The 284,755-nt window shown below is 41.7% G+C and overlaps 4 protein-coding genes across 19 annotated transcripts; 1 reads left to right on the top strand and 3 right to left on the bottom strand.

Moving 5' to 3' along the window:
• Nucleotides 1-3,911: 3,911 nt before the first annotated feature.
• Nucleotides 3,912-32,931, bottom strand: mkrn2 (makorin, ring finger protein, 2). 3 transcript variants are annotated; one of them, XM_087994254.1, is made up of 8 exons: nt 32,750-32,931; nt 24,460-24,588; nt 21,729-21,907; nt 18,692-19,032; nt 13,816-14,030; nt 12,035-12,145; nt 7,910-8,054; nt 3,912-5,783 (listed from the first exon to the last, which is right to left on the bottom strand). In XM_087994254.1, exons 2-8 carry the CDS (start codon nt 24,579-24,581, stop codon nt 5,601-5,603), a joined length of 1,296 nt encoding a protein of 431 aa, XP_087850380.1. In that variant the 5' UTR covers nt 24,582-24,588; nt 32,750-32,931; the 3' UTR covers nt 3,912-5,600. The 3 variants fall into 3 exon arrangements, with proteins under 3 accessions (XP_087850380.1, XP_043563903.1, XP_043563904.1); XM_043707968.2 differs by lacking the exon at nt 32,750-32,931 and adding an exon at nt 28,592-28,630; XM_043707969.2 differs by lacking the exon at nt 32,750-32,931 and adding an exon at nt 28,478-28,589.
• A 214-nt stretch (nt 32,932-33,145) lies between these two features.
• On the top strand, nt 33,146-43,548 carry LOC122558961 (MKRN2 opposite strand protein). 2 transcript variants are annotated; one of them, XM_043707964.2, is made up of 4 exons: nt 33,146-33,487; nt 37,942-37,991; nt 38,708-38,870; nt 43,038-43,548. In XM_043707964.2, the coding sequence occupies exons 1-4, from the start codon at nt 33,285-33,287 to the stop codon at nt 43,279-43,281; spliced, it is 660 nt and encodes a 219-aa protein (XP_043563899.2). In that variant the 5' UTR covers nt 33,146-33,284; the 3' UTR covers nt 43,282-43,548. The 2 variants fall into 2 exon arrangements, with proteins under 2 accessions (XP_043563899.2, XP_043563900.2); XM_043707965.2 differs by having other exon boundaries at nt 33,262-33,404.
• A 16,245-nt stretch (nt 43,549-59,793) lies between these two features.
• tsen2 (TSEN2 tRNA splicing endonuclease subunit) lies at nt 59,794-89,146 on the bottom strand. 8 transcript variants are annotated; one of them, XM_043707963.2, is made up of 13 exons: nt 87,195-87,329; nt 85,039-85,126; nt 83,500-83,581; nt 80,274-80,313; nt 76,902-77,008; nt 75,899-76,424; nt 73,333-73,410; nt 72,775-72,825; nt 71,485-71,623; nt 63,633-63,669; nt 63,411-63,522; nt 60,073-60,162; nt 59,794-59,949 (listed from the first exon to the last, which is right to left on the bottom strand). In XM_043707963.2, exons 3-13 carry the CDS (start codon nt 83,505-83,507, stop codon nt 59,890-59,892), a joined length of 1,248 nt encoding a protein of 415 aa, XP_043563898.2. In that variant the 5' UTR covers nt 83,508-83,581; nt 85,039-85,126; nt 87,195-87,329; the 3' UTR covers nt 59,794-59,889. The 8 variants fall into 8 exon arrangements, 7 of the variants coding, with proteins under 7 accessions (XP_043563898.2, XP_043563892.2, XP_043563896.2 ...); XR_006314284.2 differs by lacking the exons at nt 76,902-77,008; nt 85,039-85,126 and adding an exon at nt 88,510-88,642 and having other exon boundaries at nt 63,394-63,522; nt 87,195-87,417; XM_043707957.2 differs by lacking the exons at nt 76,902-77,008; nt 85,039-85,126 and adding an exon at nt 88,699-89,146 and having other exon boundaries at nt 87,195-87,417.
• A 20,273-nt stretch (nt 89,147-109,419) lies between these two features.
• Nucleotides 109,420-268,128, bottom strand: pparg (peroxisome proliferator-activated receptor gamma). 6 transcript variants are annotated; one of them, XM_087994252.1, is made up of 10 exons: nt 267,690-268,128; nt 181,805-181,872; nt 168,974-169,141; nt 165,658-165,725; nt 138,709-138,942; nt 137,854-138,023; nt 137,405-137,543; nt 122,466-122,665; nt 120,802-121,249; nt 109,420-114,021 (listed from the first exon to the last, which is right to left on the bottom strand). In XM_087994252.1, the coding sequence occupies exons 5-10, from the start codon at nt 138,932-138,934 to the stop codon at nt 113,774-113,776; spliced, it is 1,431 nt and encodes a 476-aa protein (XP_087850378.1). In that variant the 5' UTR covers nt 138,935-138,942; nt 165,658-165,725; nt 168,974-169,141; nt 181,805-181,872; nt 267,690-268,128; the 3' UTR covers nt 109,420-113,773. The 6 variants fall into 6 exon arrangements, with proteins under 6 accessions (XP_087850378.1, XP_043563884.1, XP_043563885.1 ...); XM_043707949.2 differs by lacking the exon at nt 168,974-169,141; XM_043707950.2 differs by lacking the exons at nt 165,658-165,725; nt 168,974-169,141.
• Between the last annotated feature and the right edge of the window lie 16,627 nt (nt 268,129-284,755).

Genomic DNA, 284,755 nt, shown 5'->3' with positions numbered 1-284,755 from the left:
AGTAACTGGTTAGAATCCACAATGTACTCCCTAAGTGTGGTTGAGATAGCTTCAATTGTGGTTTTTAAAAGAAAATCAACTAATTAAATGAGCAAAAAAAAATTTGTAGGGCAACACCTAAAGACAGGGAAATGGGATTAGCCATGTCACTCTTAGAAAAAGCTACTATGTAGATGGTTACCTCCAGCAAATGGCTATCCTTTGGATGGGCCACAAACCCAATGCCCCACTCAGTCTCTTTGGATATAAATCAAAGGAGGGAAAGAGATATTGTTGTGATTCTAGACAAGACCACCACATATATGTTACAATCTAGTTAGGAACAGTAAATCTATGTTACAATCCAGTTGGGAACAGTAATGTTTCTGTTTTAAAGTAGATGCAGTTTGAAATGCTTAATACACTAAAAGAATAAGGTTGCAAGATTCCATAGTTTTGCAGCAAAACAACCTAAACTTTACGGTATTCGGTTAGAAAAGCAAAACAATCCAAATAAATGTAACTTCTAACATTCAGAATTAATATAAGGTGAATGAGTTAACAAACAAACTGTAGTTGAACTCCCCACACTTTGTATGGTTGAGGCAATCAAAAGGACTGCATCATATCTCATCAAAATTCTGACTCCTTTGCAAGGAATTCCACTTCTTCCCTTTCTAAGATTTAGTTTTGAAAATGCCTTCAAAGTTTCTCTGACTCAGGCTGCCTCAATGATGCTCCTATTCTGGAAATTCAATTTCTTCTCCTGTAACTGAATTAAATCTGACTCCAAGACTACTGCCAAGCATCTCATAACTGGCACAATTTCAGCCATTATCTAGCTTTATTGATTTGATTTTTCCTAAGCTTCGATCTTTCTCAGCATCAAGCAAACATTACTTGCAGTTACCTTCACCCCACCCTCAGCAGCATTCAGCTATCAATGGCAACCAAGGTTTCTTCTTAGCCCTAACCTTTCTCCATGACATGTACCCACTACTCCTTGAGACTTCTCCTGAACCCTAAGTGACAGGGACTGTACTAAGAGTAGCATTTGTGTTACCTTTCGCTTCAGCACTCATCAATTTCCGAACTGTAACTGACTCCTATTCTGCTTAAAGTATTCCTAGGGTTCAATATCTGCCCATTCTGTGGAATTGAGCCAATGGGTCTGATAGGGTCCCACTAGAATCTCAAAATTGCTTGTCACCCTTGGTGACACCATTGGGGAGGATTGCAATTCATAGTTTGTGAATTCCTGGAGTAGTAATATCCCACAAGGATGTTTGCTGGGACTTCTTTGTTAGTGACTTAGGTAACACAATAGAGAAATGCACACCCAGGTTTTCTGATGTCACAATGATTTGTGGCATAGAAACATAAATGTATTAAATGAATGAGCAAAACTGAGGCACGGATTTAATTACAAGTTGGCATGAGGTCATGCAGTTTTGGTTCAAAGAAGACCATTCTTGAGTTTTTCCATCATGTCACTGGACAGGTCAGCATTCAGGAATGAATAATGAATGCTAAAAACCAGAACAATGGAGGCCAGGTTAGACTTAGGGATCTGTGCATACAGTTCACTAAAATGTAATGGTCAGGTACAAATAAACATAACTTTAAGGGCTTAAAAAAAGGGAAGAATTTGCTACAGCTTTAGGAAAGACTGGTTATATCACACTTGGCTTATTGGCACTGCACCAGAGATGGGCTTCGTTGGTGTTTTGAAGATTCATCAAAATTTGGAATGTTGGAATGGTTAAATTAAGATGAGAGGTTACATAATCAAGGTTGCTATTCCCAAGAATATAGATGAATAAATTATTTAATTGAAGCTTTATGATTAAAAAAAAAATAAAACAGTAACTAGAAAGAAACATTTAGGATAAGGGGATATAACCATAGTCTTTCCACAGAGAAGCTAAGAAACATTTATTCACATAAAGATACAAACATGTCACTGTCAACAACAAAATGCAGTTTTAAATCTAACATTGATTTTTGTTAACTATGCAGTGAAGATGGAATTGATCCTGATAACCTATGAATGACAGAACACAATGCAGGGTCTGTGTGAACTAAGATAGTGTGTGTCAATAATCTATTTTGCCTGAGCATAGGAGTTGGGAGGTCATGTTGCAGCTGTACAGGACATTAGTTAGGCCACTTTTGGAATACTGCATTCAATTCAGGTCTCCCTGCTATAGGAAAGATGTTGTGAAACTTGAAAGGGTTCAGAAAAGATTGCAAGGATGGTGCTGGAGTTGGAGGGTTATAGGGAGCAGAACTAAGGCTTATTCAAGTGTTGGAGGTTGAGGGATGATCTTATAGAGGTTTAGAAAATCATGAGGGTCATGGATAGGATGATAGGCGAGGTCTTTTTCTTGGAATAGGGGAGTCCAAAACTAGAGGGCATAGGTTTAGGCGAGAGGGAAAGATATAAAAGGGACCTAAGGGGCAACCTTTTCACTCGGAAGGTGGTGCGTGAATGGAGTGAGCTACCTGAGGAAGTGGTGCGAACTGGTACAATTACAACATTTGAAAAGCATCTGGCTGGATACATGACTCATCAGGGTTTGAGGGATATGGGGCAAATGGCACTAGATTAATTTCAGCTATCTGGTTAGCATGGAAAAGTTGGACTTAAGGGTCTATTCCCGTGCTGTACAACTCTATGCTTCTACTTGATTGCAATGGAATTAAAGTAGATCCTGATCAATGTCCACACATTCACGGTTCCATTGGGAATGGAAATACTGTCCAACCTTCTTCTCTTTGCAGGTACACGGAAGCCATTCTTGTACTCTTACTGCTTCCCTTGGCTGACATCAGCAAATTTTTTTGGCTGCGGTTCCAAATTGGTAATGTCTTGGACTGTATAATGCACTAAATTGTCAGGACTAGCTCAGCCATCAGAAAGGCATTCCACAAGCAATTTTATTCTATTTCCTTTTGTGTACAAGGCTAGTGCAGATGTAACATTCTCTCATTAAAAATACCAGGTCTCGTAAGGCTGCTGGCATCTGTGAAAAAATCCATGACAAATCACCAGAAATGGCAAAAACTTATGCGAGGGTAGGGAGCAAGCATCCTGTTAGTGGCCAGATCATTTTTCCCTGGCATCTTGTTACCATTCGACAGTGTGTGCTTGTTTAATATGCTTAAATATTGGACCCTGCCTGCCAACCAAAACGTACTCATTGCAGACAGCATTGTTACATATAGTAGTAACCGTATTTTTGTCAGTGTCAAAATAGGCTCTTTGCCTATAATTATTTTTCGAACTTCAGAAAATTAGTGACCATCTTATACCAAACCATTATTTAAAAGTATTTGTATCGAGATCTAAAATTTGCTTCCAGCCAAATTATCGTGGATCAAAAATTAAATCAGATGTCTTGGGGAGCAGGGATGAGTGGAAAATGTCATCTGGTGGAACGGTGAAAAGGAAAGTAATTGCAGGATTTACTTAGTTTCTCATCTTTTAAGGATTGGTTGCTTTGTTTTCCATGACACAGTTGGATTTCTGATTTGTTCTTTCTCTGATTAAGTTTTCACTGACCAGAGTTTGAAACTGGTATCTATGCATAAAAGTCATGTCATAAAAGTGCAGCAATTGTGCATAAATCTAATATTTGTTTAGGTTCTGGATGATGTGTGAGCTCAGACGGTCGACTGGAACTCTAACTTATTATTGCTTAAAGTGACTTTTTTTATTTGGAGTTCTAGACTATCAGGTAGTGGGAATCCAGGAGCACAGTGATAGCATGCATTGTCACAGGCTTTTGAGAACCTTACGAGTTAAGTTCTTTTCCATAGGGCACTTATTCTGTGTTTTCACGCATTAAGGAAGTTAAATTGTGAAGTGGACGATTCAAAGGGTGCTTCAAAACTGCATTTTTTCTTTCTGAAACCAAAGCCCAGACAAATTTCTTCTCTGCCAAAGGAAAATTTTATTCAAAGCAGCACTACTACAAAATGGAAAAGGACAAGCATTTGTAAATACAAAACTTTACCCAATATCTGGCAGATACAACAGAACTCAGAATTCATTTATGGGGAATTTATCATCTATGGTAGTTCTACCACTATTTCAAATTAACTTTGGTAGACACTGAAATACATTTTGAGGGGGAAAACACCAGTAAGAGCTGGTGAAGTTTTCAGAGTTAGAATCTCACTTTCCCCATTCCAGTTAATACCGCTTTTTAAACATTGCAAATTTAAAAGGCTTTATGTTATAACTTTCAAGTTGAGTAGTTAATGAAAAACCCTGACCTTCACAATTGCTTCAGCAAGTCTCTACTTTCTGATATGACTCAATTACAGTTCACATGTTACATTTGAGCTGTAGTACTTCCACATAAACTACAAACACTACCATCAAATAAAGTAGGTTTGGCTAGTAGAATTTTTTAGTTCCTTGTTTCGCTCTTTTTCCATTCCCAAAACACAATTTGGAAGGACAGTGAACAATTTCTGAATACCTACCCTGTCCCACATCAGCAGGAAGCATGGGATAACAGGATTACAGATTTGTCCTCTCCTTGAAACAGACTACCCATCACACTGAAAATGCCTAGTTGGCAACTGAATTAATGGAACTAATTAAGTGTGAAAATAATTTTATTTGCAATTCTGGGACTTTGTGTTTTACTGAGTTTAATCATAATACTGCACTAATCCACATCATTTCAGGTCCAACATGATTAATGAGAATGCTTAGCAAAGTAGTAATAAGTAAAAAACAATTTAAACTATTTTATTTGTAAATCACTTCAAATTGTATGATCTGTGATACAATATATTTTAATTTTCTTCCATTTGTCCAGGTAACTTTAAAAGAAAAGGCAATACGTAACATTTTTCACACGTACTTGTTAAAAAAAGATTTATAACCTTGATCAGATCACTTCAGTCTAATTGCCAGGGAGAGGGTTAAGTTGTTCTTCTACAATTGCTGGTAATTGATTGAAAAATAGCAAGATACTGTAGGCTGGCAGCAACTTATTTGTCTGGCAAGAGGATGATAACAACTTTGATGGTGAGTATATAGTCCTGCTATTAGTAGGCAATATTCTGGGATGCAGAAGTCGGGTACTGCATCAAAGGAGGGGAAGAAGTCAAAATTAGTTAAATCCAGACCACTCTATCGCATCATATGGAGCCAGTTCAGCAAAGCACTGACACATATCCAACTGAGCTAGGAAATAAGTAAAAGGGTGAGAAATGAATAAATTTTGTAATTTCAACAGTGAACACAAGCTACGCATTTCTTTATGACTAATGTATACTCTATCAATTAGTTACATCTTTTCCTTTTAAAATTACAACTAGAAGCTAATGCCAGAAAAAGGGGTCTGAAACATATACTGAGTAGTGTGCTCTGCAGTGATTTTTTTTTCTTAAAAAAACACTTCAGAATTTTTAAATAAATCAAATACAATTAAATATAGTGAACCCTGCAAAATACAGTTCTGATCCAACCATTTCATTGTACCATTTGTTCCTATTATATAGGAGTACTAGTTCAAACAACTTGGAACCAAGTTTCCACAATTAGGTGAATCAGGCATGTGCTTCAGCAGAAGTTAAGGTGTAATTTAGTTTATAGCATATTATAACACTACAGAAACAGGCTGATCAGCCAGACTCTCATTGGATGCAGTGTGCTCATCTGCTCCTGAAAGATGCATGAAGAGATCTCCAAGTTCTGCTACTTCATCTTCAGCTGTACTTTGAGGAATATCCCTGTGCTCCCGCTCTTCAATAAAATCCCACAGTCTTACTGAGTGAAGGAACTGCAGGTTAAATAAACAAAAATCAGTATAATTGTGCACTGCATTTTTCTGGAAACTGTTTTAGAATGTATAATTGCACACAATTTATAAGCTTTGTTTATTAAGCAGATGTTCAGGTTTCCTTTTCCAACAGGGATTCATATAATTACTGTGCTTGTGAACATAAACATTGTACTGATGCTTCAGCTAATAACTACTTCATTGATATAGATTGAAATTAAATTTGAAGTAATGAATAATGTTAAAAAAGCCTTGAGATCTGTACGCACTTAGAAGCAAATGGACTCATTCACAACGACAGCATGGTTTTGTTCCGGGGAGGTCATGCCTCACTAACTTGATCAAGTCTTTTGAGGAGATGACAAAGTTGTTTGATGAGGGAAAAGCGGTTAATGTTTTCTACATGTACTCCAGTAAAGCCTTCAACAAGGTGGAAGACTGGTGGAAATTTGAAGTCACATGGTATCTGGAGTAACCTGGCATTTTGGACTCAGAACTGGCTTAGTCACAGGAGACAGAGAGTAGCAGTGGAAGAATGTTTTTCAGAATGGAAGGCTGTGACTAGTGGTGTTCCACAGGGATCAGTACTGGGACCTCTGCTGTTTGTGATCTAAATAAATGACTTGGAGGAAAACATAGCTGGTTTAATTAGTAAATTTGCACATGATGCAAAGATTGGTGGATTTGCAGATAGTGAGGAGGTTTGTCAGAGGATACAGCAGGATATAGATCAGTTGGAGGTTTGGGCAGAAAAATGGAAGATGTGGGGTGATGCATTTTGGAGCGTTAAGTACAGGTGGAATTTAGACAGTGAATGGCAGAACCCTTAGGAGTATTGATATGCAGATGGATCTGGCTGTGCAGGTTCACAGATCACTGAAAGTGGCAGTGCAGGTAGATAAGATAGTTTAAAAAAACTTGTGTCATGCTTGCCTTCATTGGAAGGGGCATTGAGTATAAGGATAGGCAAGTTATGCTGCAGCGTTATAGAACTTTAGTTAGGCCATACTTGGAATATTGCGTACAGTTCTGGTCACCACACTACCAGAAGGATGGGGATGCTTTAGAGAGGTTAACCAGTATGTTGCCTGGTATGGGGGATTTTAGCTATGCAAGAAGGTTGGATAGATTGGGATTGTTTTCACTGGAATGCAGGATGTTGAGGTGCAACCTAATAGAAGTTGATAAGATTTAAAAGAAATGTGCTTCACATCAGAAGGTAGTGAGTACCTGGAACACATTACCAGGGTGGAGGTGGAAACAGACACAATATCAGCGTTCAAGAAGCACCAGGATGAATACGTGAATAGGAAGGGAATGGAGGGATACGGATCCTGTAAGTGAAGACAGTTTTAGCATGCAGGGCAAAATGTGGCGGCACAGGCTTGGAGGGCCAAAGGGCATGTTCCGGTGCTGTATTGTTCTTTGTTGAGTCTGGTCCTTTCAGAATTAAAGCAAGGGCAATTGTAACTTAATGTTGATTATGGACAAATGTAACAGGTTTTTATGATAACGTGAACATTAAATTCTAAAACAATATGTAGATGAAGCTACAAAGCAGGGCCACTGTACAATTTAAGACTTCAAATCAATTTAAAAATACCATTAACAATTTGATATATTTTTTGTTTCAGTGGATGGTCACTTATAAAAGTCAAATTTAACTGAATCTTAAAAAGTAAATATATCCAAATTTGCACCAGTGTTCTTAACTGGGTAGCCCATGTTAACTATCACCAGTGTTGATACAGTAGCTGGATGTAGGTTTGCTCGCTGAGTTTCGGAGAACCAACTGGAACTCTATCAACAATCATATTGACTTGGATCCCATTTACCACCCCCGAGAAAATGAATAGGAAATGTCATCACCATAGGAAATGATGTCACCACAAGAAATGACATCACCAACCCTAGGAAACTCAAACATACAAATATAAAGCAGTGCTTCATTTGGAGGCTTACTGAGGATGTTACCTAATACGGTGACGAAACGTCTGAAAACAAACCATCGTCTAGAACCCTGATAATGGTTCACCAGCTGATGCTTTTCAAAATCATGAGAAGTACTGATAAAATTGGCCAAGACAACAACATGCAGTTAAATATTTGGAACTTTGATTATTTACCCTCACATTGCCTTCTGAACTGAGCTGTTTCCTTGGCTGCTCAGGTACTGCCAATGTTCCATCAGGGTAAGCGTGAAGGTAAAGGCACTTTCCACCAAATGGACAGGACCCTTTCCCTTTGTCAAAGTATTTACAAGCCTTCTTGCTGTAAAATAACAATAGAAAAACAAAAGAGGAAGATGCATTTAATTCACAATTCTTGCTGTATTTGATTGGATAAAACGATCTGCATTTTATCCATCTACATTTTCAAAAGTTCCAGACAAGCCAGGTACAAAGCTGAAAACATGGAACTGTCAATTATTCTACCATTGTTAGCTATTTTGTATTTCCGATCCCATTTTTTTACTTACTGGTGAGTCTTAAAATTACAACACCTCAATCTTTTTCATACAAACGTGAATTTATAATCATGTAGCTGCATTACAGTAAATTTTCCTTCTCCTGCAGAGGTTTGAAGGAATGGGCAGAGCAGTGGCAGATGGAGTTCAACTCTGATAAGTGAGAGGTAATGATTTCAGGGAGGTCAAACAATATAAGTGAATATACTGAGAGGGGTAGATGAAGTGAGAGATCTTGGCATGCAAGTGCACGTTCCTAAAGACAGCAGTATAGGTGATAAGTTTGTAAAGAAGGCATATGAAATTCTCTCTTCCATTGGCAAAGATATATAGTAGGGATATAATGACGAACTTTATATAAAGTGCTGATGAGACCACAACTGGAATATTCTGTGCAATTCTGGCCACCACATTACAGGAAGGACATAACTGGTCTGCAGGGAGTGCAGAGAGATTTACTAGAATGTTGCCAGGCTGCAGAATTGTAGCTACGAACAGAGATTGGAGAGGTTGGAATTGGTTTCCTTGGAACAGAAAAGGTTAAGGGGTGACATGATTGAAGTATACAAAATTGTGAAGAGTTGATATTCCTCTTAAGACTATAAGACAAAGTCAAAAAAACACAGATTCAAGCTAGGTGGCAGAAGGATTAGAGAAGATGTGAGAAATAGGTTTTCCATGCAGAGGGTGGTGGATGTTTCGCTGCCTGAGTAGTGGCAGAGACCCTAAACTCTTTCAAAACATACCTGGATCTGCACCTTAAGTGCTGTAAGCTGCAGGAAGGTGGGAGTAGAAAGGGCACCTGGGTGTCTCTTGGTCAGCATGGAGAAGATAGGTCAAATGACCCCCTTCCGTGCTGCATCATTTCTACTTTCTATGGTTTCTATTGCACTAGGTGGTATAACAGGTAGTGTCAGTTATAGTGAATTTGACGCATGTGTGTACTGGAAAAGAGAAGGATTTGGAAAAGTGAATCCAATACAAATCCATGAAACTATATCAAGAACATAAGTTGAAAAGCTGATGACTCTGAAAGCTGTGACGGAAAGCAAGTTACTAATATTAAAAGCCATTTTTTAAAAATAGCAGCTCCTATTTCACTCCAAGTGGTGTATATTCTTAGAACATGATGTGGTATGTGAGCAGAGATAAGATGTGTATGCCAAAGATAAAAACATGTAATGCAAACACACAAGCATTTGGTTCCTCCCAGCATCTTGCTAACTAAAGCAATGTTTCATAGCTATTGCAAAAAATTAGTAGTTATAGAAACACGGAGACAACTTGTTATAACTTAGACTTTGAAAAATGACCTATAAAGTATGGCAAAAAGCCCCCAAAATTTCATGTTAAAAACAGCCCCTTAATTTGACCGTGTTAAGAGCAGAACATTCATTTAGCTATAAAACAAAAACAGAAATTGTTGGAGAAACTCAGCAAGTCTGGCAGCATCTGGGGGAAGAAGACAGAGTAATATTTCAAGTCCAGTCACTCTTCATCAGAACTGTTAGTAGCCTCGTGACATTTATTCTGAAACCAAAGTGATGGATGGGGAAGTGTGCAGATAGGTAGCGACAAAGCTCAGAAAGTGAGAGATATGAAAAGGCAAGGTCAACAAGGAGCTGGCAGGCCAGAACAAAGGAGAAGCTGAATATTGATAATAAGTGCCAAGGGTGAGAAAATGGGTCAGCTGTGCTGAATGCAACTCATATGATGTGATAATAGGCCCAGGAGCACATGAAAATAGGTGACATGACTTAAAGCAATCCATGTCATAACAGGGCCAGGTGTGGAATAGGTAACAAACAAACAAGGAAGGAATCAGGCTATAAAGTTATTGAGCTCGATGTTGAGTCTTAAAAGCTGTAAAGCGGAAAATGAGATGTTTTCCTTCACACTTGTCCACTGAATTATCATTTCCCAACTTAAATACCCCTTAAAGTAGAAGCTTGTGCCTAAAATCTTTGTTACCAGTGTGCACATTATGCCAAATTCTGAAACTTTTTTTTGCTACATGCGTTATATTATAAAGATGCATATTCAAGTTTATTTATAGGGCCTTTTCAGGAATACAGTACACACACCATATAAGGTAATTATTCATGTTGGTCAGAATATATTCTCCTAAAAGAAGAAAAGCAGATGTATACTCAAAACAGAAAAACAATTTGGAAAAAAATAACACTTGCAGTACCTTACTGTAAGCTCACTTATTGAAGTTAATCATACTTTATGTATTGAGATTAAAAGTTACATTTAGCCTTTAGGGGAAAAACAGAAAGATTGTAGTGCAGCCTTTTGTCTGAGTTTATATTATAGACTTTGCTGACCTATGGACAAATACAAAATGACATTTTATAAATCTAATTATATAATCATAGGATACAGGCAGAATATTCACCTTTTAAATTCCCATAACTGCATTCACAACAGTTCTGCAAATTACATTTAAGTTGTGTGCTGGCTGAAAGAGTCAATGCCTTCACAAGGGAAGGGAGAAAAGTAGTTAGAAATTTTCAACTTTTGGGTCCATCTCCTTCAGTTGAAAAATCAAAGTGCAATAAAGTTGTATTGGTATTGGGAGGTCATGACCTACAGGAGTTGGGAAATCATGTTGAGGCTGTACAGAACATTGGTTAGGCCACTTTTGAAAAACTGCGTTCAGTTCTAGGTTTCCCTGCTATAGGAAAGATGCTGTGAAACTTGAAAAGAAATTCTTTCAAAAGAAATTTAGCAGCTTGGAGAAGTGAGATTGCTTTGGATTTCTGACATACTAAATTTCTGCTTACTCCATTTGACAAGAGATTATGTTCAGCTAGAGTATCATCTAGGCCTGAGACCAGTGAAGTGCCACAAGGATCGGTGCTGGGTTCACTACGTTTTGTCATTATATATGAATAATTTGGATATGACCATAGGAGGCATAGTTAGTCAGTTTGCAGATGACACCAACATTGGAGGTGTAGTGGACAGCGAAGATGGTTACCTCAGATTACAATGGGATCTTGATGGGCCAATGGGCTGACGAGTGGCAGATGGAGTTTAATTTAGATAAATGCGAGGTGCTGCATTTTGGGGAAAGCCAATCTTAGCAGGACTTATACACTTAATGATAAGGTCCTGGGGAGTGTTGCTGAACAGAGACCTTGGAGTGCAGGTTCATAGCTCCTTGAAAGTAGAGTCGCAGGTAGATAGGATAGTGAAGACGATATTTGGTATGCTTTCCTTTATTGGTCAGAGTATTGAGTACAGGAGTTGGGAAGTCATGTTGCGGCTGTACAGGACATTGGTTAGGCCACTGTTGAAATATTGTGTGCAATTCTGGTCTCCTTCCTATCGAATGTTTGTTGTAAAACTTGAAAGGGTTCAGGAAAGATTTACAAGGATGTTGCCATGGTGGGAGGATTTGAGCTATAGGGAGAGGCTGAAATAGGCTGAGGCTGTTTTCATTTGAGTGTCAAAGGCTATAGGGTGACCTTATAGGGGTTTATAAATCATGAGGGGCATGGATAGGATAAATAGATAAAGTCTTTCCCTGGGATGGGAGAGTCCAGAAGTAGAGATCACTTGATCACTTGAATGCCTTTTGATGCTGAAGTGCTTATAATTTAATCATTTTCGTACAAATCATGGCTGCCACACAACCAGTGAAAAATACTGACTGAAACAGAACTTACTTTTGATTAACTTATGAAGCACCTTCACTATGATCTTATTATGCTCTTGCTGAATAATCTTCAACAGTGGAAATTCAACACCCATCTACAAGGCAAGGATACCTTACCTCATTCCCTGCTTGAATGCTTCAATAAGCTGGTCCTTCTCTTCTTTATCCTCCACCCAATAAGCACTAGGGATTACAAATTCAGAAACCACTCGACACTCAGGACATGACCTAAAGCAGCAATTGTTGGTAAATAGAGATTTTTAAATAGAATATTAGCATGTGCAAGATAGCAAATACATTATAACCCAAATGATCTAAATGAAGAATTGAAGGAATTAGCAAATTTGTTATATGGATAAATACATATGGCACAAGATTTGAGCACAGTATGAATTGAGGAACAATGTTCCATTCTTGAAATCTGGGGATGTCAAACATCATCTGAATGTATCACCCTTCACTATGAGACTGCATTAGTTGCATACAAACTCCAATATATTTGTTAAACCCAAATTCCCTTCCACAAAATTTTGCTGACTTTTCTCGATTAACTGTTTTGTTTTAAAATAAAGTGCCCAGCTACAGTCTCTTTCCAAACAATATGAACACCTTCTCTCTGTCAGATGCCGAGTCCCCCAATAGTTCTTCCCGACAAAATAACTTCCCTACAAAATAATGGAAGTATGACCCTACAGTTTTGAAGGTGCCCTGAACAAAACGCCCCATCAAAAACCCAAAACACTCTCCTTTTGAAAAACAGGGGTGGATTGACAATGAGAGAGAGATTGCCACTGAAATCTAGCCCAAAATTTAGGATTCTCTACATGTACAGTAATAAAGTGTCAAAACACACTGTAGCCATTATTCTCTAAACAGCAAGAGCACAAGATTCTCAGCATTAATCAGTTGAACAATGTGCAATGAGCACACTACTTTAGATTTAAAGCAACTCTGCATATCATCGATTTCATAGAACCTTTTGCTCACCTAATTGAATACGTTGAAAACATGGCTGCTTTTTTTTCCTTCGCATCCCGAAGCACTGGAGGTAAAAGTAACATTCCAACTGATATGTAATCAAACCAGATTACTTCTAGTGCTGATCTCTGACTGTCAGATATAGCCAGTATTGAATTGCATTAGGTCAAAGGGTTGGATTGGGAAGAATTTCATCAACATAGTTTAAAGCCTTCACTGGATTGTAGCATGTCAAATGCAATTTTTAAGGAAAGGAAATGTCATTAGTCCCATTCTTCCCAAATCAATGGATCCAATATTAAGACTACCTAGCAGTTTGTAGCACTGTTTACGCAGTATAGAGCAAACCTCAACTTGTCCATGCTTTCTCAGATAGGACGACAGAGATTGGAATCTCTCACACAAATAATGTCTCAACAAATCAGCCTTTTTCCATACCATTTATCATTAAAAAATCCATAAGATAAAAATCTATGACATACGTTTGGATTGAAAAAATTTTATTAAAATAAATTAACAGATTTTCCTGTAGCAAACAAACTATTTTTACACACATTTATGTGCAGTGCTAGTCAAAGGCTTCATTAATTGCTATAATAAATCAAACCAGTCCAGCATAAGGAGGAATGGTCCCCATATAGTTATTGATTCTCCCAGGGTGACCCATTCCTTTGTCTGTCCAACTGTTGCTCTCTCTCTCTCTCTCTGGGCTCCATCCGAACCTACGCACTGCCCTCACCACCACCCCCACCCTCACAAAATGCAATAACCTTCGCACGTTCAAGCAGGTGCTTCACTGTCAACTATCTCCATACCGTACCGACACCTCGTAGAACGCCACATTAAAACTGCTGGCCAATTGTTTCATTAACCATAAAAATGACTATGATGTGCATATCAATAAAAATAATTGCACTCACTTGATTATTTTATTTTCAAACTGCTTCGCACATCTCCACTGTCTAATGCAGGACAGACAATATGGGTGAATACAGTCGGAAAGAATTCCAAATCTTCTCTCAGATGGTATTACTTTATCATAGACTATTTCCATACAAATGTTACAGACTTTATCTTGACTCTTTTGCACAGCAAAGGCTGTTTCCATGTCATGCTCAAATGCCACAAGGCACATCTGAATGAAATAGTAAGGTAACAGTCAGCATTTATGGGACATACTGAATAAATTTACCTACCTGATAGACTTAACACCACCCATCTTGTGATAGACAAATGGGGCTTTCTACATATTGATAAACGTTCCAACTAATTCCTGCTTACTTAAGGTTAATTTACTTGTAGTAAAACGTGAATAAAGCAACAGGGGCCAACGTGTGGTGTTGGAAAAGCACAGCAGGTCAGGCAGCATCCAAGGAGCAGGAGAATCGACATTTTGGGCATAAGCAAGAATGAGGCTTGTGAGACGGGGGCTGAGATAAATGGGAGGGGGGTGGGGCTGGGGTGGAGGTAGCTGAGAATGCAATAGGTAGATGAAGGTGAGGGAGAAGGTGATAGGTCAGAGAGGAGGGTAGAGTGGATAGATGGGAAAGGTGATGGACAGGTCAGGAGGGTGGTGCTGAGTTGGGGGCTTGGGACTGGGATAATGTGGGGGGAAGGCAAATGAGGAAACTGTTGAAATCCACATTGATCCTGTGTGGCTGAATAAAGCAACAACAAACAGAAACAGGAATGAATAGAATGTCAGGACCTTTAGTGTTAGTTGGGCAACTAGATGAATGTCAAGTCCAGCATGCAAACAAATAATTCCACACAATTTTAGGTGTCAGCCTCAGCTCACTAACAGTACTTCCTGGGGTGGTGGTGGAATGATAATAATAACAGAGGTTGCCAGAAAAGCTCAGCAGGTCCAGCAGCATCTGTGAAGAGAAATCATTTTGGGTCCAGTTCTGAGGAAAGATCACCGGACCAAAAACATCAACTTCACAGATGCTGTCAGACCTGCTGAGCTCTTCCAGCAACCTGTTTTTGTTTCTGGTTGACAGCATCCACAGTTCTTTTAGTTTTTATTGGTGTACTGGTTATTTCATTGAACTAATACTCCAGAACTGTAGGCCAAAGCTCTAGGGAGATGGCAAAAGTTGAATTCAATAAAAAAAACTGAAATAAGAACAACCAGATTTCAGAAGTTCTTCATTAGGTATAAAATGCTTTAGGGATTGCAGGAATAGGAAGATAGGAGCAGATGAATATGTGGCTGGGGTGCTGGCGCAGGACATTTTTAGATCATTGGAATCTCTTCTGGGGGAGAAGTGACTTGTTTAAGGAGGATTAATTGCATTTGAATTGGAAGGGGATTAATATAATTACAGGCAGATTCGCTAGAGCTGCTTGAGAGGATTAAACTGTTGGGTGGGGGGTGGTGGGAGTGGTGAGACCCAGGGATACAGTGAGGAAACAAAGCAGTCGGAGACTGATGCAGTTGGGAAAAGGAGAAAGTTTAGCATTAGGAGTAAAGCAGGGAACAAGGTTGGACTTATAAATTAAATTGCATTTATTTCAACGCAAGATGCCTAACAGGTAAGGCAGATGAACTCAGGGCAGAGTTGAGAATATGGGACTGAGATGTCATAGAAATTACAGAGCCGTGGCTCAGGGATGGACAGGACTAGCAGCTTAATGTTCCAGGGTATAAATGCTATCAGAAGGATAGAAATGGGAGCGAGAGAGGAGGGGGAGTGGTGTTTTTGATTAAGGATAACATTACTGCTGTGCTTAGGGAGGATATTCCTAAGAATATGCCCAGGGAAGCTATTTGGGTGGAACTGAGAAATAAGAATGTGATGATCACCTTAATGGAAATGGTAATATAAACCCCTGAATAGTCAGTGGGAAATTGAGAAACAAATTTGTAAGGAGGTCTCAGTTATCTGTAAGAATAATAGGTGGTTATGGAAGGAGATTTTAATTTGCCAAACATAGACTGGGACTGCCACAGCGTTAAGGACTTGGATGGAGTGGAATTTGCACAAGAAAATTTTCTGATTCAGTGTGTGGTTGTACCTACTGGAGAAGGTGCAAAACTTGACCTACTCTTGGGAAATAAGGCAGGGCAGGTGACTAAGGTATCAGTGGGACAATGACCATAATTATATTACTTTTAAAATAGTGATAAAAATGATAGACCGGATCTCAAAGTTAAAATTTAAATTGGAGGAAGGCCAACTTTGACAGTATTAGGCAAGAACTTACAAAAGTTGATTGGGTGCGGATGTTCGCAAGTAAAAGGCTGGAAAATGGGAAGCATTCAAAAATAAGATAACAGGAGTTCAGAGACAGTATGTTTCTGTTAGGGTGAAGGGCAAGGATGGATGACAAGAGAAATTGAAGTTTTAGTCAAAAAAAGGAAAGCAGTAGGAGTATACTTAAGAGGGAAATCAGGAGGGCAAAAAAGGGACATGAAATAGCTTTGGCAAATACAGTTAAGGAGAATCCAAAAGGATTCTACTAATGCATTAAGGACAAAAGGGTAACTAGGGAGAGAATAGGGCCCTTAAAGATCAGCAAGGCCCCATATGTGTGGAACTACAGGAGATAGGGGGAGATATTAAATGAGTATTTTGCATCAGTGTTTACAGTGAAGGAGGATATGGAAGATAGGAAACATGGGGAAATTATTAGCGACCTCTTGAACAATGTCCAAATTATTGAGGAAGTGGTGCTGAATGTCTTAAAACTCATAAATGTGGATAAATAAAAAGGTGGACCTGTTCAGCTATGCCCGATAACTCTGTGGGATGGGAGGGAAGAGATAGCTGGGCCCCTTACTGAGATATTTGTATTATAATAGCCACAGGTGAGGTGCTGGAAGACTGGAGGTTGGCTATAATGGTGCACTATTTCAGAAAGGTGGTAACAAAAAGCCAGGGAACTATAGGCTGGTGAGCCTGACATCAGTGGTGGGCAAGTTGCTAGAAGGAATCCTGAGGGATAGAATTTACATGTCTTTGAAAAGGCAAGGACTGATTAGGAATAGTCAACATGGCTTTGTGTGTAGGAAATCAAGTCTCACAAATTTGATTGAATTTTTTTGAAGTAACAAAGAGGATTGTTGAGGGCAGGGCGGTGGGCATGATCTATATCGACTTCAGTAAGGCGTTCAAGAAGGTTCCTCATGATAGACCTTTTAGCAAGGTCAGATCACATGAAATACATGGAGAACTAGCTCAAAGATAGAAAACAGAGGGTGGTGGATGGAGGGTTGCTTTTCAGATTAGAAGCCCGTGACCAATGGTGCGCCACAAGGATCTGTGCTGAGTTCAGATCCTTTATGTCATTTATGTAAATGATTTGAGTGTGAATATAAATGATATGGTTAGTAAGTTCGCAGTGAAAACTGGAAGTGTAGTGGACAGCAAAATAGGTTATCTCACAGTATAATGGGGTCTTGATCAGATTGCCCAATGGGCTGAGGAGTGGTGGATGGAGTTTACTTTAGATAAATGTGAGGTGCTGCATTTTGGAAAGGCAAATTAGGGCAGGACTTACACACATAATTGTAAGGTCCTGAGGAGTGGTGCAAAACAAAGAGACGTTGGAGTGCAGGTTCATAGTTCCTTGAACTTGAAGTAGGTAGGATAGTGAAGGCATTTGGTATGCTTGCCTTTATTTGTCAGCGCATTGAGTATAGGAGTTGCGAGGTCATGTTGCGACTGTACAGGACATTGGTTTGGTCACTTTTGGAGTATTGTGTGCAATTCTGGTCTCCCTACTATAGAAACTTCAGGTTGTGAAACTTGAAAGGGTCCAGAACAGATTTATTAAGATGTTGCCAAGGTTGGAGGGTTTGAGCTACAGGGAGAGGCTAAATAGGCTGGTGCTATTTTCCCTGGAGCATCGGAGGCTGAGAGGGTGACCTTATAGATATTTATAAAATCATGAGGGGCATGGATAGGATAAATAGACAAGGTCTTTTCCCTGGGTTAGGGGAGTCCAAAACTAGAGGGCATAGGTTTAAGGTGAGAGGGGAAAGATTTTCATGTAGAGACTGGTGTGTGTTTGGAATGAGCTGCCAAAGGAAGTGGTCAAGGCTGGTACGATTACAGCATTTGAAAAGGTATCTGCATGGGTATATGAATAGGAAGGGTTTAGAGGGATATGGGCCAAATGCTGGCCAATGGGACTAAATGTATGTAGGATAACTGGTCAGCATGGACGTCGGACTGAAGGGTATGTTTCTATGCTGTACATCTCTATGACTCTATGTTGAAAGTTCATGAAAGGTGTGATATGAATGCAGGTATTTTCTTTCCAGAAAGCATCAGAGCTCTTGTGGATTTGTTTGCAGCTATGCTACTGCATAACCATTTAGATCTCAAATTTTGATAGAGAGAATAACACAGGAAATGTGCACTAAACATGACACTTTATATATAATGCATATCAGATGCACCATTTTTGTACTAATTAGAAAAAGAGAACACGTAGTAAAGAATATAGTGAAGTGAAAATAAAAAAAACACTGAAAATCAATAATTCTGAGAAAAGGGAGGTTTGAGTTTTAAAAGTATTGTCATCTTGCATTTCATTCAGCACACAGCACTATTTTACAAAAGAATTAATGCTTTAGGATGGAATTTCAATAATCTTATAGCATGACAAAGATTAAAGATTAAAATACTTGGAGCTTGAATAATCTTATATCATGATAAAGATTAAAATATTTTCAGTTAGCATAATTCAACTTTAAGTTGGCAATAACTAGAGCAACAAAAATACAAGTTATGATTAAAATAGTTTTGACGTACTGATTGGTACATTACTTTGCACCACACTTGCCTGCTCATGTGCTCTTCGTTGCTCAAGGTCAGTAGGATGAAGTACTTGCAGTCCACAAACTTCACACACATCCCCATGAAGGTATAAACAGCTGTCACCATAATGACATTCGCCAACTGAGGCAAAAGGACACAGCTGCTGTGCAGAATTATTGCTGCATACTGACGCTGAAACATCTAGTCCACTGCGAACTGCATCCAAGTAAGAGGGGGGCTTCACTGGAATATCCTCATAAGCAAATTTTGCTGGTTCAGAGAAATGCGATGCAGTCTTTGTTGAGTTGCAGTATGATGGTGGAAAAGGAAACAATTTAGATTTTTCTGCTGCACGGTTGCAAAGGTCTAGAGAGAAGAATAAGTTCAAACAAGATTGCAGCATGAGATGTATTTAAAAGTTACGCAATCATGCTTAGTAGATGTTAATGAATGCACAAATGGTCACTTCCTTTAAACTTTCCTTCCAAAATCTCTAACTGAGCTTATAAACATTCAAAAATGTGTAAAACCAAGTCATTTTAGGCATACTTAAATGGAATTATGCTGAGATACTGATTAAACATGCTCAAACGACAGAGGAGATAACACCTGAATGAGCAGGCATTCCAGGGATTGAAAAGTGAGACAAAATAAAAATTTAGAGGCAAAAAAATTATATTGTATGAGTGAATTGAATGCAAGTAACATTCAGTTTAAGTTATGATTTATGTATGGTTCATAAACAAAGAAATTCATAATGCATGGCACAGTTGGAAGGAATACAAGAGTGAGGTCCAGCATAGACTATCTGCATGTCATTTAAGAAACCAAGGCTGCAGTACAGGTTAACAAATTATAAACAAATAAAAATAATTTTTCTACTTCATAAATAGCAAAGTAAATAGAATTGAAAAAGAAACTGTTTCGCCTTGTGCTGACAAGATGGTTCTACTCAGCTTGTTCTTTGGAGCAAAAGTAAAATGATACCAAAAATTGATTATAGCAAATCTGTTCCTTGGATCTTATGTATTTTTTAAAATCGACAATGGCTCATCGGCATTCTTAGTCAGCGTTTAAAAGAAATCTGTTAAACTATTTCATTCCTGTTTCAAGGTTGGTTAGACAATAATTACTGTAATGATAATTAATGGGAACAATTATTAGCGCTGCTCCAATTGAACTTATCTTGTGAATAAAATCAGTTCTATGCAGTTCAAAAATACTTTTATACCTTGCTTTCACAAAAACTGCATATTTAAAATTTGGTCCCAGCTAATTAAATACAATGAGTTACATCATGTATCATCATGTTCATGGCACTTTTGTTTCTACAGCAGCAGTGGACCGCAAAGTTCTTAAATGAAATAAAACAAGGAAAACTCCAAGCTAATTTTTCTCTGCACTGGTATTCCCTTCAGACATTAGAGTGTGTTCTTTCTTGATGGACATTAAGGTCTGCTCATAAAAGTAAGTTACTGTATGGTCCGAAGAGGTGCATTCTCAGTATGAAAATAGTCAATGTAACATATGATTATTGATTTTTATCTTATTTTTGTAAGATCAAAATAATATTTTAACAAAAGATGACAAATTAAAAAGCTTGTACTCCATTTACTTAAAAATACTGTTCAGGCTCTAGCTCACTCTAGTGGGTGAAAACAAGATTTGCAATGAAAAAAATCATCCTGGTTACTCCTGGATTTATCAGCAAAACTAGAATTGGTAGAGATTTCAAAGACAAACAAGTCTTAGTAAAATAACTTTTGCTTTATACGCGCATACCTTAAAACGCATAATAAAATTTACACTATGAATTGAATTCTCTCAGCAAAGTTACCCTATCTTACACTTAAAGTGATTATCAGTTGGTACTTCCAATTAACAGAGACTTAATAATAAACAAACATCATCCATGGTACATGAAAACAGTTCAGTGCAAATGTAGAACCATTTTAATAAAATTAAAGTCATGCCAATCAGGCCAGAAGCGTAGATAATGTAATTTTTGAGTGATACTAAATAAAAACCCAAAGAACTGTGAATGTTGTAAATCAGAACCAAAAACAGAAATTGCTGGAAGAGCTCAGCGGGTCTGGCAGCATCAGTGAACAGAAATCAGAGCTAACATTTCGGGTCTGGTGACCTTTCTTCAGAATTGGAGGTGTAAGTCCAGCTCAGGACTAAATAGAACACAAACTACACACCAGTCCAAGACAGCAGCAAGCTAAAGGAATAGAATCAATTGAGAGTGGTTGGAATCCATGGTAATCTTTGAGCTTCCAATGTTAAATGAATAATATTTCACCTCACCTGAGTTTCAGATAAGCTATTTGACAAACAAAGAAAGTGGACAGGTTGAGAAATAGTTGGTAGACATTGTGCTTCCAGAGAATGTCACTGAAAACCAGAAGTGCAAATATGGTCAAAGTTGAAGGTTTCAGAAAACTTCAAAAAATTATTGCAGCTGAGGAGTTTATAAAATCATGAGGGGCATGGTTATGGTAAATAGATAAGATCTTTTCCCTGGAGTGGGGGAGTCCAAAACACAGGTTTAGGGTGAGAGGGGAAATATTTAAAAGGGACCTAAGGGGCAACATTTTCACACAGAGGATGGTGCATGTATGGAATGAGCTGCTAGAGAAAGTGGTGGAGGCTGGTACAATTACAACATTTAAAAGGTATCTGGACAGGTACACGAATAGGAAGAGTTTAGAGAGATATGGGACAAGTGCTGGCAAATGGGACTAGATTAATTTAGGATATCTGGTTTGCATGGATGAGTTGGACTAAAGGGTTTATTTCAGTGCTGTACATCTCTATGCCTCTATGACTGTTTCATGAAAGAACATGTACCAAAGATGGAACAGAGGGAATGGAGGTTAAGGAGTGATTGATGTCACAGGCTCTCTGCAACTTCTTAGACTTCACTAGATGTGCCAAAAGCAGCAAAAGAGACATCTCAGTATGGTTTTGATTAGCAACATATTTCAAAACTAAGTGGATCAAGAAACGTATGAGCAAAATGGGCACATCATTAATACAAAGTCCTTTCTTGAACCCACCTCGATCTTTTAGTTCAAGTGTTTTCTTTTTACATCTTCCAGATTCAGTAACCTTGACGGGTACAGTTGGTTCTGCAGTGACAGGTTCTGCAACTGCATCATAAGCAACAGGTGTGCAGGTGACTCTCGAGATTACTGGTCCCACTGCTCGAGATCCAGGAAGTCTCACATGGTCATACCTTGTCAATACAAATAGAATGCAGTTAGATAAACAAACATCAACACTATCATTACAGAATGAGGCATACTAGTAAACTGCACACGTTAGTAACTCAAGTATAAACATGACCCACTTACATAGGAAGAAATTTTTACCTTGCAGGCAAAAAACGAGAGAGGTAGGTTGTCAGTTGAGAACTGTAACAAGAGGCCCAGTGAATTTTACTTGTTGGGTTTTTGTTTATATATTGTTCCGTTACCTGCCTGAATTGGATTTTTAGAGACAGCTCATTGGCTTAGGATTTGCAAAGTTTGGCAGCCCTGAAACCACTGGCTAGTTGGGTTGGGGTTGTGAAGAGTACTTTTTAAATTGGAGGAAGAATAAAACCCACATAACAGCAAGAAAAGGCAAAGGATAAACTATAGAGGCCTTTTTTATTCCTACTCGAACAGTTAAATGGATTGCAAAGAACTGGGAAAATTAAGTGGTTAAAGCACTAATGCATTTAAGACTTGCCATCTGTTACACCATTTGTAACATTTTCAGGTATTTCACAACACCACTCCTTTGCAGTAGTTTAAAAATACATTACATTTCCATAAATATTTCCAGGCTCTACCTTTAGCTATGTCATTTCATTGGAGCACACAGATTCTACTTTAACTGGTCACTTGTACCTAACTTCAGCAGCCACAGGAGGTAATGGAGACAGGCATGAGTTTTATACTTGGGTTCCATGTGTGGTCAACAGTTTATTTTAGAAGGCAGTACTGGTTTACAGCTGACAGCTGACCAGCAGCAAACTCAGCTCCTACTCCCTAAAGCAAACAAATACCACAAGCCTTTCACTGAAAACAAAAAAAGCTCAGAAAGTCAAGAAACATGCGTTGTTCTAGGCACAAAGTCTTACACAACTGAGATTTTAAATGTTGTTAAAACATCTCAAAAATTGAGAAAAAAGTCAAAAGGTTAAAAGTTAAGTTTTAACACATGGCCTCCAACACCTAATAGGACAAAGGCAACAGATATGTAGGAACACAACCACTTAAAAGTCCTTCTTCAAGCTACACATGATCATAGAATCCTTACAGTGTGGAAACAGGACACATCAAATCCACACCAACCCTCTAAAGAGCATCCCATCCTGACGAACCCCTACCCTATCCCTATAATCCTGCATTTCTCATGGCTAATCCACGTAGCTTGCATGCCCCTGGACACTTTGGCCAATCCACCTAACCTGCACGTCTTTATGTGATGTTAAAGAGTTAACTTGCTCTGCTGACCTGCAGGAGACTAGATGCCCTGAGACTAGAGTGGGATGCCTCTGACTTCCAGATAGATTATAATAAATTACATTATCATCTCCTAATACTCAGAGCCATTTCCTTGCTATTCAGAGCTACTTTCATTGTCATCTCCTATCATTTACATTTTCATCCCCTATTCAAAAATCAATAAGAACATTACAATTGGAATTTGACTACTCCCCTATAGTTACAAAAATACAATTCATACCAGATCTGCCCATCAAGGGATGATTTGCATTACATTGTTTCTGGAGATGATGTGGTCACTGCATTGTGTCTTAAGTGGCATGTAATTGTGAGGGAGTAGCTGGGGGGTTGTCTTGAGTGGCATGTGACTGGGGGTTGTCTTCTGAGCATTACTAACTGTGATGTAAAGACTTTGTATAAAGGAAGGACTGTTTCCTTTGTTCAAAGAGCTTCCCTAGCCACAGTTCGCAAGCATGGCAAAGAGTATTCAGGGTTTCTCCAAAGCTTGTATTGTACTGTGCTTAAGGAGAAAGTGAGGTCTGCAGATGCTGGAGATCAAAGTTGAAACTTTATTGCTGGAACAGCACAGCAGGTCAGGCAGCATCCAGGGAACAGGAGATTCGACGTTTCGGGCACAGGCCCTTCTTCAGGAAACTTGTTTGTACTGTGCTTAATAAAAGTTGGCACATAGCAGTTGCATTAAGTGAGTAAGGATCTCAGGAAAAACAACTTAACATTTGGACTGTGAGAGAAAACTGAAGCACCCCAATGAAACCCACACAGACACAGGGAGAATGCACAAACTCCACATCCTTGGAGCTGTGAGACAACAGTGCTAACCACTGAGCCACCATGATGTCCTTCTATCCTCTACATCAAAATTCTCTTAATACTCTCTCCCTGAACCATATGCACCACAAGCCTTCAAGAAGGCTATCATTATTTTAAGGGGAATTAGGTTGGGCACCAGTTCAGGTTTTGCCAATACACAACATCACATAAACAAGGCAGAAATAAATCGGCTTAAATCCACAGAAGCACAAGCAGACATTTAGGCAATGTATTCAAATTTAAGCAATAACTGATGGAGGTAGTTGTGCCAGGAACAAAACAAAAAGTACAAAGTATTTGTGCTCCCAGGAAAACACGAATGGCTCTCTTCGAATTTACAATGGCAATCTAATATGCTTGTTGCTCATTGAGTCTTAAAATCGTATAACCGAACAATTCACTTCCCAAAATAATTTAGTGGTAGTACAGTAATAGTTGAAGATAACAAAATTATTAATCCTACCTGCAGTGGTCTCCATAGGCACACTGTCCTTTCTGGTAGAACTTACAGATGGTAGATGGCTTGCTCGTGGACAAATCATGGGAAAACATACATCGGCTCCCTTCACGGCAGACCCCATGCATAAAATACCTGAACAGAATTATTTAACAGGGTTTAGACCAATTTACATCAATTAACAGTATAAGCACACAGAACCACAGTTGAAATATCAAATGGGTTACTCATCATTACTTATAGAATTATCTGCAAAGGAGCACATGAAACAAACATGCAAGTAAAAGTCTGTACAAATGATGGATGATGCCATTACTACATTCATCACTGGGGTGAATTTATATTTTACAAAAACAATCATACACATGTAAACAAATGTTATAGAGGCCTGTTCCAACTCAGGTGATTTAAATTTCTGGTTTTAAATTTAGAAAACGTTAAATTTTAACATGTTGCTCAAATTTTTCACTTATTGATCTCCAAGCATATTGCACTATGAAGGTTTGGATCTTCGATGTTAACTCTCCACCAAATAGCATGCAGTGTTATGCAGTTGGAATTTTATGAATCCATGCCAGTTACAAACTGCTACAGAAATGTTAGTTAGGGTGGCCATTGTTGTGAACCGTAGGTCAACTGCTAAACTTAAGAACCAACAAGTGAAAATGTACAAGCTGGAAGATTTGCCATGAAATATAAAGGTTGAGCGTGACCTAATAGGGCTTTTCAGTTATGGAAAGTGTTGATGGAGCTTACATCGCAACAATATTTCCAAGTTCAGTGAAAAGCAAAACTAGAGACCCATCAATGTAACAGACTGTCAAATACAAAATTAAGGAGAAATGCTTTCACTCACAGTGCAAGGATGTATATCTCACTACTGCAGGGAGCAAATGAAGCATGTAATATCTTTCAATTTTAAGGGGAGACAAGCCAAACACATGAGGCAAAAGGGAGTAGACTTTTTTAATGTTGACAGAAGTTAGGTGAGGAAAGATGGAGTTTCTGTTGTGGATCATAAGTGTCATCATGGACTGGGTGCATCAAATGACCTGATGTTTGGCTGTATATTCACTACAATTCACAACATAAAACTTTGGTAAAAGGGGAACTGTGATTCTGGTCATGGCATTAATCAACTCTAGCCTCCCCACTACTCTTGACCCACTCTTGACCCCTATCGGACCAACAGATCCACGTCAGATGCCATATCACTTGCCCTTCACTCCTGCCTAGGTGCCCTTAGGGCAGCACGGTGGCTCTGTGGATAGCACTGCTGCCTCACAGCGCCAGGGATCCGGGTTCAATTCACACCTCGGGCAACCGCGTGTGTGGAGTTTGCACATTCTTCCAGTGTCTGCGTGGGTTTCCTCCGGGTGCTCCAGTTTCCTCCCACAGTCCAAAGATGTGCAAGTTAGATGAATTGGCCATGCTAAATTGCCCGTAGGTGTTAGGTGGATTAGTCAGGGGTAAATATAGGGGGGGGTGGGTTTCTCTTTGGAGGATCGGTGTGGACTTGTTGGGCCAAAGGGCCTGTATGCACACTGTAGGTAAGATAATATAATCTAATCTAATCTTGACATCAAGACCAGCTACGTAAGAATCCTACTCATTGACTACAGTTCAGCCTTCAACACTATTATCCCCTTGAGACTGATTACTAAACTTAGTGATCTCGGACTAAGCCCCACTCTCTGCAACTGGATCCTCAGTTTCCTGACCCACAGGCCACAATCAGTGAAGATTGGGGACAATATTTCATCCTCACTAACACTCAACACAGGAGCCCCCTACTGTACTCACGGTATACCCATGACTGTGTCACCAAATACCAGACTAATGCCATTTACAAGTTCGCTGATGACACCACCATAGTCAGTCGAATCTCAGACGGTGACGAAACAGACTACAGACGGGAGATGGAATACCTGGAAAAATGGTGCACTGAAAACAACCTAGCTCTCAATGCCAGCAAAACCAAGGAACTCATTATTGATTTTCGGCGGGATGTTACTCATGTCCCCTTACATATTAGCAGCACAGAGGTGGACTGAGTGTAGAGTGTCAAGTTCCTGGGAGTGGTCATCCTTAACACACTTTCTTGAACACTTCATGTGGATGCACTGGTTACAAGGGCCCAACAAAGTCTCTTCTTCCTCAGGCACCTGAGGAAATTTGGCATGATGGCGGATACCCTTGCCAACTTTTATAGGTGTGCCATTGAGAGCATTCTGTCTGGATTTATCACTACCTGGTATGGCAACTGTACCATTCAAGATCGGAGATGGTTCCAGCGAGTAGTGAACTCAGCCCAGACAATCACAAAGGCCAACCTCCCATCTATGGAATTCATCTACCAGGCCCGCTGTCAAGGTAAGGCGGCTGGCTTTTTTAAAGATCCATCCCACTGGCAATGTTTTTCTACAACCTCCACCATTGGGGAAGAGGTACAGAAGCCTGGACACACGCAGCAGGTTTCGTAACAGTTTCTACCCTAGTATTTTTATAATACTGAATGAACTCACAAACTCATAACATTTGCTGATACCTGTGCTTTCATTTTTGCAGCTGTTTAACTATTATTTACTATCTATGCTACTTAAGTATGCGATCTGCCTTTATTGCTCGTAAGACAAAGCTTTTCACTGTGCCTCGGCACACGTGACAGTAAATTCAATTCAAGTACAAAAGTATGATGCACATTTAACTCTTGATCTTCAGGGTTGACTTTTAAACACAATGAGAACAACAGACTCCTCAACAAAGAATTTACTTAAGAGGTGTGGCACAAAGCTTGTTCTAAGGAGTGGTTTTTAAGGTCAACCTTTAATAAAAAGAAGTGGATTCGAGAGAGTTTAAGGATAATTCTAGATCACTGGCAGCTGAAAGCACATACAGCAATGATGTGACAAAGAAAGGGGTGATCCTTCATGAGTTTCATAAGAATGATGGGCAAGCCAAAATACATATACAGGAGGACATAGCCATCAAAATTTTGCAAGGGCTGAGACAGAGAGAATTATAGAATCCCTGGTGTGGAAACAGGCCCTTCAGCCCAAGTCCACACTAGCCCTCTGAAGAGTATCCCATCAAACCCATTCCTCTACCCTGCTACTCTACATTTACCCCTGACTAATGCACCTAACCTATATATCCATGAACACTGTGGCCAATTCACCTAACCTGCACATCTATGGACTGTTGAAGGAAACTGGAACACCCAGAGGAAACCCACATAGACAGTCACCCAAGGCTGGAATCGAACCCGAGTCCCCGGCGCTGAGAGGATAGTTACTGGAAGTCTGCTTAGAAAAGCCCTGGAATTGTGGTGATCAAGTTTGCAAAGCTGAATAGGCTGTGGCTGTTTTCCTGGAGCGTCAGAGGCTAACAGGTGACCTTAGAGGTTTATAGAATCATGTTTTGGAGATGCCGGTGTTGGACTGGGGTGTACAAAGTTAAAAATCACACAACACCAGGTTATAATCCAACAGGTTTAATTGGAAGCACACTAGCTTTCGGAGTGCCTCTCCTTCATCAGGTTGTTGGCAGGAGGGCCATAGATAAGGTAAATAGACAAAGTTTTTCCCCTGGTTTGAGGGAGTCCAGAACAAGAGGGCATAGGTTTAGGTTGAGAGGAGAAAGATATAACAGGGACCTAAGGGGCAATGTTTTCACGCAGAGGGCACGTATAGAACGAGTTAACAGAGAAAGTAATGGAGACTGGTACAATTGCAGCATTTAAAAGGCAACTGGCTATGACTCTATGGTTTGGTATTTGAATAGGAAGGGTTTGGAGGGATGTGGGATGAGTGGGGGAGATTGGGAGACAGAAGTAGGAAGAAAATGGGGGGGGGGGGGGGGGCGGGGGATGATGATGAAATGAAGGCCTAGCACTTAGTTGCAACTCTCCTGACCCTGGGTAACCCCATGGGCAGAGAGGGGAGCCACCAGTTCCGCTGTTTAAATCACATTGCTGCCACTCGGCCAGCAGTCCTCCCCAAGCATGATTGAAGAGACTCAGTACCTGCACGTCACCTGTTTAGTACTCATCATCCCGCCGCCAATCCTACATCCTCTTCGTTATCCCCACCCTCCTGCCCACCATCAGTTTCCTGTCCGTCCGTCTAAGAGCACGTACCCAACACAAAGGTTCCGGGGCTCGGTCGCTGCCATTGGAGGGGCGCCCCGCCGCCTTCCTGTTTGTTCCGTAACCCGGAAGTTACGGTGGTTAAACGTCATGCGCATGCGCCAGTAGTCCTGTGTTGAGCTTGGACTTCAGTCCGTGTGTGTGTGTGTGAGAGCAGTTGGATCGTGGACAATAACAACAAGCTGTATTTGTGTAGCATTCTTATCGCAATGAAAAGAGCATTATAAAGTGAAACATAGTGATACGATTTTTCTATTTTTATTACAAACCAATATTTTTAAATTGGCTTGAGTGGATTATTAAGTGTTATATATCCAATGCCCACCGGTTGCAGAGGGTTTCAAGTGTACAGCTTTTAAAAATGCCTTTTTCTTAATTTATTTCTGTTTGAAATGAAGATGCAGTTTGTAACATTTTTCAAGTTAATTATGAAGAAAACACAACAAAAATACCAATCAAATCAATTAGTAGCAAAATGGGCTCATTGACTATTTTGAACGTAACATCGAGGAAGATGTTAGGGTATAATATAGAGCATGGGTTCCAACTCAAAGGACTTAGTCCAAACATAGTCAAAAGATCTGAACTCAGGAGGTGAGGTGAGATTGACTGCTCTTTGTGTCATGGCATCATTTGACTTGAGTGTGCCATCAAGGAGCCCCAGCAAAACTAAAGCCAGTAAAAATCAGAAGGAAAACACTCTTCTGATTGGTATCACACCTAGTACAAAGGAAGATGGTTGAGGTTGCTGGACATCAACCAATTTAGTCCCAGGGCATCTCTGCAGGAGTTCTTAAGGCGAGTGTCCTGGGATCAGCCACCTTAAGCTGATTCATCAATAACCTTCCCTCCACCATAAAGTCAAAAATAGAGGGTTACATTCACTAATAATTGTACAATGTCCAGCACCACTCACAGATCTTCATATACTGAATGGCCAAATACTGCAAGTCCAGTACAACGTTCAGACTCAGGTTGATAAGTGGCAGGTGACATTCATGTTCACAATTGTAAAGCAATGACCATTTCCACAATTCACAATTTAGTCTCACATTCAATTAAATTATCATTACTGAACTGCCCACTATCAACTTCCCAAGAAATACAATTCAACAGAAACTGACCTGGATCAACCATGTAGGTACTGTAACTACAAAAGTGGTTGAGAGGCTGGGAATTCTATGGTGAGTAATTCATTTGCTGGCTCCCCAAAGTATATCCATCCTATAAGGCACAGATTAGATGTAATGGAATAATCTCCATTTTCTTGAATGCGCGCAGCTCCAACAATACTCAAAAAAACTCAACATCCAGGACAAAACTGTCCATTTTATTGAAACCAATCAACTTAAACATCACTTCTCCTTCCAATGATGCACAGTATCAGCAGTGTGTACCTTCTACAAGGCTCAAGATTACAACTGATCAAGGTTCCCTCAACAACACCTTCCAAATACATGACCTCTATTACTAAGGAAGACAGGGGCAGCAGATAAATGGGAATACCACCATCTGAAAGTTCCTCTCCCAGCCTAATTCTATCCTAACTTGGAACTATACGCCACTGTTGCTGGGTCAAATTCCTTGAACTCACAAATAATACAGTACACAATGTTTCAACAGTTCAAGAAGTAGCTCACCATCAACTTCTCAAGAATGATTAGGAATGGGCAGTAGATGTTGGTCTAATCAACAATGCTTACATTCTGTGAAAGAATTAGTAAAGAAAGTATAATTTTAGATAGCCTGAGTGAGCCACATCTGGATGCTATTGCTTTTGTCGTTATATTGTGAAATCCTGTGAATGTTAAAAGTGTGTGAAATTTGGAGATTCAGGAGGAATTTCTTTCTTAAGACTTCTTTATTAAGAGTATTCTTATGGTACTCGAATATTATTCTGATTTTATATTATTCTGATCAGTGTTACTGATCATCCTTAAACACTACAAAATTAATTTTATGAGGTGTGTAGTTGTTAGACCCCAACCATCCATATCCCTATGACAGATTCTAGATTAGAGTGGTGCTGGAAAAGTACAGCAGTTCAGGCAGCATCTGAGGAGGAGGAAAATCGACGTTTCGGGCAAAAGCCCTTCATCAGGAATAGAGGTAGAGTGCCTGCAGGATGGAGAGATAAATGAGAGGAGAGTGAGGTTGGGGGAAGGTAGCAAAGAGTACACTGGGTGAATGGGGGTGGGGATGAAGGTGATAAGTCAGAGAGGAGGGTGGAGTGGATAGGTGGAAAGGAAGATAGGCAAGTAGGACAAGTCATGGGGACAATGCTGAGCTGGAAGTTTGGAACTGGGGTGAGGTGGGGGAAGGGGAAATGAGGAAACTGGTGAAATCCAAGTTGATGCCCTGGGGTTGAAGTGTTCCGAGGCGAACCCCAGGTCATCTCCTCTGCCCTGAAGCTCTTTGCCCTCCTCTCATCCCCACCCCCATTCACCCAGTGTACTCTTTGCTACCTTCCCGCACCCTCCTCCCTGACCTCCATCCCCACCCCCATTCACCTATTGTACTCTATGCTACTTTCTCCCCACCCCCACCCTCCTCTCATTTATCTCTCCACGCTGCAGGCACTCTGCCTCTATTCCTGAAGGGATTTTGCCCGAAATGTCGATTTTCGTGCTCCTCGGATGCTGCCTGAACTGCTCTGCTTTTCCAGCACCACTCTCATCTAGAATCTGGTTTCCAGCATCTGCAGTCATTGTTTTTACCTATATCCCTATGACAGCAAACTGTTCATAAGTTTTTGTTCATAGATTAGTAAGGATTACTTTTAATAGCTGCATTGTTTGTCAGTTTCTCGATTTTGGTATACCGGAGTAAAGAATTACAATAATATTTACAGATCAACCAAAATATTTAGCTGAACCATGACCTTTTATTGTAAGTATCTGATTAATACTTACAGTTGTAAACATATATATGTCAGCTACGCTAAATGAAAAACTACTGTTCAAAATAAGATAGATTGAGAAACCCTATTATTTCAGTATTTTATTATTCTTGTCAGTAAGATAGACTTCATAGTGGCAACATCACAGGTTTTCTGTTTACTGTACCTCCAATTAATATCTTTTAGAGGAGTAATATTAAACTTTTTGCTGCCGTGCTGAGTTGATGTGGTGTGAGCAATATTCTGTCTTGTGGATGTTGACAGGAAGTTCTGTAACATGTTCTAAATCTTATATTTTCAACTTGTTGTGAAACCAAACGTTTACACAAGCTGTTATTCACTCCATGAAAATAACTGTATTTGAATCACAAAAGGTCCAGGGAATGTCCCTGTTCTAAGGAAATACTTGATATGGCTGCCACGAACTTAAGTGGGCACAGAGAGAATAGTGCAGCAGTCTGTTCCACACATGAGGACAACTTTAAAATCTCATGAATTCTTGATTTCATTGGCGCTACGTGCTCTTTGCTACCTCATCCAAGTGTTCACATACAAGAAGGAAGAGAATTTTATAAGTCAGACATTGCTTAGCTAGATTACACTGTAGGTCATTGCGCACAGGAGTGATGTGGTGAACAAGTTGCCCACCTTCCTATTAATATTAGATATTCTACATCATTAGATGGATATCCTTGAACCATGACACTTACTTTAAAAATCCTCTCTACCGAAATGTTCTTATTTATTAAAGGCAACAGAAAAGTTCAATTTAACACAAAAGAAAAGCGGAAAGAGATGTCTCCTCCATTTGTGCACCGTTCCCTCTGCTTTGCACTGGAAAGTTAACCTGGCCCATGGGCTCACGTCTTGGGAGCAGGGCTGTTCACCTGCGTTTTGACTCAAGGGGTTTTGAAACATTACCAATCAGTCACGCTGACATATCTTTGGTTTGTCTTTTTAATCAATGACAATACACTGACTTTAACTTGAAATGTGTAAATTTGAAAATGATCACAGCACTTTAGTTCATATTCATTCAAGAACTTTACGCTGGCTGTCTTTTCCCTGTCAAATTTTCAGAAATAATTTAATGATTTCCTTATAAAAGCCCCAACAGGAACACAACGATGTGACTGGTCAGTGATAGCATCCCGAATACTGTAATTATTCTGCCCTTGGAACAAAACGGATAAAACAACGTAATGTGGAAATACGTCCTGTATATATTGTGGATAGTTTACACAACTCACTTAGGATTGTTCAACACAGACCACAGCTTTTAGGCTTCTCTTGCAACATGAAGCCTCAGCAGTGAGTTTGCGACTTTGTATCTGTTTTCGTGGGCTGAACATTCTCATTTCTGCTAAGAGCTGTCTCTGCGTCAATCTATTTCCCATTCAACAAGAGGCTCCAATACCCGAAGCAGTAAAATATAACAAGATACGCTGGATACAGCAGTTTCATTTACATCTAAAAACAAAACGCTGGTTAATATTTCAGATACAATCTGTGTCAATCCTCGGCAGGTATCTCCGGAGATCCGCGCTGCCTCGAATAATGGCACCGGATGGTAGAAGCTAGACTCCGCCCCGCAACACCTTGGATTGGACCAGCAATCAAATCCCAACCCGAAACAGGACACTTTTAACTTACATCCAAAGCTCACTGGCTCCTGCATCTGTTCATTACATTGTTGCTAAATCGGAAGTTGGTATTTAAAGTGTCGCCATCATTGTAAGGAATTATCTATGTAGTTCACAAACTAACCTCTGTAGCTCACTAGAAATGGAGAATCGTGTAGTCATGTTCCGTCACTGTGGGAAGGATATTTATTGCTTTAATGTACCCGAGCAGTGTCCGATCTGTGGTCAGAGTCTCCTGGGACGAAGATTAGAAGATGCCCCGGTCAGTATTCCCAACTCCTTTGTAGATGGTCATCACGAAAAGTGCTCATTCCTGATTAAACCGACTAAAGGATCATTCTTGAGGTAAAGTCAAACGGAGACATTAAGCTGAGTTGACTGCATCTCTGGTGCAAAAGAAGCAAGCTAAAATATATCTGTATAATTTAAAATAATAAGCCACATTTTAGAGAAGAGCAGCAAGGAATATTAATGTGATCTTTTCCAACAAACAGATTGAGGATGGTGTACTATCTAACGTTAGTGCAATAGTGTGGATTGAAGTTGCAAGATAGCAACATGTGGAAATCCTTGCATCATTTGCACATCCACCTTGTTAGGACCATTCATAGAGTCATAGAGATGTACAGCATGGAAACAGACCCTTCGGTCCAACCTGTCCATGTCGACCAGATATCCCAACCCAATCTAGTCCCACCTGCCAGCACCTGGCCCATATCCCTCCAAACCCTTCCTATTCATATACCCAAATGCCTCTTAAATGTTGCAATTGTACCAGCCTCCATCACATCCTCTGGCAGCTCATTCCATACACGTACCACCCTCTGCTTGAAATAGTTGCCCCTTAGGTCTCTTTTATATCTTTCCCCTCTCACCCTAAACCTATGCCCTCTAGTTCTGGACTCCCCAACTCCAGGGAAAAGACTTTGCTTATTTATCCTATCCATGCCCCTATCTCCCTCAATGTGAAACTGAGAAGGAAAATTAAGCTCAGCCTGAAGTCTGAGATTTCTGTGCGGCTATACAGGACATTGTTTGGGCCACTGTTGGAATATTGTGTGCAATTCTGGTCTCCTTCCTATCGGAAAGATGTTGTGAAACTTGAAAGGATTCAGAAAAGATTTACAAGGATGTTGCCAGGGTTGGAGGATCTGAGCTACAGGGAGAGGCTGAACAGGCTGGGGCTGTTTTCCCTGGAGCGTCGGAGGCTGAGGGGTGACCTTATAGAGGTTACAAAATTATGAGGGCATAGGTTTAGGGTGAGAGGGGAAAGATGTAAAAGAGACCTAAAGGGGCAACTATTTCACGCAGAGGGTGGTACGTATATGGAATGAGCTGCCAGAGGATGTGGTGGAGGCTGGTACAATTGCAACATTTAAGAGGCATTTGGATGGGTAGATGAATAGGAAGAGTTTGGAGGGATATAGGCCTGGTGCTGGCAGGTGGGACTAGATAGGGTTGGGATATCTGGTCAGCACGGACGGGTTGGACCAAAGTGTCTGTTTCCATGCTGTACATCTCTATGACTCTATGATTGACTGACTGAGCAGACTTGCTGGGCTGGAAGGCCTAAATTGGCTCCTATATTTTACTGTTATTTCATAGCCAGAGTCTCATTGTCCAAGTGACTATCTCAAATAGCTTGCTGCCACTCAGTTGAGTATTCAGGTGATTATCTGGATGTTTTGCTAATGAAGTTTGCCCTCATTTATTCTCCTTCAAGGTAATTGTTCCTGGTGAGGCTTTGCTGATAGGTTTCCTCCATTTCAAAAACTTTTAAATGTTGAAGGTGCAAAGATGCAAATGTTTAGCCACCTTTAAATGTGATTGCAAATCTGTGGAATGTGGCCTTAGCCTTTATAAAATAAAATAAATTCATGGTTTCTTGCCAATAAATTCATGAAGTCATTTATAAACTCTGGTTTCACAACAGCATTCTGGAGCAATTCCTACTTATTGCAATGCAACCACTAGAACTCATCTGAAAAGTAGCTGTGGATCTTGAAATTCCAATCCAAGTCAGAAACCTTAGTTCCAAGCTTTTCTTTAATTCACTTGTGGGACATTTGCATTGCTTGCTGGCCAGCATTTATTGCCTGATCTGAATTGCCCTTGAGAAGGTGGTGGTGGTGGTGAGCAAACTGCTTTGTCCTGGGTGGTGTCAAGCTTCTTGAGTTTTGTTGGAGCTGCACACATCCAAGGAAGTGGGAAGTATTCTGTCACACTCCTGCCTTGTGCCTTGTACATGGTGGACTGATTTTGTGGGGTCAGGAGGGGAGTTACTTGCTGCTGACCTGCCTCTGACCTGCCCTTGCAGCTGTTGTTTTTATATGGCTATTCCAGTTCAGTTTCTGGTTGAAGGTAACTCCCAGGGTGTTGATCGTCGGGGATTGAATGGTTGTCAAGAATGATGGTTAGAATGTCTTAATTGGAGGGGTCATTGCTTGGTATTTGTGACATACAAATGTTACTTGCCACTTATCAGCTCAAGCCCAGATATTGTCTGGGTCCATTTGCATTTATAAATTGACTGCTTCAATACCTGAGGAGTCACTAATGGTGCTGAACTTTGTGCAGTTATCAGCAAACATTCCCAATTCTGACCTTATGACAGATGGAAGGTCACTGATGAAGCAGCTGGAGGTGACAGAGGAAATCCTGCAGTGATGTCCTGAAGCTGAGATGACTGACCTCCAATAACTATCAAACTATGTGTCAACTATGACTCTAACCAGCAGGGAGTTTTCCCTCTGACTCTCATTGATTCCAGTTTTGCTAGGGCTCGTCAATGCTACCCCCAGTCAAATGCAGCTTTGATGTCAAGGGCGTCACTGTCACCTCACTTCTGGCATTCAGGTTTTTTTATTTTGTTCCCTGTAAAAACTGTACAGAACTGATTTAGAATCTTTGTAGGTACTTGTAGACATTTCTTTAATGAATAAAAGATATTTTTGAAATAAAATGTTCAGCTCATTTGTCCATGTTTGAATCAAGGTTGTAAAGATGTCAGGAGCTGAGAGACTCTGGTGGAACCCAAATTGGTCGTCACTGAGTGGGTTATTGCTGAGCTGATGCTGCTTGATAGCACTGTTGATGACCCCTTCCGTCACTTTACTGATGATTGGGGGTAGACTGATGGGGCAGTAATTGGCTGAGTTGGATTTATCCTGCTTTTTGTGTACAGAATATACCTGGGCAATTTTCCACATTGGTGTTATATTTTAGAAAAGTTTTCATGCAGAAGGGGGTGCAGAAAATATTTGAGAATGATTGAAGTCCCCTATTTATAGAACTAATTTCATGGATAGATTGGAACAGTTGGGATAGTTCTCCTTAAAAAGAATTAGAACATTAAATAGAACATTACAGCACAGTTCAGGCTCTTCAGAGTTTTCAGAGTGTGTGGTTAGGATTTGAGCTACAACTTTTGAGGTTGTTAAAGAAGTAAATTCAATTGTAGCTTTCAAAAGTGAATTGGTTAATAATTGGAAGAGAAAGAAAAAATCAGGTCAAATGTGCAATGGATGCAAGAGAGGCTAGGTTGTATCTGCAGAGAGTTAGCACATAGACAACAGACTGAATAGTCTCCTGCGCTGTAACTACAGTGGAAACTTGGTTATCCAAACATGATGGGCAGGCACTATTTCGTTCAGATAATCAATTATTCAGAAAATTGATTAAATGCCTTTCCTATGGGGCTCAGAGTTTTAAAGTCTGCTCCCAATTCTGGAGACTGCAGCAGCACAGAGCACATGAGACCCCACCACCAACACCACCCTCCTCTTGTCCCCCGGCCAACACCGTCCCCCAATCCAGTCCAACACACCCCCTGCTCCCAACCTGGTCCAAACCCGCCCCCGGCCCCCCAACCCAGTCCAACACCACACTCCCCCGCTCCCAACCCGGTCCAATACCACCCCCCAGCACAAAGCGCACAAGCCCCTGTCCACTCCCGGCCCCTCTCCAGGGCATCTGGAGTGCACACAAACAACAAGACCGCTGCTGCTGCCTTTGTGGGGTAAGTCTCCCAATAGCGCATGCGCGTGCACACACACACACCGACATCCACACACACAACTTTTTACTGCAAAATTTTGACAGGTTCCATGTTTACCCTGTACAGGGCAATATTGGAGAGATTATTCCTGGGATTGGGGGGGGGGGGGGGGGGGCGGGCGAGGAGGGTGGAGGATGGGGTACATCCCTCTGTAGAACTCCAGGGGGAGTGTGGGTAGAGAGAGAGGTTGGGAGATCAGTCATTTGATGAAGGTGCCTGTTTAATCACTGTAAACAAAAGACGCGATCACTGCTGGAAACACGCCTTTGATGTAATGTTTCTATCAGGACCTTGAGATGTCCTTCAGATAATCCGATTTTCGGATAATTGGAATTCGGATAACCAAATTTCCTCTGTATTCGGAATCTTTCTTTTGTGTGCTTTCTTATTTGTTTACATTCAGTTTATGTGTAAGAAATTTGGTGAGTGGCTCAGTGGTTAGCACCAGGGACCCAGGTTCATTTCCATGTTCAGGTGACTGTGTAAACTCTGCACATTCTCCCCATATCTCCCCATCTCCAGATTCCTCCCACAGTACACGACGTGCAGGTTAGGTGGATTAGCCATGCTAAATTGCCGCGTAGTGTCCCAAGGATGTGTAGGCTAGGTGGATTAGTCATGGGAAATGCTTTTTAGAGAATCAGTGTGGACTCAATGGACCAAATGACCTGGTTCCACACTGTAGGGATTCTATTGTTCTGAAGGACAGTAGTTTAACATCTATTTATATTTTGTTATCCAGAGATTATGATGGGAGATCTGATCTTCATGTTGGAATTTCAAATACCAGTGGTGAGTTTTAAATTAAATCGCATTTCTTTTTCTAAAAAAAATGTAATTTAAACACAAGATGACAGATACTCAGAACACCTTAATATAGTAAGTATAGTGAAGGATGCAGAGTTTAAGAATTTTAGGACAAGAGTGTTCTGAACTATTTTCTAATTTTAATTTTATTTCTTATTTGGAGGATTATTGGGAATTTGAAATGAAACCTAGAATTTTGACATTAATAACTGAGCTAATTGCTACTCCTGTCTCAGCCAGGGGAAACTATCTGTGGCATTGCTCCTGCACTCTTCATGATCAGGCGGTGTGCTTATACAAGTAAACTCACCACAGTCCTTCGGGGCCATACAGCTACTCCCTCATTACAGAGAGAGAGAGAGAGAGAGAGAGAATGAGGACTGATTGTGGTTTAACCTGAGGGTCACCATGCCTCAGGTGAGGGGATAGGTTGACAAAGAGAGTCCTTCATGGTAACCTCCGCCAATGTGAGAATTGAACTTATGCTGTTGGCATCACAGTGCATTGCAAAGCAGCCAACTGAGCTAACCAAACGTTTTTGTGCTTGTACATTGCAGTGAAGGAGCCTTTTACCATGAACAAACAACTAGAGACCAGAAGAACGATGTTAGTCTTATGGGAGAAATCTATGATACACCATTTAATATATATGTGCTACATGTAGTAGCCTTTTTCACACTATAAATCTTTTATTTTTGTAGGAGTTGTGTATAATTACATTGAAACTGGTGTCCAGAGAGATGGTTGTGGTTGGGAAGAATGTGTTTGTGTTCCACTAGTACAACCAGACATGTACAGTTTAATTAACCAGTGGGATATTTACTTGGAGCAGTTTTCCACAGCTGATTTATGGCTACCAAACAGGTATGGATTGTAGCACAGGCTCATTTGGCCTGTCAAGTTCATGTTGATGATTTTGCCACATGTAACATTGATTTTAATCAAATTCTTTGGTTCAATCCCCACAGTTTTTGTATAAGTTTTGAAACACATCTAATTTTATTTTGAAATAACTTATGGGTTCCACTTCAGCCATTTTTGTGGCAGACAGTTCCACACTTATTTATCCTCTGTGACTACAGTAGATTTAATACAAATGATAGTGTCGCATTGATCACAGTGGCTAAATCTCATTGCATAATTAATCCATGTGACTCGTATTATATGGACCACTGAACTGAAGCTGTTACATGTGAATGTTCCAATTGTAGCTCTGATTTTCTATAGCAGCATTAGAATTTACACTTTGAGACTTTTTTTTAATTAGGAAATTTGTATGCTTTGGTAAAATCATAAGGTATCACACTTCTATACATTTCTCTTTAGGTGCTCCATTTCAGATGTTTTCTCCTATTTTATACCAATGGTTAACTGCACTAATAGGCATCATGCCGAAACATGATGATCTGAGCAGGTGTAGCTTTGTTTCATTGGTCTGTAATGTACCCTTTTGTGGAGGTGATGATATAATGACATTGTAGGTGGTCTAGTAATCCAGAGACTCAGGTAATGCTCTGAGGCCAGATTCCTACCACAGCAGATGGTGTAATTTGAATTGAAAAATAATCTGGAATCAAAAATCTAATGGAACTCATGTTAAACGTTCCAAAACTCATCTGGTTCACAACGAAATCTGCCATCCTTACCTTGTCTAACCTGTGTGTGATTTCAGACCATCAGGAATGTAGTTGACTCTAAATCTACTCTGTGAAATAGCCTAGCAAACCAGTTGGTTGAATCAAACTGGTAAAAATTCTCAAAAGGAATGAAACCAAACTAAACCCACCTGGCACCGGAAACACCAATTGTTAACTCAGCCCTGTTGCCCTGCTGAGTCCTCCTTTCTTACCTCTGGAGTCTCTAGCAGGTGGTAAGGGAACCAATGAAAATGAAAATATATACTTGACCTCATCTTCACCAACCTGCTTGTCGCAGATGCATCTCTCCATGACAATATCAGTAAGAGCTACCACTGCATGGTCCTTTTTTGGAGAAAATGTCCTGCCTTGACATTGAGAATATGTCATGTTTTGTGGCACTATCACTGTGCTAAATGGGAGAGGCTTCAAACAAATTTAACAACAGACTGGAAATTCATCAGGTATTGTGGTTTAACAGCAGCAATCCAACACAATCTCTAGCTTCCTTGCCAGCTAGAGATTCAACACAATCTCGAGCCTCCTTGCCAACATATTCCCACTCTACTATCAATACTTAGCCAGAGGTTTAACTATTGTTCAATGAAAAGTGTAGGAGAGCATGAGAGGAGTAGTAGCAGGCAAACCTAACACTAAGGAAAAATGGAAAGATCACTTGTATACCAACCAGCATAAGCAGCGAGTGATAGACAGGACTATGCATTCTACAACTAACACATCAGATCTAAGGTCTGCAGTCTTGCCACATCCAGTCACAAGTGGTCATAGAGTCATAGAGATGTACAGCATGGAAACAGACCCTTCATCCAACTTGTCTATGCCGACAAGATATCCCAACCCAAATCTAGTCCCACCTGCCAACACCCGGCCCATATCGCTCCAAGCCCTTCCGTTTCATATATCTATCCGGATGCCTTTTAAATGTTGCAATTGTACCAGCCTCCACCACTTCCTCTGGCAGCTCATTCTATACATGTACCACCTTCTGCAAGAAAACGTTGCCCCTTAGGTCTCTTTTATATCTTTCCCCTCTCACCCTAAACCTATGCCCTCTAGTTCTGGACTCCTCCACCCTAGGGAAAAGACTTTGTCTATTTATGCTGTCCATGCCCCTCATGATTTTATAAACCTCTATAAGGTCAGTCCGCAGCCTCCGACGCTGAAGGGAAAACAGCCCCAGCCTATTCAACCTCTCCCTATAGCTCAAATCCTCCAACCCTGGCAACATCCTTGTAAATCTTTTCTGAATTCTTTTAAGTTTCACAACATCCTTCCGATAGGAATGAGATCAGAATTGCACCCAGTATTCCAACAGTGGCCTAACCATTGTCCTGTATAGGCGCAACATGACCTCCCAACTCCTGTACTCAATACTCTGACCAATAAAGGAAAGCATACCAAACGCCTTCTTCACTATCCTATCTATCCGCGGCTGTACTTTCAAGGACCTATGAACCTGCACTCCAAGGTCTCTTTGTTCAGCAACACTCTCGAGGACCTTACCATTAAGTGTATAAGTCCTGCTAAGATTTGCTTTCCCAAAATGCAGCACCTCACATTAATCTAAATTAAACTCCATCTGCCACTCCTCAGCCCATTGGCCCATCTGATCAAGTTCCTGTTGTAATCTGGGGTAACCTTCTTCGCTGTCCACTACAGCTCCAATTTTGGTGTCATCAGCAAACTTACTAACTATACCTCCAATGTTCTATCCAAATCATTTATATAAATGATGCAAAGTAGCAGATCCAGCACTGATCTGTGTAGCACTCCACTGGTCACAGGCCTCCAGTCTGAAAAACTAACCTCCACCACCCTTTGTCTTCTACCTTTGAGCCAGTTCTGTATCCAAATGGCTAGTTCTCCCTGTATTCCATGAGATCTAACCTTGCTAACCAGTCTTCCATGAGGAACTTTGTCAAACACCTTACAGAAATCCATATGGATCCCTTATCAAAAACGCCACTCCCCTTCTTCTCTTGCCTCCCTTTCTATCCTTCCTGTAGCATTTGTATCCTGGAACATTAAGCTGCCAGTCCTGTCCATCCCTGAGCCACATTTCTGTAATTGCTATGATATCCCAGTCCCATGTTCCTACCCATGCCCTGAGTTCATCTGCCCTCCCTATTAGGCCTCTTGCATTGAAAGAAATGCTGTTTAATTTATCAGTCCTACCTTGTTCTCTGCTTTGTCCCTGTCTGCCCTGACTGTTTGACTCACTTCTTTTCTCAACTTTACCAGTCTCCGATTAATCTCTTTCCTCGCTATCTCCCTGGGATCCTCCCTCCCAACCGTAGTAGTTTAAATCCTCCCCAGCAAATGGTGTTCAACAATTAAGCAACATGTTGGGGGAGGAGACTCTGTAAGTCTCTATATCAGTGATGAGAGAACCAGCACAGGATAAGACTGAAGCATTTGTAACATTCTGCAGCGAGTAATGTTGAGTGGATGATCCATCTCGGCCTCCTCCAGAGGTTCCCATTGTCAGAGAAGCCAGTTTTCAGCCAATTCACTTCACACCAGGTGATATCAAGAAATGGCTGGGCAGAGAATACAGCAAAGTTTATGGATCTTGACAATATTCTGACCAATCTGCTAGCCCTTTACTGGAATGTGAGCATATTTAGATGTTGGACAAAGTCAGGCTGGGCTTTGTTGTGAAGGGTGGTCCATTGCAATTGTGGCAAAAAGCCATTTGAAGATATTGGCATCGCTGAAACTCACTTAGCTTAAGGCAAAAACTTTGAGAATGGATTGACTGGGAGAAAAAGAATAATATTCTGGAGCATCACAACAGTAGAATTCCCATTTATATTACACAGCTGATCAAGAACAAGTATCTGTAACTGACTTTTGCTTTGAAAGTAACGAAGTCTCTTTGTTACTGCACAGTGACACAACAAAGCACATGTTGGAGTAAATTCCAGTCCTTTTTAAGGGCAACTCCTTTTCACATTTTCATTATGACTCTACATATGTTGTGTATACATAATACAGCCCCCTCTAATGTAGACCTGTTAAAGAAAATCCACATTATCATCCAATTCCATCTGACCATTATTAACCTACAAGTATCACATGACACAGTGCAGTAGAGTTCAACTTTTCCGTCCACAGGTCCTCACTTCTATGTAATCAGCAGTTCAAAGTACTGTTTAATAAGGTAAAAACAATGACTACAGATGCCGAAAACCAGATTCTGGAGTAGAGTGGTGCTGGAAAAGCACAGCAGTTCAGGCAGCATCCGAGGAACAGGAAAATCGACGTTTCGGCAGGGCTTTTGCCTGAAATGTCGATTTTCCTACTGTTTAATAACCATGTCAATCAAAGGAATTGATTTTCTAAAAGCAATTGTTATTCTGCATAATTATAGGTACAATGAATATGAGCACAACTGCTATTCCTACGCATTGACCTTCATCAACCGTGTGTTGGCAGCACAAAGTAAACGACAGTTGAGTAGGACAGAATTTACCGAGAGGTTTGTGGTTCCACAGACAAAACGAGCCTCCAGATATATCACACTTCATCGAGAGTTATGCAGAAGCTACTTTTATATCACAGATGGCCTACAATCTGAAGAAATCAGCAGCCGGTTTTTTTTAAAGAAAAATTAGATTTAATCATATCAGAAGAAATATACTTGGAAGAAAATTATTAAAATTACCACCATATTAATAGCACCACATTTCATAATGTTTTCAATTGGTAATAAAAATACACTGTGATCTGTGATTATTAATGTAAAACAGTCTTTAATTTTTCTTATGTATTGAAAATTAATCAATGATTTAGGTGATTGAAAATAATATTTAAAGTAATATAATGTCTATATAGTATTTATTGAAGTTTACACTATAAGTAAAAATTAACAATCATATTGATTTTATTTTACAAGGGTAATTTTCTGATTTGTTAATTGTCCAGAGTTTGGGATGTACTTGCATTATTCACCTCGCTTTTCCTCAGCTAAGAAATTTCCCCCACCATAGTTGACATAACCCTCGACTGTGTCCAACCCATCTCCCACATTTCTGTCCTCACCCCTTCCTTTCCCTCCCAGCACAATGATAGGGTTCCCCTTGTCCACATCTTCCATTCCACAGTATCTCTAAATTCAAAAGGATCACCTGCCATATCTGCCACTTCCAGGAGGATCCACCACCAAACACATTCTCCCCCCACCAACTGTCAGCATTTCTCAAGTACCGTCCCTCTGTGTCAGCAAAGTCCACTCCTCCATCATTCCTAATACTCCCTCATTCCCCCATGGCACCTTCCCATGCAATTGCAGTAGGTGTAACACTGCTCCCTCCTACTCTCCACGGCCCCAAACACGTCTTCCAAATGAAGCAACATTTTACTTATATCTGCTCACAGTTTGGTCTCCATTACATTGGGGAGACACAGCATAAACAGGGCGACCACTTTGCAGAACACTTCTGCTTTGTCGTTTACGTAAAATCCCAACCTTCCAGTTGCTTGCTATTTCAACAAACCACCGCGCTCCCATTGTTCTGTGCCAGCTGTACTTTACACTGAAGCTCAGTGCAAGCTGGAGCTGGAATACATCATTTTCCATTAAGGCTTTTTACAGCATCTAGGACTCAATATTGAATTTTACAACTTCACAGCATGACTTTTGTATCCAAGAATTTTTTTACATCCTCCAATCTCTACTCCACACCAAATTATATATATATATAATTATATACACATACAAGTTGTGTCTTGTTGACATTGCTCTCAGCAGAGGGGACCCATTTTCACACCTTCATTTACATCCATCAGTTTCAATCCCCATTAGCAACCCCTTTGTCTTTGGTTCTAAGCAATCTGATCCATTTGCTCCTTCCCCTCCTTCATTCCACAGCTATTTTTCATTTTCCAATCCCTTCTAATTCTGAAGAAGAGCCATTTGGACTCAAAACTTCAATTCTGTTTCTCCACTGATGCTGCCAGACCTGCTAACTTTCCTAGGACTTCCTGATTTTATTGGAGATCTCCAGCATCCGCACTATTTTGCTTTTCTGTGAGGAGGTTGTCCCTCCAGATTAAGACTGTTGATTGAATTACAGCATCAACAGATAAGCATTGAATGGTAGAAGAAACTGTATTTCAGAATTATCAGTCATAGTGGATGATTTGACATTAAACTGCCAACACCTCAAGAAATGAAATGGTAATTCAATTTGCGGATAATGTAAAATTTACATCTCTAAATTACTTTATTTTCCATTTAATTATTGAGAGCATCATTTTCCGATTCACTGGGATTACATTAATTGTTTTCAGAGAGGGAAATCTGTTGAGTTTGGCCCTTATTTGGAGTAGAAAATGTGTTGCTGAAAAAGCGCAGCAGGTCAGGCAGCATCCAGGGAACAGGAGAATTGACGTTTCGGGCATAAGCCCTTCTTCAGGAATGAGGAAAGTGTGTCCAGCAGGCTAAGATAAAAGGTAGGGAGGAGGGACTTGGGGGAGGGGCGTCGGAAATGCGATAGGTGGAAAGAGGTCAAGGTGAGGGTGATAGGTCAGACTGGGGTGGGGCGGAGAGGTCAGGAAGAAGATTGCAGGTTAGGAAGGCGGTGCTGAGTTCGATGGATTTGACTGAGACAAGGTGGGGGGAGGGGAAATGAGGAAACTGGTGAAATCTGAGTTCATCCCTTGTGGTTGGAGGGTTCCTAGGCGGAAGATGAGGCGCTCTTCCTCCAACCGTCGTGTTGTTGTGGTGTGGCGATGGAGGAGTCCAAAGACCTGCATATCCTTGGTGGAGTGGGAGGGGGAGTTGAAGTGTTGAGCCACAGGGTGGTTGGGTTGGTTGGTCCGGGTGTCCCAGAGGTGTTTTCTGAAACGCTCCGCAAGTAGGCGGCCTGTCTCCCCAATATAGAGGAGGCCACATCGGGTGCAGAGGATGCAATAGATGATGTGTGTGGAGGTGCAGGTGAATCTGTGGCAGATATGGAAGTTTCCTTTGGGGCCTTGGAGGGAAGTGAGGGGGGAGGTGTGGGCGCAAGTCTTGCACCTCCTGCGGTTGCAGGGGAAGGTGCCGGGAGTGGAGGTTGGGTTGGTGGGGTGTGTGGATCTGACGAGGGAGTCACGGAGGGAGTGGTCTTTATGGAATGCTGATAGGGGAGGGGAGGGAAATATATCCTTGGTGGTGGGGTCCGTTTGGAGGTGGCGGAAATGACGGCAGATGATACGCTGTACATGGAGATTGGTGGTGTGGTAGGTGAGGACCAGTGGGGTTCTGTCCTGGTGGCGGTTGGAGGGGCAGGGCTCAAGGGCGGAGGAGCGGGAAGTGGAAGAGATGCGGTGGAGGGCATCGTCGACCACGTCGGGGGGGGGGGGGGGGGGGGATATTGCGGTCCTTGAAGAAGGAGGCCATCTGGGTTGTACGTTTTTGGAACTGGTCCTCCTGGGAGCAGATGTGGCGGAGACGAAGGAATTGGGAGAATGGGATGGCGTTTTTACAGGGGGCAGGGTGGGAGGAGGTGTAGTCCAGGTAGCTGTGGGAGTCGGTCGGTTTGTAGTAGATGTCCGTGTTGATTCGGTCGCCTGAGATAGAAATAGAAAGGTCGAGGAAGGGGAGGGAGGAATCTGAGACTGTCCAGGTGAATTTGAGGTCGGGGTGGAAGGTGTTGGTGAAGTGGATGAACTGTTCAACCTCCTCGTGGGAGCACGAGGCGGCGCCGATACAGTCATCAATGTAGCGGAGGAAAAGGTGGGGGTTGGGGCCAATGTAGTTGCGGAAGATGGACTGTTCCACATATCCTACGAAGAGGCAGGCATAGCTGGGGCCCATGCGGGTGCCCATGGCTACTCCTTTCGTTTGGAGGAAGTGGGAGGATTGGAAAGAGAAGTTGTTCAGGGTGAGGACCAGTTCAGTCAGTCGAAGGAGGGTGTCAGTGGAAGGGTACTGGTTGGTACGGCGGGAAAGGAAGAAGCAGAGGGCTTTGGGTCCTTTGTGTTGGGGGATGGAGGTGTACAGGGACTGGATGTCCATGGTGAAGATAAGGCATTGGGGACCAGGGAAGTGAAAATCATGGAGGAGGTGGAGGGCATGGGTGGTGTCCCGAACGTAGGTGGGGAGTTCTTGGACTAAGGGGGACAGGACCGTGTCAAGGTATGCGGAGATGAGTTCGGTGGGGCAGGAGCAGGCAGAGACAATGGGTTGGCCGGGGCAGTCAGGTTTGTGGATTTTGGGCAGGAGGTAGAAGCGGGCGGTGCGGGGTAGTGGGACTATGAGGTTGGAGGCGGTGGATGGGAGATCCCCCGAGGTGATGAGGTTATGGATGGTCTGGGAGATGATGGTTTGGTGGTGGGAGGTGGGGTCATGGTCAAGAGGGCAGTAGGAGGAGGTATCTGCGAGCTGGCGTTTGGCCTCAGTGGTGCGCCAAACTACTACCGCGCCTCCCTTGTCTGCTGGTTTGATAGTAAGGTTGGGGTTGCAACGGAGTGAGTGGAGGGCTGCACGTTCCGAGGGTGAGAGTTTGGAGTGGGTGAGAGGGGTGGGGGAATTCAGGTGGCGGTTAATATCGCGGCGGCAGTTGGCTATGAAGAGGTCGAGGGCAGGTAGGAGGCCAGCACGGGGTGTCCAGGTGGATGGGGTGTGTTGGAGGCGTGAGAAGGGGTTGTCAGAGGGTGGGCGAGAGTCTTGGTTGAAGAAGTAGGTGCAGAGCCGAAGGCGGCGGAAGAATTGTGCCGTGTGCTGAACTCATTAATCCGAGAGCGTAGGGGAATGAAGGTGAGGCCTCTGCTGAGGACTGATCTTTCATCCTCAGAGAGACCTCACTTTCTCCTCCTTATTTGGAGTAGACAGCCAAGTGATAAAAACTGTAACAAAAGTGATTTAAGATTATGTTTTCTCAATTGTCATTGTTTTATAGATGACCAAAATCTTTTCAATTGACAGTTATTTTAATTTCTTAATGTGATTTGTGTGCTGCTAGTAAGATGAGCATTTGGTGTTCATTGCTAGTTGATTGGATGGCAATCTACTTTTTTGACTGCTGGTGTAAGTACACCCACGGTGGTGTTAGGAAGGAAACTCTAGGATTTGACCCATTGACATTGAAGTTAACAGCAATATGGTTCCAGGGGAGTTGAAGGGGAGTTTACAAATAGTGGAGTAATGCACCTACTGTATTTATAACTACTGGACCAACTTGGCTAAGGGGTTGTCTAGCTCTGGAACACAAGTCTCTTGTGCTACTATCAGGAGATTGTCAATCCCTATTACTTTTGGTGTTTGCAATAACTTCTCCTGTATCATGATGTCACATTGAGGACTGACATCTGTGAATGTTGACAACCTCAGAAGATGGCTGCGATAGATCATCCTTCTGGTTGAATATACAGTAAATACTTCTGCCTTGTCTTTTTGCTGGGTTACTCCATCATCGCAGATGGGAAAATGGGTGGAGTCTCTTCCTTGAGCTATTGTGTATTGTCCACTGCCATTCACAGCTGAATTGGTAGAACTGCATAGCATAGATCTTACCACTGGTCATTGGATTGCTGAGTTCTATCGATTCCAGGCTACTTCCACTGTTTTGTTAAAGATGTAGTTCATTGTAGTAGCTTCATCAAGTTGGTTCTTCATTTTTAGGTATGCACACTGTGGCTTCTCTCATGCTATCCTGCACTTCTCCTTGAGCCAGAGTTATTCCCAGGGTAGATTGAGGGCTATGAAATTACAAGTTGTGGTTAATTGCAATTCCAGAATTGCTGAAGACACACTTCCGCATGAATGCTCAGTTTGGAGCTGTTATATGTTTTGAATCAATCTCATTCAACATAGTAGCAGGACCACATATGATAGATAATATCCTCAACATGAGGATGGGTTTTTGTCTCCATGCCTACTGTGCTGTATCATTCTTACTATTATATGTGCAGTAAAGCTGTCTTCCTAAATGTAAATTAATCACTTAGAATCATAGAAACCCGACAGTGTGTGTGCAGGCCATTCAGTCCATCGGGTCCACACTGACCCTCTGAAAAGCATCCTATCTGATTGCACCCCCCTACCCTATCCCTGTAACCACACAATCCCCATGGCCACTCCACCTAACCTGCACATCCCTGGACACGATGTCTGTTTTAGCACAGCCAATCCACCTCATCTATACATTTTTGGACTGTGGTTCTGCCTTCACCAAGTTCTCCATTTCGATACCTAATTGGTTCTATCACTCCTCTGACAACCCTTTTACTCTTAACATGCTTAGAGAAGATCCTTGAATTCTGGTTTGTCTTCAATTAAATTTATAACTGACAATTTTTTTTAAGAACTGCCAAATCAAAGTATATGGTAGAAATTGGTTAAATGACATTTAAGAGTCTAGATCTCTTCTTTGAACTCAATCATACGAAAGCCTCATTAGCATCCAGCACGATGCAGCCTGTGTAAGCTACACCTCTTGCAAGTTTAAATATTTGCTTCCTCCATCACGTTAATTCTGTACTGCATTGTGTACTTTCGACAGGATACATTGCATAATGTCACCAATGCTTCTAGAATATTAGCATCATAAGTGTGATCTCCACAGTTAAAAAGGATGAGAGTACCAGTATATCGGAAAATCACAAAGAACAAGAACATGAGCATAAAGATAAGAGTACATTGGACTACCAATGAGTTTATTGAATAACTGAGTAGTCTCAGCTCCACTTTCCTGTCTGCCTACCCTCTCCTCCACTCCATTGTTGATCAAAAAGCTAACTCAGGTTTGAATACACTCAATCACCCAGCTCCTTGCAGTTCTGGAGAAATGAATCCCACAGCTAATGACTCGCCCAAGAGAGAAAAATCCCTCCTTAATCTTAAATAGAAAGAGAACGAATTTCACACATTCCTTCCAAATGGAAGCAACCATCAAGTCCCTTTTGAATCTTACGTTCTTGATAAAGCATCAGCAAATAACATGGACATTTATTGACATTCCTTCATTATAATGGAGTCAAAATCTTTATCTCTGTCTTTCATCACTTTGAGGCCACTGAAAACATAGACTGCAGCATTTCACAAAGATGCCCACTGTCGTACAAGGGTCCGAAAGAGTTAATACGGAGGAGTGAATTAATTTTCACTTACTACAATGACATCACATAGGGTTGTGGGCAGAAGAGCTAAAGATCTCGGAAAAGATCTACAATGTAGATCTTCAACTCACCTCTGCAACAGAATCTACTTGGCCCTGAATGACATGGGTTATGATGAGAAATTTTGGAAAATTGTGAGATTTTTTCAAACCAACCCCCAGACGTTAAGATGAGTTTCTTGTCAGTGAGTGATGAGGGGCCTATTAACAGGGATAACAGTTTATCAACCTCATAATTACTTAATCTCATTTTATTAATGTGCAGTCTTCCAATCTACGGATTAGACACTGAGAACACCTGATATGAAAGTCAAAGCAGGTACCTGATGACTTGAGGTCGCTACTTCCTCTGCCTCCCAATCCTGGACACCCAGCATTAATGGCTCAGGGCACACTTCATGGACAGAGATCACATACATTCCTCTCTATCTCACCAAGATTGGCATCTAACAATCACCAGTCTCTCTGCACCACCATGACACATCCCCAATCCACTGACAGTATGGCTTTGCATTTCAGTGCTCCACTTTGGAGCATACTGATACCTCTCATTGTGATACTGCTGCAAGGACACTTTGTACACTGGGACGGATACCTGTCCCAGGCATTGGAGCAGGCTGCTGCTTAGGGATCCTTGCTTGTCCCATTAACTTTGAACCTATTTGTATCTCTGCCTTTCTGTGTTTTGCTATCCCAAATCAGAATTTACAGGCTCACTTCTTCTGACTTGCTTGTGTCAGTCTTCAAGAAGAGGATGTCCCTTCTCTCACTAGTTTGTCACACTGGGACATCAAAATCCATGGCCACAAACTAGTGCTCCAATTTCCCCTTCTCAGCCAAGTCTGGGGAAAATGCCATGTGCTGTGCTGGGCATCTCTGGACTGAACGTGTTTCACAACAGCACAATGGATATTTCAGGATGGTGCCAGCATCAGGGATCCTGAGATATCCCAGTGGTGGTGAATACTACAGTTGGTGTGAGAATCAGGTGAGCATTGGACAATAAAGGCATCATGAGGGTGTGGTAGGTTTTTAATGAGGTGTTCTTGGGATGAAAATGTTAGGTCTGACAGAGAGATGTTCTCTGTGAAACTCATTAAAATGGCAGTTTGCTGATTTTTGATAAGATCCAGCCCAGTATCTAGCAACATCATGAATATAAGTTGTATCTAGTTGCAGTCATGCAATATACAGAAGTCCCCCTGTACCCATGGGGGATACGCTCCAAGACCTACCGTGGAAGCCCAAAACTGCGGATAGGAGTGAACCCATTCATTTAAATAGGAAATTTACCTTCCCAGCAGCACCTGGTCCCTGGTTCTGGAATGCTCCCTTTCCCCGGTAAACCGCAGGTAACTGAAACTGCGGAAAACGATTCTGCAGATACAGTAGTCGGCCTGTACTACACATTTGACAAGAGTGTCTTCTCATTAGACTAACCATCTAACCTACAACATTTAAAAGGCAGCTGGCTGGGCAAATGAATAGGAAGGGTTTTGAAGGATATGGGCTAAGTGCTGGCAAATGGGATTTAGGATATCTGGTAGACATGGCCTGAAGTGTCTGTTTCTGTGCTGTACATCTCTAAGACTCTACTAGATCAGCAGGCCCTATGGATCACTACCAAGAAAAATGCTTGCACAGCAAATGCCAACATGACAGCCTGTCACAGTACTATTCACATCTGGAAGAAAATGGGCTTATCAGTGAGTATGGTTTTGCGTCGGGGAAAGTCATGTGCTACCAACTTAATAGAACTCTTTTAGGAAGTGACAAAGTAGATTGATGAGGGAAGGGATGTAGATGTCATGGTAGGCTGATGAAGAAGGTGAAGTCGCATGGGATCTAGGGTGTACCAGCTAGATGGATAGAGAACTGGCTGGGCAGCACGAGACAGAGTAGTAGTGGAAGGGAGTTTCTTAAAATGGAGAACTGTGACCAATGGTGTTCTGCAGGGATCTGTGCTGCAACCACTGCTGTTTGTGATATACATAGGTATAGGTGGTCTGATTAGCAAGTTTGCAAATGACAAGAAGATTGGTGGAGTAACAGACAGTGAAGGGGACTGTCAAAGAATGCAGAAGAATATAGGCAGATTGGAGAGTTGGACAGAGAAATGATAGAATGTGTTCAATCCAGGCAAATGCGTGGTGATGCATTTTGGAAGATCCAATTCTAGAGCAAACTATACAGTAAATGGACAGGCTCTGTGGAAAATTGATGCACAGAGCGATCTGGATCTATTCAAGTCCATTGTACTCTGAAGGTGGCAACGCAGGTTGATAAGGTGGTCAAGGCAGCATACAGCATGCTTTCCTTCATCAGATGGGTTATTGAGTAAGAGAGTTGGCAGGTCATGTTACAGTTGTATAGGACTTTGGTTTGGCCACATTTGGAATACTGTGTACAGTTCTGGTCACCATATTATGAAAAGGATGTGGATGCTTTGGAGAAGATACAGAGGAGGGTCACCAGGATGTTGCCTGGTAAAAGGGGAAAAGTTTAAGGGAAGTATGCATGGAAAGTCCTTTACGCAGAGGGTGGTGGGAACCTGGAATGCGTTGCCAGCGGAAGTGGTAGAGGCAGGCATGATAGATTCAATTAAAGATGTATCTAGACAGATACATGAATGGACAGGGAGCAGAGGGATACAGAGTCTTGGAAGATAGGCGACAGGTTCAGGTAGAGGATCTGGATTGGTGCAGGCTTGAATGGCCAAAGGGCCTGTTCCTGTGCTGTAATTTTCTTTGTTTTAATTCAGAACTTTTGTGGAACCAAAATATGTTTCTCTGTTAGGTATGAGAATGTGTCAGAAACAACATTATATAAAAAAGCATTCTGACAAGTGCCATGTCTCAACAGTTTTGGGGAGAATTAGAAGTTATGAACATACATATTGAAGTTAATCCCATAACATTTCCACAAAGTAATACAAATGAAGAAACATAAAGGCACAAGGTCATAATGTAAGGTGGGATGCTGCAATATAGAGGCATATAATAGAAGTGAGGGTATCCTTAAGGAGTGAACTGCAGAGGTGGGCAAGAACACAGAATGGTTAATAAGCATAAGAGATGGCCATTGTGCCTATCAAGTCCATGCCAGTTCCATATAACTGCAATTTAGCTAGTTCCATTCTGCTAAACTTTACCTATTATTATGTCTGTTTTTTAAAAGTCCAGATATTTATCCAATTCTATTTTGAAAGTAGTTCACATTTGTCCAACCAACCTGATAGCAATTTATTTTGAAGTAATTCTTTCACTGAAGTCTAGAAATATAGATATAAATATGCAAACTGCTAAAGAACTCCCCATCATGATATTAAGTATTAGTTGAAATAAATATCTTTTTACTGGATGCAATAATATTTTGTAAAATTATGGCTAATTGTATGCAAATAGCTTAGCAAATGTGTTGGTACTTAACTAAAGTATAATCAGGATCACACTCTATAATACAAATTGTAGGAATATTTAAGATGAATTTTTTGAAGAAAGTACTAATGTTAAACTGATTTATCTACTCTGTCAAATTTGCTGCATTTGTTTTGAACAAAACATAAATGTTTAATGCCACATACAATAATCCTCATTACAAACGTAATGGAGTAATGCAAGGTTTAAGATTAAAAATCACAACACCAGGTTATAGTCCAAAAGGTTTAACTGGAAGCACTAGCTTTCGGAGTGCCACTCCTTCATCAGGTGGTTGCGGATGAAGGAGCGGCGCTCCGAAAGCTAGTGCTTCCAAATAAACCTGTTGGACTATAACCTGGTGTTGTGTGATTTTTAACTTTGTACACCCCAGTCCAACACTGGCATCTGCAAATCAAGGTTTAAGATATTATTATTTCATTCTTATAATGCATCTACATAACTGTAGTGTAATTTAGTGGACAGTTGTCTGAAGCCACATTCTTTTACCAGCAGGTTAAATAATACTCAATTGGAACAGACTTTTAAATCAGTATTTATGCTCATTTCCCAATGGTTCTATAAATATTTAAACGGTTTAAAATCTGAATTTGACCTCCACCAACCACAACAGCTATCCATTCACATAGCTTAAATTAGGCAGATCGGTTTTCAAGAAGTTTCCATTAAGTGCTCAAGCAAACAGAATAAACTGGTGTAACTCTGTCTTTGTGGCCATGTGGAATTAAGGGATTAGTCATGAAAAATAAATGCATGATGCATAAATGCTGTAAACGGTGAGTATTAATTATCAGTGGCAATTATAATGTGATATCACTGCCATTGCCACATGTGATGCATTCAAGCTTTTTTTTGTAAATATATTTATTAGCAAATTTTTTTAACTTTACAAACGTATAAAATTATTGAAAAGTACAATCAATAACAAATATCAGTATAATAAAAAGAAAAAAAACACAAGCTACAATACAACTACTGTCTACTAACTACTAACCTACCCTATAATACAAAACAATCCCTGACACTTGCAAAGCAACACCAAAAAAATGAAAGAAAAGCAAAAAAAAAAAAAACCTACAAAATACAGAATAGCTATGCTCAGCGCAAAGCTCCCAAACAAAGGAATGGGAGCATTGTATATATACCTGTATTAACTCAGGAGACTCCCTCCAGGGCCCAGGGCTTGACAAATCTAACCATCTTGGTTAAACAAATGCCCTGGTTAAGATAACTGACAAACCTATATCCAAATAACTCATGTAGGGCTGCCATGTCTTATAAAAATGGTCTGTTGTGTGGTGCACCATGTTTGTAAAAAGGTCCAAGGGAATGTGCTCCACTACTAATTTCTGCCATCCCAGAAGCCCAGCGGGTTCTCAGACACCCAATTCATCAGAATATTCTTCCGTGCACAGTATGCAAGAATATTAAATAGTTTCTTCCCATGCCCGTCTAAAGATGGTAAATTTGGTAGACCTAAGAGGAGAGATATTGGGTCTACTTCGACTTCAGTCCTCAATATCCTCCCTATCTCTCCCGCCACGGGCTCCAATAAACACGGAGCCTGTGGCATGTCCAGAAGCAATGGGTAAGAGTACCTACACTTATTTTATAGTTGGGCACACTGAAGAGCCCCCTTCTTTAAACTTCGCCAGTCTGGTGCCAGATGAGCCTTGTGCACAACTTTTAACTGCGTAGCGCATGTCCTATTACAGATCGAGATCTTTTGAGTCTTCTCCCATATGTTCTCCCACGTTTCAGAAGAGATCGCCACTCCTAACTCTTGTTCCCAGACCTCACATAATTGGTTAATGTGAGGCCATGCCACCCAGCAGGCGATAGAGGGCACTAACCAAAAGGGTGCTTGTGGAGCGTAGCAACATCCTCTCTGTATCAGGCTCATAGGGCTTAGTGAGAAGTGTAGTCTTCTTCTGGATGAAATCTCTAACCTGAAAAAAATGGAAAAGATCTCTGCTGGGCAACCCGTGTTTACAGATCGGTTGCTCAAAAGATATCATAACCTTCCCCTCAAGCAAGTCTCCCAAACTAGAAACTCCTTTCGCTGCCCATAGTTTGAACCCTGAGTCCATCATCCCTGGTTGGAACCCTGGCATGCTGACTATAGGTGTAAGTGACGAAGTTTTGGATAAACAATCCTCACTCTGACACATCGCCCTCCATGCCTTGACTGTACTAATGACAATGGGGTTTTGGCACTGTTCCATAACTGTCCTCATCTTATCCATGAACAACAGGTTAATAAGAGGGCACTTTACCTGGGAGACCTCAATATCCAGCTATATTGAGTTTGGATTGTTACCTACCCAATCACAGACAATGGACAGCAGGGAACTCAATTGATACATCCTGATGTCTGGGAAATCAACTCCTCCCCCTCCTTGAGGCAACTGCAATTTAGTAAGTTTGATGAGGGGCCGCCCACGATGTCGGACAAAGGAACCAAACCATCCCATAAGCTTCCACAGCTTTGACCTGGGAAACATTATAGGGAGCATACGCATGGGATAAAGCAAAGGAGGAAGAACATTCATCTTAATGAGAGATATTCTGCCCAGCCATGAAATTGGAAGAGCTTCCCATCTCTGGAGATCTCGCCTAATATTGTCGAGCAAGTTAGCAAAGTTAGTCTGAAATAACAGATCAAACTTGGGGGTAATAAAAATGCCTAGATATCGGAACCCTACCCATGACCACTTAAAAGGGAACTTAGGGCCACCTTCAACTTCTGGCACATCCTTAAGGTTCCCCAAAGGCATAGCCTCCGATTTTGCAAAGTATCAAATGGGATACGGAGGTCATCGAGTTCAATAAAAACAGAAGGACATCATCCGCATACAGTGTAATGTTGTGTGCTCTCAATCCCACTTCCGGAGCGGTTATGTGGATGTTCTGACGAATGGCCTCTGCCAGCAGCTTTTTCACCAACATAAACAACGGTGAGGGGGGCAGCCTTGCCGACTACCCCTACCAATCCTAAAATTCCCATACTTTACCCAGTTGGTGATGACCGCAGCCAGAAGGTGGCGATATAAAATCTCCACCCACCTAGCAAAGACTCCACCCAACCCAAACTATTCTAAGACATAAAAAAAATATGGCCATTCCACCCGGTCAAATGCTTTCTCTGCATCTAAGGAAATCACCAACCCCTGAATCGATCGTTGCTGACAAACTTGGACCATATTCAGCAACCTTCTAATATTATTAGAGGACCTACGGCCCCTTATAGAGCCTGTCTGGTCCTCTTTAACAATATGGGGCAACACCCTTTCCAATCTCAGCACCAGGATCTTGGACAGAATCTTGAAATTTGAATTTAATAGAGATGGGCCTGTATAAGGCACAATCCTCAGAAACCTTCCCCTTCTTAAGTATTAAGGAAATATTAGCTTCTCTCAAAGATGGTGAAAGGCATTCATGCATATGGGAGTGATTGTACATCTCCAACATTGGCCCTGACAATCCCTATAAACTCCTTATAAAACTCACCCGGAAGACCATCAGGGCTAGGTGCTTTCCCACTCTGAAGTTGCCCCCTTGACTGTTCAAGAAATATGGAGGCAGCTAGGCATTAAGGAGAGAGGCCTGGTCCAAGGTTACCCCTGGGAGGTCCAAGTTCTTAAAAAAGGTCTCCATTTTAGCCCTCCTGACCTTGCAACCTTCAGACCAATACAATTCAGAGTAAAAGCTCCTAAAAGCCTCATTAATCTTTTTGGCATCGTATGTAAGGACCCCGGCAGTGTCTCTGATTGCAGTAATGGATTGGGGAGTATGCCTTTTCCCAGTCAGGTATTCTGAATACTTCCCTGGCCTATCCCCATATTCGAACAGCCTTTGTCTAGCAAAAGCAAGTTCTTTGTTTGCGTTTTGTGTCAGTATTGAATTCAAGGCAGCCCAAAGGGCTGTGATCCGCTGTAGCTTAGTCATCGAAGGCCGCGCAAAATGTGCTGCCTCGGCAGCTTTCAACCGCATCTCAAGTAGACGCTGCTATTCCTCCTTCTGTCGTTTCTAGCTAGCCGAATAGGAAATAGCTAATCCCCTAGCAAAGGCCTTAGCAGTCTCCCATAGCATAGACGGACTACTAGCCGTGCCTGAGTTGATAGTCAAAAATTCTTGAAACTCCTTCAAAATGTATTCCACAAATTTGGAATCCTAAAGGAGAAAAGGGTCCAAACGCCAGTGCTGCAAACCTAGCCCTTCACTCTTGGCCTTAACCTACAAATATACTGCTGCGTGATCAGAGATAGCTATATTCCCAATTTTACAACTCATAATCGAATCCAGAAGGGCCGAGGGTGCTAGAAAGAGGTCAACCCTCCTGTGACATTTATGTGGGTTTTAAAAAAAAAGGTGGAGTCCCTGCCGGTGGGGTGAAGACCTCTCCAAATATCCACCAGCGCCTCACATAAGTCAACCACTTGCTTGGCCTGTGAAGAAATAGTTGGGGGCCCACAAGGAATCCTGTCCACTGTCGGATCCAAAAGACAATTAAAATCCCCCCCCTATAATAATGTGCCGTGTTCAAAGCACTCAACTTAGAGAAAGCACTAATCAAAAATTTGAGGGCATGTGCCGGAGGACAGTAGATATTTAAAATGCTATATTCCTCCCCATGTATCAGGGTTTTAAGTAAACAAACCGTCCCTGCTCATCTTTCACCTGCTCTAATAATGTGAACGGAAGATTTTTCTGGATGAGTACTGCCAATCCCCTACCTTTAGTAGTAAAGGATGAAAAGAATACCTGGTCATAACACCCTTGTTGTAATTTCAGGTGTTCCCCATCATCAAGATGGGTTTCCTGCAACAAAGTGAAATCAACCCTTTCCCTCTTAAGGTTAGAAAGCACTGTTTTCCTTTTAACAGGCGAATGACTTCCCTTAATGTTCTAGGTGCACCATTTAATAAGACACTTAGCCATATCCACTTTCAGAGACCCTTGAACCCCTCAGAGGGAGAACCCTGCTTACAAAGCACCGAGCATAAGTAAATAAAGACTCAGAGTCGAAGAACTATATATACAAAACTACTCTATCATAACTATAAACAACTATTACTACCAAAAAACTACAAAGAAAACCAACTATTAAACCTTGAATGGAGGACACTTTCCCCTGCCCATTGGGGGCACTAACCCTACCCATCCCCCCCTTCAGAGCTCCTTCAAACCCGGACTGTGCTCCAGCCTTAGGCCAGAAAAAAAACAAGGAGATGATCCTTAAATTAACGGAAAAAAGACCAAGTCAGGATGAGTGCTCCACCCATCCCTGGCTTCATGTCACCCCTACTTGTGACTAAAAGAGAAACAGAACAAACAAAAATAATGGGGGAGAGACAACAAAGACCATCCACCTGGTACACCTGTGCTGCAGAGAGTGTCCTCCCTGCTGCTGTATGCTCGCTCTTTTTCCCTTTGGCGTCATTCCCATTCCCAAATATTAACAAATATGTGTTCTGTAAGGTTTTACTAATAATTCCACCACATAAGCTGGCCAGGGATGGCAAAAAACACCAGTATGCCTTGGCTGTTAGGCTGAGCCGTTATCTTGCCAAGTCCCGCATTAAAGTTTTAACATCACAATGCAGTTTAAATTTGGTGATTTCTGCAGTTCAGTTTATGTGTTCAATTTGAATTGACATTATCAATAGTTTCACTGGATGCTTTTCTGCATGATTAGATTAGATTAGATTCCCTACAGTGTGGAAACAGGCCCTTTGGCCAACAGGTCCACACCAATCCTCCGAAGAGTAACCCATCCAGGCCCATTTCCCCCTGACTAATGCACCTAACACTATGGGCAATTTAGACTAGCCAATTCACCTGATCTGCACATCTTTGGACTGTGGGAGGAAACTGGAGCACCAAGAGGAAACTCACACAGACATGGGGAGAATGTGCAAACTCCACACAGATAGTTGCCAAAGGCTGGAATCGAGCCTGGGGCCCTGGCGCTGTGACGCAGCAGTGCTAACCACTGAGACACTGTGCTGAGCATAGTTGAAAAAAAAAATCAGGTTTTCATCAAAACAAGGATTAAACAGAGGACAAAAAGTCAACATCTTGAAACTGCATATGATTAGATTAGGTTCCCTACAGTGTGGAAACAGGCCCTTCGGCCCAACCAGTCCACACCAACCCTCTGAAGAGTAACCCACCCAGACACATTCCCCTGATTAATCCATCTAATACTACAGGCAATTTAGAATGGCCAGTTCACCTAAACTGCACATCTTTGGACTGTGGGAGGAAACTGGAGCACCCGGAGGAAACCCATGCAGACACAGGGAGAATATGCAAAATCCACACAGACAGTTGCCCAAAGCCGGAATTGCACCCAAATCCCTGATGCTGTGAGGTAGCAGTGCCACCTTATATATAACTGACCATTTTGGATTCAGATCTGTTGTTGAAATTGGCACATTTATTTTGACTTTTATTAAAAATACATTTTGTTAAAAACAGAAGGTTTGTTTTCAAATAATATTTAAACAGTTGAACTATCCTGGCATTTAAAGAGTCAGCACTGTGAATAATGGAATACTCAATAATAGAATCACAAACAAAAATATTCACCTTTATAATTTTATTAACTTCAACTGTTCATCCAAGTTTTGCACATTTATTTGGCTCCTATTAATCTACTTTATTAATATTTTAAAATATGCTACAACTCTTCTTGGTCAGTGCGTTCACGGGAAGAAATCCAACGGCTTACAATTAGCTCCTAAAATACAAAAAGAAATTGGGTCTGAAATAATGCAATGGCATAAACAAAATTAAAGCTAACATTATGGCTGTATTGGTTTTATTGTCCACTGATAATAACACAAAAGAAAATCCATTGCACCTGAACTTTAATTTTCTTCATACACTCAGGTGATGCCATTTCCTCATCGGTCATATCTGATGGTTTAATTAAATAGCATAACAGAAGCTCCTAGAACAAAAAAGAAGCTGTTTAAATGCCAAGATTAAAATAATCAAAAACTGTTGCATTAGAATATATAAAATGCTGGATATATAAAATGACAAAGCCTGACAAGTAATTTAATGTGGCATAATGACCAAGTATCAGCCAATACATTTGCTCACCTTTCTCCTTCCGAGATGTCTTGACCCATATGTATTTATAATAATTCCCACAATTCTTTCAGAAAATTAGCACACAACTTTTGTTTGGAGATCAAAAATAAAAATAGACATTTTCTACTTATTTTGATCTCTAAGGAAATTACCAGCAAATGTCTTTCATATCTTGGAATATTAATACATTCGAGCCAATCACTGTGAAACAGTTAATGTTGAATCAAATATATGCAAAATCATAGAACAGTTAATAAAAATGGTTTAAGGTATAATTTAAAAAAAAATGTTGCAGCTGGGAAGAATACAGTGGTCAGTTGTTCTGCAATATTATTTGGTATTTTCCAAATAGTTGGGGGCATATTTTTAAGTGAGAGAAGCAAGATTTAAAAAAAAAAGAGACGAGGGATAATTTTTTTAAAAAACAGCGTGGTTCGTATGTGGAATGAACTTCTAGAGGAAGTGGTGGATGCAGGGTATGGTCATAATGTTTAAAAGGCATTTGGATAAATATGTGAATAAGAAAGATTTGGAGGGATACGGGTCAAGCGCAGGCAGGTAGGATTAGTTTAGTTTAGGAATGGCATGGATTAGTTGGACGGAAGGGTTTGTTTCCATGCTGTATGACTTTCTGTCTCTATTTCTCAGAGTATTTTCAAATTTAAAAGCATCACAAAATCATAGGAGTTGGGAGGTCATGTTGCGGCTATACAGGACATTGGTTAGGACACTTTTGGAATATTGCGTGCAATTCTGGTCTTCCTCCTATAGGAAGGATGGTGTGAAACTTGGGATTCACAAAACATTTATAAGGATGTTGCCAGGGTTGGAGTATTTAAACAAGAGGGAGAGACTGAATAGGCTGGGGCTGTTTTCCCTGGAGTGTCAGAGGCTGAAGAGTGACCTTATAGAGGTTTATAATATCATGAGGGGCATGGGTAGGGTAAATAGACAAAATCTTTTCCCTGGGGTGGGGGAATCCAGAACTAGGAGGGCATAGGTTTAGGGTGAGAAGTGAAATATATAAAATTGACATAAGGGGCAACTTTTTCACGTGGAGGGTGTGCATGTATGGAATGAGCAATCTGTGGAAATGGTGCAGACTGGTACAATTACAACATTTAAAAGGTATCTGGATGGGTACATAAATAGGAAGGGTTTGAAAGGATATGGGCCGGGTGCTGGCAAATGGGACTAAATTAACTTAGGATATATGGTTAGCATGGATGAGTTGGACCAAAGGGTCTGTTTCCATGCTGTACATCTCTATGACTTTATAAATTGGAAAAATATGTTCAAATACGAATGATCAATTAAAAATTTAGCAGATAAATTTAAATTTGGCAGCAATAATTATTAGAATCTGAGCAGTTCTAATGAGAAGAACAAGAAAGATAGCGGAAAGACTTCATAAGATTCTAGATACATCAACAAAATTGGCAAAACATGAAGCAGATAAATTTAGTGAAGAACTTCGATGGGGATAAGAAGGAATCATAGAATCCCCATGATGCTATTTGGCTCACTGAATCTGCAGTGACCTTTTGAAGAACAGCCCATACCCACACTTCCCCACCTTATCCCTATAATCCCACATTGACTATCGCTAACCCACCTAAGCTATGCATCCCTGGACACAATGGATAATTTAGCATGGCCAATCCACATAACTTGCACGTCTTTTGACTGTGGGAGGAAACCAGAGCACGTGGAGGAGATCCATGCAGACATGGGGAGAATGATTGTGTAGAGTTTGCACAGTCACCAGGGGTTAGAATTGAACCCAGGTCCCTGGTGCTGTGTGGTAGCAATACTAACCATAGACACCATGCCACCCACAAAGGAAGCATACATTCCACATATAGACGTTGAAATGTGTTGAAGAAAATGTGATGCAGGTTTCCTTAAAAGTACCCATGCAGATAAATCTGAAGGTAATGAAATGGCATTTAGGGTTAAACAAATAAGAGAAGAGAGTACAAGATTAATGGGACTTTGATCTATTTATATCATTAGGCTGTAGAAAAAATGTTATGTGAATTTAAGGGATGAGAAAAGGGCATTACACACAGAGTGTACAGCATAGATCCATCGGAATGACATCAGCAATAACAGTCAGATAAGAGAATATGTGAGATGTGGGACTATTTTCACTTCCATGTAAATGGCAACCTACATGATTTCAGGCCAATAAAAATGACTGACAATTAATGAACTACTTTTGAAAACAGAATATGGGTGAACAAAAACAAAATCCCAGTGCCACTCTTGGACAGCAAGTAAACACTATTTTTAAATTGTTATGAAGAGAAGTCATTAGAAATTTCTTGACACACAGCTAGTAGAGCATGAGATGACTTTTGCTACAAGCAGTAGTTGACGGGGTGGGGGGGGGGGGATGGAAGAGGTGTCCCACTATATCTTTTAAAGGGAACAGAAGATGCATATTTAAACCCAGCGATTTAAGAGTTTTGGATTGTCCCAGCGAAGATCCACACTGGTTAAAATGACCTATTTCAATGCCAAATTTCTTTCATTTTATAGTGATTTTGCTCATTTGTTACAAATGCAATTTACTATCATGGAATTTCCAAATATTTCAACAACCAAAGTAGACGCCTACTCACTGAAAATTTACAATCCACAAGAAGTGACAGTTGAAACCATGGGACTTTTAATATCATCACAGAATAGCGGAATGAAGAGGACGGGGTTTAGGGTGGCACAGTGGTTAGTACTCCTGCCTCACAGCACTAGTGATCTAGATTCGATTCCAGCCTCGGGCGACTGTCTGGAGTTTGCACATTCTCCCCATGTCTGCGTGGGTTTCCTCCAGGTGCTCTGGTTTCCTCCTATAGTTTAAAGATTTGCAGGTTGGGTGGACTGGCCATGCTAAATTGTCCATAATGTCTGGGGATGTGCAGGCCTGGTGGATTAGCCTTGAGAAATGAAAGGCCACAGGGATCGTGTGGGGGCAGTGGATCTGGATGGATGCTTTTTGGTGGATTCTATGGGCTGAAAGGCCCACTTCTATATTGTAGAGATTCTATGGATGTTGACATAAATTAAATTTCAGGCCATGTACCTTATGAGAACCTTTACCTTAGAAACGTTAGCAGTGGTTCGGCTTAAACCACCAAGAGATCTCCACGTAAAAGGCCTATGTTGTGAACCCTGATAATTGTTGTCAAGCATTTCAATTACCACTGAATAACTGCAGGCAAAGAGAAAAATATCATTGGAATGATTGGACAATATGTATAAACATCTTGTATACACATCTTGTTCTGCTCTAAGTACTTATTTTAAAAACACTGTTCATACCTTGCATGATAAAATGGAGGTCCTTTTCGATATAGTACTAAAAGAACAAAGAAAATTCAAGATCACTTTGAAATCTAGTACAGGAAAGCACTATATTCTAATTTTGTTTAGTTGGATCAGCCTAGGGTCCCAGGTTCAATTCCATTCTTGGATGACTGTCTGTGTGGAGTTTGCACATTCTCCCCGTGTCTGCGTGGGTTTCCTCCAGATGCTCCGGTTTCCTCCCACAGTCCAAAGATGTGCAGATTAGGTGAATTGGCCATGCTAAATTGCCCATAGTGTTAGCTGCATTAGGCAGAGGGAAATGGGTCTGGGTGGGTTACTCTTCGGAGGGTCGGTGTTGACTTGTTGGGCCAAAGGGCTGGTTTCCACGCTGTAGGGAATCTAACCTAATATTATGCAACAAGTACATTGCCCTCTTCTAGTGCTATATGAATTTCTCTATAAAATACACAGAACTTACCTGACATGGGCAAGTGCTGAGCTATGTCAGTGAATTATTATCAAAGAAAAATGGTCCTTGTTAATTTCATTTTTTTTAAAAAACATAATTGAAGCAACATGTTACTTTTTTCCTAAATTGTGTTCTGTATGGATAACTTTCCAGAGACAATATGTTCACAACAAGAGATAATTGTAAGAATGCATAAAGAAGGGCTAAAATGCCAACTAAATAAACATACAAGAACTAACCATCCAAAAGTAATCCTAATTTCATAGGAAATTAAAATAACCTGTTACATTGTTAATAAATACAAAAAATGCTAAAGAAACACAGATGATCTGCCAGTATCTGTGAAGAAAAGAAACAGAATTAACATTTTGAGTCCAATGATTCTTCTTCAGAACTAAAAGGGTCTGGGAAATGGTGTTTTTACTCTGCTGACAGAGGGAGGAGGAGTGAATGGAACTGCTTGTGAGGATGCCCAGTGCAAAAGACAAGAAAGTGCTAATGGTGGTAAAAGAGAGATTTGAATGTAAAATAGGTGTAAATGACAGGCTGTAGACAATACCAAAGCACATGATGACAAGTTTACAGATACTGACACCAGCTATCTAAATGACTACATTTTGTTCTGAGTAAGGCAACAAGATCAATGGAATGAAACAGGAACAAAAGAACATATACAGTATCAAAAAGAGAGAAAGATGTGCAACAGCATGAAACTAACTGTTATGTAAATGTATACTCAGGGCCATATTTACGATCACAATGCAGTTTATGTTCTAAGTAGCAATGCATCAGCCTATCAATCCATCAGTCATGGAGCTGAGAGCAATACACAATTGCAAGGTTTGTGAAGGTTTGTAGCTCAGGTTGACGTTTAGGGTGTAGCTTTGCTCGCTGAGCTGTAGATTTGATCTCCAGACGTTTCATTACCTGGCTAGGTAACATCATCAGTGGCGACCTCCGAGTGAAGCGAAGCTGTTGTCTCCTGCTTTCTATTTATGTTTGTCCTGGATGGGGTTCTTGGGGTTTGTTATTCCTGATGAAGGGCTTTTGCCCAAACCGTCGATTTCGCTGATCCTTGGATGCTGCCTGAACTGCTGTGCTCTTCCAGCACCACTAATCCAGAATTTGGTTTCCAGCATCTGCAGTCATTGTTTTTACCTCTATCAAACCTACAGCTCAGCGAGCAAACCTACACCCTAAGCAATACACAATGACACTCCAGTATTTTGAACCCGAAGTGTGACCATTTCTGATTTATGGGAACCAAGGGATGGATCACTAACTGATCCTAAAATGGCAGTGGCTTGTTCACCTGAAACTATTATCTCTACTGAAAAAGGACTAGGAGAGCAGAGATCGTTAATGCCTAAAGCATGACAGCCAACAAACGGAGCTGCATAATAAGTGAGAGAAAATGTCTCGGGCTTAGCATCAATAATTTAACAGAAACCTTTTGCAATAAATCTCACTGATGTATATAATGTGCCAGGTAATCAAATGACTCTTTTAATGAATGGTGCAAATAAAATGTAACCCGATTCTTCAGTTAGTATTCAGTTTAGCCGTAATTATCATGCCTCACAACCTTTCTGATACAAAGGAATATTGGATTACAATAATAATGACAGTCATTTTGCTAGATACAAACAATGTGCTGTCAAAAGAATGGTGTAGGGCAGGTTTGGGCCTTTCAGGTCCCTTCAGTAGGTTCTCTATTTCAATCAAGTCAATTGGTTGGTTCAATTCCAAATGCAGCAAATTAGGATACAATACAGAGCAGAGGATGTGGGCATAGACTATTTAATCCATCTTAAATGCTGCTAAAAAATTAAGACTTGTATAAAAATACAATAGAAATAGAGGCTGCATCCAGGTGGCTGGGAGCAGTTTACATATATTTGCAGTTGCTAGGTTACTGGCTGATCAGTGGCACAGAGAAAATGAAAGATTTGCAATTATGTACCACCTGAAGTCCACCAGGGCATCAGTACCAATACCAATCAGTTTGATTGACTGCTGAGGCAACTCAGCAGCTAGATTGGGCACAGCAAGCTCCCAATGATTAGTAATGTGATATTAATAGATAATCAGGTTAATGAACAAATATACTCCAGAACATGAGGAAGAATAAGAGTCGAGAATGTGGTGCTGGAAAAACACAGCAGGTCAGGCAGCATCCGAGGAGCTGCTGAAGGGCTCTGGCCTGAAATGTCGGTTCTCCTGCTCCGCGGATGCTGCCTGACCTGCTGAGCTTTTCCAACAACACACTCTTGAATCTGATCTCCAGCATCTGCAGACCTCACTTTCTCCCACCAGGAAGAATAACTCTACCCTTTGAAATAGTCCTACAGAATACTATATTACCACTTGAGAAAGTAGCTGGATCCTCAGTTTAATATCAGAGAGACAGCACCTCTAACAGAGCACTTGTCTGCACCAGGATTTGAACTCTCAACCTTCTGATACAGAGCTCCATTAAGCCTCAGAAAATACTGACCTAAACAAAGTAAAAATTAAGAAAACTTGTCATTACAGAGTCACATATAAAAAAAAGTTGGTGATTCAGGATATAAGAAAAGTAGTCAATTACTAAGTCTCCTATTATTCATTATTTAAATATGGCTATCATGAAATTCCAACTTCCATTATTGATTATTTTACTGAAAATATGGTTAACTTACCATAACAGCAATAAAAAAGATTGAGACGGTTCACAGCAAAATAGGATATGATTAGAAAATATAAACCACTGAAAGTCTTAGAAATATGAAATAAAAACAGAAAACACAGCATTCCCCCAAAATTGTCAGAATTTGTGACAGATTCTGCTGCTTCAGTTGTGATAGGAAGTTTATCACAACACAGAATTGTTGCTGAAGAAGGCAGCAAGATTTCATCAGTATTCAAACATGTTCCGGATGTTAAAAGGCAATGACAAATATTGTTGTGATTCCATTACAGTGCACCACAGGAGATAAGAAGTTGATAAAGTGTGGCCCTGGAAAAGGCAAAGCAGGTCAGGCAGCATCTGAGGAGCAAAAGAATCAAGGTCTTGGGCATAACCCTCCATCAGGACTGGTGAGGGGGCAGGGCCTGAGATTTAAATAGGGGGAAAATGGATGGGTCTAGCAGAAAAGGTAGTTGGGATGGCGATAGGTGGGCGAAGATGATGGTAATGGGTTCGTAGGAAGTGTGGAGCGGATAGGTGGGAAGGAAGATGGACAGGTAGGTCAGGTCAAGACTGGGTGGTGCTGAGTCAGATGGTTGGATCTGGGACGGGGTGGGGCGATTTAAAAACTGGTGAATTCAAGGTTGAGGCCATGTGATTGTAGGTTCCTGAGGCGGAAGATGAGGTGTTCTTCCTCGTTTGAGGGTGGCCTTGTTTATGTGCTGGAAGAGGTCCAGAGTGGACATGTAATCAGGGGACTGGGAAGGGGTTTAGATGGAAGGTGGGGTTGGTTGGTGCTTACGGACCAGACATGTTCCCTGAACCATTCCTCGGATTTGCGCTCAGTCTCTCCAATGTAGAGAACACCACACCAAGAGCAACTGATGCAACAAATGAGGTTCCAAAATATGCACGTAAATCTCTGCTGGATTTGCAATGATCCTCTGAACAGAGGTGACAATGAGTTGTGGGTGCAGGTTTTGCACCTCTTACAGCAGCAGGGGAAGGTACCTGGTGTGGAAAGAAGGTTGTTGTGGAGTATGGACCTAACGAGGGAACAGTCCCTCCAGAATGCAGGTTTCGGGGGTGGGGGCAGGGGGCGCGCAGAGGGGGGGGTCTGACTGTAGGTGGCGAAAATGGGAGAGGATGATATGCTGGATTTGGAGATTAGTGGGGTGGAATGTGAGGACCAGAGGGATTCTATCCTTGTTGTGGATGGGGATGGGTGGGGTTCGAGGGCGGAAGTGCGGGAATTGGAGGAGATGCGATTGAGGGCATTGTTGATAACAGGGGTAGGGAACCTATGGTCTTTGAAGCAGGAGGATTTCTGAGATGTTCTGTATTGTTCATCCTGGGAACAAATACAGTGGAGGAAGTTGGTGGTGTCTTGAACAAACATGGGAGTTCCTGGACCAAGGGGGATAGGATGGAGGATCACGTTTTTACAGGAGGTGGAGTGGGAGGTGGTGTAGTCAAGGAAGTTGTGGGGATTGGTGGGTTTCAAGCAGACGTCAGTGCTAAGTCGGTTGCCGGAGTCAGAGAGGTCCAGGAAGGGGAGGGTGAACTTGAGGTCAGGGTTGAAGGTGTCAGTGTTAATGAATGAACTGTTCAAGCACTAGGCAGCACCGATGCGATCATCGATGTAGCAGAGGCCAGTGTAGGTGTGTAAAAGGGACTGTTCCATGTATCCTGTGAAGAGGTAGGCATAGCTGGGACCCATGCGGGCCTGCATAGCCACCCCTCTAGTTCATAGGAAGTGGGAGGATTGAAAGGAGAAGTTGTTTAGGGTGAGGACCAGTTCTGCCAATCAAATGAGTGTGTTGGTGGAGGGGGAATGGGTGAAGGCTTTTAAGCCCTCCTCATAGGGGATGCAGGTGTAGAGGGACTGGGTGAAGATGAGGTGTGGGGGGCTGGGGAATTGGAATTCATTAGGAGGTAGAGGGCGTAGGTGGTGTCTTGAAAGAATGTGGCGAGTTTCTGAACCAAGGAGGACAGGACGGAGTTGAGATAAGCCGAGATGAGTTCAGTAGGGCAGGAGAAGATGGAGACATCAGTCAGTCAACCAGGGCAGTCAGGTTTGTGGATTTTGGGTAAGAGATAAAACTGGGCAGTGCAGGGTTGGGGAACTGTGAGGTTGGAGGCTGTGGATGGGAGATCATCTGAGGTGATGCGATTATGGATGGCCTTGGAGATGATGGTTTGGTGATGGAAGGTGGGGGTCGTGGTTGAGGGGGCGGTAGGAGGTGGTGTGGGCAGGTTGGTGTCTGGCCTCAGTGATGTAGAGGTCAGTTCGCCACACAACCACCATGCCTCCCTTGTCAGCTGGTTTTATGGTGAGGTTGGGGTTGGAGCGGAGGGAATGGAGGCCTGTGCATTGCGAGGGCGGACGTTGGAGTGGGTGAGAGGGGTTGTAAGATGGAGGTAGTCGATGTTGCAATGGCAGCCGAAGATGACGAGGTCGAGGAAGGGTAAAAGGCCAGCACGAGGTTATCCAAGAAGATGGAGTATGATCGAAAAAATAGACACAGATGTTGAGGCGATGGAAAAAAAAGAGTTCAAAATCAATGTATACGGAATTCGCTGACATGGGGGCATAATGGAATGAAGGTGAGTCCTTTACTGAGGACCGACTGTTTATCCTCTCTGATGGGGAGGTCTGGAGGGGGATGGTAAACACCCAGAAGGGCTTGGGGCTGGGACAGAGTGTGGAGCTGGAGTTGAGTGTGGCAGGGTGGAGACTGTCTCTGGAGCGGGAGTGTGCATGGGAGCGATCATGTGATCAGTGGCGTTGTCGGGTGTCTCATGATCAGCAGTGTCTGTGGAGGCAGAGTAAATCCAACCCTGAGCTTCTTTTGAGTCAGATGATGCATAGATGACAAAGTACAAAACTCCAATGACCAAATGCAATACACGAGCCATTAATTAACAATGTATATAAGATAGTTTCTTCGCTTTATTTTTCTCCTCATCACTCGTGGGCTTGATCTTTCAACCTTTTGACTCAGATGCAAGAATTCTAACAGCTGAATCACAGTGAGGGCCAAGTGTAATTTTATCTTAATCCCTAAGTCTTACTAAATTCAGCTGGCATATACAAAATAAACCAATCAAGAACATGCATGAGTTTGAACTTACTTAAAAGGAATTTTGGATTGAGAGTTTGCAACATTGTCAAATTTACAGATGCAAATTATGAGATTATGTACAAAAGTGCAATAGGGAAAGGAACTGCACACATTAAAATATACCAAATTTAACATCTTTGATTGAAAGCTGCACTAAATCATTACCCTACAGTATCCCAGCCGTTTCTTGTGTGCAAGACTTGATGATGAGTGTTGGTGGGCAGTGATCATGAATCACCGAATTGTTACAGTGCAGAAGGAGGACACGTGGCCATTTGTGTCCCTCACTGGTTCTGTCAATGAGCACTTCATACCATTCCCCCCCCCACCCCCGTCCCACCCTCAAACAAACAACAGCTAAACTCCATTTCAAAAGTATCGATGAAACGTGTGTCCTCCACACTCTCAGACAGTGTATTCCAGATGCTAAGCACTTGCATGTGAAAAAGCTCTTTCCCTTTTATCACTTTTGCTTCTTTTGACAATCTATGTTCTCCTGCACTTGGTCTTTCCTGGAGTGGGAACAGTTTCTCCCCACCCACTCTGTTCAAAGTCATGAAGAGTCTGACTATCTCCATCAGATCTCATCTTACCTTTCTCATCTTCCCCTTCAGCTTTAATGACTGAAATTCCTCACCAGTGGAAACCTGTTTTTACACCCATTCCAATGCCTTCATATCCTTTCTGAAATGTTAAAAACAAAATGGCATACAAAATACCAGTTGAAACTGAACTATAATAAAAATTTGTAATCTCCTTGCTCTTGTACTCTGGGCTGTATTAATAAAGCCAAAAAGACAGTCTGCTTTGTTAATCACACTCTCAACCTGGCATTTTTAATCTTTTATGGATTTAAACACTCCATGATTCCTCTGCTCATCCATCCCCTTTAGAGCTGTGCCCTTTATTTTATATTATGTCTCCATGGTCGTCCGACCAAATTGAATCACTTCGCATTTCTCCGCAATGAATGTCATCTGTCACCCGCTCATTACTCAACCAATCCTCTTGACTAAGGCTTTGAGAGACTTTACACTATCTTCTGTACTGTTTACAGTGTTTCCAAGTTTTGTATCATTAGCCATAGTTCTAAAGTTTGCCAACACAATATCTGAGACATTTATATACATCAGGAAAAGCCAAGGTTTGAACACTGACCCCTGGTGGCAGGGAGCCGCACTGCAAACCTTCCTCCAGCACGAATAACTTGCATTAACGATCACTTTATTCACAGTCACTCAGCTAATTCTGTATCTAAGATGCTGAGGCCATTTATTCCATGAGCTTTAACTGAAAGTAACAAAGAGAATTAAAGTACGGTCTAGCCTTATCCAATTCCTTATCAAACGTCAGAATTATATTTTCAGTAGGAGTTACTTGATAGTAATCTTTTAAGCTCCCTAGCTGAAAATCATTTACTGTTGCCCTGGTTGAGATTACCATCATGGTACAAGCCAGAATTAAACTGGGACATTTTGGGCCAATTCAGTCAACTCAATTTATTAAATCCTCTGATCTATCATGGTGCTTTGGTTTTTTTATTGTCTGAGCATTTTTCTGATGGCAAAGTGAGGCAGTGTAAAAATAAACCGAGGCAATACTTACAAAGGTCTGTTCCATACTTCAGTCCAGTTTTTGGCACCCAGCCTTTACTTCGGAAGTAATGATAACCCATGTAGTTAGTTTTAAACCCAGGCTGAATCAGACTAAATACTTCCCATAATTTGAGTATAGTCAGAGGTTCCTGAAATTAAATAAAAAAGAATATCATTATCATATACCAGACATACCAAATATAACCTCTGCATTTTTAGTAGATGATATACTTTCAAAACTTCTGGTGTTTCAATCAATGCACCCATTATTTTCATCTTCAAAAATCAACTAGTAATTTTCGGGACACAAAACATGCTTTCATCCAGGAAAGAGTTTGAACGTGGAGAATGGACAAGTTGCAAGTGAAATGGGAGATGGCACGGGGCAGGGTGACACTAGGCACATGGACACACAAGATGCCCGCATAGCCATAAGTTGGCCACTTGACATACAAGATGACCGCGGGACCACAATATGGAGAGAGACAGCATGACAAACGCAGACACTGCCTGGGGCCACCACAATGCACTCACAACAAGGTGCGTGGGGGACAGCATACACATGAGTAGCGTATACTGCCCACAGAAGTGGGTCCAGCCAACACCTTTGATAGAAATGCTAACAGTCTGATATGGACTCAATACAGAGTGATAATAATCAGGGCTGCAATAATCGCCCTTCCCAGGAAGAGCGATTAGCACCCATTACCATAGCAATTGACGTTCGTGCAGACACTGAAACTGACAATGTCTGCACTCAAACTGACAACGACCGCTCTGAAATTAACAAAGGCTATGCTGGAACTGACGATGACTGCACCAAAACTATTAACAATTCTGCAATGTTTACAATAAACAAACCATGTTACCGAGACAATAATCTGAATACTGACCTATTATATCACAAAATGTATAAAAATATCTTGACATGTGGGTTGAGAGAAGACTCGCAGCTAACCACTGTGCTGTGGTGTCTATCTCTCCCAGAGCTCTGGTATTTCCTTGTACAATAAACTCATTGAACCCCAACTCTGACTCCAAGGCTGGTGATTTTCCCCACAACACACACTTGCAGAAGAGAAAAGGTCCTAATCTTAATGCTGATCTGTGAAGACCAATTGCATTTTTCCTTTAACTACTCCAGTGGAGATCAGCTCATTCAACATTGACTGGAATTTGAATCTGGGATTTTTTGTTCTGCATGGTTTAACTGATCAGTTGATAGGTACTGTCAATGGTTCAGCAATCCTATGTCAATTTTATCATTTTTTATGAAGTGGAAAACAAAAAAAAAACTCACCTCATTATGATAAATGGTTAAACATCCTAAGGCATAGACAAGGAAAAAGGCCTGAAACAGCACAGAGTTGGGTATTAATTTACATATATGCACTACAAGGGTGTGCATGGCTAACTTTAGCAATCTATCAGGAACAGCAATATTGCAAATGTAACTTAATTAAATAAAACCTTTGATTTTTAAATGGTAAAAAAAAAATCAACCATATTAAGAAATATGAATTAACAAATATTAAACAAAAAATTACCATAAAATATAAAGAACGATAGTTATAACTGCTTGATAGTTATAATCGATAGTTATAGCCTACATGATGCAGCAATCACTAAATTCATCGCATATAAAAGTTGTTTATGTTGTAAGATAGAATAAACAGCTGCATTAATCAAACAATTAAAAAGTTAAATATTCTGTAACATATCTTACACATTGTGAATTGTATAATAGGCATTTTTGAGTTTTCAAGTTACACTTTAATTAAAAAAAAACAATTAACTTTACTAACCAGTTAAAAACCAAAATTTACACATGGTTTTTTATTTCTTAACTCTATCATACCTCTTCCAAACTGAGTTGAAGATATTCAAAAACTCGAAATGGGTTCCTCTTGCAGACTAATCTCTCTGTGACGTCAGGCTAAGGAAAACAATTTATAAGGTAAGCCCAATTCATTTTTTTTCAATGAATTACTTGTAGCTACTTTGTTTTTATGCGCTTATATGAAATTACAGTGCTAGATAATAACATCACATGCAATATATAGAGGAACCTTGATTATCCGAACGAAATGGGCAGGCATTATTTCGTTCGGATAATTGATTATTCGATTAATTGATTCAATGCCTTTCCCCTGGGGGCTCGAAGCTTTCTGTTAAATCCACTCCCTGTTCAGGAGTCTAGGCAGCAGCACACCATGCACGAGACCATGCACCCGTCCACCCCCCCAACCCAGTCTAACACCGCACCCCGTCCACACCAGCCCGCCACCCAACCCTGTCCAACACGGTCTCCCAAAATGTCCATCCATGCTAACCCTATTTCCTTGCACTTGGACCACATCCTCCTAATCCTTTCCTATCCATGTATTTGTCCAAATGCTTTTTAAATGTTATTAATGTACACACCTCAACCATTTCTGCTGGTAGCTCATTCCATATGTACACAACCCTCTGTGTAAAAACAGTGCCCCTCAGGTTCCCTTTTATTCTTTCCCCTCTAAACTTAAACTGATGTCTCTAGTCTTCGAGTCCCCAACCCTGGGAAAAAAACTGAGTGTATTTACCCTATCTCAACCTCTCATGATCATATACACTTCTCGTAGGTCCCCCGAGTCTCCTACCCTCTAAAGAAAAAAATGTCCTAGCTCGTCCAACCTCTTCCCTATAACTCAGACTGTTGAGTCCTTGCAACATCCTTGTAAATTTCTTTTGCACTCTTTCCAGTTTAATAATATCCTTCCTATAGCAAGGTGACGAAAACTAAACACAATACTCCAAGTGCGGTCTCACCAACATCCTGTGTAATTGCAACATAACTTCCCAACCTCTATACTCAATTGATGAAGGCCAGTGTGCCAAAAGCTACCTTCACTGTCCTACCTGAGACTCATGATTTAAGATGATACTATTAAACAGGGCCCTTTGATCATGCTGTAGTCCTGAATCAGAAGCCTTAACTACAGAGTTATTAATCTATAAATTCAGGAGTGTTCCTTTTATTCTATTATCAGATTATTATCTGATGCAAACCACTATTGATCGTGGAAAATCCTGAGCATCTAATGAACTTGCTACCACTCAGTACAGACCCGCTATCATTAAAGTGAATGAGGGAACAGACTTTAAAGGACTCATTGGCTTACTCTTGCCTTTACAAATGCACATTTTACAGGCTGCAGCAGAATTGAAAGTCTTATCGTAACCTTCACTAAGTAGGATATTTCTACGAATTACAGCAATAGGTTCAAACACAGAAAATGGAATTAAGAGCATATTATGACGCTGAGCCTAAAAGCTGTATTCCTGAATAACTTGACACATTATCTAATTATATCACCAATCCAATTTAGTGGCAAGGCGGTTATATTTTGACAAAAAAAATGAACACCAAGGGTCTTAACAGGCAATTTGTGATACAGCTGTGTTGTACTTACTGAACAGGAAACAGTTAAATGCTACAATTGTGAAGGGAAAGCTGAGCTGAGATCATGTTATAGATTAAAACAAAGAACTGTGAATGCTGAAGATCTGAAACTGAAAAACCCCCCAGAAATTGCTGGATGAGATCTGGCAGCATCTGCAAGGAGAAAGCAGAATTCATGTTTCAAGATCAGTGACCCTTCTTTCTCTCCACAAATGCTGCTATACCCACTGAGTGTCCTCAGCAATTTCTGGTTTTGTTTCATTTGGGGGTCAATCAGGTCAGCTGGCCTGTGACACAGAATGCTAACAACAGCGTGGGCTCATTTCCACACCACTTGAGGTTACCATGAAGAACTCTCCTTCTCAACCTCTTCCCTCACCTGAGCCTTCCTGATCCTCAGGTTATACCACCACCAATCATCTGTCTTTAATGAGAGAGCAGCCCTATGGCTGGTCCATAGTAGCCTATGGTTTGGAAAGATAATGGCCACTTAAGATTGTTCAGTGTTAACGAGAGGAATCATGAGTAAACCTATTTCTTAGTTAGAATGACGGAGATCTTGTGATGCAGCTGATAAATAAAAATGGAAACCTACAATAATTTAAAGTTAGTTAAGTTTTTTGAGAAGATGAATGCACCTGGTGGCTTGGAATTTGAAGTGTTGCAGGTGCTGTACTAATTACCTTGATTATTCATTATGGAATTTGCAATTGTGTTTTTCATATTGAGTTTGAGATATCCCATATGAAATAAACCCGATTCAATTGATCTTCAGGCCATAATGGCTGAATTTCATTGTTAAATTCCTGCCAAATTGACAACTCATTTCCACGTAACAGATTAGTTTGAATTAATTGTACTGTATCAGAATTCTTCAAAAGATAGACACGATGCCTTTAGCAATATTCACACCCACCTTCAGGCACATGATGAGAATTCTAATGCATACAGTTAAACACAATCTCTAAATCATTATACTCACTTTTCCACTCAATTCTTTACCATCACATAGTAATGTGTTTTCCACTACTAGAACATATTCATGTTCAGTGGACATTTTGTCATCTTTACTTGAATCATTTTGCAGACCTTCGTTCACATCATCAGGATATTGGCAGCCACAGTGAATAATGAGATCATCATGCCTGGGACAGTGCCCTTCTGTTCGAGCTTCCCTGCCAGCTGTTTCACAGTCTGCATGTCCATATTTTGCTAAAGGATCATAAAGTGCGTCACTTTCCAAATGATGCGCCTTATTTCGAGTGCTTTTGACAGGTTGATTTTCTCCATTATGTGTATTTTCAGCTCTTTCACCAGACTCGTCCTTAGCTGTACAGACTTGGGAATTACTATTTATTTGTTGTGAATGGTCACCTGATTCACTCCTCCTTCTATTGTATGACAACTCTATTGGTTTTGTATAATTTTCCAACATCTTCTCAATGAAAGTATCTTCCAGCCCTTGTTCTTGCAGGAGACTTTTAGCCCACTCAAAATGGTGCTGAAACCTGTGGTGATAAGGAAACCAAAGTAACGATTTGCTAGTGAGTACCAGCAATAACACTTCCAGGGAAGACATCCTCAAAAAGTACAAAGTACTCTTTTTTTAAAATGTATTTTCAATGGTTTCATTGCTTTGTGTTGGAAGTTTACAAAAGCACTCAACTCAGCACAATGGCAGTGGGTTGAAGGAAACCAATTGATATGTGCAGTGTCCTGCCTAGCGCTATCGTGTGGGCCATTGTAGAGTGAGCCTGTGTGGACATGACACCAGGCACAGAAAGTAATTAAAAGATAGAGACCCACACATCCCATGCCTCTCACATAACACATTGCAGCTCCTTGTTGGAGGGCCAAGTGTACTTTATTACAGACAGACATTAAGTACGTGAAAGAAGTAAATTAAATACTTGGATCTCATCACACCTCACACAGCAAAAATAAAACTCAATTTAAGCTATTGTTTTAAAATTAAAAGAAATCACCTTAGCACTTCATAGTGTAAAAATGGACGCAAAGCAGAAATGACACATTTGGCTGAGTTTAAACAAACAGGTAGACTTTCAACAAAATGCAAAATATTGCGGGAAATCTGAAACAAAATAAGCATATACTTGAAAACACCCATCAATCACGAGTGACAAGGTCAGGTTATCATTCAAGGTTGCTTGCAAAGATTTCTACAGGTAGTTACTGAATACATCTTTAGAGGCATGACAGGAGGAAATAAGGATGGGGACGAATTTAGGAAGGAAGAGGAAAGGATGTTCAGCTGTAATTTTCATAAGAAAATTGGATAAAGGCTTGATAAGGAGGAAATTGCAATGCAATGGAGACAAAATTGGTGAGTGGGACCAACTGATCCTTTCAAAAGATCCTGCACAGGCACAATGGGCCAAATGGCCTTCTTGTGCTCTGCAAGATTCTACAAAATCAAGCTGAGAAGCCCAAGAGGTCTCCTGCTCTGACCGAATGGAGGGACGAGAATACACAGAAGACTAGTTAGACAACAAAAAGGCTGCGATATTTGCAGACAGGAGAATGGATCAGAGTTGAAGCAATTTATAAAAGAGGAGTGTGATTTGAAAGTGAGATGCTGCCTAGTAGAGTCTGTCACTGAATAGAGTAATTAGTGAGTAGAATATACTCCAGACAGGATATGAACAAGTTGGAATTTATGCAGGGCAAAAGTGAGGATTGCAGATGCTGGAGATTAGAGTCGAGTGTGTGGTGCTGGAAAAGCACAGCAGGTCAAGCAGCATCTGAGGAACAGGAAAATCAACAATTCGGGCACAACATCTTCATCAGGAATGAGGCTGTGAGTCTCAGGGGTGGAGAGATAAATGGGAGAGAGTTGGGGCTGCGAAGGTAGCTGAGAGTCTGATAGGTGGATGGAGGTGGGGGTAAAGGCGATAGGTTGGGGGGGGTGGGAAAGGGTGGAGCGGATAGTTGGGAAGGAGGATGGGACAGGTCATGAGGGCGGTGCTGAGCGGAAAGGCCGGAACTGGGGTAAGGTGGAGGGTAGGGGAAATTGGTGAAATTCACATTGATGCCATGGGGTTGAAGGGTCTCGAGGCAGAAGATGAGGCATTCTTCATCCAGGCATCGGGTGGTAAGGAAGTGGCAATGGAGGAGGCCCAGGACCTGCATGCCTCGGCAGAGTGGGAGGGGGATTTAAAGTGATCGGCCATGGGGCGGTGAGGTTGGTTGGTGCAGGTGTCCTGGAGATGTTCTCTGATGCACTCTGCAAGTAGGCATCCTATCTCCCCAATGTAGAGGGGACCGCATCGGGAGCAATGGATACAGTAAATGACGTGTGGATGTGCAAGTGAAACTTTGATGGATGTGGAGGGCTCCTTTGGGGCCTTGGATGTAGGTGGTGTGGGGGGTGGGGTGGGCGCAGGTTTTGCAATTCCTCCGGTGGCAGGGGAAGGTGCCCAGAGAGGAGGGTGGGTTGTTGGTGGGCGTGGACGTGACGAGGTAGTCGTGGAGGGAATAGTCTTTACAGAAAGTGGGTAGGGAAATATATCTCTGGTGGTGGGGTCTGTTTGTAGGTGGCAGAAATGGCGGAGGATGATGCAATGTCTACCGAGGTTGGTGGGGTGGAAGGTGAGGACTAGGGGGTTCTGTTCTTGCTGTGGTTGGAGGGGTGGGGTTCGAGGGCGGAGGTGCGGGAAGTGGATGAGATGCGATGGAGGGCATCATCAACCACGTGGACGGGGAAATTGAAGGAGGAGACCATCTGGTGTGTTCTGTGGCCAAATTGGTCCTCCTGGGAGCAGATGCGGTGGAGGCATAGGATTTGGGAATAAGGGATACCATTTTTGCAGGAGGCAGAGTGGGGGCAGGTGTAATCCAGGTAGCTGTGGGAGTCGGTGCATTTGTAGAAAATGTCGGTGTTGAGTCGGTCACTGTTGGCAGAGATGGAGAGGTCCAGGAAGGGGAGGGAGGTTGTCAGAGATGGTCCAGGTGAATAGAAGGTCAGGGTGGAATGTGTTGGTGAAGGAGTTTACGCAAGGCAAGCAGTGGTTTAATGGATTTATCACTGGACTTTAATCTAGCGATTGTTAACAGATAGACTATTAGTCCACAGACATGGGCAATGTTTTGGGAACCTGGGTTAAATCCCACCATGGCAGACAGTGGAATTTGAATTCAATAATAATCTGAGAATTAGAGTTCGAATGATGGCTATGAAACTATTGCTGATTGTCAGGAGTTAAAATAAAACCCAGCTAGTTCATTAATGTCCTTTAGGGAGGGAAAACTGTCATTCTTACCTGGTCAGGCTACCCAGCATTGCGGGTGACACTTAACTGCATTCTGGACAATTAAGCGAGGGCAATAAATGCTGGTTTTGCCCATATCACATGAATGAATAAAACAAAATAAAGGGCACAGCTTTAGAGATCAACGAGAACGGTGTTACAGAAATCAGTTATGGAGGTGAAAACAAAAGGATAACAGATTTGGTTATGATAAAAGTGCTGAAGAGTAGAGATAGTTACATACTGAAAATTAACTTAGAAGAACAGGTTATTCAGAGTGGAGTTGCCAACTATCTAAGGCAGCCTCAGTGAGTAGACTGGGAAGGAACAAAGGAGATTAATGCTTTCGTTATCCCAACATTCCGCTACAGGAACATAATTGGCTCAGCTGTGACATTAAGTCAGACAGGCATTCTAACAGTGGGGCAGTTGTGTTTCCAGGAGAAGTGATAAGGCCAATAGAACTCTATGTTGTCAGCATACATACAGACAACTGCCTTGAAACAATATACAAAAATAAAATAAAGAATTCTAGATGCTGGAGATCTGAAACAAACAAAAGACAGAAATTGCTGGAGAAACTCAGCAGGTCTGGCAGCATCTGTGGAGAGAAAACAGAGTTAATATTTCGAGTCCTAAACCCTTCTTCGGATGCAAATACACATGACACACACTGATAATATTGAAACTCGAAGGAATAGGGAAGAAAATTAAAATAAAAACCCTGCAAATATACTGAAATTTCACATATCAAAGAGCAATCCTCCCAAAATCTGTTTAACCTTAAATGGTTTAACTTAACTACATTAAACATTCTACTTTTCAAATAGGCTACATGCTCTCCAACCACCATTTTCACAAACTGCTTTACTCTCCTTACAAAATATACGAGTGATTGTCTTTTTTCCTCCTCTTGCCAATCATTTGCCAACAGTAATGAAATTCATTTAGGGTCTTATTATAGAGATGAATGCAACAAAATTACTTCCAAAACAATAAAAAGCAAAGCAGTAGCGGAGAAACATATTAAGTGGAATAGGAATACTGAATCACATGCAAAAAAAATTGTTATGACTGTCCTAGACTTACTTTGTTGATGAAATTATGGGCATATGCAGAAGATTGGCATCTACAAACCAAAAGGGTAAAATTAATGCATTTCATCAGTTCTGAGAATCATAGCTGAATTAAATTATTTGACTAAACTTCTTCACTTCCAAAATATAATAAGGAACATAAGTAATTTATTCTATAGACAGCTTGCCAGCCAAAATTACTGCTGCTGTGAGAAATGCAGGAAATATTCTCTCAAACGTAGCATTAGCAACCATTCTTTCAGGCAATATAGGCATTATGCCCTATAGACTGAGGAATGCATTTATTACCCAATAACTAGCCAAATGAAAGCCTGGTCTGGACATTTTAATAACTGACCCCTCTTGTATATGCATCCCTCCATGATTTTTAAAAAACAAATTGAAAAGTCTTCAAGTGGAACAAAGCAGAATATGAAGAAACAAAGTTACTTAAAACATCTGAATCCATAACTGTTCACATTACACATTAACGGTCTGGATTAAGGAACCGAGGGCATTGTTGCTATGTTTGCAGATGACACAAAGATTGGTGCAGAAAGAGATAGTATTGAGAAAACGGGGAAGCTGCAGAAGGATTTGGACAGGCTAAGAGAGTGGGCAAAGAAGTGGAAGATGGAATTCAATGTTGGAAGAAAGAGTAGAGGTGTAGACTATTTTATAAATGGGAAAGGCTTCAGAAATCTGAAGCACAAAGGGCATCTGGAGTCCTAGGTCAGAATTCTCTTTATGTTAACATGCAGGTTCAGTTGGTAGTTAGGAAGACAAATGCAATATTGGCATTCATTTTTAGAGGTAAAAACAATAACTGCAGATGCTGGAAACCAGATTCTGGATTAGAATGGTGCTGGAAAAGCACAGCAGTTCAGGTAGTATCCAAGGAGCAGGAAAATCAACGTTTCGGGGAAAAGCCCTTCATCAGGAATACAGGCAGAGTGCCTGAAGGGTGGAGAGATAAATGAGAGGAGGGTGGGGGTGGGGAGAAAGTAGCACCCACCCCCACCCTCCTCTCATTTATCTCTCCACCCTTCAGGCACTCTGCCTGTATTCCTGATGAAGGGCTTTTCCCCGAAACGTCGATTTTCCTGCTTCTCTGATGCTGCCTGAATTGCTGTGCTTTTCCAACACCACTCTAATCCAGAATTCATTTTTAGAGGGCAACTATAAAAGATCAGGAATATACTGCTGAGGCTGTATAAGCCTCTGGTCAAATTGCAATTGGAATATTGCAAACAGTTTTGGGCCCCGTATCTAAGGAAGGATGTGCCGGCCATGCACTGGGTCCAGAGGAGGTTTACAAGAATGATTGTGGGACTGAAGGGTTTGTTCATATGAGGAGCAGTTGAGGATCTGGATCTGTACTTGAATAAGTTCAGAAGGACGTAGGGGGATCTAACTGAATCTTACAGAATACTGAGAGGCCTGGATAGAGTGGATGCGGATTAGTTATTTCCACTAGTAGGAGAGACTAGGACACGAGGATACAGCCTCAAGGTGAAGGGATGACCCTTTAGAACTGAAATAAGGAGGAAACATCCTCAGCCTGAAGATGGTTAATCTGTGGAACTCATTGCTGCGAAGAGTGATCTACTTGTATTTTTTGCAAGCAAAGCTTTTCACTATGCCTCAGTACATGTAACAATAAGTTCAATTCAATTCAATATAGAAGCCAAGTCATTGAGTGTATTTAAAACAGAGGTATAAAGGTTCTTGGCCTTTTTATTCACTTGTGGGATATGGGCGTCAATGGCTGGCCAGCATTTATTATCAGTTATTGGTTGCCCTTGAAAAGGTGGTGGTGAATTGCCTTCTTGAACTGCTGCAGTCCACTTGCTGTGGGGTGACCGACAGCACCCTTTAGGGAGAGAATTCCAGTAAATGGATCAAGGGTTACAGGGCGAAGGCAGGACAATGATCAAAAGATGGAGCAGACCCATGGGCTAAAGACCTAATTCTGCTCCTGTATCTTATGGTCTAATCACAAATTAGCAGTCTCTGTTCCTGCTGTCTCAGTTGGCTCTGGATTAACCTTTCCACAAGTTGTGAATTAGTTTGCTAAAATTTCTAATCAAAGCTACAATCTTAAAAATAAACACAATTTCTTGGTATGGTAGTTCATGACAAACATGCTGGCTGATTGCTTTATCCAACTAACAAGAAATCATTATTGAAGTCTGGGTCTAACCGACAATCAAATATGCTCAATAGCTTCCCATTGTCTGAAAACAAATAGTTTCAATGGCTTTCACTTTCCTTTCAGATAGCATACTGGCATTTTGAACTATTATTCAGTTTTTACATATTAAGGTCAGAATATTTATGTTGGAAATCAGGGAATTGTAAACGGATACTGAACTGAATCTCATAATACCAGACATGAATAAAACACCAAGGAAAAGACCAATTAGATTTTAAAAATTACTATGTTTTAGTTACATTAACTTACTTTAAAGGATGTGATATTTGAGGTCATTTCTTCAGTTCTGCATACATGAGACTAGCCTGACCTTAAATGTTGCCAAATAAAACCAGGGCTGGTAGGTGGGGATTGATTGTGTTGGGTGGAAGGGAGCGAAGAGGGTTGGGCTGATGATAACTACCCCACATCTAGCCTCCAAACTTCCAAGGCCCCCTCCGCCTGTAACTCCCATCTTATTCTCACTCACTAACCCACATCTGGAGATCCACCATTATCCCTGTCAATGTCCTCAGAACATTACCAGCAGCAACTGCCACTCTTGGTGGCACTGATGGCCTCCAGTTACCTGGAAGCTTTTGGAAAGTGGGATTTCCATCTCCTAAGTCCCTTTTCTGCAGAAGATCTGGTGCTGACTGGACAACAGGCATTTAGTTTGGGGGCACCTCCCTCATGGACGTAATGCCAGTCTCCGACTGGTTCTTCAACTGGTATCTGAGACCTTCATCATCTGTATTTTATGTCCAGCTGCACCTAACCACTAACTCAAAGCCACTAACCTAAGAAAGATGCTGCTGTTATCCCACAGACACAATTGAACTGGAGTAGGCAGAGATTGAAGGAAGAAATGAAACAGCTTTTAAAAAAAAAAGGCCTCTTACTGAGGGTGACTAACCTGTTGCCAAATTGAATTCAGTTGGTTACTATTCACTGTGCATGTTCAGCAATACAACAGATTACAAATCATCATTTATAAATGATAGTTAAAACATAAGGCCAGTAAGTGATTAAAGAAGATCCTTACCTTTCCATTTGGCAGCAAAAGTGGGGTCTGAAATATTGTAATTTGGTCGACTTCTTGACAACACCCCTTTTCCGAAATAACCCTTGAAACAAAAGAAAATTAACAAGATTTGTCAACATTATCAAACTTTTTGTTTCAAGAGTTGAACTAAGACCATGCTGTTATAATATAGTAAAACATGATGTGGAGACGCTGGTGTTGGACTTGGGAGGTCAAAATCAGAAGTCACACAACACCAGGTTATCGTTCAACAGGTTTATTTAAAATCACAAGTTTTTGAAGCACCATCCTTCATCTGGTAAGGAGCAGCAGTTTGAAAGCTTGTGATCTTAAATAAACTTGTTGGACTGTAACTTGGCATCACGTGACTTCAGATAAAAAAAAAACAGGCCAGTTTAGGGTGTAGGTTTGCTCGCTGAGCTGTAGGTTTGATATCCAGACGTTTCATTACCTGGCTAGGTAACATCATCAGTGGCGACCTCCAAGTGACATCACCACAAACCCCAGGAACCCCATCCAGGAGAAAGGTATAAATAGAAAGCAGGAGACAACAGCTTCGCTTCACTTGGAGGTTGCCACTGATGATGTTACCTAGCCAGGTAATGAAACGTCTGGATATCAAACCTACAGCTCAGCGAGCAAACCTACACCCTAAACCTCAACCTGAGCTACAAACCTTCACAAAACCTTGCAAGAGGCCAGTTTATATCCAATTAATCCATTCTCTTCTTTTTCCTTGTATTGCTTAATTCTTTTTTTCCCCTTCAAATATTAATTTAGTTTCCTTTTGAAGGCTATGATTGAATCTGTATTGACTCCTACACTGCCTAGAGGATTTTAATCATGTTGCCGCCAGTCCTCTGCCAATCAGTTTAAATCTGTGCTCCCTTGGTAGTAACTGATAAGCCACTGGAAACAGTTTCTTCTCATGCTCCATCTGAACTCTTTGTGATAATAAATACATCTAATCCTCTCTCAATCTTCACAATTCTAAGGAGAAAGTTCAGCTGCTCCATGTAACTGAAATTCTTCATTTCTGGAATTATTCTTGTAATGGAACATTATCACCTGTAAGTTCTCCTCCACGGCACTTATCATCCTAACGCGGAAATATATCGCCATTCCTTCACTGTCGCTGGGTCAAAATCCTGGATTTCCCTCCCTAAAGGCATTGTTGGTCTAGCTACAGCACAAGTGCTCTGCAGCTTCTAGAAGGCAGCTCATCACCACCTTCTCAAGGGGGAAATTAGGGATGGGCAATAAATACTCATCACCAAGCAACACCCATATCCCATGAATGAATGAATAAAAAGGGGGAGGCAGTGGTGTAGCTGCTGGACCAGTAATTCAGTGGCTCAGGCTACTACTGTTCTGGAAATGTGGAATCAAATCCAACCACAACAGCTGGTGGAATTTAAATTCAAGGAAATAAACTGGAAGTAAAAAGCTTGGCTAACGATAATCACAAAACCCTTGACTGTTGTAAAAGCCCACCTGGTTTACTAATGCCCTTTAGAGAAGGAAATTTGCCATCCTTACCTGGTCTGGCTACATGTGACTCCAGACCCACAGCAATCTGGTTGCCTTTTTAATGGCCTGGAAAGCCACCCTCAAACTGTTAAAAAGTCTAAAGAAAGGAATGAAACCAAATGGATGAACTGGTATCATTCTATCTGTTGCACATACATCTGCCAATGACAGTATCGGTAAGAATGACCAGTGCACAACCTGACGGACGTAAAGTTTCATTCTTAGTCCATTATCTTGTGTGGCATTTCCATTGTGTTAAGTGTTGTAGATGATAAACAGATCTCACAGAACAAAACTGGGCATGTGTGAGGCACTGTGGGCTATCAGCAGCAGCATTTTATTTAACCACAATCTGTAACCTCATGGCCTGGCATATTCTGGCTATTAACATGAAGCCTGGGGATCAACCCTAGTTGTCAGAAGCAGCACCAGGCATACCTAAAAACAAATCAGCAACCCGATAAACTTACAACACCGGACTACTTGCTTGCAAAACAGCAAAAAACAGCATACGATAATCAGAGCTAACAATCCCACAACCAACAGATCAGATCTAAGCTTTGCAGTCCAGTCGCTTCCAGTCATAAATGATGGTTGACAATGAAACAACTCACTAGAGGAGGAGACTCCACAAATATTCCCATCCTTAATGAGGGGAGAAAGTGAGGTCTGCAGATGCTGGAGATCAGAGATGGAAATGTGTTGCTGGAAAAGCGCAGCAGGTCAGGCAGCATCTAGGGAACAGGAGAATCGACGTTTCGGGCATTAGCCCTTCTTCAGGAATGAGGAAAGTTGGTCCAGCAGGCCAAGATAAAAGATAGGGAGGAGGGACTTGGGGGAGGGGCGTCGGAAATGTGATAGGTGGAAAGAGGTCAAGGTGAGGGTGATAGGTCAGACTGGGGTGGGGGCGGAGAGGTCGGGAAGAAGATTGCAGGTTAGGAAGGCGGTGCTGAATTTGATGGATTTGACTGAGACAGGCTGGGGGGAGGGGAAATGAGGAAACTGGTGAAATCCGAGTTCATCCCTTGTGGTTGGAGGGTTCCTAGCCGGAAGATGAGGCGTTCTTCCTCCAACCGTCGTGTTGTTGTGGTCTGACGATGGAGGAGTCCAAAGACCTGCATATCCTTGGTGGAGTGGGAGGGGGAATTGAAATGTTGAGCTACAGGGTGGTTGGGTTGGTTGGTCCGGGGAGAGGGGATAATGAGGGGAGAGGCCAACACACAGGTGCAATAGACAAGGCTGAAGCATTTGAAACCGTTCTGAAAGAAGGTCACTGGACAAAAAACATTAACTTTGATTTCTCTCCACAGATGCAGCCAAACCTGCTGACATTTTCCATCAACGTCTGTGTTTGTTTGCATTTGAAACCATATTCAGCCAAGTGGATGATCTATCTCAGCATCCTCTTGATACATGTAGTGTCACAGGTGCCTGTCATCAGTCAATCTGATTCACACCATGTGATATTAAGAATCAGATGGGTCCTGACAACGTTCTGAAAATAGCACTGAAGCCTTGAGCTCCAGAATTAACTGCACCTCTAGTCAAGCTGTCCCAATACAGCTACAACACTGGTATCTGCCTGACAATGTGGAAAACTGTCAACTGTAGTGCTGGAAAAGCACAGCAACTCAAGCAGCATCCAAGGAGCAAACGACTCGACACTTTGGGCACGGGCCCTTCATCTGGAAATCTGAGGAGCGGGAGAATCAATGTTTTGGCCAAAAACCCTTTGCATTCTTCCTAATGTGTAGTGCTCAGAATTAGACACAATACTGCAGTTGAAACCTGAAAAAGTTCCTAACTTTTGTACTCAATGCCTCAATTTATAAAGTCTGGGATCTCATATGCTTTATTAACTGAATTGTTAATCTGTCCTGGTATCTTCAACAAAATGTTTGTAAAATCCTTCTATCTTTTACTTCTACAGCTTAGCTCGTATGATCTTGCCTGATTCTTCCTACCAAAATGAAGCACCTACTTACGCTGGATTCAATCTGATATGTTTTCACATTTCACCAGCACGTCTATGTCCTCTCATGTCTATCCATCTTTGTCATTGTTTACAATTCAATTTGTGTCATCCGCCAACTTTGAAATTGTTCCCTATAATGCCAAATTCAAGTCATGAAAATAAATGAAAAAAAGGAATAATCCTGAAATACCTTTCCATACAGGGCTTGCATATTGTCTGGGTTCCTTACAATTACATTGTTATTTATAATTTCAGCATAATAATGCTCTTGTTCATGTGCAGTCGTTTCTTCTTGTTTTAATCGCACAGGAAAAGGAGCTTCATAAGATTCATACACTCTTCTCTTCCTTTTTGGCGCACGGAAATTTGCTTCTGACATAGCACCTTTGAAGTAATTTCAGATGGGATGGTTTCTTCAAAATAAAAAAATTCAGAAGTTAATAGTCTACACAAGGGGTAAACAATTGCTGAGCAGCTCAGCCAGTTAGTGTTCAGAGGTTTCAAGGAAGATAAATGCAAAAACAATTCTGTGGAGGCTATGAATCATATCAGATCTTAAAAACCATGTACATAGGATACCTAAAGTGCAGAAAGAGGCCATTTGGTCCATTAAGTCTGTACCAATCCACTGAAGAACATCCCACCAAGACTCACATGCCCACCCTATCCCTGTAACTCTGCATTTCCCATAGCTTACCCATTCCCGGACACTACAGAGCAATTTAGCATAGCCAATCCTCCTAGCGTGCACAAGTTTGAAGGAAACCAGAGCATCTGGTGGAAAGCCATATGCAGAGGGGAGAAGGTGTAAACTCCACACAGACAAATTGAATCAGAATTCCTGGCATTGGGAGGTAGCAGTGCGAACCACTGTGCCACCATGCTGTCTGTCCATCACTGTGGTTCAAACAAGGTTTTAAACAACTGTTAAAGTACCCGTTTTAACAAAACTCAATATACTTAATATATTTCTATCAAAGCTTCGTCTGTCATTCACCCCCTCGTTAGACAGACAGTTGCAGCCAATGAAAAGGGGCTTCTTTTGAAATCCAAACTGACACTGAGGTCCAGTCACAGACGAACATGATCAGGCCATAGAATAGCCAAGAGCAGGAGGGGTTCAGGAATTGCTAATGTGCAGACAGATCCTGTATCAAAGATAGGAGAAAGTGAGGTCTGCAGACGCTGGAGATCAAAGCTGAAACTTTATTGCTGGAACAGCACAGCAGGTCAGGCAGCATCTAGGGAACAGAAGATTCGACGTTTCGGGCACATGCCCTTCTTCAGGAATTCCCTTACTGTTCCATCCCCTTCTGCCCCCTCTACCATCCATAACTCTTGCTCACTTCCTCACCCCATTGTATCTACCGCATGCCCATATTTATATACTTCCACCTTTCCCGTTTCTTTATTTCTCGGCGCCTTTTCCACATGCTGCCCACAATCAGGCGGTTCCCCCCTGCTGCTGCTGCTCCCCCGCCACCCTCTTCATTCTCAGCCCGTACCCTTGACCCCTTTATCTCCTGCTCCCACTGTGCGGATCTGCGGAACCTCTCAGCGGACTGTGAGGTATCGCAATAAGAACAAAGAGAAGTTCCAACAATTGTTACAGAGACGTTCGGAAAGTCGATACTCCAGGCGCCCATTCACCACAAACACGGACATTGCTACATTGTAACCACCAGGATACTCACTGCCGTTCCAAAGAAGCACACTGTAGCAGCAGCCGCCAGTGCAACTCAGAAACATCACCGGCCGAACCCTCTCCTAGCGTAGCTTCGTTCCCACTGAGTCTCCACCATAAGGTGTCTCCACAATCTTTAATAATTGGGCCTTGTGCTTCTGATGAAGCTTTCTTTGTCTAAGTTATTGAAAACACGAATTATATTAGTTCTCGCAAATTATTTGCGAATGTCTTCACAATTGTATTTTTCAATTCTTATTGAAAACTGCCTGTTTGCCTCATCTAGGATATCTTGGAAGGATCAGACTAGCACTGCACAAAGGCAGGCGATTCAGCCTGCTGAGCCCTGCCAGCTCCCTGCAAAAACCATTAACCTAATACAGTTCTTTTCCTTTCATGTAACAATCCAATTCGTTTTTGAAAGCCAAGGGAATTTGTTTGTATCACAGCCCAGATTCTAACTGCCTGCTGCATACAATGTTTTCCCGAGTTCCCTTATTGTTTATTTTGCCAATCGAGGGAGAGTCCTCTTTCTTGCCGATCTGCCAGCAAACATTAACTCTGGCTATACACTACGTCATTTTAAATATTGAAAGAAAGCAGCCACAGCTCCTCCAATAGCTATCTACTTAACAAAGTTTCTCACTCTCAAACCGTTCTGGTGAATCTTTCTTGTAACCTCTCCAACACTAGTATGTCCTTTCTAAAGTATGAAACTCAAAACAGACACAATACTTAAGGTGAGACTGAACACATTTTACTCAGGGTTATCATAACTTCTTTATTTTTGGTCTGCCTCTATTTATAAAGCCCAGAATTCTATACACTGTTTTACCTGTTCTTTCAATCTGCCCCTCAATGATTTGTTGGGAATCAGCTCTTTCTGCTCCTGCATCCTCTTTAGGATTGTACTCTTTAGATTATATTGCCTTAGCCCATTCCTCCTACAAACTTACCCACTTCACACTTCTCTGCATTAAATTTCATCTGTTGGTTTGTCCTTATTCTATCAACTTCCTCATGGAAATACAGCTTGACTGTATATAAACTAGCTGCTCCCAAAACTCAGTCCATTATTCAGTCACACTTTTGCCTGCAAATCTTTGATTCCCGTTTATTTGGCTAGATCTGTTCTGACTCTATTCAAGACTCCCCTTTTCTAACTAATTTTACTCTGACTGATGCTTGACCTAGACCATTCCTAAACTAAACATAGAAACAAAGAGCAGGAATAGGCCATTTAGCCCTTTAAATCTGCTCTGCCATTAAATATAGTCATGGTTGATCCTCTATCACAATGCCATATTCCCATCCCCCCCCCCATAGCACTTGATTCCTTTAATATCTTTTAAAAATCAATCTTTTTCTTGAATATACTCATTGACTATGCCTCCATAGCCTTCTGTGGTAGAGAATTTCACAGCTTCTGCTCCCTTTGAGTGAAGAAATCTTTCTTCATCTCAATCCTAAATGGTCTGCCCCATACCCTAAGACTGTGTCCCCGATATTAGACTCCCCAGGCAAGGAACTCATACACCTTGCATCTAATCTGTTCAGCCTTGTTACAATTTTATATGTTTCAATCAAATCTCCTTTTATCCTTCAAAACGCTAGTGAATGCAGACCCAGTCAAACCAATATCTCCTCATTGAAACAGTCCTGCCATCTCTGGTAACAGCCACTGAATTCTCTCTATGGCAGGATATCCTTTCTTAGATGGAGTCACCAGAACTGCACCTCGAGGTGGGATCTTACTAAGGTCCTATATAACTGCAGTAAGACATTCATACTTTTGAACTGAAATCCTCTTGCAATGATGGCCAATGTATTATTTGCCTTCCATATTGCTAGCTGCACTCCCCCATCTATTTTCATTGACTGGCGTACAGGGACACCCTGTACAGGCTTTGCACATCCACACTTCCCAGTGTATTGCCATGTAAATACTATTTTTTCATTCTGTTTTTCACTCAGAAGTGTATAATTTCACATTTAGCTGCATTGTACTGTAGGCCATGTGTTTGTTCACACACTTGTTTAAATCAACTTGATGCCTCCTCATAGTTCACAATCCCGTCCAGTTTTGTGTTATCAGCAAACTTGGAAATGTTGCATTTAGTTTCCTCATCCACATTGTTTATACATATCGAGAATAGCTGGAGCCCAAACACAGATCCTTGCAGTACCTCACTAATCTGTGCTTGCCACTCAGAAAATGATCCATTTATTCTCACTCTCTGTTACACATTCTCACTTCATGCCAATATGTTGCCCCATCCCATGTGTTTTAAATTTGCCCACTACCCTCTTATGATGGACCTTATCAAAAGCATTCTGAAAATCCACATCCACTGGTTCTCCCTGACCTATTTTACTTGATACATCCTTAAAAAAAACAATTGATTTTTTAATCCTCATTTGCCTTTTATAAATGCTTTTATAATTTCCATAAAAGTTCAATTATCACATTTTTTGTCATAGACTCTAGCATTTTCCCCACTATTGATGCTAGACAAACTGGTCTGTGATTCTGTTTTTTTTTCCTCTGCCTCTTTTTTTATATTGTGGGGCTACATTTGCCACCCTCCAATCTGTAGGAACTGCTCCAGAGGAGCATTCTACAGGAGTTTGTAATGCATCCTATATTTCCAGGGCCACATTCCTTAGTACTGTGGGGTATAGGTCACCAGACCCTGGTGATTTGTCAGCGTTTAAATCCATTAATTTCCCCAGCACCGTTTTCTTACTAACACTGATTTCCTTCAATTCCACTCTGTTACTAGATTCTTGGTTCCCTAACATTTCTGGGAGGTTATTTGTGTCCTCTTTTGTGAAGGCAGAACCAAAGTATGTGCTTAATTCTTCTGCTATTCATTTGTTCCTGTTACTTCTGACCTAAACCTTATGATATATCGATAGCCATTTGTCTCCTGAATGATTCACATTGATCCATTTGGCCAACCTCATTCCCAAGAACTAGGTCTAGTATTCTCTCTTTTCTCATTAGACTGGAAACATATTAATACAAAGGATTCTACTGAACATACCCCAGGAATGAGTACCCTTAATCAAGCTAATATTCCCGTATATATTACGATAATTTAAATCTCCCAATATTGCTACTCTATAATTTCCTAATTGCAAATTTGTTTCTTTACATGTTTCCCAATAGCCCACTATAAAATAAACCAAGCAATGTAATCATACTTTATTATTTCTTAGCCTTTATTATTTCTTGAATTTGAGTTTACAAGAGCAAAAGAAACTCAAAAAAGAGCCTCTAGAAAGAAACACTAAAAAGAACTCTGAAGATCATGAAGCTTGAGGAAAACTGGAGTTAATGGGAATCAGAGGGAAAACTCTCAGCTGGTTAAAGTCATACCTGACACAAAGGAAGATGGTTGTGGTTGTTGGAGGTTAGTCATCTCAGCTCCAGGATATCTTTTCAGGAGTTCCTCAGGATAATGTATCGGATTGAAACATCTTAAGCTGCTTCAATGACCTTCCCTTCATTATAAGGTCTGAAATGGGGATATTTGCCAGTGATTGCACAAAATTCAGTGGCATTTGCAACTCCTCAGATACTGAAGCCCCATGTCATCTCCAGCATTTGTTCTTTTCAGATCTGGATAAAACTCTGGCTTGGACTAACAGGTGGCAAGAAATATTCGTGCTATAGAAATGCCAGATTATGACCATCTCCAATAAAAGATAATCCATCCACTGCTCTTTGTCAATAGTGTTACCATCACTGAGACCCCACTATCAACATCCTGGGGATAACCATTGACCAGAAACTAAATTGGACTCACCATATAAATATAGTAGCTACAAGTGCATTTAAGAGTCTAGGAACACTGCAGCAAGTAACACACCTTCTGACTCCCCAAAACTTATCCACCATCTATAAGGCACAAGTCAGGAGTGTGATGGAATATTCTTTACTTGCCTGGATGGGTGTAGTTCCAATAATACTCAAGAAGCTTGACACCGTTCAGAACCAGGCAGCCATCTTAATTGGCACCATATCCACAGTCAATCAGTCCACCACTGGCCCTCAGTAGCGTGTACTATCTACAAGATGCATGGTATTCATAAAACTCTCAAGCTTGAAAATGCATGCACCACTGTGTAGCATCTGATTTTCAAGCTCTGAAACTCAGATAGACATGGAATAAATTATTTGTTTCACTGATGAGTGGTAACAAATAATATCAAAAGTATTTCGACTGAAAATATGCAGCAGCAAGTCCATCATTTTTTTTTGTTGAAAATGATTGATATATCTTTTAAACTTGTCCTTGAATAACCATGTAGATATATTCCAAAGATATAATGAATAATATTCTTCAGAAAAATTGTGGTGCCATTTTATAAATGCAACTCCATTTTAATAATGTACAACATTTTAAAACCACTAGATGGCACTTCTGTTACTGACCTGGCAACATACACATCCTCTCAAATAATAGCAATGATCATTTAAGTACTTGGCTTAGGATTTGATCCCTCTTCTTTTATTGCTTACTTTAGCTAGTTACAGCATTTAGCTAATAAATTGTAAATTTAACTATATTCTTTGTGCTTTTTGCTGTCAGTTTCTAAAAAAAATTTATTTATTTTACCACCCAGGGACGGAGTGCGCGCTGTTCTCACTCCTACCGCTTTCTTGGATGCGGAATTGTGTGATTTTAAAATTCATGGGTGGCACGGTGGCTCAGGGGTTAGCACTGCTGCCTCACAGCACTAAGATCCCAGGTTTGATTCCAGCCTCGGCTGACTGCCTGTGTGGAGTTTGCACATTCTCCACGTGTCCGCGTGGGTTTCCTCTGGGTGCTCTGGCATTCTCCCACAGTCCAAAGATGTGCAGTTCAGGTGAATTGGCCATGCTAAATTGCCCATAGTGTTAGGTGCATTAGTCAGAGGGAAATGGGTCTGGGTGGGTTACTCTTCAGAGGGTCAATGTGGAGTTGTTAGGCTGAAGGGCCTGTTTCCACACTATAGGGAATCTAATCTAAAAAAAATTTTAGTTAAATATCCCAAGGACAAATGATTGCAAAATCATGGACTATATAATGAGGTACAGCTCACTTTTAATATTAATTATAAGCAGTACAACAAAGGTGACAAAATACTGTTAAAAAGTGGTAACACATTTCTTGTATTTTTGCATTGTTACTGCAAAAATGTACAAGCAGAGAATAGTGAAAGAAGTTGTTAATACGAGGATAAAATTTGTACATAATTACAGTCTTGTTCACGTTGGCATTTGTTCACAGGATTTGATTTGAAAGTCAGCTGAACTTTTTGTTTATAAATTATCTCAACCTTGGTGGGAATATTATGGTAGAAATTTGGGCAGAACGGTGGCACAGTGGTTAGCACTGCTGCCTCACAGCGCCAGAGACCCGGGTTCAATTCCCACCTCAGGTGACTGACTGTGTGGAGTTTGCACATTCTCCCCGTGTCTGCGTGGGTTTCCTCCGGGTGCTCCGGTTTCCTCCCACAGTCCAAAGATGTGCAGGTCAGGTGAATTGGCCATGCTAAATTGCCCGTAGTCTTAGGTAAGGGGTAAATGTAGGGGTATGGGTGGGTTGCGCTTCGGCGGGGCGGTGTGGACTTGTTGGGCCGAAGGGCCTGTTTCCACACTGTAAGTAATCTAATCTAATCTAAATCAAGCCCTGCTATCAGGTAAGGTGGTGCCATAGTGGTCATGTCTAGTCTAACAATACAGAACCTCAGGCTAAGCATAGAATCCCCACAATGCAGATAGAGGCCTTTGGCCCAATAGGTCTGCATCAACTCTTTGAAGAGCATCCCACCCAGAACCACACCCCCCATCCTATTCCCATAGCCAAGCATTTCCCATGGCTAACCCATGAAGCCTGCACAACCCTGAGCACTATGGGCAATTTCACGTGGCCAATCCACCTAATCTGCACACCTTTGGAGAATGGGAGGAAACTGGAACACCCAGAGAAAACCACACAGATACAGGGAGAACTTCCAAACTCCACATAGATAGTCACCCAAGGGCACGAATCAAACCAGGATCCCTGGCACAGAGAGGCAGCAGCACTAACCACTGAGTCACCATGTCTAATGTTCTGGTGATTATAGGTTCAAATTCCAGAAAGCAGGTAGTGAAACCTGAGTTCAATAAATTACTGGAATTAAGAAGCTATTCTAATGATGATCATACAGCCACTAATGATTGTTGTAAAGTCCATGCTAGTACAATTACAACATTTAAAAGGCATCTCTTGGGTATATGAATTGGAAAGATTTAGAGGAACATGAGCCACATGCTAGCAAATGGAACTGGATTAATTGAGGATATCTGGTCAGCATGGATGAATTGGACCAAAGTGTCTGTTTTCATGCTGAACATCTCCGTGACTCTATGGTTCCCTTTATGTCTAGCCCACATGTGATTCCAACCCCACAATACTGTCCTCTAGGCAAGTAGGAATGCATGATAAATGCCAGCATAAGCAAATGAATGAAAAGAAAAAATCCGCAAGTGGTTGCAAATGTGAAACATGACCAATTTAATTACCACAAGGTTAATGCCTGACTGTGACCATTATCTAAGATAAAAGAAAGTCACAATAGGTTTCATCAATGAACAAGGAAACCAACATTTATTAATTCCTAATGTAGGGCTTATGCCCGAAATGTCAATTTTCCTGCTCCTCGGATGCTGCCTGACCTGCTGTGCTTTTCCTGTGTCACACTTTTTGACTCTGATCTCCAGCATCTGCAGTCCTCTATTTCTCCTAGTCACTTATTACAAACAGATTATTAATCACTAATATGCAAACTTAAATCCTTTGAATCCAAACACACATTCATACTGAGAATGGACAAGGCAAAGAAGACAAACAGTTTCTCGGACATGTCGTGGGTTTCTCTGATGTAGTATGGAGACTATTCATAGCCTAGGTACATGCCAAGATTCACTGGCACCACCTTTTCATTCACAAGTAGCAGCTGTCTTTGCCAGCCACTTTGGCATTTGTAACACACGCTCCACTATGAAAACTGCTTGTAAGATTACTGCTTACTGTGAATAAACATCATAACTACATCCAGGATGGAGATTAGTGCAGTGCAGTTCCATTTAAACATCACCCTTTTCAAACAAATAAAAGCTAGCATGCACCGTTGTTTACATTGTGAGGTACTCACATCACTCATATGTACACAGCTATGGTCGTGTATTAGCAAAACTGTTTGTTCTGCTAGTTAGTCCTTCTTTGCTCAAAGTTAAAAGTCACACAACACTGGGTTATAGTCCAACAGGTTTATTTGGAAGCATTAGCTTTCGGAGCGTTGCTCCTTCTTTAGGTGGTTTTCTCAGTCTCTATATTCATGAAACACATGCAAGTTGTCAGCATTTTCTCCAACATCTGTCGATTGGAATGAAATGCTCTCTGCTTCTATTTCAAAATCTACTCAGCTGACTCTGTGCACCTGTTTCCTTTAGTTTCTGTCCCACTCCATTTGTTAGTTTGTTAATCAATGTGGCCAATGAAACACTAGAACGTTCTTCTGGCCCATTTGAGGATACTAGCCCTGGGTCTTGACTTACTTCTGCTGAAATAACCGACTCTGGCTTCATGTACAATATTTGGAATTCCATGTCTTCATTCATGCCATAGCACTGGATTCTGAGATGATCTTGTCTTGGGATAGGCATAATTCCATCATGAGCCTCAACTTTACCTTCAAGGTGAAATGGTTAAGTAAGAGCTCAGCAGTTTCCATTAGTTAAGGATTAAATAGGCAGTTTCGGTTAGAAGTGTTTTAGTAATATGTTAGAATTGAAAAATCACAGATGTACAGAACAGGATCAGGAATTAGGGACAGTTAAGTGACACAATCAGCAAAGTTAAGGTAAGTCTTGAGTCAACACAATGCCTGTTGTATGTACTGTGAGAACCAAGCAAACTAGCACCATGACAACTGGTAAACATGAGGTGTGAATTGCTTGAGTAAAGATTTAGTCTGTGACCTGTTCTGTTTAAAAGCCAGAAAACTGGGACTTTGCGAAGGTTGGTCTTTGACTCTCTTCATGTTCACTTAAATAATTTATCATAGCTTGTACCTTAGTCTAATGATAGTTTGTCAAATTGAACAACAAGAAAGAGTTTCATTTTTGGATCATTATCAGGTATAATTTGACACAGATCTGCAAAGTTCATAATGTTACAGGAAGCATCAGTATCTAGCTGGCTCTTCATATTCATTTTCATGGGCTTGTTCTGGAGTCTTCATCACAATAGTTACAAAGCATTTTATTCTGTTAAACCTAATGTTACCAGCCTGCTCCAATGTATATTGAATCCTCATCCAATTTCTCTCTAGTACCCACCTTTGATTTTTCTGAATTACTGCATGACATCTTTCTGGTAGTCATCCTTATAGGCTTGTTTGTCTTCTTCTTAGTTAAACATTTGAGATAAGGTTAGGTCATGCAGTGTTTTATGTTCTTGCAGCTAAAACTTTCTTTTCCCTATGCTGCACATGCTTTATTTTAGACCATAAGACATAGGCGTGGAAGTAAGGCCATTCGGCCCATCGAGTCCACTCCGCCATTCAATCATGGCTGATGGGCATTTCAACTCCACTTACCCGCATTCTCCCCGTAGCCCTTAATTCCTTGTGACATCAAGAATTTATCAATCTCTGCCTTGAAGACATTTAGCGTCCCGGCCTCCACTGTACTCCGCGGCAAAGAATTCCACAGGCCCACCACTCTCTGGCTGAAGAAATGTCTCCGCATTTCTGTTCTGAATTTACCCCTCTAATTCTAAGGCTGTGTCCATGGGTCCTACTCTCCTCACCTAATGGAAATAATTTCCTAGCATCCACCCTTTCCAAGCCATGTATTATCTTGTAAGTTTCTATTAGTTCTCCCCTTAATCTTCTTAACTCTAATGAATACAATCCCAGGATCCTCAGCCGTTCCTCGTATGTTAGACCTACCATTCCAGGGATCATCCTTGTGAATCTCCGCTGGACATGCTCCAGTGCCAGTATGTCCTTCCTGAAGTGTGGGGACCAAAACTGGACACAGTACTCCAAATGGGGCCTAATCAGAGCTTTATAAAGTCTCAGTAGCACAACGGTGCTTTTATATTCAACCCTCTTGAGATAAATGACAACATTGCATTTGCTTTCTTAATCATGGACTCAACCTGCATGTTTACCTTTAGAGAATCCTCGACTAGCACTCTCAAATCTCTTTGTACTTTGGCTTTATGAATTTTCTCACCGTTTAGAAAGTAGTCCATGCTTGTATTCTTTTTTCCAAAGTGCAAAACCTCGCATTTGCTCACATTGAATTCCATCAGCCATTTCCTGGACCACTCTCCCAAACTGTCTAGATCCTTCTGCAGCCTCCCCACTTCCTCAGTACTACCTGCCTGTCCACCAAACTTCCTATCATTGGCAAACTTCGCTAGAATGCCCCCAGTCCCTTCATCCAGATCATTAATATATAATGTAATTTCTTTTATGTAATGACCTCTGCAATATTTCCAATTATTCTTCAGCCTTGATCTTCAGTATTTGTTGTTTTTCTCCACAATGTTATAGAGTCATAGAGTCATACAGAATGGAAACAGACTCCTCAGCCCAAAAGGTCTATGCCGATCAATTTTCCCAAACTAAACGAATCCCACTTGTCTGCTTTTTGGCCGATATCCCTCTAAATCTTTCTTATTCATATACCTGTCTAAATGTCTTTTAAATGTTGTATCTGTACCTGCGTCTACCACTTCCTCTTGAAGTTCATTCCACATACAAACCACTGTCCTTAGAATGTTTGTTAGTGCACGAGTGGGAATTCAAATGATATATTGCCTTTAACATAAACTTTGTGTTTGGTTTCTGTAGAATTTTATTTATAAGAAATGCAAATTAGTAGCTTATATATCAGCCAATGTTGCACTTGAAAGGTATTTTTCGACATAATGAACAAGTCTGAGCTGCTTGTCAGAATTGGCACAGCTCTGGGTAGCTTCTCGACATTAGGAACAAACTAGACAATTCTCTCAGCTATGTGGTGTAGCTAATTTGCAAGTTCAGATATTCTTCAAGAGTTAGATTCTCCTCTCTCAGCAGTTATCCTGACAGTAGAATTTCTTATACATCAGATAATTCTATTATTGATGAGATAATCTTTCAGAGTCACATATTCACACCTCCTTGAGCTGCATTAATGCAGTCACACACCTTTTAAACTTGAGTTCTAATATTGAACACATGCAATTCATAAGTTACATTCATTTAGAATTCAGTGTACCTTCAAAGCTTTGAAAATGTTTGCAGTTTGTATTATCTGTTTTATCTCAGAGAGATTTGGGTGTAATAAACATTGTAGCAATCTCACTCCTATTGCTGCTCTGTCATAGTCATAGAGATGTACAGCATGGAAACAGACCCTCTGATCAATTAAATCCATGCAATCATATACTTTTGTCACCGTGAGTTGTAAAACTGAAAATTCTGGTTCATAATGCCTTTCATAGTGACTGAAACCATGAGAGCAAAGTTTACAACCATTGTGTGAACAACCTAGTGAGTGAGCTGCAGTCTTTAGCAATTTTAGTAGGTCTGAAAATTTCTGTGCATTTGTTCTAACAGATATGGGTGTACAGAACTCTTAAAAACTCAACCTTAACTCCACCTCTGTACATAATATTACCCGTTTAAGGTGTAGACTGTTAATTGTACTCTTATCATTATTGCAATGGCTTGTGGGATGGCCACCTGTAGTGAGTGTGCCTCATGGAATCACATAGTGTAGAAACAGGCCCTTCAGCCCACCATGTCTATGCCACCCAACAAAAACCAAACTACAGTAATCTCATTTACCATTACTTGGTCCATGCCTAATATGCCCTGGCATTTTAAGGGCTCATCCTGACACTTCTGTTGTGAGAGAACCTACCTGCTGAGCAGGTGCCTGAGGTGTGGCAATCCTCAGAGTGTCATTGCCCCAGGCATTACTGCCTTGCCCAGCTGTGGAAATGTGCAAGTGTTTCTGACTCTAACCCAGAAGATAAACCCACTGAGGTGTCAGTACCTGAACTGGTATGGGGTGGAGGGGGTGTGAAGGATGTAGCCTTGCTCCCTTTGAGGCATGCATGCACTCTTCCTCAGAGATGAAGGAAGTATTGTCTTGTGGAGAGGGCCTCTTCACTACTGCCACCTGGTGCCTGCAGGAGACAAAGGAGAGGATGGCATGACCAAGGGTTCTAGGTATGTTAACAATTGCACAGTATGGAAGATGAAAGACTAATGCAATAACGAACAATGCTTCTTACTTGGTCACCAGGACATGGAAGGTTCTCTATTCCCACAGAGTAGTCCTGGTCTTCTTCAGTGAGCATCACAATCCTCTCCTCATGGGTTGGTGGTGGTGGAGGAGAGTAGGGTAGCAGGAGGAGACAAATAATCAACACACCTTACCCAACTGCTATTGGCTTTGTTACGGACCATTTGTTCCTGTAATGAGAAAGATGGATGGATGGAGTGAGATGAAAGTAGGTGGCACAGCTGTCAACCAGAAGGCATGGAGGGCTAAGAGTGCAGAACATGGGTTGGGGTGGGTGAAAGTGAGTGAGAGAAGAGGTCACTTGTGATAATGAGAATGGGAGAACATGAAATTTGGTGGGAAGTAGGTGGAGTATGAGAGATAGATTGAGAGAGTGGTAGTAAGGAAAAGATGGTGGCACTTACCCTGGCAGAGTGCAGGAGGCCACTATCCTTACACTATACTTCTAAGTGTTTCTCTGCCTTCTGAAGAAGGGTAACTGGACCTGAAATGTTAATTCTGTATTCTTTCCACAGATGTTGCCAGACCTGCTGAACTTTTCCAGCACTTTCGGATTTTGTTTAAGACTACAATGACCAAGGTGACAACTTCAGACCAGACATGGTCTGGTGTTTTGGTGTGCTCTGCTGATCCTGGAGGATCCTGGACCTCCCTCCTCTGCATCACCCAATTCACTAGGGCCCTGGCCACAAAATGGGGCACAAACTTCCCCCTCTCAGCAATGTCTGCAAACATTGAGGGCAGCTCTGGGATTGCTGGTGCTTGACCCAGAGCATGAAAGCCTTTTAAAAATATAGACTTTGCACCAGGAATGCCGGTATATCCCAGGGTACCTTGGCAATGGCAAGAACATCTAGCTATGGTGAGTGGGAAAATCAGGCAGGCATCAGATGAATGGGTGCTAAAGGAGTTAATGAGGTGAGTTTGAGGGTAATGGCATGGGAAAACATGTTAGACATCGCAGAGAGAAACCCTCCATGAAATTCTATGAAACTGATATTTTACCAAAACATGGTAAGATTCAGCCCAAAGATTTATACATGCCAATTAGCTAACTGTTCTGCAAAAATACTAAGCAACTTAACTGGTCAAGTAGGAGGAGGATCAATGTGCCATGTGTACTTAAATATGCACATGACACAGGGGCCATATTTCCTGTCTCGAATCAGCAAGAACAGTTTCGTTCCCAGCTGCCCTCTTTATTCCTTTCTCTCATACCTTCACATATTTATCTTACCACTCATGGGATGCTTAGTTATTTAAATCAACTTTCATTTCATTCCTGTCTCAGTTTAAAACTAATATGATTTGTAACTCTAGCTATAAGACATTATTACTATTTCAGATTTATATGGCATTCTTAATTTATGGCATTAGGTTAGAAAATTAAACTATGGTTACAATTAATTAAAAAGTACAATTATATTTTTTCATTCACAAACAAATGAATAATGGCACATCAGTATAGGATGAAAGATTTTTTTCAATGGTAAAGAATGTATTGTGGTTAGCAATACTTACAGAATAATGCAGACTGTTACATTATATATGTTAGTGATAAAATGTTCTCCAAAAGCACGCAGAGACTATAAAGTTAATATTAGTCCCGAGTGTTCTTACAGTGTTTGTGTTCAAATGCCTACTTTGAGAGCTGCACTTCATTAGCACTAGGTTGGTGGTTTCAGGAAACCCAAAGCTCTAGCTGCTTGTACAATGTAATCCTGGATAACCTAGCATTCTAGAGGATAGGGACATTCCTGAGTTTGGCATTATCTCATGCATCATGGTTTCTTCCTTGGAGAGTTTGGCACCTACTTATGGAGAGCCAGGTCAAGCAATCTACCCATGTATACTCTGATCATGGGCTGCCTATAGCAGTTTTTAGGTGTGAGGGGGAAAAGACACCTGGAGCACTTTCGCAGTGCCAGTTCTCCTCAGGGAAAGAGTGATGCACTGTGATGTAAGCAGATAGAGGAAGAGCATACCAGCTTCATCTCCATGGCACTCCCAGGATGAGCAGTTTTAATTCTCCTCCATTACTGACTCCATTGCCTCCAACAGCTGAGGACCACATTGATCCACACTTTTGCAGAACATCCCCATTGGGCTGGAGGCCTCAAGGCCCCAGACCTGCAGGCACATATTACTTTCCTTCACCTCAGCTGCTGGTTTCTAGGAAGATGTAGGTACTAGGAAAGAAAAACATACGTTTTTATGGGAACACAAATGTGTTTGGGCTCATAGAGATGTACAGCCTGGAACCAGACCCTTCAGTCCAACTCGCCTATGCTGACCAGATATCCTAAACTGATCTAGTCCCATTTACCAGCAATTGGCACATATCCTTTTAAACCCTTCCTATTCATATACCCATCCAATGTCTTTTAAATGACGCAATTGTACCAATCTCCACCATTTCTCTGGCAGCTCCTTCTATACTTGCAACATCTTTTGTGGGGAAAATGTTGCTCACCAAGTCCCTTTAAAATCTTTCCCCCCTCACATTAAACCTGGGTTCTCTAGTTTTGGACGCCACTACCTTGGGAAACATACCTTGGCTGTTCACCATATTCATGATTTTATAATCTTCTATAAAATCACTCCTCAGCCTCTGATACTCCAGGGGAAAAAAAGCCCGTACCTATTCAGCCTTTTCCTATTGCTCAAACTCTCCAAACTGGTAACATTCTTGTAAATATTTTCTGAATTCTTTCAAGTTTTCCTATAGCAGAGAGACTAGAACTGAATCCACTTTTCAAAAAGTGGCCTCACCAATGTCCTTTAAAGCCTCAACATGACATCCCAACTCCCATACTCAGTGCACTGACCAATGAAGGCAAACATACCAAATGCCGCCTTCACTAACCTGTCCACCTGCAACTCCACTTTCAAGCAACTATGCATCTGCACTACAAGGTCGCTTTGTTCAGCAACACTCCCATAAAGTGTATACATCCTGCCTTAATTTGCCTCACCAAACTGCAGCACTTCATATTGATCTAAATTAAACTCCATCTGCCACTCCTCAGCCTATTAGCCCATTTGATCAAGGTCCTGTTGAATTCCAAGATAACTTACTTCACTGTTCACTACACCACGTATTTTGATGTCAGCTGCAAACGTATCTCCTATATTCACATCCAAATCATTTAATGTTTTAGCCTCAACCACTTTCAGAGGTAGTGGTTTCCTTAGGTTCACCATTCTCTTGGTGAAGAAATTTCTCCTCATCTCAGTCTTACAAGGCCTTTCTCATATCCTTAGACTGACAAAATAAAATAAAGAACTGCAGAAGCTGAAAATCTGAAACAAAAACAGAAATTGCAGGTCTGGCAGCATCTTCGGAGAGAAAGTAATGTTTGAGTCCAGAATTGCTGTTCTGAAGAAGGGTCAATGCACTCAAAATGTTAACTCTTTTTTTTCTACAAATGCTGCCAGACCTGCTGAGTTTCTCCAGCAATTTTTGTTTACATCCTTAGACGGTGACGTGGTTCTGGACTCCCTGGTCATTGGGAACATTCTCTCTGCATTTATCCTGTCTATTCCAGTTAGAATCAGATAGGATTCTGTAAGATCCCCCTCATACTTCTAACTCCAGTGAATATAGTCCGAACTGATCCAACCTCTGTTCATCAATCAGTTGTGCCATGATAAGAATCAGTTTAGTCAAGTAATCAAAAATATAGTACATTTACAGGTTCCCGTTATCTAGAGTGCATTGTACTCCTTCAAAGAATTCCAATAAATTGTTTTAAAATGAGTTTCATTCAGATCCTCTTGACAAAACCATGTTCACAATTTCTAATCACCTTATGATTTTCAAAATGTACAGCCATAATTTCATTGAAGATCAATTCTCACACATTTCCCCAAAACCTAAACCCTTGCACATTATATACAATGCTCTTGCATAATTACTGCTCAGTGCATGAACGTGGGCAGCTTTGGAGTATTGTCTTTCCTGAGATTACTATAAATGTGCATAAGAAGTGCTTAACCCAGGAGATAGAGTCATAGAGATATACAGCACAGAAACAGACCCTTTGGTCCAACTGATCCATGCCTCCAAACCCTTTCTATTCATATACCCATCCAGATGCATTTTAACTGTTGTAAAATGGACCAGCCTCCACCACTTCCTCTGGCAGCTCATTCCATACATGCATGAAAACGTTGCCCTAAGGTCCTTTTTAAATCTTTCCATTCTCATCCTAAACCAACATCCTCTAGTCCTGGACTTCCCCACCCCAGGGAAAAGACCATGTTTATTTACCCTATCCATGTCCCTCATGATTTTATGATCCTCTGTAAAGTCACTCCTCAGCCTCCAGTGCTCCAGGGAAAACAGCCCTAGCCTATTCAGCCTCCCCTCTTGCTCGCCTCCCCTCTTGCTCAAAAATATAGTACATTTACAGGTTCCCGTTATCTAGAGTGCATTGTACTCCTTCAAAGAATTCCAATAAATTGTTTTAAAATGAGTTTCATTCAGATCCAAACCTGGCAACATCCTTGTAAATATTTTTTTAACCCATTCAAGTTTCACAACATCATTCCTATAGGACGGAAATCAGAATTGCACACAATATTCCAAAGTAACATAGATTAGACCAATGTCCTGTACAGCTGCAACTTGATTTCTCAACTCCTTACACTCAATGCGCTGACCAAAAAAGGGAAGCATACTAAATGCCGTCTTCACTATCATATCTACTTGAGACTCCACTTTCAAAGAACTATGAACCTGCACTCCAAGGTCTTTTTGTTCAGCAGTACTCCCCAGGACATTACCTATACAAGTCCTGCCTTGATTTGCCTTTCCAAAATGCAGCACTTCACAAATTAAACTCCATCTGCCACTCCTCAGTCCATTGGCCCATCTGATCAAGATCCCATTGTTCTCTGAGTTAACCTTCTTTGCTATCCACTACACCTCCAATTTTGGTGTCATCTACAAACTTACTAACTATACCTATGTTCACATCCAAATCATTTTATATAAATGACAAAAAGCAGTCAACCCAGCACTGATCATAGGTCTCCAGTCTGAAAAGCAACCCTCCACCACCACCCTCTGTCTTCTACCTTTGAGCCAGTTCTGTTTCCAAATGACTAATTCTCTCTGTATTCCGTGATCTAACCTTGCTAAACAGTCTACCATGAGCAACTTTGTCTAATGCCTCACTGAAGTCTATATAAATCCCGAAACGTCGATTCTTCTATTCCTTGGATGCTGCCTGACTTGCTGCGCTTTTCCAGCAACACATTTTCAGCTTTATATAAATCACGTCCACCTCTCTGCCCTCATCAATTCTTTTTGTTACTTCTTCAAAATACTCAATCAAGTTTGTGAGACATGAATTCTCACGCATAAAGCCTGTTGACTATCCCTGATCAATCCTTGCCTTTCCAAATACATGTAAATCCTGTTCCTCAGGATTCCCTCCAATAACTTGCCCACCCTCGATGTCAGGCTCTTTTTCTTACCACCTTTCTTAAAGAGTGGCGCCATGTTAGTCAACATCCAGACTTCCAGCATCTCACCTGATGTTTTAAGTTAGCATCTGATTACATTTCCTTGGCTGAAAAGAGGCAATTAGTGCAAATAATATTATGGTCATGATCGCTTGAGGCCATACTTTGTTATTTGCATTCTTGAACAATAAGTGTCCTGCTGAAGAAGTGCAAATTATTACCAGATGGGTTACATTACTGAATCTCTGGATGCATGATTAATGCAACTGTCCCTGACACCTCTTCACATGCGAGCTATTTCACCCGTGCCCAAGTGAAAAACACAGAATCTTAAAGCAGGGAGGAGGCCATTCGACCCATCATACCTGCATCAGTTCTATTACCTAGTACCAATCTTCTTCTCCTCAAATCCCTGCATACTATTTCTATCCAAATTATCATCCAATACCCACTGAATGTGAGTAGCCTAACAGTAATGTAGCCTGCCGACATACAAACATTCTGTATCATTATTGAGTGGCTGACTTTGGATCAAGGTTTCAACTTTGTGCACTTGTAGGTGACTTGCAGACTTAATCTGAGCTCAGGATGATCCCTTATCCTTAATTTTTCCCATTGTCTTTCTTTCCTGTCTCCAGTGAATGGTCATCCTCCCCCATTTTAGTTCAGCCTTCTTACATAATAATGTGCCCATTGTATTCCAGTGCTTTATTGGCCAAAATCTCCTCATATGGGGGAGTGGAGTCCAAGTGATTTGTGTAACCACTCACTCTTCAATCCTCTTGCCACCTCCAATGCTCCAAAGATCTCTCCTTTCTTTTTTCACTGCCCTCTTTCACTGTCATCATTCCCTTAGTGACTTAGTCTAATGAGACGCATGCCTAGTTAGATTTCTGCTTTCTGCAGGACTTAATGCACTGTCTTCAATAAGCCCACTGACTGTTACTGCCTAAACCCCAGAACTGATTGGCAGGACAGCTCTGACTGAAAACGGCCAAGATCCTGGACTGATGTCTCCACAGCAGCTAGACTGGTTGCATTTAATCTACAGCTAGGAGAAAGCGAGGAGTGCAGATATTGCAGAGTCAGAGTCAAAACGTGTGGTGTTGGAAAAGCACAGCAGGTCAGGCAGCACCTGAGGAGCAGGAGAGTTGATGTTTTGATGAAGCCCTTCATCAGAAAAATGTGGAGGGGAAGAGGGGCTGAGAGAGAAACAGTGGGGTAGGGGCAACGTAGCTGGGATGGTTATAGCTGTATGTTGGTAGGAGTAACTGTAAAAGGCCAGTGTGGAGGATTGAGTGGTTGGTGGAAAGGAAAATGGACAGGTAGGACAGGTTAGGAGGGCAATGCTGAGTTGGAGGGTCTGCAGGACAGACATATGGCCCAATTCCTGAACTGCAAATACTTAATCAGACCTGAATCTAGGAATCAAAGATTGCATGTGGCAACCCAGTGAACTGGAATTGGATAAGCCCCAGGTCTGATTGTGGCAGTACTCCCTGACAGACTGTAGTCCTCTTCGACCCTGCTAAGGATGCTTCCCATTGACTTTCAGGCATGGCCATTTGATTAAACGCACACAGTGTTTGCCATACAGACTGCTAGTACATGCTCCAGATATGATGTAGTATGGTACTGTACAGTGACATGTCCACCTGCTTGACTGTTGCTTCAAACCATGAAAAGTTGGTGGTTTCTAATTAAGCACAAAATGAGTGAGCACTTAGAAGTGAAGCTGGGAGTCATGAGATGGATCCTGTGCAGATGCACAAGATGCATATGTGTCATAGAAGTTGACAGTCCATTGAACCTGCACAGGTAAAAAAGCATGAACGACTCTAATCCTATTTTTCAGCACCTTTGGCCTTTGGCCTTGTATGCTTTGACATTAAAAGTGTGCATCTAAATATGCAGCAGGATCCTTACAATCTCTAGAGTGTGGAAGCAGGCCCTTCAGCCCAACAAGTCCACACCGACTCTCTGAAGAGCAACCCACTCAGACTCATTGCATATATTATCCTATATTTACCCCTGACTAATGCACCTAACCTACACATCCCTGAACACTACGGGGAATTTAGCCAATTCATCTAACTTGCACATCTTTGGATTGTGGGACTAAACTGGAGCACTCAGAGGAAATCCACGCAGGCATGGGGAGAATGTGCAAACTCCACAAAGACAGGTGCCAGAGGTTGGAATTGAACCCGGGTTCCCTGGCACTGTGAGGTAGCAGTACTAACCACTGATCCACCGTGCTGCTGTGGTGGTCTTGACCTGGCCTGAAGGTCTCGTCCTCGTGTGGAAGTCTTCTTTGGCATCAGTTTCTGAGTATTCCAGTGGCCCAGCAGGTGGTCTCGCCCAGGAGTGGGTAATCTCAGCCTGGCCTTCTTTGGTGGAGGCTTCTGGCCCAGTATACCATTGGCCCAGCATGGTCGCCTTGTCCCAGAATGGTGGTCTCGCCCTAGTTGTGTCTTCCAGGTATTCAGTCATTCCTTGATCGTCTTTACCTGAGCCCTGGAGCCATTAACTGAACTGCAATGAATTGTGTCTGAATTCTACTTTTTAAAGAAGTTATATGTGAATTCTGTCATTAATACAGGCACTATATTAAGGTTACTTATAAATCTTTTCATAGTATTTTTGATGCAAAATAAACATGATAACATACTTCTATTCTATTATTTTATATTATAAGGTTGGTAGAGGCAGAAACCTTCACAGACAGTGAACTGCACTGAGTGTCAATTGACCTGGCAGAAGCATGCAAAATTCAGGTGTTCCCAAACCCAAAGCATGAAATGCTAATGTGGGGAGAGATATGGTCTCACAGCATGGAAACAGGCCCTTCGGCCCAACTTGTTCATGCTGACCAGGTTTCTCAAACTGAACTAGTCCTTTGTTTGGTCCTCTAAACCTTTCCTATCCATGAACCTGCCAAGTGTCTTTTAAATTTTGTAATTTTGCTGCCAACTCATTTCATATATGCATCACTCTGTGTAAAAAAGTTGCCCCTCTTATACCTGATGTAGTGGATTTGCAATGCCACATGAAGGGCAGAGGAGGACATTAGTCCATATGATATGTAGGGACATCATGGTGAAGGTAGAATTGGATGAAAGCTAGAGAAGCAAATGTCCAGCTCCTGTCAGCAGGTAACTGCTCTTACTTTCAGGAAGCAGAAAATGAAATGTTTTCTTTAATATTGGCTGGTTGTCGATGGATTTCTTAGTATTTAGATTCATTGCTGATTAAAAAAATCAATACATTTGAGTTACAGAATCAATGAATCCCTACACTGCAGATAGAGGCCATTCAGCCCCTCAAGTCTGCACTGACCACTAAAGAGCGTCCCATTCACACCCCCCGATTCACTGTAATGCTGCATTTACCATGATTAATCCACAAGTAGAATGTCTATGATGCATTTTGCATCCAGTCTTGTAATATAATGAAATAAAATGTTAAAAGCAGTGAAGGATTGAATATTGTGATGCCACTTGTTTCTCGAATGTTAACCTAGATACTGGAATACATTCACATAAGAATTTCAGAATTCTGAGCAGCACCTCCTGCAGTGTAAAATTTTCCAGTCCTCAGCCCATCTATAAATATGACCTCTAAGAATAATATTCAATGAGCTGTTCTGAATTAAGACTACCATAACTTAAACATTGTTAAAATAGAGGGGGAGCTCTCTCACCATCAATCCAGATCTGATTCCAGGCACTAGAGATGAAAAGACGTGATGCTAATTCACTTTATAACACAATTCCTAACAGTACTAACATAATTCAAGTAACAGTTCACACAGAAGAATAATTCTTAGAAAATTAGAAATTCTGTATAAGATCTGGAAATATCATTTCGCTGAATCTCATGTATACATTCATAGTAAAGAAAGTCTTCAATTTTCAACAGTTGTTTTTATTTAAAATAGTTTAAAATACAGAACTTTAATTGAAAACTATTAAAATTACAAGTTTACATGACTAAAATATTCTGAGTAATAACAGCTATGTAGGACAAGTGATTCAAATTTTATGATTTGCTTTTTCATCCAATACTTCCTTCAAATCCATCTTTTGAATTACATGGAATAAATTGCTTCTGTTTACTAAATAAATAAATTGCTGTGAATTTGAGAACAAAATGAAAAACACTCATACCAGTAATTTCAGTAAAAAGCACATTCAATGTTCTGTGATGCAAAGCCCTTGAATGCAACGAAGATTTCTTTAATTCAGTTTGCCAATAGTTGTAGCCGAAATGAAACATTACACGACACCGGGTTATAGTCCAACAGGTTTATTTAAAACCACAAGCTTTTGAAGCCCCCACACCTTCTGAGCTGCCCGAGGAAAGAGCAGGGCGCTCTCGAAAATTTGTGCTTTCAAATAAAGCAGTTGGATTATAACCCAGTGTCATGTGATTTTTGCATTTGTCCACCCCAGTCAAACACTGGCACCTCTACATAATAGTTGTAGCAGCAGCCTCTGCTGGTTGCAAATTAGTGCTGCATGATTTTTCTCTTTCTCAGTTATCTACTATTGGTTATGGTTAAAAAAAATACTCCTGATAACAGCATACAAGTATTCACTCAACATTGTTCTAGAACATTTTAAAATTACAGCAAATATTTTTTAGTACATGATAAGATGCATGTTTTCGAACCAAAGCTTGATAATAAAATAAAAGAATCCCTGAATGCCAGTTATAGCCAGAGTGTAAAATATCTGACACTTCATTTTAAAATCCACAATTACATTGCATATCATCACTTAGATACAATTTCAAAATGATTTTGTTAGAATCTTAATTGTGTTTGAAAGAAATAAAAAATAAATTGAACATTTAGTTATGTTTCCATTGACTAACTGTCATCTTAAACGCGGCTCAGGTTAAATGCAGTCAAGTCTTAAGTGATCCCTTGAATAGACAAATTCAACACACAAAATGAAATGGTTTACACAGTTATTAAATAATAATGTTGCACAATAGGTAAACCTATTAATTCTGACAAACTTGTTTTAAAAAATAGCATAGTTTTACCTCAAAAGGTGCAATTGGAGTTATCCAGCTCAATAATTTGTATTGCAGGAATGTGTTCTTTGAATTACTGTATCAAAAATTTAAGCAGGGCACTACAAAATATTCTGATTGTAGGCAACTAAAAGTACATCACATATTTAATATGTTCATTCTCACTTTTAGGACTAATGCCCCAGGATGTGATTAGGCTGAATTCCTCAGCTTTGTTAAACATCCAAAAATAAACACAAAAGCAATCTTTTTCTGATTTAGCTTTTACAGATTTCAATTTACAGTAATTCATGAAAATTTTTCAAACATACTGAACAATAATAGCTTTCACTGCATGATATAACTCGTTAGAAAAAAACAGCAATTCAGAACATTATCCATAATTTAAAAATGAAACCTAAGCAAATTGTTGATCATTTGGCAGAAAGTATGAAGAAAATCTGGCACAATGTAATCACTGGGGATCTAGACCATACTGAGAATATGCTGATTCAACAGATTCATTAACACCAACAGCAGGATGAAGTCCCATGTCATTTTGCCAAGTTTCCATATAATAGAGATCCAGAATACTATTGCTCCTCCTTCTCTCACAAGCCAGTGGAGACACTGATATTCACAAAGGGCTGCATTTTACTGGCTGTTCTATATATCATAAATAAATCTGGCAAATAATTTTGCCAGATGATTTGCACAATCATTTCTGTTGGCTCATGCAGACAACATTCTTAAACAGAGGGGCTGTCTAATATTCCCATAAATGCATCCCAGTTTGAGAAGAAATTCATACATTCTTAACCCATTTCTTATCAAATCTATGTAAAGATGAAATCTTTCTACAAATACTTGCATTTAATGCATTCCTCTTAGAAAAATAACAAAAATACTCCACATTGAATGAATAAGATTGTAGAATTACTGTTGCGTGACTAAACACAGAACCATATTGCACATACCAAGGTCCAAGAATGATGAAATGACAAGTTATGGTAGTAATGTTTGGACTATCCTGTATTAATAACTAGAAATCTTTTAGATGATCATTTATTTAATATGTAAAGCACTTTGAGGTAACAAGTTAGAAATTAATGCACTTTTTACAAATTTATTTTAAATAAAGGTCATCCCACCAATATATCCTTTTAAAAAATGGCCAAAATAATTGACATTTTCTTAAGTACATTGCTGACTGAATATTGGTCTTCCAGAATGAAGGATTGGAAGTTATTTCTTGAATAGATAGATCCTTAATCAGCTGAGTCAGCAGTTTTGTTCATATTAATTCTCTCACATTAGTTATTGTGTTCTTTTTGATTTCATTAGCATTTATGATTCAAATCAACGATATATATGAAATGATTAAAACAGATTGAATATAATCTGTACACATTCTGCACAAGTGGGTTAGTGTAGTTTAGGTGGGCTTGGATCGGCGCAACATCGAGGGCCCAAGGGCCTGTACTGCGCTGTATTCTTCTATGTTCTATGTTCTAAACTTATCATGCAATTAGTTTTCTCTCAGCAGTGGAACTGCTGCAGCCCACTAAGTAGAAGGAATGTAACTACAAGAAGTGAAAGTGGAAATTTTCCATTACAAATGTGTAAATAAGAATTAATAATAGCACAGTAATATAAAGACAACATGCAATGTTTTAAAATAGGGGCTGGATTACACTTGGCCCAATTGCCCTCTGAGCTGCTTTACTGGAAAACTGGCCTCAACAACCTGTAAAATGTGCATGAGGAACTAATGTATTAATGTATAAAAGTCAATAATAGTGGCTTGTTTTGTTTTAAATTAAGGATTATAATGAGAATCCTTTTCTGAAAAATATTTTTATCACCTGGTTTTTACATTCTTTCCAGTATTTCAACCAGTTTGATTATTTATCAAATAGTATTCTAAGCCGTTATATTTTCTGCCAGACTAATCCAGTTTAGTGACATAACAAGTGTGGAACTGTAACATAGGTAACCTATACATCGAGTAGAACACATGAAAATTCACAAACATTCAATACACAAATTCAAAATATGATGGTGAGTTTAGGAAATTCACATCAGTGGGGAGAAAAATCTTGGAACAAGATTTTATTCTGTTATTAAAAGTTTCCCTTTAATTCTCACTTGATAACAAAGTTAAAATGAACAAAGGGATTTCTGATATTTTAGGATTTAAAGTTTTATTATTACATCTGTACTTTTAAAAAATTAAAGTAATGGATGGTTATATAACTTGCATTAGATCAATATCAATGTAAATAATTATAGTTCAAATAATTATGATAGCATTTGTAAAATGTCTAATATGTTCTCAAATTGTATTTTTAATGATTTCAATGTACAGTAGCCTTTTTGGATTCTTTCACTTAAGGTTTTGAATCATTGAGGTCAATATTTTGCATATAAACAGATTTTACATTTTTCTGTTCATTTGGAGAATCCAGTGTAATTCTGTTTTGCTGTTGGTACATTATACAATAGTACACAATTAATTTTCACATTGTTAACTGAGAACTTAGAACATTCATTTAGAATACTTCTCCCCTTTTATGAGTGATAGCTCAATCCAATTGCAAAGTTTCTTGGTGGGAACAGCTTAAAAAACAATCTTTAAACATATGATTAAAAATACAGAACATATGGTACTGAATAACAAAAAGTGAAATCTGGATGCCCATCTTGAACAACAGTAAATAGGCTGAGAAGACATTTCCTAAAACAGATAGAAATTTAACATAAGTAATTTGCCAATTGAACTGTTTGCATAATGACTGCCACCAGCACTCACGTAAACAGTGTCAGTGAAGTTTCAATTATTATGATAATAATGGCCAGTACATATGATCCTGAAAGATTACGAAGTTAAGTTTGTCAGAAAAGTGACAATTTAAACTGTGAACACTAGACTTTTAGTCTTTATTCTCAACTGTTTGATAGACATTTCTCAAAATCATTCATAGACTAAACAATTTTCAAGGCACTTAAACAATTCTACGCATTATTCAGTCACATCCCCAATAGACAACATCAACAGCAAGAAAACCTTCAACATTTATGCCTGTTTTTCTTGTGTACAATGGAGTTGTGTGCAAATCTGCAAATTATTGCTTGAGTACCCAATAAAGCCACCATTCCTAAGTGTTCGTTGTTACACTGGACAATGAAACAGTGCAATTTGAGAAAGGAACCTTTCTTTGAATGTGGTTCAAGGCAACACTTTCTAATACAAGTCCTTGTATATTTCTTGCAGGAGTGGATGAAGACTCATTTCTGCCTCTGTTTTCCTGATGGTGTGCAGAAGCTGGACATGCTCAGTGACGATCTGTCTTAAATCAGTCATTTTTTGAAGTAGCTTTGCAAACAATTGTGGTGAATCTGGATGGCTTATCTTAAGCTGAAGGGCAAGTGCTTGAAGGATGCTATCTTGCAGTTCCTCAATTGGTTTAACATTTATCAATCCAGGACGATCTAGAATAAAATGACAAACTGTTTCATTTTCTGATCAAAAAATGTTAGATTTGAATCATACTTCTAAAGCAATAATTTCAGGATGTCTCTTGGTTGTGTTTTATAATAAATTTAGAAATGTAGCCATATTTGAAGGCATTAAAAAAGATGACCACACAAGTATGTTTTAAGTCCTAACAGGAGGAAGAGATACAGAGCCAGATAGATTTGGGAAGAATTGCCTGGGTTTAATGTTGAAGCTGCTGATGAAATACAATGAATTTCACAATCAGAACCTCAAAAAAAAACCCAGCAGTTCACCAAACTATTCAATATTAATTGACCTCTTTTTATTTTAAAATATAGTTTCATTTTCCTTTGATACTTTAAAAATGTGATGTGCTGACCAGGGCTCAGATTTGGTGAAATTATGAATGGGAATGAAGAGATTGACTACTAAAAGTTGATTACACTGATTTTGTAATGTATACTCATTTATACCTACTCATTTATACAATTAAATTTGACAACTCTTCCAAGCAACTTTCTCTAATATCATAAAGCAATTAGTTTTTAAATTGGTATTATCATCAACTGAAATGGACAGAGGAAAACATGAATCAATTTTTCTAAAAGGCTCTAGTGGTGAAACATCTGTTTTAAAACTGAAACCCATGCATGCTTTGTATGATGCTGATCAGCCAAAATTGTGCAGAATACAAAAGGTGGACATGCTACATTTAAAGAAAATTGCAAAAGCAATTATGAAGAATACAATCAGTTACACTACACAAATTCCATTTCCCCCTTGTCATCTACAACTAATCTTCTGAAAACAAAAACAGGGAATGTATGAGGTCTCATGCAAGTCATCAGTGGGTGAACTGAGTGGAGGCTTTTGTGATGGGCTGCTTCCCGGAACAATAAATCAGAGAATCTCAGCCAAGGTGTTGGACCTCTACCCCTGATTTCCACTTGCAATAAATAACAAAAAAAAATTCCTATAAAGAAAAATGGGTGAGCAAGTACCTAGTAACCAGTTCATAATTAATATTAGTAACCAGTTAGTCTGAGGATATATTTGCCTTCTTCGACAGAGAGTTTGTTTGTAATGTTGGGGACAATTGAATAGAAATATAATGGGAGAAATAGCCTTTTTCAAGAAGAAAAAAAGTAAGACTTCCTTCCATATAAAAATGACAGTCAGTAACCTGCTACTTAAATAGGAACAGGAGAAGATGTTTCATTCCTTAAACCTGTTTTACCAATTAGATCATGGTTGATTTATATTATGATCTATTTACCCACTTTAGCTCTAAATAGTGGGAAGACGACGGCCTACTGATATTATTGCTGGACTGTTAATCTAGAGTTCTTAATGTTCAAGGGACCCGTGTTCAAATCCCACCATTGCAGGATTTGAATTCAATTTAAAAAAACCAGGAATTAAGAGTGTAAAGATGACCCCAAATCCATTGCCAATTGTTGAAGAACCCATCCATTTCACATATGTCCTTTCGGGAACAAAACTGCCATCTTTAACTGGTCTGGCTTTTGCAGCACTGCTCCGAGGAAGCTAGTGCTTCCAATTAAACCTGTTGGACTATAACCTGGTGTTGTGTGATTTTTAACTTTGTACATCCCAGTCCAACACCGGCATCTCCGAGTCATGACATTTATGTAGGAGTCATCTGTAGGCCAGAGTAGGTGAAGATGGCAGTTTCCTTCCCTAAGCAGCATAAATGAACTAGATGCAATGGTTTCATGATCATCATTAGACTCTACTCCAGATTATTATTGAATTCAAATTTCATCATCTGCCATGATGGGATTTGAACCTAGGTTCCCAGAACATTACCTGGGTCTCTGGATTAATAGTCTAGTGATAATACCATTAGGCCATCACTTACCACTTGAGAAAGTGGTGGTGAGTTGCGTTCTTGAACAGCTGCAGTTCATGAACTGTAGATAGATTCACAATGCCATCGGGAAGGAATTTCATGATTTTGATCCAGTGACAGTGAAGGGATGGTGATATATTTCCAAGTCAGGATGTCTTGGAGGGGAACTTGCGGGTGGGTGGTGTTCCCAGGTATCTGCTGCCTTTGTCCTTCTAGATGGAAGTGGTCATGGATTTGGAAGGTGGTAAGGATCTTTGGCAAATTTTGTGGCACTAAATTGAGCAAAATCCTGTGGATGCTGGAAATCTGAAATAAAACCGAGAATGCAGAAAATACTCAGGAGGCCTGGCAACCCGACCAGCTATGTATTTCTGACCTTGCCTGTTTTTATTTCAAATTATGGTAATTTGCAACGCAGCTCAAAATTGACAAATAAAAGCCGTTCAAATGAACTAGCCTTGCTTGCATTATATGCAATTAGCAGACCTTTTCACTTTCTGGATAAATTAAACCCCTTTGAATTACATGATTCTCCAATTAAAAATGTTCAAATTGCATTGTCATTTATGTATTTGCTAATCATTTTGCTTGTAATAGACAAGAAATGAAAAGGATAAGTTAAGTGTGCGCCTTCCTTTTTTGGGACACATTCACTCTGCTTGCACCAGGTTTAACTGTGAAGCTTGTGATCAGGATACCTAATATAGCTATTATCGCTACTGCATTACATTGTGATCAATACAAAGTCATTTAAAAAAAGAAATATCTGTGATTTTATCTGAATTGCGTGCCCTAAATCCAATGCATATTATCTGTTCCAAGAATGTTGAAGCACAAAGATTTATTTCTCTGATTCAATGTGAAAAGCCAACCTTCAGGCAAGACCATTAAAATTGCTTGCTTTTGCAGGGTGTTTGTCAAAGAGCTGGGCGATCAAAGTAAGTAAATAAATTCTGATAGGGATGAATGTTTATACCAAGCATTTTTCATGAACATTGCACCATATGTTTGAATTAAAGTTCTAAACAGCACTTCTATACTCAACAGCAGTTACTCAAACTTGAGTTGGAAAAGTGATCTTCTCGTGTGGAGCAGAGATGGCATTGTGCTTGTTTAGCCTTTAGTATTAACTTCAGTAATCGCCATAAAAGCATCAAGAACATGATTCTCAACTATATTAATTCAGCTTTAGGCAAGCTAGTTTCAACGCAAACTAGATCCTAACTATTCAGCCTGAAAAGTAATTCAAAAAATGACACAGGTTAACTATTATTTTTAAATTTCAATTAAACTTAACACATTGTCAATATGGAGGCATTGTTAGTTTAATGTCGGTTACAAAAGGCATGTAGTTGTCGTACAATTAGTGGCTCAAAATCACTTCAAACATTTTATATTAAATATTTTCATTTATATAGTGCCCATCTCATCCTCAGGTATCCCAATACACTTTAAAGCTAAGGAAGTGCTTTTGAAGTGCTCTCGTCGTTACAGTGTAGGAAATGCAGCAATTTTCATGGACCAAGGTACCACAAACAGTAGTGAGACAAGGGAGTATTATAAATGGATAATTTGTTTTTTTTAGGAGCAGGTTGAGGGATAAACGTTGTCCATTAGTCCCTCATTGTTGTTTAGCTGAACCGTACTTTAACCTGCAAATACTGAGAAATCTACTGGATACTGTGAAGTTTCATTAAGTTTTTCTCATTGAACACTAACTTTGGTGGGAAGCAGTTTTAGATATACATCCATACTTTTCTGATAAAGTTATAGCAGCTAACTGGAAAACTCATGAAGAAATTCTCAGAAAGATATATTGTAACAAAAACACTTTGTAGCCTTATTGTTTTTGCAAAGACGTGTAATCTATATGTTTTCTTAACAGGTTTGGACAATTGCGCAACTTTCTGATTGTCAATTTTAAAAATAAAGGGAGGATAACATCGATGTAAATGTATCCATCCCACACTGTGGTTATGTTGGGTTACTTATGTACTTTATTTCTCAAGAAATAGGCATTGAATAGAGTCCTGCATCTTGATGAAGCAGTAAATTCCCACCATAATCTAGGGAAGTGAGATAAGGGTCATGTGTGATGTTTCCCTGTTCAGAGTGATTTAAATATAGATAAATTTTCATGATAATTGGAATTAAAAAAACAGATTCCTATCAATCGGAGGGATTATCAATAACGAAACATGGCTGCCGTGCATGCGAGGTGATCTGGCAGTGACAGGACAGGCTGTAGGAAGTGTCCTCACACTTGCCAACACTGTCACCCATCCAATGAGAGATGGCATCATTATTAGCTTATACCAAGAAGGGTTGGGGAGGTAAGGCAGAGGCTGGGACCACAGGAGGAGCAGGAACAAAGGCTTAGTGTGGCACTGTGGGGTTGGGCATGCTGCAGGAGTAGGGGCAGGCAATAGGGATGGATGGGAGGCTTACCAAATTTAATCATATTTCTAAGCGGAGGTAAAGAAACTAACAAGAATTCACCTCGCAACTGAGGGAGGGGAGGCCGCCTGCAAGAGGAGTAGGGTCAGGCAGGAAACAACTCTTTCTTGTCCAGAACTAATGAGAAGACTGGGCATGGGAGGAAGACTGGAAGGCCACAGAAGCTGTATGAGAGAGATGGAGGCTGCTGAGCTAATGAAGTCATTTTATTCTGTATTGCAGGTCACTTTATTTTAATCCAGGTAGTGCCATCTTTAGACAGACAACTGCTTCCGTCACATCAACAAGGTTAGTGTTCTGTTTAGAAGTAGCATTCACAGGAAATGTAACACTTAATATGTTCTATCATACAAAACAGACAGCAACACTTCTTCGCTAATTTTGCTTCATTTCCTGATTATGAAGATAGACCCTTCTGAAAACATTTGTGGCCTGTCGACACTCTACTCACATCATTTTTATACAATATTTTTATCTCCCTGACAATTGATCACTCTGCCTATAAATTCTGCGCCTGAGCTTCTCTCTCACTTCACCTGATGAAGAGGCAACATTCTGAAAGCTTGCGATTTCAAATAAACCTGTTGGACTATAATCTGGTGTAGTCTGACTTCTGACCTTGCAAATGTTTGAGGCCTAGCTTCAAGCTCTTAGTAATTAAAAAAAAGATGGACTTTACTTTTAAAGCATCAATTCACAATAGCAAATTTAATACTCAGGCTTGAAATCGGACACTGAATAGGTTGTTGCAAAAAGTTATAACATTTCTGTGAAAAGCACCTGACTCTTGGAAACTTGTCAATCAAATTTCCTCTTGATCATTCAAGAGCCAGGATGTGAAATGTATTCAGTAGGTTCATTAAACAGGGTATTCACTATGTTTTCAGTTGGTTGGCAAAGGATCCTGAGAAGGAATCATATTTAGGCAATAGGAACAGAATGGGGCAGTGGGATTAATTAGATAGAGATTTCAATGAACCAGAACAAGCACTATGGAATAATTGCTCCTTTTCTCGCCCCACCTCCACTTGGGCATGTGTGATAAGATTCAATGGGTCTGATAAAATTTACAATGCAGAGGTCCTGTTGAATTTTAAAGATGGACTTTTCTTATAATTTTAAAAATCTGGTCTTTCCATGGCTGGTCACCAGCTAATGGGAAAGTCAGTGACAAGAGGGTAGACGAAAGTGAGGACTGCAGATTAGAGTGGTGCTGGAAAATCACAGGTCAGGCAGCATCCTGATGATTCCTGATGAAGGGCGCCTGCCCGAAGCATTGAGTTTCCTGCTCCTTAGATGCTGCCTGACCTGCTGTGATTTTCAGCACCACTCTAACCTTGACAAGAGGGTAGAGTCTGCAGCAAACAGCAACATGGGACAGGAGGAAAGAGATCTTGGTCACAATGTGTTTGAAGGATGAGCAAAGCAACTCTGATTGTTTTTGGCTTGCAAGGAGCATGCTGAACAGCACTTTGCTTCCAGAGTTAATCCTTTCCATTCCCATTCCAATTGGTAGTTTTCTTGAGCACTGGTTGGCAAATGCTCAATACAGATCAAAATTCCAAAGGCACTGTAGGGTCCCAATTCAAATGTGTAATGGAGTCTTTACAAGATTGACGATTATCAGTTCATAGACGTGCAACTAATTTAAAGAGGACATGACAAGATATCCTACTGGAATATTTGTGCATAAAAAGAAACCATATTAGGTTTAATTAATGAGACAAACACATTAACATCGATTTCATAGAAACATGGAATTGAAATGATTATGTGACCACACAGTATTCTGAAGAACTGGCTGCTCTCAATCCATCCTCTTCGAGATAATCAGGTGCATAGCTACATGGCGTAACTTAAAGGCACTGCGCACTGAAATAAACAGGTTTACAAATAACCAAGAAAATGTAAAGGGATCATTGCTGAAGTCCTCAAAGTTGTAAGGGTGAAGTTGCAATATTAAACCACCCCTCGGTTAAAACAGCAGATAATAAATGTTTGATTGTTGCTTAATATTACACGATGCAATTTCATCACCTTCAGCAAGACTCTACTTTGAAACAATTAGTTACTTTAATACATTTCAAATTATAATATCTTACAACAGAAAATTAGACGGTCAATATTCGACGTCTGCTCCATCATGTCCAAAGAATAACTGTTAGCATGAGTTAGGTCAAGGGCCTTTTGTAGAACTTATTGTTCTTTGAATATCCCTTCTAGTTGAATAGACTGAAAGCATTTATTTAAAAGTTTACAGTTGATTACTGGTCAAAAGGCTAAGGCAATAAAAAGTAAGGAGTAGCAGTGAAACTGGTGCCCAGCCAGGTCTCAATGTCTTCAGAAGAGACGAGAAAAGTTGCTGAAAGAGCAGACTGCAACAACAAAATCTACATACATAAATCATATTTTCCTAGCACAAGTTAAAAGTTGCATTTCTTACCTCCACTGAGTATGACGACAGCAATAAATATTGCAATATCACAGTCGTTCAGCCCCAAACCATTGAACTTCATGGCAAATTCAAATTTGGGCTCCATGATATCACAAAAGGGTTTCCTCAGGCTCTTTAAAAACTCACGAGTCATGAAACCCTGGCCTGCGGCAATCAGAAGTCCATCCTTATTCATCAGGGAAGCCAACATACTGAATATGACTTCATGGACACCATATTTAAGAAGAGTCACTTGGTCATTTAGGTCAAGATTTATGAACCCTGGGATAGATTTTGCAAATTCAGTGATTTCCCTTACAGCCTCCACTGAACGGAATTGACAACGTTGGAAAATTCGGATTTCTACCTCTGTGTTCTGCTCTTGCAATGGTGTTTGTTTGAATTTGATGCGCTCTTCACCTGCCTTTAAGGAATTCATGTCATAAATGACAAATGGCTATAATAAGAAAAATAAGTACATGTTACATCAGCGATATACATTTTAGTTTCATTCATACATTACTTTAGGATGAAAGCAAAAGGCTTTCACCAATGTGTTACTTCAGATTCTTATCCATTTACATTCTTCTGAAGAAAGAATTTTACAGGCTTTTCCGACACGCTGCACCTGTACTTATGCCGACCACCCCATGGTCATTTAATTGTTTGTGACAGATCTTCTGCTCCTCACTTACTCAGCAGAGTTGCCTCCCTCAGCGAGTTGTCAGACACTCCAACCAGCCAGCAGCTTGGTCTGGCACTGGCAGCATCAGAAAAAGCAGTAGCCACTGCTAGCTCTACAGGTAGGCCCTAGCATTTAATCCTACAGTCAAAATGGAGGCAAGTCGAGAGGTCTGTGGGAAGGATGGGAGGGAAGTGGAGGAGAGGACCTGGGAGAGTGGGGGAGGAGAGGACCTGGGAGGGTTGGGGAGGAGAGGGGAGTTGCGGATTTGATAGAAAATCCAGGTTCTGGATTAGAGGTGCTGGAAAAGCACAGCAGTTCAGGCAGCATCCGAGGAGCAGTAAAATCAACATTTCGGGCAAACGCCCTTCATCAGGAATACAGGCAGAGTGCCTGAAGGGTGGAGAAATAAATGAGAGGAGGGTGGGGCCTCTGGTTTCCAGCATCTGCAGTCATTGTTTTTACCTAGAAAATCCAGTGACTATGGTGCAACCACTGGGGAAGGAGAGACAGATTTTGGGTAGGGAGGCACTATGTGGGAAAGGAGCCAGTAAGAAAGACGTTTTCCTTACCACACCCCCCACCTGAGACACGAGCAGGGTCACCATTTCTATCCCTGAACTCCTCCTGCCACCGAAGAATTGAGGCTAAACAGTGCAGAGTGAGGATGGCAGATATCAGGACGCGAGAGGATTTGCATTCTGGCATAGATGCTGTGCTATAACTTGCTTGGACTTCAGCCGCTAAAAACTGATGTCTCATGGAGGTTCCAATTCAACACAATAGTACAGCTGGTGGGATCTGTCATCGACTGAGATGGGAGAATCTAACAGAGTTCACTGGTTCCTATGAGGGTACAAACACCAGATTGCTCACAGACAAGAGTTAGAATGTGATGTCAGTAGCTAAGCTCAGCAAATCAAATGAAATACTGCTTAAAATAATAACATTCAATTTTTGTATCATCGAACACATTGGAAAATGTACACACCGATTTGTCTCCCGTTTTTCCTGCCATGATTGCTCGAGATTTAGCTTTGGTAATAGGAAAAGCCTTATTGTATGACTCAAACATGTGCTTGGCAAGAGCACGGAGATCAGCAGACTCAGGGTTCAGTTGTCCTGCATCGCTGGATATTTCAGCTAGAAGTTTCTCTTTTTCAGCTTGTGGCATTCTACCAAATCTAATTGCTATAAAATAAGCATAAAAACCAAGGACAATTTAATATATATTTGATGTGCTATTATTAAATCACAGTCATAAAAGGTAAATTGTAAGATTAAAACATGCATTATCCATTCTGAAGTTAACAAAGAGCTTTGATAGAAAATATGATTATATTTAGGTCCCAGTTTTTTGTACTACAGTCAATGTTTACTCTTAGTAGTTACGACGTTTTTTATATGGGGAATGATGTGTATAGCTTGTATTCCCATAGCCTCCCAATAGCAACAAATTGGTGCCAGTTTTACATTGTGGACCAACTATTTCTTACAGTTATCTGTAGACCTAATTGGGATATTGCAGTGGAATTTACTGAAAACATGGGAACCAAAATGCCTCCTAAAGAACACCTGGAAGATGTGTGAATGGACCAAGCAATTGTGTGTTTTCGTAAGTAGTTAAACTGAAGAATCATAACGGGAAAATTTTATTGCCTCTTTCATGGCATGTTTGGTGCTACCAAGGGCATTTGGAAGTTGGGAATTGGGATTGCAAGCGTCCTATTGCAGCCTTGGGAAGGTTCATAATCAGACTTCTAATATTGATTGACCAATTAATGAACACATATGGGATTCATACCACCAGAGCTGGTATTAACCAAGCTGCAGGCAGGCCTATTGCCATGTAGCATGAACAAGAAAAATTGTGTGAGCTACTGGTGGTCTTGGATAGGGAGGTGGTAGTGGGCATCGTACAAACGCATTCAGCACCTGATTAATGTGTTGAGGTTGTTTGAAAACTAGCCCTCTGATTCCTCTCAGCCGGACCTGAGAAACCACCCCCCGCCCCCAAAATCACAGCATTTCTCTGGCTTGGGTAACTCTGCGATGCAGTGTCTGGCCACCTTCTTCATGGTGGCGCTGGTGAGCAAAAGGATTGCCAGCATTTGATTTGCCAGCCAGCTCTCAGGGTTGGGATTTGCTCTCCAGGCTCCTTGATTCTGAAGATGATCCACCAATGGTCACTGAAATGCGTGAGACCCACGTAATATCAGCAGTTCTCCCAGAAGGCAAAAGGAGTTGAACATTTGCCAAGCGACACCACCAAAGCCTCCATTAAAAATCACTCCCCACCCCCAGCAGTAAGAACGCTGAACCTAGAAGCACTGCTGCCTCACAGCTTCAGGGACCTGGGTTCGATTCCCGCTTCTGGAAACTGTGTGGAGTTTGCACATTCTCCTCATGTCTACGTGGGTTTCCTCCAGGTGATCCGGTTTCCTCCCACAATCCAAAGATGTGCAGGCCAGGTGAATTGGCCATGCTAAATTGCTCATAGTGTTAGGTGCATTAGTCAGAGGGAATGGGTCTTGGTGGGTTACTCTTCAGAAGGTCAGTGTGGACTTGTTGGGCTGAAGGGCCTGTTTTCTGGAGTGGCTCAGTGGTTAGCACTGCAGCCTCACAGCACCAGGGACCCAGGTTCAATTCTAGCCTCGGGTGACTAAATGGAGTTTGCACATTCGCCCTGTGTCTGCGTGGGTTTCCTCCCACAGTCCAAAGATGTGCAGGTTAGGTGCATTGGCCATGTTAAATTGCCCATAGTGTTAGGTGCATTAGTCGGAGGAGAATGGGTCTTGGTGGGTTACTCTTCGGAGGCTTGGTGTGGATTTGTTGGGCCAAAGGTCCTGTTTCCACACTGTAGGGAATCTAATCTAATCTGGTCATCTGGTATAGGAAGAATATTATTAAATTGGAGAGGGATCAGAAAAGATTGACCAGAATGTTGCTGTGAATGGAAGATTTCAGTTACAGGGAGAGTCTGGATAGGCTGGGGCATTTTTCACTGGAGAGTAGAAGGTTGAGGGGTGACCGTGGAGAGGTTTTTAAAATCAGGAGAGGTATACCTAAAGTGAATAGCGGGTGTGTTTTCCCCCTATGGTGGGGGATTTTAAGACAAGGGGGCATATTTTTAAGCTGAGAGTAGATGATTTTAAAAATACATGAGAGGCAACTTCTTTTTGGTGTGTGGAATAAACTTTCAAAGGAAGTTTTATACACGGATATAACATTTAGATAAGTTCATGAATAGGAAAGCTGGAGGGATATGTGGCAAACACAGGCAAGTGGGACTAGTTTGGTTTGGGAGCATGGTCAAAGTGGCCTGCTTGGACCAAAGGGTCTTCTTCTGTGCTGTATGACTCTGAAGATTTACCATGCTGTTAATCAGGTATTTATATTGGAATGGACACATTATAATGGCCTCAAGAGGAGATCTGTCATGTGAGAGAATCAGAAAAGCAATAGCTTGGCTCTTCAGTCAGATTAAAGAACTCTCACTCGGATACACAAGCAAAATTAACTCCTGTGCAAGTGAATGGATTTTTAAGTGAATTAAAACAAGACGGCAAAGCAGGAAGTATAAAAGTATGTTTAATTTCTTATAAACTAAGACAAAGCAAAATAAAGCATGGTGAATGGACACAATTAACAAAGCATTAAAAGGATCGAAAACTTTTGAAGGAATCCTTCCTTATTAACATTCAATCTTCATTATCAATGAGTTGTTTGGCAGCAGTTCCAATGAAACCTGAACATACCAGTCTTAAATTTTTATGTTGTTAGGTTTATTTCAGAATAATGGAGAGCACTGACATTCCCTATGTAAAATCTGGGTGAATACTTCCAAAGCATAAAAACATGTTTCTGTTATTGCACTGTGGGAGAGCAGCTCATTTAAACTTTGTTTGTAACTCTATCTATAATAACTTCCCCAATTTTACTTTTGTCATTTTACAAACTCTCTCTCTATCCTATTTAGTCTCCTTAACATTCAGAAATAAAAAAAACTTGCTCCTAAGGCCTAAGTTTATATGTTCATCCTCCATTTCCAATTCATGGTCCTAAATCCAGTTATTTACCCAGCACATTCTGAGGTGTTTGTCAATAGAGGAGCTAGCACGTTTAGGAGAGAGGTTACTGGCATGCAATTTGTGGAGTTATTAATGATAAACTGTCAGCATTCACTGGCATCATCCCACCTCCTGAATCTTCATTTTGTTTTATTCTCTCCAGGCACGTGGGTGTCGCTGGCTGGCCAGCGTTTGTTGTCTGTTAGCCTCGAGAAAGTGGTGGCGAGATGCCTTCTTGAACTGCTGAAGTCTGTGTGCAGTAGGTAGTTCCACAATGCTGTTAGCAAGGGAATTCCAGGATTTTGACACGGTGACAGTGAAGGAATGGCCATACGTTTCCAAGTCAGGATGCTGAGTGGCCTCAAGGTTGTGGTTTTCCATGTATCTGCTGGCCATTTAGGTAGAAGTACTCAAAAGGTGCTATCACAGGTTTTTTTAGTGAATTCCTGCAGTGCATCTTATAGATAGTATACATTCCTGCTGCTGAGCATCGGTGGTGGAGGGAATGGATGTTTATGGTGCCAATTAAATGGGCAGCTTTGTCTTGAATGTTGTTGGAACTGCACACATCCAGGCAGGTTGGGAATATTCCAACACACTCCTAACTTCTGCCATTGCAGACGATGGACAGGCTTTGGGAATCAGAGTCAGCAGCATGAGGGGGAAGCACAACCAAAACAACAGAAATCTTTTCAAATAACTAAGAAGATGGAGAACCACCCAAAACCAATAAACACACAGTCACTGGTTTCAGCAAATCCAGTTAATAGATGTTATAAGGAAGGAAGCACAAGGCTGGGATCTCTGCAGCAGAAGAACTCACCTCCTGTCCATCCCCATTTAGCACAAGCACAAGATTAATGCAGAAGTTCCACATTTGATATTTGCCATCCCCACCCCACTAAAGTCAAAGAAGCAGCAGTCAGTTAATCTGGTGAGAACCTCCTTTTTTTGCTCTCAAAACGCTGATCGAAATCCCATACAAAAAGTTAAGGTTTGTTTAACAAGATAATAACCTGCATATTAACTAGTCATATCAGCAATATGACTATTCATTTAACCACAAAGATCCACAGCTGATTGACAGGTGTATTAATCAGACTTTAATCTGAAATTGTGCTGTCTAACACTAGACTTCCTGGTTAGGGGAAAATGTCCTCCCAGTATCTGTCTTGTCAAGCCCCTGAAGACATATTTGTCCTGATGAAATCTCCCTTCATGCTTCTAAATTTGGGGCCGTACCAGCTTCCTTTACACAATCGCTCCTCATACACAGATGTTGTAATCCCTTGAATTAGTCGTAAATTTTAACTGCACTTGCATGGAAGCAACATACATGCATGTTACCCAACTTGTGCACAGTGCAGTGTTTCCAAGCATTAGAAACAGGACAATTGCAGCAAAATGTCCTTACTCTTGTGTTTTGAGCTGTTTAATAAATGCTAACACACCAGTTGCTTTCTCAATTGATTGCTGTAGCTCAATGTTGACTGCTGCGATTCATATGCAAGGGCACACCTGTCCTTCCAAAATCAACATTTCCCAGATATAAACCAATTTTAACAATTGAATTGAATTTATTGTCACGTGTACCGAAGCACAGTGAAAGGCTTTGTATTGTGAGCAATACAGGCAGATCACAGTTAATAACATAGAAAGTAAATAATAGGTAAACAGCAGCAAAAACCAAAAGACAGGTACAGGTGAATGCTAAGAGTCTGAGTGTCCATTCAGTATTCTAACAACCGTAGGGTAGAAAATGTTTCGAAACTGGCTGGAGTGTGTTCAGACTTCTGTACCTTCTCCCTGATGATAGAGGTTGTAGAAAAGCATTGCCAGGGTGGAATGGATCTTTGAGAATGCTGGCAGCCTTTTCTTGACAGCAGGCCTGGTAGATGGATTCGATCAATGGGAGGTTGGCCTTTGTGACTGTCCAGGCCAAGTTCACCACTCTCTGTAACCATCTTCGATCTTGAATGGTATAGTTGCCATACTAGGTACTGACACATCCAGACAAAATGCTCTCGATTGCACACCTATAAAAGTTGGCAAAGGTATTCGTCGTCATGGTAAATTTCCTCAGCTGCCTGAGGAAGAAGAGACTTTGTGAAATCCACATGAACAGTCCAAGAAACCTTATTGTTGATGACCACTCCCAGGAGTTTGACATGCTCCACTTGTTCCACCTCTGCGCTGTTAATGTGTAGGGGGGCATGAGTAACATCCTGCCAAAAGTCAATAATGAGTTCCTTGATTTTGCCAGCATTGATCGCTAGGTTGTTCTCAGTGCACCATTTTCCCAGGTCTTCTACCTCCCATCTGTAGTCTGTTTTGTCGCCATCAGAGATTTGACCGACTATGGTGGTGTCATCAGCGAACTTGAAAATGGCAATAGTCTAGTATTTGTGAAAGCAGTCATGGGTATACAGTGAGTACAGTAGGGGGCTGTGTACACACCCCTGTGGGGCTTCAGTGTTGAGTATTAGTGAGGATGAAATATTGTCCCCAATCTTCACTGATTGTGGCCTGTGGGTCAGGAAACTGAGGATCCAGTTGCAGAGAGTGAGGCTTAGTCCGAGATCACTAAGTTTAGTAATCCATCTCAAGGGGATAATAGAGTTGAAGGCTGAACTGTAGTCAATGAGTAGGATTCTTACGTAGCTGTTCTTAGTGTCAAGATGTTCTAGGGAGGAGTGAAGGGCAAGTGATATGGCATCTGATGTGGGGAGTGTGACAGTATGGAGTGTCACAGTAGTTGCAGGGGTCTCCGGGCAGTAAGTCAATATTTTCAAGGCATTTTTGGGACTTCTACAAGGATTTCAGGATGTAATTAAAGTTATTGAGAAGGAAGACTGCACCCAAAGCAGTGTCCTCATAAACCTTAGCCTTGCTGTGCAGGTTCAGCTGCAGGTTGCCAAGTATTTTGCAGATGTAGTTGCTGAGAAGGAAGAATATTTAAGAAGAAGGAAGTATCAATATTTAGTCTGATAGGCAAACTGGAGTGGGTCAAGAGTAGTAGGGAGACTGGAGTTGATTAATGCCATGACCAGCCTTTCAAAGCACTTCATGACCACTGAAGTTAGAGTCACTAGGCGGTAGTCACTGAGACATGCTGCATGAGTCTCCTTAGGCACAGGGATGATTATGGCCCTTTTGAAACGGGCAGGGACAGTGGCCTGCTACACAGAGAGGTTTTAGATGTCCGAGAAGACCTCTGCCAGTTGATGCTGAGTGCACGACCTGGTACTCTGTCTGGTCCCATTGTTTTCCTTGGATTCACATGAAGGAAAACTGATCTGACCTCTGACACAGTGACTGTTGGGATAGGTTCATGAGGACTTGTCAGAATAGGTGTAACCAAAGCGAGCATAGAAGGCATTGAGACGATCTGGGAGGGATCGTATCATCGTCTGCTATCTTGCACGGTTTCTTTTTAGAACCTGTGATATCATTCAGTCCTTGCCATAGTCGCCGGGTGTCTGTCTGGGTCTCTAGTTTGGATTGATATTGGTCCTTGGCTGTCTTAATGGCACTGCGAAGATCATACTTGGATTCCTCATATTTGAGTGGGTCTCCTGATCTGAAGGCCTCACGCCTGGCTTTTAGCAAGTTCTCTCCAGGGTTTCCTTTGGGGAGCACCCGGATTGACTTCCTCGGTATACAGTCCTCCACACACTTGCTGATAAAGTCTGACTGTGGTGGCGTACTCATCCAAGGTACCTGCAGACTGTTTGAACATGGCCCAATCAGCTGATTCTAGACAGCACTGGAGTTGATCCTCTGCCTTCTCCGACCAGCACTGGACCTGTATCTGAGAAGGGGTGTCCTGCTTGAGCTTTTGCCAGTCAGCCGTGAAAAGAAACATGGTCAGGGTTCCTGAAATGAGGGCGGGTGATGGAGCGGTAGGCATCTTTCACAGTGGTGTAGCAGTGGTCTAAAATGTTCGCGCCCCTGGTGGGGCAAGTAATGTTCTGATGGTACTTGGGCAACATCTTCCTTAGATTGGCTTGATTGAAGTTGCCAGTTACAATAAACAGGGCATTGGGGTGTTCCGCCTCCGGGGTGTTAGTGGTGGAGTACAGCACACCCAGAACTTCCTCAACCTTTGCTTGTGGTGGTATGTACACAGCAGTTAGTATAGCAGCGGTAAATTCCCATGATTGATAGAAGGGACGGCATTTGATGGTGAGGAATTCAAGGTTTAGGGAGCAATGGCTGCCCAGGGTTGCAATATCCATGCACCTCAAGTTGTTGATTAAAAAGCAAACCCTTCCACCCTCGGTCTTACCCAAGGACACTGTATGGTCCATACGATGGATAGAAGAACCATCAGCCTGAAGTGCGCAGTCGGGAATGGATGGGTTGAGCCAGGTTTCTTTGAAACAGAGTGCGCAGCAGTTCCACAGTTCACGCTGGAAGCTGAGCCATGATCAGAGTTCATCCAACTTGTTCTCCAGAGAGTATATCATTGTTCTACTTTTAGTACCAAATTGTCTAACTTCTTCCTTCTTCGCATTGGATTCCATCAGGTACTCAAGCTTTTTGTGTCCCCTGCAACCTCTTTGCACCATCTCACAGCTAACTTTGAAGCTGCAGCAAGCTCAGATACTCAGTCTTGTCATTGACATACGCAAATAAATAGCTGACACCCAAGCACTGGTTATTGCAGAACTCTTCTAGTAACAACATGCCAACTCAAAAATGACCTGTTTCTTTTCCCTATTTTCCCTTACTCACTCAATCCACCCTATTGTATTATCTATAATCACACATGTCCAAATTTTGTGTAATAAAATTTTGTCAGGAGTCTTATTAAATGCTTTTTTTGGGAAAGTCCAAATGTGCTAATATTTATGCTTACAAATATGTTTGTTCCCCTTATGTACTCGGCTTGCTATAATCTCAAACACTGACAAATTTATCAAAAATAACTCGTTTTTCATAAATCTGTGTTGACTATGATCAATCATATAATTTTCTAAGTGTACTGTTTATAGCAGTGAATTACTTAAGGAGTCCTCTACTCATTTTCAACACTTTTTGGCATTGTGCTTTCCTCTTCAGCCACTTATAGGAATCTCCCATTTTTAATTTCAAGTTGTTTAAAGTCATCATTGCCTTTCTCTCTTTTTGTCTTTATTCTTAAAATTTTATTTCATTTAACTTCTTCAGTATGTTTTCATGCTTCAGATAGATCCAATATAAACTTGTTCTCTTTTCTTGATGATGTTCACTGACAATCTTTCTTCCTTCACCATGCCGAGAATTTCTTCTCTTCAAGCAACTTGCTTCATCCTTCTCCAGAACCACATCTCACAATTTTCTAGTCAATGGATGTCCAATTTTCTTGACATCAACCTTTCAATCCTGTATAATAAAACACTCCAATCATAGTCTTCATAATTCTTCTATGAAGATCTTTACTCATTCCTACACTGAACAGTTTTTAAGTAAATGCAATTTTTGCCATTGCTAATGTGGCTCTGATTTCCATTTTTATTCCTACAAATATCAGGCTAACTAAACTATACTTACTGATTTCCAACAGTTGCAGTCCTTTCGGTTTTCTGTACTCAGCAGTATTCACTCTCTGCCCTTTCTTGAACCGTGGGGTCACCTTTGCTATTCCATGCCCCTCATGATTTTATATACCACTATAAGGTCACCCCTCAACCTTCTGTGCTCCAGTGGAAAAAAAGTCTCAGCCTACTTTTATAACACAACCTTCCATTCCAGGCAACATCCTGGTAAATCATTTCTGAACCCTCTCCAATTTAATAATATCCTTTCAATTACAGGGTGACCTGACCGGCACAGAGCACTCCAGAAGAGATCATATCAATATCCTGTATAACCTGAACATGATATCCCAACTCCTATACACAAATGTCTGACCAATGAAGGCAAATGTACCAAATGCCTTCTTCACCACCTTGTCTATCTGTGATGCCTATTTCAAAGAATTATGTACCTGAACCCCGAGGTGCCTCTGTTCTCCAACATTACCCAGGGTCCTGCCAATAGTTGTATAAGTTCTTTCCTTGTTTGTTTTACCAAATTGCAGTAACTCGCATTTTTCCAAGTTCACGTCCATCTACCACTCTCCAGCCCATTGACCAAGATCTCCTTGTAATTTTAAATAACCTTCTTCACTGTCCACTATACCACCAAATTTTGTGTCATCTGCTAACTTACTAACCATGCCTCCTATATTCTCATCCAATATGTTTATATAAATAATAAACAAAAGTGAATCCAATACTGACCTGTGGAACAGCTCTGGTCACAGGGCCCCTGAAAAGCAACCCTCCACCACTATGCTGTGTCTTCCATTGTTAAGCCAATTTTTTATCCAATTAGCAAACTCACTGTGAATCCCATATGACCTAACTTTATTAATTAGTCTACCATGGGGAACCTTGTCAAAGGTTTTACTAAAGTCCATGTAAAAGATGTCTACTGCTAAGCCCTCAATCTTTTTGGTTACATCCTCAAAAAACTCAATAATGTTTGAGAGACATAACTTCCCTTGCATAAAATCATACTAACTGTCCCTAATCAGTCCTTGCCTCTCCCAAATGCAGAATCACCTCTATCAATTTACCTACCACTGACGTCAAGCTCATAGGTCTATAGCTCCCAGCTTAGAGTCATAGAGATGTACAGCACGGAAACAGACCCATCAGTCCAACTCGTCCATATCAACCATATATCCTAAATTAACCTAGTCCCATTGGCCAGCCTCTAATCTTCCAGCACCTCACCTGTATTTATACATGATACAAATATTTTCCCTCGGGGCCCTGCAATTTCTTCCCTAACTTCCCACAACATCTTTGGATACATTTGATTAGGTCCCAGAGATCCATATTTTTGTTTTCTATGACCTCCAGCGTTTCCTGTTCTGTAGGTGAACTGTTTTCAAAACATCAATATTTATTTTCCCAAGGTCTCAAGCCTCCATTTCTTCCTCCACAGTAAAAGTAAATGCAAAATGATAATTTATTCATTTCTCCCATCACCGGAAGTTCAACACATGAATGAATTTGTTGATCTTTAAGGCGCCCGATTCTCTCTCTTTGCTCTTGTAACGTACTTGTAGAATCTCTTTGAATTATCTTCAACCTTATCTGCTAATGGTAACTCATAACCCTTCTTTGCCTGAAAGCATCAAATGCTGAAGTTCAGAGCATGTCAGGGAGCATCTGTGACAGCAAGTTAATGTTTCAAATCTAGGTAACCTTCTTTGCCTTCCTCATTTCCTTAAGAATACATCTACACTCTCCTATACTCTTCAAGAGATTCATTTGATCCCAGTTGTCTATATCTATGCTTCTTTTGTACTCTTGACTCTATATTTATTCATCCATTATTCCAGACTCTTACCGAACTTATCCTTCACTCTAACAGGAACATAATGCCTCTGAACTTCCATTATCACACTTCTGAAAGCCTCTCACATCAGTTGTCCCTTCATCTGTGAACAGTCTACTCCAATCGACTTTTGAACGTTCTTGTCTCAAACCATTAAAATTTGCTTCATCCCATTTAAGAATTTTAACTTTTATGGAAGGCTTATCTTTTTCCATAATTACTTTAAAACTAATAGAGTTATGATCACAAATCTCAAAGTGCTCACTACTAATACTTCTGTCACTTGCCCTGCCTTATTTCCCAAGAGAAGGTCAAGTTTTGCTCCATATTTTCCCATAATTGCTACTTGCACATATCAAAGCAAACATTTTTGTATTTAGAATTTAGTGTCAAGCACAAGGCACTAACAAGGCAATTGTTAGGGGCAATTTTACCAAACCCAAAATAATAGAGTAGAATTTCATCCTTATCACCTGGACATCACCTAGGCAGAGTTGCGAATGGGAAATCAAATGGGGAACATTGCATGTTGCTCATGGAATACACTGGAATTTCTTTCTATTAGTTCCAATGTTAGAAAAAATTGGACATTTTCTTAAAGGTATGCCTTTACCTCTTCTGCCCAGATAACAATGCTGAACATCTAGCACAATGTATTTAAACTGCACACATTATGCCTTTCCTTTTAGCACATCCAGTATATTTGTGACTTATCTTTTATATATTGCTGCCAATTTGCTACTAAATAATTCCATTTGGCACATTTACAAACCTGACTTCTCCGAACTAAATGTTGTGGGCATACTTCAAGTTATCAAATTAGAGGTTTTTTAAAAAAAAACCTCTAAACACCCTCAAAAACAGATTAGGCTATGAAGTAATTAAACTGCTGCTAAATGCAGGTTGCACACAAAACGTCAGAGCATGAGTCAGCCATTTGGCCGATCAACTTGGTCACAATTCAAATAAGTTCAAGACTGATCTGATTGTGACCTTAACTCCACTTTCCTGCCTGTCGCCAACTCTCTTACTGCCCAAACATCTATCCAATTAGCTTTGAAAATATTAAATGACAAATATAAACAACCCTCTAACAAATTACTCATTATTATCTTAAGTGGGAGAGTTTATTCTAAAACTATGTCCCCATGTTCTAGATTCTGCCAAGGTGGGAAACGTTCTCTCAATATCTAACCTCATCAATCTCCTTATGAATCATATATCTTTTAAGAAGGTTGCCTTCCACTTTTATAAACTTCAATGAGCACAGGCCAAACTTTTTCCCTAAGACAACTCTTTCAACCCAAGAATCAGTCACGTGACCTACTCTGAACTGTTTCTAATGCAAATATACCCTTCTTTAAGTAAGAGAAAGAAAAACTGTGCACAGCACTTTAGGTACAATACTCCAAATGTATAGCACTTTTTTTCCCCTCCATCCTCCTTGTAGTAAACATTGCATTGCTTTCCTGATTACTTGCTGCACCAGTCTGGTAACTTTTTTGTTATTCTTATGCAAGGATACAGACAATTACTGCAATTACTCTCCACTTTATATCTTGCAATTCAATTCTTCCTGTGAAAATGAACAAAACTCAATTTTTCTGATTTTAATTTTGTTGTCAATTTTTTGCCTCCTCACTATAAACTATATCTATTTGAAGAATCTTTGTATCCCCTCCTGATTTACTTTCCGACCTATCTTGATATCACCAGATGTGGCTACAATCCTTGCCACTTTATCCGAGTCATGAAAATAGATCATAAACAGTTGCAGGTGCAACACTGACCCCAACCAGCACTTCAATGGTTAATCTACCAATTTGAAAATGACATTTGTCCAACTTCTGTTTCCTATCAACCAATTCTCTACCCGTGCTAATATATACATCCAACACCATACTCTCTTTGACCTGCTTTCATAGCTGCTGTGTTTTACATATTGAGTTCAGTTGAGTTTCTGATCAATGGTAACAGGATGCTTATAGTGGCGGATTCCATTATGCTAACTCTATTGAGTGTAAAAGGGCGGTGATTAGATTTTCTCTTATGGGCAATGGTTATTGCCCAGCATTTGTGTGGCGCAAATGTTAGTTGCCACTGGTCAGCCCAAGCTTGGATATTGTCCACATGTTATTGCATTGGAACATGTACTGCTTCTGTATCCAATGAGTCACAAATGATGCTGAACATTGTGCAATCATCTCTGGAATTCAGCTGTTTTGTCCATGTTTGAACCAAGGTTGCAATGAGGTCAGGACCTGGCAGAACCCAAACTGGGCTTCACTAAGCAGGTTATTGCTCAGTAAGTGCTGTTTGATAGCACTGTTGATGATACCTTCCATCACTTTCCTGATGATGGAGAGTGGACTGATGGGGTTGGTTTGGATTTGTCCTGCTTTTTATGTATAGGATATACCTGGACAATTTTCCACATTGTCAGTTTTGTAACTATACTGGAACAAGGGGAATGGCGCACAAGTCTTCAGTACTATTATGTCTTTACTTGGCTCTTTGACTGATAACATTGTGAAATAGAATTGCATTGCAAACTTGACTGTCAGATCAAAATGATTAAAGAATCAGATTTTGCTCAGGTCTGAGGAGGACTTCAAAAGCCCTCCTTTATTCTTCCAGTTCAGCCAGATGGGACTCTTCCGGGAAGTGATAATGAGTCAAAAAGGAGATTCTAACTTGAGCCAATTTATTGCCAGTTATTCTTTAAATCCATGCATCCTTTAAAAAAACCATTTCTCCTTACCTGATGGAACTCATTTTTCATAAGTCAGGATAACAACAGAAAATCTTAGACAAAACAGCAATTGATTAGATTAGATTAGATTACTTACAGTGTGGAAACAGGCCCTTCGGCCCAACAAGTCCACACCGACCCGCCGAAGCGCAACCCACCCATACCCCTACATTTACCCCTTTAACCTAACACTACGGGCAATTTATCATGGCCAATTCACCTGACCCGCACATCTTTGGACTGTGGGAGGAAACCGGAGCACCCGGAGGAAACCCACGCAGACACGGGGAGAATGTGCAAACTCCACACAGTCAGTCGCCTGAGTCGGGAATTGAACCCGGGTCTACAGGCGCTGTGAGGCAGCAGTGCTAACCACTGGGCCACCGTGGTTGCTGGTGAAACACAGCCGGGTTTGAAGAAGAGTCACTGGATTCTAAACATTGCCTCTACTTTCTTCCCATTGATGCTGCCAAACCTGCAGAGTATCGGCAGCAACTTGTTTTTGTATCAGACCTCAAGCATTTGCAGTTCTTTGTTTTAGTTTAGTTGTTACAATTATGTTATTTTAATATATATTGCAACACATTGCTTTAATGTTAGTGTGTAAAGCAACCCTGATCAGAAAATTTAAGCTTAATGTTGATAAAGCACTTGACTGTTCAATATCACCACTGTGTTCCATCCTGTTTCTAACCTAAAATTGATAATCCTTCTACAGGGACGGTTGGATAGTGATCCAAAAGGAAGCATGGCTGATTTTTGTTCTGAATGTTATGTGGCTGAAACCATTCTTAGCAAAAGCAAACTTAAGCACGAAGTTAAAAATCACACAACACCAGGTTATAGTCCAAAAAGTTTAAGTGGAAGCACACTAGCTTTCGGAGTGCTGCAGACAACCACCTGATGAAGGAGCAGCGCTCCGAAAGCTAGTGTGCTTCCATTTAAATCTGTTGGACTATAACCTGGTGTTGTGAGATTTTTAACTTTGTACATCCCAGTCCAACACTGGCATCTCCAAATCAAAACTTAAGCACAGTTGGGTAAATGAGCTTAGATCAACTCTTCATGACTTGTAATTCAATTAAAGTTGCAGTTAGTGAACTGGCAAAAGAGCGCACATTATTCATTTTGGGGTTGTCTAGCATAGCAGTTCAAGCCAGAAGAAAAAGCCAGTAATACTTGAAAATGATTGGAGCTCCATTTAAAGGTATACAAGACTATTTCAGACCATACCAGTCAATTCCAGGTTTTATTGATTCTTTTTCCACACTACTTTTTCAAGGGCAACTGATGATGGGCAATAAATGCTAACATTGCTAACAACATCCATCTCCCGAGGACTAATACACAAAGGGTGTGTTGATGTATTTAATAGTTGAGCTGCAGCACAAGCCCACACATGTGAATCCTCACATACTCAGTTAAAGTTTGCAGCAAGACTGCTGAAAGACATGCCTCTATAGAGAGGAATAGTTAAGACAAAGCATTTTTGCACATTTGATCGGAGAGAGTAGGAAGATCTGAAGCGATGTTTAAAATTACTGCCTGCTCTTAATCAAATACGGGTATGTTAGTGAGGAGGGGTGATGTTTAAACGGGTGATAATAGATTTAAATTTGCTATAATAGTATTTATAAGTCTCTTTTTCAAATTCTTATGCTCGAAGCATTCAACATTTTGAAGTATATGAGAAATTAATGTACAATAGTTAGAGACAATTTCACATGTACCCACCATTATGTGACATGCCGACAATGAGACATTTCTGAAACCGGCAGTACTGACATTTATTCCTGTTCTTCTTCTGTATCCTACAGTTTAGGTCACATTTATCATACATCAACTTCAGCCTGATTGTTCTCCGGAAAAAACCCTGTTATGCAAATCAAATCAAATTCAATCAGTGATGGAACAGGTCTATTAAATGAGTTAATCTTGTTGGAAAGATATTGAACAAGTAATTTAAAAAAAAATTTACTTACAATTTTAAATTCCTGCACTAACTATACTCTCAGAAAGGAACAAGTTTGAGCACTGCTGCAATGATACCTTCCTACTTAATAGGAATTTAAAAATATACATGCAACAAAATACACAAATAATTAAATATTTAAACAGCCGTATTCTACAAAAATGCTTCTTTTTTCTTATAGATTAATAATAGTAACATAAATTCAACAAACCTTACATCCTTCACATGCGTGGACCCCATAATGGAAGCCTGAGGCCTTGTCTCCACATACTCTACATTCAATAGACAAGGCTGAATTGGATGTATTTTCTTGTAGCCTTTCAAATGAAAGCTCTTTTCCTGAACTGTCATTTAATGAAGATGGTTCAACTTTAATAGCACCTGTAAAAGGTAATTTTGTTTCATTCAAAATTTACATAAATCATAAGGCATTAGAGGACTTGGAGAATAACTGCACATTGAACATTAAAGTAGAGCTACAAATTAGAGATATTCATAAAATGATGCAACCTCAAACAGGTACTGCTAATTTTCAAATCCTGATATTCAAGTAGAAAAATGCTCACATAACTAATCAATTAAACCCCTCTACATCAATAAACAGTAACTCAACTAAAATATTTGGGCTTTTATTCCCTGAACCTGAAACAGTAAAACCCAAGACTCCCCAGGGCAGATCATGTGTTTGATCGCTATTTTGTCCTTGTGTGTGGTAGGATATGTGGTTTGTCACTGTCCTTCATTTCAATTGATGTTGTTTTAATTATGTTGGTTTTATCTACATGCATTAATGCTAGGTAGGCATTTATCTGTCATTCTCAGAAATGCATTTTAATGCTATCATTTGCTCTCCCATTCCCCGAATCAAATTTCTCATTATTGCTCAACATTTTCATTAGGATAACCAGATGTGTGAACAGGAAAGTTTGACACAAATATGTTTTAACTATGATACGAGAATTCAAATACTGTAATCCAAATTTTAAAAATTAATTAAAAAGTATTAAAATTATAGCTAGCTTTTATCAGATATATTATTCTGATACAGTCAAATAAAATAACATACTTTGGTAGTCCAGAAATTGTTCATCATATTTACAGTCTGAAGAATTCTCATCAATTCTTAAAGAGGTTGAAGCATGATCTTCATAATTAACTGCAGAAACAGTGGAAAAGTCGACTGTAGCAAATGGCTTCACATCGAAAGAATGAGTGTGATTGGCAAGTTCTGAAAGGTCCATTGTACCCATCGCAAAGTTGATGGGCCATAGAGGCAGTTGTGTATCTACCATTCTTGATCCTGGGGGGATAAAAATATAAAAATGGAAAATGATTGTCTTTTATGTCAGGAACCTGCTTGGATTCCTGTCAATCTGAACTGGCATTGTCAACACAATAGTAAGCATTTCAAATAATTCATAGAAATTACAAGAGTAAAAAGGAATATTTCTCTTAAAAGGTTGTTAGTAATTTTTTTTTAGTCGTTTGTGGGATTGCATGTTGCTGGCTGGCCAGCATTTAATGCCCATCCCTCATTGGCCCTGGGAAAGTGGTGATGAGCTGCCTTCTTGAACAACTGCAGTTCACATACTGTAGGTTGACCACAATGCTTTTAAGGGCACTTCCATGCCACTATATTGAAGGTGATCCAGTTTATGTTGGAAAGTGCTTTTGGATCTCCAGTATGTCTTCATTCTGCTTCCAAACTTTATCAGAACAATAGCACAACTCTTTAAAATAACATGGATAGATGTTCTCCAGTGCCACTGGGTGAAAACAGAACCTGAGCAGTCCTATATGCTGGAAAAGGCATGCTGCCCACTTCCTGCACCAGTTCAGAATGGGCTGATGTCTATTTTAGGCATTAAACATCATTAATTTGTTCATTTATAAAATTTATTTCAGATGACAAGGTGAGCAATTTAATATGCTCTAGCCAGTCTTCTTCTGTGATCCAGCAGTAAGTTTTAAATTTTTCATTAAAAGACTGTTGATATAATGCATTATGGTCATTCTAATTCCACAAACCCAGAGTTTGCCTCCTAATGTCCCTAGACATTTACTGCTTAAAGAGTACATTTGATTCTGGACCTTACCTGAGAATGCCTTCTGATGAGATCAGCAGTCAAAGATGATTTTGCACTTTGGTGAGCAGACTATGGAGCCACAACCAGCACAGTCTATCCCACTCTAATGCTCACATGAGACCTAAATAGCAATTTCTATCAATCCTTCATCTTTAGATTTTGGCACATACTGCCCCTGCAGTAAAAAGCCTGAACTTGAATGAAACTTGTGCCTAATTTCTACTTCAATGCATTTGTGGTAGTTAGATGCATAGCTCATTGCAGAAAGAAACTAATGTAAAACCGGAATTGATAAGATCAGCATAGGAACTATGGAATTGCTTATGAAGCATGTACATTACTGCTTTTTGTTAATCTGTTAGATCTAAGATTGAATATATTGCTTAATAAGGCCAGTGAGTTGGTTATATTACTAAAACCTATCCAATAATCTGAGGTCTTTAACTCAATCTTTTAAATTAATTCCTTTTCAAACTTTAGTATTTTCCTTCAGTATACTACCATCATACTATAGTTATAATGTTGTATCAAAACAGAAGCATTACCATTGTATTAATCGGAGGATTAGAATTATGTAAATTATGTACATTTATGTAAATATATTTTAAAACAATAAGTATTTACTTCAAAAGAAACTTGTTAAAATAAATGTGAATAAGCTTAACGCATCTCCATGGTGAAAAGGTTAAATGCCAAATTTTTTTAGATAATTTTTAAAAGCACAAACATGTTTCTCTTCCCCCAGTCACTTCCTAAGAACTATAAACCCAGCTTTAATAAGTTATCTTAAAATCTCCTGCAAGTAATGATTTCCTAGTTGATGCAATGAGCTGTATGCATTGCACAATACAGGCTCAATAAAGTGAGGTCACTCAGTTTAACAGTGTACAGTGTGAATAGGATTCAAACCATTAAAAAAACCTGTTGATTATGCAATTATACAATGTAGAAATACTAAATTTATTAAATTATAATACTAGGGCATTATAATTGTAACAGCTACTTTTTTTTAATTCATAGAATTCCAGCATCAATGGAGCAAAATTCAGAAAAAAATACTTCCTTTGTCCACCTCACCACATTAATATGGTCACAGAGTATTCATTACAGCAGATTGTGACATTCAGACTGCTACCATTTTTATAACAAGTTATAGAAATGGGAATAAGCTAAATTATAAAAATACAGCCGTTTGTTTATAACACATCAAACATAAGAGGAGACAATTAAAAGATATTTACTTAAATGTAAATATAAGACTTTTTTTGCAAGAAATTGGTTATTTCAGTTCTCCATTTTAGATTAACTTGCAAATATAGTAAGTCAAGCTATCTGTGACAACATATACTGATTAGAACTGATCTAGGAAAGTGACTGGATTCCACCACCAAATTTATGGTCAACACCAAAAATGTCTCCAACATATTTTCTGGAAATTAACTGCAAGTTATCAAATCAGTAAACACATAGTAGTTATGTTACAATTGTTCTTCCTTCAACAGAGAATGTCACTGTGGTTCAATGCTATGAAGTATTCTGTTCACCAGTGCAAATTATGGTAGTGAAACAACGAGTCAACAAAAGAAAACTGATACACTACTTTCACAATCTCTCTCATTCCTGGCATAACCTTTTCTCTGGATTCAGATTGACAATTTATTATTGGTGATGTTTTTTGACAATCCCTAGAGAAGGTAATTGTGGATCATCTTCTTGAATCAGTCCTTGCTCTAATGCTGCTTCTGCAGTGCTGTTAGAGGTCCCATGATGAAACTTACTTACTGTATCCATGCAACCTTAAAGTGGCAAGGTATGTTCAGTAGAACACAGTCACAATTTAAGATGTGTGGGGTTTTTGGAGTTTTTATTATTCACTTGAAAGTTACACTTAAAATAATATCAAATAAGTTTTGGTCACTTTAAGACTCATCAATTTACATTAATTAGTGTCATTTGAAATCGCAATACGAGGCATAAATTAGATGCATTTATTAAGCCTGTAACAAACAGGGGCCAACATATGAGGCATTTTCACTTTGCATAAAATGGGCCATGCTGTGCTGAAAGCTAGTTCATTACACATGTACTTTTATTTATTTGGTGATAAAATCTGATCATTATTTCCTGTATCTGTTGTTGCACCTATAACTTTGATGCAGTTCTGACAATTTGTTCGAGGTTTGAAGATTGAAAGCAACCTTTCTTACTAAGGATTTCACAATAACTTTCAATGACTGAAAATATCCCTCTATTCTTTACTAAAATCTAAGCGTAATAAAATAATCAACAGGTGAAAATCATCAGTACTTGATTTGTAGATGAGCAAAGTCTTTATATTTGTTGTTACATTTTGAAGGATTTATCGTTTGTAATATAGAGTCATAGAGATGTACAGCACGAAACAGACCCTAAGGTCCAACTCGTCCATGCCAACCAGATATCCCAACCAATCTAGTCCTACTTGCCAGCACCTGGCCCATATCCCTTCAAACCCTTCCTATTCATATACCCATCTAGATGCCTTTTAAATGTTGCAATTGTACTAGCATCCACCACTTCCTCTGGCAGCTTATTCCATACACGTACCACTCTCTGCATGAAAGTTTCCGAATACTGTTACTGTGACCTCAAATATTCATTTTACCTCACTTCGATTCTAGCTCAGGATTTTCACTTTTTCCTATTGCCATTTAATTTTTCTTAGTTGCTGCTGTGTCAACTGTCCAATAACTTTTTTCATTCCCAATGTTACCTCTTTGTTTATAGTGTCAATATTCACCTCTGGGTGTCCCAACTTCTGGTTTCTTATCTGAGATTTTTCGTTCTTTTATTTGCAATGCAGGGTTCTATTGAAACTTTTCAATTATATATAGTTGTTCCACTTGACTGCAATCACATTTAGAAAAGTAGTTTGCCTGATTAATAACAATGACAATTTATTTCGTATTTGAAGTGAAATAGGGAAGCATATCCAAGTCCAATCAGTCCAGACAATCTTAGAGTACTAATTTTGTCCATTCTAACACTATATGAATTTGGTCCAATCAACAGAACATAGAACAATACAGCACAAAACAAGCCCTTCGGCCCTCGATGTTGCGCCAATCTGTGAACTAATCTAAGCCCATCCCCCTACACTATCCCATCATCCATGTGCTTATCCAAGGATTGTCTAAATGCCCCTAATGTGGCTGAGTTAACTACATTGGCAGGCAGGGCATTCCATGCCCTTACCACTCTCTGAATAAAGAACCTGCCTTCGACATCTGTCTTAAATCTTTCACCCCTCAATTTGTAGCTATGCCCCCTCATACAAGTTGACATCATCATCCGAGGAAAAAGACTTTCACTGTCTACCCTATCTAATCCTCTGACCATCTCGTAGGTCTCTTAGCCTTCTTCTCTCCAATGAGAACAGACCCAAGTCTCTCAGCCTTTCCTCATAAGACCTTCCCCTCCAGATCAGGCAAAATCATGGTAAATCTCCTCTGCACATTTTCCAATGCTTCCACCTCCTTCCTGTAATGGGGTGACCAGAACAATATTCCAAGTGCAGCTGACTAGCGTTTTGTATCGTTGCAGCATGACATTATGGCTCCAGAACTCAATCCTCTACCAATAAAACATAACACACCATATGCTTTCTTAAGAGCGCTATCAATCTGGGTAGCAACTTTCAGGGATCTATGTACATGGACTCCAAGATCCCTCTGCACACCCACACTACAAGAATCATTCCATTGATCCAGTACTCTGCCTTCCTGTTATTCTTCCCCAAAGTGAATCACCTCGTATTTAGCTGCATCGAACTCCATTTGCCAACTCTCAGCCCAATTCTGCAATTTATCCAAGTCCCCCTGCAACATTCTTCCATACTGTCCACTACTCCACCAACTTTAGTGTCATCTGCAAATTTACTAACCCATCTACCTTATGCCTATGTCCAAGTCACTTGTGAAAATGACCAGCAGTGGTCCCAAAACAGATCCTTATGGCACATCACCAGTAACCAGACTCCAGGCTGAATATTTTCCATCAACCACCACTCGCAGCCTTCTTACAGAAAGCCAGTTCCTAATCCAAACTGCTAAATCACCCTCAATCCCATGCCTCTCCATTTTCTCCAACAGCCTACCATGTAGAACCTTATCAAAGGCTTTACTGAAGTCCATGTACACTACATCAACTGTCCTACCTTCCTCCACATGCTTGGTCACCTTCTCAAAAAACTCAGTGAGATCTGTGAGACATGACTTGCCCTTGACGAAACCATGTCAACTATCTGAAATCAATTTGTTGTTTACTAGATGATTGTGAATCTTATCTTTTATAATCCTTTCTAAAACTTTTCCTACAACAGACGTAAGGCTCACTGGTCTATGATTACCTGGGTCATCTCTACTCCCCCCCCCCCTACCCCCCCTCCCCCCCCTCCCCCTTGAACAAGAGCACAACATTTGCAATCTTTCAATCCTCTGGTACTAAACCTGTAGACAATGATGACACAAAGATCAAGGCCAAAGGCTCCAACATTGTCTCCCCCTAACTTCCCAGAGAATCCTCAGATAAATCCCATCTGACCCAGGGAACTTGTCTACTTTCACTCCTTCTAGAATTGATGATAACTCCTTACTAACCTTGATCCTTTCTAGTTGAATATTCTGTATCTCTTTCTTCTCCTCTACAATATTCTTCTTTTCATGAGTGAAAACAGATGAGAAATATTCATTTAGCATCTCTCCAATCTCCTCAGGATCCACACACAACTTCCCACTTCTGTCTTTGACTGGCCCTGTTCCTACCCTAGTCATCCTTTTATTCCTCACATACCCATAGAAAGCTTTAGGGTTCTCCTTTATTCTACCTGCTAAAGACTGCTCATGTCCTCTCCTTGCTCTCCTTAGCTCTCTTTTTAAATCCTCCCTAGCTAATCTGTAACTCTCCATCACCTCATCTGAACCATTTCGTCTCAATGTCACATAAGCCTCCTTCTTCTGCTTAACAAGAGATGCAATTTCTGTAGTAAACCATGGTTCCCTTACCTTGTCACTTTCTCACTGCCTGACAGGTCCATACATATCAAGGACACCCAATATCTGTTCCTTAAACTAGCTCCACATTTTGATGGTCCCCATCCCCTGCATTTTGCTACCCCATTCTATGCCTCCTAAGTATTGCCTAATCACATTATAATTGCCCTTACCCCATCTATAACTCTTGCCCTGTGGCACGTACCTATCCCTTTCCATTGCTGAACTAAAAGTAACCACAATTATGCTCACTTTCTCCAAAGTTCTCACCTACCACTAAATCAAACACCTGGCCTGGTTCATTACCAAGCACCAGATCCAGTGTGGCCTCCCTTCAACATACTGTGTCAGGAAATGCTCTTGCACACATTGGACAAAAACTGATCCATCCGACATACTACAGTTATAGTTTTAGAGCTATAGAGTTAGAAAAGCTGTGGTGCCTAATAATGAAGGTATCAGACAAACTGGTATGATTGATTTGGAGATGCCGGTGTTGGACTAGGGTGTACAAAGTTAAAAATCACATAACACCAGGTTATAGTCCAACAGGTTTAATTGGAAGTGTGCTTCCAATTAAACCTGTTGGACTATAACCTGGTGTTGTGTGATTCTTAACTTGGTATGATTGAAGAATTCTTACAATTAGCAAAAAAGGAAGTAAAGGAACATAAGTAATAAACCACTTTTCAACCAGTTTCTATGAAGGAGAACAGGCACGCACATAAAGTCAATGTAAAAGGTGAAATGTTGAAAAACTAAAATAAAATAAAGATTAACTTGAAAAATTCTGGCATTTTATGAAGTTCTTCTGCTGGAATAAAATGCAATTTTTAAAACTTTTTTTGGGCCACAGAAGATGTTCAGTCATAATTGCACTTGATATTCCATTAAAATTTCAATTACACAATATTCAATAATGCTAACATTTTCAATCATTATAATAGTCCACTTTACCAGATGATGAGGCCTTGCTGCTGGTTGAAAGATCAGCCAGGGCCTTGGTCACCTCTTTGGGGAAGGATTGTCACACTCCAATAGCAGAAGATCTGCCTGTTGACTGTTGCTGAGCAATCAGAGGCTGGCAACACAACATTAATTCACAACACCTTTGGAGGCGGCAATGCTAGTACACAACCTGTGACCTAGAAATATGGACCCAGCCAGAAAGGGCAGGTGTGACTTTCAGCAGATTCTCTTCCCAATGCTGGGTCCCTTGATCAGACATTGAGTGCACTTAAAAAAAACGACCAAAAACATGCACCACCTCCACTCCACCACCTTCCAGGGCCCAGAAGCAAACTCCCAGAATGTGCTATTAAAAACTTTAGTCCCCTGCCCATCACTGGGTAAATATCACCCGCAGTGGGAAAGGCTCTTAAGGGAATAATTTCCCACTTAAGGGCCTCAATTGATTTCAGGACAGGAAAGCTGCTACTGAGAGCTCTGTCTAAGCACCCTATGATCTGTATGTCCTTGTTTGCTATGATCTGCCTGTACTGCTTGCAAAAGAAAGCTTTTCAATCTACTTAGGTACATGTGACTACAATAAATCAAAATCAAAATCGAGAGCCAGGAAGCAGGCAAGGCTCCTTCAGGAAGTGTTCTTATGCAGAGTGACTTTCCCACAGTAAGTGTGAGATTATGCAAAAGTGACACAGGAGGGGAGGTGTAAACTATTGTTTATCAGTTTTTCTGAAAGCACCATGCTGAGCAGTGCGAGCCTCAGCCATGTAGGGGTAGGATATCCCTTATGACAGCCAAATCCCTTATGACATCCCTTATGAAAGATCGTATGAGGAAAGGCTGAGGCACTTGGGGTTGTTTTCATTGGAGAAAAGAAGGTTTAGAGGTGACTTGATAGAGGTGTATAAGATGATTAGGGGTTTAGATAGGGTCGACAGTGAGAATCTTTTTCCACGTATGGAGTCAGCTATTACAAGGGGGCATAGCTTTAAATTAAGGGGGGATAGGTATAGGACAGATGTTAGGGGTAGGTTCTTTACTCAGCGAGTCGTGAGTTCATGGAATGCCCTGCCAGTAGCAGTGGTGGACTCTCCCTCATTATGGGCATTTAAGCGGGCATTGGATAGGCATATGGAGGATAGTGGGCTAGTGTAGGTTAGGTGGGCTTGGATCAGCGCAACATCAAGGGCCGAAGGGCCTGTACTGCGCTGTATTCTTCTATGTTCTATGTAAATCTAACATCCTGTATCTATCCTCCGTCACATTTTCACAGCCTGGGGGTTTGCTGTAATTCATGACTTAATCAATACTCCCACGGCAGTAAAAAGAGTTGAGAATACCTGCTCTGGTGCTGGTTGAAGGTGCTAAAGGATACCTGGGTGTCTTTGGAAAAGATGTCTGGTGACTGCTACAAGTAACACATTAAGAGGTTGACAGATAGAGCTCAAAAGTCTTTCACTTTGTTCCATGCATTTGAGATGTACCAGTCTGGAGCTGTTTGAGTAGCAGGGAATCAGACTGCTTGTTTATTTACCTGCATCATCACTGTTCTAAAAGTCTCATGCCATCTGTCTCCAACTGGTTGTCATCAGGCCTTGCTAGACCGCAACGTATCATGTATTAGAAGTTTCATTTGGTGTATTGCTGGGAGATTTCCACCTCACTGTGGGACAAAAGGATAGGGCAACCACGCAGATTGCCAGTTTTAGTGACAAACATGCTTGTCTCCAAGCAAGAACACATCTAGGTGCCCTTAAACATGCCACTGTCCTGCACAGTGGACTAACTAAAGGAGACAGCTCTAACCTCATTTCAGAGAGCACATTGGTGAGTTGGGTGAGACCCAGAGAGGTAGCTTGTTTCTACCTTCATCAAGAACTGAAAAGCTTCAGTAAAGATGATGAAATTGTATACTGCGAGCTGGTAAGCTTCAAGTTTGTGACTAAAGATAACTGCGCAGTAAAGATCCCTTGCCACTTGATCCCATTCCATCATAGGAGTAAGTCAGGGACTACCTAGAGAACTCTTTGGAGTCAGCTGTCATCCAAGAGTTATGTCTATACACCTCCTCACAAGGAAGATAGATGGAAAACTGAGGGTATCTCGATTACTGGGTACTCGATGCAAAGACCTAAAAAGGATGGAGGAAACATTACAATTTCTGAAAAATGCAAAGTACATCTACAATCCCCATTGGGCCCACAGTTACAATCCAAGACACAATGAAATGATGTCATTCCACGCAGCCACCTTTTGGGGGCAGGGTGGCACTTCATGCCTCTACCGGAATACAGTTAGAGCTCTGTGATTCCCCTGTAGTCATGTGTATGACAGATAATTCTTATCACAACCTTAAATTTCCAGTCCCTCCTGGTGTACCTCGATGACATACTCATCTTTGGTTTGACAATCAAAGAGACCCTTACAAGATGAGACACCACTACTTGTTGCACCTCAACCTAGATTACAAACCAGACAACCAACAGCTTTTCCAGAAAAGCACGTACCTCGGGCACTTTGTTACGAAGAAAACATTAATCCTGACCATGACAACACAGTATAACAGGACTGGTCTGGTCTAAGATGGAGGAGGAATGTTGCATATCTCTTCATTTGGCTAGTTACTGTCGGAGTTGTGTACAAGGCTAAGCACTGTTGACTGCCCAACTCCATGACTTGCTGAGGAAATCACAGAATACTCAAGGAGCTGGTGGTAAAGGATGTATGAGATGTGATACATCATAGGGATTTGGACCACAGCAATGTGAAAAATCCTTTTGCACCTTCAGGCAGAGATTCACCTCATTGCAGGTCATTGGCTACTCAGGTTTCCAACTGCCACTCAATGATAACCAATGCAAGTTTCCTTGGCCTGCTGTCCCAGTTTCAAGGTCAGAAAATAAGTTATTGCTTATGCCAGTTGAAGTCTTGAGACCAACCAGAGAAGAATGCGGAACTACTCCAGTGTGAAACATGAACTGTTGGCTTTGAGGTGGACAATTTCTCAGAAGTTCAATGACAGTCTGATCGGTTATTGTTACTGGCATAGGATAGCTGCTGATATTAATAACTACCTATACAACTTAAGCTAAAGTAGGGAAGTAGCTTCACCACTTAATGGGATCCCGAATCATCATGAGCCCTCTGGAGATCCTTGCAATGGATTTTAGGGTCCTTGAATCCTCCCCAACAATAAAGGTGACAGAGGACATTCTTGTAATCGTGCATGTCTTTACCAAGCTCACTCTGCTCATTCCAAACTGTGAACGAAAGGCCTCAACTATAGCTAGTGATAATTGACGATTGTTTTGTCCATTTCTGTATTCTGTATTGGATTCATAGTGGGCAGGGGAGCAATTTTAAGAGCAAGATCCTACAGGACCTTTCCAAGTTCTATGGCATGGCAAAAAGCTGCACCATCCAGAATCTACTGAGGGTAACGGACAGAGTGAATGATCCAGCTGTGCCAAGCATGATTGCCTGTTATCTTGCCTCCTGAGTGGAAACAAAAATAGTCTGATTGCTTGCTGGAACTGATTTATGCTTAAAATAACACCCTGCACTCATCCACAGGTAATTCTCCACACTATTCCTTCTGTTAATGAGACCCAGTTCTTCCTATTTACCTTGCACTTGTGTTCCCACATCATCTGCTGGACATGCCCAGATAAATTAGTGGAAGGTTGTGCATCACCAGAGGCTAAACTAGGCATTTGAGCTGGCATCCAAGACAACAGAGAGAGAAGTGATCAGAAGAAAAAGGTTGAATGATCACAAGATTGATAGGATTGACCTCTCTGTTGTGTGAGGGTAGTCACCAAACTCAGATTATTAACATTCAGAATAGATTACAGGATATCTGGATTCCTGAACCCCACAGAGTCATCAAGCAGCTGTTATTGAATCAGGAGAAACAAAGTCTGGTTGATGATGTGTTTGCAAGAAGCTCGCTCATCAGTATTGTGGAAGCTCAAGTTCGCTGAAGTGAACTGGAGTTGGATAGTATTGAGATAACATGGCCTGAGCTAGGTGTTGTGAATCAGTGGGGTGTATCCCATGTGTGAGGAGGCCTACTCCAGCCCTAGTGCAGCAAAAACCTACCTGGAAGTGGGAATTGAAACAAATGTTGTTGATCATAAGACTCCTATAAACCTGCCCGATTTAATGCTAACATATGTGACCTGCCAGAGCCTGTGCCCCACGTCAAGTTTAAGTATAGATAAGTGGCTGAGAAGATCCTCTCAAGAAAGTGTAGAATATCATCCCAATGTCTGATCAGTTATGCAAGAAAAAATTGGACTGCTAATAATGTGGACCTAACCATTCTAGCCATCATGACACTTTCAAACTTGCTGATCACACAACTGCTAATAAATGGCCATTATGTGCTACATGTAGTTATTGGTAAGGCAAGTTTCAAGTGGAACGTTTGTAATGGGGTTTTCAACAGCAAGTGGAGATGGTGAGCTAGGGCATCAAGCAGAGAAGCTTGAGCAGTCAAGTGGATGCTCTCTGTAGGGAAGGATGCCTTTGTTAGAAAGAGGCCTCATGAAGAGAAATTCCGATAGATTGTGGATTTTCTCAAGCAGATGAGAGCTACAGATTTGACACCAAATAAAATCCATTTTCCTAGTCTAACCTGAATTTTCTTCTAAACTTGCAAAGACGTGATGCCAGTGGAATAAAAAGTCACTGCTTCATGATCTTCAGGCTGTCCATTGTTTAAATATCATGTTATAATATTTTCACTTCATAACTGAGTAAAATTACTCCCGATGTTTCATTCAATTGTTTCTATCATCGTTAACTGGACCAGCCATATAAATACTTTGGCAATGAGGAAGTTTCATGTTGAGAACTTTTCAGTGAATAACTCACCTTCTGATTTCCCAAGGCTTGCCCACAATGCACAAATCAGGTATGTGATGAGATACTCTCCTCTTGCCTTCACGACTGCAGCTCCAACACTTAACAGGCTCACTACCATTCAGGACAAAACAACCCATTTGATCAGTACCTCATCCACTACTTTAAAACATTCACTCCCTCCACTATCAGCATTCAGTTTTAGTGTACATCCAAGATGTACAGCAACAACACACCAGGTATCCTCTCACTGAACCTCAAAACTGGTGACCTTTACTACCTAGAAGGACAATGGCAACAGACTGTTGGAAAGATCACCTGCAAATTCCCCTCTAAGTTACACACCATCCTGACTTGGAACTATGCTGCCATTCATTCACTGCTGTCATATCAAAACTCTGGAATACCTTCCTAAAAGAACTATGGCTGTATTTAGGGTCCATTGACTGCAGTGATTCAAGAAGGCAGGTCACCATTACCTTCCCAATGGAGGTGAGGGATGGTGAACAAAGGCTGGCCTCATTAGTGATGCTCACCACCACCACCACCACCACCTTCCCCACCTCAAGAAAGAATTTAAAAAATCTTCTTCATATCTGTTGTGACTTTTTTTTAAACTGTGTCTTTGAGTATTTGTTATTCTTCTCTAGAGCCTGAAAATTAACGTGCGATTTTTTTTTGATTAGATTACTTTACGGTGAGGAAACAGGCCCTTCGGCCCCACAAGTCCACACCGACCCTCCGAAGAGCAACCCACCCAGACCCATTCCACTACAATTACCCCTTCACTGGACACCACGGGCAATTTAACATGGCCAATTCACCTAACCTGCACGTTTTTGGACTGTGGGAGGAAACCGGAGCACCTGGAGGAAACCCAAGCAGACACAGGGAGAATGTGCAAACTCCACACAGACAGTTGCCTGAGGCGGGAAGTGAACCCGGGTCTTTGGCGCCGTGAGGCAGCAGTGCTAACCACTGTGCCACTATGCAAATATTTGGCATATTTGTGTCACATTTCTCATGTTCTCTTTTAGTGGAGGCATTTATTCATTTATTTATAGAACTGTTTTTTAACTGAGGTTATTTAACTGTTGGTGTGTTCAATGAACTTCCTCAGTCACCAGATCTTCATTTAAAATACCTCTAGACGGTGGTCTCACTAGCCAGAGCACCATGTTCCACTTCCCTTTGTAGAAATAAATCTGATTAATGGTCTGCAGTTTCTACAGCACACAGACAGCACATCCAATACAGTGCAAATTGCTAGATTTTCCACTGAAATAAACTTTCTTTCAACGTACTACCATGCAGAAGAAAAACTTACAGCAGGTCCTGGTCTGAAAATGAAACTGCAGGCTGACAAAGCCCTTTTCATTTTGTTGGCTTTCAGTATTACTTGTCTTTTGGCAGATTTCTAAATTGAGGGAGAATCTTCTAGTCAACTAAAAGTCAGAATAATTTGCCTCAAGTGATACTATGAAAACGGTCAGATCCTTCTATTCTGTTTTCTTCCTTTAAATAACATTTCCTTCAATAAAACTGATAAAATGGTAAACCAAGACATTATGGGAAGGTGAGTGACATCATAAAGACAATGATAAACTGTGAAGACAGAGAATAAATTTGGATTTTAACAACTTTAGTTACCATCCTATCAACTGGGATAGATGCCTCACCTCAAACCATTCACTGGTTTGGTTAAAGCATTCTATTCAAGCATTCCTAATTGTGGTTAAACTAAATGTTCAGCTGATTGTAACAAAAAAATCCATTAATGTATGGTAATCACTGATTCTATTTAACTCATAATACTTTATGCTTTAGAACTACTTGAGATTTACATAAAACTTACCTTGCCTCAGGACACAAATGAATAGAGAAACAGTCATGAACTTTATATCTAAAGTTTAATGTGAAATGATAAGGATCTACTGTAGATTACATTTTACAGCAGCTTAGCTTTTCAATTATATGCATGCCAACTATAATTTAGCAGGAATTATTCTTCTATTTCATTTCTTCAAATCCTCTTTCTCAGGGTGGTGGCACAATCTGTTATGTGGCTTTCCCAGTGATGCTAATCCTCTGAAACATCAGCCATTCAACAGTATATGTCGTCAGCAGGCTATACTATTCAAACGGGACAAAGTTAAAATCACACAACACCAAGTTATAGTCCAATACATTTATTTGGAAGCACTAGCTTTCAACTAGATTCATATTCCTTATTGTGATTCAGTAACCTCTGGTGAAAGAATGCATCTATGCACAATGGGTAAAGGAAGGATCAAACTCGGTTGCAACACACACTGTAGTTAGACAAAAGAATGATCATTCACAGGGTTCAAAAATGAGCACTGACCATCTGACCATATCCTGTGGCACTGCTTGCTGTCCAACTATATCTAAGCTAATGGCCTGGAATTAATGGCAAAAATAAAAGGGAGGTGCTCACCGCTGTCAAGGAGAAAAATAGATGACAACTTCCAACAGTGGCACATGTGCAATTAAAACATGGTAATCCTATTGTTTCTGTCAGTTATCTTGCTGCTCCAGAAGACCAACATCAGTATTTCACCAAGAGACTTGGCAGTCAAAAATATACATAACAGTATGCAGTCCTTATTATATGTATTAAACACACCTGCACAGTTAGCACTTGAACATTCAGGTGCAAGTTAACTTTTCATGCTACAATAAGCCTTAATTAGTTAACAACCTCTCCAGCAATGGGAAAACTCTTTTATAAGTATGAACTCTCATTTCTTAAGAGTTTAGTTATTGTAGGAGTTTAAGACAAATGAAAAATAAATATATTCAATTTGCCCTTCCTCTCTTCCTTAACCACGTTTCTTGCTCTCTTTCTTTTGTGGTCCGTACTTTGTCAGGCATCGAATCAACTATTTAAATGCTATGGATTAACTTGTGCAAATTGCTTGAAGAATTCTTCATTTTACTTGGTTAAAGGTAATACACAGTTACTGTTCCTGTTCACACGTGTCCCAAGTTCCCTTTCGAAGGCACTTTGCTGTCGTGGATTTTATATTACAACAGGTTCCACTCAAAAACACTAGCGAAAGACTTCCAAGCAAGTTCAAATATTATGAAGGGTGCTGCTCTCTTGCTTCGGACAGTAAACCTAGACTATTGTCTTCAGAAGAGAAATGGAAGGAAAAAAATGAGACAACAAACTATTAAAGAAAAAAATGGCGAATTTCTATTAAATCAATAGGATTTGGGCTTCATTGGCTGGGCCATCCATCTCTAGCAATGTTCATGCCCATCCCAAGATTTCCCCGAGAAGGTGGTGCTGAGCCACCTTCTTGAATCTTTGCAGTAAATTAAGTGTAGGCACAGTCACAATGTCATTGTGGAAGAACTTGCAGGATTTTGACCCAGCAATAGAGAAGGAACAGCAATGTCAAGAAAGTGAGTAGTTTGGAGAGGAACCTGGAGATGGAGTTGTTCCCTGGTATCTGCTGTCCTTATTCTCCTACATGATTATGGTCAATGCATTTGGAAGTGCAAAGGAGTCTGAGTGAATTTCTGCAGTGCACCTTAAAAAAATGGTACACACTGTTACTGTGTGGCGATGATGAAGAGAATGAACATTTGTGGATGTTGCACCAAACAAATAGGTTGCTTTGTCCTGCGTGGTGTCAAGCTCCTTGAGTGTTATTTGAGCTGCACTCATCCAGGCAAGTGTAGAGTATTCCATCACACTCCTGACTTGTGCCTTGGGGAGTCAGGATGTGAAATACTTGCTGCCAAATTCTTAGCCTCTGACCTGCTCTTGCAGCCATATTATTTTTGCAGTGAGTACAGTTCAATTTTTATGCAAACACAACCCTCAAGATACTAATAGAGGAGGATTCAGCAATTACAATGCCATTGAGTATCAAAGAATGATGATTATATTCTTTCATTCGAAATTTAGTCTGGCACTTCTGTCACACAAATGTAATTTGCCGCTTGACAGTTCAAGCCTGGATATTGTCAAGTTATTGCTGCATTTGGACATGCATTACTTCAGTATCTGAGGCGTTGCAAATGGTGCTGAACATCTGTATATCTAACCTTATAATAGAGGGAGTGTCATTGATGAAGCAGCTGAAGATGGTTGGGCCTAGTCTAATGATGATGATGCTCCTTTAACAAGGTTAGGTTGTCCTTGATTTTTGTTTTGCAGGAGGCTCCAAAGTGTCTGGGTTGATCTACTTGGGAAAGTTTAAAAAAAACACGTGTACAACGAAAGGGGAGTGGCCAGTTATCCCAGTTCAGCTTTTCTCTGGGTTGATTTGGTTGGCTTGGTTTGGGTTTTAGCAGTATGGCTGTTCAGAGCAAGAAGTCAGTCAGTTTTGAGGCTGCTGGTCAAAGAAACAGCTGCATGGAAGAAGGTGTTCCATGCTGAATGTTTCTGCCATCTCTGCCTCTGTCTCGCTCTCCCTCTCTCTCCCCTGTAAGAACCTGTGTTTGACTTTTTCCTTTTTTGTCAAGGTGTGTTTGTGGGGACTGCTGCAAGTATTTGGAACAGGATCATTAAGTTGGTATAATCTAGTGGGTTTTCGGATAGGTTATGTTATTTTATATTCTGTTCTGCTTATGTTTCATTCAACAATCTTGAAAATAAATTGTTTTGTTTGAAACTACATGGTTAGGCCAGCTGCGTCACTCCTGGAATATCACTTACACTAGTTTAAAACAACTAGCAAGTTAAGGTCCAGGTTACTTTCTTGAAATGTTTTGAGGGGTGTGGCCTGGTCCATAACACATTAAGGGCTCTTTGCATGATTTGTTCTATAGTTCTGACTTGAGATTAGGGTTGTTGGATTCGAAGGCAGTGAGTGGTAGGTGTCAGTGTTTTTTATTCTGGGTGTTGATTTGGTTGGTTTAAACAGTGCTTGGGATAGCAATGGCTCTTTTAGTCACCCAGAGCTTTCTGGGGTGGAAGAAGTGACTTCGGGTTTTTTTTTCCCCCAAAAGGTACTTAAGACCAAGCTGCTGAAATTAGCAATTAGTTGGAGGTGCCTCCTTCCATGAGGAAAGGAGAGATAATTACAGCGATTGCTTAGCATTTAAATTTGCTGGAAATGCCATCGGAATCTTTAGAGATGGCTAAAATTCAATTAAAAATGAAGCAGCTTGAATTAGAGGCAAAAGACAAGGAAAGGGAAACAAATGAAATAGTTTGAATCATGATTAAAAGCAGTGGAAAGAGAAAGGAGAGAGAGGAAATAAAGGAGAGAGGGAGAGTTTGAATTACAGAAATTAGAGCTTAGACAGGAAAGTCAGCTTAAAAGGATGGAGATGAAGGCTGAAGGTAAGCTCAGTGATTAAGAGAGTGAGGACGAGCAAACCCATGGTAGCCAAAGGCCTGGTGAGGATCTGTTAAAATATATTCACACATTGCCTAAATTTGATGAAAAGGATGTGGAAGCCTTTTTCATCTCATTTGAAAAGGGAGCTAAACAATTGTAGTGGCCAATGACCATGTGGGATTTGTTGATTCAAACAAAACTTGTAGGTAGAGCTAGTGAGGTATTCACATCACTATCAGAGGTGGTTCCTGGGGTGTATGAGGTAGTGAAGAAAGCCATTTTAAGTGCATATGAGCTTGTGCCAGAAGCCTACAGACAACGTCTCAGAAATCTAAGGAGGGACCCTGGTCAAGCCTACATTGAGTTTGAAAGGATCAAACAATGTAATTTTGATAGGTGTATATGGGCATTAAAAACAGAGCATACCTATGACGCTCTTAGAGAGACAATTATTTTGGAGGAGTTCAAAAATTCACTTCCTGAAGGAGTGAGAACTTGCGGTAGAGCAGTGAGTTAAAACAGCAAGATTAGCAACTAAAATGGCTGATGATTATGAGTTGGTCCATAAATCAAAGTTTGGCTTCAAAAATCAATTTCAATCAGTGAGGGATAGAAATTGGACAAATAGAAACCCTCACGTGGAAAGGGAAAAGTAGATCTTCGTAAAGATAATAAGGATAAATTACCACAGGGTAAAAAGGAAACCCTTGAAGGGGTCAGGGAAGTTAAAAGCTCCAGTGATTTCACTGCAATAAAGTAGGCCATGTGAAATCAGTGTTGGTGGGTTTAAAAAAAAGCACTGAAAAGCCAAATGTAGGAAAACCAGATAAGCCAGTGAATTTTGTTGGAATGGTAACAGAAAGCACAGTGGAGGCTAGAAAATTGCACCAGAATGTACAACCTGGTCAGAGGAAATGCCAGATCTTCTTAAACCATATACCTGCAAAGGTAGAGTTTATTTGTATAGGAGCAGCAGATAAAGAGATTACAATATGAAGAGATATAGGATCCTCTCAATCTTTGTTGAAAGATGAGGAGATACGTATCTCCGAAGGACCACTGCCAAAAAGATGCTAGTAACGGGAATTCATGATGAGACAAGAAGTGCTCAATTATGTTGAGTGACATTAGTGTCCAGTGAAGAGGGGAGAAGTCATGGTAGAAGTACTGGACAAACTCTCAGCTCCAGGAATACAATTCGTCCTTGCTAATGATATAGCTGGTTCACAGCTAGGAGTTTTGTCTATTGGTTGAAAGCCCAGTGGAAACTCAGGAACTAAACTATTGCAGGACACATATCCTGGGATTTTTTGTCCCTGACTGTGCAGTAACGAGGTCACAAAAATCACCAGTTGAAACAGAAGAGGTCAAAGAGTACAGATAAGAAAGTTGAAGTGGAATTAGCCGAGACCCTTTTTGATCAAATGGTTGAGAACAACCAGGAGCAGATAAATGACAAAGCAGACTCTTTATCGCAGATGGATTTACTGTGTCACAAGAAAGATGAAAATTTAAAGTGACTGTATCTACAAGGATAAAGAACCTGAATGCTACTATCTTAAAAATGATGTCTTAGTGAGGAAATGAAGACTACCACATATCAAGCATCTGAGAAATGGGCAGAAGTTAATGAAGTCGTATTGCCAGCGGGTTATAGAAAGTTGGTGTTGTGGGTGGTGCATGAACTACCAATAGGGGGTCATTTTGGGGTGAGAAAAACTCAAGCTAAAATACAAAAACATTTTTACTGACCTGGACTGCACAAAGATGGTGTTGAATTTTGCCAGACATGCCATAAGTGTCAGGTAATTGGAAAACCACAGGCAGTAAGAAAACCTGCACTTTTAATACCTATTCCTGCCTTTGAGGAACCTTTTAAAAAACATAGGACCCCTAACTAAAACAAATTTGGAATCAGTATTTAGTTAACAATAATGGATGGGTCCACTAGATTTCCAGAGGCCATTCCATTCTGCAATATCACCACTAAAAGCATTGGAGAGGAGTTATTCAATTTTTCACTGCATACAGACTACCCACAGAGATACAATCAGATCAAGGGTCAAACTTCACATCAAATTTTTCAAGTTATGAACACCTTAGGAATAAAACAATTCAAATCCACTGTAGATCATCCAGAATCGCAGGGAGTGCTAGAAAGTTGGCATCAGACATTAAAGACCATGCTGAGGGCTAAGAGTCAACACTACCCAGCTGATTGGGATAAGGGAATTCTGTTCGTACTTTTGCGATCACAGGTGCACCAAATAAATCGACCAAATTCAGCTCATTTGATTTAGTTTTTGGGCATAAAGTGAGAGGACTACTAAAATTGATTAAGGAGAAATTGGTAAGTCAAAATTTACAGCTCACATATTTGGACGGTGTGTCAAACGTTTGGGAATGATTAAAGCAGGGGAGATGGCTGAACAGCATTTAAAAGTATCACGGCATGCAATGCAACAGGAATAGACAAGAAATCAAAAACACGCAATTTTGCTATCAGAGATAAAATGTTAGTGTGTTTTCCAGTGATAGGTGAACCTTCAAAAGCAAGGTTTAGTGATCCTTATCAAGCCAAAAGAAAATTGAGTGAGGTGCACTACTTGAGAGGGACTCCAGACAGAAAGAAATCTCAGTGTATGTCATGTGAATCTGCTTAAAAGGTATTTTGACAGGGAAGAAAAGCCAAAGGAGACTGTTATTGTTTACAGCTCAGAGTGAAGAACCAAGTTCAGAGGATTCTGATTTGGACATTCCTCAAATTAAATTGGACAATGAGGAAGTTGTCAAAAATTGGGATAAATTACTGAGTTACCTTTCAGAGGAAAATCGAAATGACCTGAGAGTTATTACTATCACATGGGGAGATATGTGGAAATAAGCTATGAAGTGCTAACTTAATTATGCGTGATGTAGATGTTGTTCTGATTAAGCAACATCCTTATAGGCATAAGCCTCTAAAGTTGGCACAGGTTCAAAAAGAGATTGAAGATGACATAATGAAAGAGTTACAGTGACTGGAGCTCACTCATAGTAATGGTGCCAAAACTAGATGGTACCCAGCGGTGATGTGTGGACTATCGCGAAGTCAATGCTGATGAATATCTGATTTGGAAGACTCTGTTGAAAAGGTGGGACAAGCAACTTATACTTCTAAGTTGGACTTGCTCAGAGGACACGGCAGGTCCTTTCATCTGAAAGAATGAGGTCATTTTCAGCTTTTGTAATGCCAAATGGACTGTATCAGTTTAAAGTCATGCCATTTGATATGAAAAATGCCACAGCCACACTTCAGAGACTAACCAATAAGGTCATTTATGGATTACCCAATTGTGTAGTTTATATTAATAATTTGGTGATTTTCAGTCACATATAGAGGGAACATTTGCAACATTTATCAGAATTGTTCGGTCGACTTTGGGAGGCAGGCTTGGTGATAAACCTGGCTAAAAGTGAATTTGCCAAAGCCCAAGTCACCTTCCTGGGCCATGTTATTAGACACGGACAAATGGCTCTATGGAATGCAAAAACAAAGGTAATTGTGGAATTTCCCATACCATCAACAAGAGCAGCAGTACTACGATTCCTGGATTGAGTGGATTTTATCGAAAATTCATACTGAATTTTACCAGTATGGCTGCTCCACTCACTGAATTGCGACAGAAAGGTGGGCTGTCTGAAGGCATTTGACAGCCTGAAAGCTGTGTTAACCATTGCCCCAGTATTAGCCACACTTAATTACACAAAGCCATTCAAAGTGGCTACTGTTGCAAGTAATGAGGGTGTCGATGATGTACTCTTGCAGGAAGATGAGAACATAGAAACACCTACTGGAATGAACATTCATCAGCAGAAATATTCGACAGTTAAGGAAACGACTTTGAGCTTAGTGTTCACATCTGCCTTTAAAATAAGAAAAAGTTCGGGTCTAGGCTACCTTCTTAAAATATTTTTTGAGGAGTGGGGGGGGGGGGGGAGAGAAAGAGAGAGGCGGGCAGGGTCTGGCCTAGTCATAGACATGTACACCATGGAAACAGACCCTTCGGTTCAACCCGTCCATGCCGATCAGATATCCCAACCCAATCTAATCCCTCTTGCCAGCACCCGGCCCAAATTCCTCCAAACCCTTCCTATTCATAGTCCTCAACACATATCTGAAAAGGTTGATTAGAAAATATCTATCGTGTGAATTAAGGGCGCTTGTAGTACAATAGTAGTGTCTCTACCTTTGAGCCATGACGCCTGGGTTCAAGTCTCACCTGTTCTAGAGGTGTTATAATAGTTTCTAATCAACCTGTTTAGAGCTATCTATCCTGAGGTATTCCTACAGAGATGGCTGGAGCTGAGATGACTGACCAACAATCAACACCATCGTCCTCTGTCCTTGGTGCAACTCTAACCAGTGGAGAGATTTTCCTCTATTCCCATGGACTCTAGTCTTGACAGGGCTCCTATGTTATTTGAATGCTGCCTTACTGTCAATATTATTTAAAAAATGAAATATTTAAATATGATCTTGATTACCAGATTGTAAAATAATTATACGAGAGCGAATTTAATTTTCTTTTTACAAATGAGTAGTAACCTCTAGCAGGGATTATTTTGAACCTTCTAAATCTTTAAAACTTGTCAAACAATACTCATTTTTCCACTATCAACATTAAAGCAAAGTGGGATCTGGTAATTTTGGCACACTGTCATGACTAAATGGCACCAGATACTCCTCCTTTTGAAGGGGTTGACAATATCATGCAGCTCTTTGAATTTTCTTCTTTGGATTTGTATTCCAGTTCACGGACCCTATTCTGCATTTTTGTACCAATTCCATTTCTTTGCTGGCAAGTCCTGTTCTATTTCTAATAGATCCCATTTTGCCACGAGGGGAAGGGGTTGGAACGTGACCCACAGAAATGGGAAACCAGAATTCAGCAGTGCCACTTGAATTCCTGTTGCGTTCAAACAGAACCCATTTTCATTGCAGAAAGAACCACAACCCATAGTGTGGGAATACAACTTTTTTGCGTCATTATAAAACTTGGCAGATGACAGTTGTAGACCTGTCAAGTTACTTAAAAAACCACCCCTTCAAATTTATTCTAAAAAGGCTGTTTGTGTGAATAAAATTTGGAAAAATGATAATGCTCAATTGCTTTCCACAACTTATGATGATCACGATCAAGGACTGGAGAGACTGAACGTACGGCTGAAATGTTCAAATGAAGTCTGTGGAAGACCATCCATGTGCACTTATGTTGAAACACGCAACAACTTCCAATGGACAATTCTGCTGCTTCCTTGGACCCTCCATGAATGCTTCGGACTCTGAGCTAATGTCAGTGCCTTCAGACAATTGTGGATATTAGCTGGATTGTTACCCAGGAAATATTGTACAGATCAAAACCTGCCCTAACAGCAATTACCAACTCGACTCCCCACTGACTCACCAATATGCTACTACCATCCAGCTCCCAAACAAACCCCTGATCATCTCTACCTACCTTACTACCTGGCAGCACAATGGCTCAGTGGTTAGCACTACTGCCTCACAGCATCAGGGACCTGGGTTCGATTCCAGCCACGGGGGAATGTCTGTGTGGAGTTTGCACATTCTCCCCATGTCTGCGTGGGTTTTCTCTGAGTGCTCCGGTTTCCTCCCACAATTCAAAGATGTGCAGGTTAGGTAAATTGCCCATAGTGTTCACGGATGTGTAGGTTCGGTGCATTAGTCAGGGGTAAATATAAGAAAATAGGGTAGGAGAAAGAGTCTTGCGTGGGTTACTCTTAAGAGGGTCAGTGTGAACTTGATGGGCTGAAGGCTTGCTTCCACACTGTAGTGATTCTATTTTACTACCCCCAACTCAATTGCACACCTAACCCATCTTATCCATCCATCTACCCATTCACTAATATTCAAAGACTTAAGATTTGAATGTACTATATGATAGTTAGGTACATCCTAGCTTCAACTGGCTCACCTCCACTTTAAAAGAGTTACCTGAAGGATGCTTTCTTTAATAACTAGGATCAGAAGATCCTGAAAGAATTGCCCAACAGTGTTACATGAACAGAATTTTCAAGCACAGCAGCAATCCACTCATGATTGTTACTGCTTAGAAAGTTCAGACCTTAGAACTTTATTTTGTTTTATTTAACATGTTCCTCAAGGTTTGCCCATAGCGAGATGGAAACGAGAGTGAAGGGAGTGGGATGAGATTGCATGGTTGGAGCAGATTACATGATAGTGGGGGTATTAAGTGAGTATGAAGGGTGAGGTGGATTAACAGTACTCTCACCCATCAGCTACCTCCAACCTATGGGACGACAATCCTGACTAGCTTGCAACCACCCACGTCTTCCCTATCCCACCTCCTGGAGAGAAGATTCCATCATTCACTCTAGTTTCTCCTCAGGCTGGCATGTTGAGCTGAAAGATTTCTTGACTTAAGTTACCAGACTCAGGGAAGTAAATTTACACCAAAGAATATGACTGTTGATGTCTGAACAGCTGCTCTGTCAAATATTAGAATTTAGATGCCATTGTCTCATTAAAATTACTTTGGTGTAATAATTTTTTCAATATTTAATAAGGTGGTCTACTTACAGTTTAAACTAGAAATCTGTCATGCATTTCCTGGAACGCAAGTTCCGTTGTATAGCAGAACAACGGTGGCACTATCCAGCTATTTATTATCAAAATAGAATTCATGCCAGTCCAGAGTGTCTTTGGTTATGTTTATTCAATCTTCCTCTCTTTCCCTTATAACATGTGTCTCTCCCAATAAGTCAACAGGATTTCAGTTCTAGGTTTTTATGTATTTCTATGCTCTTGTTAGAAGTGCCAAAGTTATTCCAAGTACCAACAGTTTACCATGAACTTTACACGCAAGTCAGGCTAACAAGAGATCCACATGCACAAGACATATAATAGAAATCCTATTTATCCTACCAGGTGGCCATAAAATATCCCGTAGAACTTTTTAAAGAGGACCAGACAGTTTCCCCAGTGTTCCAGTCATTTATCTCTTAATAAACACAACTGAAAGAAATGATCAGTAATTTATCTCATTGTTGTGTTTCCTGTCTGTGGAACATTGCTGTGTAAAAATTACCTGCTGCATTTCCCTACAGTAGGATAATGACCAAACTTTAAAAAATTTTTTAAAAATCTGAAGTTGTAAAAGGCTTCATACAAACAAGTTCAATTATAAACATAAGCAGTGCCCTTTCTAACATTACATAAAGAATTGCTACTTTTCTTATGGACAATCATAACACTTTAGCTTTCAAATAAAGTAGAGACTTATTAATCTGAAATACACTAGAATGCATAAGAACTGCTCACAACACTTAGACAATCAACTTAGTTCCTTGTTTTATATGTTAATCACCCAGTATACCTGTACTCAAATACTTGCACAAATGTTCAGTAGACCATAGCATGGTTGATTTTTTAAAAATCAACAACATACAAACATTATTTTCTACGATCAGTAATTTAACAATTTCTCATCTTACCTGTTTCAGACATTAGGAAGGTGAAGTTCCTGAACAACTAAACATTAGAAGTGTCGTAACAGAATCTGATTAACCACACTGAAACCTATGTACCTTTATACCACTGAGAAGAGGTGCCAGTATGAACCTTATGAATTACTGGAGAATTAAACAGTCACATGATTTAAACTCTTCTGACTTCACACATTTTACACCCACTAACTTTGCTTTGTGACAATCTGCTAGTCTCTTTCTGAGATAATACATTAAAGTGATAGGATTCCTTGACCTGGTTTTCTCAAAACCTGATATAAATTCGTCTGAGAGATATGCTCTCCAAATTTTTCCGTATTTATGCTGCACCCTTCTACAGGGCCAGATCACCTTCTCCTACCTCACAATGGTACATGTCACTGTGGCAGTGTCACCAAATTATAAAAGAAACATATGCATTAAGTAGTGTTTTAATGCCCACAGGATATTGCAAAGTGTCAATTAAGTACTTTCGATGTGCAGTTTATATTGAAGTGTAGGAAAGACAGCAACTCAATTTGTGTGCAGCAAGCACCAACTATGATAGTGGATAGATAATTTTTGTTTGATTTTTGTTGGGTGATAAATGATAGCTGGTACAACAGGGATATAATTCTGATTCTGTCATCAAACATCTCTCTCAATCTTTTCTGATTACTTACACTACCCAGCGATGTGTTAAAGTCTTCTTGCTTTCTCCTCTATCATTACCACAAGCCAACTTTTTTTTCATTTCAGATAATCCAGTACTGGGACCTGCTTAGACAGCAGACAAAGAGCAGGAAGAGAAAGATGACAGGACGTGGTTGCTAATTTTTTCACAATCGTATTCACCAATTGGATGCTGACATTGCAGGCAATTTAGCAGACAGGCTCAATTTCTTTTCCCCTTAGCTACCATCAGTTCTGAGGAAAGGTCACTGGACCCATAACATTAACTTTTTCTCTCCACAGATGCTGCCAGACCTGTTAAGCTTTTCCAGTAATGTTGGTTTTTGTTTCTGATTTACAGTATCTGCAATTATTTATTTAGGCTCAAGGCAGGATCTACCCTATATGAAACTACAAGTATAAGAGTGCTGGTACTAAAAACGGAGAATAAGTTAGTACAGGAATCAGATCCAAAGAATGTGAAGCTAGATACTAGTTCTGCCTCAGAGAATTCAGAAGAAGATTTAAGTGTTCCAGTCTTGCGTGTGTTTGGGTTTTCTAGGTGCTTTATGTTTGAAGTGTGCAAAGGTTCTTTGGAGGGTGTTACAGTGCTCTTGCAATTTGCTCTCCAACATAGTATGAAGGTGGTTGAGGCATCTATCTGAACAGTGATAGTGGAAGATGAACTTCTTGTCTTGTCACAGGAAGACAGTGCTCCTTATATCTCTACCACTCAACCAGTGCCCTTTTTGTTGTCCATTAGCTAGCCCAGATTTCTGCAGCTCATGTCAAGATGGTGCAGTTTACCGAGTTGCTTTGGGTTATCCTCCAAAATGAGTTAGTGGTTACAGTTTCTGCAATGATTCATGAATTATTTGTTCACACACAGCTTGCATAGAAAGAGCTTATCTAAGTTTCAGCCTCCCTTCCACTTTCAACAGCTTCTCTTGTTCCATGTGGCATCCACTAATTCTGAGTCACATCAGGCCAATTAAAAGCAACTGGTTTGTGCACAACATCTTAAGTTGGCAAAGTCCTGGTCCATGTAACGTACGTCCATGTGTTTTGGATTTTTGAAATTTAACAGGCTTCAAAAGCACCTAAAAATGTCTGTTTATAATACTTTTGATTTGTAGTTATTAATTTTTGTTGCTCCACATATTTATAGCAAGTGACAAGAACAGTATAAAATCAGTAGAAATGGAAAACAAAAACAATTTGAACAGATGGTTAAAAAAATTGTCTGTTATTCAAAGGCTCATAACTGCTAGAATGTGGTAACCCAAGAGGCAGTTCTAGATGACTCAGGCTCAGAAATAATGTAGAAAGTGAGGCAAAGATGACCATTTCCAGAGACAATGAAGGAGACTGCATAAGAACCAGGAGATTTTCACTTATTGGAGTGGTTCAATGAACATAAAATTTGTGAGTCACATCAGGAGATATTAAGGCAGATGGCCAAAAGCTTGGTCAAAGAAATAGGTCTTAAGGTGCATTTTAAAGGAGGGAAGGTAGACAGATTTTAAGGAGGGAATTTCAGAAATTAAATTTTAAAACAACTTGCCTGTCAAAACCAGGGTTTTAGTGAAACACAAATAGAGTGCTGGAGAAATGCAGCAGGTCTGGCAGCATCTGTAGAGAGAAAAAGACAGAGTTGACATTGAGTCACTCCAGCACTGTACTTTTGTTTCTGATTTCCAGTATCTGCAGTTTACTTCAGGGTTTTAATGATCCTGATCAAGCAGCCATGATAGACCTGCACGGAGCTGACTGATTGACATTTTTATTGGTAACAAGGACGCTCAAAGTCACATACAAAGATTGAAAACTTAGGATTTGTTTGTAGAACTTATGGAGTAAATAGGACAGGGCGAGGAATAGGAATGTTAGTAAAGGGTTCCAATTATTATTCTAGAATGTAAGGTTACCCTTTTGAGTTGTTTTGAAACAGAATTTACATCGATATAGTCAAGAAATAGAAAGGAAAATTACAAACTTACAGCCTGATTTACAGGCCACAAAACAGTAGTGATACAAAAGAGCTGCTGACAACTCATTTTATATATAAATATATAAATTATATATATATATATATATATATATATATATATTATACACACACACAGATCAATAACACTGGTTAATTTTAAGTATTCAAAAATAGACTAAAATAAAGACAATTAATTCTTTCAGCATCAGTATATTTCTAATCATACAATGAATGAAGCTTTACTTAGTTCAATACTGGAAAATAAAGTGAGTAAATGACTAATATGAGAAGAACTACTCAGAAATAACAACCACATCACAGTAATATTTGACTTAAGAATAGAAAAAGATGTTCTGGACTGGGAAAAGTAAAGACTAATTAAGGAAGTAGGATTTCAGTTCAAAATTACTTGTGTGGAAAACTAAGTAAACAAGTTAATGATTAATGATGAGAAATTTGTGAAATGGAAAATGAGCAGTGGCCTTTTGGTATTACCGCTGGACTGTTAATCTGAAGACAGAGTGTTTGGGGAGCTGGTTCAAATCTCACCACGGCAGATGGTGGAATTTGAATTCAATGAAAAATCTGGAATTATGACTTTAAGAATCCATAACTGATTGTTGGAAAAACCCATCTGGTTCACTAATGTTCTTTAGGGAAAGAAACTGGGCTGGCCTATAAATGACACCAGACCCACAACAATGTTATTTACTCTTAACTGCTCTCTGGGTCCTTACGGATAGGCAATAAATGCTGACCTAGCCAGCAATGCCCTCCTCCTGTCATTGAAGTTTGAAAAATGAAAAAATGTGAGCTGAATAGAGGTTAAAAAGTGAATACATTCCTGTAAAGTGAAAAGGCATTTCAAAAATATTAGAATTGCATAAATAACAACATTTTATCAATTAAACAATAAGATGTAGTTTGTACAGCAAATAATACTGCAAGCAGTTTAAAACTGAATAACCCATCATAATTAGTCACCTATTAGTGGTCCTTCCAATTTCCTCACTGATAAGATTGCTCAATAAAACTGTATTCAGACTTCTCATGTAATTTTTATTTAATTCTGTGTACATCATATTCGATTTTGTGCTGGTTTAACTGATTTCAATAGCAATAAAAAGCCACAGGTACCATATAGACTTGGAAACCACAGACAGGAAGTGAGGGGTTAGTAGTTGAACAGACAAGGCTGTGAACTTCTGACCTTGGCTATAAGTGCGCTAAAATCCATGTCTGAAAAGCTAATACATGTTGCGGTGTGCCAACTTGCTATACCATGCACGCAATGTAGCAAACACAAAATACTGAACTATTTTCAGAAAGGACCCGCCATTAAAGTCTTTCATCACAGTTTAGTAAAATGCAGTTGAATCATAGAATCAAATCTTTTTCTTCATCTGCATAAGCAATGGAATTATCACAAGTGCTTTAATGTGTAGCCTTTCTGGGTCAATGATAAGTGATAAACTTTCATGCACCCACTACACTTGAATTCTAAGCTAACATCTCGTGGGACATTACATTGCTGATTTTTTAGATTGATGTCACTTATCCAGTGTGGTTTTTCACATTCCATGAAGACAGAACCTATAACTTAACTGCAGTTTCACTCCTCTGAGCATGATTCAATTTAGGTACAAGATAGTCTTGCAAAAGTAGTTTCACTCCTTGTTAAATTCATATTTGTAGCAGGCACCAAATGAATGATTTCTGACTTTAAAATGAAGTATTTCCTGAAATTTAAATTCTATTTCTGTAAAAGACTGGACTGTCATATTGGCTTTTTCTAATTTATCCACAGGCTTGCTCAAAGTAATCAATGACATACTTTATAATTAAATCAGTGGTTGATCCATTCCTCTTGATATAGTAAACCACTTAATCTTCTCAAAAATACTAATCTACCAATCTTAGTACTTTTATTCTTTGTCTACAGGTTGCCCCTTGGTGATAATATTGCAAAGAACAGGTAATATTCTGGACATATCCCTGATGACCAGCTCTACTTCTCCACTGTCATTTGGTGGACTAATGAACACTGGCTTAACATTGCCAAGACCTAGACCAAATTACCCTGTTTTGCAGAGACAAACTACTCTTAACCCCTTAGCCTGCACTTCCATATCCTTTCCTACCTATTCGCTTCGGCTGAACTTGTGCAGAACATTTGGTGTTTGGTTTGACTCGAAGCTGAGCTTCAAAAGATCCCATGTTCCATTTGCACTCATCACTGATCTGAAATATCACTCACCTCTGTCCCTACATTACTGTTATCTCTGGTGAAACTCTCATTTGTGCTATTCAAGCCATTTCACAAATGTTAATGTGTGCCTCTACGATATGTCGGGGAGGGTGATCAGGAAAACCCCTGCAAAAAATTCACCCACAATGTATATTTATTATAATGTTAAAATTAACTTCAAAAGTTTTGTTTGCAGAACTCTGAGGAAGCTGCTTTTAGATCTTTATAGGTCATGCTTGTGCCACATTTTCTTGTTAGTCTGAGTGCTCATGTAGCTGAGACAAGTGTATTTTTTCTCCAAAAATCACATTCGATAACAGTGAGTAAAGCAAATTACATCACAGAATCAAAAAATCCCTACAGTGCAGATAGAGGCCGTTTGGCCCATCGAGTTGGCAGACAGACACGCGGCAAATAAACTCCACACTGACAGTCACCTAAGGCTAGGATTGAACCCAGGTGCCTGGCACTGTGAGGCAATAGTGATAAGCCCTGTGTTACGATTTTACAAAGTCATGCATGTTTTATAAGCAGACTATTTCTCGCCTTGATCTGGGAATCTGTTCTTAAAACAGATTTCATTTAGTTCTTTAAAGTGATGCGCAAAGATTGCTTGACTGTGTTGTGAGAACGCGGAAATACCTGTAAAAGCTATTTAGAATCTTCTGGAATCTGCATGGAGCATGGTCAAGGCAAGTTCAGATATTGTCAGAACGAGACAAAGGTTGAGAGAATAAAACAGAGAACTTATCCAAAGTGGGAATTCAGCTGGCATATCTTTTTCCAGATATAGTCAGATTCAGATCAGACCTGTTAAATAAGTTAAAACAGCCTGATTAAAAAGGCAGTTACTTGATATTGTTAGTTAGCATTCAAAATTCTGAGACTAAATGGTGAGCTGATAAATTGGGACTAGTTTAGTTTGGGATTACATTCAGCATGGACTAGTTGAACCGAACGGTCTGTTTCCATGCTGTGTGACTCTATAAGATAGCTTTCATGCATCACACAGTTAGTAAACAACATGGTGGTTGAGAGTGGAGACTTCAATTAAGAAACACAAAAGTCAAATGAGTGAAATTGGAATTTGGTGCTAACCAGGACAATGTGGTGCTTTAACTAATGTTTACAGCGAGAAGTCAAGTCTTTAGAGTGAAAGATGAGCCAGGGAGGAAAAAAAAAGGCACAGATTGTGAATCCAGTAGTGAGGCCAGCAGCAGCGTGACATGCAATAACAATGTGATGCGAGTGCTGGGAAAGAGGTTGATTGGTCAGTAGGATTGGTGAATAGTTCTGAAGTAATTGTAAGATTTTCACTTTTGTGAAGTTTGTGTTTTTCTTCTCTCTTTGCTCAAATTGCTGTTAAGTATATGGTTATACTTTAATTATAAGTTTTATATTAAAAACTGTAAAGTGGAAAGAACGGAGAATCTCAAGTAATTAATTACTAAATTAAATCAATCATGATCATGATGACAGGCTATGTTAACTTACTTACTGGCTTTATCCAAATCTGATATTAACTCGAAAACTGAATTTAGAAATAAACATACCAGCTGAATTCCCACCAAGGTGATCCAGCACAAACAGATCTGAAGTAACAAGTTTGTAGCTGGAGGATCTGAGGTGAGGAGCTGGAGGCTGAGTCGTAAATGTTGTGCCACATCAGGGAAAGTGATAGTTGCCTGGACACTGATTCATAACATGGATCATCACACTCCTCAGTTTAGATAATGTGACCAGGCAGAGGTGGGTGTGAATACAGATGGAGGCAAGTACAGGGACCCAGGTGGTTGCTTTTGAGGAGCGTTAGACCCTGCAATTGTCCTAAGATTCTTCCATGCTGTGCAGATGACAGATAGTCGCCAGCTCTGCTGAAGAGTCGTCCAGACTTAAAATGTTAGGTCGCTTCCTCTCCATGAATGCTGCCTGATTTCCAAGGAGCAGGAAAATCAACATTTCGGGCAAAAGCCCTTCATCAATCCTGATTTTCCTGCTCCTCGGATGCTGCCTGACCGGCTGTGCTTTTCCAGCATCACTCTAATCTAGACTCTGATTTCTAGCATCTGCAATCCTCACTTTTGCCACTGAGATTTCCAGCATTTTTTGATTTCAGTACAGCTTCCACCATCTGCTATAATTTGCTCCTACCTGGTGGTAGTCACCAGTTTCTTTTTCAGGAAAATTAATCTCACTGCATGTTCGTAAAGTCATAGAGCATATTTTTAAATATTCTTAGTAGAATATTAAATATTCTTAGTAGAATCCAATCTTTCTGTGGACTTGTACTTTAACCTAACTACAAGGAGTCCTAGCAACATGAAATCTAGAGCTGCAATCCAGCTCTAGGGTGTTATGTGTCAGACTTGCTACATACTTCAATAAAACTGACATTGCTATCATGCATATTATATTTTGAACTTCAATCTAATTGTACACTTTAACGACTGGAAAATCTGATCACTCAAGGTTATCCAACCTATTTTGTGGATTAAAACCATTCCCTCATCTTAACAGGCAACAAAAGAACACTGCTGAAAATGTGTTGCTGGAAAAGCGCAGCAGGTCAGGCAGCATCCAAGGAGCAGGAGAATCGACGTTTCGGGCATGAGCCCTTCTTCAGGAATGAGGAAAGTAGGCTAAGATAAAAGGTAGGGAGGAGGGACTTGGGGGAGGGGCGTTGGAAATGCGATAGGTGGAAAGAGGTCAAGGTGAGGGTGATAGGCCGGAGTGGGGGTGGCGGCGGAGAGGTCAGGAAGATGATTGCAGGTTAGGAAGGCGGTGCTGAGTTCGAGGGATTTGACTGAGACAAAGTGGGGGGAGGGGAAATGAGGACCTCTCCGCCCCCACTCCCATTCTGGCTTATCACCCTCACCTTGACCTCCTTCCACCTATCGCATTTCCAACGCCCCTCCCCCAAGTCCCTCCTCCCTACCTTTTATCTTAGCCTGCTGGACACACTTTCCTCATTCCTGAAGAAGGGCTCATGCCTGAAACGTCGATTCTCCTGCTCCTTGGATGCTGCCTGACCTGCTGCGCTTTTCCAGCAACACATTTTCAGCTCTGATCTCCAGCATCTGCAGTCCTCACTTTCTCCTCCAACAAAAGAACACTCCAGAGTGATAAGAGTCAGTACCCTGCCCTAAACCAATGAAAGGGGTAGTTTCCAATTTGAATGAATCAGAAATCTAAGCAGAATCTCACACTGTTCCAAGGTTTGAGAAGCAAAGTGGGCGGTGGCAACTTCATTGGGTGAGGCGCCAAAAATCAGAGTCCTGACTAGCATGAAAGTTTGCAATGACATTTTTGGAACTTTCAAATGTATTAAGTTTTGAATAGGCAAGCATGCTTTTGCATTCTCATTAAAGTGGCCAATGTGCAGGAATTAAAATGCCTCCTCCGAATTAAGTTCTCCACAAGTGAGCAACATGTGATTTCAGATTTATAATTGTACATAAAAGATGTCCTGCCAGGTGAGGTTCTGTGCTTGCTTCACTTTGGAGTAGCTGGTGATTTGCCCTCTTTGGTGACTGTTTATTTAAATCATGACCAAGATTAGGCAATGGTAGTTTAAGTTGCACAGAACAAGGAGGCTGACTGAGGGAAGGAAGCTGGAGTATTACGGGCAGAGGTGAAGAGACGGGCCAATGGTAGAAGTCTGCCTGGCAAAAGGGACTAAGGCTGACTGGGGAACAGCCACAATATGGAGCTGTAGGTGGCCAATCCAAGAGACTGAGTGATGGTCTTGGCTTGCAAGGAATGACTGCTTGCCAAGGAGCCCTTTGAAAACAATGCCAGGACCTCTGATCCTTTATAGCAATGGCAAGAGTGTAACTTCCAAACTGCAACCACCACAAGATTCACCATGTGTTCATAGATATTATTTGCTGCGAATGAGGTGATTATGCAAAAAAGCTCCCCAAATGGAACTGCCACTCACTTTCGTGCATGTCACTGATCTTAGAAACATAGAATCCTGACAGTGCAGATTGAGGCCTTTTGAGTCTGCACCAATCCTCCGAAGAGCATCCCACCCAACACACTTGCAAGCTTATCCCTGCAATTCTGCGTTAACCATGGCCCATGCACCTAGCCAACACATACCAGGACAATTTAGCATGGTCAATCCACCTAAGCTGCACAACTTTAGACTGTGTGATGAAACTGGAGCACCTGGCAGAAAACCCACGTAGACACATTTACACTCCACAAACAGTCACCCAAGGCTGGAATCAAACCAGGGTCCCTGGCATTGAGAGGCAGCAGTGCTATCTACTGAGAGAATGTGCTGTCAAAATTAGTGCTTTTGGGCAATGTATTCCATTGTGCATTCCATCATAAATGCTGAGGTGTGAAACAACAAAGGATGCACAACAAATATGAACACTATTTGGAACCTTATTTGGAAACAACTTTAAAATGGGAAAAGTTGCATGGTGAGACAGCCACATTTTTACAGTCTACTTAAAAGTTATTCTAACAGCAGTTTGCTGATGACATCTACCAAAGCCATCAGAACCATCAGTTTAGCAACTGTGTAAATTAGCCGCAAGATATCAAGCAACCAAACTACTCAACTTGCTATAGGGAGGAGACTATTAAACTGGAAAGGGTGCAGAATTTACAAGGATGCTACTGAGATGAGAGGGTTTCACTTATAAGGAGAGGCTGGGACTTCTTTCCCTGCTGTGTAGGAGGTTGCATTATAGAGGGTTAGAAAATTATGACAGATGTAGTTAAGCTGAATCGCAAAGAGCTTTTCCCTAGTGTGGGGAATTCAAAACTAAACAGCATAATTTTGAGATGAGAAGGACAACCTTTTAATACAAAGTTTGGTGGGTATATGGAATGAGCTGCCAGAGGAAGTGGTAGATACAGGTACAATTACAACATTTGGATGGATACATGAACAGAAGTTCAGAGATATATGGGCCAAATGCAGGCAAATGCGACTAATTTAGTTTGGGAAACCTGGTAGCCACATAGGAGTTGAATCGAAGGGTCTGTTTCCATGCTGCATGTCTCTACGACCTGCGAACAAATCCCTGGAAGTTAGACTGGAAAACGTAAAATCTGATGTAAAAACCAAAAGAACTGCAGATGTTGCAAACCAGAAATAAAAAGACATTGCTGGGAAAACTTAACAGGTCTGGCAGCATCTGTGGAGACATCAGAATTAAAGTTTCAGGGTCCAATGACCCTCCACTGGTCCTGAAACGTTTACTCTGATTTCTCTCCAAAGATCCTGCCAAACCTGCTGAGCAGCAGGTCAGGCAGCATCCAAGGAGCAGGAGCAAAACCTGCTGATTTAGTTCCCCATCCCATTCACCTATTGTACTCCATGCTACTTTCTCCCCACCCCCACCCTCCTCTCATTTATCTCTCCACCCTTTAGGCACTCTGCCTGTATTCCTGATGAAGGGCTTTTGCCCGAAATGTCGATTTTCCTGCTCCTCGGATGCTGCCTGAACTGCTGCGCTTTTCCAGCACCACTCTAATCCAGAACATAAATAGGAAGGGTTTAGAGGGACATTGGCAAATGGACTAGATTAATTTAGGATATTGGGTCGGCATGGATGTGTTGGACCAAAGGGTCTGTTTTTGTGCATCCTACCATCTCTTCTGAAAGACCCTAATTTTTGCACTCTGCCCCCTAATACTAGAAGCTCCAATCAGAGAATCAGAGCAACCTAACTATGTGTCTATACGTGTGTCTGTAAGAGTGAATGTGCAAGATGTCATAGCAATTCAAGGTAAGTGAGACAGTAAACAAACTTTAAACTCATGAAAAGTTGTTTCCATAATCCAAGGGTAAGAAATGGCACATCTCTTACCACAAAAAAAATGTTAACCTTGGGTAGTAACAGAGCATGCACATTCTGCCTGTGTCAATGGCAGCGTCTCCCACATGACCCAAATAAAACGTAAAATCAACAGACAAATGTGAGGAAAAATATCTTGTCTGAATCTGCAAAACATTTTCACAAAAAGAAACCTTTACTTGAGGATGTGATAAGGCTAAAATACTAAAGAAGAATTTTTATTGTCTGTTTTCCTTCTGATAGTCCCAAATACATTATTATGGACTGGGACAGGCAATTTGATTACCCTTTTTCCAAGCCATGGCCACTTTACCACCATCAACTTAGTTATTTTGTCACTTTTTGCTCATGGCCAATATGCTGGGATAATTTCAATCCATATGCAAGTACAAATCCACCTTGCATCTATTAAGCTTGAAGCCATGGGGCATATAAAGAGAATGGTGTATCAAACTAAATTTGCAAAACACCAGGGCTCCTCTGGACCGCCTGACAAATCTAAATATTGAAGGAGAATTTAAAAAGAAATGTTTCAAAACTCTGGATGTTTTTATCGATGTTCTCTTAAAACATTCAAAAGATAAAGAAACTACATTAACAATGAAAGAGGGGATGAAAGTGGGACAGTAGTGAGGTTATGAACAAGGTTACAGAAGACAACTAGGGCAGTAAACGTAAGATGAAAAATAAAAATATCAAAAACAGTTAAGGTATAGTCGAACGTTCATCAGACATTTAAGCAGCAAAAGGAAACTCCAGGCACGAGCAAGTTAACTGACAAATTAGCAAAATAAAATCACTCCAGATAGGCACTGAGATGTCTGGTCACCGAAATAGAATCTTGCTTCAGCTTTCACTGAAGACAAATATAATAACAGTGAAAATGGAAAGAAAGAGAAAACACTGGATAAACTGAAAAAAAGACTTCAGGTGGATTGCACCTGTAGATGGTTAAAATAGACAGGATAGCAGAGACATTGGTATTCTCATATAAAATGCAATAGAGAAAGAAATAGTGATACAGGATTAGTAGGCAGAAAATAAAGCATACTACCTCATGGAATTTAACTTAATGACAGAAGCAGGAAACATACTAGATTCTTTGTTTAAAGGATCAGAGTTTGAAGTCACATTACACCAGATTATAGTCCAACAATTGATTCGAGATCACAAGCTTTCGGAACACTGCTCCTTTGTCAGGTGAAGCAGTGTTTCAAAAGCTTGTTATTTCAAATAAACCTGTAGAACTATAACCTGGTGATGTGTAACTTGTGACTTTGTCCAGGGCAAAAGTGAGAACGCCTCATCTTCCGCCTCGGAACACTTCAACCCCTGGGCATCAATGGGGACTTCACCAGTTTCCTCATTTCCCCTCCCCCCCACCTTATCCGAGTTCCAACCTTCCAACTCAGCACTGTCCACATGACCTGTCCTACCTGCCAATCTCCCTTCCCACCTATCCGCTCCACCCTCCCCTCCACCCCCACCCCACCCCATTTATCTCTCCATCCTGGAGGCTTCCTGCCTCTATTCCTGATGAAGGGCTTTTGCCCAAAACATCCATTTTCCTGCTCCTCAGATGCTGCCTGACCTGCTGTGCTTTTCCAGCACCACTCTGATCTAATTCTTGTGTCTTTGTCCATCCTAGTGCAACATTGGCATCCCAACATAAAAGGATCAGGTAACAATACAGCCAGAGAAGGAAAATATAATAAAGGTCATCAGGGACTTCTTAAAAGATAGTAAAGTTTAACCAATCTTGTTGAATTCTTTGATGAAATACTTGAAAGAGTTGCTAGAAATGATATGGAAATGGCATACATGTGGTCTGAGGCGGCTTTCTTTAATAAGGTATCATATAAGACAGACTTGACAAAATGTCAATGTGCAAGGAAATACATGCTAGGAAACAGAATTGATTGCAGAGAAGTTTGGAATTAGAAGGTGCTTCTCAGATCGGCAGACAGTGTGCTTGACAGGGATCTGTGTTGTGGCTAATGTTCACAATACATAAATGGTTTGGATACACTAACTGGAAGTATGGTGTTGCAGATGATACTAACTTGTAGTAAAGCTAATAATGTGAAACATTTAAACATCTTTGTAGTGTGACTGGATAAATGATAAGTAAAGTGGCAAATTATGAGATCAATTATTGGTAGGAGGGATAAGGAGACCATTATTTCTTGGCTGTAAAAAAAACTAAATCGAAAAGAGGATCAAAAACATTTGTAAATACAGAAACATAAATGACCACAAGAAATAATGCAATTTGGTAAGGACATAAGAGTTGCGATCAAAGTACTGCAGATCACTTTTAAAGAAATCAGAAGTCAAGACACAATGTTATATTTATATCAAATCTCGGTCAGACAATACCTGAAATGTGCATGTGTTTGGTCTCTAAATTACAGAAAAAGATGTTAAAACACTGTTACAAGTACATAAAACAATTCTGGTGGCATCTTTACAAATGAGAGGATGCAACTAATAGAGAAGAATGAGACTGCACTTCTCTCCTGAACAAGAACCGGTCAGGGCACTTGCCGAGACAAGGAAAGTCCTGAATGCACAAATCCAAAGCCAGAGATAGTGTCCCAGATTGTAAGATTCCTGTTTTAGTCAGTTTGAAGATGGACGTGAGGTCTTCATATTTTTTTTAAATGTCATTTATCAAAAGCCATTCACCTCATACAAATTCCTTCAAATACTTAAACTTTTATAAAAGTAAACATTTCATTCAAATTCTCAGTTTGTTATTAAAACAAACATTTGTAGCCTTGCATCAAAGCTTTAAAACAACTTGGAGCTGACTATCAAACTGTGAACTGACATGGTAATATAAATTATAAAATCAGTTACACAATAGAAATCCTATCATAATAACCCTCAAGCTTATGTCCACAAAAATAAATCAGCACACATCTTCCTTAAATTGAAGATTTTTTTAAAATTTAAAGCGGAAGAGATTTAAATTACAACTCCAATGAGATTTCAACGCCGTAACATCATGATAGCTTAAATGATTTTATCCATTTTGTTTACACAAATTAATGTTTATTTTTAACAAACCCACAGGCTACTTTACTCCTTCTACCCAAAAGGATGTTTTATTTCTCCAAAGGGTCATATCATTTATTGGACAGTTGTTTTGAAAATCACATTATTACTACACGTGTAGATGCATCTATCAACCACAAAATCTGGGGGTTGGGGAGGGGGCTGTCAGACGTTATGTCAGACAGGTGGTTTTCAGTAAATTCTACCAGATCCAATGAGAGAGCCCAGCATTTGTAAATGAGGAACTCAGGGGATCGCAGGTGATCTTTAACGAGTGTAATTGACAATGCCCAACAGGATGTTACTTCCATGCTGGGGATTTCTTCCCCCTAAACATGGAACTGTTTTCTCTCCAATTTTCCCTTCCTTTCCACTCCCAGCATCATGACCACTCCAGACATAATATCACTTATCCACAATTGTGCACTTTTTCACATTCACACTCTTTCACATTCTCATCGTCAGTAATGTTAATAGCACAGGAGGAAATTATTTAAATTTTGCCTCATTAAATTTATGTTCACGGACTATGTCTGGTGGTGCATTTGTAGTGCAGAGGTTAACCTCCAAGCTAGAAACTGATGGTTCAAATCCAACTCTAGACTGGATGGCCATGTGTTTACCAACTATGATTGATACAGCTGATGACTTGCAGTAAGAGCAGCACACAATCTCCTGGTCAGTCATACTGCAGAAAGCAACAGAAAGCAATGCACCTTGATAAGTATTACCATTGACCAGCATGGTTGCATATGCCCTCTGAAGGCATGGTACCAGAGGTGTAAGAGTGAGGGAAGAGATGTGTGTTGGAGAGAATTATGTGACAGAAGCAGCAAAAGTATGGTGTGAGAGAGACAGCGAGAGTGTGGTGTGCAAGTGAAACAGAATGACAGAGAAAGGGAGAGAGGGAGAGAGAGAAAGAGCACAAGACATCGAGTTTAAAAGAGAGAAAGTGAATAAGCAAGAGAGGTGTGTGTGAAAGAGAGTGCAAGAGAATGACGTGAGATAGAGCAAGAGAATGGTAAATGTGAGAGAGACAGACAGACAGTGGTGTAAGAAAGTCAAAGGGCGCAGAAAAGCAAGCAAGTGAGAGCGTGCAAAAGAGACAGCAAGAAAGTGAAAGGTGTGAGAGACTGAATGAGTGTGTCAATGTGGGAATGAATGATATCTCCTGTTCACTGCGTCATTTTTCAGGTAGGTAGGGAGGTCAATGCAAGCAACAGATTGCTCTGCAGCCACTAACAAAATTGTGATCGGTTGACTAGGGCTACATTTCTTCAGGATAGCTTTCTTCTGCCAGGTCCTAAATTTCCCATTCTCTCTTAAAATGACTTTTCCTCAGCAATGCCTTTCATCTAATGACCTACTCTAGCAACCAATAGCAGGTGAGGGTGAATGCGAGTCAAGGTCAGAATTTAGCCTTGCAAAGATTTATGCTTGATGGTTTAATAATTTTCTATCAGAGCTACAAGGTCAAAGGAAGTGGAGTGGAATTTTATTTTTGATTTAGAATCCATTAAAATAGTGTGCTTAAAATAAAGTTGTTGGCATGCAGTAAAATTGACTAACTTCTATTTTTCTTTCTATTTCAGACCACCATGAGAATTCAGGAATTGAATATGTTTACACTAAAACTTTTTTTAAAAACCACATTCGATCTTTCCCCCAGATTCTTTTGGAAATCTCAGGGAATTCATTACTCCAGTGGGAACGGCTGTATTTCCTACAGATTAAGAAAAGCTTCAGTGACATATAGAGACATTTATGCACTAAATTTGGAACTGTGTTAGGAGATAATACAGTATAATATTCAAACAATCATATTTTCAATTAAGGATATATCAAAGTTTTGTAACAAATCTGGTATACCTTGTAAAATGTTTCATCATCTATCTTTTCGGTCGTATGTATTTAGATTTATCATTACCAACATTAAACATCAATATAATAAGTATCAAAAATCTAGCTAAACAAGTACAACGTGCTTGCAGTAGAACAGGTTGATAAGATATTTTGTTTAAACATGGCAGGTTATGATATTAACTTGAATATTTGTGAACCAAGTTTCAGAAGTAACTTTGAAAAAGGAACTTGATACATTCTTTAAAGCAAGAGTGGGATTAATTGTATAGCTCTTCTCCTGAGCCAGTATAATCACGATGGACAGAATGACCTTCTCCAGTGGCGTAAGGTCCAAAATTTTAATATTTATTGTATCTAGCACTAAGACAAGTACTACAAAATCTGGTGCCGAGAGTTTGATTTAAAAGTGTGAATACTGAAAATAACAGTTATATGTAAAAATGGTATTTCATGATGATGTATACTAGAGAGAAGTATTTTCATTAGGACTACAGTTAAGCTATGACATAAAGAAATCTGGACCTGGGAACATTGGAATTAGCAACAAAAGTAAGCCATTCAGCCTTTCAAGTTTGCTCCACTATTCAATGAGTGAATGGCGAATCTGTTTGCATTCCAAATTCCACATTTCCATCTACCAGGAACTTGCTTCCACCTTAAAAGTATTCAATGACTCCACATCCATCACCTCCTGACGTAGATGACTTCAGAGCTGCAAACGCTTAGAGGGAAAAAAAATCCCTTCATCTTTGTCCCAAACTGGGCAATCCCTAACTTTAAAAATGTTCCCAAGTTATGAACCAATCTACGGATGGAAACATTCTGCTGCGGTTCTGTTCGCCGAGCTGGAAGCTTTTGTTGCAAATGTTTCGTCCCCTGTCTAGGTGACATCCTCAGTGCTTGGGAGCCTCCTGTGAAGCACTTCTGTGGTGCTTCCTCCGGCATTTATAGTGGCTTGTCCCTGCCGCTTCCGGTTGTCAGTTTCAGCTGTCCGCTGTAGTGGCCGGTATATTGGGTCCAGGTCGATGTGTTTATTGATGGAGTTTGTGGATGAGTGCCATGCTTCTAGGAATTCCCTTGCTGTTCTTTGTTTGGTTTGCCCTATAATGGTAGTGTTGTCCCAGTCAAATTCATGTTGCTTGTCGTCTGCGTGTGTGGCTACTAGGGATAGCTGGTCGTGTCGTTTCGTGGCTAGTTGATGTTCGTGGATGCGGATCGTTAGCTGTCTTCCTGTTTGTCCTATATAGTGTTTTGTGCAGTCCTTGCATGGGATTTTGTACACTACATTAGTTTTGCTCATGCTGGGTATCGGGTCCTTGGTTCTGGTGAGTTGTTGTCTGAGTGTGGCTGTTGGTTTGTGTGCTGTTATAAGTCCAGTAGTCTGGCTGTCATTTCAGAGATGTTCTTGATGTATGGTAGTGTGGCTAGTCCTTTGGGTTGCGGCATGTCCTCGTTCCGTTGTCTTTCCCTTAGGCATCTGTTCGGGCGGCACGGTGGCACAGTGGTTCGCACTGCTGCCTCACAGCGCCAGAGACCCTGGTTCAATTCCCGCCTCAGGTGACTGACTGTGTGGAGTTTGCACGTTCTCCCTGTGTCTGCGTGGGTTTCCTCCGGGTGCTCCGGTTTCCTCCCACCATCCAAAGATGTGCAGGTCAGGTGAATTGGCCATGCTAAATTGCCCGTAGTGTTAGGTAAGGGGTAAATGTAGGGATATGGGTGGGTTGCGCTTCGGTGGGTCGGTGTGGACTTGTTGGGCCGAAGGGCCTGTTTCCACACTGTAATGTAATGTAAAAAAAAATGTAATGAAATTGCGAGGATATCCGTTTTTGGCGAATACCTTGTATAGGTGTTCCTCTTCCTCTTTTTGCAGTTCTGGTGTGCTGCAGTGTGTTGTGGCCCTTTTGAATAGTGTCTTGATGCAACTTCATTTGTGTGTATTGGGGTGGTTGCTTTCATAGTTCAGGACTTGGTCTGTGTGTGTGGCTTTCCTGTGTACCTTAGTGGTGAATTGTCCGTTTCGTGTTCTCTGTACCCTCACGTCTAGGAATGGGAGTTGGTTGTCCTTTTCTTCCTCTCTCATGAATCGGATTCCTGTGCGTGTGGACCCAATATACCGGCCACTACAGCGGACAGCTGAAACTGACAACCGGAAGCGGCAGGGACAGGCCACTATAAATGCCAGAGGAAACACCACAGAAGCGCTTCACAGGAGGCTCCCAAGCACTGAGGATGTCACCTAGACAGGGGACGAAACGTTTGCAACAAAAACTTCCAGCTCGGCGAACAGAACCACAGCAACGAGCACCCGAGCTACAAATCTTCTCACAAACTTTGAATGGAAACATTCTTTCCACACTCACCTTGTCAAAGCCATTCAGAATCTTGTTAACTTGAATCAAATGACCCTTACTCTTCTGAACTCTAATGAAAATAAATCCAGAATGTCCAATCTTTTCTCATAAGGCAACCCCCTCATTCCAGATTATCAATCTAGTAAATCTCCTCCAATTAGTTTGTTGTCTCATAATTTTTTTCAGAAGCAATTTCTACCCAGAAAGAACAGAATACATTCTGCCAGTCAAGCAGAAATAGTAATCAATAGTTATCAAAAAACAGCAGCTATTTTCTACTTGAATTCCACTTGAATTGCTCATCTCTACATTATCACCACACTTATCTAGTATACATACAAAAACTGAATGACAAAGTAAAATCAAGACTAACTTACCTCAAAATCAAACAGTTCCAGTGAAAGTGGTAATCAGAATTGGAGATGGACAGAGTTGGATTAAGATCCTACAAACAAGAAGTAATTCTTACTACACAAAGAAAGTCCTGTTATTGAAACCAACATTGTCTGAATTGATATTAGGTCACAAAATTTCAATAGTAAGAACAGTCAACGAATAACAATCTGTAATAGGAATTAAAAGTTTATTGGCACCTTAGTCACCTGAAATGGAAAGAACAAGTTGGTTTTTCTCTTTATTGTAGACAAGTGACAATGAAAATAACTACAATGATGAAATTCCTTTACACAAGGGGGCAGAAATTGCCCAAAAACTAATAGATCAATCAGCTTAACACTGGTGGTAGGCAAGAATAGAACATATAGAAATGAAAAATATAATAATGAATTGTCAGCATGGATTTCAAAACATTGCTTATTCAACCTGTTTCAATAATTTAAAGAAGTAACAAAGAGCAACAGAGTTCTACTTATGGTTTCATTTATATGGCTTTTCAAATGGCCTAAATAAAATGTCCTACAATAGGCTAATGAATAAGGTCAGAAAGTGCAGTCAGGAAACATGTGGTCCGATCATGACCGATGCACTGCAGTAACTCACCAAAACATCTACGCCAGCACCATCGAAACTCGCAACCTCCACCACCAGAGAGGATGAGGAGAACTTGTCAATTTGACAAGAACAGAGAGAAGGACTTGCAGAACCTGCAAACATTCACCTTGGAACTGTAAAACTGGTCCTCCACTGTCATTGGGTCAAAGCCTTGGAACTCCCTTCCTAACTGCACTGTGGGTGTTCCTACATACCAAGGACAGCAGTGGTTCGAAACTGCAGCTCACCATCATGTTCTCCTGGGCAATTGTCTGGCCGAGCCAATTATGCCATGTTGTATGAACAAATAGAAAACAAAACATACTAAATCATAGAGTAGAATTCCTACAGGGTGGAAGCTGGCCATTCTATCCATTGAGTTCACACCAACTCTCCAAAGAACATCCCACCAGACCTGCCTGCCTACCCTTAATGTGACGCTGCATTTCCCATGGCTAACCGATCAGCCTGCACATTCCTGGATACTATGGCAATTTAGCATGACCAATCCACCTAATCTGCACATCTTTGGACTGTGGAAGGAAACTGACATCGACACAGAGTGAATGTGCAAACTCTACAAACTAGTCGCTAGAGGGTGGAATCAAACCCAGAATCCTGGTGCTGTGAGGCACTGAGCCATCTAAAGAGTGAGAGCAAAGGAATAATTGTTGTTGAAGGTAGTAGGTGAGAAGTGATGATCCACAAGGATCAGTGCTGTGTCTATTTTTTCACAAATTCCTTTAATGTTTTGAACTTGTGAATCAAAACCAAAATCTCAAAATTTAGAGATGACACGAAATTGGGTAAATAGTCAAGATCCCTGATCCCAAAATTTCAGTAGAATATTAATAAACTTTTACAGTGTGGAACAATTTGGCAAATGAAGTTCAACGTAGATAGATCTGAAGAAGTACATTTTGGTAGCAAGAAAAGGGAGTTTTGTTTTGGAAGGTGCAAGTCTGGATGTAGGTGTATAGGGAAAAAAGGAATATTGGTGTACAAATACATCAATTATCAAATGTTTTACTACAGGTTCATGAGGCCATTAAAAAGCAAAGTAGTAGGCTTTTGGATAGAACTGAAAAGAAGAAAAGTTTTGCTAACCTTCATCAAACCTTGTATAAACCCAAAGTCCAAAGATGTGCAAATTAGAGGTATCGGCCATGCTAATTGCCCATAGTGTTCAGGGATGTGTAGGTTAATTGCATTAGTCAAGGGAAATGCAGGGTTATAGGATAGCGGGATGAGTCTGGTGGGATGTTCTTTTAAGGGTCACTGTGGACTTATTGAGCCAAATGGCCTGTTTCCTCACTGTAGGAATTTTATGATTCAATGAAACCACAATTAAAGAACTGCGTGCAGTTTGGGTTGGGTTAGCATAAAAATAATAGAGGCAATGGAGAGGGCATAGAGAAGATTTGAAGAAGGATGATATCAGAAATGCATGGGTTTATATCTCAGGAATGATTGACATGTTCGGTCTTTCCTCCCTTGCAAAAAGGGAGAGGGGTAATCTAATAAAGAACTTTGAATTTTTGAAAGGTTTTCATTGAATAGATACAGATTGAATGTGTCTGCTTGGAGGCAGTCAATATAAACGTCAAATAAGGGAATTGAGAAGAAATCTCTGCACCCAAAGAGTGGTGAGAATGTAGAAATTGCTAATGCAACGAATGGTCAAAAATGCGTCTATGGGATTTGTTAAGGGCAAGCTGGATAAGCATGAGGAAGAAGGGAATAGAGGGTTATGGTGATAAATTTAGATGAGTAAAGATGGGAGGAGACTGGAGAGGAGTACAAATACTAGATGGATTGTCTGGGCTGAGTGGCCTGTATCCTTATTGCTATATGTTTTATGGAAGCCCACGTACAGCTCACATGTAATCTAATCTGGCAGATGTCGAGGTTACAATCTGGTACCTTCATACTATGCATGATACATTGTAATATGTACAATGTTCTTATTCACTGAGCCATTGGGAATTCTAATCTACTGATAAATAGACTTGGCATTTGAGGTTGAATTAAGATGGTACCGAGCAGTAAAAGTGACCCAATTTATACTTGGGAAACAAAAGAATGCCTTTGGGCTATTATTATGTAGTAACTGGAAGTACGATCTTATTTACAATCATTGTGGTTTGATCACAAAAATCACTAAGGCGGCTGGTTCTTGGTTTTCTCAAGTGTTGCCGAAAGTATTCTTGTGTCTTGCTGACGTAAAAGTACCAGTAATTGGGTCAGCCACGGAGGTCAGTGACCATAAGATTTTACCCACCAGAACTGAAATATTCGATATAATAATTTGACATTTTGTACTCTTGGTGGCTTTGTGGATATCATAAAATCACAAGACTCCACCATGGTAAACTTTTCAATTCACACAATTTTCAGTGGGTTTAAAGCTCACAACAATTTATAATGCTTAACGTGTGAAAATACAAACCTCTCAGCTATTTACAATGCAATGCACTTAGCTGAAGTAATTTTGCAAGCATTCACATTTTCAGATGTTTGTTATTAAAGCATTAATTTTAGCCACAAGTAGTATAACATTTCCATTTCGGAGGTGAAGTGGACTGCAATAACATTACTTCACTCGTAGAGCACTGGGCTGAAATATAACATACATGGACTATCTGGACTAGGGGGCTCTCAAAATTATTTCTCAGTTGTTTAATTCCCATCCTTATTTTCAGAATGAAACTTAGATGGCAAATTGTAATAATAATAAATAGCTTTGCGCAGGTTATGAAGAATCAGACTGAAACTAAAGAGCGTAACTAGGCAAATAAGAAATATTGATTAATGTTTATACATTGAACAATTATATCCTTTACTCTGGATGTAATGTGGAACAATGTTTTGCAAATATGTTCTTTACAAGTACTTACAATTTTTGAAACTGAAGAATAAATCCTCTTCACTGTACAGTGTGAATGTGCAAAAGGATGAGTAAATTTTAAAATGCGTGACATTGCTTAACTTGACTTGATCATTAGGGTTCTCTCTGGGAACAGTCAATGTTAAAGTGCATTCCTGTGCTTCTAGTTGTGAGGCCAATTGACAGATATTCTTAATGGCTCCATATCTGAGCTCTGCTTCATCTTCCAAGCTCTAATAATTCAGTTATCTCATTCTCCTAAGATTTGTGCCTCACTCCTTGTACCATAGTTTTGTCATTTATATTCTATGATCTAATGTCTTTTGTCTGACTTCCATGTACTGAGCTATGATTCAAATCATTCCAATTCATTCCTTTCTGACAGATTCCTTTTTAAAAAAATATTGCTTTTTTTTATTCATTCATCCATCAGATGAGGGTGTAGCTGATTGGTCCAGCATTTTTAGGCATAAGGGCATTTAAGAGTCAACCTCAATTCTGTGGGTTTAGAGTCAGACCAGGAATTGATGGCAAATTTTCCTAAAAGAACTCTTGTGAACCAATTGTGAACTGAAATGTTCAGAATGAAACTTAGATGGCAAATTGCAATAATAATAAATAGCTTTGCACAGACTATGAAGAATCAGACTGAAACTAAAGAGGGCAACTAGGCAAATAAGAAATAATGATTAATATTTATACATTGAACAATTATATCCTTTACTCTGGATGTAATGTGGAACAATGCACTTAGAATCCATGCCTCAGAACAAAAGCCTGAGATTCTATCTTATACTATTATCACAGACATCAAACCCCAGACTGAAACGTGGCTTGATTGATCATATTTCACTTTAGATTTTATTTAAAAAGTTAGTATTTCACTGAGACACAAGGATGTGTTGCAGAAGATTGTGTTTTTAGCAATAAGAGAGAAGTTTATCATGTTTAAGAAAAAATAAACTGAACTACTTACATATAACACAATATGAAAGTTTTCAAAACAGTAAAATGAAATCCCATCTAGCCCAACACCATTACATTACAGTACCTAAACACTAGAAAGAATTTTCTTTCTATCATATCTTGACATGATGATTTATTTCAATTTCTCTGCCTTTTCCTTGCATATTTGCATTACTGCAATTCAAAGATTCTCAGCTTTGAATAACCCCATTCACAGCTCCAACTAAATACCTCTGCTCTGGAATTTAAACTAAAACTCTTCCACTGAGATAATCTATTTCCCAACTCCTCTGAATTAATTCTGGTATCTGCAAGAAACTGGTTCATACATGTAACTTCAGCTCATAGAAGCCCTGTTTGAAACCTACTGCTTTCCAAGCCATGGCTTTTCTCTCTAAGCAAAAGAAAAATAAATCAAATCCTGATCCTCCTAGTTGAAAGCAGGCTAACATTATTTTATATATATTTTTATTGGAAAAATAGACTTTTTTGATATTACAAATACAAAAATACAATTCAAAACAGTACAAAGAAAGAATAAAAAATGAAATCCAAACCGCACTCATGTACAAATGTATAAATATTTTTTTAAAAATCAAATAACTAATAAATAACACACCGACTACTACTACTAATAATAATACAGCTCAGCAAGACAAAACACTAGTTCTCAAATATTGAGAGCATTAATTTTCACATATTCATATGCTCTCAGTTCCCCCCCGCCTCTGGATATTGGACTCAGAGCACAATCACTATGGCTATACAAAAGCCCTTATTAATGAGGCAGACAAGTCTGTGTCCAGGTAGTCCAAAAAGAGTCGCCATATCTTAATTTTGTTGTGTGCCATATCCAAGGGGCTCTGCTCCATAACAATCTTACGCTAACCCGATAAGCCTGGAGGATTTTCAGAATCCAACCGAACAAGATATTCTTTCTTGCGCAGAACGTGAGGAAGTTTCCGATGGTGCATCTACAAGGAATACACTGGGTAGGCCAAGAAGAGGAGAAATCGGGTCCCTCTCCACCCTTGTCCCCAAAATCCTCTGTATTGCACCTGCCAATATGTTCAGAGCCTGCCGCAGGTCCAGAGGTAATGAGCAAGAGTACCCATACTCACTTTGCACTTGGGACATGATGAAGATACTGCTGGTTTAAATTTTGATAAATGATCTGGAGCCAAGTGGATCCTGTGGAGAATCTTCAACTATAAAGCCTGGGTCCTATTGCAAATAGAGATCTTTCTTGCATTTTCCCAAGTATCTTCCCATGCCTCTGAGGAAATCTGAACACCCAACTCTCTCTCCCACATGTTGCAAAGCCATTCAATCTTGTCTGAGGGACTGCCCCCCAGCAGGGTGCTGACAGAAAATGTGTTCTTAGCACCGAGCCCCCTCTTCTCTATGTCGGATTTGTAGGGATTGTTAAAAGTGTGATTTTTAAAAAATAAAATCCCTAATTTGAAAAAAAAAAGGAATCATTACTCGATAGCTCGTATTTCTGGGCTAACTGATCAAAATACATCATTGTGGCTCCCTCAAATAAATCACCCATGCAAGACACACACCCTAGCTGCTCAAATGTTTGAATCCCGAGTCCATCATCCCTGGTTGAAAACCTGGCATTCCCACAAGAGGGGTCAAAAAAAGATATTTTGGCAATATTGCCTTCCCTCTGCCGCATTGCCCTCAACGCTTTAACAGTATTGATAACTATTGGATTGTGGCAGTATTCCATGACTGTCCTCATTCTGACCAGAAACAGCAAGCTAGTCAGGGGGCACTTTGCCTGAGAGTTTTCAATATCTAACCATATTAAAACAGGGTCCCCACAAGTCCAGTCACTCTCATAAGACAAAAGTGAGCCTAGTTGATAGTTTTTAAATGTCGGGGATATCCACTCCCCAAGTCTGAGAGGAATTGCAATTTAGCTAACTTAATAAGGGGCTACCTACGATGCCAGATAAAAGAGCTGAACCAGCTGGTCAGTCTCCTGAGTGTTTGCTTAGCAAAAATCAAAGGGAGCATTTGCATAGGGTACAGTTGATGGGGGAGAATATCCATTTTAATAAGAGCTATACTACCTAACCACGAGATCGGAAGTGCCTCCCATCTTTGAAGGTCTTGTCTGATTTTGTCAAATAAATGAACAAAATTAACTTTAAACAGCCGATCAAAAACTAGAGTAATGAGTATACCCAAGTTCAGAAAATCCCCCTGCGACTACTTAAAAAGGGAATGGAGATTCGCCCTCAAGATCTAGCATTTTCGTAAGACCACCCACAGACATAGCCCTCTGATTTCGAATAATTGATCTTGTAACCCGAAAAGGTGCCAGATGAACCGATGCATTGTATCAGGTGAAGCACTGACAAAAGGATGAGGACATTGTCCGTGTAAGGAAATCTTACGTGATTTTGATCCCACTTCTGGAGCCGATATATTGGGATCCCTACTAATGGCCTCTGGCAGTGGCTCCATCACCAATATTAAAAGAAATGATGAAAGGGAACAGCCCTCTCGGCGCTTTCCCTAAAGATATTAAAATTGTTTGATTGCACACCATTAGTGAGGACCACAGCAAGGGGGTCACCTTTAACCATCTTATAAAGAACAAGAAGAAAATAATAGCGCAGGAACAGGCTCTTCGGCCTCCAAGCCTGCGCTGATCCAGACCCTCTACCTAAACCTGCCACCTATTTTCTAAGTATCAGCATCCCTTTGCTCCCTGCCCATTCATATATCTGTCTAGATACATCTTAAATGACACTATTGTTTCTACCTCAACCACCTTAGCTGGCATTGTGTTCCAGGCCCCTATCACCCTCTGCTTAAAGAACTTTCCACACATATCTCCCCAACCCTTTCCCCTCTCACTTTGAACTTGTGACCCCGAGTAATTTACTTCCTCACTCTGGGGGGGGAAAAAAGCTTCTTGCTATCCACCTGGTCTATACTGCTCATGATTTTGTAGACCTCGATCAAGTTCCCCCTCAACCTCCGTCTTTCTAATGAAAATAATCCTAATCTACTCAACCTCTCTTCGTATCTAGCGCCGTCCATACCCAGAAACTTCCTGGTGAACCTCCTCTGCACCGTCTCCAAAGCATCCACATCCTTTTGTCCATATGGTGACCAGAACTGTACGCAGTATTCCAAATGCAGCCGAACCAAAGTTCTATACAACTGTAACATGACCTGCCAACTCTTGTACTCAATACCCCATCCAATGAAGGAAAAAATGCCATCCAATGAAGGAAAGGCTTCACCCCAGCCAAACCGCTCTAGAGTATAAAAAAGGTATGGCCACTCGACTCAATGAAATGCTTTCTCTGCATTTGGAGAGATCAACAATCCCTATGTAGACTGTTGTTGACATGCTTAAATTATATTAAGTAACCTCCTAACATTATTGGAGGATCTGCAGCCCTGTATAAAGCCCATCTGGTCCTCATTACTAATAGAAGAGGATACAGTTTTCAGCCTTAACACAAGAGTTTTAAATGTTGACTTTAAAATCCTTTCTAAAAGTGAGATGGACCTGTAAGAAGCACAGTTCTCTGGGACTTTTTTTTTATAAACTATGGAGAGAGATATTGCCCTCTCAGAGTCATTAAACATGTTCAGCACGGGACTGATAATATGATAAAAATTCCACATAAAATTCAATGGGAAGTCCATCAAGACCGGGTGATTCCTGATGAAGGAGTGGTGCTCTGAAAGCTAGTGTGCTTCCAATTAAACCTGTTGGACTATAACCTGGTGTTGTGAGATTTTTAACTTTGTAAAACCACTACGGTTAGCAAACCTACACAGCTATCAAAGACTATGTACAACAAAGACCAAATAACAAAACAACATATGAAGTGCCAATGGTACTGGATAGGGGAATTTATCCCTTGCCCAAAGGGGGCACCTACACATCCCAAAACCTAACTTCCTGCCCCACTGCCAATACAGCAGCCAGGGCATTTAAATACCTGAACCGAGCATAAACTGCCCATAAATAGGCATCTAGCCATCCTAACCATTTTCTCTCTCCCTAGTTAGAGCCACACCACAAACACAAGCAACAAGGAAAGAAAATACACCAAAAAATAACAATGTGAACAAAGAAGTTAAAAATGAAAAGTAAGTAAACATCCATCCCGTGATGTAGCTTAACTTAGAAGTTAAAAGTAAATACCGCAGCCGGCCCTGAGCATAGTTTAAACCAAATTATTACCAAAACGATATTGGAAAAGAAAACCCCAACACGACTTCCTCTTTTGTTAAAAATAAAGGCATATCCAAACAAAGCTACTATTTGGACATCCTAAATCATTCGGACTAAGTTAGCTTGTCCATAAAGTCTCTAGCCTTCTCTGACATGTCAAAGAGATGCAGAGATCCAACACGTTATCCGAAGTACTGCTGGATACCTCCGAGTGTACTGGATCCCAAACTCCCTCTGTCTTTTCTTAACACCACGAAAGGATTTCCTTTTCCGGATCGCCACCACTGAAGTCTTGGAAAAACATGATCCTAGAGCCTTCTCAATTTATCAGATTTCCCATTCCAGCTTCCAAGTTAAGGAATTTCGACAACCAGTCCGCAATAAATTTCACTGGTTGCTCACCTTCCTTTCCCTCCAGCAGACCAACGATCTGAATATTTTCCTCCTGCCCATTTGAGATCCTTAACCTGGTCAAGCAAATTACGGACCTGCGTCCAGGGCCTGGATCCTGTTCTTGAAGGCATCAGTCTCAGCCTCCACCACTGTAACTCTGTGTTTTACCTTGTACTTCCTTTTCCCAAGGTTTCCCAGCTGCTCTTCATGCTTCTGTAGCATGATAGAGATCTGGGCCAGCTTCTCTTCAATTTGCTTACCCAGCATCTTGCGAGACTTCGTGAGTTCCAATACCAGAGCCTGAAACAAAATTGAGTCAGAGGACCCTGTAGGCCACGGCCCCAGGCTCAGGTGAGCCTGCTCCCTTCTTAGGCATCCCTGGATGGCAAAAATGCAGGTAAGTACATTTTGAAGACTTTCCAGAGCCCTAGGATACTGTGATAACCCAGGTAGGGTGGGTAAGGGCTTTGTTCCGCCTGCAATGCAATGCGAAGCTCTGCAATGCAATCTTTCTAAATTGCCGCCATCTCGGATCCTCCACGCTAATGTTTTCAAATGTTTAGTCTACTCCCCATATGGACACATCCACATTATCATTCCAGGGATGACTTCTCTAATACTGGTTAAAAATAGGCTCCAGAAATACTGGCAAATTTATCATTAAACCCCTTCACATACATGGACAAAACTCATGTACCACTAGTTCAAAATTCAAACTCTAAACTAAATGGCATTAATATCACATATCTTAAATCACAAAGGTAAAAATACAATTGGGAATTAGTGGCCTGAATCAAACTTTTGGAAATATTACAATAAATATTCAGCCCTCATAACTGCTTTCTTTCACTGAGAGCTTACTGATATGATTTGAAGGTATAGAAAGTATGTGTGGCACTTTAGTTGCCCTAGATTGGACTTTGGACTGGAGCAATATAATCAACATTAATAGCAGCAGTCTACTCTTGGGAGATCTGTAGGTGTACAAAAATGATTTGCAGCTTCTAGGAGGCACGACCAATAAGAATGTTATATTTCTCATCGTTTCTGGGTGAAGAATAGGGTACAACAAGTCTGTATCCCCCTAGCCTCTACTGTTTAATATTTTCTTCCTCATGTTCCTGATCTTTGCCTCCCCAGTAGCTATGAAAGGAGTTTATCTGTATACTAAGTCAGATGGCAAGCTTTACAGTTTATTCAGTTTGAAAGTAAAAACAAAAAATAGAATAGATTTTGATTAGAAAATTCTTCTGCACTGATGATGATACTAGGCTTAGCATTCAAGGTAAACTCAGTTACAAAGATCCATGAACTGTCTTGCCTATACCTGTAACCTGCTTTCCCTTACTGTATGCATCAAGAAAATCAGAGTTATAAGGATTGGGTGTCATACCTTTGATGTTCATCATAAAATACATCCATATGGAAACAGTTAGGAAATTTTGCTATCTTGGGTCCATGGTAAAACACAATTTGTCTCTTGAAGAACTTGGATATATATATAGGGAAAGCACGATCACCTTTTTTGATTCACAAACTTAGTAAAAATAATATCAAGATAATTCTTAGGACCAAAATATTGGTTTGAGACCAGCTTAACAACAAAGGAGCTGCAAATCACAGTGGGTCAGGCAACATCCATGGAGAGAGCGAGGAAGCTAATGTTTTGAGTTCAGCTGATTCTTCAGAGCTGATGAGAAGTGTCATCTACTCTCGAAACATTAGCCTGCTGTCTCTCCATGGATGCTGCCTAACCTGCTATGATTTCCAGCATTTTTTGTTTTCAGTATAGATTCCAGGATCTGCAGTAATTTGCTCCTATGATGAATGCAGCAGCCCTCTCAATAGATTTGTCCTAAGTTAATATTTATTCTTGAACTTTATTTTTCTTTCCACAGGAAATCGGAGGCTTTCACTCGACTAATGCGCAACAAAGTCAACACTTTCCATTCTTCTTTCATGTTTAGTTTTGCAAGTATTTCTTGAATAGACTGTTGCAGTATCTGTCACATCTGACGTTTAACTGATCACATGCATTGTGACTAGTGTGAAGTTATGGTAATTTGGTAAAAATGCAATTGCTGGTCTAGCAGTATCCCTGACATGGAACATCTACGATGCCCAGGCAGATTAATTATACTTGCACTCCAGCATTATTGATTCTGTACATGGAATTAGTGAACTAGCATTTGCTGGAAGTTTTACATTAATAGATTTTATCATGGCTTTCAAAGTCTGTGGAAAATGATTTTGTTTAGAATTCATAGAGATAGTATATTGGTACTTGCCTCTGTTACTTTTAGTCAGTAATGAATAATCACCAGTTTTATAAGAAAAGACAATTTGTATTTTCACAATCATTTTGAATGGAATGACGGCAGGGTTGTTTTCCTTGAGATTGACTGAGACAAGTGTATTCACCAAGCACTGTCTCGCTTTGTACATCATCCGATTCATTTTTTTTCATTCATGGGGCATTGCTTGCTGGACCAGGATTTGTTGCCTAATTGATCTGAGTGGCTGGCTCAGGTCATTTCAGAGGACAGTTAAGAGACAACCACATTGCTGAGAGTCTGGAATCACGTTTAGGCTTGACCAGATAAGTAAAACAGATTTCCTTTCCTCCAATTAACCACGGTTATAATGGTCACAACTAGACTGACATTTTAATTCCAGATCTTTACTGAATTCAAATCTTATTATTTTTCGCAATTGGTTTTGAATCCATGCCCCCAGAACATTAGCCTTTGATTCAGGATTACTAGCCCAACAACTTTACCATTAAACTGCAGCTGGCAGCATGGGTGAGCGCATGGCACTTTAAAGCTACATTAGCCTTTACTCTAGTGCACTATCTTTGCCAACAGCTTTTGCTGTCACATGCCTTGCAAAATTGATTAAAAGTTGGGCAAGTCCTCAGTGTTCTGAAATTCTGGAGTACTCATTGGGCCATGAACAATTAGAGATCCCGGCAATGAGGAGCAGGAGCAGAACGCGTTAGGGAATTGGAGCTGGAGTTGGATGAACTGAGAATTATTCGAGAGGCTGAGAGGGTGATAGATAGTAGCTACAGGGACATAGTTACGCCAGAGAACAGAGGTAGCTGGGTAACAGTTAGAGGTGGGAAGGGGAGGAAGCAGGCAGTGCAGGGATCCCCTGTGGTCATTCCCCTCAACAATAAGTATACCGCTTTGGATACTGTTGGGGGGGGGGGCGGGGTGGGGGGGGGGGGGGTGGGGGAGGGAAGGCCTAGCAGGGGTAAGCTGTAGTGACCGGGTCTCTGGCATGAGGTCCGGCTCTGAGGCTCAGAAGGCAAAGGGGGAGAGGATAGGAGACTAGTTATAGGAGACTCTATAGTTAGAGGGACTGACAGGTGGTTCTGTGGACATGGGCGAGACTCTCGGATGGTTTGTTGCCTCCCGGGTGCCAGGGTCCGAGATGTCTCGGACCGTGTCTTCCGAATCCTTAAGGGGGAGGGTGTGCAGCCAGAAGTTGTGGTGCATGTTGGCACCAATGACATAGGTAGGAAGAGGGGTGGAGCGGTCATTCAGGAGCTCAGGGAGTTAGGCTGGAAGCTAAAAGCTAGGACAGACAGAGTCGTCATCTCTGGGTTGTTGCCGGTGCCACGTGACAGTGACGCAAGGAATAGGGAGAGAGTGCAGTTGAACACGTGGCTGCAAGGATGGTGTAGGAGGGAGGACCTCAGGTATTTAGACAATTGGACTGCATTCTGGGGAAGGTGGGACCTGTACAAGCAGGACGGGTTGCACCTGAACCAGAAGGGCACCAATATCCTGGGGGGTAGGTTTGCTAGCACTCTTCGGGGGGGTTTAAACTAATTTGGCAGGGGGATGGGATCCGGACTTGTAGTCCAGCAAGTAGGCTAGCTGTTTGTCAGGATGTCCACGAATGTAGGGAGGCTGTGGAGAAGGTAGCACTGACAGGGAATACTTGCGGACACAGAGATGGGTTCAAGTGTAGAGTATCAGAAATAAGGTGGGTGAACTTAAGGCGTGGATCGGTATCTGGGACTACAATGTTGTGGCCATCACGGAAACGTGGATAGAAGAGGGACAGGAATGGTTGTTGGAGGTTCCTGGTTACAGATGTTTCAGTAAGATTAGGGAGGGTGGTAAAAAGGGAGGGTGGTAAAAAAGGAGGGGGGGGATGGCGTTGCTAATTAGAAATGGTATAACGGCTGCAGAAAGGCAGTTCGAGGGGGATCTGCCTTTGGAGGTAGTATGGGCTGAAGTCAGAAATAGGAAAGGAGCAGTCACCTTGTTGGGGGTTTACTATAGGCCCCCCAATAGCAGCAGAGATGTGGAGAAACAGATTGGGAAACAGATTTTGGAAAGGTACAGAAGCCACAGGGTAGTAGTCATGGGCGATTTCAACTTCCCAAATATTGATTGGAAGCTCTTTAGATCAAGTAGATTGGATGGGGCGGTGTTTGTGCAGTGTGTCCAGGAAGCTTTTCTAACTCAGTATGTAGATTGTCCGACCAGAGGGGAGGCCATATTGGATTTGGTACTTGGTAACGAACCGGGACAAGTGATGGGCTTGTTAGTGGGTGAACATTTTGGTGATGGTGACCACAATTCTGTGACTTTCACCTTGGTTATGGAGAGAGATAGGTGCGTGCAACAGGGTAGGTTTTACAATTGGGGGAAGGGTAAATACGATGCTGCAAGACAGGATCTGAGGAGCATAAGTTGGGAGCATAGGCTGTCAGGGAAGGATGTCGTGGAAATGTGGAACTTTTTCAAGGAACAGATACGAAGTGTCCTTGATATGTACCTACCTGTCAGGCAGGAAAGAGATGGTCGTGTGAGGGAACCTTGGTTGACGAGGGAGGTTGAATGTCTTGGAAAGAGGAAGAAGGAGGCTTACATAAGGTTGAGGAAACAAGGTTCACATAGAGCGTTGGAGGGATACAGGATAGCCAGACGGGAGCTGAAGAAAGAGATTAGGAGAGCTAAGAGAGGGTATGAAAAATCTTTGGCGGATAGGATCTAGGATAACCCCAAGGCCTTTTATGCGTATGTGAGAAACATGAGAATGACAAGAACGAGGGTAGGTCCGATCAAGGACAGTAGTGGGAGACTGTGTATTGAGTCGGAAGAGATAGGAGAGGTCTTGAATGAGTACTTTTCTTCAGTATTTACAAACGAGAGGGACCGTATTGTTAAAGAGGAGAGTGTGAAACGGACTGGTAAGCTAGAAGAGATACTTGTTAGGAAGGAAGATGTGTTGGGCATCTTGAACAACTTGAGGATAGACAAGTCCCCCGGGCCTGACGATATATCCTAGGATTATATGGGAAGCAAGAGAGGAAATTGCAGAGCCGTTGGCAATGATCTTTTCGTCTTCACTGTCAACGCGGGTGGTACCAGGGGACTGGAGAGTGGCGAATGTTGTGCCCCTGTTCAAAAAAGGGAATAGGGATAACCCCGGGAATTACAGGCAAGTTAGTCTTACTTTGGTGGTAGGCAAAGTAATGGAAAGGGTACTGAGGGATAGGATTTATAAGTATCTGAAAAGCCACTGCTTGATTAGGGACAGCCAGCAAGGATTTGTGAAGGGTAGGTCTTGCCTTACAAGTCTTATTGAATTCTTTGAGGAGGTGACCAAGCATGTGGATGAGGGTAGAGCAGTGAATGTAGTGTACATGGATTTTAGTAAGGCACTTGATAAGGTTCCCCATGGTAGGCTTATGCGGAAAGTCAGGAGGCATGGGATAGAGGGAAATTTGGCCAGTTGGATAGAAAACTGGCTAACCGGTCGAAGTCAGAGAGTGGTGGTAGATGGTAAATATTCAGCCTGGAGCCCAGTTACAAGTGGAGTTCTGCAGGGATCAGTTCTGGGTCCTCTGCTGTTTGTAATTTTTATTAATGACTTGGAAGAGGGAGTCGAAGGGTGGGTCAGTAAATTTGCAGATGATACGAAGATTGGTGGAGTTGTGGATAGTGAGAAGGGCTGTTGTCGGCTGCAAAGGGACTTAGATATGATGCAGAGCTGGGCTGAGGAGTGGCAGATGGAGTTCAACCCTGTCAAGTGTGAGGTTGTCCACTTTGGAAGGACAAATAAGAATGCGGAATACAGGGTTAACGGTAGGGTTCTTAGTAAGGTGGAGGAGCAGAGGGATCTTGGGGTCTATGTTCATAGATCTTTGAAAGTTGCCACTCAGGTGGATAGAGCTTGTAAGAAGGCCTATGGTGTATTAGCATTCATTAGCAAAGGGATTGAATTCAAGAGTCGTGAAGTGATGTTGCAGCTGTACAGGACCTTGGTTAGGCCACATTTGGAGTACTGTGTGCAGTTCTGGTCGCCTCACTTTAGGAAAGATGTGGAAGCTTTGGAGAGGGTGCAGAGAAGATTTACCAGGATGTTGCCTGGAATGGAGAATAGGTCGTACGAGGATAGGTTGAGAGTGCTAGGCCTTTTCTCATTGGAACGGCGAAGGATGAGAGGTGACTTGATAGAGGTGTATAAGATGATCAGAGGAATAGATAGAGTAGACAGTCAGAAACCTTCTCCCCGGGTACAACAGAGTGTTACAAGGGGACATAAATCTAAGGTGAAGGGTGGAAGGTATAGGGGGGATGTCAGGGGTAGGTTCTTTACCCAGAGAGTGGTGGGGGCATGGAATGCACTGCCTGTGGGAGTGGCAGAGTCAGAATCATTGGCGACCTTTAAGCGGCAATTGGATAGATACATGGATAGGTGCTTAAGCTAGGACAAATGTTCGGCACAACATTGTGGGCCGAAGGGCCTGTTCTGTGCTGTATTGTTCAAATGAGCAGATTGAATTACAACAGATAGGGAGTGCTTCATGTACCCACATTGAAATCCAGTGAAGCAGAGACCGGATGAGGGAAGAGACAATCAGATCACACTCTTAGGACAAACTGGTGAGTAACAACTGACAGAGTTCAGAAGCAGACATTACAATAGTCTAACAGCTTGCACATCCATGTCATGACAGGCTGAGCATACAAGCACAGATTCCTTAAAAGGTGAATTATCTTAAAGACTACACATAAAACTGGGTTCAGATAGAATCAAAATGGTAGACCAATAATTATAATGATGTATTCTGGAGCTGTAAGATTTCCTTATAGATATTGGTTCCTCCCTTATTAATTTTTACTCCTCACATCTGGAACACGAGCTTGCAGTAGAAAAGACTTGCTTGTTCATTAATTGGTAATGGAAGCCTAAAACTTGACATTCTTTGGTAGGATAACAAACATAGGTTCATAATAGTGCTGGTTAAAGTTTGGGACTCCTCATACCCATAAAGGGGTATTTTGGGGCCCAACACTCTTGAAGGTGAGGGAGATATCCTAGAGTACAAATGGTTATTGTCAGCCAATTGGGGGTATTCACTGAAATTTCAGATGTTCATTGCAATAAAAAATGCACACAAGTTACCCATTTGAGTATCCCATGTCAGAAGTGCAGGTTTTTATACTAAAAAACACAGGCTCTTTCAGCCAGTTTAAACACATTACAGCATGCACATGGAAGCTGAAGTTCAGATCAGCGGCAGGACCATTCTGAAGACATGTGGAGAGAGGAGGCAACAAGATTTAGAAAAACTATGGAATGGGAAGTTCCTTCATGTTGAAACCAACATCAATAGAGGAGACCGCAAATTTAAAAAGAGCAGAGAGCATGGGGATTGGCTTTCTTCTTTACACTGCATCGAGGAGCACTGTGTGTGAACAGAATCCAAGAAAGACACCACAGAAAATCTAAGACCATAAGACATAGAAACAGAAATTAGGCCAGTCAGCCTATTTAGTATGGTCCACCATTGAATCATGGCTGATATGTTTTCAACCCCATTCTCCTGCTTTCTCCCCATAACCTTTGACCTCCTTAACAATCAATGACTTATCTCTGACTTAAATATACTCAAAGACCTGCCCTTCACAGCCTTCTGTGGCAACAAATTCCACAGATTCACCACTCTCTGACTGAAAATGTTTCTCCTTAACTCCATAAAGTCAGATGTACAGCACAAAAACAGACCCTTCGGTCCAACCCGTCCATGCTGACCAGATATCCCAACCCAATCTCGTCCCACCTGCCAGCACCCAGCCCATATCCCTCCAAACCCTTCCTATTCATATATCCATCCAAATGCCTCTTAAATGTTGCAATTGTACCAGCCTCCACCACTTCCTCTGGCAGCTCATTCCATACCCGTACCACCCTCTGCATGAAAAGGTTTCCCCTTATGTCTCTTTTATATCTTTCCCCGCTCACCCTAAACCTATGCCCTCTAGTTCTGGATGCCCCCACCCAGCCCCTCATGATTTTGTAAACCTCAAAAACGTCACCCCTCAGCCTCTGACACTCCAGGGAAACAGCCCCAGCCTGTTCAGCCTCTCCTCATAGCTCAAATCCTCCAACCCTGGCAACATCCTTGTAAATCTTTTCTGAAGCCTTTCAAGTTTCACAACATCTTTCCGACAGGAAGGAGACCAGAATTGCATGCAATATTCCAACAGTGGCCTAACCAATGTCCTGTATAGCTGCAACATGACCTCCCAACTCCTGTACTCAATACTCTGACAAATAAAGGAAAGCATACCAAACGCCTTCTTCACTATCCTACCTACCTGCGACTATATTTTCAAGAAGCTATGAACCTGCAGAACAAGGTCTCTTTGTTCAGCAACACTCCTTAGAACCTTACCATTAAGTGTATAAGTCCTGCTAAGATTTGCTTTCCCAAAATGCAGCACATTGCATTTATCTGAATTAAACTCCATCTGCCATTTCTCAGCCCATTGGCCCATCTAATCAAGATCCTGTTGTAATCTGAGGTAATCTTCTTCGCTGTCCACTACACCTCCAATTTTGGTGTAATCTGCAAACTTACTAACCATACCTCTTATGCTCACATTCAAATCATTTATACAAATGACAAAAAGTAGGGGACCCAGCACCGATGCTTGTGGCACTCCACTGGTTACAGGCATCCAGTCTGAAAAACAACCCTCCAACACCACCTTCTGTCTACTTTAAGGCTGTGCCCTTGGGACCCAGTCTTTCCTGCAAATGGAAACATCTTTCCAATGCCACCTGTCCAGGGCATTCAGTATTCTGTCAGTTTCAATTAGATTCTCCCCCTTTCCTTTTAATCTCCATTCAGTACAGACCCAGAGTCCTCAAATGCTCCTCATATGTTAATCCTTTCATTCCTGGGATCATTCTTGTGAACCTGTTTTGACCTGCTCCAGGGTCAGTACATCCTTCTTCAGACATAGGTCCCAATATTGCTCACAATACTTCAATTGTGGTCTGACCAGAGCTTTATACAGCCTCAGAAGTACAGCTCTACTTTCATATTCTAGTCTTCTTGAGATGAATGCCTTATATTTGCCTTCCTAACTACTGACTCAACTTGCAAGTTTACCTTCAGATAAACCTGGACTAGGACTCTCAAGTCCCTTTGCACTTCAGATTTCTGAATTTTCATCCCATTTAGAAAATAGTCTAAGCCTCTACTTTTCCCATATTGTATTCTGCCACTTCTTTGCCCACTCTCCTAACCTGTCTAAACCTTTCTACAGCCTTCCCACCTCCTCAATATTACTTGCCTCTTCACCCATCTTTGTATCATCTGCAAACGTAGCCAGAATGCCCTCAGTTCCTCATTCAGATCATTAACGTATAAAGTGAAAGGTTGTGGTCCCAACACTGACCCTTGTAGAACACCACTCGTCATTGGTTTCCATCCTGAGAAGGACCCTTTTAACTCCACTCTCTGCTTTTTGCCAGATCCAATTTTCCATACAGTTAAGTACTAGCGCCCTGCCTCTAACACACGGGCCCTTATCTTACTCAGCGGTCTCCTGTGCGGCACTTTATCAAAGGCCTTCTGGAAGTCCAGATAGATAACATTCATTTGCTCTCTTTAGTCTAACCTGCTCATTACTTCCTCAAAAAAATTCTGACAGATTTGTCAGGCATTATCTTCCCTTGATGAAACCATGCTGACTTTAGCCTATTTTTACCACGCACTTCCAAGTATTCAGAAATTTCATCCTTCACAATAGACTCCAAAATTTTACCAACAACCAAGATCAGGCTACACTCGTGACCCTCACTGACTCCAGTGATTCCTGAAAGATCATGACTAAAGCCTCTATTATCTCTTCAGCTAACGTCTACAGAACTCTGGGTGTAACCAATCCGGTCCAGGTGATTTATCCACCTTCAGACCTTTCAGTTTTTCTAACACCTTCTCCTTGGTGATGCCCACCATACTCACCTCTGCCAACCTTACCCCTCATCTCTTGAATGGGGGGTTTGGGATATTACTCATGTCTTTCACTGAGAAGAATGATGCAAAGTACATATTCAGTTCCTCAGCCATTTCTTTGTTCTCCATTACTACTTCTCCAGTGTCATTTTCCAGCAGCCCAATGTACAGTTTGCCTCTCTTTTGCCCTTTATATATCTAAAGAAACTCAGATTTAAAAAAAAAAATATTATTGGCTGGCTTGCCCTCATGTTTAATCTTTACTCTCCTTATTTCTTTTTCGTTGTCTTCTGTTCGTCTTTGTACGCTTCCCAATCTTCTGACTTCCCACTGTCCTTCGCTATATTATATGCTTTCTCTTTTGCTTTCACACTGTCCCTAATTTCCCTTGTCAGCCATGGTTGCCTCATAGTATATTTCTTTTTCCGAGGGATGAATTTTTGTTGCGTCTCCTGAATTACTCCCAGAAACTCCTGCCAGTGCTATCGCTCTGTCCTTCCAGCGAGACTCCTTTCCCAGTCAACTCTGGTCAGCTCCTCCCCCATGCTGAAGTATTGAATGGAGAGAAGCTGCTGTTAGGGAGCGAGCCTAAATAACTCAAAACTTAAAGGAGGTGTAATTTATAAAGCAGCGATAAAGACTTAGACTGCAAAAAAAAGTAAGGTTAAGTTAGATATTAAGCTTTTAAAGTAAGTTGATAAGGGTAATAAATAGTTTTCAGCGTTATAGATGGCAGGTCAACATGGGGGTTGTAAATCCTGTGATATATGCAAAGTCATGGACATACTACGGGCTCAAACACATCACCTCTTCCTGTGTTATGAGGAAGATGTAAAATGGATTCAACATGATTTGGACAGTTTTAGTCAATGGACAAGAATATAGCAGATGAAATAAACCTTGGAAAAGTATGAGCTTGTCCACTTTGGAAGGAAAAACACAGAAGTGTAGAGTATCCCTATGGGAGGCTGTAAACTGTAGAAGTACAAAGTAACCCAGGTGGCCTTGTCGATAAGTTACTGAAGGCCTTACGATGGAACCCTCCCCTAAATCTGTCTTCCCAAACAAAGATCTGATATATTGAAATGATCACTACTGATCAAAAACAAACTCACAACACCAGCAAGACCTTTATGAAGCTAATGGCAGAAGTTGTGTTTTGCCGAAAAGAATCACTAAGCGGAAGATAAGTAACTGCCGACTTAGCTTTAAATCCCAGTAAAGCGTATGGACATAGATGAATTCGCTGAACTGACAATGAGTGAACATGGTTTTCCCATTAACCTAGTCAACATTTGTTCATCAATCAACATGGTAGATAATCTGACCAGTTGTGACACTTGGGACACTAATGTAAATAAATTGATTCCTGCATTTTTTACTTTAGGTGACTATATTTTACAAATACTTCATTAATGCAGAAACACTTTGGGATGTGAGGTCATGAAGTGAATTAGATAATTCAAATAATTTTCTTCAGTTTTTAAAATGATAGTCACTGCTGTGTCCTCCATCTTTAGAGCATTCCTGCATTTCCATGACTTATCTTTCTCTTGAAAAAAAAAGAGTCCTACAAATTCTTCAAAAGGATAAATCAAATTACTGGAAAAGCTTAGCAGATCCGGCAGCATCTGTGGAGAGAAATCATAGTTAACGTTTCAGGTATAGTGACCCTTCCTCAGAACTGATGGCAGCTAGAGAAAAGTTGTTTTTATGTAGCAGATAGGGTTTTGTGTGTGCGGGGGGGGGGGGAAGGAATTCAATACCAAGTCCAACAATTTGAGGGCTTCAGGCATCTTTTCACTACCTTAACACCCACCAACCAGGTGTTGTTATCACATGGACTGCTATTACACACAACCCATTGCTAGCCACTAATAGTCCTCATTAGTAGCTATTCATTCTCCTAGGCTGATCATTATCCACTCCTTTATCCAACTGTTCTTCTCTTTAGGTTCTACCTTCACCTACCGCTTACTCTTTACTCCACACCTATCCTATCTTTTGCATTAAAACCAACATTTTCCTAGCTACCATTAGGTCCGAGGAAGGGTCAGTGGACCCGAAATGCTAACTTGGATTTCTCTCCATAGATGCTGCCAGACCTGCTGAGCTTTTCCAGCAATTTCTGTTATCATTTCTGATTTCCAGCATTTGCAGTTCTTTTGGTTCTTCAAATGGTACTGGTTTCACCAAAGGTCTTCACAAATCAAGGAGAGAAGTCAGAAGCATGCTCATTTTTTCTCACAATGCCATCACATACAATTAGGTTGACACATTTAATGCTATATAATTAAATAATTATAAATTTAGGAATGTTTTCAAGTACTTTGAAGACAGTATCCGTTTAAACAATTTTACTTTTGTGATATTTTGAGTTGATGTTAGTCATTTCAAAAATAGAAATACAAGGAGTGAACACAGGATGTTCTTGCATCGATCTTGTTAATGCACTTGAAGGAAAAATAAATCCGAAAGCAAAGACCGGAAGAGACAATATACTGTGCCAAATGGTCAATAAGTTAATGTGCTAAAGGTTAACATTGGTACAAATGTCATCTGTTTATGAGCCAGTGAAAATTTCATTCAACACATTTTAACTTAGCTCCACTAATGCTCAATAATAGATAGTAATATAAGGATTCAATAAATAAAATAAAAATACTGGTGTCCACTACACTATGTAGAATAAGAAGTTTATTCAATCTAAATAAAAACATTTGTAGCATAATGTGAGGATTAAGGAATTCAACCATGTTTTTATAAACAATTAGAGTTCCCATGCCAGTGCCCCAAGAAGTGGGAGAATACATTATTTTGAAACAAAGTGCAGGGAATACCTTGAGATTCAGTGATTGATAGCAAATAAGTCATATTTCATTTTTATTAAATGCTACTCTGCTACTTGACCTTCTTTAGAGATTGAATTCCTTGGTTCTACCCATAATTGTGAAAACCATATGAGAGTATATGTCTTTTATCTATATATATGGAATGTGTCATGGATTCATACAAGACAGGAAATAAATCAGCCCATATATACATACATGAGTTTTGAGAAGATTTGTAGTTCAGATTGAGGTTTTGGATGAAGGTTTGCTGGCTGAGCTGGAAGGTTCATTTCCAGACATTTCATTACCTTACTAGGTAACATCGACCATCTCAGAGTCCTCCCTCCCCTTCCTTGATCTCTTCATTTCTATCTCGGGCGACCAACTCAACACGGACATTTACTATAAACCGACCAACTCCCACAGCTACCTAGATTACACCTCCTCCCACCCTGCCTCCTGTAAAAACGCCATCCCATATTCCCAATTCCTTTGCCTCCGCCGCATCTGCTCCCAGGAGGACCAATTCCAATACCGAACAACCCAGATGGCCTCCTTCTTCAAAGACCGCAATTTCCCCTCAGAACGTGGTTGACGATGCTCTCCACTGCATCTTCTCCACTTCCCGCTCCTCCGCACTTGAACCCCGCCCCTCCAATCGCCACCAGGACAGAACCCCACTGGTCCTCACCTACCACCCCACCAACCTCCAGATACATCGTATCATCCTTAGTCATTTCCGCCACCTCCAAACAGACCCCACCACCAAGGATATATTTCCCTCCCCTCCCCTATCAGTGTTCTGGAAAGACCACTCCCTCCGTGACTCCCTTGTCAGATCCACACCCCCCACGAACCCAACCTCCACTCCCTGCACCTTCACCTGCAACCGCAAGAAATGCAAAACTTGCGCCCACACCTCCCCCCTCACTTCCCTCCAAGGCCCTAAGGGATCCTTCCATATCCGTCACAAATTCACCTGCACCTCCACACACATCATTTACTGCACCCAATGTGGCCTCCTCTACATTGGGGAGACAGACCGCCTACTTGCGGAACGTTTCAGCGAATACCTCTGGGACACCCGCACCAACCAACCCAACCGCCCTGTGGCTGAACACTTTAACTCCCCTCCCACTCCGCCAAGGACATGCAGGTCCTTGGCTGCCTCCATCGCTAGACCATGGCAACACAACGCCTGAAGGAAGAGCGCCTCATCTTCCCCTAGGAACCCTCCAACAACAAGGGATGAATGCAGATTTCTCCAGCTTCCTCATTTCCCCTCCCCCCACCTTTTCTCAGTCCCAACCCTCGTACTCAGCACCGCCTTCTTCCCGACCTCTCCGCACCCACCCCCTCTCCGGCCTATCACCCTCACCTTAACCTCCTTCCACCTATCGCATTCCCAACGCCCCTCCCCAAGTCCCTCCTCCCTACCTTTTATCTTAGCCTGCTTGGCACACCCTCCTCATTCCTGAAGAAGGGCTAATGCATGAAACGTCGATTCTCTTGCTCCTTGAATGCTGCCGGACCTGCTGTGCTTTTTCAGCAACACATTTTTCAACATCTTCAGTGGACCTCATGTGAAGCAATGCTGAAAATTCTTGCTTTCTGTTTATATGTTTTGGTTTATTTGGGTTGGTGATGTCATTCCCTGTGGTGGTCACTTCCTGTTCCTTTTCTCGGGGATGGTAGATGGGGTCTAACTCGATGTGTTTGTTGATAGAGTTCAGTTTGGAATGCCATGCTTCTAGGAATTCTCGTGTGTGTCTTTGTTTGGTTTGTCCTAGGATGGGTGTATTGTCCCAATGGAAATGGTGTCCTTCCTCATCCGTATGTGAGGATACTAGTGAGAGACGGTCATATCTTTTTGTGGCTAGTTGGTATTCATGTATCTGGTGGCTAGTTTTCTGCCCGTTTGTCCAATGTAGTGTTTGTTACAGTCCTTGCACGATATTTTGTAAATGACGTTAGTTTTGCTCATTGTCTGTATGGGGTCTTTCAAATTCATTAACTGCTGTTTTAGTGTGTTAGTGGGTTTGTGGGCTACCATGATGCCAAGAGGTCTGAGTAATCTGGCAGTCATTTCCGAGATGTCTTTGATGTAGGGGAGAGTGGCTAGGGTTTCTGGATGTGTTTTGTCTGCTTGTTTGGGTTTGTTGCTGAGAAATCGGCGGACTGTACTCATAGCGTACCCATTCTTTTTGAATACACAGTATTGGTGTTTTTTCTCTACTCTGTGTAATTCCTCTGTGCTGCAATGTGTGTTGGCTCATTGAAATAATGTTCTGATGCAGCTTCATTTGTGGGTGTTGGGATGATTGCTTCTGTAGTTCAATATTTGGTCCGTATGTGTTGTTTTCCTGTAGACGCTGGTTTGGAGTTCCCCAGTGGCTGTTCGCTCTACTGTGCCATCTAGGAATGGCAGTTTGCTATTGTTTACCTCCTCTTTAGTGAATTTTATGCCAGGAAGAGTATTATTGATAGTCTTGAAGATTTCCTCTAACTTGTTTTGTTTCGTGATGACAAAGGTGTCATCCACGTACCAGACCCAGAGTTTGGGTTGGATGGTTGGCAGAACTGTATGCTCAAGTCTCTGCATTACTGCCTCTGCTAAGAACCCTGATATCGAATATCCCATGGGTGTTCTATTGGTTTGTCTGTAAGTTTTGTTGTTGAAGGTGAAGTGGGTGGTAAGGCATAGGTCCACTAGCTTGATGATATTCTCCTCGTTAATGAAGTTACTGGTGTTTGGGTATGTGTCTTTGGGTCTTCTAATAGTGTAGTCAGCGTTTCCTTGGCCAGGTTAATGTTGATTGAAGTAAACAGGGCTGTTACATCAAAGGAGACCATTATTTCATCCTCTTCTATCTTAAGTGTCTTTCATGGTCTTCAGGAATTCTTGGGTGGAGTGGATGGAGTGGTGTGAGTCTTCTACTAAGTGTTTTAGTCTTTGGTATAGCTCCTTGGCCAATCTGTAAGTTGGTGTTCCAGGTAGTGAGACTGTGGGTCTGAGGAGAGCTCCTGGTTTGTGGATTTTGGGTAATCCATAGAAGCGTTGTGTGTTGGATCCATCTGGTTTCATTTTTTGGAAGTCGGTCTTATTTATTTGTCTAGATGTCTTGAGTAGGGCTATGATTCGGTTCTCTAGTTGTGGGGTCGGGTCTACCGCCACTTATTGGAAAGTGTTGGAATCTGTAAGTAGTGTTTGCTTTTTCAACGTAGTCTCTTCGATTTAAAATGGCTGTCAGGCGTTCTTTGTCTGCAGGTAGGATAACAATGTTTTGATTTTTTTTAGTCTTTCCAGTGCTTTCCTTTCTTGTGTATGGAGTGTGTTTCCTTCCATTTTTCTGCTTAATGTTGGTGCGACTACTTGTCTGATGGATTGTTGGGTTTCTTCTGTGAGTTGGTTGTCTTTTAGTGTTGTTTCTAATGCTGCTAAATCTTTCTTGTCCTGGCAGTTGTAATTTAATTCTCTTACTAAGATGGCTTTTTCAGTATCTGTTAAGGGATGGTCAGATAAGTTTTTTATCCATGCTTCTGTGTTGTCATTGTTGTTACTTGGTGTAAGTTTGTCTAGTATTTTCTGCAGGTTTAGTTTTTTCATTTTCTGCCTGACCTCTTCTGTCATTATCTGACCGACCCTTAACCAAATATTGAACTACAGAAGCAATCACCCCAATACCCACAAACGAAGCTACATCAGAACATTATTTCAATGAGCCAACACATATTGCAGCACAGAGGAACTACGCAGAGCAGAGAAAAAACACCTATACTGTGTATTCAAAAAGAATGGGTACCCAATGAACACAGTCTGCCCATTTCTCAGCAACAAACCCAAACAAGCAGACAAAACATGTCCATTAACTCTAACCACTCTCCCCTACATCAAAGACATCTCGGAAATGACTGCCAGACTACTCAGATCTCTTGGCATCATGGTAGCCCACAAACCCACCAACACACTAAAACAGCAGCCAATGAACTTGAAAGACCCTATACAGACAATGAGCAAAACTAACGTCATTTACAAAATATCATGCAAGGACTGTAACAAACACTATATTGGATAAACAGGCAGAAAACTAGCCACAGGATACACGAACACCAACTAGCCACAAAAGGACATGACCCTCTCTCACTAGTATCCTCACATACGGATGAGGAAGGACACCCATGGGTCAATACATCCCATCCTAGGACAAGCCAAACAAAGACATGCACAAGAATCCTAGAAGCATGGCATTCCAACCTGAACTCTATCAACAAACACATCGAGTTAGACCCCATCTACCACTCCCTGAGAAAAGGAACTGGAAGTGACTTCACCATAGGAAATAACATCACCACAGGAGATGACATCACCAACCCAAAGAAACCAAAACATATAAATAGAAAGCAGGAATTTTCAGCATTGCTTTGCATGAGGTCCACTGAAGAATGTTACCTAGTAAGGTAACAAGACGTCTGGAAATGAACCTTACATACATACATACATACATACACACACACATGTACGATCCACAATGCATGTAGCTGACTGAAGTCTGCCTCATTACACTGCCAACAGTACAGCAGCCATCAGTGATTTGGGGACAGCAGTCTTCAGTCTGGATTTATTTTAAATTAGCAAGTTAATTGTTATGGCAATTCACACTCAATTTAAGCACAAGCTTGCTATATCAAACCTTACAATTTGGAGTACTTTGTAAAATCATACAGCATTGACCTGTTTCAGTTAATTGCCAAATTCCTGAATATCTGGTGACCGTCTTTAACATTGTTATACATTATATAAGGAAACAATTCAAAGTACAGTAGTCCCCCCATATCCGTGGGGATACATTCCAAGGCCTACCTTGGAAACCTGAAACCGTGGATAGGAGTGAACCCATTCATTTAAATGGGAAATTTACCTTCCCAGCAGCCCCCTGGTGTGGGAAAGTTCGCTATATTATGTTCGGTCCACGGTAAACTGCAGGTAACTGAAACCACGGAAAACAATTCCGCTGATACGGGGTTTGGCCTGTACAAGAGGACTCAGTGCAAAATTAGAACTTACGTTTCATTGAACTCCAAAATAATTCTGGGGAATGTGCAAATATTTGAATTATAAACTTTGCTATTGTTCAGAAAACCTTTACCTCCTTTGTTTAGATTAGATTACCTACAGTGTGGAAACAGGCCCTTCAGCCCAACCAGTCCACACTGACCCTCCGAAGATTAACCCACCCAGATCCATTTCACTCTAACCAATGCACCTAACACTATGGGCAGGTTAGCATGGCCAATTCACCTGGCCTGCACATCTTTGGACTGTGGGAGGAAACCGGAGCACCCGGAGGAAACCCATGCAAACACAGGGAGAATGTGCAAACTCCACACAGACAGTCACCCGAGGCCAGAATCGAACCTGGGACCCTGCTGCTGTGAGGCTACAGTGCTAACCACTAAGCCACCGTGCCGCCCCATATTCTTTTATATCTCACACAGTAATAGGTCATAAGGGAAACCAGATGAAAGCACCAATATACCAACGTATCACTCAAACTCTGATGTGTACCAATGAAATAATTGTAAATGCTGGACTCAAGAAAATTTGACTGTCATTTTTTGCGTAGTAACTATGAATCTACTTTATAATAACCAAATAAGGTTTTAGATAAAGCTAAACTTTAAAAGAAATTATAATTCCATAATTATAACTTAATAAATTGAACATATTCAATATGTAATCATTAACTTTAATGATATAAATTAATATATTCATTCAACTTGGAAAAGCCTAGATGATGGTTTAGTAATTTAATCGTGCCTAAATATCCAATACTGTACAGCATATTCACCATGAGCTATAAGTGCAATCCCCTCATTTATGAAAGTACAAAAAGAGCTTTCTAGGGCTGTGCTGCAAATTTAACAGGCTACTATATTGATCTTTTAAGTTTCACTCAAATATACAGAGAAATAGAATTATAGTGCTAATTCTAGAATTATAATTTTGTTCAGTCACAGACATGATTCCACAGAGGTTCCAATGGGTCACTTTAATACCAAAATGGATAAGTACCACAGACACAATGCAATTTACACTTACCTGAGCTCTATTAAATTAAACAGCATAACAAGATTATGGTTTCTTGGTATAAAACATATGTGCAGTAAAAATATCAATAATCATTACTTTTAAAGAGTGCTTTATCAACAATGTCAATTAATTCTATGTGGCAGTAAACAAGTTTTATTTGTATGAAGTGGAAAACTTAAAATTTGAAAGTTTTTTGCCACATTTTTCAAGTTTCGGCTCAAGTTCAACATGTTTTAATTGAGGATTGTTTTCCAATATCTTTTGCCTTAGGTAACTTTTGGTATGATACTTCCATGGTTGTTATTGTTGTGTTCTTCATCAGAAATGAAAATAAAATACAGCTGGTTGAATCATAATATATAATCATAACAATTCTACAGGACATCGCCTGCCAGACTCATAAATGCTAAATATGTAGCAATAGCATATCATCTCAATCCTGATTCAGCATAGCCTTCATTTCAAAGTTCAATTATTGTGATTCCAAACCCATTGCAACAACTTTGCAACTTCCTCCACCTCACAACCTTTCAAGATAACTGAACTCCTTGGCCTAGCTCTTTTGACAAACCGTTATCCACCTACATGAATTTTTAATTTTGTCTGAGCACATTGGTGTGAAGACTTTGCATTAAATGAAAGGTCTTTCTGGAAACAAATGGAAGTTTTTTTAAAAAATGTATTCACTCTTTGACTTGCCACGACCTGTGCTGGTAAAAACATCCATAAGCTAGAATTAATTCTGGTGATGAGGTCTCACCTGCCAGCTGGAAAGTCAACAAAGGCCCTGTGTCATTTCCTCTGGGGAAGCTTCTTCAAACTAAATGCCAGTCAGGTACTTAAATGGCATCCCTGGGATCAAAGACTGTGGTGGCTTAATCCTGCAGAGTGTGCACATTTGTGTGGTGTGCGCAAGTTGGTATTATGGATATATTGGGGAGTGGAGTGAAAGAACAGTGGCATTTGTCAGTAATGCAACCATCTGGGATGAGTGCAGGGGGAGCTCATAGGGAAGGGAGTCCTAAATGGGTGGGATTTCCAAGAAATGACAAAGGCTTCAGCTCTTTGCAAGCCATCCCACCTATAATGTTGAGACCCTCAATCAAATGCCAAGTGTGACTGAATGAGATACTTGCACAATCCAACCTGGAGTCAATGGAAACAGAAGCAGAATGGAGTGGCATTATTGCTTGGCACCTATCTGATTAAATACCAATACTACAGCTCCAAACTCACCTCATTGGAATTGCAGTCCACCCTCAGCATTATTAATGAAAAGTTTCATATTAACCTTGCTTCCAGCTAACATGCACATACTTGGCCACCTGCAATAAAGAAATTGTTCCCTCCCTCCCCTGCAATTTCAGTTATTTGTCTGTCTTTGTTAGATGTTTCCATTCTATTCAATAGCCACTGAGCAGGCCGAGTTCCACGCAAGTCTCAAACAACAGCATTGATGGACACTCCTGGATGAATTAACCCCATTTCATGCAAAAAAGGAGAGAAAGGGATGCATCTCAAAGGAGCCAAACTGACCTGCACTACCAGGTACAGATTGTCCAACCACCCTTGCAAGTCCTGATTATTGGCATGAATAAACGAATGTATAGAAAACACAAATTAATATAATTTCCTTTGAAAGCTGCAATTTCAATCAAGATTTTATTATATTTCTTACTAAGCTGTGTTCCAAACTAAATATGTGATGCAGGCAACATGGTTATATTATGAACAATATGAAAATGCTGTTCCTTTAAACAAGGTTAGATTGTCCTTGGTTTTTTTCCCCACAAAGTCATAAAGACACAGGTTCCAAAATGTCTGGGGCTGACCTACTTGAGAATACTTTCACGTTTTAAAAAAAACTTGTACAATGAAAAAGGAGCGGCCTGTTCTCCCAGGTCAGCTTACTCTGGTCTGGTTTGGTTTTAGCAGTTAAGTCATTAAGGTTGCTGATCCAAGAGATAGCTACATGGAAGAAGGTGTTCCATGCTTTCTCTCCAATTTCTCTTCAATGAGACCCTGTATTTGATTTTAGCTTTTGTGCCAAGGAGTGTTTATGGAGATTGTTGCAAATATTAGGAACAGCACCATCAAGTTGGTATTATCAGTTGGCTTTCAGATAGGTTAAGTGATTCTCTATTCTGTTCTCTTCTGTTTGTATTTCATTCGGTAATCTTATAAATATATTGTTTGTTTCAAACTACCGTATATATTCGAGTAACAGTTGATCTCATGTAAAAGTCAACCCCCTATTTTTGGTCAAATAACCTGGAATTTTCCATATACTTTGTGTAAAAGTCAACCCTAATGGATCAATGGATCAATGTTTATGAGTCAGTGTGCCGGCCATCACGTTCCGCTCCAGCTTCCCGGTCTGCTGGTTGTTCTGCTCCGCTCCAGGTCTTCCAGTCCACTGGCTGTTGTTTTCCATTTCGGGTTTTCATAATTACCATAATTTGTTGTTTTTTTTCTTTATTCGTTGAGAGATCAATTGCGTTTCTACTAAAGTTATGGTAAGAATTTTGATGGGCATCAAAAGTAGTATACATGTAATAGTTAACCCCATAAATTTAAGTTCAGAGCCAGTATATTCCTGTTAGGGTGAAAGGAAAGCCTGGTAGGTATAGGGAATGCTGGATGACTAAAGAAATTGAGGATTTGGTGAAGAAAAAGAGGGTAGCATATATCAGGTATTGACAGGAAAGATCGAGTGGATCCTTAGAAGAGTATAAAGGCAGTAGGAGTACACTTAAGAGGAAAATGAGGGGGGTAAAAATGGGACATGAGATAGCTTTGGCAACTAGAGTTAAGGAGAATCCAAAGGGTTTTTACAAATACATTAAGGGTAAAAGGGTAACTTGGGAGAGAATAGGGCCTGTCAAAAATATGCGAGACGGCCTTCATGTGGATCCACAGAAAATGGGGGAGATACTATATGCGTATTTTGCATCAGTATTTACGATGGAAAAGGATATGGAAGATACAGAACGTAGGGAAATAGATGGCGAAATCTTGAAAAATGTCCATATTACAGAGGAGGAAGTGCTGGATGTCTTGAAACACAAAGGTGGATAAATCCCCAGGACTTGATCAGGTGTACCCTAGAACTCTGTGGGAAGCTAGGGAAGTGATTGCTGGGCCTCTTGCTGAGATATTTGTATCATCGATAGTCATAGGTGAGGTGCCAAAAGACTGGAGGTTGGCCAACGTGGTGTCATTGTTTAAGAATGGTGGTAAGGACAAGCCAGGGAACTATAGACTAATGAGCCTGACGTCAGTGGTGGGCAACTTGTCAGAGGGAATCCTGAGGGACAGGATATATATGTATTTAGAAAGTCAAGGACTGATTAGGGATAGTCAACATGGCTTTGTGCATAGGAAATCATATCTCACAAACTTGATTGAGTTTTTTTAAGAAGTAACAAAGAGGCTTGATGAGGGCAGAGTGGAGACGAGATCTATATGGACTTCAGTGAGGCGTTCGACAAAGTTCCCCATGGGAGACTGGTTCGATCTCATGGAATACAGGCAGAACTTGCCAGTTGGATACAGGACTGTGACCAGTGGAGTGCTGGGTCCACTACTTTTCATCATTTATATAAGTGATTTAGATGTGAACATAAGAGGTACAATTAGTAAGTTTGCAGATGACACCAAAATTGGAGGTGTAATGGACAGCGAAGAAGGTTACCTCAGATTACAACAGGATCTTGATCAGATGGGCCAATGGGCTGAGAAGTGGCAGATGGAGTTTGATTTAGATAAATGTGAGGTGTTGCAGTTTTGGAAAGCAAATCTTAGCAGGACTTATACACTTAATGGTAAGGTCTTCGGGAGTGTTGCTGAACAGAGACACCTTGGAGTGCAGGTTCATAGTTCCCTGAAAGTAGAGTTGCAGGTAGATAGGATAGTGAAGGTGTTTGATATGCTTTCCTTTACTGATCAGAGTATTGAGTACAGGAGTTGGGGGAACATGTTGTGGCTGATCAGGACATTGGTTAGGCCACTGTTGGAAGATTGCATGCAATTCTGGTGTCCTTCCTATCTGAATGATGTTGTGAAACTTGAAAGGATTCAGAAAGGATTTACAACGATGTTGCCAGGGTTGGAGGATTTGAGCCATAGGGAGAGGTTTAAGAGGCTATGGCTTTTTTTCCCTGGAGCGTCGGAGGCTATGGGGTGACCTTATAGAGGTTTGTAAAATCATGAGGGGCTTGGATAGGATAAATAGACAAAGTCTTTTCCCTGGGGTTGGGAGTCCAGAACTAGAGGGCATAGGTTCAGGGTGAGACGGGAAAGATATAAAAGAGACCTAAAGGACAACTTTTTCCACACAGAGGGTGGTACGTGTATGGAATGAGCTGCCAGAGGAAGTGGTGGAGGCTGGTACAATTACAACATTTAAGAGGCATTTGGATGGGTATACGAATAGGAAGAGTTTGGAGGGATATGGGCTGGGTGCTGGCAGGTGGGACTAGATTGGGTTGAGATATCTGGCCGGCATGGACGGGTTGGACCGAAGGGTCTATTTCCATGCGGTACATCTCTCTGTCTCTATTACACAAATATATATGATGAGTGGTTTGACCAGCAACATTGCTTCTAAAATATCCACTGTACACCTGCCTAGGGTCTGGACTACTTTCTTGAAATGTTTTGAGGGGATCTGGTTTGGTCCATAACAACAAAAGCAGAAATCACTGGAAAAGCAGAACAGTTCTAAGAAAGGGTCACTGGATCCTCAACGTTAACTCTGATTTCTCTCCATAGATGCCGCCAGACTTGTTGAGCTTTTCCTGCAATTTCTGTTTCTGATTTCCAGCATCCACAGTTCTTCTGGTTTTTATATGTTTATATTCTATCCCAATTAAGATGCTGCCAAACTTACAAGAGTTCAACCAGCAAATTGAGGTACAAAATACACCCTGAAGCTGACATCAATACCTTCTATTTTATTGGCTTTTTTAGAACAAAAGAGCATTCTTTCACTTTTTTAATAGCAGAAATTAAACTATAGGAGTTATGCAACATAACTAAAGCTTATTGGAATTTTCGAAGAGACTGCATTCCAAAGTTTTTGAAACCAAGAATGAATATAGTGAGCAACTATCTTTTTTGACTTGATAAAACATTTAGAATATGATGTTTCGGCCAATTAAGTAGAAGATACTGATGTAAGCTGCAGGGTGTAATTTGTACTACAAATTTCTGACTGAACTTGTAACTTTGGCAACACCGCAATTGGGATATAATATAATCATGTTCTCTGCATGGTGTATTCAGTTTGCAACACAATTTAGGATAGATAGATAATACAATCTCAAGTAAAATTATAGTTTTAAAAGGAAATTATATTAGTTGAGTACAGAATCAATAAAACTTAGTGGAAATCAGGGCCAAAATGGTCACAAAGGTTCAAGGAACCAGTTACAACAGCTTGAGGTTTGTAATAGAGAAGTATCGATCAGACCTTCTGGCACCTTGACTTCCAGCCAAGGCTGAGGATGTGCAAAAGTATTTCTGAGACTTCATTGGATCCTTTGAAAACATGACTCCATTGGCCGAAAGCCACAGAACATTGAAAACATCCAGGGGAGGGAATAGAGGGGATAAAAACACACATCTGGAAGCAACTGTCTTAATGAGGACTTTCACTAAGACCCATGGTGGAAGGCTGTGCAACAATGCAAGAGAAGTTCTACCCTGACCTGCCAGACCCACCTTCGGTGGAAGAGAGCTCGACGTACATTGGAGAGGGAGGAGACTCCAATAGCTCAACTGAAACAAGTGAATTATTACAGATAATATCTTTTCTCAGATGGATAGAGCTAGATTCAGTAAATGTGGTAGGAATGTGGGAAATGCTCACATGGTGCTTTAATAAGGAATATTCTGTCAATAAACATTGAGTTGCACCACAAACCAAATTCTGTATTCCTTTAGGGAGAAAGTGAGGTCTGCAGATGCTGGAGATCAGAGCTGGAAATGTGTTGCTGGAAAAGCGCAGCAGGTCAGGCAGCATCCAGGGAACAGGAGAATTGACGTTTCGGGCATAAGCCCTTCTTCAGGAACCCTTCATAAGCCCTGAAGAAGGGCTTACGCCCGAAACGTCGATTCTCCTGTTCCCTGGATGCTGCCTGACCTGCTGCGCTTTTCCAGCAACACATTTCCAGCTCTGTATTCCTTTACCCAAGTGCTATTGTTGATGAGGTGGAACAAGTGTTTGAAGACATAAACTGATTGACATGGACAACAGCGATTCTATGAAATACAATAAATCATTGTTTGGTACATAAAACACTCTGAAGGAAGCACTTGTTTCAAGTTTCCTAGTGCCATTTTAAATAACAGAGCTATAAGCATATTTGTGTCAGTTAATATAATAGTTGACAACTGGAAATAGAGATATACTAATTCTAGAATCTGGATAACTTTTCTTGAGGCATGCATCTATACTTTTTGAAAGTTTATTTACCAAAGGTGAACAGGAATCTTGCTGGAGTATGATAGAGTAGATCTGATAAAAGTCTAAACATACTCGATGAACCCAGCACTGATTTGTTTTCCTAGCCTCACCTTAAATTTACTGCTGTAGACACATTTAGAAACAAAGCCACGAACAAAGATCACTTTTTTTTAAAAAAAGAAAAGCACGCTCTTGTGACTTAATTCTTCTACCTACCATTTAAATAAGTACATGTTGCATAATGAGCAAGGTCAGGGCTACTCTGCAAACATGAACCTTGAGACATCGGGTAATGTTTTTAAAGATAAAGTTAAAATTTGAGACTAAATATACTTTTTTTGGTCCCCTGTGGCATCACTGGATGCAAGTATTGAGAAGTAGTAGGTGACTTTCTTGAAGTGAATAGCCTTCCAGCTGATCAAACACTTAAAATGTAAACCTTTAGGTTTCAAAATAAATTTGTTTAAGTATAAGAGTGAAACCAGACTCCTCAGAAACATTCGTTATGTATCTTATAAAACAAAAGAAAAATCCAAATCAACTAACATGCATATTAAATGGAATATTTTCTCCCCCTCCTCCTGAAGCTGTTGACCACCACTTTTCTGGGGCAGAGTTCCACGAGTATCTCCTGACAACAGCTATTCTTCACACATGATCTCAATCCCAACAGGTAATTTTACTAGTTTTTCTGACTTCCCTCTTCTTTGAGCACTCCCTCTCAGGGAGTTGGCTTGCTGCCAGACCTTTATTACCATCACAGTTGCCAAACTAGATTCTTAAATTTGTAGCTCACAGTTGAGATAATGTGGTCAATCAGCAATTGGCATTTAAACAAGCATTAATGGCTGGACTACAGAGTTGCGCTGATTTTACATCATGCAAAGTCTACATAAGAGCTTAAGAAATAGGAGAAACATGTCATTTGACCCCTCTAGCCTGTCTTGACATTCCAGAAGATCATGGCTTATGTGCCACAGGCCTCAATTCCTCATTTGGAATAGCCATTTACTCCCTGATATTTCAAATATCCATTAACCTCCTTTTAAATACTTTATCAGTGATCTAGTCTCCACAATTCTCTGGAGATGGAATTCCAGACATGCACTACTATCCTTTCAGAGAAAAATATCCTTTGCATCTCAATTTTAAATGAGTGTCCCCTTATTCTGTAACTATGTTGAGTTCATTAATGAGAACATCTTCTCAAGATCTCTCCTGTCAACCCCTCTCAGAATTTTAATTGTTTCAATAAGATCACCTCCATTCTTCTCAACTCTAATGATTAAAGGCCTAAACTATTTAGGCATTCTTGATTAGTCAATCCCTTCATCCCAGGTATCAGCCTAATGATCTTGAACAGCCTCCAAAGAAAGTATGCCATTTGTTTTTAAAATACAGGGATCAAAATTGTGGTGAGTACTCAAGGTGCGACCTCTCCAACACCCTGCATAATTATAACAAGACATTTCTGGTTTTAAACCCCAAGCTCCTAGCAATGAAGATTAAATCTCTATTTGTCTCCCTAATTAATTACCGTACCTCGACGCTAACTTTCTGTGTTTCATATACAAGAATATCCAGATCACTCTGAGGTTCACTTTCTTTGCAGTCATTTAATTAATAGATTTTTAATTCTTCCCAAAGTTCATGCCTTACACTTTCCCATAGTAAACTCACTCAACCTATGTCCCATTGCAGATTCCTTATGTTGCTATCCAAACATGTCTTCCCACCTATTTTTGTATAATCAGTAAATTTGAATACATTACAATCTGCTTCCTCCTGCAAGTCATTAACATAGACCGTAAATAATTTGGCCCCATAACTGATTCTAGTTATGTCTTTCCACCTGAAAACACCCATTGACTTGACTCTCTACCTATTACGTGGTACCCAATTTTCAATCCATGTTAATCTATTATTCCAATACCAAGACCTCTCAGTTCAAACAATAACCTTTTTATGTGGCATCTTATTGAATGCCTTCTGAAAATTCAAAATACACTACATCTCCTGGTTCCCCTGTAGCAACTCTATTTATTTGAAAGCCGGAACAAACACAGAGTTTGTCAAAATTCATTTTGCTTTTAAAAAAACTCTGGTCAATGACTTTAAGCTTTTCTAAATGCCTTTCTATTTCTTCCTTAATAATGGACTCTAGTATCTACGTTTCGGGCATAAGCCCTTCTTCCTGAAGAAGGGCTTATCCCTGAAACATCGATTCTCCTGCTCCTTGGATGCTGCCTGACCTGCTGTGCTTTTCCAGCACCACTCAATCTTGACTCTAATCTCCAGCATCAGCAGTACCCACTTTTGCTGTAGTACTTTCCCAACCAATGATATTAGGTTAATTGGTCTAGTTTGTTGCTTTTTGTCTGTTCCAATTTCCTGAACAGAGGTGTCACATTAACAGTTTTCCAAACTGCTGGAATACCTTCAGAATTCAGTTAGCTTGGAAATATTTCAACCAATATCCCTACTATCTCTACAACCTCTTCTTTTAAATCCTTGGGCACAAGCCAGCAGCTCCTGATGATATTCTGCCTTTAATCCTGTTAGTTTATTGAACTCCTTGTTCCTTGTGATAGAGACTGTTGCGAGATCTTTCCTCCCATTATCATCTTGATAAACGTCCCAAAGATAATGTAAGTATGTCCTTCATCATAAAAACTGATGAAAAAAACAATTGTTTAAATAATCTAGATTATAGTCTTACTCTTGAGAGGCATTGAGTGACAGTATCCTTCTCTAGGAAGTGCATTATTTTTGCAAATGGTCTCAAGACTATCTTAAAGACTCTGATAAAGAGCTAAGACTAATTCACATATCTGACTCCCTAGCCTGTGGCTGACACTTTAGAATCTAAACATTGGGAGGTAATAAAATCTATTAACAAGTAGAAGTACATGTCATATCAGCCACACTAAATATATGAAAAGGTACATGGGGAGCAACTCAATTTCGTAGGCCTTGGGCCTTTCTGTAAATGCTTTACTCATTTAGTGCTGAGATTCGGCCTGTTTTTACCACACTGTGCTGATAATGGAATCAGTTAACCCTGGATAATTGCAATCCAGAAAGTCAAATAATATATAAATGGAAATTTGATCTTTTGATGAAATATCACAACTGCAGAACTCCACTCCCTCTTCAGTCGTTTAGACAAAACAAGGGCTACTGAACTCAAAACATTAACTCTGCTTTCTCTCCATAGTTGCTGCCAGACCAGCTGCATTTTTCCAGAAGTTTGTTTTTTGTTTTTAAAACATAACTTTGCTGGTTCTTAACCATTTTTCATTTATATTACATTTGCACATCTTGCTTTCAAGCTTGGTAATGTCCTGCAAAATCACCATGGGCCCTTTGCCATCCGAAAATTCTCACTATAATATGAGCGGCTATAGAATACTGCAGACAATACTTCTCACTTTATGATTTCTACTGGCAAGAAAGCCAAGGGCAGAATTTTAGACAAACTAATTTAATCTTCAAGAAACACAGCATCCTGACCTGGACACATGTTTGCACTCCTTCATTCTGACAACATCAAAAGATCATCATAACAGTGACGTCACCACACAGATTGGAATTGTTCAAGAAGGCAGCACACCACATTCACAGGGCAACTGGAGATGAATGACAAATGTGCTCCTTCTAGTGTCACCCAAGACCTGGAGACCAAATACAGCAAAATCTCAATGAGTTAACTATCAGGGAAACTGCCTCCAAATTGGCGTTAGGTGGAGCTTTGTGATTGCCAAAGGGGGCACTGGTCTCAGATTAAAATATGTTCAAATGGGGGTCTATGTTAAAAAGAACAGAATCAATTGCTGAACAAAAGCATAATAAAACAGTAAATGTGTGAAGTTCTTTAATCAAGATGGTTATAATAACTTGACCTTGTAATTAGGGCGGCACGGTGGCTCAATGGTTAGCACTGCTGCCTCACAGTGCCAGGAACCTGGGTTCGATTCCAGCCTTTGTGCAAATTCCACATGGACGTTCGCCCTTCGCCCCATGTCAGTGTGGGTTTTCTCCAGGTGCTCCAGTTTCCTCCCACAATCCAAAGATGTGCAGGTTAGGTGAATTCACCATGCTAAATTGCCCATAGTGTTCATAGATGTCTAGGTTAAAAGCATTAGTCGGGGTAAAACATAGAGTAATGGGTAGGGGAACGGGTCTGGGTGGGTTGTTCTCCGGAGGATTGGTGTGGACTTGTTGTGCAGAAGGGCCTGCTTCCATACAGTTGGGATTCTATGATTTTATGAAAAGGCCAGGACTTTGCACTGAAAAAGCTTGGGAGTTAGCTCGAGAAAAACTCCATAATCAACATCTGCTTAGCATGCTGTTTTTGTACATGTGCAACACAGTCTTCCATTAAACCAACGCAGCAAACAGATTTTCATGTTGCTGTAGCCATTTGGATATAGAACTGGCTCAAAGGTAGAAGACAGAGGGTGCTGGTGGAGGGTTGTTTTTCAGACTGGAGGCCTGTGACCAGTAGAGTGTCACAAGGATCGGTGCTGGGCTCTCTACTTTTTGTCATTTACATAAGTGATTTGGATGTGAGCATAAGGAGGTACAGTTAATAAGTTTGCAGATGACACCAAAATTGGAGGTGTAGTGGACAGCGAAGAGGGTTACCTCAGATTACAACAGGATCTTGACCAGATGGGCCAATGGGTTGAGAAGTGGCAGATAAATGAGATATGCTGGATTTTGGGAAAGCAAACCTTAGCAGGACTTATACACTTAATAATAAGGTCCTAGGGAGTGTTGCTGAACAAATAGACCTTGGAGTGCAGGTTCATAGCTCCTTGAAAATGGAGTCACAGGTAGATAGGATAGTGAAGAAGGTGTTTGGTATGCTTTCCTTTATTGGTCAGAGTATTGAGTACAGGAGTTGGGAAGTCAACTTATAGAGGTTTACAAAATTGAGGGGCATGGATAGGGTAAATGGACAAAGTATTTCCCCTGGGGTCAGGGAGTCCAGAACTAGAGGGCATAGGTTTAGGGTGAGAGGGGAAAGATATAAAAGAGACCCAAGGGGCAACTTTTTCACACAGAGGGTGGTACGTGTATGGAATGAGCTGCCAGAGGATGTGGTGGAGGCTGGTACAATTGCAACATTTAAAAGGCATTTGGATGGGTATATGAATAGGAAGGGTTTGGAGGGATATGGGTCGGGTGCTGGCAGGTGGGACTAGATTGGGTTGAGATATCTGATCGGCACGTACAGGTTGGACCGAAGGGTCTGTTTCCATGCTGTACACATCTAGGGCTCTAATTTTCTCAGCCTTGGTGTGGGAAACAAGAGGATGAGCATTAATTGGATTCCATACAGTGGCTTGCTTGGTGGAAGAATGTATTGAATTTAGATTGGCATCACAACTCTGTTATGCATCATATGGCAATATCCATCTGTGAATCATTTTTCGTGGTTGCCTCTTGCTGAAAATTATGTATCAGCCTCCTGCAACTTGGTCTTTGGGGTGGTGCCTGACCCTGCTCCTCATCACACTCATTGTCTTATGTAGTCATAGCCCAATTAAAGCAACTGTGGTTGAATGAGGTAGCTGTAACTTCAGTCACCATCTTCCATAGACTTTTCATCACAAAAAATCTGTAGTACAGCATGATTGAAGTTCTGCTTGATTCCAGTGGCCTTGAGAGCCTGCGAGATGAGCTGCTATTGTTGGTGGATTTACAGGTTCTTAATCACTCCAATCAAGTAGGTGCAGTTGGCATTGGTGTTGGGAGGCAAGAACAACAGTTTAATGCTTTGCAGGCCAGCAATGTTGACATGTTCAAGAGTGAATGTAATGATGGAAATCTTCCTTTTCTTTCATTGATACATTATGCCTCAAAAATACTGCAGGTCATTCAGGTGGTTTTATTTACCTTGAAATGCATGGCTAATGACCTGGCTTTTTGGACTTTCTTACTATAAAGAGAGACAGCTTTTTGGTGGCATTCATGTTTTTGAAAGCCATGACAGGGTCACATTCCTTGATTCACTGTTCAGAATTGATGACTAAATGTAGAGTATGTCAAGAGCAATCTGGCAAAAAGTGGTAAAGCAATTCCACAGCATTCACAATGAAGACATTGCTTGGTGCATGCTCAATAAAATGTTTCCAAAATGGTTTTCCCAACTATCACCTGTTAATGCTGCTGTAACTGCAGTACCTTACCACTGGTATATGGAAGACAGTGCTGTATCTGGTCTTGAATTTGCCCAGCTATCTGTTGCTACAGGTGAATGCTAGGTGGCCCTGCCCTTTGCCAAGAAGACCCTCCTTTCCTGCAGGATTGGAGGAGAGATGAATCTACCATCTAGCCAGGTTGGCTTGATCTAATTTAGCAGAAGATTTTTGATGTCAGGATATGCAAAGTTAAAAATCACACTTCCTTGATCAGGTAGCTGATGAAGGTGCAGTGCTCCAAAAGCTAGTGCTTCCAAGTAAACCTGTTGGACTATAGCCTTGTGCTGTATTTTTTTTTAAACTTTGTCCACTCCAGTCCAACACCAGCTTCTCCACATCAAGAATATGCAAAGTTCTCATCCTCTATGTTGATGGAGAGAATACTTATTTATCAAACTGCTCCAAGAAGTTTGCCTTGTGTTTCATAATGGTGAACAAACTTGATGGCAGAATTCACTTTTTGCTATATCTGCTTTCCATTTCACACAATGAATTTCTACTTGCTGTATCAACTTCACCGTCTCTTATCCATCTTTTCATATACAGATGTCAATGTCAACTCATGGCTTGCCAGCATTCCATGAAATTGCACTTGAATGGTCTAAATCTGCTTCAACTGGTTGGTGCAGGCACACAAGTTTGGCTAATCCAGATTTAAGAGTACAAAATTTGGATTTATCATGGGCACCATTTTAAGGAATTTACTATCCCACGAGTAGAATTTTGTGTCATCAAAGTTTGACTCATTGCACATTCACAATAGGATTACTGGGATGCAAACAAAACTGATTTGTGAAGTTATCCACTGATGTAAGTGCATAACTCAATGTTTGAAGCCTCAAAGAATCCTTCCAACAATGTTGGTTAATTTATGTGCATAGTATAAAAGTTAACCTCCAGTGTGGACATGAAGGCTGTCATTTTGAAATATCATTGCCATCCGGTGCAATCATTTATTGTGGAATAAAAAAATATGGTTGACTACAATTGCAAGTACAGTATAACATGTTGTGGCTGAAAAAGAGGGGTCAATTTACCAGCTTAGCAGAAACAAAACCACAAATAGACGTCAGAAAAATGTGCAGGCCTTAGATGTTGACCTAGCATATGTCACAATACAATAGTTAGTGCTTTACCAGTAAAAATTGGAAGTTAATGTATCTGACAACTATTTAATAAAGTTATTCAATAAAAACAGCTGGTTGCCATTCAAATATTCTGTAAATTACTTTACTTAGCTTTTTGTAAACACTAATTCTTATGTTTATGAAAACATAAAAGATAAGACCAGGAGGTGGTCATAAAGCCCTTCTACCTGCTCCACCAATCATTACAATCATGGCTGATTGTCCAACTCAATAGCCTAATCCTACTTTCTTCCCATAAACTTTAATCCATTCCTCAAGTGCTATATCTAGACACCTCTTGAAGACATTCAATGTTTTGGCATCAACTACTTCCTGTAGTAATTAATTCAACAGGATTACCACTCTTTGGGTGAAGAAATGTCTCCTCACCTCCGTCCTAAACAGTCCCCCCAGAATCCTCAGACTGTGACCCCTGGTTCTGGACACACCCACCATCTCCTCTCTGCAACTACCCGGTCTTGTCCTGTTAGAATTTTAAGTCTCTATGACATTTCCCCCTCACTCACCTGATTTCCAGCAAAAACAATCCTAACCTGGTCAATCTCTCCTCATATGACAATCCTGCCATCCCCAGAATCAGCCTGGTAAACCTTTGCTGAACTCCCTCAAGAGCAAGAGTAGGAGAAAGTGAAGACTGCAGATGCTGGAGTACCAGAGTTGAAAAATATACTGGAAAAACACAGCAGGCCAGGCAGTGTCCGAGGAGCAGGAGAATCGACGTTTTGGGCATAAGCCCTTCTTTCGGAATAGCATTCCTGAAGAAGGGCTTATGCCCAAAACGTCGATTCTCCTGCTCCTCAGATGCTGCCTGGCCTGCTGTGTTTTTCTCGCACCACATTTTTCAAGAGCAAGAGTACCCTTCCTCAGAAAAGGAGACCAAAACTGCGCACAATATTGCAGGTGTGGCCTCACCAAGGCCCTGTGTAACAACATATCTCCACTCTTGTACTCGAAACCTCTTGCAATGAAAGCCAACATTGCATTTGCCTTCTTTACTGCCAGCTTTACCCGCATGCCTACCTTCAGCGACTGGTGCACAAGAACACCTAGGGGCACACTCCCCTCCTTATCTACAGTTCATGGCAGGGAATATGAATTTACATAAAATTACAAAACTGTATCTATTTGTTACAATGAACTGTCTCACATTCTAGTAACATGTTTCATTAACCTGTACTAATACACACACTGAATTGCTTTGCACATGATATTGGATCATTTATTCATCCGCTTTAAAGCTAATTAGTAATTTCATGCATTATCTAAAATAATGGTCTTGAGAGAGGTTATATTAATCTTCAAAATAAGTAAAGATAGGTGAAACTAATGTCACACCACAATGACTCAGCAGCAAAGAATGATGTGGTCACAATCAGCTGCCTTTCTATTGCAAGGTTTTGCCTTATGTAGCTTACGTAATAAGGAACTTGAATCAGCTCAAATTAGTAACATATTTTTCTGCAGTGTGCATTCATAAGGACACAAATGGGTTTCCAAAGAAGGATGAATGTATCAACCATAGGTCATTGGGTGTTCTTTTCTTTTATTCCACGATGGGAAGCATGGGGGCGGAAGAAATAGAACTGGTTTGGACTGCAACTTGTCAGTTATTGCTGATTCTTTCAAAGCATAATGTGAATCAATACCACTGTTTACTGTAAAATGTTTAAAAAGGTCAGCATTATATAATGTCTACTTAAGTCTAATTCTTAAATATTTATGGTGTTCAGATCCAAAGCACCAATAGATTGGATTCCATGATCCCAAATCTCTCTGCTCGTGTTTCCAGCTACTTCTGTGGTAGGCAGGTATTTCGGTGCGCTCCAAAAGAAAACGATATCATGGCATCACACACCATTCCATATCTGGACTCGCAGATCCGAAGAACAAATCAACCCAAGGTCAAGCATTTTGCTGGAAAATGACTGCACCAATGCTACTTAAGTGGTGAGTCAACAAATTTCACTAAGCTCTATGGTTGACAAAGTAACCACTCAAAACATTGCCACATTGATCACCGGTTTCAAATGTGCCTGCCGCCTTAATACCTCAGTGGCAGGTACTGCAGTATGTGTAGGTTTTGGGTTAGGCTCTGCAGCCTGGGTGAAAGAGAAGCAGGAAGAACAGACAATGCATCATGGGCCATGTTAAGATAGATAACCTGAGAGAGATTATTAGGCTCCAATTTCAACATCCCCATACCAACCCAGGCACATCACAAAAAAACCATTATTACATCCATCAGCGACACCCACAATAATCCTCTTGGTCACTGTCCAACAATCACAGCAACCAACAAAAATCTTTCTACAGCATCTTTATCTAGCAGAGCTATCTAGACCATTTAGACCATTTAGGACAGAGATGAGGAGAAACTTCTTCACCCAGAGTGTGGTGGCTGTGTGGAATGCTCTGCCCCAGAGGGCAGTGGAGGCCTACTCTCTGGATTCATTTAAGAAAGAGTTGGATAGAGCTCTCAAGGATAGTGGAATCAAGGGTTATGGAGATAAGACAGGAACAGGATACTGATTAAGGATGATCAGCCATGATCATATTGAATGGTGGTGCAGGCTCAAAGGGCAGAATGGCCTACTCCTGCACCTATTGTCTATTGTCTATTTATACAAAAAGAAATGAATAAACATTTGACAATTCTTTGGCACATCCTGCAGCTGCCTTTGCTTATCCTAGTTCTCCTATGTGATTCTACTTCAGCTAGAACATGAATGGTTGAATGCTGCTACTCTGAAGACTGTAGATGGGATCTGGTTTCAGAATGTTCTGCATTAAAATGGGCAGGCCCAAATTAATTAGCTGAAAGGTCACAGCAAGGATACTGGTGAAATGGCTGTCATGCGGTCACAATGCTGTCAATCCTGAGAGAAATGTAGTTTCATGCATCAGAGAACCAATCCTTTTCTATGAAGAGACATTGCAATGACCCTAGTCTTGTGCTGGATGTCAGATTCATGGACTGCCAAGAGAGCTTGCAAGCTTCTTTTGGCAACTGAGATCAGCAGAATTGACAGATCAGACATTTTTAAAAAATGCACATGATATGGGCATTGTTGGCTTGGCCAGCAGTTATTAACTATCTTTAATTGCATTTGAGAGGTTTGTGCTGAGCGGTCTTCTTGAACTGCTCTAGTTGTTTGGGTGTAGATGCATCCACTGTGGGAGTTCTGGGATTTGATTCAATGACAGTGAAGGAACATTGCTATAGTTCCATGTCAGGGTAGTCTGTGTTTTAGAGGGGAAGTTGTAGATGGTGGTATTCCTATCCATCTTCTGCCCTTGTTCTTCTAAATGGTAGAGGTTGTGGGAAGACTTTTGGAAAAGTCTTGGTGAGTTATTGTAGTGCAGTATTGCAGTGTAGTGCGGTCATTGTGCATCAGTAATGAAGGAAGTGAACATTGACAGTCACAGATGTAGTTGGTCACCTTTCTCACAGTTCTGCATAATTCATTGATTGGCAGCCACAGAGAATCCCCAATGCACCAAACAACTCAGCACGTGCGCTCAGAAATGCTCTTTCATGTAGCCCCAAATACTTTTGAGTGTCTTGCAATCGGACCCATGCACAATCTTGGTTCAGGTGAGATTGCACAAAATCTCGCTTTTTCATCAGACTTAGCTCCAGCTCATTTGGGTCCAGAGATGTATCATGTGCAGATCCAAACTTCATGCAGTGCCAGTATCTATACTGGTAGCTCAGTGCATCACATCAAGTTATGATGCTTCCTCATAATTGGCGTGAAGTTGTTTTCACTGCTCCTTGTGGGTGTTTTGCTGTTGGTAAACAGGAACCCTTGGATATCTGAAACGATAAACACCAGAAGGGGAGGGGAACAGATGGTTCCGTGGTCTCATCATCTTCAGCTTTTAAATCACTAACTTTTGGGATGCTGACGAGGAGACTAGTGAGCAGGACATTAGGCAGCAACCGAATGGATGGAATTGTGATAGTAACCCTTTGCTTCTCTTATGAAGGGACACTGGTCACAGAAGAGGTGGCAAATGATTGCACAGCATATTTTTTTTTGGTCGGTGTGCCTGCCTTAGCCAAATTGCTGCAGACACTTGGAGGAAGCAAAAGGAGAGGGTGAGGGTATTTTCAGTGAATGTACATGCATTTGAGGTGATGTTAGATTTGAACCATAAGTGTTAACATGTACTGTGGGTGAGTGATAGGTGTGTGGTGCATTGACCAGCATGAACAACTGGCAGTGAGGTGGGCAGGAGCTGTCATGTTGATGGACGCTGAACACCCATATGATGTCACTAGAATTTCCATTACACTGCTGCCAGGTATGGCACCACACTGTGAATACAGCTGTCTGCACAATGTACTGAAGGTAGTTCTTGAGGCATCCTGCTCCCATGCAAATGGATGACATTCCTCCCTTCCTACCTGTAGTGTGCATCTCTGTCCATACTAATGTTCAAATATCCATCTTTTAAATTACTTCTTAGGAAAACCAGAACAGCCGGACTGAGTTGAGCAATTGCTGGCTGCTTCAGAGACATTATACCTTATAAGTCTTCCAGTGAGTGTCCTGACAAAGGATCAAAGCTTGCTTCATATATTGGCATGCCTACATATTCACCAGTGTAGTGATCAGCAGTCTTCTTGTCTCATTATGAGTATGCACTTCCTATATCCATTACTGGAGTCTTAACAGCTGAGTTCCTGGAACATTATTTCTTAGACATGCTACTTAATCTTTGGCAGAGTCAGAAAAGGGCTCTATTCCAATTATTGAACAGAACGTCAGCTGCATTCAGGTAAAACCCTGGTTAATCTTTACAGACTGCTAATAGTCTTTTAATACTTTATTGAATGTCAGTTGCCAAAGTTAAAATATCCTGTCTGGAAGGCAATCCCTGCAACAGATTACTGAAAAAAATAAGTGGGTGTTCTGCTTGGTTTACCATTTGGATGGAGAATGAATGGCAAATAGCAGAGAACTGCCGGCTGCTGGGAGGAGAAGTGGAGAGCACGGAAGGTCTTAAACCACCAATATCTATAGGACAAATCATCTTATCTGCATTTAACTGAGAAGCAGCGTGTCTGGCAACCATCTAAGAGCTGCGCCACTAGTTGAGAACTAGTTCACACACATTATTTGCCTGTAGCTCTGATTATCACTGTCACCCTGAACATTTATAGAGTATATATAAACATAGTTGTAAAGACAGCAAATACCAAAAGTGGTCATCTGGGAAAATACCATAGAGCTGTGAGAGATTCTCCAGATTGGTGGTGGCTTTCTGTTTGTTCCATAACTGTGTGTGTGCGCATGTATGCGTGTTATAGTGACAGACAGACACATATCAGAAGTAGAAGATTTTGGTTAGGAATTTAATCTACTCTTTATGTTATGTTAAGAGAGTTGACTGTCCCATCAGCTCTTCAGTAACATTAAATGTGAGCTTTGGATACCAGTGCATTTGTCTGAGCAGACTATTTGAATGCTATTTTTTAAAGAAAGGACAGCCCTGAGGTGTCTATGTACTTCTCTCAACCAGATTCTTACATTTACATAATAACATTTTACAACTTTGACTGGAAAGCCTCTGACCTTTATTTAATTTGGTGTAACTCAAACCAACTTCATACAAAGAGTTTGAAAGGTAAAATCAATTAGGAAATCTATAAAATGCTTTCAACAATTTTATCTTGTCACATTATTGCAATAATGATATATTTAAAAGTCGACAGCAATCTAATCAAAGCATTAAAGCTTATTCTAGGAAAAGAATATACTTTGTAAAAAATGGATGATAGCTGCATGACTGAACCATTTGAGAAACACTAACAGCTTAGCCATGGTTTAAACCACCAACAGAAAATTCAATATGTCTCTCACTTAAAAAAAAAGTTAATCATCAATGAACCATGTGAGCAATTACTGAGTATTTTGTCCGTCTTTGTGAAATGCCACTGAAGAGCTCACAAATGTGTTTCTGTGCATTTTTCATACTAATAATAGTACTGTTTTATGACCAGCCAAATGGGGGAGCAACTGAAGGCAGGCTGACCAGATTTGTTTTCAACACCAAATAACCAAACAAAAATCCACAAAAATGAAGTAGATGGATGTGATTGACTGTCAATTGTGAAATTTGAACTTTTAGCCTTCTGACTAAGAGCCACATGTCCTATCACTTGACTTAATGGAACTTTTTGGCTACTGACTTGCTTGTGAAAACAACTTGCAGATCATAAAAGGAAGTTTGGAAAATTACATATTCTTCAAGTAAGAATACTATTGAGGCTACTACACACAAACCAAAAAGAAAAAAAGGATTTTCACACATAATAGTGTAGAATATAACTCAAACATATTCTATTGGCTTTTGGACTTCTGAAGGCTGTGAAAGGCAATATAAATACAGGGCTCTTCATTTTTTAAAAATATATATATACAGCACCTCAAGCACTTTTCAAAACATCTCAATGGCTGTACACAATGTAATGTAGGTCTTAATGACCTATTCTGAGCAATTAACAATGGGTTAATTACTCTACATCTAAAATTGAGTTTTGTGTTGGGAAAAGATATATTTTGTTAAGACAAGGCAGGATCTGGCCAAATTAGACTGGAAATATCTATTTGAAGTTAAGTCTATGAAAGAACAATGGGAAGCTATCAAAAAAGTAATTTTTTTGGATACTTGCACAATTTTTTCATATCATTTTAATATATTTCTATTAAACAGCACTTCACACTATCAAAGATTAATTTAATTTGAAGGACTTATTTGCCAAATTAGTGCAAAATAGTAAAGGTCACATCTGGTCCATTTTCACCTGATAAAAATGCATAAAGAAACAAAACATACTGTTCTTTTTAAAAACTTACTTTCTGGAGCACAATATTTATTGTTGGAATAATGGCACAGAATTCAGCCTATATAAACAAATTATATTGGGGACTTTATAAGAATACTAAATTTCCTTACTGAATCTAGTTGGGAATGTGTGTATATTACTATTTATTGGCAAAGATCCAATTCCCAAAGCAGAAAGGCACTGGAGTTATCAAAGCTGTATGTGAGTATCATGATAGAGTTCTCCAATTTTCAGTCTGAGTTCTGCAGTAAATAAAGAATATTAACTTTTTAACTTGCTTGCACAAACCTTATTATTTGTAGGTCTTCTGCTTTTCATTTAATGCAACAATTTTGAGAAGTACATTTGTGTACATGCAAACCAAATATTTGTAAAATATCAATTCGGTATTTATTAGTTGCACTTAGATTCAAAATCTTTAATTTCTTGACAAGTATGGACATTTCCCAGTCTACACTAAGAACTTAGGAACTTCCTTTCTTTTGGGAGTAGGCAAGAAGCTGGAAGTTGGTAAAGTACAGCAAAGAGTAAAGAGGACTAATTTTAGTTTAACATTGTTATGATGTTGGCAACCTATAAAACACATTTGAAAGAATTCCAGAATAAACCTATCTTAGTTTTGCTCTTTGCTCCTAAAGCTTACTTTCATTATCTTACAATTTAATATAAGAAAACAAAATGCTCAGTCAAGGCAAAAGTTTTAATGACCAGTGATTTTTGAAGGTTATGAAAAATAACAGAGCAGGAATGTTTTCTAGAACTCAACTGCTGCACACAGATTTTTGCTCATAATTATACTTGGCCAGTGGATAAGTTAATTATCTACAGTAAAAGCCCAATGATTGCTGAAACAGTGAACAAAGGTTCAGTTAGAAATATAGTAGCTTCTCTTGGTTAATTGCCAGTATTAATGGAGCATTATTATATAAAGCATTTATTTCAAAACAAAAAAATATAATGATAGAGCGTATATATTTTCATTTCAAAGATCAAAATTATTTGCTCGTTTTGACAATAAGATATGGAATGAAACATGTTTTGAGTTAAATTTTTGTAATGGAGGGTTGGGATGGAGGCAACAGGGAGCTGAAGGAGGAAAACAGTGATAATTGGGCAAGTGGAAGTCAGAGCTAAACTTTAGAAAACCAAAAAAAAAGCACACTGAACTTAGACATTAGAATGATTAAACAAAGCATTACTTTTTGAAATAATTTAAGCTTTTATTGGCTTGATATTCCATTTAAATTATGTTCATTTCCAATAATAAGTGTGCATTACCAAAAAAAAACTTCCTATTAACATTGTTTTGGCATTTCAATTTAACTTCTGTCAAACACAACATGCAGCCAGATTGTGGAACTTTCAAAGACTGAACTGGCAGGAACTCCGTAATAATGCTGGAAACAGTATGACAGCAATATTTAGCCAACCCCTTTCTTAAAATCATGAGCAGGATACTAAAACCTTTATCCTGCACCAATGTAACTATTTGTACAATTAATGGTTGATACAAATATGATCCAATTGATGTAAAAACAAATCAACATAATTAGGAGAGTCCCGCTAGTGCCCAATTAGTATTTTCAAGAACGAAATATAACCAGACCAGACAATGCCTTTCAGCATAAGCAATGATCTGAGGATGAAAATGTCAATGTTTTGTTTTCAAACAGAAGTGACAGCCTTACTCCGGGTAAGTAGACATATAATGATATAGAGTCAAGAAAATTCCCAAATTGACTTGCACAGCTCTCGAAAGTGGGCATTACCATTCAAAATAGAAAGATCTGTCTCTGTCATTTGATACAGTCACAAGTCAACCAGGAGAAATTTCCAAAATTCTCAAAGGAGAGTTAATTATTCTTAACAATGATAATAGTGACAACAAGGCTCATTTCAGAACCATTCCAGATGTCAGGCACTGCCTTAATTTCATCTCCAGAATAGATCCTGACAATCAAAAATTGCTTCAGGTCAATACTCAGGAACTGAACAAAATTCAAAAGAACACTTCAAAGATGCTCCAAATGGTCACTGACATCCTTATAAATCATTTGATCGAAAAAGATAATACATGAAGCACTTAACTGTTTAAAAACTTAGTGCAGAGTCATCTTTGGCACTGAGTGATATGGCATTGGTGAGAAAGTTGGGAAAATTGAGAGAGATGGCCAGCAAGGAGTTTCTTCAAGCTGAAAGCAATAAAGTCCCATTTTACAAACAAATGTTGAATGGTGAGTCAAGATCCTAGTCAGTGAGTGGTGAGTCCATTAGCATGTACTAAAATCTTGTTATTTCACAAACTTCTCTCATTGACATGCAGTTTTCCAATCTCCCACTACAAGAAACTAGACAGTGAAATTTCCGACTCAGACGCCTGAGTGGTTATCTGGCAACTCCTGCTCATCGTTTGCTTCTCTGCACTTCCATCTGTCACCAAATATCTTAGGTCATGCTCTATGAACAGCAGCCGCAGCACCCTCTCGTCCAGCAGGGCCTCCAGATGCCCATCAACAAAGTGAGCTACCAATTACCCTTTGTTTGACATGTCTGGAGCATATAAAATGAGTGATGCAAGCAGTGACATCACGCCAGAAATCTCAGGCTATCCCAGCAATGGCCAAGACTTCCAACTGTGCTGAGTTGGAAAACATACAATGAGGGAATGCCATACAGTGTGATGCATTCGTAATGAGGGGAGTTCGGGGAAGATGGCATGAGAAAACTGGTTAGGGTTCATGGAATCATCCAGGAAACTCAGCAAAAATGACACTGAGCTGATTTTGGTAAGATTCAGCCCAGAAGACAAAACATCCATATTTGTGAAACGTGATAGACCAATAACATGTACTTAAATAGTCCATTTAATGTACTAAGACATTTTAAAGTGCTTTGCAAAAGCATTATAAAACAAAATGTGACAATAAGCAGGCAATGTTAGCGCAGACAACATAAGATTAGTTCAAAACACTTTTTAGAGAGCAGTCTAAAGAAGAAAAATAATTTCAAACCCATGACCCAGGAAACTGAAAGCACAATGGAACAGTTAAAATTGGGAATGCTCAAGAAGCAAGAAGTAGATTTTCACAGAGTTCTCAAAAAGCTGGAGGACAGGAGGATATTACAGATATAGGCCAGAAAGGGACCTGAAAACAAGGAAAAGCATTTAAAATTCAAGCATTGTTTGACTAGGAGCCAATGTGGGTCAGTTAGCGTGTAGATGATGGGTGAATGAAACTTTGTGTAAGGACATGGGCAGGATTTTAAACGACTACGTTTTGGGAGCATGTACTTGGGAGGCCAGCCAGAAACATGTTGGAACAGTCAAATCTAGAGGAATGGACAGGGGACTAGCTTTATAAAGCAGAAGAGAAGTCAAGGAAGTTGTATTCCTACAGGATTACAGCAACTTAACACAAACTGATGCCATAAGCCACTACTCAGCAAAAATATTCTGGTCAGTAACATTTACAAATATTCTGAGACTAGATGTCTCAGTAAATTGCTAAGATCCTATTTTGGACCAAAGTTACTTCTGCATTAAATGATAACTTCCTTTAAAACTTTCTCATTTCCTCACAGCATCATGAGTGGTTGAAGTAAGTGGCCTTGAAGTCTGATTCCTTAATTATTTATTGTCAAGTCTAAGAGATTTACTTTTGCGAGGTTTTCTTATTCGTATGTATTTGGAATAAGTGACTGCTAGTTGGAAGATTGTTCCATAGCGGGTTACTGAATAATGGACCAGGGCATTATGCAGTTACAATGGCTAGCAGGCATTTTTGCTCAATTTCAGTTTACATGATCACTCTCAAAATGCATGTAATTATTTTGTTCTAAAAAAAAGTTTTGAAATAGAAAAAAAAAACTTTAAAAAAACCTTATAAAAGTGTATTAAAATAATGTTATTCCAGGTGGGCAAATTATAATTTGCATACATCCTTCTTTCCTAAAAGAAATGTTGAGTCAATTGCAATTTTACAGAGCGGCACAACCAAAATCCACTTATCTGTACATTTAAAAATTTATTCTAATCAACCTAAATAGATGCCTTCAGCAGAAATTGTTTAAGCTATGCCTTTTGAAAGATTGAATGCATCTTGAAAGCACTTTGCATGTTCAGGCGGCATGAATGTGAAAATAAATGTTTTACTTCCACACCATTATAACATTGCTGTCTATTATTTTCAGCGTTCACTTATTGCTGGATATTCTAAATAGTGTCTTTAATACCTTGTGGTCAATAGGCTAATACGTTTGGTATTTGTGCCTAATGCCGCACTTGGAGTATTGTGTTCAGTTTTAGTCACCTTGATATAGGAAGAATATTATTAAAATGGAAAGAGTGCAAAAGAAATTTATAAGAATGTTGCCAGGGCTCAAAGGTCTGAGTTATAGGGAGAGGTTGGATACGCTAGGACTCTTTTCTTTACAGTGTAGGAGACTGAGGTGGGGGGGGGGGGGATCTCATACAAGTGAATAAGATCATGAGGCGTAAGGATAGGATGAATGCACTCAGTTTTTCCCAGGGTTGGGAATCGAGGACTAGAGGGCATCAGGATAAGGTCAGAGGGGAAACAATAAAAGGGAATCTAAGGGGCAACTCTTTTCTTTTTATACAGAGGATGGTACACACGTGGAATGAGCTGCTAGCAGAAGTGGTTGTGGTGGGTAGATTAACAACATTTAAAAGGCATTTGGACAATGTGAATAGGAAAAGTTTAGAAGGATATGTGCCAAGTGCAGGGAAATGGGGTTAGAATGGATGGACCTTTTTTTGCCAGCATGGACCAGTCAGGCCAAAGGACCTGTCTCTGTACTGTAGGTCTCTGACATTGCTGCCAATATAATAATTAGCACCTCAGGATAATACGTGTGGTCATCTACTAGGTTCCTTTTGTATTTGGCATAAATATTGAACCTGAACACTTTGGAATTTGTTATGGTATTTTACAATGGTGTTGCAACATGCATCACTGGGGGAGGGTTTTACCTGTCTCTTCTATGCTAAAGCAGATAGTTTCTTCACAGGCAAACATTTACATTCTAAAGAACTCTGAAGGGACAAGTATGGAAAGGCAAGTAAAGAACAATTGTTAGTTGTAAAAAAAAACAGAGCCATGAAAGTCTACTTAATAACTATACTTGGACTGGGATGGACAAGGTCAGAAATCACACTACGCTAGGTTATGATTGAACAGATTTATTTGAAATCACAAGCTTTTAAAGCACTGCTTCGTCATCAGGTGACTTCACCTGACAAAGGAGCAGCACTCCAAAAGCTTGTGATTTCAAATAAACCTGTTGGACTATACTTAGTGTCATGTGATTTCTGACCTTATACTTCAACGTATTAGAGCTACAAATTCCAAAAGTGGAACGTTTGTGCAAATGTCTTCTGGATGTTGACCAACTTACTGTTACTTGGTCATTATGAACAGCCTTTCACAGCAAGTAGCACTGAGAAATCATTTTTAGGGCACCTATTTAGTTACAATGACAGTATTAAGCTAAAAACTTAATTAGCCAGAACTAAACGGTGAATTTATAATTGTATATGCACATCAGCTTTCTCAAAGATTGATGCTAAGTAAGAACAGCTAACATTTTATATGATGACCTCCAATCAGGAAAATTGTTCAACCTCTAACTAATTCAATGAACTTTCACTGAATGTGTAGTTATGAAATTGAAGGCATATACTGTACCTCTAAGAGAGTGAATGCTGTTTTTCACTGGGAGCTTACAATCACCTGTCATATGACTAGCTAGCAATTTCAATTTTCCAATACCTCTGAGACTATGTAACATTTGGCTGTGAAATAGATACCACTGGTTTCTGTTTTGACAACAATTCGATTTTAACCAGTATAAGTTATGCCCCAGGATAGTAAAATTGAATTGAATTTGAATTTATTGTTTTTGCCAATGAGATGATCCAATGTTAGCGGTATTAAAAAAAATTATTTTGAAAGTCAGAGAGCAACTGCCATCCAAAAACAGTATCAAAAAGGTATCTTTTCCATATGAAATATGTTCGCAGTAAAACAAAGACGCGACCCAGGGGGATCTTCAGATAAAAGAAGACAGATACCAGAGATGACAGCCACTGTATGGTTTTGAAATTAATTTGATGTAATTTTAATAAGTGTTGTTTTATTGAAACAGGATATTGTTATAGACTTGCAAGCAGATAATAAGCAGTTCATAGAAAGGGGAATTTAGAGTTGTGAATAGTTGTTGTTTAATGTTCACTTCTAGAGTTAAGGAATAAACTGATATTATTTTCTTTAAATAGTGGAAGTTGGGAGTTCTCTGTCTCTCATTTTAACAGATTATGAGGCGAGGTGAGCTTTTCTGGGTGTTTGATTTAATTAGCAGAAGGGTTTCACCTCTGTATTGAAACAGTTTAAAATATTTTTTCTTTACTGCAAAGAAAACAAGATACCAATTTCTTAATATATTTAAAATGTATAAACAGTACAACTACTTTGTTCATATTTACAAAAGACAGCACAGAACCAGCTTGTGTATTGATATTAAAATAGTATTTAAAGTTTAATATTCACCTTTGAATTGCAACATACTATTTGTTTTATCACGCAATCATAGATGGGTATGAGGCAATATCTTCTTTGCATTCTTCTGATTTTATGTCATAAATTGTAAAAACAGAAGGAAACTCAACAACACATTTATAAAATTACTTACATTTTACTTAATCTACCAACATCTATCAGTTATTCTTTGTTCCTTATTTAGCTGATTAAGTAACTGTGGTTACAGAGGTAACTGTGTCGGCTTCAGCAGCTCGACCATTTTATCTTTTTGTCAGTTTAAAAAAAGTCACTGTGCCTGAGAGACTTATATGGAAATAAATCTTTGCAACCTGATGCTAATTATAGTATGAAAAGCAAATGCCTTTTGGTGGGCTGTCTAGAAGTTTATTTTCTTTCAATTAACTGATAATTCCTAGTAAGAAATAGTGTTAATATCTGGAGGTCAAAAATATCTAAGGGGAGTGGTAATTTAGGAAGTGATAAAACAAGCAATATTCATCTTTGCAATTGCTAAAATCAAGAGGTTTAACACACCATAACAGCAAAAAACATGGACTGAGCAAAGTTTTCACCATTCAATTTGTCAGAGTGGATCTAGGCAGGATGTTTTATCCAAGAATGTTGAGGAAGTATGCAAAGTACTTAAGTTATTATAAGTGGTTTTGAAAAGTAGGAGATGGTCTAATGGTAGCTAATTGGTTGGGGGGGGGGGGGGGTAGAAAATTGGGAAGGAAGTGATGGGATCAGGTCAATAGTTATATTTGAGAAGGTTGCAGGCATAATGGAGTTGCCCAGCAGAAAAGTTCTATTTGTCAGGCAATTTCTTCAAAGTGTTCTACAAGGGATTCAGCAGGTTTCCCATGCACAGACCCGAACTATGTTGGCATAAGGACTCTTTGGCCAGCAGAAACTCCAGACCATTTATTTTCCTACATGAACTGCTCAACATGTTCTGAGTTGTTGGAGAACTCTCTTTTTGAAATATGATTGCTTTACTCTAATTTAACAGAAGACAGGTGTTCCATTCCATTAATTAAAAATATTGGTTGCAATTGAAATTAAGTCATTATGGATCACATTTGGAATCCATTAAACATGTAGACATTTAATTACACAAACATGACTGGTTCAGATATAATTAATAAGCAGGATTTCTTGTGGCATAGTGGGAGATAGCTACCTGAGCCAGGAGACCCGAGTTCAAGTCCTACCTGCTCCAGAATGTATAGTAACAACTCTGAACAGATGATAGATTAGAAAATATCTATAATTAACATGTGACAAATACTACTAACAAATGTGTAAAAGTAGTAAATAGGCTTGAAAACTACTAATCAAAATTCACCAAATCTACCAAAATTATGAGAAGTGAAAACAAAGTATAAAATCTAAATCTAAGTTATCCTTAAATATAATTGATTATGTCAATGGCCTCTTGGTTGTGACCTTCATCAAACCCATAGTTCTCAGTCTGCCTGTCACCCACACATCCAGTAACTTGTACATACACAAAAAGTTGAATGGGCAGGCTAGGTAAAAAATACATAACAGATGGGACAATATCAAGTTCGTTTCTGTGCTTTTTTGCCTAAGTCTGCCCACATCAGATCCTGAACTCAAACTGCAAGGCAACACCTTTGCCCTGTCAAAAGGGAGCAAATTTAGGGTCGCAAAATATCCAGGAAGAACCTGGAGCCTCCAGGAACGGTAGATCAATTGCCAGGAAACTACTGAGAGAGATCCTGGGTGAAAAGAAAATCAGAGCAACTTTTCTTTTGAAAAAGATGTCATTTTCTTTGAATATTTCTCTTTACCAGATAGAAGAAAAATTGAAGATGGTGGGTGAATTGCTGTTTTGCTGAGACTTAAGCATCATTGAATTGGGTAATGAACCTTTTTCCCTTTCCAATTAATGTAAAAGGGCAGTGCATAGTAAGAATGAATGACCTGGCCCCCTAACAGATGGAGTATCATAACAAATAATGTGATGAAACCTCCAGAAATATATTTAATCATAGTTGCCAACTCTAAGCAAATCACAAATCTATAAACAGAAAACATTGAACAAATGCCCTCATTAAGTGGGCACTGACTCTGGAAGCATAGAGCAAAGTAACACTAACTCATTTAGCATACCATCATTACATTCCCAATATTTTTATTCACTTATATCATGTGGGCTTTTAATCAAGTTGTTTTCTAGGCCATTTCAGTTAATGGTTTGCAGATAACAATTGTCATTCAGATAGAACAGAACTATGGACAGTGCTATGGGCATTTTCAACTTTTAAGTTGAAAATGTGTTTTGCTTTTAAAAAGGACTGACACAGGACAAAAAGATAGACTGCAGATGTAAATTCAGTATTGTCCGATAAAATCCTGTGTGGGACCAATTGAATATCATATCTATAGAATGTCGGAGGATGAGATAACAGAAAGAAGGGTCCGAGTGCGCGTAGATGGTGGGAGAAGGTGCAGCAGTTAAAGGTTTACTAGCTTAGATTCAAGCTGTGCATTGTAAATGTCAAAACTTACCACCCACTAGTCATCCCTGCATTACAGACAACAGCATGCTCTTGTTCTGTGCGTTACAAGCCAAATAACCAGGAAGCCAGTCAGAAGGAAACAAGATAATAAGTGCTTTCTCACTCCGAGAGCTGCCAGCTAACCACCAAAGGAAACAAACTAATCTGCAAAAGCCAACAAACCCAAAAATCATCACTTGCTGGCCAGCATTTACTGCCATTGAGAAGGTGGTGGTGAGCTGCCTTCTTGAACTGCTGCAGTCTACATGCTTAAGTTGACGCACAATGTTATTAGAAAGGGAAGTCCAGGATTTTGACCCAAAATAGACAGTGTTGATTGGCAGTGTATATTTCTGGAGTGAAGGAATGGTGATATACAGAGAAATCTCGATTATCCGAATTTCAGATTATCCAAACAAGATTGCAAGGTTCTGATGTTTGGCTAAACGGTGTTATCCAGCATTCAATTATTCAAATATTCGAATATTCAAAGCAAAATATTCCCTGCCCATGTCATTCGGATAATCAAAGTTCTTCTGTATTTCCAAGTCAGGATGGAAAATTGCTTGGAGAGAACTTGCAGATGGTGGTGTTCCCATGTATCTATAGCCCTCGTCCCTTCTAGAGGGACGTGTTCATGGATTTGAAGGCACTGTCTAAAGATCTGTGGTCCAATTTCTACAGTGCTTCTTGTAGATGTTACACAGTGCTGCTACCAAGCATCAGTGGTGGGGAGAAGTGGATGCGGTGCTAATCAAGTTGGTTGCTTTGGCTTGGATGGTGTCAAGCGTCGTGAGTCTTGTTGGAGCTGCATCCATCCAGGCAAGTGGGGAGTTTTCTATCACACTCCTGACATATCTTGAAGATGTTGGATAAGCTTTGGCAAGTCAAAAGGTGAGTTGAGTTATTTGCCACAGTACTCTCACCTCACCTCTAGAATTCAACTTTTTTTTCCATGTTTGAATCAAGACTGTAATGAGTTCAGAAACTGAGTGACCCTGGCAGATCCCAATCTGGGTGTCAGTGAGCAGGTGTTTCTGGATAACACTGTTGTTGACAACTTCCATCTCTTTATTGATTTTTGAGTGTAGACTGATGGGGCAGTAATTGGCCAGGTTGGATTTGTCCAACTTTATATTTGGGTAATCTTCCACATTGTTGGGTAGCTGCCAGTGTTGTAATTGTACTGGAAGAGCTAGACTTGGGGAGCAGCAAGTTCTGGAGCACAAGCCTTCAGTACTAAGGCCGGAATGTTGCCATAGCCTTTGCACTACCTAGTGCCCCCAAAATGTTCCTTGATGTCACATGGAGTAAAATCGAATTGGCTGAATTAACTGAACAACTAATCAATATTCTACTTGCTACTCTCCACAAACAATTCAGAGAGTGATTGATCCTACATCTTTTAACATTGTATCATTTTTTGGACTCACTTATTATCCTTAATATATGTATATGTGTTGTATTATTAATTCTTTTCTTTGAGGTTAATAATAACTAAACTCAAATTTGTAAATTCAAGCAATCTTGGTTACAATTGGTTTATTTTAAAACATGAATTCATTTGGTTTGAGAGGAACGTCTCCACTAGTGAAGGATCCTTTTTAACTTAAACTTATAATCACCTAAGAGAGGGTGGGAATAAAGAGGGCAGCCAGTTCATTCCACATCAGCCAGATGCTTAAAAACTTGGGTATCTATCAAGAACTGTAATAACTGGGGGACCTTGCTTGTGGTCTTGTTGTAATATAATCAACCACTTTATTGCGGATCTGGAATCACATGCACGTTATACCAGGTTGGAACAGGAGATTCCTTTCCTTCAAGACATCAGCAAGAATCAGTCCCTGGAGTGAACAACAAACTCACAACATCCCTCCAGTTCCAATACTGAGCCAAAATGCTTGGATTGCTTCTTAAACTTCACTTCACCCCAAATCCCCACAGAACAGAAATATTTAAATTGGACCAGAAACTTTACTCCCCTCTGGCTAACAGGAATTTTAGCTTCAGACTGCACATCTAAATCTATACTTAACCATCATCCCCAATCTCTACCATCTGAACAGAGTACACCAGACAAATTAAAGGATCTAAATCACTATTCATCTGACATCCAGAAATACTGTTTGAACCAAACATTCCTCTTGTATTCCCCGTCAGAGAATAGAATGTCTATTATTATTCATTACAACGTCACTGACTTACACAGCCACCCTCACACTTTGTCACACCCTGCTTCCTGTAAGGAAAGCATTCCATTCTCTCAATTTTGCCTTTGTTGTATCTTTTCAAATAAATGCTATGTTCCACAAGGGCATTCTGACATGTCTTCCTTTTTACTCAGTCAAGGATTTCTCTTTCCGCACTGCCCCCACCATTTTTAATGTGGTGCACAGGACAGTATCCAACTCATTGCCTGCCCTCACTTCTTCCCTAACAGCAGGGCTCACTTTTTCCTCCAACAGCCTCCTTTTTCAAAAGGATTATTCTCTGCCATTTCTGCTGTTTACAAACAGGACTCTCTTGCCTCTCCCCTTTCAACATTCCAAAAGGGACAGGAACCTTCACAATATCCTGGTCCACTCCTCTATTAGACCAACAGCTCACCCGACCATTCCCACAGCACCTTCCCATGCAAGTGGGGAGACACTTGGCCTTTTTCCTCATCCCTTACCAGTCTGCATTTGTATATATTTTGATCCAGCCTTTTATATTCAATGCTAACAATGTGGTCTCCTCCATGCTAGGGAGCCAAATGCAGCACCATTGCTCAACAGTCAAGCAAGACCCAGACCTTCTAGTTCCTTGTTATTTCAATTTAGCAAGTTCTCATGCTTACACTTCTGTTTTGCACCTGCTGGTATGTTCCAGTGAAGCACAAAAAAGTTAGAGGAACAGCTTTTCATGTTCTGCTTATGTAATTTACAGCTTTCTGGATTCAACATAGAGTTCAATAGCTTCAGACCATGGACTCAGTCTTCCTGTTTAAGATTGCACCTACCAAGACTTTTTCTTCTCTTCCATTTGCTATTTTATCAACAGCATAGAACCCATTAATTTTCTCTCTCTTCTCGGTTCCGAAGGAGTCATAGTAGCTGCAAAATGTTAACTCTGTTTCGGTCTCCATGGATGCTCCGAGTCATGCTAAATCTCTCCAGAATTTTCTATTGTTCTCCACCTTATGAGCACAATTCGAAGGAAATGAGTGCCATACTTCAGGAACTTCCCTCTTTATGAAGCATAATTATTGGAAGACCTCAATGCCTCATTGGATTTCTTTCTCTGACTCAGTAATAATGTCCTTTTCCAGGATTGGGCATCCCTATGGAGGAGTAATAACCAACAAAATTCCAAACCCAAGTTTGTTCTTCACTACAACACCTACTTCCCACTCTCCAACTACATTTTTCTTCTCTCCCTGCTTGCACCTTCCCCACAATCCCCTTCCTTCCATTCCATTCTTTTCACTGGATCATCTACTTGACACTTCTGGCAGAAGATTGTAGTAAATGCCTTACCTTGCAGATTGAGGTGTTAGGCTCTTCTATCATTGAGGATGGGGATATTTGTGGTGACTCCTCCTCCAGTGAGTTGTCTATTTGTCCACCACCATTCAGGACTGCAGAGCTTAGGTCTGATTCATTGATTGTAGGATTACTAGTCATGTCTATTACTTGTTGCTTATGCAGTTTGGTCATGCAAGTCGCTTTACCAAGTTGTTACCTTATTTTTCAGTGAATCTGGTGCTGGCATGCCCTCCTTCACTCTCCATTGAGCCAGGACTTATCCCCTTGCCTGACGTCTGAGTGGGGAACATGCTGGCTCATGAGATTGCGGATTGCATTGGAGTATGAGTCTGCTGCTATCTTTCCCACTTGTTGTTTCCAGAACACATTTTTCACCCTTGCCACCCTCAGTGCTTCCTTTAAGTGTCGTTCAATATGGAGGAGCACTGATTCATCAGCTGAGGGAGGACAGTATGTGGTTATCAGCAGGAGGTTTCCTTGCCCATTTTTAAACTTGATGCCACGAGAATTCATGACTCAATGTTGAGAACTCGCAGGGTAACCCCCTCCCAAATACATGCCACTTTGTCACCACTCTGCTGTGTCTGTCCTGGATGATGAGAGGGGTATCTGGGGATTGCACGCATATGACTATGTCAGGCTATTGCTTGACTAGTCTGAGGACAGCTCTCCCTATTTTGGCACTAGCCTTCACATGTTAGTGAGAAGATTTGCAAGATTGACAGGGCCTGGTTTGTTGGGTTTGTTGTTGCTAGGTGGTCTGTCCACTTTTATCCTTTGTGGACTTTGTAGCAACTGATAGCCTAACAAGCCAGTTGTAGTTGTATTTCAAAGAGAACTTGAGAGTCACCTACATTGCTATCGACTGGAATCACTTGTTGACCAAACGAGGTGAGGATAGCAGACTTCCTTCTCTGAAGGACATTAGTGAACCAAATGGGATTTTCATGTATTCAGACATGGGTTGTGTTCCTGAATCTTACAACACTACAGCCTAACATGGAGTAGGACCTTTATGTAAAGGAGTCGCAAAATTTTGAGTCTAGCTAGTAGATGCCTACCATACTATGTTTGCAGACTAAGCCCACTGATGAACTAGAACAGTCATCACAGGGATCTGTAGAGGAGCGACCAAAGAAGGTGTCAACATGGACCCCACCGGAGGGCCACTGCCCTGGGCTTGACATGTATGCTCAAACTGTCAGGAAATATATAATATAAAAAAAAGACAATCACCTGATGAAGGAGCGTCGCTCCGAAAGCTAGTGTGCTTCCAATTAAACCTGTTGGACTATAACCTGGTGTTGTGTGATTTTTAACTTGATATATGACTAGTATATCAAAACCCTGAATTTAGTTGAAAATCACAACATCAGGTTATAGTCCAACAGGTTTATTTGGAAGTACAAGCTTTCAGAACGCTGCTCCTTCATCAGGTAATTAGTATTTCTTAAGTTTAAAAGTATTACAACCACATCAGTTTTGATTTCAATTTCCTTTCCTTTAATAAAAGCCAATAAATCTCAGTCTTCAGATTTCAGCCTTTTTGTGACTAATACAGTATATGTCATGAGAATAGAGATTTGAATTTGTTGATTTACAACATATTGTTAGTTGGGCTGTAAACTGAAGTATTTTCTGCAACAGGAAAAGCATCCTTCTTTTGGAACCTGATGTGCTGTTTGAAATGTATGACAAAAGGTTGAGAGGAGGTCAATATTTGTAGAGTGCCCAGCAGTAGAAAGTAATGGAGAGTACAGATCTAACTAACCATTAACCTATATTAATGTACAAAGTTCATATTTAAAAAAAAGAGGAAGGACAAAATTGCAATATTGTAATAAAAGCATATCTGTAGGCTTCCTGATAAAATAAAATGTACTGACTACACTGTAGTGATTGGAAACAGGTGGACCTTATTGACTATGAGACCCTTGATTGGGATTGCTAACCTGGGCCAATCAGGGAGCTCTAGATGACAGACATGAAGAGATTCTGATTTGAGGTTTGTCCTCATGTCCCTGTAAACTGTTTGAATGGTAGGGTTTGGGGCCTGGCTTTGCTGCTCCTCTCCCTTGTAAAATTGCTGTCTCTTGTATGTAGCTGTAAATGTAACTGTTTGTTGTAAACTGTTTTTGTAATTTGTTTAATAAAATAAAAAAAATATATATAAAAAAAAAAAAATGAAGAGATTCTGTATCTCCTGTTTACATCAGGGAATGATTTCAAGCTGGCTGGCCACATGTAAATAAAGGGTGACTTGGTGACGGGACGCAAAGAAAAATAGAAAGCAAAAATATAACCAGATCAGAATCTTCTCAGTTGAGGACCAAGTCCGATCTGGTTTGCCACAGCTGGTGTACTGTGCACTAGTAAATAAAAGGTGACTTGATCATGAGACCTGGCCTCTGTGCAGTTATTTCATTCACAATATGTTGTTCAATTCATTTGCCATTTCCTTCAGAAACAAAAAAGAAAAATAAACAAACAGGAGATCCAGAATCTCTTCACATCAAGGATTGACTGAGCTGGCTGGCCACAGCCAGTGCACTGGGCTCACGTAAATAAAGGGTGATTTGGTGACAGGATACTGGCCTCTGTTTCAGCATCATTCTACATTCCATAGAAGGTTCTGCTGGAAATGCGAAGTTGGCAGAATTTAAATTGCACCCTGACCCCATCTCACTGCATCCAACTTATATTGCTAAAGCCCACTTCATCAGCGCGGATTCTTTTAATTTGCTTCCTTGCATTGTGAAATGTGAATTATATATCTAATAACACGGATTGATTTGCCTTGGGCTTAAGGCATGATGAATTCAGCAATCCCTGCACTTATTCACACATTCACATACACAGTTCCATATAAGCATACATCCGCAAACCCATACGCCAGTCCACACACTCCGGAAAAGACCCAAAAAAAAATAAAAAGAAGATTCCGAATCTCTATGCATCAGGAATTGACTCCGAGCTGGCTGGCCACAGCCAATTTGCTAGGCACATGTAAATAAAAGATGACTTGGTGACAGGATACTGGCCTCTGTGCAGTTAATTCAGTGGCAATGGGAGAAAACAATTCATGCCTGAAGAATATTCACTTGCCACAGTCATGTTTGAATTGGGGTAAGCATTTCTGGCATCATGTCTTTATTTGGGATGCTTGACTTATTCAATTTTGTCCTGGCAAAACTACAATAGCTAATGGCAATGGGGGATACAGAAGGGCCATCACAACTAGGATTGAAACCTTGCTGGACCCAGTGAGACTAGATGACTGTAGAGGACGGCATATTACTATGGGAAGCAAGTGTGATTGAACTGAATAAAGGTTGCTGTCAGATACTGGTGAACACCACCAAGGTCATCCAGGGGTTTCCAAGATAAAGGTGTAGGCAAGATATTATGTCTGGTTGCTACTGATACATGCTGATGTAGCTATGTTGGCGGGGCAGTGCCCAGAGTGCCAACAGGACAAAATCTCCGCTGCTGCCTCGAACCCACATTTGCACGAATGGCTGGGCAAACCCTAGAGTTGATTACATGCTGACTATGCTGGTCCTTTATGCGCTCAATGTTTCGGGTCATTGTGGATGGACATGCAGAGAGTTCATTTGACAAACTAGGAGATAATGATTGAAAAGATACAAGCATCATTTGCGATATACTTACTCCCAGAAGCATTGGTCACAGACAATGGGATGTCATTTACCAGCAGGGAATTTGAGTATTTACTAAAGCCGAATAGCATTTGGCACGATTGAACAATGGAAACTATGAAGTTGTACGACGGTCTTGCGGAAAGTGTGGTTCAAGCATTAGGCTTAAAAAAAAAACCTACAGCTTCACTTGATACCAAACTATCCCATTTTTATTCGATTATAGGACCATCCCTCATGCAACTGCAGGGACCGCTCCAACAGAATTGCTGACTGGAAGACAACTCTACACCAGGTTTTCAGACCTGGATGGATGGGGTGAAACAGCAACAACTCCAAGTGAGTGAGATACTTTACTTCTTGGATATGAGATGAGGTCGACGTGAAGTCACATCCAGTAACAAACAAAGTTCAAGAAGGTGAGGCAGGCCTGAACAAACATGTGAATCACCTGAAAGCTGCCAGCTTGCAAATGGGGCAGAAGCAAAACATACATGGCACCCTCAGAACAGCCAGAAGGCCAGTCTGAAACCGTGGGTTCTCTTCATCCATCGAGTGTCAAGGAAACCTCAGAGTCTGAGATGGATGTGGCATTGAAACAGTTACCACCAGAAGGAAGAGGAAATTCTCGAGACGCTCCAGACACGAGATGGGCTACGGTCTGGTAATTGCTGTCTGTGTCAGTGTCTGAGTCAGAGGAACCGGACCTGGGATGAAAACATTGCAGAAAAAGCCACAAGAGAAAGACCAGGTCTACAACCCAGGGGTTGGGTAGTCATTGGAAGCAGTTAGATCATTTTGACTGAAATCCTTGCTTGTGGTTGTTGACCTGGGCAATAGATATAAACAAGAGATCTGCGCCTGGGCCTGGCCAAACTGGCCATCAACAGGTCCAGGCAGCGGGCCGTGGAGGGGGTCGTTAGGGCCGACTGCCTGCCCCTCTTCCGCGGTTACGTTAGGGCCCGGGTGTCCTTGGAGAAGGAGCACGCGGTCTCCACCAACACCCTGGAGTTGTTCAGGGAGAGGTGGGCGCCGCAGGGAGTGGAGTGGAGTGCATCATTTCTCCCTCCAACTCTATTTTGATTTAGTCCCAACCCTCCCCTTCACTGTTTTGATCACACAGCATTGTCCTTTGATGTGAAGGGCAGTGTTTGTCACTGGCCACTCGGGTGTTTTCCTATCTTCCTGGTGGTGGAAATTGAATAAAGATTCGTGCACTTTGTGTCTTTCACTGTGTCTCACACCTGCACACACACACCATGGGTGCTGGGGGAAAAATAAGCACTACCGCACTTAGGTGGTAGTGTGGGGGTTAAATAAAGATAAACAGGTAGTTAACGTTAGGGCCCGGGTGTTCTTAATAAAAAAAAATAAACAGGTGTGTTCCCCCCTCCAACTCTATTAAAAAAAAGAAATAAACAAGAGATCTGCGCCTGGGCCTGGCCAAACTGGCCACCAACAGGTCCAGGCAGCGGGCCGTGGAGGGGATCGTTAGGGCCGACTGCCTGCCCCTCTTCCACGGTTACGTTAGGGCCCGGGTGTCCTTGGAGAAGGAGCACGCCGGGTCCACGAACACACTGGAGTTCTTCAGGGAGAGGTGGGCGCCGCAGGGAGTGGAGTGCATTATTTCTCCCTCCAACTCTATTTTGATTTAGTCCCTACCCTCCCCTTCACTGTTTTGATCACACAGCATTTTCCTTTGATGTGAAGGGCAGTGCTTCTCACTGGCCACTTGGATATTTTCCTTCGAGAGTTGGATTAGTGTGAGTGTGTGTGTGCATGTGCAAGGACTCTCCTCCTTGAAGGGGACTGTCCCTGGACCAGCTGCCCCACATCAAGAGAGCTGAAGGAAGGAAGAAGAAAGAAGAGGAGGAAGCAGAAGCAGGAGGTGAGAGCTTTTGAGTCTGGGGCCTACTTTTGGAGCTGCAGCCTGGGCCTCACCCAGGTCAAGGGAGTGTTGCTGCTGACCTGGGGCCCACTCCCACTGCTGGTCTCTGGGACCCTGCCCAGACCTGCCTCAGCTGTTGCTGTTTGGGGCCTGCCTCACTGCTGCTGCCTGGGACTTGCCTTGAGGCCCCTCCCAGGACCTCCACTACTGCCGCTGTTAGTAGAGGCCCACCTCCACTGCTGCTGCCTGGGACTTGCCTTGGGGACCCTCCCCAACAAGTCTGCCCCCACCGCTGTGACCAAGGGCCTGCCTAGGACCTGCCAGAGGCCTGCCTCCACAGCGGTTGTTGCCTGAGGCTTGCGTCCTCCACCGTTGCCTGGGACTCACCTTGGGCCAGTCCCCACAACCTCCACCACTGCTGCTGCCTGGCACTCAATTTTTGGGCTGCCTGGGATTTGCCTTGGGGACCCTCCCCAACAGGTCTGCCCACACCGCTGCGACCGAGGGCCTACCTGGGACTCGCCCGAGGCCTGCCTCTACCACTGCTGTTGCCTGAGGCCGGTCTCCACCGTTGCTGCCTGGGACTCGCCTTGGGCACCTCCTCAGGACCTCCGCCGCTGCTGCTGCCAGAGGCCCACGTCCACCGCTGCCGCCTGGGGCCTACCAATATCCAGCAGCAGAGTATGGCGAGCCCAAAGGTCGCAGGGCCCAGCCGCACCTACGCCGGGGTAGCCGCTACCTTAGGCTCAGCTGTCCCAATCCCGGCTGCAACCACAACCCCCTTCAGGCACCTAACTAAACGCCTGGGGGTCAAGGCCTATCCCCACCCCAATATGAACATCGAGGCCTGCAGCAAGGCCATGGCTAGTGTGGTCGGCCCACCGGCCATCGTCGCTGCGGCCCAGATGTATGGGAAGGCCGTCTTTTTCCTAAAGACCGAGCAGGCAGTCCACCTGGCCGTGGAGAGGGGGCTCACTGTGGGCGGGACACATTTGCCCGTCGACCCTCTGGAGGTTACGGCCCAGAGGGTTGTGATCTCCAACGTCCCGCCTTCATTGCCAGCGAGCTCCTTCTCACCACCCTGGGGGAAGATGTGGTCGGGTGTCCAACCGCTCCTGCTCGGTCTTAAGGACCCCACCCTCCGACACATATACTCCTTCCAACGCCAGGTGTTCATTTGCCTGGCCTGGGAGGAGGTCACCGAGGGCTCTTTCACCCTTCACGAGGGCGCGTGCTACCGCGCCTTCTGGACGGCAGACGGCGTGTGGTGCCACCTGTGCCGCGAGGTGGGGCACATAAGAAAAAACTGCCCGACCCAGAAGGCTGGCCAGCCAACACCAACGGCTGAGGGTGCCACCGCCGCACCCGAGGTCAACACCACAAGCCCCGGCACCGGGGGTCTAAGCCGGAGGCTTCCAATGCTTCAGCCTCTGGCAGGGAGGGGGTGAGCGCCCGGCCGGCCAGAAGGCGCCCAGGAAGACGCGATGCGACGCATCAGGCCCGCCCATGGGGAGACCACCCGATCCCCTTCCCCAACACGTAGCCCACGACCTGCCCCGCTCTGGCACGACAATGCTGTGCCCGCGACGCCCCGGCGCGGGAACCCTGACCCCCAATCCCGTACCTGATACTTGCCCCACTAACCCCACATCCACCCCCAACCCGATAGAGAAACCCCTGGGGCTTCATCACCTGCCCCTGGCGCTGCAACACCTGGCCCGGGGTCCCCTGAGCCCGAGCCTGAGCCCCGCCCCACCCAGCCAGCCACACCCTGGCACTAACCTGGGGGGAACCACCGCTGCCCCACCTCCTGCAGCGACCGTGTCTCCGGGCCCCAGAGGGGGAACCGGGCCGCCGGCTGGCCCTCACCTGATAAACCAGGAGCGGGGCAGGAAGTGGCACGGCTGACCCTCCACACCCTGGCCATGCCCCGTGTCTTCCCTCAGCCAATCGTATTCCGGGAAAGGCTAAGGGCAGGGACCTCGGGCCCCATGACCACCAAGGCGGGCGGGGAGGGGAAGGCCAATAAATTCCCCCCTATCCGCCTGGGGAAGAGGCACCAGCCCTTGGAGGAGAGAGACACTCCAGCAGCGCACCGGCGGCACTGCCCCTCTCCAGGGGACGAGCCAACGGCGCCTCTTGACTGTCCCGCACCGCGGCCCGACCTACCAAAACCCCCAGGGGCTACAACAGGGCCTCCTGCTGCCTCAACTCCTCCGGCCCCTGGGGTGGTCTTTAACAACCACATGGGCCACGGTGTGGGCGACGACGGAGGACCCTCTGCTGGGTCGTCGAGCGGTGGATGGGAGGAAAAGGTTATCCTCGCTCCTCCCTCCCAGACTCTTTTTTCGGGAGGCTTGGCCCTGGGGGATGACCTTTTCCTGGGGGAGGACCTTTTCCTCGAGGAGCCGGGTGTCCTGGTATCAGGAGAGGATCGGGGCCCCGAGCCTCAGCTGCCCGACAACCGAACTTGGGGTGTTCCGGGAAGGGGTGCGCTGAGGAAGGTACCGACGGTGACCCTGGGGGTGGGGTCGCCGGGGGTTTGAGGCCAGTTGGCGGCGCCGGACCAGCCCCCATCTTCTCGGTGGGGGAGGGGTCGGTGACCGAGGGCGACCTCCCGGGGGAGGGTACGGGATCGGTGGCGGACACCGGGGACAACGTGGACTCTGTCTGCAGTGACATTTTCGAGTCCCAGGTGCCCCCCACCGATCTCCCCCTAATCCCCCTCGAGGAACTCTGGGAATTTGTCGAGGAAACTCTGAGTCGCCGGGATAGAGCCCAACTTGCGATTGACTGCTGGAGCTCCTTCGAAAGAGTTTACTGGTCGGCCCACGCTGCTCACCAGGCGCCTGGGCTCGATGTCAATGAGCGAAAGCGAGTCAGGAACTTCCTGGGGGCGCTCCTGGTGAGGGCGAGGGACTTCTGTGCCCCTCCCCCGTCCTCACTGTAAATATGTATATAGGTTTTTAACTGCACTGGTGGTGGTTGCACAACGCTTCCGACATGGAGACTATAGCCAGCCTCAACATCAACGGCAGCAGGGAGTCACAATGCAGATTCCAGACCCCCTCGGTCCTTCGGGACGGGAGGTATGCGGTGTGCTTCCTGAAAGAAACCCACACTACCCCAGGAGACAAAGCCACCTGGCTCCTGGAGTGGCGAGGGGGGGGTCTATGAATCACCTCACCCGCAGATCTGGCGGGGTGGCTATCCTGTTGGCCCCGCATTTTCAGCCAGAGATCTTGGGGGTCAGGGAGTCCGTGCCAGGCCGTTTGCTTCACCTGACGGTTCGGCTGGGGGGGCGCGGTGCTTCACTTGGTGAACGTCGACGCTCCCCTGTCCGGGCCGAGGCAAGCGAGCTTCTTTGAAGAAGTGTCCACTCATCTTGCTTCCATCGACGAGAACCAGTGCCTCGTCCTCGGGAGATGTTAACTGTGTCCTCGAGGGCAAGGACCACGGCGGTGCCTGCATGGGTTGGGCGTCGGGGAGGAGGTTGGGGGACTTGGTCAAGTCCTTCGACCTGGTGGACGTCTGGCGGAATCTCCATCCCGACTCCATCGCCTTCACCTTCGTGAGACCTGGGGTCGGAGCGTGTGTACGTTTCGCGGGCGTACGCCTCCTGTTTTCCGAAGGCCTCCACGCGGCAGGTGTCGTGCACTGACCATCATCTGGCGTGGGCGGAACTCCTTCCGTTCAAGTCCAAGGCTCGGCTCTGCGTACTGGCACTTTAACAACCTGCTGCTGGAGGACGAGTGGTTCCGGGACTCGTTTAGTTGTTTCTGGGCCGGCTGGAGAAGGAAGCGGGGAAGCTTCCCCTCCCTGAGGCTATGGTGGGACGTGGGCAAGGCTCACGTCCGCGTCTTCTGTCAGGAGTACGCGAGGGGGGTCGATGAAGAGGCAGAAATCCAGGATCGAGGATTTGAAGAGGGAGATGCTCAGCCTGGAGTCACGCCTCTGTCAGCCCGACGCGGGGTGTACGAAGAGAAGAAGGCTGCGCTCCGGGACCTGCAGCTCGTCGGGGCTTGGGGCGCATACGTGAGGTCGCGGATACAGCTCCTCCAGGACCTGGACCGTGGCTCCCCCTTCTACTCGCTGGAAAAAAGGCGTGGCACCCGTCAGCAGCTCCTTGTGCTGCTGGCCGACGACGGGTCCCTCGTCTCGGATCCGGAGGGCATCAGGGCCCGTGTCCGAAACTATTACATGGCTCTGTTCTCTCCGGATCCATCCAGCGAGGATGCTCGCAGAATTCTGTGGGAGGACCTGCTGCAGCTCAGCCCGGAGGACGCCGGAAGGCTCGCTCCTGTCACTTTAGAGGGGTAAGTCTCCGGGGCTGGACAGGCTGACTGTGGAGTTCTTCAGGGCGTTCTGGGACGTCCTGGGGAGCGACTACGCACAGGTCCTGGGGGAGTGTCTAAATGCCGGACAGCTGCCCCTTTCTTGGCGCAGGGCGGTCATCGTCCTGCTGCCAAAGAAGGGGGACCTTCGTTCTTTAAAGAACTGGCGTCCGGTCTCCCTCCTCAGCACGGACTACAAAATCAGCGCCAGGGTGTTGTCTTCTCACCTGGCTTCCGTGCTGGCCCACATGATTCACTTGGACCAGTCCTACACGGTCCCGGGCCGGAGGATACACGACAACGTCCATCTGGTCTGGGACCCGATTCATTTCTGTCGACGGGCTGATCTGCCGAGCGCCTTCCTGTCTCTCGACCAGGAGAAGGCGTTCAACAGGGTCGATCATGAGTACCTGCTCGGTACTCTGCAGGCATTTGGGTTCGGGACGCAGTTCGTCGCACGGATCCGACTTTTGTACGCCGCCGCAGAGTGTCTGGTTAAAGTTAACAGGGCCCTGATGGCGCCCCTTCGCTTCGGGAGAGGAGTACGTCAAGGCTTCCCCCTGTCCGGCCAGCTGTATTCCCTGTGCGTGGAGCCTTTCCTGCGCCTCTTGCGGAGGTGGTTGTTGGGGCTGGTTCTGCGCAGCACGGGCACAGGGTTGGTCGTCTCGGCCTACGCCGACGACGTGCTCCTCACGTTCACCGACCCGGCTGACCTGGGGAGGATGCGCGAGTGCCAGGCCGTGTACTCGGCAGCGTCTTCCGCCAGGATCAACTGGGCCAAATGTTCCCGACTACTGGTCGGTCCATGGTAGGTGGACTCTCTGCCGGAGGAGTTACGGGGTTCAGCTGGAGTACCACCCATCTCCTCTACCTGGGGGTCTACTTCAGCCGGGCTGAGGAATCCTGGCCAGCCAACTGGCAGGAGCTGGAGGCCAAAGTCTCGGCTCGCCTAGGCCGCTGGACAGAACTGCTCCGAGTGCTATCTTACAGGAGTCGAGTGCTGGTCATAAACCAGCTGGTGGCCGCCATGCTGTGGTACCGGCTGGTCACTTTGGTCCCTCCTCCTGGCTTTGGCGCTGATATCCAGAGAACGTTGGTCGACTTCTTCTGGGACAAAAAGATGCACTGGGTTTCTGCACAGATTCTGAGTCTCCCTATTGAGGAGGGCAGTCAGTCGCTAGTGTGCGTCCGCACCCAGGTCGCGACGTTCCGCCTTCAGACCTTGCAGCGATACATTTACGTCGAGCCTCCTCCTAGGTTGTGCGCCCTGGCGACGTATTTTTTCCGCCAGGTGCATAACCTCAACTACGACATGCAGCTCCTGTTCGTCGACCGTGACGGTTTGGAGGTCGCCCTCAAGACGCTGCCTGTCTTTTACCAGGACCTGATCACTGTCTGGAACATGGTCGAATCGCGTCACGCCTACCCTCCGGCAGGAGTAGCGGCTGTCGTCAGGGAGCCGTTGGTCAGGAATCCGCACCTCTGTACTCGCGGGTTCGAGTGTCTGTTGGAGGGGAGGGCCGTGGCGGTGAGGGTGACCAGGGTCGGGGACATGCTGGGTGCCTGGGGCCTGGGCTGGACGCTGCCGCAGGACATGGCGAGCAGGGCAGCGGTAGACGTCCGGTACGTGGCCACCGCCATCCGACGCCTTAAAACGGCAGTGCTCGGACCCGACGTAGTGCACCAGTTGGAGGACGCTCAGGTGTGCGGTGGGGTCCCGTCCACGCTCACCCAGCCCAGACGGATTTTCACATTAGCCCCAAGGTCCCGTACTTCCCGCGGGAGCCTGTGCCCCACAACCTAAGCCGCCTCCGGAATTTTAATTTTGTTCCCTTTCGGGGGTAAAAAGGCGGGCCCTATATAGACTGCTGCTGCACACCGTCCACCTCTTCTCCCTCATCCACCATCCGGACACGCCTTGGCATGCCCATTTGCCACCGGGCGGTGGATTTCCCCAGTGGAGGGCTCTCTACGCGGGAGTCCTCCCCCTTTCTCTCGGGGATCTGGGGTGGAGGGTGCTGCACGCAGCGGTCCCCTACAACCGCAGATTGCGGTGGTTCACGGACTCCCAGCCCAACTGCTTGTTCTGTGGCGCTGTGGAGTCTGTGGACCATGTGTATATTGGGTGTGGGCGTTTGCACTTCCTTTTTGATTTTCTGAAAAATCTCCTCCTCTGGTTTTGGTTGCACTTCAGTCCCACGCTCCTGATCTTCGGGCACCCGGTACGGAGGAGGGAGGGCAGGTCTGAAGATCTCCTCGTGGTTCTGCTCCTGGGCCTGGCCTAACTGGCCATTAACAGGTCCAGGCAGCAGGCCGTGGAGGGGGTCGTTAGGGCCAACTGCCTGCCCCTCTTCTGCGGTTACGTTAGAGCCCGGGTGTCCTTGGAGAAGGAGCACGTGGTGTCCACCAACACACTGGAGTTGTTCAGGGAGAGGTGGGCGCCGCAGGGAGTGGAGTGCATTATTTCCCCCTTCAACTCTATTTTGATTTAGTCCCTACCCTCCCCTTCACTGTTTTGATCACACAGCATTTTCCTTTGATGTGAAGGGCAGTGCTTCTCACTGGCCACTCGGATATTTTCCTTTCGAGAGTTGGATTAGTGTGAGTGTATGTGTACATGTGCAAGGACTCTCCTCCTTGAAGGGGACTGTCCCTGGACATCGAGAGAGCTGAAGGAAGGAAGAAGAAAGAAGAGGAGGAGGCAGAAGCAGGAGGAGGTGAGAGCTTTTGAGTCTGGGGCCTACTTTTGGAGCTGCAGCCTGGGCCTCACCCAGGTCAAGGGAGTGTTGCTGCTGACCTGGGGCCCACTCCCACTGCTGGTCTCTGGGACCCCGCTCGAACCTGCCTCAGCTGTTGCTGCTTGGGGCCTGCCTCACTGCTGCTGCTTGGGACTTGCTTTGGGGCCCCTCCCAGGGCCTCCACCACTGCCGCTGTTATTAGAGGCCCACCTCCCCTGCTGCTGCCTGGGACTCGCCTTGGGGACCCTCCCCAACAAGCCTGCCTCCACTGCCGTTGTTGCCCGAGGCCGGCGTCCTCCACCGGTGCCTGGGATTTGCCTTGGGCCCCTCCCCACAACCTCCACCACTGCTGCTGCCTGGGACTTGCCTTGGGGACCCTCCCCAACAGGTCTGTCCCCACCGCTGCGACCGAGGGCCTACCTGGGACTCGCCAGAGGCCTGCCTCCACCACTGCTGTTGCCCGAGGCCGGTCTCCACCGTTGCTGCCTGGGACTCGCCTTGGGTGACTTGCCTTGGGCACCTCCTCAGAACCTCCGCCGCTGCTGCTGCCAGAGGCCCACGTCCACGGCTGCCGCCTGGGGCCTACCAATATCCAGCAACAGAGTATGGCGAGCCCAAAGGTCGCAGGGCCCAGCCGCGCCTACGCCGGGCTAGCCGCTGCCTTAGGCTCGGCTGTCGCAACCCCGGCTGCAACCGCAACCCCCTTCAGGCACCTAACTAAACGCCTGGGGGTCAAGGCCTATCCCCACCCCAATATGAACATCGAGGCCTGCAGCAAGGCCATGGCTAGTGTGGTTGCCGACTGACCATCGTCGCTGCAGCCCAGATATACGGGAAGGCCATCTTTTTCCAAAAGACCGAGCAGGCGGTCCACCTGGCCGTGGAGAGGGGGCTCACTGTGGGCGGGACACATTTGCCCGTCGACCCTCTGGAGGTTACGGCCCAGAGGGTTGTGATCTCCAACGTCCCGCCTTCATTGCCAGCGAGCTCCTTCTCACCACCCTGGGGGAAGATGTGGTCGGGTGTCCAACCGCTCCTGCTCGATCTTAAGGACCCCACCCTCCGACACATATACTCCTTCCAACGCCAGGTGTTCATTTGCCTGGCCCGGGAGGAGGTCACCGAGGGCTCTTTCACCCTCCACGAGGGCGCAGCCTACCGCGCCTTCTGGATGGCAGACGGCGTTCGGTGCCACCTATGCCGCGAGGTGGGGCACATAAGAAAAAACTGCCCGACCCAGAAGGCTGGCCAGCCAACACCAACACCAACGGCTGAGGGTGGCACCGCCGCACCCGAGGTCAATACCACAAGCCCCGGCACCGGGGGGCTAAGCCAGAGGCTTCCAATGCTTCAGCCTCTGGCAGGGAGGGGGTGAGCGCCCGGCCGGCCAGAAGGCGCCCAGGAAGACGTGACGCGTCAGGCCCGCCCATGGGGAGACCACCCTATCCCCTTCCCCAACACGTAGCCCACGACCTGCCCCACTCCGGCACGACAATGCCCCTGCGGCCATGCCAGCGACGCCTCGGCGCGGGAACCCTGACCCCCAAACCCGTACCTGATACTTGCCCCACTAACCCCACATCCACCCCCAACCCGATAGAGAAACCCCTGAGGCTTCATCGCCTGCCCCTGGCGCTGCAACACCTGGCCCCGGGGGGCCCCTTAGCCCGAGCCCCGCCCCACCCCACCCAGCCCAGCCACACCCTGGCACTAACCTGGGGGGAACCACTGCTGCCCCACCTCCTACAGCGACCGTGTCTCTGGACCCCGGAGGGAGAACTGGGCCCCTGCCCCGCCCCGCCTACCATCACCTGATAAACCAGGGGCGGGGCAGGGCAGGAACTGACACAGCTGACCCACCCCACCCTGGCCACACCCCTTGTCTTCCCCCAGCCAATCGTATTCCGGTAAAGGCTGGGGGGGGGGACCTCGGGCCCCATGACCACCAAGGCGGGCGGGGAGGGGAAGGCCCATAAATTCTCCCCTGTCTCTCTGGGACGTGTCGGCCCTTGGAGGGGGAGAGACACTCCAGCAGCGCGCCGGTGGCGCTGCCCCTCTCCAGGAGAAGAGCCTACGGTGCCTCTTGACCGTCCCGCACTACCTAAACCTCCAGGGGCTGCAGCAGGGCCTCCTGCTGCCTCAACTCCTCTGGCCCCTGGGGAGGACTTTAATAACCACATGGGCCGTGGTGCGGGTGACAACGGAGGACCCTCTGCTGGGTTGTCGAGCGGTGGAGGGGAGGAAGGTGTTATCCTCGCTCCTCCCTCCCAGACTGTTTTTCTGGGGGCCTTGGCCCTGGGGGATGACCTTTTCCTGGGGGGATGACCTTTTCCCTGAGGAGCCAGGTGTCCCGGAGTCGGGAGAAGAGCGAGGCCCTGAGCCTCTGCCGCCTGACGACCGAACTCGGGGCGTTCCAGGAAGGGGTGCGCCGAGGAAGGTACCGCCGGTGAGCCTGGGGGTGGGGTCGCCGGGGGTTTGAGGCCAGTTGGCGGCGCCGGACCAGCCCCCATCCTCTCGGTGGAGGAGGGGTCGGTGACTGAGGGCGACCTCCCGGAGGAGGGTTCAGGATCGGTGGCGGACACCGGGGACGACTGCAGCGACATTTGAGTCCCAGGTGCCCCCCACCGATCTCCCCCTCAACCCCCTCGAGGAACTCAGTTTGTCAACGAAACTTGGAGTCGCTGGGATAGAGCCCAACTGGCGCTCGACCGCTGGAGCTCATGCGAGAGAGCTTACTGGTCAGCCCACGCTGCTCGCCAGGCGCCTGGGCTCGACGTGAATGAGCGAAAGCAAGTCAGGAACTTCCTGGGGGCACTCCTTGTGAGGGCGAGGGGCTTCTGTGCCCCTCCCCCGTCCTCCCAGTAAACGTATATATCTGTTTTTAACTGTACTGGTGGTGGTTGCACAATGCTTCCGACATGGAGACAACTATAGCCAGCCTCAACATCAACGGCAGCAGGGAGTCACAGCGCAGATTCCAGACCCCCTCGGTCCTCCGGGACGGGAGGTATGCGGTGTGCTTCCTGCAAGAAACCCATACTAACCCGAGCAACGAAGCCACCTGGCTCCTGGAGTGGCAAGGGTGGGGGTCTACATGAGTCACCTCACCCGCCGATCTGGCGGGGTGGCTATCTTGTTGGCCCCGCATTTTCAGCCGGAGATCTTGGGGGTCAGGGAGCCCGTGCCAGGCCGTTTGCTTCACCTGACTGTTTGGCTGGGGGGGCGAGGTGCTTCACTTGGTGCACGTCTACGTTCCCCTGGCCGGGCAGAGGCAAGCGAGCGTCTTTGACGAGAACCAGTGCATCGCCCTCGGGGGAGATTTTAACTGCGTCCTCGAGGGCAGGGACCACGGCGGTGCCCGCATGGGTTGGGCGTCGGGGAGGAGGTTGGGGGACTTGGTCAAGTCCTTTGACCTGGTGGACGTCTGGTGGAATCTCCATCCCGACTCCATCGCCTTCACCTTCGTGAGGCCTGGGGTCGGAGCTTCCAGAATCGACCGCCTGTACGTTTCGCGGGTGTATGCCTCCTGTTTTCTGAGGGCCTCCACGCGGCAGGTGTTGTGCACGGACCATCACCTGGTGTGGGCGGAACTCCTTCCGTTCAAGTCCAAGGCTCGGCTCCGCGTACTAGCACTTTAACAACCTGCTGCTGGAGGACGAACGGTTCCGGGACTCGTTTTATCGTTTCTGGGCCGGCTGGAGAAGGAAGCGGGGAAGCTTCCCCTCCCTGAGGCTATGGTGTGACGTGGGCAAGGCTCACGTCCGCATCTTCTGTCAGGGGTACGGGAGGGGGGTCGACAAAGAGGCGGAAATCCAGGATCGGGGAGTTGCTCGACCTGGAGTCACGCCTCGGTCAGCCCGACGTGGACCCGGCCATGCGCGGGGCGTACGAAGAGAAGAAGGCCGCGCTCCGGGACCTGCAGCTCGTCAGGGCTTGGGGCGCGTACGTGAGGTCGCGGATCCAGCTCCTCCAGGACCTGGACCGTGGCTCCCCCTTCTACTCGCTGGAACAAAGGCGTGGCACCCGTCAGCAGCTCCTTGTGCTGCTGGCCGATGACGGGTCCCTCGTCTCGGATCCGGAGGGCATCAGGGCCCACGTTTGAAACTATTACACGGCTCTGTTCTCTCCAGATCCATCCAGCGAGGATGCTCGCAGAGTTCTGTGGGAGGACCTGCCGCAGCTCAGCCCGGAGGACGCTGGAAGGCTCGACGCTCCCGTCACCTTAAAAGGAGCTGACCGGCGCCCTCGACCGGCTCACGGGCAAAACCCCGGGGCTGGACGGGCTGACTGTGGAGTTCTTCAGGGCGTGCTGGGACGTCCTGGGAAGCGACTACACACTGGTCCTAGGGGAGTGTCTAAATGCCGGAGAGCTGCCGCTTTCTTGGCGCAGGGCGGTCATCGTCCTGCTGCCAAAGAAAGGAGACCTTCGTTCTTTAAAGAACTGGCGTCCGGTCTCCCTCCTCAGCACGGACTACAAAATCTTCGCCAGGGTGTTGTCTTCTCGCCTGGCTTCTGTGCTGGCCCACATGATTCACCTGGACCAGTCCTACACGGTCCCGGGCCGGAGGATACACGACAATGTCCATCTGGTCCGGGACCCGATTCATTTCTGTCGACGGGCTGGTCTGCCGAGCGCCTTCCTGTCTCTCGACCAGGAGAAGGCGTTCAACAGGGTCGATCACGAGTTGCCCGGATCCGACTTTTGTACGCCGCCGCAGAGTGTCTGGTTAAAGTTAACAAGTCCCTGACAGCGCTCTTCGCTTCGGGAGAGGAGTGCGTCAAGGCTTCCCCCTGTCCGGCCAGCTGTATTCCCTGTGCGTCGAGTCTTTTCTGCGCCTCTTGCGGAGGAGGTTGTCGGGGTTGGTTCTACGCGGCGCGTGCTCAGGGGTGGTCCTCTTGGCCTACGCTGACGACGTGCTCCTCACGTTCACCGACCCGGCTGACCTGGGGAGGATGCGCAAGTGCCAGGCTGTGTACTCGGCAGCGTCTTCCACCAGGATCAACTGGGCCAAATGTTCCCGACTACTGGTTGGTCCGTGGCGGGTGGACTCTCTGCTGGAGGAGTTACGGGGGTTCAGCTGGAGTACCACCCATCTCCTCTACCTGAGGGTCTACCTCAGCCCGGCTGAGGAATCCTGGCTGGCCAACTGGCAGGAGCTGGAGGCCAAAGTCTCGGCTCACCTAGGCCGCTGGACAGGACTGCTCTGAGTGCTACCTTACAGGAGAAGAGTGCTGATCATAAACCAGTTGGTGGCCGCCATGCTGTGGTACCAACTGGTCACTTTGGTCCCTCCTCCTGGCTTTGTCGCTGACATCCAGAGAACGTTGGTTGACTTCTTCTGGGACAAAAAGATGCACTGGGTTTCTGCACAGATTCTAAGTCTCCCTATTGAGGAGGGCAGTCAGTCGTTGGTGTGCGTCCGCACCCAGGTCGCGACGTTCCGCCTTCAGACCTTGCAGCGATACCTTTACGTCGAGCCTCCTCCTAGGTGGTGTGACCTGGCGACGTATTTTTACCGCCATGTGCGTAGCCTCAACTACGACACACAGCTCCTGTTCATCAACTGTGACGGTTTGGAGGTCGCCCTCAAGACGCTGCCTGTTTTTTACCAGGACCTGATCACTGTTTGGAACATGTTCGAATCGCACCGTGCCTACCCTCCGGCAGGAGTAGCGGCTGTCGTCAGGGAGCCATTGCTCAGGAATCCGCACCTCCGTACTCGCGGGTTCGAGTGGCTGTCGGAGGGGAGGGCCGTGGTGGTGAGGGTGACCAGAGTCAGGGACATGCCTGGGTGCCGAGGGCCTGGGCTGGACGCTGCCACAGGACATAACGAGCAGGGTAGCAGTAGACGTCCGGTACGTGGCCACCACCATCTGACGCCTTAAAACAGCGGTGCTCAGACCCGACGTAGTGCACCAGTTGGAGGACGCTCAGGTGTGCGGTGGGATCCCATCCACGCTCACCCTAGCCCGGACGGAATTTCACATGGCCCCAAGGTCCCATACTTCCCATGGGAGCCTGTGCCCCACAATCTGAGCCGCCTCCGGAATTTTAATTTTGTTCCCTTTCAGGGGGTAAAAAGGTGGGCCCTGTATAGACTGCTGCTGCACACCGTCCACCTCTTCTTCCTCATCCACCGTCCGGACACGCCTTGGCGTGCCCATTTGCCACCGTGTGGTGGTGTTTTAAAAAATTCTCAAGGTCAGGTTCGTAGGAGAGTAGTCTGACACAGAACAAACGACCAAGAGGCGAGTCTGCTAGAATATGAGCATTTTATTCCCCGCAGCGTCGCCACAACCAGGTCTCATACTTACAACGGGTCTGGCTTATACTCACTCTACATGTTACCGGAACTGGGAGCCGTCAGTTCTCGTAGAGCGGTTGCCAACAACCCACGCTCGGCGGTTAAACGTAACCCCGGAGCAGACTCCCGGGTCTGGCTTATACTCACTCTACATGTTACCGGAACTGGGAGCCGTCAGTTCTCGTAGAGCGGTTGCCAACAACCCACGCTCGGCGGTTAAACGTAACCCCGGAGCAGACTCACCGAACTGGAGACTTTTTCAGCTGATATACTCTTTTCCAGATATAAACATTCATGTGAACAGCAGAGCAAGGCTAAAAAACACATTCCATTCTGGTTACATACAGATAAGAAGATTCACACGGGGAGGTGTGTAATAAGATTCACACGGGACTAAGCAACACCTCCATTCCGGTTAGATTCACACATGTATTGGGACATAATTTTTAACCGTTTCACCACAGGTGGGGATCCCCAGTGGAGGGCTCTCTACGCTGGAGTCCTGCCCCTTTCTCTCGGGGATCTGGGATGGAGGGTGCTGCATGCAGCGGTCCCCTGCAACCGCAGATTGCGGTGGTTCACTGACTCCCAGCCCAACTGCTTGTTCTGTGGCGTTGTGGAGTCTGTGGACCACGTGTATATTGGGTGTGGGCGTTTGCACTCCCTTTTTGATTTTCTGAAAAACCTCCTCCTCTGCTTTTGGTTGCACTTCAGTCCCACGTTCCTGATCTTCGGGCACCCGGTACAGAGGAGGGAGGGCAGGTCTGAAGACCTCCTCGTGGGTCTGCTCCTGGGCCTGGCCAAACTGGCCATCAACAGGTCCAGGCAGCGGGCCGTGGAGGGGGTCGTTAGGACCGACTGCCTGCCCCTCTTCCGCGGTTACGTTAGAGCCCGGGTGTCCTTGGAGAAGGAGCACCCAGTCTCCAATACCCTTGAGCTGTTCAGGGAGAGGTGGGCGCCGCAGGGAGTGGAGTGCATCATTTCTCCCTCCAACTCTATTTTGATTTAGTCCCTACCCTCCCCTTCACTGTTTTGATCACACAGCACTGTCCTTTGATGTGAAGGGCAGTGTTTGTCACTGGCCACCCGGGTGTTTTCCTATCTTCCTGGTGGTGGAAATTGAATAAAGATTCGTGCACTATGTCTCACACCTGCACACACACCATGGGTGCTGGGGATAAAATAAGCACTACTGCACTTAGGTGGTAGTGTGGGGGTTAAAATTAAAAAAAAAATAAAAAAAAGGAAAAAAAAATAAATAGGGAAAGAAAAAAAAAGAGAAGCGTTAAGCATTACCGCAGTTAAGCGGTAGTGTGGGGGTTAATAAAAAAAATGAAAAAAAAACAAACAAGAGATCTGCGCCTGGGCCTGGCCAAACTGGCCATAAACAGGTCCAGGCAGCAGGCCATGGAGGGGGTCATTAGGGCTGACTGCCTGCCCCTCTTCCGTGGTTGCGTTAGAGCCCGGGTGTCTCTGGAGAAGGAGCACCCAGTCTCCAATACCCTTGAGCTGTTCAGGGAGAGGTGGGCACCGCAGGGAGTGGAGTGCATTATTTCCCCCTCCAACTCTATTTTGATTTAATCCCTGCACCCCCCCCCCCCCCCCCCGTCACTGTTTGACCATACAGCATTGCCCTTTGATGTGAAGGGCAGTGCTTGTCACTGGCCACTCGGGTGTTTCCTTTCTTCCTGGGTGGTGGACACTGAATAAAGATTTATATACCTGTTGTCTTTCACTGTGTCTCACACCTGCACACACACACACCATGGGTGCTGGGTAAAATAAAAACTAAATAAATAAACAAGAGATTCAGAATCTCTTAACTTCAGGTGGATAATTCTGAACTGGTTGGCCATAGTCAGATTACTGTGCACACATAAATAAGGGGTAACTTGGTGTCAGGATACTAGCCTCTGTGCAGTTATTTCATATACAGACTTTCATTATTTTGTATATTAAATATGGAAGTTTTGGAGATCAGGGATGAGGGAATGGTATAGGGTGTGATGGTGGGGGAGGGGAGGTTGGAAGAGTGGTTGCTACAGTTACATGATGTCGTGTAATCATAGAATTGTTGCAGTGCAGGAAGAGGCCATTCAGGCCACTTTGTCTATATCAGATATTCAAATGAACACTTCACTTTATGCCATTCATCTGTCTGTGCACTGTAATCCTGTATTACATGCCACAACACTCTGCAGCACCCAGGAACTACGAGCAGCAGAATAAAAATACCTATGCAGCATATTCAAGAAGAATGGGTACCTGAATTAATATAGTCCACCGATTCAGAAACAACAAACCCAAACAAGCAGAACGACATGCCCAGAAACGCGAGCCACATTACCATACATTAAAAGATATCTCTGAAATGATTACCAGACTACTCCAACCCTTTGGCATCATCATAGCCACAAACCTACCAAGACACTTAAACAGCAGCTGATGAATCTAAAAGGACTCAATACCAACAACCAGTAAAACAACTATCATTTACAAAATACCATGCAAGGACTATAACAAAGACTACATAGGACACACAGGCAGAATACTAGCCACCAGGATACACGAACACCAACTAGCTACCAAATGACATGATCCACTATCACTAGCATCTTTACATACAGACGAAGAAGGACACTACTTTGACTGGGTCAACACATCCATCCTAGGACAGGCTAAACAGAGACACGCACAGGAATTCCTAGAGGCTTGGCATTCAAACGGGAGCTCCATCAATAAACATATCAATTTGGAGCCCATTCACCAACCTGAGAAAAAGCACCAGAAAGGATATTACCCACCTTAAAGAGGCCAAGTCACAAACAGAAAGTGGGACATAACACCAGTTCTTCATCGATGATGTTACCTAGCATGGTGATGAGATGTCTGAAACCAAGTCTTCCAGCTCAGTGAGCAAACTTACAACCTGAGCTACAAATCTTCTCAAAAATCGTAATCCTGTATATTCGGTTTTTCAGATAACCACTTTATTCCCTGTTGGATGCTTCAATTTAATCTATGACCACTCCTCTCTCTAGCAGTACATTCTAAACCTTAACCACTCACAGCACGAATAATTTTTTCTCATAACATTTTTACTTCTTTTTTCAATCACTTTATATTAGTGTCATCTAATTCTTAAACTTTTCACCTCCAAAAGAACATTTGTAAATTCTTCATCTTGACTTTATAACTTGGATTCCTGAAATAATTCTTATGAATCTTCTGCACTCTCTCAAATGCCTTTACATCCCTCTGAAAGAGTGGCACCCAAGACTGGATGCAATACTCCAGCTGAGGTCTAACTAGTGTCTTATATAAATTCAACGTAATCTCCTTGCTCTTGTGTTCTATGCAACTTATTGCTACATCAAAAATCATCATGTTGTTTTAGCCTGTTCTCTGTAAAATTTATATTGTAGGACATTACAAATCATTTTCACAAATTAAGCTAATAAAAATAAAATTAATAAATCAAATAAAATATATCTTCAGCATTTACAAATTGTACAAATTATCACAACTTCAATATTTAGCCCAATGTTTCAGATCTGTAATCTCTCATTAGACCTTCAGCGTTAAATGTACAATAATTTGAATGTAATTTCTTTGATAAATTGAAAATGCAATTAGTCAAATAGCCAGGGGACTGCCCACAAATTCATGCTAAATGGAGCTTCAAGTGAGCCGAGGACACCCATATGTAACTTGCTTTGCCTGCAAAAAAAATTTAAAAGTAGTATGTCTTTATTTTTCAAATTGTCAATACATTACAGTGGCCTGACCTTGTGCAGGAAAACAAATTTAAAAGCACTGGAAACTCTGGAAAAATCAATAATATTTAATCTGCTTTGTGTGCTGTGTTCTGCTACATTGTCCACACATTCAAGCATATTCTCGAGCTTTTGTGATGCAGTGCGGAATCCTGGAGGACCTCAGCAGCCTTTATTTGCTTAGCTGTGGAAACAGGTGACTTCTCATTAGATTCTTCAGAGTCATCAAGATGATAATCTTCCTTTTCTTCTGTTGATCCATTTTGATCACTTTCCTGAGCCTTGTTTCAGAAGTGCTGGAGAGCATCTATGCACCTCTGAATGTGGGTAGTGTTTTGACATTTGCAAAACAGCGTGGCTTCTTGGACATTCCTATGAGCAACCGCTTTTCAGTGCCATCCTGCAATGGCAGGTTCTTTGCTTTACTTTCTGCCATTAAATATTTCATCTTTAAGCATTAAAGGGTGATCTAGCAAAAAACAGTAAACCAGTCCGTTTTCATTGACATTAAAAGTGTTCCTTGCGCACAGTCATTTGGGATGTGGGTGAGACCATTCTGTGGCCGTCATTGCAGGCTCCATTTAGGATGAATTTGTGGGTAGTCCCCTGGCTATTTGACTAATTGCATTTTCAATTTACCAAAGAAATTACATTCAAATTATTAACCAATAAAGCACAACCTGCATTTATATTGTACATTTAACACTGAAAGTCTAATGATGTTGTGCTCTAGCATGGCCTAACTCCACTGATTCAAGCGATAATCATGCACGAGTTTGGCTAATCCAGAGTTATCAGTCCAGAACTTTGGTTCATCACAGACATCCTTCTATTACATTCCCCGTTCTGTCCATAGGACAGCTGAAACTCCAATTCAGGTTATTCAGACTTGACTCATATTTTCACTGTATTTTAATGTCATTATTGGATCTATTTCAAAATGCTTAAACAACCTTGTCTAAATACATGAAATTTTAAATTAAATGTTAATGTCAATGACATTTCATAAAACAATTTAAACTCACTTTTTATCACTAAAAATGCTCAAACCACTGAATAGTTTCCTTTTGCTTGTGCAACATACTCATATTCTTCTTTGGAGACTTTAGAACAATAGACAAAAGTAGCCAAACATAACATAATCCTCGATAATTTAAATCCCCATCTATACTAAGCACCTGCAAAAGCTGAAGTATTAGCGACACCAACCCTGATAGAGATATACCACATCCACATGACTTAGCGTAACCAAGTGGGCTGACCTGCTCTCTGAATCTTTATTCTTAAAAGGACCTCAATTAGATGCTGACAAGAAATAATGTAGGGATCAAGTTAAACCAGGTGTAAAAAGTGAGTGAAGCATCCCAAACTCCTCTTTCTCAATAGGACTGTGAAAGTTCTACAATGTGTTTTCAGAGAAGATGATTTAAGTACAATAGAGGCTGAATTCTTCAGTGCAAAATATTGTGCCCAAATTGTTCTTTCCAAACTCTTTCCACTCGCTTAGAGAAGCTTACTCAACATTTAAACACCCTTATTACTTGCCCTTCGCTACGTTCCAATGTATTGATTTACAGGCAGTTACATCAGCACTTTTCTAAACGCCACTAACCTTGACTCTTCAAAGCATTCGGCACGAATCTCAGTCGCTTCCTCCACGGCACTTACTCGGCAGGAGCAGGCGTCAGATTTACCTGGTTGCTGGAGGTGAAACAGGGATAAATGCCCCCGCCCTGCCTTCTCGTCCCAATCTGCCGGACACGTTTCGAGTTGCACTAGTACTGACTCAGGTGCTCCTCGGCAGGGGCGCGCGACTGTCACAGGGTTCTAGCCACGCGCGCCGAGCAGCAACAAGGGCGACTGTCACAGGGTTCGAGCTACGCGCTCCCAATAGTATCAAGGGCAACTGTCACAGAGTTCGAGCCACGCGCTCCCAATAGTAACAAGGGCAACTGTCACAGGGTTCTAGCCACGCGCTCCCAGTAGCAACAAGGCGATTGTCACAGGGTTCTAGCGGAGGCGGGAGGAGGTTGTCTGGAGCGCGTCACCGAGTGGCCGTGCGAGAGCGAGCAGACAGCCCGTCGCCACAGCTCACTGACTGAGCGCGCGTGCCCGTCAGCACGGAGCAGGCGCGCCCCCTGGCCACATATGAGCAGCTGCTCGAAGCTGACGGATTGGGACGTACGGTTAGACCATTCCCTTCACTTGGATCTATTTTCCTGAGTTATGAGTGAGCTTCACTTTCTTGCATGTACACACAAACATACAACGTGGTCCGCGCACAACTTTTATTCTCAGTTTGTCAAGATCCTTGTTCCAACCTCCCCCCTTTATTGAAGTTTCCTCAAGCTAAGGGGGAGCTCTTAACCTCCTACGCAATTCACGAAGAGCTCTTGACACGCGAAAGGAAGTCTTTACAGTGTTTCGCACCTCTAAGTGATAGTTCTGCACACAGCATTCTTTCAGTTGTAAAATAGACAAAAACATTGAAAATGTTGAACACTCAAGAAATTCAAACGGAGCAATCCGCATCTGTAAAAGACGTTTGGTATGTGTAATATTTATTTGGGTCAGAACAATTGTAGTGCAGGAAACAAAGACGACGACTTTAAAGCTTAAGTTTGAGGTGATTAAAGATTGGAAATGATAGTACAGTTCTTGATTTTCTAAGTAAATACGGCCTTATGGAGATTGCCACTATTGGTACCTCGCAGTGTCTACCATTTCTGCCCATGTTTGGCCACACCACTTTCGAGTTTTTACAGAAGCGACACTTGTATGAGACAGTTTGAGCCCAAAGGGTGAACTGACATTATGCCAATTAGGCTCTAAAGAATGGTGATGGTCTTGTGACGGTCGATGAGCCAGAGACTCTGGGTTCCATTCCCACCGATCCCAGAGGTGTGTCATAGCATGCCTGAACGGATTTATTTAAAATAATTGTATATGACTGTTCCTGGGAGGAGCTAACTAGCTCAGCATTTGTTGAGAATGTTTTACTAGCTTCAAATTGGACTTACTCATAGGTTGAGCCTAATATTTCACAAGAGATCACCTTGTATTTCAGATGTAATGTAACGATTAAGTAATACAAAACAAACCAATACACTGTTTCACAAGAATTACTCTTTCTTCAATCTGAAACGATTGTTGTGGGCACCTTCCTCGTCATGAACTCAGTAGCTTGGACTAGCCCTATTGAAGAGGGTTGGGGCAATGAAGCTACTGAGTAGAGAAGCTTTAATATGTGCCAATAGTGGTCGCCTGAAGACTTAACTGCCTATTATAATATACTGGCAGTGGTTGATATCACTGTCTCACATAATGATAGCAGCAAGTGAGCACAACCTGGAGAAAACTTCAGATTTGAAACGGCACAGCCATTGAAGGAGAATAAAGAAGGCAAACTCCTCTCAGGAAACTAAGTCTATTTTTAAATAACAGAAGCTTAAAGGACGCAGATTCTGCCAGATTGTGTGAATGGAGCAGAAAATGTGTTGCTGGAAAAGCGCAGCACGTCAGACAGCATCCAAGGAGCAGGAGAATCGACGTTTCGGGCATGAGCCCTTCTTTAGGAATGAGGAGAGCTCCTCATTCCTGACTCTCCTCATTCCTGAAGAACGGCTCATGCCTGAAATGTCGATTCTCCTGCTCCTTGGATGCTGCCTGACCTGCTGCGCTTTTCCAGCAACATATTTTCAGCTCTGATCTCCAGCATCTGCAGTCCTCACTTTCTCCTGTGTGAATGGAGCAGCCAGCAATTAAAAGAGCAGCAGCACTGATACCAAGACCAATGCTGTTAGTAAAAGCTTAAAACAGATAAAAATGGAGAAAATAGTAAAAACAAAGCTTGAGTAGACCACGGAAAGTCTTAGAATTACAAGGGAAAATATCCAAATCATAAAACCAGGAGTTGTAGTAGTTGATATCAGACACCTGATGTAAATTAAATCCATTAGTAGAATTGTGAACATTTTATATTTAAGGAGAACAACTAGCCTAAGCAACTAAAAGGAGTCTTAAAATACTATATTAAGCTGTTACAGTTGTTTTAAAATATCAGTGAAAGCTGCAAGAAAAATCTTTATAAAGGACACTCATCAAGAATATTGGGAAAACCACAGCATAAATTGACTAATGAACATGGAAAAATTGAAGGCAGAAGAGGAAAAATCAACTGAAAGTACTTCTTAGTGAAGCTTTTTTCCAATGCAAAATAGTACACTACTTGAGGCTGACAAGAAGGATGAGTTCCTTTGCCTTTCTCTCCTTGAACTGAACTAGTTTTAAGAGGACTCCATCCTCCTCCCTGGACTTCCTCATCAGCTAGTGCCAGGTTGGTATATGTTATGCCTTTCAGTAATGGTACTGTCTTCTGATAGCCAAGTCAATCAGCTGTAGCCTCTTCAGAAATAGATGGTGAAAGTGAAATCACAGCTGGCTCGATCTATCTGGACCGGTTTGAATCTTACAGCATCTGCTGAATCTTAGTTTGAATGTCACAGAGAATCATGTTTGGAATGTTGCCTTTGATTTGGGGCATGGGCACAGTGTCAGTTGCAGCCTTCTCCATTAAGGCAGGGATAGGCTTCATCCTATGATCAATCTTCCAACTAAGAGCATCAGCATTCACATTACTTTTGCCTGACCTGTCCTGAATCTGGCATTGTAACTGCATGAGTTCAGTGGTCCTTTGGGTCTGTGATGCTCCAAGCCTGGCAGACATTTGATATTATGTTGCTGGAAAAGCGCAGCAGGTCAGGCAGCATCCAAGGAGCAGGATAATTGACATTTCGGGCATGAGCCCTTCTTCGTGAGCCCTGAAGAAGGGCTCATGCCTGAAACGTCGATTTTCCTGCTCCTTGGATGCTGCCTGACCTGCTGCGCTTTTCCAGCAACACATTTTCAGCTCTGATGTCCAGCATGTGCATCCTCACTTCCTCCTCGAAGACATTTGATATTATCTGAGTAGAGTCATAGAGATGTACAGCATGGAAACAGACCCTTCGGTCCAACCCGTCCATGCCGACCAGATATCCCAAACAAATCTAGTCCCACTTGCCAGCACCCAGCCCATATCCCTCCAAACCCACCCCATTCAAATACCCATTCAAAAGCCTTTTAAATGTCACAATTGTACCAGCCTCTACCACTTCCTCTGGCAGCTCATTCCATTACGTACCAACCTCTGCGTGAAAAAGTTGCCCATTAGGTCTTTTTTATATCTTTCCCCTCTCACCCTAAACCCTCTGGTTCTGGACTCCCCCACCCCAGGGAAAGACTTTTTATCCTATCGATTTATCTATTTATCCTATCCAAGCCCCTCATAATTTTGTAAACCTCTGTAAGGTCACCCCTCAGCCTCCAACGCTCCAGGGAAAACAACCCCAGCCTGTGCAGCCACTCTGTTTAGCTCAAATCCTCCAACCCTGGCAACATCCTTGAAAATTTTTTCTAAACCCTTTCAAGTTTCACAACATCTTTCTGATAGAAAGGAGACCAGAAATGCATGCAATATTCCAACAGTGGTCTAACCAATGTCCTGTACAGCTGCAACATGACCTCCCAACTCCTGTACTCAATACTCTGACCAATAAATGAAAGCAAATGCCTTCTTCACTATCCTATCTACCTGTGACTCCACTTTCAAGGAGCTATGAACCTGAACTCCAATGTCTCTTTGTTCAGCAACACTCCCTAGGATCTTACCATTAAGTGTATAAGACCTGTTAAGATTTGTTTTCCCAAATGCAGTATCTCGCATTTATCTGAATTTATCTCCGTCTGCCACTTCTCAACCCATTGGCCTATCTGATCAAGATCCTGTTGTAATCTGAGGTAACTCTCTTTGCTGTCTACTACACCTCCAATTTTGGTGTTATCTGCAAAGTTACTAACCATACCTCTTATGCTCGCATTCAAGTCATTTATACAAATGACGAAAAGTAGACGACCCAGCACTGATCCTTGTGGCACTCCACTGGTCACAGGCCTCCAGACTGAAAAACAACCCTCCACCACCACCCTCTGTCTTCTACCTTTGAGCCAGTTCTGTATCCAAATGGCTAGTTCTCCCTGTATTCCGTGAGATCTAACCTTGCTAACCAGTCTCCCATGGGAAACCTTGTCGAACGCCTTACTGAAGTTCATATAGATCACACCTATTGCTCTGCCCTCATCAATTCTCTTTGTTACTTCTTCAAAAAACTCAATTAAGTTTGTGAGACATGGTTTCCCACGCACAAAGCCATGTTGACTATCCCTAATGAGTCCTTGTCTTTCCAAAACATGTACATCCTGTCCCTCAGGAATCCCTCAAATAACTTGCCCAGGGAAGGCAGATGAACTCAGGGCATGGTTAGGAACATGGGACTGGGATATCATAGCAATTACAGAAACATGGCTCAGGGATGGGCAGGACTGGCAGCTTAATGTTCCAGGATACAAATGCTACAAGAAGGATAGAAAGGGAGGCAAGAGAGGAGGGGGAGTGGCATTTTTGATGAAGGATAGCATTACAGCTATGCTGAGGGAGGATATTCCTAGAAATACATCCAGGGAAGTTATTTGGGTGGAACTGAGAAATAAGAAAGGGATGATCACCTTATTGGGATTGTATTATAGACCCCCTAATTGTCAGAGGGAAGTTGAGAAACAAATTTGTAAGGAGATCTCAGTTATCTGTAAGAATAATAGGATGATTATAGTATGGGATCTTAACTATCCAAACATAGACTGGGACTGCCATAGTATTAAGGGTTTAGATTAGATTACTTATAGTGTGGAAACAGGTCCTTCGGCCCAACAAGTCCACACTGACCCTCCGAAGAGCAACACACACAGGTCCATTCCCCCACATTTACCCCATCACCTAACACTACAGGCAATTTAGCACGGCCAATTCACCTAACTTACACTTCTTTGGACTGTGGGAGGAAACCGGAGCACCCGGAGGAAACCCACGCAGACTCAGGGAGAATATGCAAACTCCACACAGACAGTTGCCCAAGGCGGGAATTGAACCAGGGTTCCTGGCACTGTGAGGCAGCAGTGCTAATGACTGTGTCACTGTGCTGCCCACGCACAGTGTTAAGTGTGTACAAGAAAATATTCTGATTCAGTATGTGGATGTACCTACTAGAGAAGTTGCAAAACTTGACCTACTCTTGGGAACTAAGGCAGGGCAGGTGACTGAGATGTCAATGGGGGAGCACTTTGGGACCAGCAACCATATTCTAATAGATTTAAAATAATGATGAAAAAGGATAGACCAGATCTAAAAATTTAACTTCTAAATTGGAGAAAGGCCAATTTTGACGGTATTAGGCAAGAACTTTCGAAAGCTGATTGGAGGCAGATGTTCGCAGGTAAAGGGATGGCTGGAAAATAGGAAGCCTTCAGAAATGAGATAATGAGAATCCAGAGAAAGTATATTCCTGTTAGGGTGAAAGGAAAGGCTGGTAGGTACAGGGAATGCTGGCTGACTAAAGAAATTGAGGGTTTGGTTAAGAAAAAGAAGGAAACATATGTAAGGTATAGACAGGATAGATCGAGTGAATCCTTAGAAGAGTATAAAGGAAGTAGGAATATACTTAAGAGGGAAATTAGGAGGGCCAAAAGGGGACATGAGATAGCTTTGGCAAATAAAATTAAGGAGAATCCAAAGAGTTTTTACAAATACATTAAGGACAAACGGGTAACTAGGGAGAGTCTTGGGACCCCAGCAAGGCAGCCTTTGTGTGGAGCTGCAGAAAATGGGGGACATACTAAATGAGTATTTTGCATCAGTATTTACTGTGGAAAAGGATATGGAAGATATAGACTGTAGGGAAATAGGTGGTGACATCTTGCAAAATGTCCAGATTACAGAGGAGGAAGAGCTGAGTGTCTTGAAATGGTTAAAGGTGGATAAATCCCCAGGACCTGATCAGGTGTACCTGAGAACTCTGTGGGAAGCTAGGGAAGTGATTGCTGGGCCTCTTGCAGAGATATTTGTATCATTGATAGTCACAGGTGAGGTGCCGGAAGACTGGAGGTTGGCTAACGTGGTGCCACTGTTTAAGAAGGGTGGTAAGGACAAGGCAGGGAAGTATAGACCAGCGAGCCTGACATTGCTGGTGGGCAAGTTGTTGGAGGGAATCCTGAGGGACAGGATATACATGTATTTGGAAAGGTAAGGACTGATTAGGGATAGTCATGTGCGTGGGAAATCATGTCTCACAAACTTGGTTGAGTTTTTTGAGGAAGTAACAAAGAGGATTGATGAGGGCAGAGCGGTATATATGATCTATATGGACTTCTGTAAGGTGTTCGACAAGGTTCCCCATGGGAGACTGGTTAGCAAGGTTAGATCCCATGGAATACAGGGAGAACTAGCCATTTGGATATAGAACTGGCTAAAAGGTATAAGACAGAGGGTGTTGGTGGAGGGTTGTTTTTCAGACTGGAGGCTTGTGACGAGTGGAGTGCCACAAGGATTGGTGCTGGATCCTCTACTTTTTGTCATTTGTGTAAATGATTTGGCTGCGAGCATAAGAGGTACAGTAAGTTTGCAGATGACACCAAAATTGGAGGTGTAGTGGACAGCGAAGAGGGTTACCTCAGATTACAACAGGATCTTGACCAGATGGGCCAATGGGCTGAGAAGTGGCAGATGGAGTTTAATTCGGATAAATGCGAGGTATTGCATTTGGGAAAACAAATCTTAGCAGGACTTATACACTTAATGGTAAGGTCCTAGGGAGTGTTGCTGAACAAAGAGACATTAGAGTACAGGTTCATAGCTCCTTGAAAGTGGAGTCGCAGGTAGATAGGATCGTGAAGAAGGCATTTGGTATGCTTTCCTATATTGGTCAGAGTATTGAGTACAGGAGTTGGGAGGTCATGTTGCAGCTGTACAGGACATTGGTTAGGCCACTGTTGGAATATTGTGTGCAATTCTGGTCTCCTTCCTATCAGAAAGATGTTGTGAAACTTGAAAGGGTTCAGAAAAGATTTATAAGGATGTTGCCAAGGTTGGAGGATTTGAGCTATAGGGAGAGGCTGAACAGGCTGGGGCTGTTTTCGCTGGAGCGTTGGAGGCTGAGGGGTGACCTTATAGAGGATTACAAAATTATGAGGGGCATGGATAAGGTAAATAGGTAAAGTCTTTTCCCTGGGGTCGGGGAGTCCAGAACTATGGGGCATAGGTTTAGGGTGAGAGGGGAAAGATATAAAAGAGACCTAATGAGCAACTTTTTCACGCAGAAGCTGATACGTGTATGGAATGAGCTGCCAGAGGAAGTGGTGGAAGCTGGTACAATTGTAACATTTAAGAGGCATTTGGATGGGTATATGTATAGGAAGGGTTTGGAAGGATATGGGCCGGGTGCTGGCAGGTGGGACTAGATTGGGTTGGGATATCTGGTCGGCATGGACAGGTTGGACCGAAGGGTCTGTTTCCATGCTGTACATCTCTCTGACTCTGACTCTGTAAAGGTTTTGGTTATCTTTTACTGGTTTTGTAAAACAGTACAGATTCTCAAGCTTTTTATTGCCATTTTTAATTATTATTTATTATTTCTATTTATACTTCTCATAGCATTTTAAGCTTCTTCTATAATTTACAATGCCCTTTAACTTCCCTCGTAGGTTGGATATGAATCTTTCTCATTGAAGTTTAGTCCAGTACAGGGACTCAGAAATGGCTTACTCCATTGATGTAACCTATTTGGGTTATGCCAACACTTTGTTACATGCCAACATCTTGGGGACACCTTTTGAAGAGTTGAATGTCATTGAAGTTAGGCAATAGTGACTGTACTGTTGTAAGAAGCTATATGATTCCATTAGGTTGCAGATCTGATTATTACATAATGTACTATATAGCCAGTCAAGCTGAGAGGAGGATTGTGTGGGGCATTAAAACAAGCATTGGGTTAGTTGGGCAGAATGACCTGTTTCTATTCTGCAGATGCAATGTAAAATGAATATATACTACAGAACAGCTTTCTGTCAGTTCTACTATCTACGTAAACACTCACTTTTAATGAACTAAAAGTGACAGCAGCAAACAGAGGAAAAGGCCAAAGAGTTTCAGTGCCAGAACATAACTGTTTTTGCACTATAGACGTCAGAGCTCTGATGTTGTTCCATCACAGTTGATATTACCTATCATGTTGTCATACAAAGATCACATTGTGTAGCATTTGCAGCCAATTTTCTCTAGCATCTGAAATAATTGTTTCTGTTCAAATAGTTGAATATCCTAGTGAGATTGATAAAGTCCATGGTTGTATCCTTTGTTCACAGTGTTTCTGTTTGCAGCTGCCAAACTGGGAAGGTCTTGTCAATAATGGAACTTCTGGTTCTGAAACCACAACAGAATTCAAAGACCGATATATTCTGCCAGGATCTGACAAGGGCAACATGGGCAAATACATTTCCCATGATGTTCTGCAGCACTACACCTTAATAGTGGTTGCAGTCACAATTGTCACACTTGAGCTTCTACAAGGTCATACTCTTTGAATAATATATATCCTGGGGCACTTGCCCTTCCATCATTGGAGACAGAGAAGTTTGTGCAGATGCTATAGGAAAGCCAGTTTCCTGTCCTTGTCATCAGCACATGGAATTTTGCCCATGACAAGAAAGCCAATAATTTTTCTATGTTCCTGTATTTTCTTCCTATACATATACCCATCCAAATGCCTCTTAAATGTTACAATTGTACCAGCTTCCACCACTTCCTCTGGCAGCTCATTCCATACACGTATCAGCTTCTGCGTGAAAAAGTTGCTCATTAGGTCTCTTACATAATGATTAGAATCCCTGTAGTCTCTAGAGCTCCCTTAGTGACAATGTTTACCTGAGACTACCACAGAAAGTAGTGCTCCATCATCTCTCCAATTGTTTATTGCAGTCAGTGATGATCTCCACAATTTTGTATTCAATTGAGCTGTACTTTTTGGTGAAATACGTTTTGCCTTTTTGATCTAATCATGTAAGTGTAGAACATCCCCTGTGTTGTGTAGGGTATCTACACATTTTGGAACAGTTGCAACCAGTAGCCATTATTACATGGCCTAGCAGTAAATTGGCTTTCACTTCCAGTGGTTTTCATGCATTCGGGATCTTCTTGCTTGGATCTCTCTTGTAATTAATAAGATTGAATCATTTGATTTTAAAGACAGATTATATCACTGAGATGTTACCTCAAACCAGTCAGCAATTTTCCCACTCTTATTTCCTATGTATTGAGGGAACAACAAGATAAATGATGTCACAAAATACAGTATATTCCATTCCGTTTCTGCAGTCTCTATTCATGACTAAGTCAGTGTTTGTTCAATTAAGTCAAGGAATGTTTAGTTCCTTTTTAAATCAACCTGTTAAGCGATGTTATTCCACACCACTGGAGCAGGTGGGACTTGAACCCAAGCTTCCTAGTCCAGAGATGGGCAGCACTGCAGATGTTGGTATGAGTATGAAGCTTCTGCTCTGAGTGAAATAGCTTCAAGGATTGCACTCTAACTGTGGTGTACGCCAGAGAGTGATCTGTATCACAGCCAGCCATGGCTGTGGTAGGTGTGTGTGTGGGTTGAGAATGCTGATGACAGGATCAAATCAGAGGCAAACTCTCACCATTATCTATATATGGAATTTTCTGTATAAAAATTGGTGCTGCAATTGCCCACATAACATCAGTGTTTATACTTCAAAACTAAATTGTTTATTTCTAATCAAGGATATAATAACAAAGGGATACAAACAATTAAAAAAAATGAAATTAGCTGCAAAACAGAATAAATGAGTTCACTGTTCTAGTAGGATAGTTTGGAGAGGTGTTACCATGTAATTTACTGTTCTGTTTTTTGAATGCAACTCTGGGGTGAAAAGTTCTCTATTAACATTGTGAAAATAAATAATTAATAAGGTAGGGTAATCTTAAATGCTAGACATGCAATTACCTTCTTTCCTAACAGTGTTTATATTTGCAGTAGTAGAAGCAAATTACTAATTTGTTGTGAAATTCAATGTTTTTTTATTGTTCACAGGATATAGACAATCATAGGAAGATCATCCCTCACTTAACTTTATGGCTTGCAAAACCATTTCAGAGGAAAATTAAGAGTTAGTTCCACTGCTGGTGTCAGAAGAATGAAACGTTCAATTGAACAATATAGGTTGTCATGACAATCTGGTGGTAACATTTTAAGATTACATTTTTGAACCAGATTCATTTACTAAGTGAATTTAACATTCCTGGCTGGTGTGATGGAGTTTGATTTAATTTCCTGGGGACCACCAACCTGTGTTTCTGGATTCCAGTTCTGAAACATGGAAAAATTGCTTGTGGGCTTTGGACATTATTCATCTGGGTTCCAGAATATTGCTGCAATGTCCCACTGATAGTGTCTTAGGCTCAACTAACTTCAATTGCTTTTTTTGAAATCAGAGATCTTCTGTCTATCATAAACGGGGATGTTCATCGATGATTGCACAATGTTCAATGCCATCTACAACTCCTCATGTATTGAAGGAGTCAATATTCAAATTCAGCAAAGCCTAAACAACATTCAGACTTAAGCTGATAAGGGACAAGTAACATTCATGCCATACAAGTGCCAGCTAGCTCCAACAGGAGATGATCTAACTATCTTCTCTTGACAATCAATGATATTATCATCATTGAATCCTCCTCTATTAACATCCTGTTGATAACCATTAACCAGAAACTGATCCTGATTAGCTATAAAAATACTGTAGCTACAAGAGCAGGTCAGGGACTGTGAATTATGAAGTGAGTAACTCATTTCCTGGCTCCTCAAAGCACCTACAATACACAAGTGAGCGTGTGAAGGAATACACCCCAATTACCTGAATGAATGTAGCTTTAACAGCATTCAAAAAACTTGAAACCATCCAAGACAATATAGTCCACATGATTGACACCTCATCCCCCATGCCCCAATTTAAACATTTGCTCCTTCCATCACCAATGGACATTGGCAACTGGCTGGATTATATACTATATGCATTCAAGCAACTTTCCAAGGTTCTATCACCAACACCTTCCAAACTGGTGACCTCTACAACCAAGAAGGACAAGGGAAGATGGTGTGTGGGAACACCACCAGCAAGTTTTTCTCTGAGCTGCATTCCATCCTGTCTGTAAGTTGTGTTTCCATTCCTTCACTGCTGCTGAATAAAAATCTTGGAGCTCCCTTTCCATCAGAGCCAGTGGGAGTCTCTATATTGGAAGGATGCGGAGTTAAGACAATGGTTCACTGCAATATTCTCAAGGGTAATGAGTGATGGACAATAAGTGATATCCATATCCCATGAAAGAACAAGGACAATCCCTGTGCTACTATTCTCTTACGCTTGTGATTCCCTTTGTAGTCAAGATCAGATATTTAGCTTGACTGTTTAAGAGAGCTGCTGAGCAGAATCAGGATGCTTCTCTACGAAGGAAGGGAATTCAGCAGGTGAGTTAAGCAATGCTTATTTTTCTCACATTGTAATCTCTGACCACAATGGAATGGACTTGTGTTATCATGTCATTCAGAGTCTCATTTTGGAAAATGGTGTAGAGGACAATATGGAGAGAGGAGAGAATATACATTTTGAAACTGATAAAAGTTATAAACAGAATTGTCTGGAATTTGTTGCAATGGCTATATTGGTGAAATTTTTTGATTAACTTGTACATAATGAAAATTTTTAGAAAACAAAATACTGTACAATTGGTTCTACTATAACGTGTGTTTCTTCAACGTGATTTTAACGTGATTGAACAATTTAGACTGTTATTATAGAACACAAATTTTCCTTACCTTTATTGGATACAACGTGATTCTGGCCCCATTAGAGTAAATGACACAGCTATTGCGTGATTTTCTTATCATGTGAGATTGCACGAGAATCGTGTTAGATCAGAACTGACTGTGTTCTTTTTGCAATGGTGTCAATATAAATAGAACTGTATGTAATGCTTTCAAATGATATTGGGAAGGAACAGCGCATAGACAAGAAATGGAGCAGGCATTGTGAAAAAGGTTTTGAAAATGTGGAAAGGTGACGAATATTAGCTATGAGGAGAGATTTGACAAACTTGGCTTGTTTTCACTTGAACATCGGTAGCTGAGAGGCAATCTGATTAAGTTTACAAAGTTATGAGAGAAGTGGAAAGAATGAATAAACTGACCTTTTCTCCTAGGGTAGAAATGTCAATTATGACATGACATGGGCTTAATGTAAAAGTGCTGAAAATGTGTTGCTGGAAAAGCACAGCAGGTCAGGCAGCATCCAAGGAACAGGAGAATCGACGTTTCGGGCATAAGCCCTTCTTCAGGAAAGAGGGACTTATTCCCGAAATGTCGATTCTCCTGTTCCTTGGATGCTGCCTGACCTGCTGTTCTTTTCCAGCAACACATTTTCAGCTCTTATCTCCAGCATCTGCAGTCCTCACTTTCTCCTTAATGTAAAAGTGGGAAAGTTTAAAGGAGATGAGAAAGGGAAGTTTTTTACACAGGTTTGTAAGTGCCTGGAATGCACTGCCAGAGGAGGGGTTAGAAACAGATACAATCACATTTAAAGGGCATCTTGACAGAAGCATGAATAGACAGGGAATAGAAGGATATGGACTGTGTAGAGGCAAAAGGTTTTTAGTTTAGAAAAGCATAATGTGTCAGCGCAGGCTCTTCATTCCATGTTCAAAATGAATGATCGTTTTCTATGTTATTGAGCACTGGTCAAAACTCAGTTGAAATGAAATTGATGAAAATCAGAAACAAGTCTAACAGGTCTAGACAGGATAAATGCAGGAAGGAATTTCCCAGTGACTGGAAAGTTCAGAACCAGGGTTCACAGTTTAAGGAGACAGGATAGGCTATTTAGGGCTGAAATGAGGAGAAATTTATCACCCAGAGAGTGGTGAACTTTTGGAATTCTTTGCCACAGAAAGCAATTGTCTTGCCACTAGCCAAGCTATTTGGTAACAGCTGCAATATTGTATCTGTCTGACAATGTTGAAAATTGCTCTGGTATGCTGTACACACAAAAAACAGGACAAATTCAAGCTAGTCAATTATAGCCCTATCAGTTAACTCTTGATCATTAGTAAGGTGATGAATGGAGCCACCACAAGTGCTATCAAACAGCGCTTACTAAGCAATAACCTGCTCACTGATAATCAGTATGGCTTCCAGCAAGGCCATTGAACTCTTGACCTCATTAAACTTGGTTCAGACATGGACAAAAGAGCAGACCTCCAGAGGTGATGCAAGAGTGGTGGCTCTTGACATGAATGCAGTATTTTACTAGTTGTGGCATCAAGGAGTCCTAGCAAAATTGGAATCAATGGGAATGAGGGGTCAAACTCCCTGCTGGTACATAGATAGTTGTGGCTGTTGGAGGCCAGTCACTTTAGGTGCAGGATATCACTGCAAGAGTTCTTCAGGGTAATAATCAGGCCCCAACCTTGTGCTTCATCAATTACATACCCTCCAAAATAAGTTCAAAGATGAAGATATTTGCAGATGATTTCAAAATGTTCAGCACCATTTGTGACTCTTTATCCAAATGTAGCAAGGTCTGGAGAATATCCAGGTTTTCTTGCAGAACGCTTTAGGGAACATTTCTGGGACACCTGCACCAATCAGCCCCACCACCCCGTGGCCCAACATTTCAACTCCCCCTCCCACTCTGCCGAGGACATGCAGGTCCTGGGCCTCCTCCACTGTCATTCCCTCACCACCCAAAACCTGGAGGTAGAACGCCTTATCTTTTGCCTCGGAACACTTCAACCCCAGGGCATCAATGTGGACTTCACCAGTTTCCTTATTTCCCCTCCCCCCACCTTACCCCAGTTCCAACCTACCAGATCAGCACCATCCTCTTGACCTGTCCTACCTGCCAATCTTCCTTCCCACCTATCTGCTCCACTGTCCTCTCTGACCTATCACCTTCATCCCCACCTTCATCCACATATTGTACTCTTGGCTACCTTCTCCCCAGCCCCACCCTCCTCCCATTTATCTCTCCACCCCAGAAGCTCCCTGCCTCATTCCTGATGAAGGGCTTTTGCCCGAAATATTGATTTTCCTGCTCCTCGGATGCTGCCTGACCTGCTGTGCTTTTCCAGCACCACTCTAATCTAGACTCTGATCTCCTGCATTTGCAGTCCTCACTTTCACCTAATATCCAGGTTTGGGCTGATGAATGGCAAATAACATGAGAGAAGGGCCAGGCAATGATCATCCTCAACGAGAGAATCCAACCATTGCTCCTGACATTTAGTGAAATATCATAACTGGGGGAAACCCCAATATCAAAATCATGGGGGTTACCATAACCAGAAATTCTACTGAACAAGCCATTTAAATACTGTGTATATAAGAACAGTCAGAGGTCAGGAATCTTGCAGCAAGTAACTTACTTCTTGACTCCCCAAAACTATCCATAAGGTACAAGTCAAGTGTGTAATGGAATACCTCCCATTTGCTTGGATGAATGTTGCCCAACAATACTCAATAAACTTCTCGTCATCCAGGACAAAGCAGCCTGCTTGACTGCCACCACACTCCAAACAATCATCAAGATTGCTTCAGTTGCAGCTTCCAAATATGCAACTTCAACCACTTAGAAGGACAAGGGTAACCATGCATTTGAATATCATAACATTGCATATTCCCATCCAAGCAACCCACGTATATATATGCATTCCTTCACTGTTGCTGAATCAGAATCCTGGGACTCCCTACTTAATATTTCTTTAGGTGTTCCCTGACCCCAAGAACTAGAGTGGTTCAGAAAGCAGCTCACCTCCATCTTGACTAAGACAATTAGTAATGGGAAGCAGGTACTGGTCTAGCCAGTAACATCCACATCTCATGAATGAATTAAACAAAAAACTTATGAACAGGCCTAAGCCCATCATGTTTGGTTCTGAAAAGTACCCAGTCTGCCTCAGTTTACCCAGGAAAATAATGTATCTCAATGTTTGAGTAATTTGTGAAGCTAACTGTGTCACCCTGATGCAATGTCATTGCAACACAAGTGCCTACTCTGCACCTATGGTATCCCTCTTGGCTGATTTTAACCTCATTCTACCAGTCACTATACCGATTACTGGGATAGCCTGGATTGACTGACATCCTTGGTGCTGGCATCATCTTTAAGTTGATGTGCACCTGGACAGGTGTTAGCAAGGGGAAGAAGCAAAAGGCAAGGCAGGAATGCTGTAAGCATCTGGGTAGGCTCAGAGCTGGTGAGTGCTATGAAAGCAAACAAAGAGCTTGGAGATGCAGCCTGGTCAAGTCCATGAGCTGAATAGAATGTCCCTGAGCCCACAGTGTCCTTGCTGCACCATTACATTAATAGTTACTGTTTTCCCCCAAGATGCAGCATTGAAGTCCAGAAGTGGTTTGGAGATGTGCCATGAGGGTTCTTAGAGATTGGTTGTAGGGTGAGTGTGACCGATGACTGTGGTGTATACACTGAGATATTGGTGCCTGGTGTCTAACATGAAGGTGCTTTGTAGCAAGTGGTGAACATGTGAAGAATTCTTTGCATTCAGTTTGCTTGCAGTGGGTAGTAGGATAGCAAACTGCACAATAATGGGGTGAAATATGCAATTAATAAGATCATTAACAAGCAGTAAACTAATCCCATAGGCAACTTGCCACTCCTTAAAACAAAACTCACCTTGATGGCTACAACTTAATTTAAAAAAAAAGGCAGTGAATTGTTCTGGATGTTGAGATAGGCCACACAGGACATCATCCATGAATCTGGACACATTTATCAATATAGCCCATGGTTGTTTTCACCCTTACAAGATCCTATTCATGGTGTATGAGTTTTCATGCCAGTATGATGCAGGTATGTCCCAAAGAATGGCAGATGATATGAAGCAGCATATCCCTCCAGATGTTCACAACAGGCAAGGGACTGACCATACCCAACTAGTCTATGGTTCCAAAACTCAAAACACAATATCAAACATCAAATGTGATCCTGCCACTGGATACCATTTGCTAAATAATCTCAAGTATTCTGAGGATTACACTGATAACCAATTTTCATTTGTTAGTTGGGCCTCTAATGTGGTGTATCTGCATATACCAGAAGCTAAATGCATTTACACTCAAGTCTCCAGGTCTTTGCAGACAGAGAAAAAATGTATTGCAGCTGTTCCAACTCAATCAAACAGGTAACAGCCATTCTCCTGCTTATTTCTCAGGACGTTGACTTGACCAATCAGAGTCAATCTGATTAAAAATGCTTGTCAGTTAACTTTAAGTCATAATCAAATTGGTGCATTCTCCATGGTAAAGTCTTTATCAATCATAGTCCCCTTTATCTTTTGCTGTTTCTTGTAAACTTTCCTGATGAGTGCAAGATGAAAAGCTTTGCAGAAAGTGTCATTTTTCAGCAATGCACACATTCCTTAATATAAAATGACAATTTGGTTATTACTAATTGGTAGGTATGTGTAGCAGGCCACAAAACAATAGATACCTAGCATATCAAAAAAACACAGGAATAACCAAATAAGTTATGCAGACTCTCATTTATAAAAGTTTATATTAACATTTGCATTGAAAGCAATATCAGGGAAACCTGTTTCTCTGAAGTCACCTGTATTATTTATTTTTATTTAATGCATGAAATGCTGCCAAAATAAACAGC

Source organism: Chiloscyllium plagiosum, unplaced genomic scaffold (assembly GCF_037043375.1).
Source record: "Chiloscyllium plagiosum isolate Xiang-an unplaced genomic scaffold, Cpla_swu_hap1 HiC_scaffold_14, whole genome shotgun sequence".
NCBI lineage: Eukaryota > Metazoa > Chordata > Chondrichthyes > Orectolobiformes > Hemiscylliidae > Chiloscyllium > Chiloscyllium plagiosum.
The sequence above is the reverse complement of the archived record's forward strand: the minus strand, read 5'-3'. Positions and strand labels throughout refer to the sequence as shown.

Bases quoted from the DNA above. Each gene is read 5' to 3' on its own strand.
- mkrn2 (XM_043707968.2), bottom strand. From the start codon at position 28,626: ATGGCAGCGACCGAGCCCCGGAACCTTTGTGTTGG. The intron at 21,908-24,459 runs GTAGGATTAATA...TGTATTGACAAG, and splicing joins GCCTATGGAGACCACTGCAG to GTATGACCATGTGAGACTTC. The intron at 8,055-12,034 runs GTAAGGTATCCT...GTTATTTTACAG, and splicing joins GCATTCAAGCAGGGAATGAG to CAAGAAGGCTTGTAAATACT.
- LOC122558961 (XM_043707964.2), top strand. From the start codon at position 33,285: ATGGAGAATCGTGTAGTCATGTTCCGTCACTGTGGGAAGGATATTTAT. The intron at 33,488-37,941 runs GTAAAGTCAAAC...TTTGTTATCCAG, and splicing joins ACTAAAGGATCATTCTTGAG to AGATTATGATGGGAGATCTG. The intron at 37,992-38,707 runs GTGAGTTTTAAA...TTATTTTTGTAG, and splicing joins TGGAATTTCAAATACCAGTG to GAGTTGTGTATAATTACATT.
- tsen2 (XM_043707957.2), bottom strand. From the start codon at position 87,383: ATGTCAGAAGCAAATTTCCGTGCGCCAAAAAGGAAGAGAAGAGTGTAT. The intron at 80,314-83,499 runs GTAAGGATCTTC...TTTGGTTTGTAG, and splicing joins TTTTGCTGCCAAATGGAAAG to ATGCCAATCTTCTGCATATG. The intron at 76,425-80,273 runs GTAAGTCTAGGA...TTATCACCACAG, and splicing joins CCCATAATTTCATCAACAAA to GTTTCAGCACCATTTTGAGT.
- pparg (XM_087994252.1), bottom strand. From the start codon at position 138,934: ATGGTAGATACACAACTGCCTCTATGGCCCATCAACTTTGCGATGGGT. The intron at 122,666-137,404 runs GTGGGTACATGT...CTTATTTTATAG, and splicing joins TGTCGGCATGTCACATAATG to CAATTAGATTTGGTAGAATG. The intron at 121,250-122,465 runs GTGTGTACATTT...TTCTTATTATAG, and splicing joins GAAAAACGGGAGACAAATCG to CCATTTGTCATTTATGACAT.